We start from the raw sequence: 288,358 nt of genomic DNA, 5'->3' as shown, positions 1-288,358 counted from the left end.
CTAGAATGGAGAAGAGCCTGGGTGCCTTTGAATGATGTTAAGCCCTACATAGGAGGTACCCTGATCCCTCCTGCACGCACTGACAGTGGAACAAGAGAAGAGGTTCCATGCATGCAGACATGATCGGCTACCAAGATCAAAAACAAACAACAAGAAACAAAAACAATTCGAATTTTGGACTATTCCCAAGTTTGAAGGGAAGGAAATAAGTACATGCAATTTTGCAGCATTTGAAGAACTATCTCAGTCAGTTCAAAGAGGCAATGCATTAACAACAAAGAAAACAAAGATTGCACATTACACTTTATGTTGCCTGATTAGTTATGTGCATTTCTGCATGCTGTTTTCCTATATAAACTCTGATCTTACCCAGATTTAAAAAGGTGACATTTCAACATTGTCACATTTCTCGTAAATCCTAAAAACAGTCCTATTATTTGCAGGATCATCATTGCAATCATATTACAATATCTGTTATAAAATTGTGGAATATAAAAGTGACAGGAACTGAACAATTGAATTAAAGGGAATGGGCATTTTCCATTATATAAGACACGCAATGCTTGCAAGAAGGCCACCTTTTGTAAAAGATATAATTGAGCACATGGACATTCTTGCAGTGATTATTGTAGTTACATTTTGGAAAATGTGCTCTCTTTACTTTCTCATGCTTGTAAAATGTTGCCAAATTATGTTTTATAATGCAGATGGAGTGGTTAGCAATGATACAGCTATTTCTATTTCTATTTCTAACAAAAGCACAAGTGATATTTTCCCTAATATTTTGAAGCAAATCATCCATTTTAAGAGAAATGCTGGGGAAGATAATGAGGATATAAATTCATATTTTGATAATTTGGCCCATTTAAAGAATAATATTTTGTACCAGCACATGAATGAAGTGTGGGGGAGAACGACAGATGAAAGCTGCTACATATGTTCTCCCATCCCTTATGGCATGGGCACAGCCAGAACATTCATTGCAAGTGAAATACCTATTCATGGTGTGAGGTGCCTCAGACATATAGCAGCATGCACAACAAAAGAACAATTTGAAGGAAGATGGACAACCTTGTGATGGATGACGCAAAACCATTTCCAGAAGATGGTTACATTAAAACAAAGAAAATGGACAAAGAATTAGATTGGAAAAGTAGAATGCTCCAATATTCATTAAGTGGTATGACTGGAGAACAGATAAAGACTGTTGAACAAAAGAGACTGGATTGTGCATATGTATGGGAAACACAAGGAATGTCAGCATTCTAGTAGAGGCCTCAGGTATTTGTACATGGATGAGTTGCCACCAGTACAGGATGGGAAGATGGAATGCTATCATACAGTGCACACTTATTGATGGCAGCACCAGTAGACATAGTACACATGCTGAATGATGAATACCTAAAGGAATGGGCTAAGTATGCACAATTATTAACATGGGTTGAAAAAGAAGCAAGACATGTGTCCATACTACCAATGAAGAATGCAACACTATGTTTCAGAAACAGGGGGCTGACCACAGATGGAGAAAATTAAGGATGCAAGCAAATCATTGATGTCCCTGGAAAGAATGGAGGAACTGCTGTGCTAATAGATCACTATTGGGCCTGTGCATCCAGAGCTTATATGCTGCTTCCTAAAAATTGGGGAGAAATATGTTCTATATTGATCATACATGTTCCTGCATTGGTGGTTCCCCAAAGTGATCTCCACATTATGGAATTTTGAAAAATGGAATCACTCCAGAGGAAGAAAAGATCGCTCAACCTCACCCGACAGAAGACAGATAACTATTTTTCAGCAAAATCATTAGAAGCATTTGATGACTTTTTAGATGAGCACATATTGTTCAGTAAAATGGCAGTGATATTCACAGTCACATTCATGACAGGAGTTCAAACTGCAGCGAACACCAAGTGGTTACAAATCACTAGGTGGGAACCGCTACAGACATTTAACACAACAACAAAAGGATTTAAGATGATAGAGTAGAATTGAAGGCCATCAGGCTCATGACCCTCCAGAACATGGATGTCTTGGACTTGATTACATCAATGGAAGGATGCGCTTGTGAAAAGATCAGGCCTTCTTGCTCTACTTACATACCTGCCCACGATGGAGAAAATGGAACCTTGACGGAAGTAATAGCTATGCTGTCGACCATGCATATGAAAATGGTGGAAGAAGTAGATGAAACTGAAGATGAAGATTGGTTTTCGTCCCTGTTTTTATGGGTTCCAACTTGGATGGCAAATGCCTTCAAACTACTGGGAGCAATACTAGTGTTGGTGTTGCTAGGATTCTAACTTCTCAGAATATTCATAGAACAGTGCAAGAAGACAGCTAAAAAATATTTTTGGGATGAAGATAATGATTGATGTGAATGCTGTAGTTGATGAGCTTACACAGACTAAAAACACCACCCGTGAGCACCTCAAGGTAAGTCCTCTGGCACCTCCAGGAACAAAGTTTTATTACCGCAAGGATCGTAAGAACTATGAGGGATATTGGGTATTCTATCAACCAAATGGGGAATGTTGCCACATGACCTAGATTTTGGATAAACACATAAAGAATGCAGGTAACCTGAGGGGAGCGAAAACGATATAGATTTTGAAGACAACATCGTGTGAAGAAAAGGTGGAGAGGATTGAGGAGGTGGTCGAGGACGCGACCAGAGGAGGGAATGTAGAGAAGTAGATGCACACATCACTCATGGAATGCCGCCCCCTTACCTCTATCATATTGGAAGATTGGAAGAGCAGCAAGAAAGCACTGTGAATGACACCTGGTATTGTCGCAATACTGCATTAAAGATCTGAAAGACGTTATGCACTCAGATCTGATACTATTGCTCCTATGTGTATACTTGCCATGTAGTCATATTCTTGAGCGCCCATATACCCCTGGGTCTGGAACGCTTTATAAATAAAATAAACAAACAAATAAACAAACAAACAAACAAACAACTGTATCAAATGCACCCTTGAACTGAAGTGGTAGGAGGAAGTCTACAGACACCATCAGACTTGGAAGAACTATAAGTGAAGTCTGACAGGTGTAAAGTGACATCATGAAGTGAAGATACCATGGCGCAATAATACAATATCCAAAAATGTAAAGAATGAAGATATAACTGAAGTAACAAAGTAAATGAACATGTGGGTACGAAGAAATCATATATGCTGAGAAAATAAGTAAGATGAAATGCAGAATATGTATATGCGCAGAAGCCCAAGGGAGATGAGAGATATAGAAGTTTGCTACAGTAGTAAATATGACACAGTTAAAGCAGTCATGATGAGATGATGGATGTCGGTTTTTGTATAGTAGTGAGCTAAAGACTGCAAGGAGAGAGACCAAGGCTGCAGAGCTGACAGGCATGGGAATACAGAATCATAAAATAACAAATAATATTTGCTTGGCTAATGATGCCACAGTTTGGCGAAGGATGCCATGGCAAAAAGCAACTGCAAAGTACAAAAGGAGTCGAATAGGAAAAACCATGCACATAAGACATATTTCTCTTAGATTAGGCAAAGGAGTAAACATTTGCAAGTGCTAAGTAGTGGACAATTAAGAATGCATAAAGAGGCCAAGAAGAGTAATTGCACCCAATATAATTGAATCACATATCACTAAATAAAAAGGTAGAATGGACCCATAATGGTCTCCTCACACATGGTGCAAGACCAGATAAAAGGCCTATTCATAACTCTCCAGACAAAGATAGCAATGTACTCTCACTCCCTTAAAGGTTCCTGAGTAGAGAACAGTCAACAAGGTCAACTACAAAGAAGAGGCCTTGGCGCAAGGCCTAACTGAGGGGAGATGGTAAGGCTAATTGGCCAAGTGGGAAGTTGTCTGATGCTGTTCCCCGCACCTGGGTTTCATCTTTGCTTACATGCTGCTAACAAGCTGACTGCCCAAGGTTGAATGAGGGTGCCAACCAGTTAGGATGGCCTATGCGATGATGGACTATACATTGTTGCTGAAGCCAATCCTCTGCTTTTATTCTACTATTATCTGTTTTGTATGTAGTTCAAGGTTGTTCCAGGCATGTTTACAATATAGGAGGCAGCCAATGATGTTCCTAATACCTAGATAAGTTATAGGTATATGTTCCCCTAACCAATCCCTCCGACTGATAGGTTTTTACTATTTGCCACATCGGATCACATAATAGCTGACACATATTTATGTATAAAGCCCTTGTGTAATGGAAATATATTTGAGAGTGAGCAAGTAGGGAATTATAATGCTTGCCAGATTTCCCTACTTTATTGAACTGATAATAATGCACTACTTTGCTGTATTCTTTAAGTCTGGCCAGTTAGTTGGGTCCGTAATTAGTTGTTATTGTAATCCCTTCCAGCACTTGATACACTCCGGGTGCTACTGCACACAGTGACCACTTGATCCATTGACAGGTAATAGATGTTGAAGCTGGCCACCAAATCTGGATGGCAAAGCAGTGCAAGTTCATGGTTTTGTCAATCCTTTGAACATCTGAAACATAAGATCTGCCCAAGGTGAAAACCAAAATACCAGGACCAACTTCAAATTCTACCAGAGATCAGTTCTCCTAAAGGACCCACGAACAAGCCCTTCCATATACAATGTGTCCTGCTTGTGAACGACCTTTGGCGGCTGCAATTCTGGGTGACCCAGTGTTCAGTGATTGCAATGAAATCTGTGCCTTGAACAATGCTCTTTATGTCAATTAATAAGCAGCCTTTATTACACACAGTGGTCCAGTGCCATTCACACTGCAGCCACAACATGGTATTAGAAGTGTGGCACTGAAATTCCCATGAAGAAGTGGTGACTTGGAATTTCACAGTAGGGATCAACATGTCAAGAATTAATTTGAATCCCTACATAATCTGGATCTCTCCTTATTTTTAGCAATTTAGCCACAGATATTTGTGTGAGTAAGGTATGTTAGCCGAACAATTCAAATGAAGGAGAAATACTGTTAAGTATTTTCACACTTTAACTTCCTGATACAATTGTTAACCAGGATACTGTTGTATCAAAGAAAACATAGGAATTAATACATTTCATTATGAATTGCAATATAATTGTGTTTCCATGGTGGCATCCCTGAAGAACCAAGCTCTGTAGAAAATACATTCCACTCAGAGGAAAACATGTGTTGGTTTTAGAGAGAGAAATGTGCATCAGAAATGGGCTATGTACTACTTTAAATGGGTTTTTGCTGCAGCTGTTTTTCTCACCGGTTTGAAAGAGTAAAAGATCTCGCTTCGTTGATTTTGTAGACCTGTCATCTCCATTTCATTTATTAAGATGGCCCAGGATATTACCCAGAGGGCTTCAAGTCAATCCAAAATGGACTAAAAGACCAAGTAGATGAAGTGCAAGGCAAAATCCAGCTTTATTACCATCCATATAAAGAAGGGACACATACAAGTATTGAAATTGTGTTTCTCTCGGGACGTCCATTACAAACAACGATGTAAGTAGTCCAAATTTGGCATAAACGATGTCATCACATATTATCAGTTTACAAAAACCTATGGGGAATGGGGATTGGTTAGTGGTGGTGGCTACATATACACTCTATATGGTTCAAACTTTTAGTTGGGTTATACTTGTCTCATGGTTCCTCCTGAGACCACCCTTACATTGATAACGGTTAAACTATGTCATCTCTACAACTGGTAATTGGTTGGCACCTTACTTCATGGGTGGCATAACACTAAGGGATTTGATAGGTTGGCTCCTTGCTAACCAACCTTGGACAATTGACAGGTCGTCAAAACATGAGCCAGAAAAGGGGTTGGGGGATAGAGGCCAATGGACTGTTAATTGTTCATAAAAGAAGTTACCATCCCTCATTCCTATGCCATGAGACCAGGCAATATCTTAGTATTTGAAATTGTGTGGCACCTCGTCTCTGTGTGTGCGTGTAGGGAGTATGGCAGGTGCCATATATGTGTTTGTTTCTAAAAAATAGGCAGTGTTATTCAATTATGGGTCACCTGTGATGAGACCGGTGTTGGCATAGTTGGCCTAATGCCAACTTGATCTATTCCCATTTGACCGCATCTTTTTGACCTAATTCGGGAGGTCAAATGGTACACTTTAATGAGAAAATAGTTGTGGGGTGGGGTAAGGGAATAGGTTGAGGCAGGAGGAAGTCATGGGGTTTGGGCCCCCCCCCACATTAACGGGCTTTGAGGGGGTTTCCCTCCGCAGTAGGTCAAATAAATGTGGTCCAGAAAATTAGGTAAAATATGCAGTAGGTCAAGTTGTTTAGGTCAAACAACCCATTTCTGATGGAACCATGTATGAAATGGAATAATATCCTATTTATTGGGATTTCAGCTACTACTAATTCGTGGACAGTGTTTTCTGTTGCCACCGGGGACACTGTTGAGGTATTGTTCATGGAGTCTTTTGGCTTGCCGTGTTACTGCACCTGGCCTACAAAGGCTGGTTGTGCTCTTATAACTTTCAATTCATCTGGGAGCATCCCGCTGATGTGCTTGGAATGATTATCTTGTGCCTGTGTTCTTCTGCTCTGACCCTCCTTTACTTTTGCGTATCCTTGGCACTTGTTTCCAACTCCTGTCTGAGCTCTGCATGGATATGTATTTTTGTGGATTCAGCGTTTCGAGTTCTCTCAAAGACTTAAGGCCTTTTGTTTAATACAATGTATGCTGCAGTTTCCCTTTAAAGGAAGATGGCTGCCCAATTACACTCTTATTACTATGTTATTGAGTAATATTTGCATATTGTTTTTGTTGCATTCACTTCATACATTAGGCATGTTAGAATTGTTCATGTCTTGTGGATGCTATGTTAATATTCTTCATGTATAAATGCATATTTTACCTAGTGTATATATTCTTCATGTTGAGTGCACATCTTCTTCATGTCTAATGCATGTGCTTGTTACCGTTGTTACAACAGTAATTTGACTGCTTTTGCCATCTTCAACCTAAATTGTCTCTATGTCCTGGTGTATTTTCCTGGAATAAGGGTGGTATGGTTGACTCAGTAAGTAATGTTTGTCACCTGAGCGGTTTTGTGCTGGGGGAGGGGCAGAAGCTACAGATGACGTATTCATCTGCCACTCAGCAGATTGTGCACATTGTGAGAGATTAAAGAGTAAACGTTTGCAGTGGTGCTTTCCTAAGTGCTTGGTTCATTTTTTAAGATACCAACATACTGGAACTGCCTTTCAAAGTAGGCTAGGAGCTAAAGGTAGTATGTCCCAAAAAATCTCTACGTACGAGGGCCTACGCCTTGGTGCATTTTTGCCAGGGGCTGTTTCATTTATACATCTTAGTACCTTTCTAAAGTAAAGACTTTTCCTCTTAAAGGAGGGTATTCAATACCTCACAAATGCAGCCAATTTGATGATCTTTTACCAAACTCTGATTGGCCTTCAAGGGGTCTTATCAGCAGTAGATTACTATATGTAATTTAACAAGTTATCGTTAACATTTCAATAAAAAAAACATGATGATTTCCTCAGCTAGGAATAAGAGCTAGTGCAGAAAGCACATCAGGCAATGTAAATTAGAGAAGGAAGATCATTTTAAGTATTTGGGTTTTAATAAGTTTAAGGATAGTAGAAGCAATTATTTGAAATTTGACAATCTTAGAGTAAGAGCAATGCAAAACAATGTGACACAAATAAATAGAATTTGCTCCCAAAACGTGAAGGTTTCTATTTGACAAGTTTTAAAATGTTACCATGCTAAAGTGATTCCTTGCTTTTTATGAGTGGCTGAATTATGTTCAAAACAAAAACCGGTTGTTGCCAAACGGTGGCCCTACGATGCACCCCTTGGAGGACGTGTAGTCCCAAGAGATTCGATGGTCTCAATTGGCGACCACCCTTTCGGGTAAGTCCTAGTACTAGCTGTTAAGCGGATCAAGTTTTGCCATACAAATAGGAGGTCAATAGTCATTTAACCAAATAACACTCAATAATAATAATATTCAAGAACCTAAAATGATTCGAAGAAGATAGCATGTCATATATTTTCATAAACAGAAAGAATATTTATGTAGTCAAAATAGAGAAGTAACAGTACATATCAAACACTTCTGTAGATATAACTTCAGTGTTCATTGCACAGTTTGTTTCTAAACAAGTCAAACATGGTAGCTTTCATCAAGTGAAGACTTGTGTTTACAACATTCACACATGTTTTGTTTCCAAAATGGCTCCTCTTAGATAATAGAATTGCTGATGAATTTCGGAATCTTAAAAGTCTGTCTTCAGGGCTGAGGAGCTATATGTTCCTAAGAAGTGTTGTTTAACTCCTTGTAGACACAGGAGGGGTTACAAGTAGAACAGCTCAGTCTAATGAGGTATTTTAGATAGTACATAGAACTGTACATGTACAAATATTAGTAGTACTAACCTTCCAACCCTTTCGGGAGTAGATGAGGAAGGGTCCAACCTGTTAGAAAAAACATCTCTGTATAAGTCTCTGTTTATTGGCTGAGAGGACACATATATCTAATATCAGTGTGTGTTACGCTCTTTTGGCACAGGGAAGAAGAAAAGACTCACCCAGCTGTGGAGGCAGATGCAACAGCAGCCGGGTAATGTCAACAGAACGGTCATGAAGATATTTTGGTCACTGGTGAAGGTAAAGAAGTCAATCTGATATTAACAAAGGAGGAAGGACTAAGCTCAATACCTCCCTGAGGGTCAAGTGAAAATATCACAATGTTACACATGAGTAAAGAATCCCCTTTTGGTGCAGAAAAATTTCATTTTTTAGGAATTTAAGTGAACTCAACAAGCAACATTATTTATTTTTCTTTTCTTTGGACACATTTAATTCCTAATATCATTGCATTGGTTTGTCAAAAAATTATTAACCTCGTGTTTTTCAGAGGGAGAGCTCTGCAGCTATCAATTGATCATCATGGCCAGCACAGCACAAACAGCAGCTGATGCACCTTGTGAAAATTGCACAGCAGATACATTCCTGCTAGACCCCCAACCTATCTCTACGATATTTGCATACACCAGTAGATTATCCAGACATGTTTATTTAATGCACCCTTCAATTCAATTTATTCACACAGGATTGTGTTGCTTTGGCCTTCTCTTAAATCCAGCTAATGTATGTGGACAAGAGGCATCTGCTATCTGCTTGGATATATTAAAATGATCACTTCTCATATTCTAAGAGTATTTTTTGAAAAACACACAGCATCATTCTAAGAGCAATATACCACCGTATGATTTATCCATTTATCGGTCTTTTCGGGTGTGCAGCCCTCCCCGAAGCTATCCAGCCCTGGTACTTTTTACCACCTTCTATTTCAGTGTTCCATTTTGAAGACACTTTCAGAGGGTCTGCACCCCACTCACTATACTGTATATGCTATAAACTATTAAGAACTAGAATTACACACTATAGCTGTGCCCACTCACTACATATTCTTTGCAGTACTTTAGTCCTTCCCTCCACCTACAAAATTCATGTGGGATTCTCAGTGTGTTTGCCTTCTCCTCCATCTATAAAACGGCATCTCAGTGTTGTGAAGTATAGCTCTGTCGAAAAAATGCACAGTCAGAGTTCTCAGTGCTTTGGCCTTCTCCCACACCTATAAATTGCAAATGGGTATCTTACTGCTTAAAACTTCTCCGACAGTCACACAATTCTCTTCTGGCTCCAAAATGCACATGGGTTTCTCATGGCCCTCTTCTATGACAACAAAATGGAGGTGGGAATCTCAATGCTTTGGCCTGCTCCCCTGCCTACAAAATGCATGTTGGTTATCAGTGCTTTGGCCTTCTCCTACACCTAGTAAATGTATGGGGCATAATCTGCACATTCGCCTTCTGATACACCTATTAAATGCATCTGGAGTTCTTTTTTTTTACATCACCTTGGCATAGTACATATATGTGAGGTTGTTAATGCTTAACCTTCCACCCTTACAAAATGCCCGTTGGGTTTCAATCTTTCGACCTTCAGCTACACCTAGTAAATGCATATAGGCCACCTGGTGCGTTGGTATACTTTTATAGCTACAAAATGCATTTGGGGTTCTATTTGGCCTACACATCTCAGGCGGGGTTATCAGTGCGTTGGCATTCTCTCATACGTAATAAATGATTTTGGGGTTAGCTGTGATATAGTGGTCTGTACACATAGTAAATTCATGTGACTTTCTTAGTGCTTTTGTATTCGCCTCTGCCTAGTAAATGTAAATGGGGTTCTTAGTGCTTAGGTCCTCTCCTACTCTTTCAAAATGCCTGTTGGGTTTCAGTGTTTTGGCCATTTCCTATGCCTGGTTAATTCAAATGTTCTTCGCAGTGCTTTGGTTTGCTCCTCTGCCAGCAAACTAGATGAGGTATTCTCAACGCTTTGGCCTTCTGTTAGGCCTACAAAATGCAAATGGAGTTCTCAGTGCTTTGGTCTTCTCTTCCATCTAGAAACTGAATGTTCAGTTCTGCATTTGTTTGTCTTTTCATTTGCCTACAAGTGCACATTGGGTTTTCAGTGTTTTGCTCTTCTCCTACCAGTATTGTTGTACGTGGGGATCTTAGGGCTCTATCATGACCTTGGCAGTATCAATGCAAGTAGCGTTACTGCTGCTTGGTCCAGCGCAGTTTGCACAGGATCACGAGTAGTGATATGGCTGGAATTCCCCATTTGTTTAAGATTCCGTAGGACTCTATGGGGAATTTCAGTGCTATTACCGCCGGTGGTAATAGTGCTGGCAGTAATAGTGCTGAAAACAGCAGAAAACAGACAGAAACTCGAGAGTGGCCAGATCCTTAAATATGGCAGTAATATCATTACTGCTACATTCAAAGGTACCACCCAACTCGTGATGAGTCCCTTAGTGCCTAGGTCTACTCCTCAGCCTGAAAAATGCGCATGGGGTCCTCAGTACTTTAGCTGCTTAGTACATTTCTTAGGGTTCACTGGGCTGTAGCCTCCTCCTACGCATACACAATGTTGGAGGGTTTTACTGCTCCCCCAGCCACAATTCACGTTCGCCAGAAAGGCCCCCAGAAACCATGTTCCACCAAATCCCCTAAAATACAATTCTCTTCAAATCCCTTCCCCAATAAACCTCCGTTGTTCTTGTTTTTCCAAATGCCATCAATCGACTGTTCCAAGTTTCTATTCACTTGTTTTTATATAGACGTGATCTCGAACCCAGAACAACTGCATACATTAAATCGCAAGAGAAACCAATAATGTTTGTCTGCAATTCACACAGAGAAGAAACATTTTTTTAAAGTGATAGAAAAGAGCAGTGTTTAGATGTAAGAGGAACCGAGGGATTGATTGTTTGTAGATTTTTTTGCTTCACTCTTTTCATACCTGGTCTACCTCCTGGGTTTATGCTGTGGATAGCTATGTATTTCCTGTGTATTCTATCCATTGCATTCATTTTACAATGTACTAATTATTTTCTCCCACACACAGTTAGTACCAAAGCAGTCTGGTCCCTATTGTCACTGGTCCATGCTCAACCGTACACCAAGGCATTATTAGGGTGCGAAATAGGTTCAGCAATTCTGCACAGTTATAAACTACTGAGGATATTGAAAAACTCATACATAGTTGAAATCTATGTCACTGTTTTCTTGACATTGTGTACAGTGTCAAAACTGTCCATGAATGTCATGCTTAGTCATGCTTGAATTTGTTTTCACTTTTTTTTTTTTTTTTTTTTTATTTGATTTAATTGTATTACAATTTTTACAAAAAAAAAAAGGGCATCCGACCAATGATGGGTTATTGAATTGTTCATTCTTAGTTCCAAATGGGGTCTTTTAACAGAAAGGCCAATTTCACAAGTTCAATTTTTCCAGAAACAGAGAGAGACCGATGGTGCATCTTCTGTTGTTACCGCTAGCCAATAAGGCCCATAGGTTTTCTAAATCGAGGGTGCGATAATTCTTCAAAGGATCGGCCAAGAATCGGTGTCTGTTCCCTATAAGGCCCGGGCATTCGAGGATCAGATGTTTAGTAGTCTCCGCGGTGTCCGATGTTTCACAAAACCGACAGTTGTTTGAGCTGGATTGATTTCGAGTCGCTAGGACTTCGTTAGTTTCAATTGGTTTAGTCTGAACCTTAAAAAAGTTCTGCTTAGCCGTTTGTCTGGGAACGTGCGTAGATATCCACGTACCCCGTCGAGTTTCATCGGCATGCTGGGTAAGTTGGCTGTCATCGAATAGTTGTTTGCAACTTCCAGGGTGTTTATCCAGTCAGCTTCAAGAAGTTTCTTTGATACCTGGTTGGGGTTTTGTATTAATGTTTCCAGATTGAGGTTTAGTTCTTGGAGAATGGAGAGGTTGTATTGGGCCCATTTGGTCAACATTGTGTTGTTCCCGTAGTGAGTTTCTCTCCTAATAAGGTCCAAAACTCTATTTTTTGGGGAGTCAAAGACTTTGCGATATAGCATGATGGTCGATCTCATCTTTAAGGCCCGGAGAGAGGATAAACACAATTCTCTTCTTATCAGTGTTATCGGTGTCGAGGTGGCCAGGTTTAGGACACCACGCCAGAAGAAACCTTCAAGTTTGGGCCAGATTGAGTCAGGGATCAGTGGCATTGCATCCATGCCATAAATCAGGACAGGAACGACTTTGGCTTTGTAAAATCTTATAACGGAAATGATGGAAAATCTTCCGTGCTTCCTGTCCACTGCTTTGGCCTGCGCCGTAAGCTTCTTCAGTTTTGTCCAAAGGGCCTCCTGCATGACTTGTTCTTCCTTGTCGTTGCTGATCATAATGCCCAAGTATTTAAAGGCCTCGACAGTTTCCAGCTTCTTCCCCTCTCCATACCAAGTGGATTTTTTCCGTCTTGTAGCTGCTGTTCCCAGTATTAAAATTTTTGTTTTTTGTTTATTCAGTCTTAAGTTGTTTTCTGCCATATAGTGTGTTAAATTGTCTAATTGGCGCTGCAGGCCTATAGGAGTTAAATCCATGAGGATGATGTCATCTGCATAGAGTAGTCTCTCGATTTTTGAGCCTCCTAAGGATGGGGGGAAACTTCTAATCAGTTCCGACGATTTCTTGTAGTCCGCTATATATGCGTTATACAGGGCTGGTGCTAGCGGGCATCCCTGCTTTACGCCCTTTGATGTAAGTATTTCCCTTGACAATCTGCCTTCGGCGCTTAGTCGCACCCGTATTGACGTTCCGTGATGTAAGGCTTTTATGGGTTCCAAGATGTCGCTTGGACAGTCTAAGCTTTCCAATTTGGCCCATAGTCGTTGTCTGTTGACCTGGTCAAAAGCTTGGACCAGGTCAATAAAAGCCATGTAAATGGGAGGTCCTCCCTGCAATACTCTGGCTTTCAGAGAGCTTAGTAAAAAGATGTTGGTTGATGTTCCAGAGTTTTTTACGAAGCCGTTTTGAAAAGGGTCCGCTTGGTCCGAGTCGGTAAACCATTTTTGAAAAACGTCCAAGGCCAGAGATGCAAACACTTTACCCATGACGTCCAAAAGGGCAATCGGTCTATAATTACCCGGGTCGTCTATGGGACCCCTCTTGAAAATAGGTACAATGATGCCTCTTTTCCAAGACGGAGGAATATCCTGGAGTCGGTTGCAGTTTTTGAAGATCTTACTCATTATCGTAGCCCATAGTTCTGGGTGGGACTTAAGCTCGGCGTTGCAGAGGCCGTCCGGGCCGGGGGCCCTCGAGTTGTTCAATTTAGTTATTTTTAGCAGGATCGATGCTTCGTCAGCAGGGATATTCCAAGATTCGGTGTCATGGACTGTTGTTCTGGTGCCAAAACCCAACGAAAAGTTGTTGTCAACTATCGGTGCGAACAGGTTTGAGAAGTGGGTTATCCACTTGGCCTCTCCTACGTTGTTCTGGATGTCTCCGGATGTTTTATTGAGAGTTCCCTTAATCAGGTTCCAAAATTCTTTGGGTTTGTTTCCGCAGATGGCTGACAGCATTTGTTCTGCGTCATATTGATAGAGTTTGTGACGGTAGTGTCTAAGCCAGCTCTTATACTCACGGACGGCCAGCCTCCACAGGTTAAGATTTTCTGCGGTGGGTTTATTAGAGTAGACTTTCTTTAAGCGTCGATGGGACCTTCTTTTTTCCACCAAATCGATGTTATATAGGTGGTTGGGGGCAGTTGCCAGGTTGCGGTTTTTTGATATTGGTATCAAGAAATTGGTCAGCAAAGGGGTGTAATCCAGGGCATCTCTGACAGTAGTTCCCAGAGTCTCACCATTAGCTTGGAGATTGGAGTATTGAAAGTCAATTTCTCGGAGTCCTTTTTCCGATATCTTTACCCGATTACCCGTGGTCGACTTTTCCAGGGGAATTGGGTATGTGAGAGAATGAGGTCTGCAGTTCTTCCCCTCCGTAATGAGAAGGTTATGGTCGCTGAACATCGTCCGCTTAACCGCAAAGGAATGGATCGCCTGAAGTAGGTCCTTGGAGACGAATACGTGATCGATCGAAGCGTGTTGGTTCCCTCTTTCCCACGTCGGGATCTCCAGATTTGCGTTGGTACGCATCAGGTGAAGGTTATGCAAATCCCTTGCTTTCATGAGATGCTCAAGCAGTTTCCCTCTTTTTCTTACCGAAGTGTTTTGATGTTTGCCAACTTCCCCTATCCCTTCGCATTCTGCATTGAAATCCCCATTTACTATGATGTTATGGTGTTGAATTTTTTAGTCGGCTTCGTCGAACACATTTGAGAGGGTGGATTCGAATTCCTCAGTAGATGTTGCATCTGGATTCCAGTATATATTAAGTAAGAGGGTTTTCCCCTCGTTCGAAGTCTGGGAGGGTTCCTGGTTGAATGTTTGGTTTAAGATCATCGCCTGGATCCATTTAGGTGTAACCAGAACTTCGATTACTTTGATTCCCGATACTGATCTGAGAGCCGTGATTAGCCCTACAGATGGTCGACTCAAGGTTCCCTTTGTTGCTGCTGAAAATGTTATTTCATACCCATCCAGTTGTGGTTTAGTGGTCAGCCATGTCTCCTGCAGACATAGGATATCAAAGATGCCTAAGTTGACATCCGTTATTTTAGTTAGGTGCTCAAATCCACGTGTGTTCCATGTTCCCAGTTTTAGGGGGTTCTTTAGGTCTGTTTTAAGTCGATTTTCCTTTTTTCCTGCGTCTGATGAGTTAGTTCCATCTTCTAAAGGTAGTTGCTAATTTTGCTTGTTACGTTGTACTTCTTCCTTAGACATGTCCAAGGCCTTTTAGTTCTCTCCGCTGTTTTTTCCAGTTGCTTCAATGGTACTAATTTCTGAAGCTGATGTAAACTTCTCTGCGATCTTGCTTGGGGTTGCTCGAACGCTAGCTGTCCCCTGTGACGATTAGTTGAAGAATCGAGGTCCGCATCTGGAGCTGTGCGTCTTCTTAGTTTCTCACTTATTCGATTGTTGTCAGATGCTCGTAGGTGATCCATCCTGCTGACAAAATGGATACGAGAGGGAACGGGCTTTGTTGGTGAGGTTATCGGTTCTCTCAGGCCCTTCAGTGATCGAGCTGATGGTTCAGTTTGATTGTTTGACCGCTTGATTTCTGTAAATTCGTAGCCGAGGATCATCAGTGATTCTGTTTCCTTCATCAGTTGGTTCTTGATGATTTCCGAGTTTAAATGAATGTATGAATAGTCCTTTCTTCCTGATGTACTTGGTTCCACCATCCACAAGTCGTAGTTTCTAATCTGTCTTAGGCTTGGAATTTGGGCCATTATTTTCAGAATATTGGTTCTGTTCAATGTAATTTGTCCCCCGGTTGGGTTGATCTTCTTCAACCTGATAATGGAGTCACTTATGATTTGCTTCGTTAGGGCCTTTGGGTCTCTTTCACTCTTCTGCCTTATCGAATTTTTGATAGTTGTTGCTGCACGATGGTTCTGAGAGAGTAGTTGAGATCTGTTGCTAGATTCGTATTGCATTTCGTGTGAGCGAGTTCTATACTCGGGTGTTCTCACAGGATTGCGGGAACGTGGACTCACAGACCGAGGTCTGATTCCTAGATTGGAGGAATTTGGTGTTCTTATTGCGTGATTATCATTTTTTTTGTTGACTGTTTGGATCTTTGGGATTTCTGGACAGTCATTTTGTTTTTTTGGATATTTTTTAGCTACACGCAGTTCTGTTGATGGTTGATCGTGCAGACGAACTTTGATTGGTGGTTCTCGTTTGTCTGGTGGAATACCTGCTTCTGTAGCTTTCCGTTTTGAAGATTTTTTCTTACTTGGTTCAGAGCCAATTTCGTCAATCGATATCGGGCTCCAGTCAGGTCGATCTTCAACAGTCGTTACTGAGTCCGATAACTCCTCTGATCCTGTTAAGTTTATTGTTATCGGTTGATGGTTCATCAGGATAGAATTTTCAGCTTGAGACTTGGTTGTGAGGTCTTGGGTTCGTTCCACCCGCTTGGTTTCATTCTTTGTTGATTGAGAACATTGTAACGTCACAATCTTTTTTGGATTTTTCTTTGCACCAAAGTGAAACGCAGTCTGTTGTTGGTTAAAAATCCCGTAGGAAAAAACCTTCAGGATTTGATCTGGACCTTTGGTGGTGGCCATTCGGTGACCCAAAGGTTTTGTGTAGGAGAAAGGATTTAGCATTGAGGGCTTGGGTCCAGTGAAGGATTTGGTTTGATAATCCTTGTGGATGGGTTTATTGTTTTCGTCTATTATCGCGATTAATGCGTCAAGGGGATCCAACAGGTTTTCTGTTTCACAGACGTTATTATCGCGTGTTTTGGAGACTTCGGCCTCGTGGTGGTCCTTAACTTCAGGTGGGGGTGGGACCAGAATTGTTTGAGTAGATGTTGACACTCTGTTTACTTGGACCCCCAATGTGCCGAACATGGGCAGTGGGGTTTTGGAAAGAGCCGTTTTGAGCGATTGGTCTATTTTTGAAGCAAGATTGCCGTTGTTACCGACAATGAAGCCTTCGAGATAGTTCAGCTTTGACTGCATTGATGCTATTAGGGACGTCTGGTCTTGTAAGGTGTCGTTGATGCTCTCATACAGCTTGCTAAATGGAGCAAGCGCAATCGTCACCGTTGACATAATAGACATCAGGTCTGCCTTTTTGTGTTGAGGCGTTGATTGGGGTGTCGAATAGCCTCCATTGTTCGGTCTTCTCAGTTGTGTCGGCGTACAAGGAATGTTGAACGAACTGGTGGATCCTCTAGTTTTTGTTGGAGCAGGACTCTTTCCTCTGAGGTGAGGAGACTTGATGGCTGCTGGTACTGAAACAGGAGGACTTGGAGCATCAAACATACTCCTTTGGTCAGAGCCCTGACAAACCGGGTTTGTGGAAGACTCTGTATGAACTGCAGTTGAGCGTTCTTTCGGGGGTGTGGTGGATAGCTTCTCACCTCCTTTGTTTAGTGAGATTACAGCAGTGTCGGGAGTTGGTTCAGTACTTTGTTTGATTATTTCCTTTGTTGATATAAGTTTAGGAGTGCAGTGCCATCTTACCACGGAAGGGTCTTTTGCCGCTGGTAGCGGTGTTCTGGACTGTACGTCTTGAAGTTTTTTGAGATGACCCCCTGGCGCTGAGTTTGAGGGAGAGGCAGGGTGCTCTTGATGGTTTAAACTATCCAAAATTTCGTTGTCAGAGATTTCAGCCTGGGGAATCCACTGGCTATCCATTTTCCTTTTAAAGAAGTTATTCATGGTCGCCTCAGTGACCGGTAATGAGGACTGTTTCATGGGTCCCATTTTTTTTTTTTGCGGGACCGTTGGTTTCATGGACTGCCTTTTTCTGCACTTACTGCTTGTATTACGATGTCGTTTAATGTAGATTTTGGTAGTTGGATTCTGATCTTCCTCAACTAACAAGATTTTGTCTAGTTTTTTAGGCTGTAGGTGGGGGGCTTGTTGAGCAGACATCGCCTGGGCTACTTGGTGTATTTTCTTCAAAGGTGTGTTAGGGAGACAGCTTGCCGATCTTCCAGGCTCTGATGATGGAGCCTCATCCTTAATAAAGGTGCCCGCATCAAGTGGGTGAAGGTCTGAGTTGGAAAAAGGTATTGGGCTCGTCGTGCACTCAACAGTGTCTGCAACTAACTCTGAGTGGTGAGAGGTCTCTTTAGGGCTTGACAAGGCATTCCAATTGGGTATTTGGTGGACCTCGACGTTAAGTAATGATCCTTTTGGAGTGATGGAATAGGTTTCCACCTGGATAGGTGCCGCTGCCGTTTCGTTTCCCTCTAGGGGAATTGCAGTGTCCGTTGTGTCGAGGTTTAGATCTCCTTTATGCCATGGAAACGGGTCCATCTGCCCACAAGATGTACTAGGAGCCACGTTCCCCGGAGGAGAGGGGCAGATCCGCCTCCCCAACTCCGCCGAGGCTGAAATGGGCCGCTGGGAATCCTCGTCCACGAGACGGCCCAATAACTCGCGCACAGTGTGGGCCGCTCGGTCATCCGAGCCGAGGGAGGCGAGGTGGGAGGAGCCGGAGCCCGCCGCCTCTCCACACTCCGCCGAGACGGCCAACCCCATCGCCGGCTCGTCCACCGGATCCACGGGCTGCAAGGTCTGAGCGATCGGGCCCAATGAGGCCAAGGGCCGCGCTGCCCGCCTAGGGAGCGCCAGCCCCTCACATCGCTTCCTCGTAGGCATTCGACGCACAGCGTGCACGGCAGGCTCTCTCCTTGCACGAAGGGCCCGGCGAGCGGGCCCCTCCCCCTCCTCCTCAGATCCCACAGAGCCAGGGTCCACCGAGGCCGCTCGGAACGGAACAGAAGGTAAGGATGGTGTGCGGGAGGCGGGTACAGGGATAAGAAGGGTAGGTATGGAGGGAGTTGGGGGAGGGGGGGCAGGTATGGGATGGCAGGGGGAGCAGGGTAAGACAAAGGTTCGGGAAGGGGCGGGGGTGGAAGATGAGCTTTCAATGGCACTTTTTCTAATATGTATTGTTCCACAGTCCATGGGTCTCATCATGAGCTTAGTGGTAAATTGACTGAAAAACAATGGATTTACTACCAAACTAGTTCACCATTATCGCCACTGCATACCATTCCATTGCCAATGGATTATGAGTAATGGTAGGGCAGGATTAATCTTCATTTTAAGAGTCTGCCGGTAACATGTCGGTGCTACTGGCAGGTTACTGGCAGACTAGCCTTATTATTTCTGCGGCCTGATATCCCAGTGCTACTGGGATATTACAGGCGGCAGAGACACAGTAACTTCCCATTCACATGGAGTTCCATATGACTCCATGGGAATGGGAACCCCGAAGCACTGGATGCAACGGTACCCTTACTAACGGTGCCAGTGCTTCAGTGATAAATCTGCCAGTAGGAGCCAGAACTACCGGCAGGGCAGGCCTGCTGGTATTTCAGAGCCCCTACAAGCAGACCAGAAGTGAGCTGGTCCAGAAAAGGTGCCGCTGGCATTATTACCGGAACCTTAATGTCTGGACCGGCTCACTTATAGTGAGGCCCCATGTGACTCCTTGGGAAGTTTTGTTGGATTTACTGAGAGCAGTTATAATGTGCAGTAAATCTGCTGATTTTGGAAGGTAAAGTGGAGCATTTTCCTTCAGCTTTTTACAAGAGGTGAATACTCCATTAGGATCTATGTGAACACTGCGCTGCCCATAATGTCAACGATGAACATGTCGACTCCCATTACAGCGTGGTGCAGCAATCACTTTATCCACATCCTCAGGCTTGCATTACCCTATCCGCTCCCCCCACTTACCTTTAAGGCAGTACACTTCAGTGTGCGCTGCCGACTACCCGCTATCCCTGCAGGGTCAGTTCGTCCCACTTACGTGGGTTGGAGCTGATGACGCAGGGTCCTTTATTTCTGTATTTATTTATTTTCTTACTTTCTTGTCCCCGCTTACTACAATGGTAAGCGGGGGGCAAACCCTTACTCCCATTACAGTGATCAAAGGGAGCGGGGGACACCCCTAGAGCCCCTGCTCTGCTTGGTTGCAGTAATGGGAGTCAGATGTTTTGAAAATGCGAGTCACAGAATTGGTATGTTTCCCTCCATTGTACCTCCAAAAAAACGTTTAAAAATTCAGAACATTTTGGATTTGGTCTGTATATGGAATCACGGTCCTGACGGAAATGGCTCCAACCTTGCATGCCATTGAAACCGGTCGACCCCAGAGGTCATGAGGGCTTTCATGACCCACAACAAATATCTCTAATATAAGGAAAAAGATATTGTGATTTTAAATCGCTCTTGCACACTCCCATATGGAAAGAGTGCGCATTTTTATAAGAGCCTTTCTCCAACCCCAAGGCCCCATGGCCACTTTTTTCATTTTGCCTGCCTTTAGGCTTTTCCAAACTTTGAGCTACAAGTATTGCCTATTCTTTGTGACCTACGGGAATGATTAAAAATTGACACTTGAAAAGGAATACGAACAGTTGACCTGATCTCAGGTCGTTTCAACTCCATCGAGGCAGCTACAGAATCTAATCCACAGTTCTGGACAGTGCTGAAATAACCAAAGTGGATTTGCCCAAACCCCAAATCCCCCCTTGTTCTTGAGTTTGAGCAACTAGTATTACTGTATTACCAGTTTTTCCATTTCACTGAAACCAATGAATTGCTCTTTTCCTACAACACGTTGTTTTTGTGCTACCATGTGATGGAACCAATACAGAAAAATAACCTAAGCTTCCAAGGTGCCATTACTAAATGTATCCTGATTTTTCCTAATGTTTGACAGTATCATACTGGCTTGTGTGCAAAGTGGCAGATACAAAAATATGTTGCCACTGTCAGCATTGTGCCATTTTCACTGTTGGCTGAGCATGCCTCTTGCTTGAGAATTTGTACCAATCATGTTTTGCTCAAATATAAAAAGCAGCCATACATGCTGACTGTGTCCTTTCTCATTTTAAGTTCTGAAACAGTGGAGCAGGTTCTCAAAAAAGTAGCGGAAATGAAAGAGCGCAGAGAATGCGCCCATTTCATTTCTGCTATTTTTAGAAACACACATGTCACCTTATCCTCAAAAGTGACCTGCACATTTTAGGGTGGCTGGACAGTGGCTTAATGAAGTGCTGTCCAGCCACCGTGTAAACATTAGTTTTGGGAGCTCACGTTTTCCAGGCTTCTGGCAAAAACGCTGTTGCTGGGGTCGCATTTCACCGAAATGGGGCGTTAATGGGCCTGCACCAGTGAACCAACAAAAACAAATAATTTCCATCCTTATTTGGGGGATGAACATGCTAGTGTGACAGCTGCAGTTTAACCCGCAACTGTCAAACTTCACGAACAATTAATGGCAGGGTCAGATTTGACCCTGTCATGATTTGGACCTCCCCCTTTGCCTTAAAAGGCGCAGCGGGTGCCTGCCATTTTTGCACACTTCGAAGTGCATCCACTATGAGAAAATGGGAAGTGCTTGACAATGCGCAGACACTCCCCATTCTCTGCGAAAATGCGCAAGGTGGGCATCTGAATGAGTGCATCAATGTGCACCGGTTGCTTGTCATTAAAGTGGCATGCATTGGCCCAGATAACTGGCCCATAACAACTGGAGGGTGTGGGCATGAGGTGGGAGTGTGGCATGCGAATGACTGATGATCCTCATGCCTAATTCTACCTGATGCCATACATTTGGCAGGGTGGGATGCTATAGTCACGATACATGGGATGGTGTTGAGGCAGTGGGGGCACAAAGACCTTTCACTTCTGGTGGCTAAAAACATCTGCACCGGCCCAGTCTACAATCAACATTTACCTGCTAAAAAACAAAACTGAAGTACATACAATAAACTGAAACATACAGAGAAAAGATACCAACAATTTGAAAACGAAAAACAAGCAAACGTTTGCATTCAAAGAAAAAACAGGGAAGTATCTCACGTGGCCCGGAAAACACTGAAAAGCATTCACCGCTCACTCAGGGCAAGTGCTGTGCACCTGAACTCCATTAAACTCGGCAACAAAAACAATTTGAGGGAAGCATCTATCACTTAGGTCGGAAAGAAAACATGCGTTTGTGTCCATTTCCTATAGCTGCAGGGGTCCTGAGGCGGACAAGGCATCGACAGACGACTCCAGTAACTCCCCACGGTTTCCCTTACAGGTGCATCTTTGTTTATTGGCAGTATCACTGAACGCTCGAGTTGATGAAAACGTGAGACAACCGGTCGAATTGTACGCGCGCTTGCTAGAGAACAGGGTGTGGGCCCCTGCCTGACCTTATTATGGCCGTATGACGTATGGCAGGGCTCGGGTCGCATCCCTTCCTGCGTTTACTTCTCACCGTATCACAGGCAGCTTTCGATTGAAGACACATGTTTACTCCGGCAGGATGACAAATTTGCACTGGCAGCCAAATGACTTTTTGATAGAATACATAAAATACTTGCTATTCTCCGGGCACTTCTCTCTGCTGATGGAAGTCGCATCACTCATGGCCTTTTCTCACGCCTTTTGTCCCTCCATATTGGCGTTATTCTTAGTTGTGCTCACATCACTAACATGGGCAGACTAAGACAAATGTGAGGCTGATTTGTGTGTCGACCCCAGTGCTTTTATAGTGTTGTTAGACAGGATACTTCAGCTGTAGAAAATGATATTAAAAGCTGCCCACAGCACCATAGCATGCTGCAGACTCATCTGTACCACACGACTGGACAAGCTGCATGCCTTACAGCCACGACACGAAGAGCCACCTGAAAAGAAATGCCTATTGTACTGCAGATTATCTGAATTAATGTGGACGTTAGACACAAGAATAGGTCAGCAACAACTCTTTTGTGAACCTGAGGCTACCTATTTGAATGGACTGTACCAGTATCACGTTGTCTTACTGACGCACATTTTTTTCTGCATCATTTTCTACAAATTAATGATTTCGAAAAAAAAACTCCTCAAAATATAAAGGGGAGGTTAAGGAGTGAATAGTGATGGGGAGGGGTAGAGGTAGCCATAATAATATAGGGAAAGATGGGCTTTAGGGGGACCACCGCAAATATATATTTATATATATATATATATACCTATATATATATATATATATATATATATATATTCAGTAAAAAAAAACTTTGTTAAAGGGAGGTTATGGTTAAGTTGCGCTACTAAAAACCTATGAAATTCAGTAAAAAAAACATTGTTAAAGGGACGTTATGGTTCAAAGTAAAACCGAAAAACCCCTGAAATTCCAGTAAGCTAAGCAACCATAACTCGCGCCACCGTGCACTGCTAACATTAACACCCAGGACATCAAAGATGACATCACTAATGTCATTGATGACATCACTGATGACATCACATGTTTGGCTCCCCCTTTTTCCTTTACTGACATATCTAGGCCACATGGTTCTGTTCAGTAACAGTCAAGAACTAAAAATTGAAAATATACTATATTTGTAGACTTATCCTTCAATTAAGTTCTTACAATAATTCCCTTAGGTTCAAGTCAAATCATATGAAACATATACATAGCGGAAGACACAGGTTTGAAGGAAAGTAATCCTTTCTGTGCATGAAGATACTCATTAGGATTATCAACACTTTCTCATACTGTACTTTCCTGTATAAAACCATATTTGTATACATTGTATTAACACTTCTTTCCTTAGAGTCCAGTCACATCATGTTATACACATACATATAGTGAGTAGCAGCTTTGAAACATAGCAATAATTTCTCTGCATATATTCATATTTGTATGTGTTGTTGTCTCTTTGTGTTTTGTCTGTAATAATGCAATTATGTATTAAGTGGGTTTTATTAGATACTTATTACATGTTTCACAGTACACAACACTCTAATAAAAAGCAGATATTCATTTCACTATTCAACATGGCAAGATTATGAATATTGCACCTTCATCATGTATGCTGCACTCACTGCTTATATTTCTACATGAGTAGCTTAGTATACTAGATTGAACTTCAGAATAGAATGCTCTTCATATCAATGCATTGCTTAGTGCACTAATTAGCCCATGATTTTTATTCCAATGATCCTTGACACTTTTTGGTCAACATTATAAGAATCCCTAGTACCGAGTTTTCATGAAAAGTAAATGTACATATGATGTCATCAGTGATGTCATCAATGACATTTGTGATGTCATCTTTGATGTCCTGGGTGTTAATGTTAGCAGTGCACGGTGGCACGAGTTATGGCTGCTTCGCTTACCATAACTGGCGAATTTCAGGGGGTTTTTCGGTTTTACTTTGAACCATAACGTCCCTTTAACAACGTATTTTTACTGCATTTCATAGGTTTTTATTAGCGTAACTTGACCATAAACTCCCTTTATCAAATTTTATTTTACTGAATGTACATATTCATAGTTTAAATTTGATAGATGTTTACTAGGATTCCCTTACTTTATATACATGTAACACAGAACATACTGAATCCCTAGCTAGTGATGTTGATGTCCGCGGACTGTGCGAATGTCCGCGGACAGACGCGTACAACACCAATACTACCCAAAAACTCATGGGTATCTTAAACTGTTATATCATGCCATATGAACACTGTACAAGTTGAAAAACCAACACACACACACAATAAATATAGTAAAAAGTAAGAATTAGAAGAATTAGAACTTATATATCTAACACATCAAACATCCATTTAAATACCATATATAGTAACATGGAATATACCAAAACAAGAAAGTTATGCTTCTAACATAATTACCTCACAGAAACTGCACAACTAGGAGCAGCAGCAGATCTACAGAACTGTGAGAAGACAATTTACCACAATCTAGTAAGTAAACTTTTTTTTCTTATATATTTCTAAAATGTCTATATTAAATACAATACAAGTAATATATATATTTTTTTCCTCACATAAATGTCAAATACTTTAGAATGGCTTGAGGATAATTTCCCACATGGTGAAATGTCTGAAGATAGTGAAACTAATGGTAGACACTTCTCTATATAACCAAATTAATAAGCATTACTTTATGTACACTTAACATATATATATATATATATATATATATATATATATATATATATATATATATATATATATATATACATATATTTTTAACAGACCATACAAACAATGAAAACAATACACAACAAGATATTTTAGAACAAACTCTCCAGCGCATGGAAGAAAAAATGAACAAGCTCATGACAAATATCCACCTTTTGAAAGATTTTGTGGAGGACCATATAAAAGAAAAAAATAGATACCATTGTGCAACATGTACCCTATCCCAGTCAATTATCCCCAAAACCCTCACCACATAGAAAAACATTTTGATTTCCATCCCTTCATCTCCTCTTATCAATCCTCTTGAAAACCCCAATTCCCCTGTGTCTGCTACCCCTTCTCTATCACAAATTGATAATATAATGAAAAAGTAATGTTATGTGTGTGTTGATTTAGTCCTTTATGTTTTTTTTTTTTTAAAGCCAGTTTTGGTGTCCGCGGACAACACAAGTTTCCTGAAATGTTCGTAAATAAACAAAAGGGGCTGTCCTGAGGACACTATACCTGTCTGTATTGTTCGCAGGCGAGTTGAAACTGTTCTGAGAACCCATGCGTTGTTCTGAAATGTTCGTAAATAAACAAAATGGGGGTGTTCTGAGGATATGATATGATATGATATGGCATTTGTAACGCGCCTATACACAAGTGTTTCAAGGCGCGACGAGGCAGGGAGGGGGGAAGAAGGGGAAGACAGACAACGATCCTACTAGGACAGGTGTCATTCAGATCGTGCAAGTGCAGGGGTAGGGGGAAGGGAAGAAGTGCAGGGGGAAGGGGAGGGGGAAGTGCAGTACAAAGTAAGTAGAATACAAATAAATAAATAGGGCCAGCTGGTGGCAAGTGCAAGGTAAGTGCAGACAAGAGCTGGGAAGGGGGGCTGTAGGGATACAGAGACAGTCCCGCAGTGCAGGGGTTGCCAGGGAGGCAGTGCAAGTGGAGAGTGCCTGGGCCCAGGACCGAGGTCGCTGAGAGTGGCCCAGTTGCAGATTCAGTGCAGTTTCAATGAAGAATTTAGCAGGGGAGAGGGAGAGAGAAAGCAGAAGCAAAGAGGAAGGCTTTGAGGTGCTTCCGGAACCGGAGATGGTTCTCCTCAAGTTTCAGGGAGGCAGGAAGGCTGTTCCAGAGGGAGGCCCCTGCCGCGGAGAGAGATCTACACCCAGCTCGCTGCTTCGAGAAGCGGTTGATGCTGAGGGAGTTGGAGACGGATGAGCGAAGGTCTCGGGAAGGAAGATATTTAGGAAGAGAGAGTTGAAGGTATTTAGGCCCCAGGCCCCAGAAGGCCTTGTGGACAATGCAGAGGGTTTTGAACTTAATCCTCACAGCCACTGGGAGCCAGTGTAGAGATTTCAGTCCTGGAGAGATACGGTCCCTGGGCTTGAGGCCAAGGATAAGTCTCGCAGTTCTGTTCTGGATGAGTTGCAGAGGGTGGAGAGTGGATGTAGGGAGATTAAGATAGAGGCTGTTACAGTAGTCCAGCTTCGAGAGAACCAGGGCTCGGGAGACAGTGATCTTCTGGGGGAAGGAGAGGAAGCGAAGAATACCTCTGAGGAGGTGCAGCTGGTAGTGTGACTTCTTAGAGACGTCAGATATATGAGGAGAGAAGGAGAGTGTGGAGTCGAAGATGACCCCAAGGTTTTTTGCCTTACAGGTAGGAGCAGGAAGGGAGGAGCAGGAAGGGAGCCAAGGGAGGCTGGCCAGAGAGCTGCAGGGAAGGAGGGAGTGGGTGTGCCAATGAGTAGGATCTCAGTCTTACTGGCATTAAGGCAGAGGTCATTGGCGGCACACCATTCCTGGATAGCAGACAGACAGTCAGAGATGAGGGAAGGAGAGGAGGAGGCCGAGGGTAGCCTGAAAATGATCTGGGTATCGTCCGTATAGCACTGGAAGTTGGGGCAGAGAGCAGCGATGCGGTGGGCGAGGAGTGCCAGATACTGGTTAAACAACCAGGGAGAGAGATTAGATCCCTGGGCGACACCACAGATGGAGATAAAGATGTCAGAGAGGAAGAACCCAAGTTGGACCTGGGAGGGTTGATTGGAAAGGAAAGAGGTCAGCCACGCCAGAGCCTGACCAGTGATACCCAGGTTATCACGGAGATGGTTGAGCAGGATGGCATGGTTGACAGTGTCAAAGGCAGAAGAGAGATCAAGCAGAATGAGAACACACAGAGTGTTGGAGTTGAGGTTCAAGAGCAGGTCCTCACGGATGTTCAGGAGAGCACTTTCCGTGCTTCTGGCAGCTCTGAAGCCAGATTGATGGTCATGAAGACTACCAACAGATTCAGCATGGAGGTTAAGCTGGGAGATGGCCAGTTTCTCTAGGAGCTTGCCAAGGAAGGGAGTGATGGAGATTGGGCGATAGTTAGCCGGGCAGGAGGGGTCTGGAGAGGGTTTCTTGAGAAGAGGGTGCACAAGGGAGTGCTTGAGGGGGATGGGAAGATGCCAGAGGTGAAGGAGTGGTTGCAAAAGTCAGCCAGGGCAGGAGCCAGGGAGTCGATGTGGTCTTTGATAGTTTTGGAGGAACAGGGGTGAACCTGTTTAGACAAAACTTTCATAGATCAGACTTGTCTGGAAACCTCGTCAGCAGAAAAAAAGGGGAAAGGCAGAGAAGGAGGGAGGAGGGGTGGCTGCAGCTATGCATGTCCGTATTGATCGCAAGCAAGTTGAAACTGTCCTAAGAACACATCAAGTGTCCCGGGATGTTTGTAAATAAACAAAATGGGGGTGTCCTCAGGATGCTATGCCTGTCCGTATTGTGCAAAGGCGAGTTGAAACTGAATACATGTGGTGTTTTGAAAAGTTAGTAAATAAATGAAATAGGGTGGCCCTGAGGATGCTATGCCTGTCTGTACGTTTCGTAGGCAGGTTGAAACTGTTCTAAGAACACACGCAGTGTTCTGAAATGTTCGTAAATAAACAAAATGGGGGTTTTCTGGGAGGCTATGCATGTCCGTATTGATCGCAAGCAAGTTGAAACTGTCCTAAGAACACACGCGGTGTCCTGAAATGTTCATAAATAAACGAAATGGGGGTGTCCTGAGGACGCTGTCCGTATTGTTCGTGGGCAAGTTGAAATTGTTCTAAGAACTAATGAAGTGTCCTGGGATGTTTGCAAATAAACACAATGGGGGTGTTCTGAGGACGCTATACCGGTTTGTATTGTCCGTAGGCAAGTTGAAACTGTTCTAAGAACACACGCAGTGTTCAGAAATGTTTGTAAATAAACGAAAAGGGCGTGTCCTGAGGACGCTATGCCTGTCCGTATTGTTCGAAGGCAAGTTGAAACTGTTCTAAGAACACAGGCAGTGTCGTGAAATGTTCGTAAATAAACAAAATGGAGGTGTCCTGAGGACACTATACCTGTCTGCACTGTTCGTAGGCAGGTTGAAACTGTTCTAAGAACACATCAAGAGTCCCAGGATGTTCGTAAATAAATGAAATGGGGTGTCCTGAGGACACTATACCTGTCCGTACTGTTCGTAGGCGGGTTGAAACTGTTCTAAGAACAAACACCGGTCCGTAACTGTTTGTTTCACTTGTGTCGCACTTTTAATTAGTTTCAGGACCAGAACAGTGTCCGTAGAACACCAACGCGCATGCACAAAACAGTTTCAATGCATTTGGTGTCCTGCAGACACCCGTTCCCTTTGCGGACATGTTCGCGACGCCATCATGTGACCGCGCCCATGCTGAGCGTGTGTTCTGACTGCGGACACTGTTTGTGCCCCCGAACAATTTAAAACTACCTTTTCAGGCAATCCACAATATTTTATAATAATAAATCACCATACCACAAGTCCCAGACAATAATCCTGACTTTCTACATACTTTTGGGGACTTTTTGAGCCTTTTTTTGGTGTTTGATCTGTCCGCAGACAGCGAGGGTGTCTGCGAAGCGCGCACCAGCACCCCTATAAAAGGCCACACCCTAGAGCTCATCCTCATTGTGTTTCTGGCTACCTGACAGAACACTATACTTTGGCTGCCAATCTTCCTGATTTTTCAGAAACCTGATGGCAACCATGGCTCCTCTGCTTCCACCTGGTGCTACATCTGCCTCAGCACCACCCCCACCCCCTCTACCACCACCACCACCGCCCCAAGGGCCTGAAGAGGGGAACAGGAGTGAGGATGTAGAGGAGGATGAAGAGGATGAGGTAGTGGAAGTCCCTACTACCAGCACTCGCCGTGACTCTTGGGTGTGGCGGTTATTTACCATTCATGGTAACGTACCCAAGGCGCGTGCGAACAAAGTCACCTGCAATGAGTGCAAAATGGTGCTCAGTCGCGGGAGGCTTGGTTCGTACAGCTTTGGTACGACAACTATGAAGCGACACCCACGGTGGGGCCATTCGCAAGGTTGTACCTTGCGAGGAGTGTAGTAGGTTGAGATCCTCTACTACATCCTCTGTTTCCAATCCTGTCACCACAAGGAACACTCCTGTGGGAGAGCGTATCCCTCCAGCTGCCTCACAGGCCATTCGCAATGCTGATGACCCTTACCTTTCGAGGGTCACAGTTGTGTGTATGTACTGTGACACAGTACTCTGCAGGGGGGAGAGACTTTGTAGTGCTTTTGAGACTACGGTCTCAGAGCACAAGAAGACCTGTCCACTACCTAAGTAAGGCCCACCCTACATCTTCCTCCCTCCACCCACCCTTTCTTATCCCTTTGTTTGGTGTCCTCCCCTTACCCCCCTCCTCTCCTAGTGTGTCATGTGTAAAAAAACAAAAAAATATAAAACAACAAAAATATAAAAGGCTCTTTTCAGTGCCACCTTTCACAGTTTAAAAATAGAAGTAGCAAATAAATGGAACAGGGCCCTGTGTATTTTATAGAAGTTCGCGGACAGTTCGCGGACATCTAAAATTTTGGGCTGCTGCCCTATCATAACCATTGCATTTTTCTCTGGGAGGAAGTGGTGGCTCTGAAAATAGCCTTTTGGTGGTGTTTGTTTGTGTTTGAAAAACTTGAAATGGTCAACACCTACTGCAAAATGGATGGCTGAAATTCCAAAAAAGGTTGCAATGCATTTTGTACATTTCTCAGAAAAATCTGATTGCCAGCATAAGTAAGATGGACTCCGTCTATGCGAAAAATGTATGTGCTACGAAACATAATAGGACATGCCAACATCTCTTAGCAAGGCACAAACAGCCTTATTGACATTGCGCCTCGCGTTCTCCATTTGTGGACCAAAGGAAGAAGAACGCAGCCACATCTGTCTCTGCGCAATCCGAGAAAAAATTACTTCAGAATTTGGAAACATGTCCATGACATTCCCAAGTCCTTCTTTCATTGCAAATTGCAAAGAAATTCCAGGCACACGTCCTAAACTATTCCCTCCACAATGAATTATCATTATGTCTGGATGATGCTCTGTCTCCAAAGTAGCACAGAGAGGTAGCAAGTCCAGCCACTTCATTCCACGCACTCCATGCCAGTGCACTTCCACATGTGGGAATCCAAGATATACAGCTACTCCACAGCTTTCTGCATGCACCTTCAACCAATGTATCCACGAGTCTCCCAAAATCCAGACAATCTTTTTTCTGAAACACACAACCATAGCTATCTGTTCTTCTCTCAGGTAAAAAAAATTTTTGAACAAATTTTCTCTTGACACAACACACCCACTAAACTTTACTGTCCAATCCATCGCACTGCTCATTTTCATTTGCATGCCTTCCCACCCCAGAATCCCCGTATGTAACAAGCGATGTCCGTGGACTACCGCCATGTCTGCGGACATATCGTAACATGGACACCCCTTCAACCATTTCCACTTCACTCTCTGTGCCATTACCTCATTGGATACAGCTAGGCAGACACACAACCATCCACCAATCACATCCAGGACCTCTACATCTAACTCCATCATCATAGATCAGCACTTCAAATGTACTGTTAATCACTCTTAGTACAAGTGTCATATCATTGGAAAGCACCTACTACATGAACTACTGTACAAATCTCCAAGATTTCTACTTGCAGCTGCATGCATGTCCATATGCATGAACACAAACTAGAGGTATGCATATTTTCTCTATAGTACATGTACAATACTTATAAATGCATATAAAGAGATTAACTGTCTTTTAACCTGTATAACCTATAAAATGAACTTACTGTCATTTTCCCCATCTGTTATAATCAACTGTCACTTCCAAACCTATATGCTATTTAATTTCTTTTTACACACACATTTGAAAAGCATTTTGAACTAACATATTTAAAGTAAAATATAAAGAGTGCACACAGTCAAACAAAATTGCATGCACACACTATATTCAGATGTCAAACAAGAATACTTGTACAAAAACATAAACATCAATGTCTAAGTTAACATCAGTGCTATAAACACACACAATTACTAATTTCTTTCCTTTACAATTGCAGTGAAGACCACTCTTCTGAAAAGCAGCAGCAGAATCTGAAGTACAAACAACAACTCAGAAGAAACCTGCTCATTCCACCAAAAAAGTAAGTTAAATACCACCATAATATTTTTACTATTACTCGAACACACTGTGGGGTTCATTCATGGTATTTCAGCGCCTAACAACAGAGATTGTGCACCATTCTGTCCACAAATCCCCATTTCTTAAACAGGAATTTGCAGGCAGAATGGCGCACAAATCCTCATTTTTCGACGCAAAAATGACATAAATCAGCCCCTAGAATTTTAATATTATAGAACAAAGAACTGTTTTAATTCTATACCATTAGATGTACAATTTGTGCTTCTCCTCAACACTAGCTTACTTTTTACTGACATCTGAGGCCCAGTTTAGCAGCACATTAATTCAAGAATACCCTTCAAAACTAGTTGTAGTTGCCCAATGCACAATCACACACCAACACATACATCTTTATCATCATACTCAAACACTCATGCACACAGCACACATACATTGCAGAACACCCCAACCCATACCTTCTTTATTTTTTTCAACAGACCCTAAAGAATGCCTACCAAAAAACAAGTCCGTAGAAAGCAACCCAGAAGTAGAGCAAATGAAAATAGAAGTGTCCAAAATAAGCATCCATCTCTAGCAGAATTTGTACAAGAAGTTCAAACAAAACAGCTAATACAGTCATTTAGCGAAACAAAACAAGCTTCAATTACAGAAACTTTGCCTCCTCTATCAAAATGTAAAACGAAACAGAAAATGATTATCAAGAATTCAGCTACCACTACTGCTGAAACTGTTCCTATAAATCTTGACATAGTGCCAAGTAAGCAAACCAAAAAAAGTATTTTAGCAAAAATGGTCTGCCTCAGAGTCCTTCAAAATCTTATAAAAACAGGAGAGAAATCATGCACAACCCTTAAAACCTACCGTAGAAAATTAATCTTAGAAGCTTTGACAGACAGTGCAATCCTTCTTAAAAGAAAGTTATTTATTTTAGTGTTAAACAAAATGAAACCACTAACAAAACTAATGACTAAATTACAAAAAAGACTTCTCAATAAACAAAATGTCAACAAAAATAACTTCTTAAATAACTGTGGAGGTGAGTGGAGTCACACCACAAGCACAGAACCACATTTCAATGCAGAAGCATACAAACAAAAGCAAACAAAATGCAATTGCCATACATAGCAGTGGACGAGGTTATGAAAATTTAATAATACCATAATGGAACAAGAAATACTGCTTACAAAAATATCTCCAGAAAACTTAGAATTACCTCTCCATTCAACTGAACCAGAACGTCTAGTATACAAATGGCCATGCACGTCAATGTGTAACATTCCCAAAAAATCTTTCAAATCTTTACGCCAATTCCTCAATCACTATGTGAAAGGCAAAGACAAAATCAAATTGAAACTAATGCAAAATATGGATACCTGTCCAGTGCGCAAGTACACAGGACTACACAGACATTCATTAGCCTGTATTTCAGGACCTATTTGCAAAACCACCTTCCATCATATCAAAATGATATCAACACATCATTCAACTATAAGAAATCTAGTCTATAAACTGTACTATGCTAAAAGTGCTGCTTTAGAACTAGCCAATTTAAACAACATTCTTCTACATGATACAGCCAAGGACCTACTTGAAGAAATCGACTATATCCAGAATAAATATTTTGGAAGTGAAATCTACTTACAAAATGCAATAGCTTTACAACAGACTAGCAACAACTACCTTAGAGCAGAAAACAAATCCGAAATAACTGACCACTTAATACTTTGCAGTTACTGCACTATAAAACTTGACAACAACCAAACTCCTTCATGTGCTATCACTAATAATTTGGAATTATTCCCACTACCAAAACCCCTACAACAACTCAATTCATATGAGAGCGTCATAATTCAAACAGTGCACCCCTTTCAAGCAATAATACGCCTTCAACCAAAAACAGCAAAATTACCTCCCTTTGAATTGGTGAAAGGCATTTGTGGCAAAGTATTTTATTTACCATTAGATCTAAAACAAAATGTGCACACTCTGGGAGTGCAACGTCCAATGGAGCAATCTTTAATTATCTTAGTAAATGGTGTACCTACAAAAGACAAAACAATTTGGCAACAACTGATAGATTTACATAAAGTTAGACAAGCCTTGCAATATCTAAAAGACAATAAGGAATACTACAAAGAAATTAATAATGATAATGATGTCTTATTTATGTAGCGCCTTAATCCAAAGCGCTTTACAGAGCACATATTTATATACAATATCACCCAACCGGAAATTTGGTACTCATTTATCGCCCTTGGAAGGATGAAAGGCTGAGTTGGCCTTGCCGGGATTCGAACCTGCGACCTGCAGCTCACGCTCAGATCGCAGCAGCGAGCGCTCAACCCACTGAGCTATCTCACCAGTATCTTAATTAATATTGAAGAAAACCTGAAGGGAACCACTGAAATAATTCAAGATTCACCAGAAACTGGTCAATTTGAGCTTCTAGATCCTGCTACAGTATCCAATACTTTAGACCATTATACAATTCATCCATTGCACTTTAATGACACCGTAGAAGATGCACTAGAAACGTACCAAATGTGACAAACAATAGGATCACCAATCAGCATATGGGAAAAAAGTATAGAAGCACATGCTTTTCCTCTACTCTTTCCTACTGTCAAAGGAGGAAGGTACGATGATAGACCTATTCAAATAACAGTATTAGAATACCGCTTGTTACGTATGTGTTCCGAAGATCCCAGATTTAGACAAAATGTGGAATACATATTCCACCAACTCTTTGAAAGTGAACTAGCAACTCTATGTTACGGAGTTGCACACACATTAAAATCAGGAACCCACTTTCAAAATATGTCAGCTACACAATTATTACAAAAAGTGCAAGAAAAAGATGAGGTTTTACAATCAAGTATTACAAAGCTATTAGCAAACATGCATGGTACTATAGAGTACTGGTTCCGGCGTCATGGAGATGTACGTTGTATGGTAAGAAACCTTGGCCCACCCACTTGGTTAGTTACATTAAGTTGTGCAGAATATGCATGGCAAGATTTACATGATTTCCTACGAATATCAAACAAAAACAAAACAGACATAGATATACTAACACCTGGAGCACTTTGTTCTCTAGATCCTGTTAATGTTTCAAGATATGTTCATCATCGCTTCATTGCTAAGCTACACTTTATTTGTAATAAAATTGTTCCTCCCCTCGGAGAAGTGCAACACTTCTTTTGGAGAAAAGAATACCATGGCAGAGGAGCACCACATATCCACATGCTTTTATGGATTAAAGATGCTCCTAAATTTGGTCAAGACAATGATGCCACTGTGTTACAGTTTATGGAAAAATATGTAACTTTTGAAATTCTATCGGAAGCAACAAATAGTGATCTTCATGCACAAATTTTACAATTTCAAAGACACAAATTTGGCAAATATTGTCGTCGCAAATACAAAAGCAAAGGGAAATACTACACCAAATGCCGCTTTGATTTCCCTAGACCAGTTACAAAAACAGGTCAAGTAAACAACTTCATGTCTTCAGTTAGACATAGTGTTAAAGGTAAATCACCTAAACATACATATTATATAAAAAGAACAGAAGAAGAAAAATATATCAATGATTACAATCATTGCCCTCTTATGGAATGCAAACATAGATGTGCAGTACATTGCAGACAATTCCACTGCAGTTGCACGATATGTTACAGCATACTTAACCAGAGCAGAAAAAACATAGCTTCAAGTCCTCTGGAAGGACCTGTCATCAGACAAAACACTGTCTCAGAAATTGTACACCTTGGGCATAAAAATGCTCTCCCATAGAAAATTTGGCTCCTATAAAGTAGCCGATCGTTTAACCGGTACTGCTTTGTATGGAAAATCTGAAAATATAGTATGGCTAAGTCTTGGTCCTGCTAAATCTAGAAAAAGAGTTCTCAAATCATACAACGACATAGAAACAATAGCCAAAAATGACCCCAACAGCCAAGACATTTTGAAAAACAATTTGCTGGACACATACTACCCAAACAGAAGTACCACTTTGGAAATCATGTCTCTATACTACATAGCCCAAAACTTCACATACACAAATAATATAAAACCCGATTAAAAAAAGGTAGATACAGAGTGACAAATTGTGAAGGCAGCTTAGTAAAACTCACCAAACCAAGTTTAATTAATCATATGAAATTGTCATTAAAGACTCTTCAACATAAAGAACTATATTACATGTCCCTGCTACAACTCTTTAAACCATGGTGAAAAGAAGAAGAAATACTAGATAACTATGACTCCTACAAAGATGCAAATGAAAGCACTATAACCGATGTAAACTTTACACACTACAAAACAATGTTGCACAATGAACAGCAACACGAAGAAGAACTCCAGGCCCAACTAGATAAGGACACTCCTGACAGTAGTCAACCTTCTGTAACAGGAAGAAGAGAACCACTGGGACAGCCACTAATAGCAAATGAGGCAGAATTAGCTATGACAGAAGTCGAAAGCACCATGTGTCAGTATGAAGATAAAGAAGACTGAACTATACTACAATCAAAACTAAACAATGAGCAGCGTAGCATTTTTCAAGAAGTAACAAAAGAAATTGCACATGTGTACAACATGAAAATAAAGAATGCACCTGCCAAAATTACAAACCTATACTACTGTACGTCAGTGGTGAAGCTGGTCTGGCAAAACATTCTTAATCAAAATCATCAGCAAATTCCTTCAACAATTGACAAACAACAAACTGTCAGCTGTTGTCACTGCCCCCACAGGTTTAGCTGCCTACAACATAGGCGGTGTCACTTTACACCGATTACTACTCCTGCCAGTAAAACACCAAATCAAATTAGACTATTACAAACTTTCTACAGAAGTTGAAATGGAACTGCGCAGAGTGTTAAAACAAATGAAAATTCTACTAATAGATGAAGTGAGCATAGTCTCCAACCTAATGTTCGCTATGATTCACCTCAGATTACAAGAAGTACTCAAAACAAACAATGAAGAGCTCTGTGCAGGAAAACACATTATTGTTTTCGGAGATCTTCAATTGACACCAGTGAAAGGTGAGCCTATTTTTAAAACCTTAGGACACAAACTCTGCCGTAAAACTCTTAGCAGCATAGGAAATGTCAACCTTTGGCAACATTTCCAATACAGAGAATTAACAGAAAACTTGTGGCAATCTGCAGATCTCACTTATGCCAACATCCTAAAAAGTATTAGAGTTGGTATACTATCTCAAGAAGCACAAACAAAATTGAAAACCCAGCACATTCATGCACTTTATGGCGATAATGCATGTGCTATGGGTGTTATGGAACAATTAGCACACAAAAATATCAATTGTATGGCCTAAATGCCAACCTTTGCAAGCTGTTCCAAATTCAATGAAACAATGTTGAAAAAAGAAATGCAACCAATTATTTGAAATTAGCGCCACAGACAAACTAGACATACATGGTATTACAATACCCATGTGTGAGCAAGCCACAACAAGACTAGATAGTTTAGAAAATTCAATCTCCAACACAGCTGGGTTGGAAAAAATATTAAAATTATCCTTAAACTGTAGAGTAATGCTTAAATGTAACCTTGACGTGGATCAAGGACTATTTAATGGTGCACTGGGTACAGTTGTTGGCTTTCAAACATAACCACGTGACAACAACATTCAGTTTGTCAATATTCTCTTTGACAAACTTTTAGAAGTGAAAAGGATAGGACGCTCAACAGCTCGATTCCTTCTCTTCAAAGACATGTATGTACGCAGAGAACAATTTTCTCTAACTCTTGCATACGCAGTCACCATTCATAAATCACAAGGTCTTACCCTAGACAAAGCATTGATAGATATTGGTAACACAGTCTTTAAAGAAGGCATGAACTACGTAGCACTATCATGCTTACGTACACTTGATGGTCTATTTCTAATCAACTTTCATGCAAGTAAAGTAAACGCTGATGTTCCTTGCATTTTAGAATAGAATAGACTTTGTTCACGATACACCCCCATCTAAAAACATATCCTGTTCCACAAAAAGTAAAACGTTATAAAAGAAAACTAAATCAAACAGAAATTCAACAGGATGTCACTGCAAATCCTCCAAAGAGAGTAAAAGAAACTAATACTTCATCAATTACCACAACCAAAGAAGAACCTAAAAAGTAACTCAAGTACTTCTTCAAAGAAACAACACACATTCTGAAAAAATGACTTCGACACAGACTTTTATGGTCCATTTAAATTTTCAAATATAACTGGTCTAAATTGCTACGCAAATGTAGCAATGAATATTCTATTTCAATTACCACCAATTGTTGACAACATTTACTTACACAGTACAGACCAATTGTGTTTGCAAATGTTAGTACTTCATAGAAACGCAACAAACAATCCTGACAACATGTATAGTGTTCATGGAATAAGACAACAATTGGACTACTGTGCTGGAATGGTGAAATTCACTTTAAACTCACAGGAAGATCCACAAGAATTTCTAATGTACCTACTACAAGTACTGGAAAACAAAAACATACCTATAAATGAAATCTTCCAGATTTCATACATGTGGAAAAATACATGCACTCTCTGCAACAATGTGACACAGGAACAAATCCCCAATGAGCGCTTTGTGTATTTATCCATACACAATTGTGAATCCGTTCCATTTCAGAAACTTGTACAAAATGCAAACCAAGGTAGATTATGTACTACCTGCTATTCGGATAATCGCTCCACCTTACTAATACAAACACATAGTAAATACATAATACTAATGCTTCTATGCTACAATGCAGATGGTACCAAAAACAACTGCAAGCTGACTGGATTTACACATGGTCAAGTATCACTTGGTAAGAAAACCTTCACAACAATAGGTTTAATCTACCACACAGGAGCCACAACCAATGCATGTCACTATACTGCATATATAAAAAAATGTGGATCGTTCGAATGTAATGATAGTACCATTACTCTAAAGCAGAGATTACCAGCAAATCTTACAAACGCTTATTTAATCTTCTTTAAACCAAAATTTATTAACTAATCTGTACTTAAACATTAACAAGACTTCAATTAAAAAAACTATAAACTGTTAGAATATTCCAACAAGTATCTAACTGCCCCAAGATTCTACAACAACTAAACAGATAAATGAATACCACTAAATTATATAAAAAAAATAAACAGTTATAATACGCCAACTGGTATCTAACTGCCCCAAGATTTTGCAATAACCAAACAGATAAATCAGTACCACTATATTATAACAAAAAATAGACAGTTAGAATACACTAACTGGTATCTAACTGCCCCAAGATTTTACAATATCCAAACAGATAAATCAATACCACTTTATTATAACAAATAATAGACAGTTAGAATATGCCAACAGGTATCTAACTGGCCCAAGATTCTACAACTAAACAGATAAATGAATACAAATAAATTATATAAAAAAATAAACAGTTAGAATACGCCAACTGGTATCTAACTGCCCCAAGATTTTACAATATCCAAACAGATAAATCAATACCATTTCATTATAACAAAAAATACACAGTTAGAATATGCCAACAGGTATCTGCTCCGAAAATCTGCAACAAGCCAACACATAGAACATTAGCCAGAAACAACAAGTGGACACTGAAAACAAACAAACAAATAGACTGTAGCATAACACAGACCCAATGATATTAGCAACAAACACAGAAACTGAGCACATTGCACAGTACACTGGTTTGTAATCTAACAAATATGAGGGTAAAAAAAATAAAAACATATGTCGATTATTCAATGTTATAAGTCGTTACAAACTACCAATACTAACATGATCTTTTCTTTTATCACACAAATTAACAAGGAATATATGTACTCCAGTTACTAAACCAAACAGTAAGTATATTATAATAAGTACAACCATCGCAGCAAATCACATCCATAGTGGCTTATAACTTTGGTGCTTATAAATTTGGTGTTGGCCATGCGCCCAAGACTGTAGGCCCTGGCCACAACCACTACAGCATATCACTCCCATAGTGGCTTATAGCTTCAGTGCTTATAAATTTGGTCTTGGCCATACACCCAAGACTCTAGGCCCTTGCCCCAACCACTACAGCATATTACTCCCATAGTGGCTTATAACTTCAGTGCTTATACATTTGTTCTTCGGTGCCAAAATTATAAGCCACTATGGGTGTGATATGCTGCGGTGGTTGTGGCCAGGGCCTAGAGTCTTGGGTGCAGGGCCGTAGCATATCACACCCATAGACCACACCCATAGAATCAAACATTCTAACTATGCCATATGGGCACTTTTAATGTCTGCGAACAATATGAGTGTTCTTAGAACAATTTCAACTTGCCTACAAACAGTACGGGCAGGTATAGTGTCCTCAGGATACCCGCCATTTTGTTTATTTACGAACATTTCAGGACACCGCGTGTGTTCTAAGAACAGTTTCAACTTGCCTACGGACAATACGGACAAGTATAGCGTCCTCAGGACACCCCCATTTTGTTTATTTACGAACATCCCAGGACACTTGAAGGGTTCTTAGAACAATTTCAACTTGCCCACAAACAATACTGACAGCATCCTCAGGACATCCCCATTTTGTTTATTTACGAACATTTCAGGACACCGCGTGTGTTCTTAGGACAGTTTCAACTTGCTTGCGAACAATACGGACAGGCATAGCGTCCTCTGAACACCCCCATTTTGTTTATTTACGAACATCCCAGGACACTTGATGTGTTCTTAGAACAATTTCAACTTGCCTACGGACAATACGGACAGGCATAGCATCCTCAGGACACCCCCATTTCTTTTATTGATGAACATCCCAGGACACTTGATGTGTTCTTAGAACAGTTTCAACTTGCCTACGAACCATACGGACAGGTGCAGTGCCCTCAGGACACCCCCATTTTGTTTATTTACGAATATTTCAGGACACCCGTATTATCTCGGTCAGAACGAACACAACAGGGGTGACTGCCTCCTAAATAAATACAACATTTAACCCATCTCTTACTCCCCCACCCTCCCCAAACTGTCTTACACGCCAGCACACTTGACTAAATAGTATTTTTCCACCAAGTTTCACCGCGCTGTCTGCGGATGTCCGCAAATACAAGATGGCGGGCGTGCCCAGAAAATCTGAAGCACCACATGCTCTCAACCACCCAATCAGCGAACATGTCCAATGTCCGCGGACACGACGCGCATCGCCCAGCCAATCAGGACACTGTCCGCGGAGCGAACAGGGAAGTGTGTCTGCGGACCGAAAATAGATATCACTAATTTTTTGTGACCTACTTTTTGGTCATTTAAAAAAAAAAATACTGGACGGATTTTCACCAAATTTGCAAAGGCAGCTTTCGGGACCAAGCCGCTGCTCCTGGTCCAAAGTTGGTGAAAATCCGTCCAGCGGTTTGGGCTGTAGGCATGAGCAAAGTTTATTCCCCATTCAGTCTATGGGAGAAAAAGAAGTTTTGGAACTCCCCTCATAACTTTGCCCCCCCTGTACCAAACCTCACCAAACTTTGCAAAATAATTCAGAGTGACCCATATACTTTTTTTGCAACGTTTGGTGAGGATTCGTCCAGGGAGAGAGAAGTTATAAACCCCCCAAATAGGGCTCTTCCTATGGAAACAGCAACTTAACCATAACTACATGGCCATGCCGTGGCCATGTAATGTATATATTTAAATCAATTAGTTTTTTTGAAGTAATGTATTCGTAGAAAATTACTTTGAAGAAATGTTCATCAGCAAAGGGACATGGAACCGACTGTGCCACAGCTCTGTGCTGCTCTTACAAAGTACAACACTACTATGCGGCCTGCACACAATGGAGCTCATTTTCGGCTCTGCGTAAATATGACATGATATTTATAACGCACCTGTATACCAGTGTTCCTAGGCGACATATGCTGTGGCGGGTATCAACAGCGTAAAATCCTTGCATAAGATTTTTACACAGTTGATTATCACCACGGCTCATTTTTGTTGATTTGTATGGCGGAGAATAGGGGCAGGATGTGACTTTTGTTTCCGCTACATGTGTTTATGTAATTTTGGCTGTTAGACACAGCAATAAGGTGTGCAGGGGGTGGGAGTGTCTGATACTCTACAAACACCAACTTTGTTTGCATAGTTTTTTCCAACTCTGTGTCAGTGTGAGCTACCTAACCTGCACCCATGTTTTTTCTAAAGGGCTTAGTTTCACATACGGATCAACATTATTAGAATAACAAGGTGTGCTATTGTACGAACTGTACTTTTTAAAACAACTACTTAGCCAGGCAGTGCTACTAAACTAGCATTTATCACAATCATAAAGGTGAAAAAAGCACAGCCTGCCGCTATGCTTCTTTGGCCTCTTAGGTTATTCCAGACCAAGGGCAGGATAAACTCTTCAGGAGGTGTGGTAAGCTGATATAAGCGTAGTCCAAACAACAATTGTACTCTGGTAAAAGAGTGTTCAAACAAGGTTCAACGAAAATAAAATACTGTATTAAACTAACAATATACACACATAAAAACATAAATGGCCGCCACTTGCAATGGACAATACAGAGAATGCAGACTTTTGAATAAAAGCGAATATGAAAAGAGGGTTGCACACACACTGATATCAGGAGTAATGTACTAGGTCAAGGTATTGTTGGTAAAAAATGCATCTTAAATGTTTCTAAAGCACTTTCAGGAGGCCATGGGGACACAACCACCATCAGTAGCTTTGTTATTGGTTTTAGGCTGTTCAACATCGAACCGGGAGCCCCTGCACTTTGAGCACCCCAGAGGATTGTTTCCCTTGTAGCCTTTTTTAAAGAGACATTCCTGAGGGCTGTCTCAGAATCTTCTTGTCTGTTGACGTGACACCCATAGTCTTTTGTCTGTAGGAAATGGCAAGGGAGACAGAATGTTTTGGAGCTCTAGGAAAATCCAAGATGGCAGAATCACTTTCCACTTGGAAAGTTATCTCCTGGCCTACTCTACTATTCCCCCTTTCTCTGTCTGCCCACATCAAAAGGTATAACCATCTGGTGTGACTTCCCCTGGTCTGACAGATTCAGATATTTAATGTACTGAACCTTTCCCTGTTTCCTCGGTGCAGTTCCTCTCATACTTGGAGGTGACAACCCTTTCCCAGGGAAGACGAAGGCTTTTGCTAAAGTCGAGCACACATTTTTAAAAAAATTATTGGGGGAGAAAGGCAGCCCCAGACAGTGAATTCACATTAGCCCCTGACCAGGAAGGCTACAAGTAACAAAACTGAAAAGGAAAGGCTATCTCTAGGTTTTGACAAATATAATTTTGCAGTCCAAGAGATCACCATGTCATTGCCATATATGGCTATTAATTAGATATGAAAAACAAAAGAGGAGATGACTCTAAGCTTTTAAATGAATCCAAACCGCTGGCATTGTTCTGGGCAATCCTCTAGACCATCATTCTTCAGCCTGCCAAGACATGAAAGAAGGGAAAATACCATATGCAAACCAGGCTTTGTCCCACTCCAAAAAGAGCAGTCCTGCCAAAACTGCCAGGTCACATCCCTTCTGCACGAGACAACAAGCATCCCCGTACATGTATCTGCCTCATTGGGTGTCATCAGTGAGGAGTAGCTTGGTTCTCTAGGCCCAGCAGGCTCGGGATCCACTTCTGGGCATACCCATCCCACTCAGGTAAATTTATGCAAAACAAAAGATGTGATGGCTGGTAGTTTTGGAATTAATCCTAACCTCTGGCATCAGGTGAGACCAAGCTTGATTTGCATATGGGCTTTCCCCTTTTGTAATGGATTGGCAGGCGAAGAACGATAATGTGTAGGGTTGCCCAGAGCAATGCCAGAGGTTAAGATTAATTATAAACCTTTCAGGCATCACCTCTTTTGTTTTGCTTATACTTAGATATGTCATTCGCCATCAAATCCTGTGGCCCACAAATATATTATTTGTTTTAGGCTCAGGACTATCCACGAACAAAGGCAGATCCTTACTGGTACACATTTGATTGGTGGCAGGAGTGCCCATGTCATGGACTGCCCTGTTGTCAAACCACAAAAAAGCAGCTCAGAGGTATCATTAGAAAAGCTCAGAAATGTCACGTGTTCACTATGCTTATTTAGAGTGCAGCATTATGAAAGCGGGGTCTGATTAGCAGGCCCTACTTTCAGAGGTGGAGCTATATGCATAATTTCATCACAACAAATCAAAATCATCTCACAATAGTTCATCCTCACAGATGGCTATCTGTCACAGTCACATATATTAATATTGCAATTTAAAATGGTAATTGAATGTGTGATCATAGAACCAAGAAACATTGAGTTCCACTGGTTTTGTGAATGCAAAGACACTTCATATATATCTGGGGAAAGGCTGATTAGAAGTCTTTTCTAGTGTTCTATTTGCTATTGTGTTTCGTCATAGTTGAATATATGAAACCAGAACTCAGATAGATGAAAATAACTTCATAATACGATTTGTGAATAGTTTAGGATCAGAATCTGTTACAAAGTTTGCCCTCTCTTACTTAAAAACAAAACAGTTCAACCAATATGGAAAACCCAACTAAATCTCTAGAATTGAATCCAAATATGTACCAAAAAACCCATAACATACATCCTACATTAACAAAGTAACAGTAACTTAAGAAGTTTCACAAAAAATGAATATCATTGCCCTAAATTTAACATTACAAAGGAACAACTTTTAGCAATGATTATTTAAAACAAAAGATACGAGCAAAATCACCCAAACACTGGCCCCATATACTTGAGAGGAGACTGCAATGTGGAGGAGGGAGCTGTACTTCCAGAAGGCAAAACCAGGGACAGCTGGGGTTGCCTGGCGGTACCAACAGCAAAACTCCTCCCCTGGGGCAAGCAGGAAAACCCAGTTCTCTGAGGGGCAGAGGGAGATACCTCCCACTAAATCCCCTTTTAGCTCCTGCAGCTCCCAATGCTCGAAAATGTCATTTGGGTGTGCTGTGAAGTGGGAGGGAAATTAACCCAATGCATTCTGGGACTAAAAGTCCCAAAAACTGTTCTTGCTAATTGTGGACTTTGAAAGAAGGCTTCAGCCCGGCTGAGGAAAGCCTTCTCAGTGAACTGTGAAGCATGAGGTAAGGCTCGAACCCGGATGAGGGAAGCCTTCATTTGTGAACTTTGGGAGCAAGGCAAAATGCATGATGCCACAGAAGTTTGACATCTGTTTAAACCTGCTGCACTCAACGCTAGAAATTGAGTTGAATCCACTGAATTCTCCACTGAAGCTAGATACATGCCCTAAATCACCCTACTCTCCAAAACTAGTCCAAGTGATTGCCTCACGTAAATCTCGCAGTGCTCTGAACTTGGACATTGTAATTGGTTCCGCTTCAGTTCTTGCTGCACTCAAAATCAGGCAGTAAGCAGAAACCAGGTGCTCATTATCATGACTCTTGCTTCAAATCTCACAGCAATCCGAAGTCAGATACTGTAATTGCCGTTTCCTTAAACCCTGCGTGTTCAAAAACTCGACACTGTGCCACTCACGCAAATTCTTGTTGCGCTGTAAAGTTAGACTTTGCGCTGAATCTAGATAAAATCTGAGGCTTGGGAGAATGACATGCACCACATCCCTGCAAAGCATAGCGATAACCGCCTGCTGCGACACACATGCAAGGCTATTTCGCTATAGAGGTAAGGTTGTATTCTGAATCTAGATAATACTGTTTTCCACCCAGAACACACTATCTACCAACAACAACCACAATATCAGATCTGGCTTTCACCTTTCTGTGTTGCGCCAAATTACACTTCATTGTATGTTCCCCCACAGCTCAGCGCTGACGTAAGGCTGCCAACATCTTACAACCCAAGAATGGGGCCACCACAGATAGGTTTTCACCACTGTGAAATGATACAAGCAACACAATCAAACCACCACAAAGAGGCCTTTGCCAGTGTGAAGCAGGTAACTACGCAAGACCCCACAAGGGTAGAGTAAAACCACCAGGAGAACAGAAATCCAACCTAAGTTACTCATCAACACAAGGAGATCAAGACCCATAACCCTTAAACAGAGGCACTACACAAGAATCACAACAAGGGAGATGTAAATCCATGTCGGACCACACCAATTTAATAGGAAACCGGGAAAGTGTTGAAATCCACCGATCTAATTGGAGCCAAGGAATATAACTGACCCTGGAAGGCAACTGCTCCTGGATATATACAACATATGGTAATCGAAACAAGTTCACAAAACAGAGGCTATTGCTAAACACCATAGCAAGAGAGACAGCCTCAGTACACCACAACAGAAGGTTCCACCTAGTATTCTAAGTAAAAAAAGAAATCCAGGAAGGCACAAACCCCAGAAATGGAACAAAAATCCAATAAAAAAAAAGATAAACATAGACCACAAACATGCCATGTGTGAAAAACCCAAAAGATTTTCACTATACAGAAACTTGGGGAGCAGTACAGGTGCACCCAAAGATGAAATACAGCATCCCCTTCACTTTCACACCTCTTTACCATGCCATGATATAGGAGTTACTGACTTCCCAACTACCCCTCCCTTTTTTTTGTCAAACACTGAGACAAGGAGGAGAGAAATTGGGAGGATGAGGATTACCAACATAGAACCACCGACATAGAAAACAGACTCTCAGCTTTCTAAAGTCGACTATCCCGCTAATGAGGCCAGGAAAAGTCAGGCCTCCTTTTACAACCATGCACACCTGAACATGATCACCACTCCCGGGAAGTATAAAAGATGGATCAGGAGAGCACACTTTGAGCAAGTTGGTGATACTGGAAGGTGCCAAGAAGCAGGAGACCCTGGGCGACCTGGAGGATGAGAAAACCACCCAAATACTGGCCCTAATACTTGAGAGGAGACTACAGTGTGGAGGAGGGAGCTGTACTTCCAGAAGGCCAAACCAGGGGCAGCTGGGGTTGCCTGGTGGTACCAACAGCAAAACCCCTCTCCTGGGGCAAGCAGGCAAACCCAGGTCTCTGAGTGGCAGAGAGAGATACCCTGACATCCCACTAAAACCCCTTTTAGCTCCTGCAGCTCCCAATACCCGAAAATGTCATTTCGGGGAGCTGTGAAGTGGGAGCGAAATTAGCCCAACGCATTCTGGGACTAGAAGTCCCAAAACCCTTTGTTGCTAATTGTGGACTTTGAAAGGAGGCTCGAGCCCGGCCGAGGGAAGCCTTCTTAGTGAATTGTGTGGCATCAGGGAAAGCCTGAACCCAAAAGAGGCAAGTCTTCATTTGTGAAGTTTGGGAGCAAGGCAAACCGCATGAGGAGGCAGCACATAGAAACTGGCAGTTTAAACCGAGGTGAAAGTGCCAAGATTGGAGTGGATGGCAAGGAGGGAAATGATCGTGCTCTTTCCCATGCAGAACCGCGACTTTCAAGAAACCTCAAGGAAAAGAAACTTTAGACCAGGGTTTGCAGCTGACGAATGGTGTAATCTGTGTCAAAGGTAAACAGGGCCCTCCCGCATTGACAGGCAAGGCAGGGAGAAGCTTTTGCCGCTGTGGTACTATCCTTGACTCTGACAGTAAAGCAACGCCAATGAGTTCAGCACCGCTGGTGAGTCGGGAGAAAGTGATAGCAAGCCTGTTGTGTTATGTTCAAGGTTGCACACAGCAACATTGTATGAACAAAGAACTTGTGTGTGATTGAACTTTAAGAAAACCCAGTTAAGTCCGTAAGAGGGGGATCCGGGGGTGATTAGCTAAATTTATCTGAGAAGATTGTTGTGCAAATGTGAATCTGACTGAGGGATGCCTTAAAATTGAAGTTGGTCTGAGCCTGACAGAGGGAGGCTAATGGTGAAACAAAGATCGGAGCCCAGCTGAGGGGGATCAGGGTTGAAGAGTAAATCGCCTGCTATGAATATAGAGAAATTAACATTATTTGTATTATTGAAGTTGGTCTGAGCCCGACTGAGGAGGCTAAAGTTGAAAGAAGGATCCGAGCGTGGCTTTGTGCGTTCCAGGGTGAAGAGTAAATCACCACCAGTGAATAAGGGGAAAGGAACATTATATGTTGTTTATGCTACATCAGGTCCTCTGAGGCAAGAGCCTTTGCATAAAAGAGACTTAGGCACAGAAGGCCCTGATATGTGTGAAAAGAACTGTACAATTGTGCCAAAGAAGCTCAGGAGTGTGCTGTGCTGGAGTGACCCGACTTGTCCCGTGCTAAAAACATGGGGAAGGGAGGCCCACAGACTAAATCCTGACTTATCATTTTGTGATCACTTCTTCCTTTTTTTTGTAAATTATCCCACACTATTTTGTAACATAGTGGTAAGGATTGGTAATAGTTTATTTTTAGTATAGGCCCTTTTTTTATTTGACTAGACTCCACTAGAACTGCATTATTAGCATTTGATGGTGCCAGCTTGTTCCCATCTTAGAGTTAGGTTTAGATTAGACGTCTATCACACCCATTTGGCAGTTCAATAATTACCCTTGAACTGTGATCACTTGTGTCTGTCTTCCTTTGATACCATGCCTTCCTTACACATGATGCAAGAAATGCAAATAAACAAGAAAGGATAACAAAAACAGGAAGGAAACTGCACCCCAGCGGAACAGAAACCAAATAGACTAATGACACGGACCAGGAAAAGAGCAAACACAGGGTACATATCATGCTGCCTCTCCACCTACGACTTAATCTCAAAGGAGAACAAACAACCATCAACCAACCCACAAACAAGCACCCAAGCAAACCTGGTCCCCAATAGGATGCCAAAACAAACACCACAACACCACAAATACAGCAACTCAAAAACCACCTTTGATAAGACCACAATAAGCATCAGTGTCAAACTTGAATCCATAACCATCCACATCCCCTACATAACCAAAGACTGGAAAAAGGACTACATGAATGAACCAACAACAATCACCATGAACCAGAACAAAGAGACCATTCCGTCAACTTAATCAAACTACTCAACAAGGAGACAGAGTACCCAACCACAATCTCATCAAGCAACAGCCACACCCAAGAGAGAGCCCAACAAACACTACCCTGGCTGAGACACAAACAAGGATAGGCAACAACTTACAAGGAAAAACACACACACTGCACAGCAACTTAATCAATGTAAGATCCATGGTAAAACACAAAACATAAATGTATGACCTGCTAAGTGAGGGCGGCACCAACACACTCCTCTTCACAGAAACATGGCTATTAGACAACTACAAGGAAATCACCCATAAAGCCATGCCAGACAATTTCAAACTTAGGGACTGGGAGGATAACTCAGGGGCAACACGTTTGTTTTGGAAGCAAGATAACATATCCAACACAGGTTTGAATCTCAGTCTCTCGCTTCGAAACTGCTCTCCCGCTTAGAAACTGTTCTCTGGTACTAAACACATTATAAAAGAACAATTAAAATTAGAAACTAATGCACGCCAAGAGAAAAAACTGAAGAGGAGATGGAATCACAATGGTGCCCAAAGACCACATCTGCACAATACCGCTCTTCTCAATGGACATAAATCCCTCCCCATCAAAATCACGCTCAGTGACCAAGCCAACATACTGTTTCTTCTGATGTACAGACCGCCATCATAAAACCCAAACTTTGCAACAAATCTCATGACTATATTGCCATCACCAACCTTTTGACCTATCATGAAAACATAATTGTCCTGGGGATTTCAACATCTGGTTCAAAAGAGAAAACAAAACCAGAGCAAACTCACTCAGAACCCTTCTGAAAACATTCCACTTCAAGCAAATAGTGAACAAATCCACCCACAATGCTGTACACACCTTGGACGCAATCTTCTGCAGAGACGGACTCTCTGGTGCCGCCTCACTGTTACCAATGATATGGAGTGATCACCACCTGATCCCATTCACCATCAAACTCCCAACCCGCATACTACCCGGAAACAAAATACTGAACACTACTAATAAAAGAAACTGGAAGAGTCTTAACCTGAAATCCTTAACAGAACTGCTGGAATCAACTAAACCAAATATCTCCAAACTAAATAGAATGATAATCATACTATGCCCCAATAATTCAATCAGCAACAAAACCACAAAAATAACTCTTCAAAATCATCAAAGAAATCAAAAACCCTAAATCCTGCAACAAAGACGTCATACCATCACATTCACTATGTGACAACATTACCAACCATCTAAGAACAAAAATAGTAACAATCCAACAGACCATTGAAGCAAGCCATGCAACAATAAACACAAGTGCAAAAACAGAGCACCTAACCACAACAACACTCATTGGATTTGAACCCATAGATTAAGACGTTTTCCCAACATTAATAAATTACACCAACCTCACCAGTTCCCCCAGTAATTCATGCCCCCAGACATCTTCAAAGAATCCTAAACCACAGCACCCCAGCATCTTACTTCCGGCTACTGATTAACCTATGCCTAAACACTGGAATAGTACCTAGATCTTTCAAATCAGTTTACATCGAACTACTCATAAAAAATGAAACATGGAAGAGCAGAAGATCCCACGAACTACACACCAATATCGAATCTACCCTAGCCGGAAAAAGTACTGGCGAACCACATATACAAAATCCTACTTAACCACATAGAAACAAAAGGAATACTTAACCACTCACAAGTCGGCTTCAGATGATCAGTCACCATCAAGATAGCCTCAATAGCCTCAAACCAAGACTAAAACAACAACCTCAATGTCATGGCCACTAGTCAAGGGGCCAGTCCTTCATCATCCCCAGGGTCCCATTGGACCCAGTCCTGGTGCCTTTGGTGCCAGGCTCATGTAGAGGTGTGCTCTGCACACTCTATGCCAAGGGCGTGTGCAGCTGGGCAGGTTGTGGCCATAGAACAGAACTGGAAGGCACATGCTACAGGCCCAAAGAAGGGCAAGGTGGAGCCAGTAGGCGGGGCTAAAGGGAGGGGCCTGAGCCAGCCTATATAAGGGCAGCCCATCCACGTGCCTTCTCTTCGTGTTATTCTGCTTTCAGCAGGGTAACGCTCTCCGCTGTGCTTACCTGCGATTCCTGCAGCCCCATCCTGAAGATATTCCTGAGAGCTCTTCTTACCTGCAGTCTACCACCTACATCGGCGCGCGCGCCTTCCACCCGACTACTTCATCGCTGAGAGCACTCCTTACCTGTTGCCAGCCCCTGCAACGCTGGGCGCGCATCTTACCCGCTGCCAGCTGCTACATCACTGGGCGCGCATCTTACCTGCTGCCAGCCGCTACATTGCTGAGCGTGCATCTTACCTTCTGCCAGCCGCTACATCGCTGAGAGCGCTTCTTACCTGCAACTCATCACGGCCGGAGTCAGACTCTTCCTCTTACCTGCATTCCCATAACGGCCGGAGCCAAAGTCTTCTTTCTCACCGGCATTCCATCATGGTCGAAGTCGGATTCTTCATCATGAAACCGCAAATCTTCATCGACAATCCGGACGCCACTCTTCATAGTCGGCCTGCACCTATGAGGAAATAAGAACACAACAGGTTAGAACTCATATGCATATCGAACGCACGGCCACATCATACAAAAGACTAGAGTTCCCTTGTAAAGTCAAACTTACCAATCACTGTTGAAACTCCATCAGCCTCTAAGGTCTTCCGGACTCTCTTCGATCCCGATTTTCTTCTCCGTACCCATGGAAATGGAATGAGACATTGCAAGAATAATTATTAGATGAAATACAGACAGTCTAATCGAACAATAGTTGTAACAAAAGACTTACCTTCAAAGTTGATTGGTCGCAGCTGGTCTGGATCAACACTCCCACGGAGCAGTGAAGCAACTTGGTCTGTTCTGCGCGCCTCTGCTAGGATAAGCGGGACGGATAGCTCAGCATTACAGAACTACAGGTGAGCTTATATGGGAAAGCACTTGCACACCGTATTTTGGCACAAAAGGGCTGGGGGAAGTCACAATATCCCCACTCCATTTTCATTGCCTCTCCTCTTCACTCAGGGGCAACACCCATCTCCCGAGCCACAGGTCCAACCACTACCGGGAGGGCAAGGTGATTCCGAGGAGTCAAGTCAGGGGAGGGCTCCAACCGTGCCCCAACGCCCCCGCGGAGACCAGGTGAGCGTAACACTCAGCAAATGCCTCACTGACATAAACAGCTGGATGACAGCCAACAACCTCAAGCTAAACCCGATTAAAACATAAATAATTATCTCACCCACAGAGGATAACGCAACAGACACACAACTGAACTGGACACCTGTCACGGGACTCAACCGGAATCATCTGCAGTGATAACAATTTGGGAATACTCATGAACAATGTACTCTCACTAGAACCACAAGTCAACACTATAGCAAACAAAAAATGCTTCTACCTCCTGGACTAATTAGAGGGATCCTCCCCTACCTCTCCTTCCCACACAGAACCCTCACAATCATCTCCTTGGTATTACAAGATCCTACTATGCATACAGCCTCTACCTTGGAATGCCAGAACGTCCCACTAAAAAAACTCCAACACATCCAAAACAATGCAGTAAGTATACACCTCAGACTAAACAAAGGAGACCACACCTGCTCTGATAAGTCTAAACAGGCTCCCAGTAGAAAAACACATTTAATTCAAATCCTTCTGCATCACCCACAAATCACTAAATGGACAAGTAGTTGAACCACAACCAAGAAACCGAAGATCAAAAGATAACCTACAGATTGATACAAAACATTTTTTAAAAAGGATATTCTGGGGAACCTCATTCTCTTGTCTAATTGCCGATCTGTGGAACTCAATCCTCAAGGAGATAAGAACAATAGAACACCACATCACCTTCAGAAAATGACTGAACACCTGGCTATTAAACTCACAGTGATTAGCAATAGTTCAATGAGGAAATGATCTCCATCAGACAGAAAAAACATGATGCAGAATGTGACTGGCACAAAAATCCACATGTTTCCACATTAGCCTCCTATAAGACCCATGTCAAACAATATAAGGAGGCTATTATAAAAGCCAAGTCTGACAGATATAACTGCAGAATTCAGAGTGCCAAATGATATAATTTGATATGATTAGGCATTCATTACGTGTGTCATGATACCTACCTCCAAGGAGCCAGACCAGGCCCAGCTACCCCAGAGGCAGACATCATGTCCCAGAGGGAAGTCTCAGCAGCGCCAAGTAGGGGCCCTTTGGACTCAGTCCAGGCGCCTTTGGCGCCAGGCTCATATTGGACAACAGTCCTGGCGCCATAGGCGCCAGGCTCATAAAAGATGACTTTGTGTTTAAAGGTGCTTGGTCTAAACTTACCTGATGCAGACCATGCTGCAACATCCGGGCCATCTAGAGGCCTGAATGGGACTACTTTCTGTTTGGGGACTAGTTAACCACACGGTTGTGGCGGGAGGAAGAATACATACCTGAGAGGAAGGATACATACCTGGAACTACTTTGAAGGCTACTTAAGCCACGCCCAAGCAGCAACTCACACTTCGCGTTGTTCTGCATCTAGCAGCTGGTCGCTCACCGTGTCTGCTCCTGCATCCTGACTTCTGCCACCACCGCCAGCATCCTGGAACACCTGCAAAGGGAGAAGAGAAGAGAATAGGAGAAAGAAGAGTCCTTACCTGCTAAATCCGCGTTCCGGGGACATTTCGCCGATGATCCCGCATCGATCGCTACAGCGACGCATTCCACTCACCTTTACTAGGCCCCTCCATGTTCATCATCGACCATCTGGAACCGCAGCCACATTTCAGCGCCTAAGGAGAAAAAGACAAGAACAAAGGTGAGCTAGGGGAGAGAATAAGAAAACCTTAATTTGCCATCATAAGACTTACCTGTTGGGTCATTCCCACTTCATTTCGGGTCGGTGCCACATCCTGGCATTTCCGGACCCCGGCCCCTAAGGGGAGAAAAGAGACATCAGCGTTAGTGAGCGAATGCTAAGACATTACCTGAACGCTCATTAAAGACTTACCTGATATCTACTGGAACTGCACCTCTCACTTCGGGTCGGTGCCATATCTCCGGCATTTCCGAACCCCGGCCCGTATGGGGAAAAAAGACACAAGCATTAGTGCATTAATGCAAGGACACTAAAGGAACCTCTCATCAAACAACTCACCTGAGTTTCCTTCGTCGGTTCCATTGCTCATCTCGGAATCTTTGTTCTGCACCTGAAATAGAGACAACAGACAATTATTATTTCGGGCTCATACTTATAAACAGAATTTTCACAGTACTTTACTGGGAAGGTCAAGCAAACTTGAACTCTCTACAATCCATGATCCAGTGAAGTAACTGGATTACAACGCGCCCCTGCATCAGAAGCAGGATGGAGAGCTCGTCCTTTCAGACCCTAAGGTGAGACTTCACGGGGAATCGCAGAAGGGTTTCGTGGAGGGTGAGAAGGGAGTGGGAGGCTTACACATTATCCCGCAGATTGTTAATACTCCCTTTTCACACACAGAAGGATATTTCTGCGACTCAGACAAGCCAGATTTGAAGGTCCGGTCCTGTCCATCTTCCGAGTCCTGCGCTTCACCATAGAAGAGGCAACAGCACTCCAAACCAGGCCTGCGCCTCCGTGGGAGTCAGGTCAGCGTAACAGAACGCGAAGCCTACCTACAAATTTCCCACCCGGGCGCTATGGAAACTTCTGAGACAGACCAGCTGGCCCAGCTTTTGGGGGAATTACGGGCAGAAGTACACGCCGCCCGCCAGCAGACTAACGCTCTCAAAAGAGAACTGATCCTATCTAAGGAAAGAACTGATGACCTGGCCAAACAGTTGTTGCAGGGTCAGGCAGGACAAACTCCTTTACCTAGTTCCGGGGGTAATCCCACTTCTATGATTTCGAGTAACCCGGTAAAAATCAATCTACCTGGAAACATGCCTTTGGCCCCGCCTGAACGTTTTGCTGGGGACCCCAAGAAATATGCCGTTTTTATGAACCAATGTCGCTTACACTTCCTATGCAGACCTGGGGCCTTCCCTAATGACCAGACCAAGGTAGCTTTTGTATTATCTTATCGCAGCGGCAGTGCTGCCGATTGGTCAGTTCCTTTGGTAAATCAAGATGACCCAATTCTCCAGGATTTTCAAGGCTTCCAGGCAAGCATGGAAAGATTATTTGCTCGACACTCTCAGGGACAGGCCCTAGACAACGAACTGCTATCCTTACGACAAGGTAACCAGGATCTCTTATCTTACATCGCCACCTTTAAACTGGGTGGCCAGAGAATAAAAGGATCACATTATTTCATCGAGGTCTGCGCGGAGATCTTAAAGACGTGCTAGCCCAAATAGTAAATCCACCCCAAGTCTGCGCGGAGTACATAGACCTTGTGGTCCAACTTGATCACAGACTTCAGAATATAAAAGCAGATCGATCCAAGTTTGAAACCAGAGTGTTGATCAAAACTCACGCTAACCCCAAGAGTACCGACGTTTCAGAACCTATGCAAATCGGTGGAGTTAAAGGACCGTTAACGCAGAAGGAACGGGAGAAAAGGCGGCAAAAGCAATTATGTCTCTATTGCGGAGCTTCTGGTCACTTTCTACGAGATTGTCCGGTAAAACCACCTAAGAAGGTGGTTGGAGCCACTGACAACAATTTAACAGAACCTGATTCGGGAAACGACCAAGCCCGACAAGCGTAGAGGTCCGCTTGCCGAGCTTGAAAACAAACTCTTTGACCTCGCATTTCATCATGCCAATGGTCCTCGTGGATCCGAAACAGCCTCGGCGGTTGCATGCTATAAAGGCATACATTGACAGTGGAGCTATTGGAAACTATGTAGATCATGAATTGGCGTCCAGGATTAATCTCCCTCTCCGTCCGAAAACTAACAAGGATGTCATTACTACAGTTGATGGAACCGAAATAGCCTCAGGGCCAGTAACTCATTCCACTACAGAAGTGACACTAGTGGGTCAGGATGGACATCGGGAAGCTATTGTGTTTGACGTAATCAAGGCCCCACAGTTTCAAGTAATTGTAGGAATTCCTTGGTTAGAAACACATAATCCTCGAATAGACTGGCGAGCAAAGAGAATAACCTTTCCTGATTGTGAACAAACTTGTTATCCAAGAAATCCAAATATGGGCCTGGCCTCAGTAACTTCCGCCACTATACAACTAACGGCTGAGTACCAAGAATTCCAAGACGTTTTCCAAAAAGAACAGGCCAACACGTTACCTCCCCACCGGTCGTACGATTGTCAAATCGATCTGGTACCCAATGCTCAACCGCCTTGCAGTAGGATTTATGCTCTTACTGAACCTGGGAACCTTCATTTGTGTCAGTATTTAGATCAGTACCTTGCCAATGGTTTTATTCGCCCATCAAAGTCTTCTGTTTCCTCAGCTCTGTTCTTCGTGCCGAAAAAAGAAGGCGACCTTAGAACATGTATTGACTACCGTGCCCTAAATCAAATAACGATTAAGAATCGTTATCCTCCGCCTCTGATCCCTGAACTTCTCGACCAGGTAAAAGATGCTTGTATGTACACCAAGTTAGATCTCTGGGGAGCTTATCACCTGGTGCGTATAAAAGAAGGCGACGAATGGAAGACTGCATTCCGCACCAAATATGGGCTCTTTGAATATCAGGTGATACCCTACGGATTGTGCAACGCACCTGCCGCCTTTCAATACTTTATGAATGATGTTCTTCGGGAACTTATCAATGTTTGTGTCATCGTATATATCGACGACATCCTGGTGTACTCCGATCACAGAAAACATGTCAGGGCAGTTCTTGAAAAATTGCGCCAGCACAAACTGTTTGCAAAACTCGAAAAATGCATTTTTCATACCACAGAAGTTGAGTTTCTCGGATTCATCCTGACACCTAAAGGAGTCCGAATGGACTCGCGAAAGGTGGACGCCATCCTCAAATGGCCATCTCCTAGCTCTGTGAAGGGGGTTCAGAGCATGCTTGGTTTTGCCAATTTTTATCGAAGATTCATCCCGGAATTTTCTCGAGTGGTCCAACCCATCACAGCTCTCTTACGGAAGAATAAACGCTTCGAATGAACTCATGAGGCAGAACAGGCCTTTCAAGACCTAAAGACTAAATTCACCTCCGCACCTGTGTTGAAGCATCCACGCCCAGATCTCCCTTACATTGTTGAAACCGACGCATCCAGCTTAGCCATGGGAGCTGTCCTGTCTCAAAGGGATCCAATAACTAACCAACTACACCCTGTAGCCTTTTGGTCCAGAAAATTCTTGGCTCCTGAAATTAATTACGCAATCACCGACAAGGAGTTACTAGCTATTAAGTCCGCCTTCAAAGCTTGGCGTCATTACCTCCTCGGCGCAAGACACACCATCACAGTGATTACAGATCACAGAAATTTGCAATATTTAAAGGCAGCCAAAGACCAATCATCACGTCAACTCCGATGGGCTTTATTCTTTGCGGAATTTGATTTTGTAATCACATATCGCCCTGGTTGCAAGAATGTCAAAGCGGACGCTTTATCCCGGATTGGGATGGAAGAAACAAATTCGAGCTTAGAACCTGTACCGATTATACCTGAACAGAGAATTTTGGGTTTGACCTCTTTACAAACTATTGAGGACGTTCAAACTCGAGTTAAACAACTATTAGACTCCACAGCCTTACAACAATGGAGCCAAAAGGGGTCACACTTTTCCGTTAATAACGAGTTACCGTACTTCCAGGGGCGATTATTTCTGCCTAACAAAGAACTACAAGAACTCGTTATTGCCCATTATCATGATACATTAATGGAAGGACATCCTGGTATCGCTAAAACTGAGGAAAAGATCAAATGACAATTCTGGTGGCCATCCTGGAGAAAAGATATAAAATCTTTTGTGGTGTCTTGCAGAGTTTGCGCCCAAAATAAAGGTCAAAAGAAAAGACCAGCCGGTCTTCTACAACCTTTGGATATTCCAACGGCACCTTGGCACACCTTGTCGATGGACTTTATTTCCAACCTGCCTCCTTGCTATGGATACAACCCTATCTTGGTGATTGTGGATCTCTTCTCCAAAATTGCCCATTTTATCCCTTTAAAAGGGTTACCCTCAGCCTCCATCTTAGCCAAGGAATTTCTGGAGAACATAGTTCGTATGCATGGTTTTCCATCCATATTAGTCTCAGATCGATGAAGCCCGTTTATTTCCCATTTTTGGAGGAAATGTTGTCAACTGGCGCAAATTGATGTACGACTATCCACCAGTCACCATCCCCAAACCGATGGCCAAACCGAGAGAACTAACCAAACCCTTGAACAATATCTTCGGTGTATGTTGCACCAATCTGAATGCAATTGGAAAGACATTCTTTGGATCGCAGAATATGCATATAACAATTCTGTACATTCTGGAACAGGACAAACCCCTTTTTACACCTTGTATGGTCATCATCCTCGAACCTCAGACCTGGACCCTCCTCAAAACCTGGAAATGCCTGCGGTAGATCATTTGCATTCCACGATAACCCGAGCTTTCAAAGAAGCTACAACTCATCTTCAGCAAGCCAAGAGAAAGTACAAAGAAAATGCTGATTTACATCGAAGTGAAGCACCTCCATACCAAATAGGGGACCAGGTGTGGCTAGCAACTAGACATCTACCTCTCAAAGGACCACGGACTTTCAACCCCAGATACATAGGACCCTATCCCATCAAAGCTATAATCAACCCGGTGGCCTTTAAACTCGATCTACCAGCGAACATGCAAATTCATCCCGTTTTTCACGCCTCACTGTTGAAACCGGTGCAACCAGGAACCAGACTGATCAAACCACCAGAACCAATTCAAATTGATGGGGAATTAGAATTTGAATTTAAAGACATATTGGATTCCAAGGAGTTAAAGTCAAAACTCTTCTATCTAGTTGATTGGAAGGGGTATGGACCTCAGGAGAGATCTTGGGAACCAAGCGACCATGTACACGCGCCGCGATTAATACAAAAATTCCACCAAAAAATTCCCAAACAAGCCAAAACCCCCGGAGAGAACAACCTTGGGAGGGGCCTTGGGAGGGGGTACTGTCATGATGCCTACGTCCAAGGAGCCAGACCAGGCCCAGCTACCCCAGAGGCAGACATCATGTCCCCGAGGGAAGTCTCAGCAGCCCCAAGTAGGGGCCCTTTGGACTCAGTCCTGGCGCCTTTGGCGCCAGGCTCATATTGGACAACAGTCCTGGCGCCTTAGGCGCCAGGCTCATAAAAGATGACTTTGGGCCTCATTACGATCGTGGCGGTCCGGAAATAACGGTGGCGGTAAACCCGCCGCCACCGTTGTTTCCGGACCGCCTGATCCCGACCCCTGCAGGCGGGAGGTGATGTTCCCGCCAGGTTTGACCTGGCGGGTTTAACACCGCCCGCCTGCAGGCGGACGAGGAAACACCGGCAGCATTACAAGATGCTGCCGGTGTTTCCATGATCCCGATTCCCATTGAGTCCCATAGGACTCAATGGGAATGGGGATTTACACCATTCCGCCTGCGTGATTCCCGGAAAACCGGGGTTGTGATGCCCCGGTAATTCCGGGAGTCACGGAGGCGGAATGGTAATACGAGTCCGGCGTTAACCAGGCGGTTTTACCGCCTCGGTTAACGCCGGACTCGTAATGAGGCCCTTTGTGTTTAAAGGTGCTTGGTGTAAACTTACCTGATGCAGACCATGCTGCAACATCCGGGCCATCTAGAGGCCTGAATGGGACTACTTTCTCTTTGGGGACTAGTTAACCACACGGGTGTGGCCGGAGGAAGAATACATACCTGAGAGGAAGGATACATACCTGGAACTACTTTGAAGGCTATTTAAGCCACGCCCAAGCAGCAACTCACACTTCGCGTTGTTCTGCATCTAGCAGCTGGACGCTCACCGTGTCTGCTCCTGCATCCTGACTTCTACCAAGCCCGCCAGCATCCTGTAACACCTGCAAAGGGAGAAGAGAAGAGAATAGGAGAAAGAAGAGTCCTTACCTGCTAAATCCAAATTCCGGAGACATTTCGCCGACGATCCCGCATCGATCGCTACAGCGCCGCATTCCACTCACCTTTACTAGGCCCCTCCATGTTCATCATCGACCATCTGGATCCGCAGCCACATTTCAGCGCCTAAGGAGAAAAAGACAAGAAAAAAGGTGAGCTAGGGGAGAGAATAAGAAAACCTTAATTTGCCATCATAAGACTTACCTGTTGGGTCATTCCCACTTCATTTGGGGTCGGTGCCACATCCTGGCATTTCCGGACCCCGGCCCCTAAGGGGAAAAAAGAGACATCAGCGTTAGTGAGCAAATGCTAAGACATTACCTGAACGCTCATTAAAGACTTACCTGATATCTACTGGAACTGCACCTCTCACTTCGGGTCAGTGCCATATCTCCGGCATTTCCGAACCCCGGCCCCTATGGGGAAAAAAGACACAAGCATTAGTGCATTAATGCAAGGACACTAAAGGAACCTCTCATCAAACAACTCACCTGAGTTTCCTTCGTCGGTTCCATTGCTCATCTCAGAATCTTTGTTCTGCACCTGAAATAGAGACAACAGACAATTATTATTTCGGGCTCATACTTATAAACAGAATTCTCACAGTACTTTACCGGGAAGGTCAAGCAAACTTGAACTCTCTACAATTCATGATCCAGTTAAGTAACTGGATTACAACGCGCCCCTGCCTCAGAAGCAGGATGGAGAGCTTGTCCTTTCAGACCCTAAGGTGAGACTTCACGGGGAATCGCAGAAGGGTTTCGTGGAGGGTGAGAAGGGAGTGGGAGGCTTACACATTATCCCGCAGATTGTTAATACTCCCTTTTCACACACAGAAGGATATTTCTGCAAGTCAGACAAGCCAGATTTGAAGGTCCTTTCCTGTCCATCTTCCGAGTCCTGCGCTTCACAATAGAAGAGGCAACAGCACTCCAAACCAGGCCTGCGCCTCCGTGGGAGTCAGGTGAGCGTAACAACATGCCTATACAGAAGTGTTTCAAGGTGCAATATCTAACTCTAAACTCAAACTCTAACTCTAAAGAATACGTTTCTATTCTTAGCGAGTTCAAGAGCAAAACCCGCAAGCTTCTATTCCCGTAAAAGATAAACTGTGGTGTCAGGTTATCCATGATGTCTTCACTAAGAAGGTCATCACGCATAAAACTAATACTCTGCAGGTCAGGGACCTGTGCACGCCACAGGAGATAGCCGCTGTAGCTCATAAAGCTGTGGTTTCTTCTCAGCCTGAACCTCTTGTTTTTGACTTCACCCCATGCACCAAATTATTCGTGTCAGAAACTATTGCCACTATGAAACCCACCTCTTGCCATAGCAATGCTTGTCTAGTGAGCTTTTTCATAAAATGTCAAGAAACTTTTAGCCAATGGGTCACCAAGTTCATTAACCTATCGTTCTGTGAAGGTAGTGCCCCTCCCCTCTTAAAGGAGGCTTGGGTAACTGTCCTCCTAAAAAGCAATCATTGGACCCCTTCATTCCACATAACTATTGGCCCATTACAAATGTGCCATTTTTGTTGAAAATCTTGAATAAAGTAGCACATTTGCAATTCCAAAACTATGTTGAGGCTCATGACATCTTGCTTCCTTGACAATCTGGATTTAGGAAAGGCTTTGGCACTGAGACGGCAATGCTGGATCTCAAGGCCGATTTACTTCAGAACATGGACCAAGGGCTCTTATCAGCTTTGATGCTCTTAGATTTATTTTCAGCATTTGATCTCGTAGACTATGACCTACTCGCCGAGAGACTTCAGTAAGTCATGGGCTGTTTGCCAAAAGCTGTGCTCTGGATCTCTTCTTTGCTGGGTCCCAGAACTACACGAGTAAATGCAGGCAATATCTTCTCTGCTCCCTCCTCTGTTATCTGTGGCATTCCTCAGGGGTCAAACATCGCCCAATGCTGTTTAACATCTACATGATTCCCTTACTGCTCCTGTTACTTGGCTTTGGTGTATTAGTGGCTAATTACGTGGAAGACACCCAAGTCATCATTAAACTATCAGGCTAAAATCCTTTGCACTCGTAAGTTTGAATTCTATCTACAGGATCATCCATGTGTGGGTGGGTGTAAATTCCCTGGTCCTTAACGCAAGCAAAACTGAGCTTCTTATTGTTGCTCCCAGCCAAAAGCTGAGATCTCTGGCACGAGAGTATGCAGAGTTTTCAATCATGGACACGCCCATTGCAGTGAAACTAAAATTAAAAACTGTTGGTGTGACCCTAGATGCTGAACTATCTATGTGTCAACACGGCCAAGAAGAAACTCCCTTTTAATCTCACACAGGAGAATCCTCCCATAAGTGTTACTGCGTTTCTTGTCCTCAAGAAAGTCTATATGGTACTGAGATGAGTAAACAGTAAGGAGTGGGAAAGAATTAACAGTAGCCTGACACTGAATCGAGGAAGCCCAATGGAGTTAGGGCAAGCCTGACTCAAACACAAAGAAAGGACTATTCCTGGAACTTGGAGAAACCTCAGTCTGAACTCATAAAAATGGGAGGAATTAGGTAAACATGGTGAGAGACCTGGAAGTTTCAAACGGGTTCTGCAGAGACTAAGACATCAGTCTCCCGAGTACCGAGAAGAGCGGAGGAGATGGTGTCAGAGGAATGTCCATGGGCAGATAGCCTACTGAGAGGTTCTGTCCAGAATTAGCATCCCCCGAAGGCTTTGCTTGTAGGAAGCAGCAACCCAAGTCACAGAGCGATCAAAACCTATCTGTACCAAAACCATCATGGTGGTTGTACCCAGAGCAATACTGATAATGGAAGTAACCAAACAAGGGAAGAGAAAAATACCTGCCATATAGTAACCAGGAGGAGGAGAGAGAGAGAGAAACCCTGTGAGGAATGGTACCGCAGCACCCAGTCTGGTACCTAAAAGTACCCTAAAAGGAAGCAAGTTAGCTATCCGGTAGGGATGAAAAGAAAAACCATGGGGAGTTTCAATGCATGTCAGATACCAAACTTCATCAGGGACAAATATGAAAGAACAATGATACATTTTTCAAATGAAACTTCCAAAATCATATCCGGAAAAAAAAAATATACACAAAACATTATCATGGGTCACGTGCCGGTTAATTTTTTTTAAAAAAGAATCTGAAATACAAAAAATCAAAAATAATTTTGGACAATAGTGTAGTTCTCTATGCCTTCAAAATAAACAAATACACAGTCATACATGTGTGTGTTGTATGTACTACATCTGTAAAAACACACATGAGTAATGCACAATAGCTCTGAAGCCAGGGTCACAAAAGAGTATAGAAAAATAATATGTTGGAACATTTTCCACACTATTGCTGTGGTATAAACAAAGTAATGCCTTTACACAAAAATGCATACACATAAACATTTAATTTACTGTGTGAATGACAACTCAATCTAAAAAAATGGTTTTGTGCAGCCAATCCCTCTATATTTGTCACCTAAGTAATAAAGTGACTTGTAAGTGCCCACCGATTGAAAATGACATTCTCCTAGCATCTACAAGTAACACTAGCATTATTTTGTGTACATTTGTGATGGCAGAGAAATGTGCAGTGGCGTCAAACATGATGACATCCCTAAGTCAATGCCTTTGTGGGTACCATATTAATGGTATAAGGTCCAATTTAATAAATAGATTACCAGAGTGCGTACAAAAAATCTAGAGAACAATTAACAACAATGGACAAAACATATCCACATAAAGGGGACTAAAAGTAACATGCACATGCATAGTACCAGTACTAAACATACAAATATCATGTTATGAATTACTAAGACAAATGATAAAGTGATGGTTACATGAAATATGTATGATCGATCGCACACAAAGATCACAAAAGAAAACATGTGAATCAAAGAAAATATTAAGAAAACATCTAGTGTGTAGCAAAATCCCTACAATGTCACAGTGTGCTTACAAAACTGACTGTTATTAATTTTCTGACTTAAGATAAAAATGGAAGTTATACTTCTCATTCATGCCTCCCAGTATTACTGAACCCAGCATGTCAATCCAAAAGGCTTTACATTGATATAGTAGTTTCACTAAATTAAACTGTATGAATTTGAGTCTATCACTCTCATATTTAGAAATACATTTCAGTCAATTGGTGGCAATGCTCAATTCAATGTCTCACCACAATATTTTTAAATTCCATGCTCTTAAATTAGAACGATGCTCAGTCCATCTCAGTTTCACTTTCCTCAATGATTGCCAAACATTAGAAATTCTGCAAGCACATCTAACATAAGAAACAATGTTAGATGTCTGAATTTGAACAATTTGCAGGATTGTATAGAACAAGTTTCCCCCCTAGAGGTGGATAATACACTTTGGGCCTCATTACGACCCTGGCGGTAAGGGGTTTACGCCAGCGTTAGCTGCGCCGACCCCTTACCGCCAACTACGAGTTCCCAGAGCGCCATGGTCACTTTTCCGCCCGCTTTTTGCGGGCGTAAAAATCCATGGCGCTATGGGACCTCGGTGTTAATTACGCCACCGTAGTGTACGGTGGCGTAATTAACACCTTCCCCACTCCCATTGAGCCCTATGGGGCCAAAATGGGAATGGGGAAGGGTAAATGGGTCAATGGGGACTTACCGCCCCGCCAACCTCGGAATGGGGCGGTAAGTCCGCCATCCGCCATGGCGTAAAGGGACTTTGCGCCATGGCGGAAAAGTCCGCCGATGGCGGAAAAAATCCGCCAGGGTCGTAATGAGGGCCTTTGTATTCTCTCACCACATTCTCGAAATGAGTGCATTGTATACATGAACAATGCCTCATCTGTTTGAAACCAGTTGTCTCTTATGCAAAATACTATGAACCAAAAAGTGTACTTCTGTTATATGCAAGAATAGTTAGGAAATCAAATAGTTTGCAACATTTGTGATGGTGATTGAAAATATTCCAATATTTAATAACAATATTCATCAGTTTCTTTCACGGTGTAGGATACCTTGACATGTATACCAGCGGTGATACTGTTTTTGTAGGATGCACGTGAAGAAAATGTACTATATTTTTAGTTGTACTTTATTCTTAGCTACCTGCACATTTTCATCAGTAGAACCTGCAAACGTCTTTAGCACACTCCTTGCCATTACAATAGGCTTAACTCAACTCAACTGATGTATGATCTTATTGTAATCGGTTTGTTTGCAGAAAACCTTTATTAACAAACTGTATATAGTGAACTCCTACATTTAAATCAATAAACTGCATTTCAGGGTTCTTCTGCTGTGAATTGTATGAGGTTAAGATATAATGGATGTATCTACACCAATATTTCAAATACATGTGTCATACAGGGTGATGTAAAATACAGTGGGCCTCATTACGAGGTTCGTGGAATGGGTTAACGGACTCCGCTAATGGAGGCGGACCCGTTAAGCCCGTCCCGCGAAATTACGAGGTCCCCTTGCGAGACCCAGGAAGGATCCCTGTCAAAACCAGGCGTCGTTACCGGGTCCCGCGAGGGGAAGAGGGAGCAAACAACAGGCTGGTCGTAATCGGCCCGTTGTTAGCTCCCTCTCCCATTCCCATTGAGCCCTATGGGGGCTCAGATGGGAATGGGGAAGGCCCGGGCCGGGGTTCCCAGAGGGAGGAATTACCGGGCCCTCTGTACTCGTAATGAGGCCCAGTGGCTCCTATCAATGTTCCTAATAATTATAAGTAAACGTGATCTGTATGCCTAAATTACGTGTTCAGTGCAATGAAGTCATAGATAAACCATCAAACAAGTTGCCCCAATGCATTCTGTTTATAGAAGTTACCATTTATAGTCTCTTGTCATAAGGAATAGGTATTCAAACTCTTGAGGTCCTCAGTAAACAGAATGGGCCTCATTACATGTTTGGAAGTCTGGAAACAAGTGTGCCGGCAGCAACGTAGCGGCACCCTTTCCGGACCGCCAAACTGCAAAGTTGACCATAGGGGCACGGAACTCCCAGGAGGCCTTACCTGCCGGGAGTTCAGGCCCCTACCGACAGTGTTTTCACTGAAACACGAGCACCACTAGCAATGGTGCCAGTGCTTCAGTGACTCCATTCCATTCCATGGGGATTTACTGTTCTGTCACCTGCCCTGATATTCTGCTGGCACCGGGATGACAGGCAGCAGAAACTGTGTTATGGGGTCGATGGTACTCCGCTGCCTACAGGCGAGATTTACCACCAACCCCATAATGATGCCCCATGTCTTCTGGACCAAGAGAAATATAGGCTAAAGTCTTTGAGGCTGCATAGCACAACCTAATTACAGGACTGACATGTGTGACTGGCTATGCCAATAACATCCAAAAGCAAAACTTTCACTTTACCGCCTATGCTATTGCTAGATGTTAAATGTAGCCATTTTAAGGGAAATCATTTGCTTAAGGTGAATAACAGGAATTGACTAGCTAGTGCCATTAATTAATCAATAAACCCTTAAGTGGGTAGGTATTACAAGTCAGGTAATGACCAGTCCCTGAGTTACAGGCTTGAATGAAGTGAGGGCTTTCACCTGAGCTCGGGTGTCATTACCCACAGAGGGGTTTATAGTTAATAGAATCCCTGCATGCTTTCGGGATAGTGATAGATTTTAAGATGAAAAATAGAACAGTTGCAGTTTCTCAAAAAGAAAAAAGAAAACAATAGGTGATAGCTTCCATGGACATAGGGAGAATGGAACCACTTCTAGTCCCTTCTCCTTCTCAATCGTGGCCATAGTGCCATAAGAAAAGGGGCAGGACGGTGGGAATTTGAAGAGCCGGCATTCGCTGGAGTGGCCACAGGTACGTGGGGCTGAGGTGGGTATGGTGAATGGAGTGGATGGGGAGGAGAAAGTGGTACGACATGCGGGGGATGGGGCACAGTTTGAGCAAAAGCTTACATCCTAGAAGGGAAGATCACGTCCTGCAACTTCTCAGGAGGCAAAGGACATGGGAAATACCATGAGGTAAAGCCCACCTTTCAAGCTTCCTGAATTGCAGGGAGGCATCATGACTTCACTTCCTGGGTGCAAATAGCTGTGATTGTTATGCCATGTGTTAGGGAGAATTCTCCAGAATGGCTATTCTAATTTCCCTTACCGACTGAGTCCCTCAGCAGCTTTGCTGGATTTCTAGGATTTCTTTTTTCACCTGGTAAGAGTGTGAGCCTTTTTTCCCCACTCTTACATGTGTTTTGCTGTGTGTGGTTAACATTTTCTTGTGTTCATAGACTGTGGAGCCTCACCTACGCCATAGGCATCCGCTTTTTACTGTGTGTTACACAGCACCTTCAGTGCAGTGACACAGGGTTGTCTTTTTAGACTTCCCAAACTCAGACTCCATTTTCTGGGACTGACTACTGTCTCCCAGAGCATGTAAAGTTGCCATATACTTTAATAGTCTCTTTTAAAACTCACAGACCCAGTACAAACTATCTAACATAGAGTCCTGGAAAGGGTTAATACTTACCCCCTTTTTGTTTGTTTCTTTTGGAACATTGTTTTGTTCCCTTTTCATTAAGTCTTGGCTGGTGGCAGTGGTAACTACCCTATTTTTCCTACCGTGGTTATCTTAAATAGCCCTGGTATTGTTTTAGGCATCTTGGTAGCCTCAAACTTAAACCCCTTGGACCATATACGTTTTTATACGGTTCTGGCTGGGTTTATTCGCCATTTCTTTTTGTAAAAGTCTTTCTCGTGTTTTACTCTGTGCGCCAAACCAGGTTTGGTTCCTTTTTTCGCCGTCCTTTCGCGGGCTTCTGCACAGAAGCCCTCCTTATGCGCTTTAATGTCTGAGGGGGACAGAATGTGTGGGTTGGGTTTAGGACTCCCTGAACAGGGTCTCCTTGGAGACCCATGTCGCACTCTGATATGATTGGCTGTGGTGACTGTCCCAGCGGGACAGCCACCCTACTGTGTGATTGACAGCCAGGCTGTGAGAATGGGGGATAACTGCATAAAGAGCAGGTCTCTGGGTCTGGAAAGGCAGAGTTGCCACTGGATCGAGAGAGCCGACGAGAAGCTGAGAGAAGAGGACCTCTACCATGAATGAACCTCCCAGTGAAGCCCTGCTGTGGGTAAGAATCTTCAAACTTCGATGACAGGGAAGATCTGCAAGGAATCTTCTCCCCTTGAGCTGGTGGGAACAACCAGTTCACCAAACTGCTCACCAGGCCTCCCTTCTCTGGTCGAATTTGCTGTACAGGGCTACAGTGAACCGGATAGCCAGCAGGAATGGACCCTCTTGCGTTTTAAGGAGTGCACCTTTTATTTGTTGCTTTGCTCTGCTGCTGGTTTCTTCCCTGGGCAGTGCAGGAGGTTACCAGACATTTGGTCGAATGCATTTGATCGAATTACAATATGGTCGAATCAATTTGGTCGAAAAAATGGTCGAATTATTTATTTATTTATTATTTTTTTGGGGGGGGGGGTCCCCCCCAACCCCTGTTTTTGGTGTTAAAACACCTTTTTTTTTTTACCTTTTTTTTACCTTTTTTTACCTATACTAGAGCAAAAAAAAAAAATACTTTAAAAAAAAAATTCGACCTTTTTTTTTCCACCAAATTGATTCGACCAATTTGTCATTCGATCAAATATATTCGACCATTTGACTGGACAGCAGTGCAGGACCCTCCAGTATTCCTCCTTTTTGTCAGTCCGACAGTCGCTTTAGGACCCGTGAGCCTGGAGGACCTGCCAGCATTCTTCTGCTTTAAAGGTACTGTGCTAACCCAGTTGTTTGTTTCGTCCAGCCGCAGTGAAAGTGTATGAAATCTTTTGCCAATCCGAGGGCTTGTCCTTCTCTATTCTTTAAAGTAACATTTCATCCGACCAACTTCGTTCTGAACTCTTAACAAAGACTTAACCGCAAACTACTCTGAACTGTGTGATCCTCTGCAAAGACTTTGATCCATTGACTTTGGGCCAGGCCCCTTTAATTTGATTTCCTCACTTTAGTTCCTTTTTCTAAATTGCCCTGCCTACTCACTTGTTGGTGCTGCTCAGTTTCTGTCTCATTTTGTCTTTCCATCCCTTTTAAATTGCTGGAGTGCCATTTTGCCCACACTTCATTTTGAGCCTAACTTGTCCAGAATCTATTGGGTGCAGTGTAGCGTATTGGTAATGTGATTTTTCTACTGCCTGATAATAGTGAAATGTTTAATAACTGATGTGTATATACATGTATATTCTTTTACTCAGAAACCTTGAGTCTGTGTTTGTTTGAATCATAGTAATTTCTGTCCTTTGTGTAACTATTTATACTGCTCACTTTACTCTTGAGATAAGTCTGGCTGCTCAGCCATCGCTACCACTTTACTGTGTAGTACAGGCTTGTACCAAAGGTACAAATTTGTACTGTCACTTGTAGTCCTAATTGTGTTTGGTGTTCCCAAAGGGTACTGCATAAAATTCTGCCTAACACCATGTTCCAAATTTTTTATACTGTGCTAAATCACCACCATATAGATATCAAAACACTTCGTTTTGCTTGATGGTTGGCTTATTGTGGCTCTTCAGGGGTGTCCAGACATTAGTTTGCAGAAGAAAAAAGAACAGGGAATGGATTAGGTGCCTTGAAATTTAGAAGCCACAAGAAAGAAATTCCTCAAATTCAAGGCATGCTACACTTTCTTTCAATTGTCAATAGCACATAGGTGACAGTTCCACTTATGCATGCTAAAGAATGGGGCAAATGTGTTGTCATAATTCTACCGGCTCATTACTTTACATATTTCAAATGTCACTAAATCACATTTGTCATGCATCATTCTTCATTAGTAGACTTCTTTTATATGAAGCGACTGCTGAGATACTGAGATATAAGGAGTCAGACTAGTAGGATAAAATCCAAATGTGCTCCTTCGAGCTCAGTGGTCTGGTGCAAAATCTATTTAGCCCTACAGTTGTAAATTTCCAATTTGGTGCCAGGAGAGGGACCTGGATCCTGTCTTCTGTCCCCTGTCCACTTTGCTGGATTTTCTATATTCCTTGGCCCAAGCGCGCTTGCAGATTTGCACTGTGAAGGGATAACTAGCTGCTATTTCTGTGTTCAAGAGGTCCCCAGAACAGAGCTCCTTTTTCACAATCCACACTGTTATGCAGTTCTTGAGGGGTTTGTGTTACGAGTTTCCTCCCTGCCAGTTGTGGGTTCCGCATGGCATTTCAATTTAGTTTTATCATTTCTTATGGATCCTAGTTTTATCCTCGTCATTCCTGTTCTATTAGATTTGTCACCCTTAAGGTTATTTTCCTTGTTTGTATTACTTTTGCAAGATGGGGGAGTGAGCTCCAGGCATTGTCTATTTCACTTCCTTATTTGTTTTTTCAAAGAGAAGGTGACATTGAGAGTGAAGCCCTACTTTCTACCGAAGGTGTTCTCCGATTTCCATCTCTCTCTGTAGATCCATCTTTCTGTGTTTCTTTCTCTGCATTGCACTCCCAAGGCAGAGGAACTATTCTATTGGCTGGACCCGGTTTGGGCCCTTACGTTTTATATCTCTCGGACTAGAGAGGTTAGGAAAGATGACCAGCTTTTTGTTGGTTATGCCGGTGCTCATGCTGCAGTGCAGTGACCAAACAGACCGTGTCCAGGTTGATCATTCTCTGCATCTCAGAATCCTATGGTCTGACTGGGAAATATGTACCTGAGGGTCTCAGAACACATTCTACAAGAGGACTGGTTGCCACCTCTGTGCTGTCCAAGAATTTTGCCAGGCTACTACATGTGCATCACTGCAAACATTTGCTAAGCATTACTTCTTGGATTCATTTGGAGGCCAGGGTGCCCATTTTGGTAGGGAAGTCTTCGACAGTATTCTGGTTTAGGTGTTGCTCTTGCTTCTTCCTTCCTCCAGATTTACATACTGCTTTGGGAGTCTATCATAGACGAGGAATCCATGGCAGGAAAGAATCCATTAGACAAACAAATTACTTACATCTTGGATGTCCTATCAAGGATTTCTCATCACCCTACCTGTATGCCCCTCTTGCTAGAAGCTAGGACACCATTGGTTCTACGGCCCCTCAGCTTCAGAATGCAAGGGAAAAAGGATGGAACTGAGGTCATGGAGTGCTGCACCACTATAAAGGCTTCCCCTGATGTCCTATCCAGTGCAGGTGCGTAGTAGCATCGTACAGAACCGACGTGAAGCCGCGCTGCACCACCTGGCAAAGGACTTTTTTCTCGAGAACAGTTGTGCTGGGATAGGGATATCATAGATGAGGTATCAATGACAGGTATATCCATCAGAAAGAACATTAGAGAGGTAAGTAATGTGTTCACCACAGCATAGCTTGGCATAACACATCATTACACAACACAGCGTACACAGAGCATCCACCTCTATTAGAGGTGCAATGCAGAAATAAATTGATTAATCGGCTCCACGGACCCGACAAACATTGAACAAATAAATAAATAAACCGGGCCGTGGTCTGTAACTGCCTCTGGTGCCCTCAGCACCAGAGGCAGTTACAGGCCATGGCCCGGTTTCAGGGGCGCAGAGTATGCGGGTGCTCCGGCCCCCAAGGCCGGAGAGAAGAGAAGCAGTATGAATGGCCCTTTGTTCCATCCATACTGTGTCTCTCTCTGGCAGCCCGGGTAAAAGCCGGGTAAAAAACAATGTTTAAAAATTGTGGGACGGATGCAAAGCAAAATGCTCTTGTTTTGCATCTGTCCCTCAATTTCTAAAAATCGTTTTGGTTCGGGTATACTTCTACATCTGTGTGCACAGATGTAGAGGTAAACCCAACCCAAAACGATTTTTAGAAATGGAGGCACAGATGCAAAGCAAGTCTGTCCCTCAATATCTAAAAATCGTTTTGGGTTGGATGTATTTGTACATCTGTGCACCCTGCTTGGCAAAAGGGGTGCACAGATGTAGAAGTACACCCAACCCAAAACGATTTTTAGAAATGAAGGCACAGATGCAAAGCAAGTCTGTCCCCCAATTTCTAAAAAATCTTTTGGGTTGGGTGTATTTGTACATCTGTGCACCCCTCTGTGCACCCCTCTTAGTAAGAGGGGTGCACAGATGTAGAGGTATAATGTACCCAGAGGGATCGAACCTGTGTTGCTCCTTGTCGTCTTGCTTCCAAGGCGAGCATGTTGCCCCTGAGCTTTCCTCTCGAGACTCTGAAGATCTGAAGTACATTTAATGATACAGATCCAGAACTATTGAGCAAGTCTAACATCATCTTCATCATCATCAGAATAAATCACTGTTGTGGTTATACAAGAGCTAATATATTTAAAGGGATGGAATTACTCCGAATGGAGCAGCACTATTCAATAACCCAAAGTGCTTAAGCATAGTTAATGTGAAAATATGACACTTTTCACCATTGGGACAGTACTGCCTTGGACAGGGTTTCACAGTGAAGAAGTGAGCATGTGATCCGGGGTCTGCAGCCCACACACACGCATGCCATTCCCATGCACCCACTTGCGCGATTTGCACCAAATTAGTGAGATTGTGCTCCAAGGCACACGCACAGTCTTTGCTCTGAGGTTTGACACACTCACAGGATGGTATGGCATTTCGTTCTCCTATCCTAGTTGTGTTGCTCTGCCTTTTGAGGTCTACTACAACCTGGATGATGATAGAGGGGTGGAGTAGGGGCAGTATTGGCCTACTGGAATGCAACTGGAAGGCTTAAACCTCCTTCTTACTTGCCTTTAGTATATGCAATACATGCTAGCCAATGTTTCCACTGTTCTGCACCCCCGTCCCCCTCGCACCAAGTTGGCGACTACGTGCAAATGGGGTCATATAAGTGCTGGTTATGTCACTTCCTATATTTGGGTACCCCCCGGGAAATTCATAAGTCGGCTCCCCTGCCCGATTTATTTACTTGTTCAATGTTTGTCGGGTCCGTGGACACGATTAATTAATTTATTTCTGCAATGTTAGGTCCGACCAATAAACCGGGCCGTGGCGGAGGACTTTTACTGCCTCAGGTGCCCCCTGGAATTGGATTATGCTTCTTTCATTACCACAGAAGTAATGAATGTGTATTGCAGAGATAAGCTGGCATATGTATTGGGCACACTGCACATGCTCAGGCAGCATCAATCATGCTTTGTAGAGGACAATGCTGGCCTAAATTGGGAACAGCCCATAGACATGTTGCTACGGAGGCATATTTTGGGCACAACCAGCATGTCAATGTGTTACATCAGTGACAGTGCTGTCTTACACTGTGGACACATTGATCATTAAAATGTGTTGTGTTCTACAATGTTCTTGTCTGCTGTTAGTGACATGGAATGTACATGTTCCCCTTTAGAACTGATTGTAAACTTATGGCTTTTTGGTCACTTTTCCTGCTGTAAGATGCACAATTTCAGCCCCATATTTGGAAAAAAAATCTTGGGGGGGAGACCCCCCCCAAACCCTCCCTAGATTGTTATAGCTCCCTCGCTACGCTCGGTCGACCCCACTATTTCCGAGAAATATCATCACATACACACTGGAAGAAATCACAAGAAACTAACCTTTGATCACTGCCCCCGACACCAAAAGCTATCTTTGGCACTGCATGGCTATGCCTGTGATGCTATTGTGTCAAAGGTCACACACCATCGCTTTTGAATATACTGCTTTGGGTTAGGGTGTTCACTTTTGGCTCGCCGGCCCTCCAGGTGACAAAAAGTGAATTCTTCGGCCCCACATTCAAAAAGGTTGGACAAGCCTGGGATAGAGTAACCATCTTGAACTTGTCTGAATGTAAGAACAAGTTCAGCAGCCTCATATGCAGAATGGGGTGGAAGCCTCCATCCTTTTTCGGCACTAGAAATTAGATGGAGTACACCCCTTCTTCATTCTGAGTGTGAAACCAGCTTTTCCGTGCTTTCACCACAAGCTGAAAGACCTGCCCTAGGAGGATGGGCTCCCAAGACACGGAGGTGGCCGAGAAACATGCTTTGGTAGGCACTGGAGAAACAGGAGGCAGTAACCCTGACAGATGACCTGTATGGACCAAGCATCAGACGTGGTCTCTGACCATTCCATGCTGAGCAAGAAGAGCCTTCCTCCCACCGTTGACAAGCGATGAAGCTGAGGTTGGGCACCATGTGGAGAATAGGTATTAGCACTCGCTGTAACACCTCCCCACTGGTACCCCTTCCTCTACATCTTGGGAAGAGCCTGTCCTTTCAGGTTGTCCACGGCCCCTCGGGGCAAAGGCGGCAAAGGGGAGAAAACCCTTGCCCCAAGAAGAGGACTACATTGAAGGCTGCTGGACTGCAAGCCGTAAAGACTTAGCAGTCGCCTTAGACGACTGGAACATTTGGAGGGTGTCATCAGCCTTAGCTCTCAAAAGAAGATGCTCATTGAAAGGCATGTCTAACATCCTTGTCTGAGCAACAGGCGCAAAACTTGATGTTCGTAGCCAAGAATGGTGCTGACCACTGTAATAATGACCATGGACTTGCCCACGCAGTCCACCGTAACCAGTCCAGATTGCAGCATCCTTCTTACTGCCTACCTACATTCTGAGACCAAGGACAGAAACCCATCCCTCATGTCTCCCTCTGAGATGCTCTCCACTGCATTGGCTACTGATGAACAGAGGCTAAAGGCGTACCCGGCCTGCAGTGCTAGACTTCCTGACACAAACACTGTCTTGCCCCATGAGTCAAACCTCTTGCTCTCCCTGTCCCGTGGAAGGGTATTAATAGGTTGAGTTCTTAAGGGTCGCTTTCGTGGCATGAACCACCATTCTTTTAGGTGAAGAATGGGCAGAAAGGAAAGCTGGGTCCGATAGAGCCGGACGGTGCTTCTTTGCCAGGTCCCGGTCCACTGGCGAAACATATGCAGGTTTTTCTCTCCTGCCACATTAAAGGGCAGGAGTATTTCCTTCTTTGGGGCATCATACAGAATGTCACATAGTTCATATTGAATTCTGGACCTGGACAAGCAGAGAACCACAGTGTTTCAGCCACCTTAGTAGGAAGTGTATAGGCCGCTGGTGCATTGAAGTTCCTATGCCAGGCCCAGCTCGTCCTCATCTACCCCATAAAATTCCCCCAGGAAGTTTAACACCTCCATAGAGCCCATGGGTTCAAGCCCATATGGACTTGGTCGCCTTCCTCATCATAGATGTCATACATCTTAGACATAAAGGTGTCCCTGGGAATTGGGATGTATTACTGCAGAGATGAGTAATCCAAAAAGTCCATTGTCAGGGCCTGGCAGTGCTGATAAGCCTTGCTCTCTTTCTGGACCAGGGCAGAGCCTCCAGGCATGTGGGAGTGGACTTTTGAGGGTACTCTGCTGGTCACAGAAGACGCAGCGGGACCTAACGGTCCCAAAGAGGATGGCACTGCTGCCTGCGCCACAGGCATGGGGGCTGAAACCGCTGGCGCCGTGGCAAAGATGTCAAGCATTTTCAAGCAGAAGCTCTACCATTCCTCTGGCATGGCGGGCTGGGTGCCGGCAGCTCAAGGGAAGCGTTAGAGTGGCTGCTCTTTTTCTTTGAGGGAGAAGAGGAATGGTGATGCGAGGACTCACTGGGGGAGCATGACCACTTCTTCTTATGTTTATTCTTCTCCTCCTCCTTTTCCACAAGCAGAGCCACCGATTATTTGGATGGTTGATCTAAAATACGTTGTTATAAAGTTCTACACACTATTTATTCCATGCTTTGTTATGTTACTTAGCTTTTCAGGAACATTTCAGACTTTCCTGAATCCTACTTGTAAGATGTCATTACTCATTACTGTACTTTTCTGATACTGAGGTGCATAGAAAAGATGTAGCAGGTATAGCAGTAGCAAAATTAAAAAAAAGCAAGCATTGGCAAAGCCAATATTTTGGTGTTTATAATTGTTTATTGCATTTTAGGTTTACAGGCAAGAATGCAATAAATACTTGGTGTCTACAAACACAGATATCCTGTTATTGTATTCATATTTTCTGAGTTTAGTAAATTCCTTTTGTCACATAGCATTAGTACCAGATGTAGTAAAAAGATGTATACTCACTCTGGTGTAGAGAACTCTCTGTACTGTGTCTATCGCTAATGTCATGTGTCAGCAAACACTAATTGCCAGACATGTTTGACATTTTTAAAGTATTCCTGGTTTGTTTAAGTGATCATGTTAATTTTAGGGGTGATCTTAGGTATGTAGTTTAGGCATGTAGCTAGGGTGAGTGGGAGTAAACTGTGGAGGGTATGTCAGGGTTGGCATAGAGGGTATGCCAGGATGAGGCAAAGAGGTTTGGCAGAGCTAGGGTGGGTTTGAATATGCAGCTGGGTGGGTGTGGTTAGAACATTGTTGATGGGGATAGGTAAAGAGGCATGGAGGTTGATTGGTCAGCATTACATATATTTAGGCTGGTTTGGCATGTGGTTAGTTTAGTGAGGGAAGGCATGTGTATTTTAGGCTGTCTGTATTTGGATAGACATGCATGGGTCTTAGGGTTTATGACCGATTATGAAAATGTAGAATGGAGGTAGAACCGCTTTGAATCAGGTGTGTGAGAGGGGGTACACAGGCATAGGGTAAGGATGGTGGTTAGGCAGACATAGGGGAGCATTGGGTACAGGTATAGTAAGTGATAGGGAAGAGTGAGTGGGTAGGCAGTCATAATAGAGGGTGGGTGGTGCAGAAGGGAGGTGAAGCTAGTTAGGCATATGAGAGGGTGGGTGGCTTAGACAGGTGTGGATCAGGCAGGCACTGATGAGGATGTTTGTGTTTTCAGGTGTAGTGAAGGAATTGAAAAGATAGGCATAGGGCAGAGTGAAAGTTGGTGTAAAAGGGAGCTACTGAAGGAATATATGCTGGTACAGGGGGTGAAAAGGTTAGTACGAACAAAAAAGGGAATTGTGTGAGTTTTTGGGTAGGCATGCCCAGAGTTTTGTCAATGGGTGGATAGGCAGCCATAGGGGTGGAAGGTTGGGTATGCAAAATTATGTGAGGGTTTGTGGGTATGCTGGCATACAGTGGTGTGGGTGGCCTGGTACAGGAAGGTGGGTAAATAGGCATGTCAGTGAGTGTTGGGGTCCAAATAAAGTTGGAGTGATGAAGGTGAGTGGCAGGCTTAGTCTAAGGGAGGATATTTTACAAGAGAGTGACTGGCTTGACAGATATAGAGGCATGTTTGGGTAAGCTTGTGGGATGGGGGGCAGGAAGGGATGGGGTGAGTTTTCAGGTGAAGGGAAAGGTGGGTATGTGGGTAGGCAAAGATAAGAGAGGGGACTGCTGGTTATATGACTAGTCCTTTCCACTTAATTGCTCTGCCCAAAACCTGTTTTTAAAAGTAGAAAATTGGCTGCCCTAAAAAAGCTGTCCTTGGATACATCAGACTATTTGGCTGCTAAAATAAAAATCTGCCAATCACACAAGAATCTGTTGAAATCACTCAGGATGGAATCCTACCTTCGGATCCACCAGACTACGTTGGATTATCTATGCAAGGGCAAGGATGCTAAATTTTGGTCAACCATTAATCAGACCTTGGGTCTAAAAGATAAGGACATGAATTGTCGATACAGGAACAAAGCTGGGCTGATTACTATGTGAGGAAATATTCTCTGCCAACAACATGATACTGGTGGTGCTGAGTGGGGACCTGTTGTTGAGGGTACTTGCCCCTGCTGGGACAGAGAAGATATTTCCTGGGCCATTAGCAAACTCAAGCCGTCTTGTGCCCTGGGACCAGATACCATTCTGCCTTTTGTCCTGAAAGAATCTCTACAGCTATGGTCTGAGCTATTGAAACCAATGTTCGGTCACATTTTCTTGACACATGTTATTCCAGCTTCCTGGGCCCAATCAATCATCATACCCATCTTCAAAAAGGGGGAGGTATTAGACTGTAATAACTATAAGCCGATCTCCTTGATTGATGCTACTAGCAAAGTCTTTGCAATACTTCTTTTGAGGGAGGACCAAGGTGTCCATGCCGGTAAAATATTGGCACCGCCTTGGAGGAAAGGGCAATTACCGCCCTATTCCAAGGTTGGCAGGGCGGTAATTCCCCTTTCCCCCATTGCCCTTCCCCATTCCCATTTTTGCCCCATAGGGCTCTATGGGAATGGGGAAGGCGCTAATTACGGTGCCGCAAATTGCAGTACCGTAATTAGCACCCTGGTCCCTTTGCGGGTTGGAGACTTTAACGCCTGCTTTTGTTACCTCGTAGTAAGGCGGTAAGGGTTAACGGTCACCGGTACCATTAACGGTGACCGTTAACCCTTACTGCCGTCCGTGTAATGAGGCCCTAAGTAGTCAAAAAATTCAAACTCCTGAGTCAATTTCAGGCTGCGTTTAGGCAGGATCTGGGTACCACGCTTAACGCTACTGTCATGGCCCACTTAAGATATCACGTGCAACATTCACAAGTGGGGGAAGTATTTATTGCATCCCTAGACATGTCAAGCCCATTCGATGGTGTGGTCAGATCAAGGCTCTGGCATACACTTCTTGGAATGAAAGTTCAAAGAAAGTTGATCCAGCTCCTAGCACTTCTTCATACCAACACTACCTTACGTATATGCTTGACTAAAGAAGGGTCATTGTTGATAGTTATATGCTCGCAAGTTACGGTGAAATGGGGGTGCTCCCTTGTCCCTATACTTTCCAACTTGTAGGTGTTCAATGTGGGAGTACTCTGGTAGGGCACCTCGATTGCATCGGCCCAGCTGGGAAGCACTAAGCTCGAATGGTTGGCTTTTGCTGACGATTTTATATTGCTCAACAGAACCCCCATAGGCCTGAGACGTACAAGGAACTTATTTTTTGATTATGCCTTGGCTACTAATCTTTTACCGAATACCTCTAAATCCAAGGTCTTAGTGTTTTCTAAGGGAACAAAAGTACAAATAAGAGCTTGGTCCATGGGACCTAAAAGAGTCGAACAAGTTTTGGCGGTGACATATCTGGGATACAATCTTACTATGGAATACGGAATAATGGAAAATTTGCCTCTATGCTAAGGCAAAAAAATCGGTTTCTCAATTGAAATTTCTACTGTATAGAATGTGTAAATGTTACTGATATGTTGTTCTATCTAGCTAAGATAGAACCTGTGATCCAATATGGCCTTGATTTGTCCCTCCATGACTTGGGTAACTTGCTTAATTCCATACAGAGCAAGTTGTGGAAGGAGGTCCTTGGACTGTCCTCATCAATTCTCAACGCTCTTATTAGACATGAATTGTGCCTCATTTCACTTAAGGCTCGGAATACATGGAAACAACTCTCTACCTTCATGGAAAATCCTTGATCCTCCTGCAAACTCATTATATGAGGTTTTGAATACAGTTATTTATGCCTGCCAAGTCTGTTTTCCCCCTCAATTCTGTCAAACTGAGAATGCAAGAATTATTGGATTCTATTGGGTTTCCGTGACTGATCGTATACAGCATCGGGGAGTTGTCAAGAAGATTCTTTTTAGGGAAGATTGGTTTGAGACAACGGATTGTATTGCAACATACGTTATTTATGTTGAGTATTCAAATGTTATACACTCCAGAGAATGTATCCCACTATACTTGCAACACTTTCCATGTGAAAAAATGTGTGCAACCTACATGCGCTATAGGCTTAATCAGTTTCATACGAGTGAGAGGACTAAGCATTGGAAAGATCACCCATCATACTCACATTCCACCTTAAACTGTAGATTTTGTGGTACTGCGGATACATCAGAAACCTTGAAATATCTGGTCATTATGTGTCCACATTTTGCTAATTCCTGGTTTTCCTGTTCTAAGCACATGAATGGTAATAGTTTGGAGGTGTCTTTAAAACTGCTATGGTGCCGACTTATGTGGGGGACTAATGTTTCTCTTATTTTAGCTTTGAAGACTTTTTTAAATTTTCTTGTAAATGAAATGAAAACAATTACTGTATGATTTTTAGGAATTATGGTTTGAATCACAAGGCATCTGTTGTTCTTTTGTTTTTTGTGTGTCTACATTTGTTTGTTGATTTCTTGCTAATGTTTTACCTTTGTTCAATTGTGTTTAATGATTTTAGTTTTTGTAAGGCTTTCTGTAAAACATGAATGCAACAATAAATACATTTAAAAAAAGAAATCCAGCAGCACATCTGACCTTTCCCTGCTGAAGGAATTCTGTGCTACATGAAGACGACTGATCACGACTGCCAAGGCCAAGGCCAACTACTAACAAGACTCCATAGATATTTTCTTCTTTTTTTAATGGATTTTTAAAATGACAAACAACACAATTGCAAATGCAACCAAAGAGAAATGAAAACAACATAACTTCTGTTAGCATGACACACATAAAGTACACATTATCAGCATGAATCAGACATATATCAAATTATGAGGCCATCAAATCATGTCCTTCTGTTCCCTTGTGGAGTTCTGCACTAGGTCGTCCCTGGGGTAAGTCTCTAGACACCGAGAGGAGGTTCTTCTGATATGGGGCCCATGTGTTCAGAGGGTGTGCGTTTATCGCCATTGTGCATATATACCTGGTAGTACAGTATATTGGATTGACAGTCATCTATGCGTGGAGCCAGCACCCTGCAACAAGAACATGCAATTCTGCTCTGGGACAGGACCAGGAGTAGCCCGGCCATTCTACGTGCAAAGTTGGTATTGAGCGGGTATATACCAATAGAGCCATCATCGGATTTGCAGGTACGTAGTCTTTAATAATTTAAGTAATCACCTTAAACACTTCCACCAAAAAGTCTAGGATCACAGGACAAAGCCACTCTGTGTTCAGAATCAGCATTTGATGTTTTACATTTCAGACATTCATGGGGTATAATATCTATGGAGTTTAACTGTAAATGTTTGATGTAAAAACTTGGAATTAATCAGTTTATACCTTGCATTCAAAGAAAATCTCTTAGTCTGCCATTTAGTGTATACGGCTATTCCACGTCCTGATTCTCCAACTCCATTTTTCCAACTTTCGCTTGGAAGATACATTGGCCCTCATTAGGACTCCGGCGCTAAACCATGGTGCTATTAGCACCATGGTCGATGCCGGAGTCTGCCATGGCGGAATGGGGAATTACCACCCCATTCCGAGGTTGGCGGGGCGGTAATTCCCCATGTCGCCATGGCCCTTCCCCATTCCCATTTTTGCCCCATAGAGCTCAATGGGAATGGGGAAGGTGGCAATTACTGTACCGCAAACTGCGGTACCGTAATTGCCATCAAGGTCCCTTTGCAGGTCCCTACTTTAACGGCTGGTGTAGACCAGCAGTTAAGGTCGGGTCCCGCAAAGGGACCTCGTAATTAGGCGCTAAGTGTTTAACGCCGCTGCAGCCTTTTACGGCGCCGTTAAACACTTAGCGCCAGAGTCCTAATGAGGGCCATTATTATCAGAGTTTTCTTGGGTGAGTCTTTTGTACATTCTAGAGACCAAGCAACCCGGACCCTGCGCAGTAATTACATCATGGAGTAGTGTGAACGTAGGAGGTTGTGTAGAAAATGATGAAAATTAATTCCTAATCCTCAAATACATGAACCATATCTAGCAGAGAGGCCCTACCCTTGTCCTTGAAGCCCTCAAGTTTTAAGAAGTTGCCCTCTGGGAAAGAGTCCCCAAAGGTATTCATCCCCAGCCGGCAGATCAGTTCCATGTACATTATATCATGCATTATTTCCATCCCAGCAACGCTTTTGTCCGGTAGTAAGGGTGAGTATAGTCTTGTAAAACACAGTTTCGTATGCACAGTTGACAGCATGTATTTCACTCCTCTAATTTTATTTTATTTATTTTAAATTGTTTATTTGTTTTTGGTAGCAAAAATTAATTTACACCTTTACAAATTTTACTTATAGACAATAATCATACATGATCAAGATATTGTTAAAAAAAAAACAGAAAAACACAGCTTAAGACATTTAGCACATCATAAAACATTTTAGAAGCATGTTAATAACCCGCATAACACACAAGACAGAAAACCCGGCATTCTTAGCTCATACAAGATGACTGTTTGCATATATACAGAGAAGAATCAATAAATTAGACCCTTCATGTTGGAGACAAAGAAAAGAAAAACAACAGAAGAAACAAAAAAGTTCAAACAACCAGGCCAAGAGCGTTCTAGTTGCTAGGCAATCACTAATTAGTTAGAGGTGAGTGAGCCAAAGTCAACCCACTAAAGATGGCGTTATTTAGTGGCAGCAGGTGCACCTCAATTAACAAAACAAGTCTAACAGTTTCTAGCATGATGGAATTGGAGTTGCCCTGCATACAACGAAGCCAAACTAGATGGCATTCAAAAGGAGAATGGGAAGTCAAGAATGCACCCAAGCAACATCGCCTTTGTTGATCAAAAACATTATAGTGCATAAACAGGTGTTCTAAGGTTTCTATCTCAGCATGCTTTAAACAGAATCTGCAACAATCCCACTGCCCCAGATCCCTATAACCAGACCAATTCCTAATACGGGAGCCCGTGTGGATGAGATCCAAGCGGAATCGCATATAAGTCCTCCTTGCAACTTTGTCGGGAAAACATAATAGATAAGGCAGCCGAGGTGTAACTGCCTGCCTAAATGTAGCGTAGGCGCTAAATGAGGAGTAACCTCCGATCAAATCTGAGTGTCGTGCCCAAGCGTTTTTAAAGAATCGAGTTTTGACTTTGCTCGGAGAATCGACTAGATCCTGCTGGGACATATTCAAAGATGTTAAAATGGTATATATTCGTTCTTTGAATTCCGAAATCGAAAAGGGACACTCTTGTAAGAGCATTGACTTAAAATCCTCATACAGAGAATTTGGTGGAGGTAAAACCATTTTACTAAAAGCATTAACCATCCGCCAGAGATATTTGTCTGCTAAGGGATATAAACCAAGTTTGTGTATGATAATAGCATTGGGTAAATAACCTGGTAGGCCTAAGATTTTTTTCCAGAGTTTGCCTTGCTGGAGATTTAATAAAGGCCCCAGCTTCTTCAGACACACGTCCACAGCATAGAGTAAAATGGGCTCTACTTTCATAGTGTAGTATTGTAGGAGGGGCATGCGCGAATATCTGCAGTGCATTCGGAAAATAATTCTCATTTGGGCAGACAATAGATTAAGCTTGGAATTCAACACTGTGCGCCATCCGCCGACAGACATCCATTCGATAGTCACTCCTCTAATTCTTAATGCAGAATGGGACGAATAGGACTACAGTGCGCATAAGGCTAATAGCACCATGGCTACCTCCATACTCATAATGAGGCCCTATGTCTTAAATGGATTTGTTGAGCATTTAGGGAACTTGAAGGGCAAAGGTGTGTTTTGTGCAAACAACACACCCTTAAAACATGGGACGTTAATTTAAACAATAGATGATTTAGTAACATGAAACAACATAACCCAATTTTGGAAGAAAATCAAGGGCCATTCAAAAGATGAAGGTCTTCATGAAACAGGAAACGATTTGGCTGACCAACTCTCCAATACTGGAATAATCCAGGGCAAGAACATTGACATGGAACATCTCCTTGGAGAACTACAAGTAACAGCAGTGACTCGATCATAACATCGGATAAAGAATGAGCCTTCTCTTCTGCATTGGAGTAGAGATGCTCGAGACCAAGGGCCTCATTACACGGAAGGCGGTGAGCCATGGCGCTATTAGCGCCATGGCTCATGCCGGTAAAATACCGGCACCGCCTTGGCGGAAAGGGGATTTACCGCCCCATTCCAAGGTTGGAGGGGCGGTAAATCCCCCTTCCGCCATTGCCCTTCCCCATTCCCATTTCTGCCCCATAGGGCTCTATGGGAATGGGGAAGGCGCTAATTACGGCACCGCAATTTTGCGGTGCCGTAATTAGCTCTGAGGTCCCTTAGCAGGTTGGTTTTTAACGCCTGCAAAAAGCAGGCGTTAAAGCACCAACCCGCTAAGGGACCTCGTAGTAAGGCGGTAATGGTTAACGGCCACCGTTACCATTAACGGTGGCCGTTAACCATTACCGCCTTCCGTGTAATGAGGCCCCAAGATTTAATTACTGCACAAAAAGAAGATCTAATTGCAGGATGATTCTATCAATATCTAGAGGATCAAGTAAGCTTTCCCTTATCTGAACTGGGTTTCAAGGTCAGGAGGACCTTCGAGGTATGGTGAGCTTTGAAAAGATAATCACAATTCAAGAAAGGAAAGGTTGATAAAGGGGCAGAGTGGACTACTAAAGCTGGAAAGTAAGATCTCAATCTCCTCAATTACCATATTTGCCTCAGATATGGATTTATTTTGTAATTGTTGATAGATTCTTAGATAAATGCAGTGATGATAAAGAGATAGCAGGCTAACATTTACAGGGTAATTCATAGAATTTCGCAGAAATGTGTCGCAAGCGGCTGGCGCAGAGTGTCCACGTGCGATTGTCTGCGCCAGGCACGTGCGCTAAAACCGAATTCCGCGCACAGCGTATTCATGGATTTTAGGCTCCCAAACCAGCCGTGGCGCAGAGTATCGCAGCGACCCTGCAGCAGCGCCAGTAACGCCCCCAAGAACGCCCTCGCGCAAGGAAAAGCCATCAAAATCGCTAAATCATCGCAAAGGGCTGCGCTAACCCTGGACCAGTCTACAGGGCTGCCAAACAAGGAACGCAAAGCGGGTAACGTGCATATCAGGGGTACGCGTGAAGTTATACACGCGATTAGCCAGGGTACGTGTATTACAGGGGTACGCGTGAAGTTCTACACGCGATTAGCCAGGGCACGTGTATCACAGGGGTACGCAGGAATTATCACACGCGATTTGGCTGGGTACGTGTATTACAGGGGTACACGGGAAGTTCTACACGCGATTCGGCTCGGTACGTGTATTACAGGGGTGCGCGGGAATTCTCACATGCGATTTGGCCAGGTACGTGTATTACAGGGGTGCGTGGGAATTATCACACGCGATTTGGCTTGGTACGTGTATTACAGGGGTGCGTGGGAAGTTCTACACGCGATTGGCCAGGGTACGTGTATTACAGGGGTACGTGGGAATTATCACACGCGATTTGGCTGGGTACGTGTATTACAGGGGTACACGGGAAGTTCTACACGCGATTCGGCTGGGTACGTGTATTACAGGGGTGCGCGGGAATTCTCACATGCGATTTGGCCAGGTACGTGTATTACAGGGGTGTGCGGGAATTATCACACGCAATTAGGCTGGGTGGGTCCTCACAGGTGTTCCCTGTACACCCTCCACGGCCCCTGCAGGCAGCCCACAAAACAGGGGACTACCCTGCACACCTGCTCATGTCCCCCTGCACCCCCACCCCCCAGCAGTGCAGGGGCAGCCTCCACCAGGCCCCCACCCATGTCTCCCAACACTCCCACCCCCCAGCAGTGCAGGGACAGCCTCCACCAGGCCCCCACTCATGTCTCCCACCACCCCCACCCCCCAGCATCCAGGGGCACCCTCCACCAGGCCCCCACCCATGTCTCCCACCACCCCCAACCCCCAGCCACCAGGGGCACCCTCCACCAGGCCCCCACTCATGTCTCCCACCACCACCACCCCCCAGCATCCAGGGGCACCCTCCACCAGGCCCCCACCCATGTCTCCCACCACCCCCACCCCCCAGCCACCAGGGGCACCCTCCACCAGGCCCCCACTCATGTCTCCCACCACCCCCACCCCCCAGCAGTGCAGGGGCAGCCTCCACCACGCCCCCACTCATGTCCCCTATCACCCCCACCCCCCAGCAGTGCAGGGGCACCCTCCACCAGGCCCCCACCCATGTCTCCCACCACCCCCACCCAGCAGCCACCAGGGGCACCCTCCACCAGGCCCCCACTCATGTCTCCCACCACCCCCACCCCCCAGCAGTGCAGGGGCAGCCTCCACCACGCCCCCACTCATGTCCCCTATCACCCCCACCCCCCCGCCACCAGGGGCACCCTCCACCAGGCCCCCACCCATGTCTCCCACCACCCCCACCCCCCAGCCACCAGGGGCACCCTCCACCAGGCCCCCACTCATGTCTCCCACCACCCCCACCCCCCAGCAGTGCAGGGACAGCCTCCACCAGGCCCCCACTCATGTCCCCTATCACCCCCACCCCCCAGCAGTGCAGGGGCAGCCTCCACCAGGCCCCCACTCATGTCCCCTATCACCCCCACCCCCCGCCACCAGGGGCACCCTTCACAAGGCCCCCACTCATATCTCCCACCACCCCCACCCCCCAGCAGTGCAGGGGCACCCTCCACCAGGCCCCCACCCATGTATCCCACCACCCCCACCCCCCAGCCACCAGGGGCACCCTCCACCAGGCCCCCACTCATGTCTCCCACCACCCCCACCCCCCAGCAGTGCAGGGGCAGCCTCCACCACGCCCCCACTCATGTCCCCTATCACCCCCACCCCCCCGCCACCAGGGGCACCCTCCACCAGGCCCCCACCCATGTCTCCCACCACCCCCACCCCCCAGCCACCAGGGGCACCCTCCACCAGGCCCCCACTCATGTCTCCCACCACCCCCAACCCCCAGCAGTGCAGGGGCAGCCTCCACCACGCCCCCACTCATGTCCCCTATCACCCCCACCCCCCAGCAGTGCAGGGGCACCCTCCACCAGGCCCCCACTCATGTCTCCCGCCACCCCCACCCCCCAGCATCCAGGGGCACCCTCCACCAGGCCCCCACCCATGTCCCCTATCACCCCCACCCCCCAGCAGTGCAGGGGCACCCTCCACCAGGCCCCCACCCATGTCTCCCACCACCCCCACCCCCCAGCCACCAGGGGCACCCTCCACCAGGCCCCCACTCATGTCTCCCACCACCCCCACCCCCCAGCAGTGCAGGGGCAGCCTCCACCACGCCCCCACTCATGTCCCCTATCACCCCCACCCCCCCGCCACCAGGGGCACCCTCCACCAGGCCCCCACCCATGTCTCCCACCACCCCCACCCCCCAGCCACCAGGGGCACCCTCCACCAGGCCCCCACTCATGTCTCCCACCACCCCCACCCCCCAGCAGTGCAGGGGCAGCCTCCACCAGGCCCCCACTCATGTCCCCTATCACCCCCACCCCCCAGCAGTGCAGGGGCAGCCTCCACCAGGCCCCCACTCATGTCCCCTATCACCCCCACCCCCCGCCACCAGGGGCACCCTTCACAAGGCCCCCACTCATATCTCCCACCACCCCCACCCCCCAGCAGTGCAGGGGCACCCTCCACCAGGCCCCCACCCATGTATCCCACCACCCCCACCCCCCAGCCACCAGGGGCACCCTCCACCAGGCCCCCACCCATGTCTCCCACCACCCCCACCCCCCAGCCACCAGGGGCACCCTCCACCAGGCCCCCACTCATGTCTCCCACCACCCCCAACCCCCAGCAGTGCAGGGGCAGCCTCCACCACGCCCCCACTCATGTCCCCTATCACCCCCACCCCCCAGCAGTGCAGGGGCACCCTCCACCAGGCCCCCACTCATGTCTCCCGCCACCCCCACCCCCCAGCATCCAGGGGCACCCTCCACCAGGCCCCCACCCATGTCCCCTATCACCCCCACCCCCCAGCAGTGCAGGGGCACCCTCCACCAGGCCCCCACTCATGTCCCCTATCACCCCCACCCCCCAGCAGTGCAGGGGCAGCCTCCACCAGGCCCCCACTCATGTCCCCTATCACCCCCACCCCCCGCCACCAGGGGCACCCTTCACAAGGCCCCCATCCATGTCTCCCACCACCCCCACCCCCCAGCAGTGCAGGGGCAGCCTCCACCAGGCCCCCACTCATGTCCCCTATCACCTCCACCCCCCCCGCCACCAGGGGCACCCTTCACAAGGCCCCCATCCATGTCTCCCACCACCCCCACCCCCCAGCCACCAGGGGCACCCTCCACCAGGCCCCCACTCATGTCCCCTATCACCCCCACCCCCCCGCCACCAGGGGCACCCTCCACCAGGCCCCCATCCATGTCTCCCACCACCCCCACCCCCCAGCCACCAGGGGCACCCTCCACCAGGCCCCCACTCATGTCCCCTATCACCCCCACCCCCCCGCCACCACGGGCACCCTCCACCAGGCCCACACTCATGTCTCCCACCACCCCCACCCCCCAGCAGTGCAGGGGCAGCCTCCACCACGCCCCCACTCATGTCCCCTATCACCCCCACCCCCCCGCCACCAAGGGCACCCTCCACCAGGCCCCCACCCATGTCTCCTACCACCCCCACCCCCCAGCGCTGTGGGGCACCTGCCAGCAGGCCCCCACCAATGTCCAACCCATGTCTCCCACCACCCCCACCCCCCAGCCACCAGGGGCATCCTCCACCAGGACACCAACTTCCCTGGCACTGAAGCTGGTGCCCCTCTGCCTCCTTGGCCGGGGGTTGCCACTGGTGCCAGATGTTGTAGTGCCCGACATGGCAACCCCAGAGGCAGGAGTGGGTGGGCAACTGGGTCCTGGGGCTGGGCTGTGGGGCGACGGAAAAGCAGTCGGGAGCCTTTGGTTCCAGCAGGGGTGGTCACAGCAACAGCACCCCTGGCTGATGTGCAGGCAGCAAATGGCAGGGCACGTGGGCAGCAGGCAGTCAGGCAGCAGCAGATGGCAGGTGGGAGCGTGCTCAGGGCTCTGGGGGGCAGTAATTTGGCCTCCTGGGCAGGAGCGTGGTCTTTCGTGTGTGAACGCGTGGACAGCTTGATACGTAGTGAGTGATTTTGCACGTGAAAATCCCACACGTCTGCGTGTAAATCGATGAAAGGCCCTTAGCGCGTAAACGCGTATGCGCGTCTATGAAGTCACGTGCACGCGTAGGAAAAAGTTACGTGACACGTCCAAGTGTCAAAGCGTGCTATTGGTGGAAATAGCCCTACACGCAGAAGTGTCAAAGCGTGTAATTGGTGCAAATGGACCTACACGCAGAAGTGTCAAAGCGTGTAATTGGTGCAAATGGACATACACGCAGAAGTGACAAAGCGTGTAATTGGTGCAAATGGACCTACACGCAGAAGTGACAAAGCGTGTAATTGGTGGGAATGGCCCTAGCACGTACACGCCGCGTAAGTGACGCTGTACGTGTGGGCCTGCATATAAGGTACGTGTAGAACACCAATTCCTTGTACTGCTTTTCGTGGAGAGCGAGTGGGTGAATTCTGTACTTCTTGTCGTTTCACACGCGATTTACTTCACGGCGTTTCAAGTTCGTACTCCCTGTTACCTCTGACAGCTTTTTCTATTTTTTCTCTTGTACTGGTTTACCTGGGCCTGTTCCCTCAAACAGTGTTCCCTTCTACTGTTGTCCTGTCTCCTCAGACAGCGTACATATCTTCTTTTGGCGGGGGTGTTGCCAACCAAACGCGCTCATTTTTCACGCTCTTTTACCTGGCAGACGGTGAGTCACGCACGTATCTAACATCTGTGCTTGCCCCGTGTGTAGCCTACCCCTTCAGAGGTCATTCTAGGCTGCGTGTGACACGCATACGTTCATTCTTGTGTTACTGGGTGCCACAGCGTAGTGCAGGTTTTTCTTTCTGCACACGTGGTCTAGGAGGGGTTGCGTGCACGTCATCTCCCTTTTTTGGGCCTCCTGTGCGTTGCGTGACCCGTCATCTTTCCCCAGGGGTTACATTCAGCCTTGCTAGAGCACTAGGGTACAATTACCATCTGGTACCCAACCCCTTTGACCCCCAATTGCCCAGGACAATAGTCTACATCCACTCCCATACGCACATTAACATCAGTGCCATGGCTGGGAGGCGAGGATTCCGTAAGGGTGGCAAAGGTGGAAGAGCCACAAGTGGTGGCCGTGGTGGATCCGGTAGGGGACATGGTCGTAACTTGCAGGGTGAGCCTGTCCCCCCATGTGTGGAGGACCAGTCACGGGCACCCATAATCCCCCCCTCCCCCCCTCCCGTTGAGGCTGATGTGGCTGACACCATCCATGCTCAGCCCTTGTTGGACCAGCCCATTGTGGCACCAGACCTGGCTGACTCCATGGCTGACTTCCAGGTCAGCAGGGCTACGACACGTGCTCTGGTGCACGTTGATGCCATCATGCCACGTGGATCTGGGGCAGCAAGGTCATCTGCTGCACCAAGGAGGCAGGGCGGAGAGGCTGCAGGGGCAGCTGCGGCTCCATCCACCCCAGCCCTCACACACCCAGCCAGGACAGTGTCGGTCCTAGTCCATGCTGCTGACATTCCCCCTGACACCATCACACTAGAGCCAATGCCTGCACCAACTCCCATGCTGAGTGTGCAATCCCACACTCCTGATACAGAGTCCACCAGGGCTCCTGCCCCTAGTGTCCAGAGCGGCGCAGGACACTCAGGATCACCACCACCTTCAAGCGGAAGAGGAAGAGTGCTCGTCCGGCACAGGCTGATGCCCCAGACACGGCTACACAGTCCGGCCCGTCCAGGAAGCCCAGCTTCACGGATGACGAACTGAATGCACTTGTCGAGTATGTGTCCGGACATGACAACGAGATGGTCATTGTTGCAGGATCCAAGACCACACCTGCACAATGCCAGGCACACTGGCAGACCGTTGCGGACATCGTAAGTGCCCTTGGAATCGTGAGGCGCACAGCCAATGATTGCTATAAGCGCTGGAATGACCTAAAGCGCAGGGCAAAGAGTAAGCTGGCCTCAAGTCATGCCGCAACTCTAGTGACTGGAGGTGGGTCTCCAGTAGTAGACATGGAACTCACTCCACATGAGTCAGTCGCTGGGACCTACGTCACGGAGGAACAGATCCAAGGCGTGAGAGATCTGGCTGATTACGAGGCATTGTCCGGTGAGTGCACATGCATGTGTGTGTCATCCATGTGCATGGTGTGTGTGTGAGGGCTTCTGTTTGTGTGCCAGGTGAGAGTGTGTGCGCCTGAGTCGTATGGGTTAGCCATGTGCTTCATGCAATACTTCCTGCGCAGCTGCATTTGGCCATAGCAGTATCCCTTCTGCCAACAGTAGACATCTAGTCCAACTGCACGCCAGTTACCCTTGAAGTGTCACCGTGCCACAACATAGTTGCTTATTTTTCACTGTTCATTCAGTCAGATTGTTTGCATTCCCCCACTTTTACTAGCCATGTCGCTGTCCACTAGTCACATGTCTGACATGGCTATGGTAAAGTGGAGTGACTTTGTTACCTGGATATCATTTGTACACACATGTCCCTGTGCAATTGGACCATTTCAGACTGGCAGCTCCAGGTGAAAAATCTGACCTGTTAGAATTAGAAAAGCAATTACATGCGGGAACTGGACTGAATGAATAGGTGCTGCCCTCCTCTCCATCTTCACTCAATAGCAATGGTACATGCCATCTGTGTGATGGCATGTGTGTTTCACCTGGCAATCACAGGCCAATGTGTGATGCCACTGCCAGGCAGCATGCAGAAAATGTGTTCATCTTCCATCTTGGTGTCATCAGTGTGTGCCATTTGCCTGCACTTCATACGCAGTGAGGGTGCATGCATGGGAGGGTTTTAGTCATGTGGGACATGTGTCAATCAAGTACTGGTTCTCTTGCTTCTCAGCCCTCATTGTGTGCCATGGTGCTAATGCCTGTTTCCATTTCTTTGTTTTCATGTCTTTGCAGGGGAAGACGCACCTGATACTGCTGGGGTGGTGGAGATGGTGCAGACCCAGGAGGTGTCCGAGGGCCGACCAACCACCAGCGAGGGACGTGGTGTGGTGGTGGGGGAGAACCCACAAGTGCTGCAGGTCGTGCTCTCAAGGGGTGTCTCTAGCTGCACCTCCCCCGAGCTGTACTCAGGTGTTGATTCGGATGAGACCTACGTGCCGTCGCAGGTGAGTGTTCCAGGGAGGGATTCTGTTCTGTCTCACACACCTGCACCAGGGTCAAAACCCTCCATGGGGATGTCAGTGTTGGCAGCTACGCCTTTGGTGGTTACGGATGCAGGGTCACACTCCGCGACATCTGATCCTGTTCCTGGGCCAGCAGATCAGAGGGGGAATGCAGTCCTGCAGCCTCAGGCAGTTCCGGCACAGCAAGGCGCAGTTCGCCTTGCCCCAGACAGGTGTGGTGCCCGCCGACGTGGTGGCCGTACGCCACCTGGCAATACCGCATGGGAGCAATCCATTTACGGTATGGCAACGCAACAGGCTGCATCATCCGAGATGATGGCTCAGGCCATGGATAGGGTGGCCACTTCCATTGTCCCCCCAGAAAGGCTGATGGAGCGACTAGAGCAGGCAACCGACTCCATCTGCCAGTCACACAGGGAGGACATGTTGGGGTCCAACAGGGACAGGTGGGCGGCACTGGCGACTCTGCAGGAGGCCATCTCCATTGAGTCCCAGGGCCACAGGGAAGCCCTGAGGCAGGAGCTCCTTCACCTCAGGACGACTCTTGTTGAGCTTGAGGCTTCAACACACCAAAGGACAGAACAGCAGCTGGAGCATCTCACCCGTACGCTCTCAGCTGAGATGCAGGCAACGAGGGCGGAGGTCCGGGCATCCCGTGAGTTGTTGCATGGGGACCTCCGCACACTCATCCTCCAGAACCAGACCTACCACACCCGCATGCTTGCAGCCATGGAGGAGCAGACTACGGCCTTGCGTGGGCTGCCTCCCATAGTGCAACTACCTCCGGATGCAGCTGCACAGGGTGATAATAGCGACAGCAGTGATACTCCCACAACAGGGTAGCCGTGTGGGCCATGAGCCCATGGAGGTGTTTTATTTTCCCAGGATCCACGCAGGTGGGTTCTGGTGTGCATCCTGTCCTCGGACCTCCTGGGTGGCCTCCCCAACCCCCCCGGGCCCATCAATGGCCATTTTTGATTGTTTCTTATTTGTATTTTTATTTTTATTTATTTTATTCCCTATTTTATTGGGACGATTTGTTGGCTTCCGTGGTTCCTGTGAGCATACGCTGCATTGTGGCTGGGCACATGCAGGTTTGTAATGTATTTGGTTCAGATGGTTGGGTTTGAGTCACACACACCCCTCCTGCTTCCCGTTTCCATGGGCTTGCAAAGGGTGTGCCCAAGTGACAGTGAATTACACAGTGACGTTGGACTCCCATGAGCTGTGTGGGCAGTCTGTAGTCAATACTGTGTATACATTCCTAGTGCATATTGCTGTTGTGTTGTACACTGCATGTTGCATTGATGTGTAACTCATCTTCTGTGTCTACCTCCCAATTTGCAGGTCCCTTCCTCATGTCTACACAAGGACCTCTAGTCTGGAGATGGGGTCCATGTTGGCAGCAGTGCACCTACAACTCTACATGGCGCCAACACTGCACAGTTGGTAGTGGTGGGAGTGCAGGCATTTCCAGGTGGTGAGACTACTAATATGTAACATTTGTGATGTCATGTTAATGGTAGTACGTGCTCAAGTATGTTGTTGGTCCGGCATTGCTGTGAGCATTTCAGGTGTTGCAGGTTTCTAATAGGGACACTGTACATAGTGACACTAGTGTCATGTTGTGGGGATTACTTTGTTTACCTGCAAATAGCATGACATGGCACGGTGTGTCGTGTGGCGGTGCTGGGGTTGGGTTGGCTGACATGGCACTGTCCTCTTGTTGCATTTTGCAAGTGGGTATTCTTTTTAGCTGCTTGAATGTGTAACTCCACAAAACTGCATTGGTGGTGTCTGTGTGGGTAGGGATGCACACATTGTGACACTTCCAGATGAACAATCTCAGGCTGATATGGTATTCACGGTTAATTCTCCAGACATTCAGGATCAGTGTCAGGTTCAGTCATCATTGATTGTCAGATGGAATGTGCCAGGGCAGTGTGCACTCCACAGGGGTGTGATTTCTATGTGAAGTAATTAGCCACTAGCTGTGTACGGGCTGCCTCCCCCCGTGCCCTTTCCCCTCCCATGCGCAGCAGCTGTGCATGTGGTTGGGGATGTGGGGCCACCACCATGTCCACGGCCAGGCCCCGGCGTGTTGCAACGTTGTGCAGGACACATGCTGCCACTATGATCCTGCACACTACTGGGGGAGCGTATAACAGCTGGCCGCCAGAACGGTCAAGGGAGCGAAAGCGTGACTTTAGCACTCCGAATGTGCGCTCCACTATGCCCCGGGTCGTAATGTGGGCTGTGTTATATCTTACCTCGGGTGGCGTGGTGGGGTTCCGAATTGGCGTCATCATGTGGGGGCTGAGAGGGTAGGCACTGTCCCCTGTGGAGGTGGTGATTGGTATCATTGGTGGGGTTGTGACCTTGCTCAGTATCCAACATGCATGCATGTGCAGTGGCATACATACTCACCAAGCAGCCATGTATCGCCATGCCGCCCAGCTTCTAGGTCCCGGCTTAGGGTGGACATTCGGTAAATGAAGCTGTCGTGGGTGGACCCGGGATAGTTGGCATATACTGAGGTGATGATTCCCTTGGCATTACATGCTACCTGCACGTTGATGGAATGCCAGTGCTTGCGGTTCCTATAGATGTGCTCAGATGCCCTGGGGGGACGTAGAGCCACATGGGTGCAGTCGATGGCACCTAGCACTTTGGGGAATCGTGCCACACCGTAAAAATCCAGGGCGGCAGCATGCCTTTCTGCAGGTGTTCTGGGCAGGTATATGTGCCTGCGGACTGATGGGCGTGCAGTGATGATGTTCAAGACCTGGTGTAGGCAGCGTGACTGGGTGGCCTGTGACACCCCACCCACTATGGCACTTGTCCGCTGAAATGATCCAGTGGCTAAGAAGTGCAGTACATTGAGGACCTTCTCCAGGGGGCTGAGTGCTTGGGAGCACAGGGTGGGTGATGTGAGGTCATCCTCCCACTCACTCACCAGGTCCAGTATTATGTGTGGTGGAAACCTGTACCTCCCATACACCTGGTCATCAGGCATCCCGAAAAGGCTGGTTCTGGGTGTGAATATTCTGGCCCTGACTATCCTCCTCCTCCTCCTTTGGTAGCCCACTGCCACTGCTGCTAGGAACGGTATGTTCATCCTGGTGTCTGAGCTTGTTATTGTTAAAGTGCGCAAATTTATGCTTTGCGCGTGTTCTAGGCGAGCGTGTGACCCGCGCACCCCTGGAATCCAGTTCCCAGTCCAATAGCGTGTGGAAATTCCCACGCACCACGGGATACAGGTGCGCTGACGTACTTGCGTGTGTAAGTGCCCGCGCACCCATGAAATACACGTACATAGGCCAATCGCGTGTACGCGCGCTTTTGTCCAATTACACGCTGACGTGCAGTATTTCCACGTGTGCTCCGTCATCACGTGCTGAGTGGGGAACACCCGTGCGGGTCACGTCACAGACGCGCTTACGCGCTGAGGGACTCTGGTCCAATAGAATCGCGTATGCGTGCTGACGCGCTAAGGGCCTTTCCTCGGATTTCACGCTGACGTGCAGGATTTTCACGTGCCAAATCACTCCGTATCAAGCTGGCCACGCGAAAACACACGGAAGACCACGCTCCTGCCCAGAAGGCCGAGTTACTGCCCCCCAGTGCCCCGAGCAGCCTCCCACGTGCCATCTGCTGCTGCCTGCCTGCCTGCTACCACCGTGCCCTGCCATTTGGTGCCTGCACATCAGCCATCTGCAGGGGTCCAGTTGCTGTGTCCACCCCTGCTGGAACTGAAGACTCCCGACTGGGATTACATCGCTCCACAGCCCAGCCCCAGGACCCAGTTGCCCACCCACACCTGCCTCTGGGGTTGCCATGTCGGGCACTTCCACATCTGGCACCAGTGGCAACCCCAGGCCAGAGGGGCAGAGGGGCACCAGCTTCACTGCCACCGAAGTTGGTGTCCTGGTGGAGCATGTCCTGGGGCAGTATGATGCCCTCTTTGGATCGTCCCGTGCCAGCAAGGAAGGACGGGAGAGGATCTGGGCCGACTGTGTGGTTGCCATCAACGCGGAGGGGTTGGCAACCCGCAACGTCCTGAAGATCAAGAAGCGCTGGGAGGACTTGAGGTCCAGGACCCTTGTGAAGGCCCGGCGCCTCATGGAGGGGGGCCGGGGCTGCATGAGTTCCATCCAGATGAGGGTCCTGGAACGCGTACGCCCAGCGCTCCACGCCCAGATCCTTGAGTGGGAGGCCCGTCTGGAGTTGAGCGGTAAGTGTCCAAGCATTACTGTGTGAGACAGGGCATGTTGCGGTGTGCTGGTTCTATGATACTTGCCTGTATGTGTGCCATAGGCCATGTATGCATGTATGTGTGCAGGGACATCATAGTAATGCATGTGCGACCAGTGATGTGTGACCCACATGGTTGTTGCATGTGTTCAAATGCCGCATGGGGAGCCCTATGCAGATTTTGAACATGAGAGCATGCCAGTCTCTGTACCTGGACATGGGTGGGGGTGAGGGATGGGTGCTGATGCCAGGTACATATATGGTAGCCATGTCTGTGTGCCTGACCTGCGTGTCTGTGACTTGTGCATGCCATGGATGCATGACACATGTGTGTGACAATGCACAGATTCAGTGAAGCAGCCCAATTACCCTTGTATCCGCTGTGTTTGGTGTGTTTGGGGCCAGATGGATGTGACTGAGGTGAAGTGTGTGCATGTGATAGGCATGAGCCATGATGCATGTGAGTTACATATCATTGAATATTTCAAGAGTCCATTGGACATGCATGGAAATGTCCATGGCATGCACCATGCCTGTTACTGTGTGTGTTTTGCCTGGACTGACCCATGTGTTGTGGAGGGACATGATGGAAGTGTACTTTGACAGTGGTGCTCATCTGCTATTGCTTCCTGTCTAGGGGACCATTGTACAGTACCCTGATGCTTGTGTTCTTTGTCTCCCTCTACGCAGCGGCTAGTGAAGAAGAGGGCGGAGACGGCGCTGTGGAGCAAGGCGGCGGGGATGCCCCCACGGCTGCAGCGGAAGGGGTGGGTGAGCCCCCACAGGGGCCTGCTACGGTGGGAGACGGTGAGGAGCCATCCAGGTTGGTGGTTTGCACAGAGGAGGAGGAGGCCGCCACTGGGGCACACATGGGGCCTGGTGGGGGCATCCCTGCTGGTGCAAGTGGTGCAGTCCAGGGCCAGGGGCAGGAGGCAGCACAGGTCACCATGGAGGGGCCTGTGCATGTCGCTGTCCCTGACCCTGTGAGTGCACCACCATGCACCAGCAGGGATGCCCCGTCCCAGGCCCGTCCGCAGGTAGAGGGGATGTCCATGTCACCTGACTCCCCTCCACCTGCGGACGTGGGAACCCCTGGCCGTGTGGAGAAGGTCCTGATTGGGGTCGCGATGCGCACGGCTGTGATTCGTGATGCCGTGCATGCTTCCCGGGAGGAGCACGCACGTCATCACGAAGTGCACCGTGCCGACGTGGCCCAATTGGGATCGGCCATGTTCGGGGGTTTGCTGCATGTGTTGGCCAATCTGGCGGCCCTCTCCTCCTCTGTGCAGGCTATACACCAGTCGTTCTCCTTGCCGTCTTCCGGCCCAGATGACACCAGGGCCCCCTGTGGACCTGCCCCGACCAATGCAGCCAGCTCGGTGGGGATCCCATCCCTGCCACAGTTGGGAGTCGGAGGTCCAGCAGGGGTGGACAACACAGCAACTGGACCCCAGCAGATGGAAGATGTGACAGCATCATCGGGCAGGGCACGTGCACGACGGCGTCGGTGGTTTCCATCAGCCTGGATGCCGTCGTGCTGGCAGAGGCAGTGGCGTCGGAGGCAGCAGCAGGCTCGACGTGGGAGGCATCATGGCTCGGGGCCATCAAGATCAGAGGGGCAGGCATCGGCCGGAGGGCAGGGCAACCCTGGGATGGTGGTGTCTTCCGTGTGGGAGCAGTTGGTCCAGCGGATAGGTGCGGAGCGGCAGCGGGCGGAAGAGGAGCGGCTCACCATGGTCAGGGCGGAGTTCTCCATGCGTCGGGCGTTGAGGCGGGCTGAGTGCCTCAAGGAAGCTCGCAGGGAGTTTGAGCTGAACATGGGGTTATCCCTGCGAGACCTCGGGGCCAGGACAGAGTCCCGCCTCCAGGACATCGACATGGAGTTCGATGATGCCCTGGCCAGCAACATCACCGAGTGAGCCGCAGGACTTGCCCGCTGCCTTTGTATATAGTTATTTAGTTAGTTAGTGTTAGGTTTCCTTTATTCATTTTTATTTTTTTGGACCGCTCGGACAATGGCCACTTTTTTGTAGATATTTTTTTCATTAGGTATTAGTAGGTTTCATTTATGGTGTTGGGCTCATGGACCCTGGAATATTCGTGTATATAGTTTGCTTTTTGAAGAAACATTTTTTTTATTGATTATTGTGTTCACCATGAGGAAATGGTTTTTCATTATTTTCCTTCCACATGACATTGCTTTGGACAACATTTGTTTTTGGATTACTTTTTTTTTTTTATTTTTACATTTGTTCTCGGACATGGACCATTTATTTTGTTATCCCCATTGTTGTATGTTTGATTTGTTTACTTATTTTTCATCTTTAATACATGTTTTTTTAACTTTCACTTGTGGTATTTTCTCATTGGTTTCATACATGTCATGATATGGGTTTTGACATTCACTTGCACCCGTTGTGTATGTGTGTGTGACGGACATGTGTTCATTTACCTACTTGCCATTGGGGTTGTATCATGTAATTGCATTCACTATGTGGGTGGATGCAATCCTTGCCTGGGTGTTTGTGCTGGGTATGCTGCCCATTACTGCCATGATTGAGTATCGTCAGGACCTGGGGGCAGGGGGACATGTGTGGGTGCCTGGTGGAGGATGCCCCTGCACTGCTGGGGGGTGGCGTGGTGGGAGACATGGGTGGGGGCCTGGTGGAGGGTGCCCCTGGTGGCGGGGGGGTGGGGGTGATAGGGGACATGAGTGGGGGCCTGGTGGAGGGTGCCCCTGGATGGTGGGGGGTGGGGGTGGTGGGAGACATGGGTGGGGGCCTGGTGGAGGGTGCCCCTGGTGGCGGGGGGGTGGGGGTGGTGGGAGACATGAGTGGGGGCCTGGTGGAGGGTGCCCCTGCACTGCTGGGGGGTGGGGGTGGTGGGAGACATGGGTGGGGGCCTGGTGGAGGGTGCCCCTGATGGCGGGGGGGTGGGGGTGGTGGGAGACATGAGTGGGGGCCTGGTGGAGGGTGCCCCTGGTGACTGGGGGGGTGGGGGTGGTGGGAGACATGAGTGGGGGCCTGGTGGAGGCTGCCCCTGCACTGCTGGGGGGTGGGGGTGGTGGGAGACATGAGTGGGGGCCTGGTGGAGGCTGCCCCTGCACTGCTGGGGGGTGGGGGTGGTGGGAGACATGGGTGGGGGCCTGGTGGAGGGTGCCCCTGGTGGCGGGGGGGTGGGGGTAGTGGGAGACATGAGTGGGGGCCTGGTGGAGGGTGCCCCTGGTGACTGGGGGGGTGGGGGTGGTGGGAGACATGAGTGGGGGCCTGGTGGAGGGTGCCCCTGGATGGTGGGGGGTGGGGGTGGTGGGAGACATGAGTGGGGGCCTGGTGGAGGGTGCCCCTGGTGACTGGGGGGGTGGGGTGGTGGGAGACATGAGTGGGGGCCTGGTGGAGGGTGCCCCTGCACTGCTGGGGGGTGGGGGTGGTGGGAGACATGAGTGGGGGCCTGGTGGAGGCTGCCCCTGCACTGCTGGGGGGTGGGGGTGGTGGGAGACATGAGTGGGGGCCTGGTGGAGGGTGCCCATGGTGGCAGGGGGGTGGGGGTGGTGGGAGACATGAGTGGGGGCCTGGTGGAGGCTGCCCCTGCACTGCTGGGGGGTGGGGGTGGTGGGAGACATGAGTGGGGGCCTGGTGGAGGCTGCCCCTGCACTGCTGGGGGGTGGGGGTGGTGGGAGACATGGGTGGGGGCCTGGTGGAGGGTGCCCCTGGTGGCCGGGGGGTGGGGGTGGTGGTAGACATGAGTGGGGGCCTGGTGGAGGGTGCCCCTGGTGACTGGGGGGGTGGGGGTGGTGGGAGACATGAGTGGGGGCCTGGTGGAGGGTGCCCCTGGTGGCGGGGGGGTGGGGGTGATAGGGGACATGAGTGGGGGCCTGGTGGAGGGTGCCCCTGCACTGCTGGGGGGTGGGGGTGATGGGAGACATGGGTGGGGGCCTGGTGGAGGGTGCCCCTGGTGGCGGGGGGTGGGGGTGGTGGGAGACATGAGTGGGGGCCTGGTGGAGGGTGCCCCTAGTGACTGGGGGGGGTGGGGGTGGTGGGAGACATGAGTGGGGGCCTGGTGGAGGGTGCCCCTGGATGGTGGGGGGTGGGGGTGGTGGGAGACATGAGTGGGGGCCTGGTGGAGGGTGCCCCTGGTGACTGGGGGGGTGGGGGTGGTGGGAGACATGACTGGGGGCCTGGTGGAGGGTGCCCCTGCACTGCTGGGGGGTGGGGGTGGTGGGAGACATGGGTGGGGGCCTGGTGGAGGGTGCCCCTGGTGGCCGGGGGGTGGGGGTGGTGGTAGACATGAGTGGGGGCCTGGTGGAGGGTGCCCCTGGTGATTGGGGGGGTGGGGGTGGTGGGAGACATGAGTGGGGGCCTGGTGAAGGGTGCCCCTGGTGGCGGGGGGGTGGGGGTGATAGGGGACATGAGTGGGGGCCTGGTGGAGGGTGCCCCTGCACTGCTGGGGGGTGGGGGTGGCGGGAGACATGGGTGGGGGCCTGGTGGAGGGTGCCCCTGGTGGCGGGGGGGTGGGGGTGGTGGGAGACATGAGTGGGGGCCTGGTGGAGGGTGCCCCTAGTGACTGGGGGGGTGGGGGTGGTGGGAGACATGAGTGGGGGCCTGGTGGAGGGTGCCCCTGGATGGTGGGGGGTGGGGGTGGTGGGAGACATGAGTGGGGGCCTGGTGGAGGGTGCCCCTGGTGACTGGGGGGGTGGGGGTGGTGGGAGACATGAGTGGGGGCCTGGTGGAGGGTGCCCCTGCACTGCTGGGGGGTGGGGGTGGTGGGAGACATGAGTGGGGGCCTGGTGGAGGCTGCCCCTGCACTGCTGGGGGGTGGGGGTGGTGAGAGACATGAGTGGGGGCCTGGTGGAGGGTGCCCATGGTGGCAGGGGGGTGGGGGTGGTGGGAGACATGAGTGGGGGCCTGGTGGAGGCTGCCCCTGCACTGCTGGGGGGTGGGGGTGGTGGGAGACATGAGTGGGGGCCTGGTGGAGGCTGCCCCTGCACTGCTGGGGGGTGGGGGTGGTGGGAGACATGGGTGGGGGCCTGGTGGAGGGTGCCCCTGGTGGCGGGGGGGTGGGGGTGGTGGGAGACATGAGTGGGGGCCTGGTGGAGGGTGCCCCTGGTGACTGGGGGGGGTGGGGGTGGTGGGAGACATGAGTGGGGGCCTGGTGGAGGGTGCCCCTGCACTGCTGGGGGGTGGGTGTGGTGGGAGACATGGGTGGGGGCCTGGTGGAGGGTGCCCCTGGATGGTGGGGGGTGGGGGTGGTGGGAGACATGAGCAGGTGTGCAGGGTAGTCCCCTGTTTTGTGGGCTGCCTGCAGGGGCCGTCGAGGGTGTACAGGGAACACCTGTGAGGACCCACCCAGCCTAATCGCGTGTGTAACTTCCCACGCACCCCTGTAATACACGTACCAAGCCAAATCGCGTGTGATAATTCCCGCGCACCCCTGAAATACACGCGCCCAGGCTATTCTCGTGTGGAAATTCCCGCGCACCCCTCCCCTGAAATACACGTACCCTGCTGAAATCGCGTGTTAAACTTCCCGCGCACCCCTGAAATACACGCGCCCAGGGTATTCGCGTGTGGAACTTCCCGCGCACCCCTGAAATACACGCGCCCAGGCTATTCGCGTGTGGGACTTCCCGCGCACCCCTGAAATACACGCGCCCAGGCTATTCGCGTGTGGAACTTCCCGCGCACCCCTGAAATACACGTACCCTGCTGTAATCGCGTGTGGGACTTCCCGCGCACCCCTGAAATACACGGGCCCAGGCTATTCGCGTGTGGAACTTCCCGCGCACCCCTGAAATACACGTACCCTGCTGTAATCGCGTGTGGGACTTCCCGCGCACCCCTGAAATACACGCGCCCAGGCTATTCGCGTGTGGAACTTCCCGCGCACCCCTGAAATACACGCGCCCAGGCTATTTGCGTGTGGAACTTCCCGCGCACCCCTGAAATACACACGCCCAGGCTATTCGCGTGTGGAACTTCCCGCGCACCCCTGAAATACACGCGCCCAGGCTATTCGCGTGTGGAACTTCCCGCGCACCCCTGAAATACACGTACCCTGCTGTAATCGCGTGTGGGACTTCCCGCGCACCCCTGAAATACACGCGCCCAGGCTATTCGCGTGTGGAACTTCCCGCGCACCCCTGAAATACACGCGCCCAGGCTATTCGCGTGTGGAACTTCCCGCGCACCCCTGAAATACACGTACCCTGCTGTAATCGCGTGTGGAACTTCCCGCGCACCCCTGAAATACACGCGCCCAGGCTATTCGCGTGTGGAACTTCCCGCGCACCCCTGAAATACACGCGCCCAGGCTATTCGCGTGTGGAACTTCCCGCGCACCCCTGAAAAACACGCGCCCAGGCTATTCGCGTGTGGAACTTCCCGCGCACCCCTGAAATACACGTACCCTGCTGTAATCGCGTGTGGGACTTCCCGCGCACCCCTGAAATACACGTACCCTGATGGAATCGCGTGTGGAACTTCCCGCGCACCCCTGAAATACACCTACCCTGATGGAATCGCATGTGGAACTTCCCGCGCACCCCTGAAATCCACGTACCCGGCCAAATCGCGTGTGAGACTTCCCGCGCACCCCGGTATACACGCACACGTATTTTTTGTCAGCGTGTCCGTGTTTGTGGGTACCCCTTTGCACGTCATTTGTCCTGGAGGGCCACAGTATAGGACATTCATCATGGCAGTATATGGGTGCTATATGTTGGCGCACCTTTTGGCGCACATTTCTTACAGCCGCAGAGACGCTACCGCCTGCTTTCTTATGGCGGTCGTGTTTGTGCCTGTGCGCTGGTTTGAGCGTGCGCTTTTTTGCCCTATTCTATTCCATGAATACGTGTTGTAGGCGAGCGTGTGGGCGTTCCGCGCACTTGTGCCCTGTACTTCCCCCGTGACGCCCACGTTTTTGCAAGTTGTTCCCCATTCCGAGTGTTACGCCCGTGTTCCGCCTACTTTTGTTGCGTGCGCCGCGCTATGTGCGAATTTCGCTGTGGCGTGTGCGATTTTCGCTGTGACCTGGCGCACGCTGTTAGATGGCCTGTGCGCCAACGTGCGCGGCGCACTTTTTATCACACATCCGCTGGTTTTCTCGCGCACGGACTTCCATGAATCGACGTGCGCTGCTTTTCATGCGATTTTCGCACTTGCACTGCGATTTTCGCTATTCCACTGCGATTCGCACGTTTTTGCCCACTTGCGCCGCGCTAATTATTCCATGAGTCGGCCTGTTAGTTATTTTAGTATGGAGAACTATACAAAATTGACACAAATTTTCACAAAAACATATAAGAAGAGATTATGCCATCTGTGTTAAAATCAAGTCCAGAACAGTAAATGCTGTGCTAAAATGATAGTTGGACTAGAAAACATATGTGTACTTGTCGCATTCCCAATAATCTCAAAATGTTTATTGATTTTAAAAATAGTAAGATATTAAACCCCTCACCCCCAGTTGCAACAGAAAGTGCTGCTGCCTTGTCAGCCTCCTTCAGCCCCAAGGTCAATAGTACTACATTCAGGCTTGTATCGTTGGTTGTATCAGTAATGTAAACTCATTGTCACAGTACGTCTGGGAGATAGTTAGCTGAATAAGTGAATACAAATGAAGAAGATTTGTTGGTTAGTTCAAGACGAAGGTGCACTGAACGTTCTTAAACAGAGTCACACGTCCAATTCCAATATCCAACTAGAAAAACAATCCATAGCACCCTCGTTTGCAAAGAAATAAGGCTTAAGGTGTTGAACAAAGGGAAGCACTTAATGCTGAAAAAGGGAAGAAAAATCAAAACCATTTCATATCTTCTTGACCACTCCTTCAGGTGTGGAAGTAATCAATGTCAAGCTTACAAAACTTGCCCGCCTTATATGCACCATATACACTGTCACAGGATCTCACCTTACCAGTTATGGGAGTAGCAATGCAACGAGATTAGTATACATTTTTTTTTAAAAAGGTTCTTTAGGTTACAGAGTTCCTTGTCAGCAGCACCTCCTAAAGCAGAGTGGCTGCCAGACTACGAGACAGAGCTTTGTTGTGCTCCACAGCAGCTTGGTCAATCGAGCCAACTTGGGGCTTCGGTTGTTCCTTTTCTGTAAGTTCTCCTAATGCAGAGTGGTGCCCCAGACTGCTGAGACTATGCTTTGTCAGGGCTCGCCGAACAAGGTGTATTATGTTTGGAGTATGAGGTGTTCCTTGTCAGCATCTCCTGCCACAGCAGAGTGGCGCCCCAGACTGTACTTTGTTGCGCTTTGCCACAGCATTGCCAATGAGGGGGGATATACTTGGGGGATCAGGCGTTCCTTGTTAGCACAACTCCTCCCAAAGCAAAGTGACAGAATGTAGCTTTTATTACCCAGGTCAAACAGGCCAGTGTAGTAATAGCAATACGCCCCTCGCTTCACTCGGACCTGTAATTATGGGCACTGGGGCATTACCTGATGAGGTAATGTCTTCCTGGCTCAGGGCTTATTGCTTAAGTATTCGATATTTTCAAGGCATTTCCAGTATATACCCAGGGGTATGCGGTAAAACAACTGTATACCATGCCCAGGTACCAGCACCATATTGCAGCTGCTACCGTTTATGGCCAGTTAACACCACTAAGGCAGTGTCTGGCAAATTAATTTCCCTCCCGACATATAATTCACATCTGTTGGCATTGCCAATGCTCGTTAGATGTGATGGCTGCCCACAGCATTGCTCCGAACCTGTTGAGTTTCACAGGAGCGTGAAGTTGAATGGTTTTAGACATGGATCCTAATATAGTCATCAATAGAGATGAAAAAACATTAGGTGACTGATAAACATTTGCTGGAAGAATTAAAGGCAAAGGCCTCATTACACGGTAGGCGGTAGGGATTTACCGGCACCGGTAAAATACCGGTACCGGTAAATCCCTGCTGCCTTACTACGAGGTCCCTTAGCGGGTTGGAGTTTTAACGCCTGCTTTTTGCAGGCGTTAAATACCAACCCGCTAAGGGACCTCGGAGCTAATTACGGCACCGCAAAATTGCGGTGCCGTCATTAGCGCCTTCCCCATTCCCATAGAGCCCTATGGGGCAGAAATGGGAATGGGGAAGGGCAATGGCGGAAGGGGGATTTACCGCCCCTCCAACCTTGGGATGGGGCGGTAAATCCCCTTTCCGCCAAGGCGGTGCCGGTATTTTACCGGCATGAGCCATGGCGCTAATAGCGCCATGGCTCACCGCCTACCGTGTAATGAGGCCTACAGAGTTTGTTGAGAGAGGGAAAATGAGACCAAAAACGTGTGAGACCCTCCACATGCAGGTGTGGTCCATTTGGTAATATCTAAATAAGCATTTGGAATGCGTTATTATTGGTTGCTTTGTTTCAAAACATGTCCGGATAAAAAAATACATGCATAATTCATAATTTTTATACAACGTAATCCATTTAGCAAATCTATATTATGTAATGTGACTTCCTCACAGTCCTCCAAACACCTGTCACAGTGGCCCCATCGAGGTGGCATCAAGGTGCCATGCCACTCCTTGCTATCCCAAATGTCTGACCTGCAAGGGTTAGGAAGTAATCCAATGCAGGCTGAACCCATTAATGCCTGAGATGCCCCTGGGGACTGCTGCCAAAATTCCACCTAATACTGTGTCCAAATCAAGGTGATACCAGGGTTAAAGAGACCTCAAAGTGGCAGCTGGAAAAGCTGCATAGCATTTTCAGAAGAGATGAGGCTGCTGCAGTTCCAGGCTTCTTATGGTCTATGTCCTATTCATAATGTCCCGGACCTTTTTAAGGGGAGTGCAGATTCTGACACAATAGGTAAAAAAGGTGCATTTTGCTGCCCAAAGTTAGTCTCTTTGGCAATGCTGACGCAACTATTGTGTCTATGGCTGTTTAACAAAAGTGCCCCTAGGTGAGTGGAGAGTGCCGGAAGAGATTTTGACCAGATATACCAATCAGAGTGTGACCATGTTGGACCACTGTTGGAGATCCCCAAGGTACAGTCACAGTTTTATCTTGTCCTTACTAGGGCACTGACTTCACCTCTCAGGCCAGTTCACCCCACAACAACTTGCACTCAACTTCCATCCGTTCCCTTTGTTTCTTGACAGTGCATTGCTCTGTGTCCTCCTTCCCCGTCCCCATACAGTAGAGATGGAGCATGTGTGCCCGGCTCAGCGCTGCAATGAAAGTGACAGGCCAGAGCATGAACACGCTTGTCTGCAGCCCCGGATTGCAGTCCCTGTGCCTCTTGGCTCTTTTGCATGCCAGTGGGAGAGTTGCCAGCTGTCAATAAAGAGAGGCTCCACTTTGGGAAAAATAAGCAGAAGTCAATCTGTAGTGTACCTATTGAGCAGAGTAACATGCAGCGTTTTGCTGTTATGAGATTCACCAGAAATTCAGCACAGAAACAAGCATTGTGCTCCATTATGAGGTTCACCATTTAGAATGATGCCATTATGAAGGCAGTATTTGTAGATTTGTGTTTCTGATATTATTTGATAGATTTAGAGGCATCATGATATGTGTTTGCTTTGTTGAGGTACCCATGTCTGGACACACCTGTCCCACTCATTGTGACAAATATAAAACTGAAGCTTGATGGCTTGATGCTGTGAATGTATCTTCATTTTTGCTATGGTTACGCAAGAGTTGGGTGGGTACGCCCAGACGTGGGTTTCAAGCCGGCTGTTTATAGAGACCCAAGCTACACCTAACTGATGATGTCTAATGAGGCTTAAAACATGTTTGAGTTGTTTGTGGTCTTATGCAGAAAGGGTGTGACCTTGCAATGTGGGGTGTATTGCAATTTGTGAGGGCATAGCAGTCCTGATTTCATAAGGTAGTTCCCTTTCTGTGATGGCTTATGCAGCGAAAACACGATGGCCTGCAGCTCTTGTCAGCAACCTTAGGCTTTCCAGATGTTTATAAAATTGCAAAGCCCACGTGTTTGCATTTTGTAACTCAAGCTTTTTGGATTTTGGTTGTTTGTCCCCCACTATACATTTAATGTATGCAGGGGATACCCCTGCAATCCCCGCAGCCCATTATACCGAACTAGGGGAGCAGGGAGTACCCCCGCCCACTTGTTCGAAAATATGGGCTTTGATTTTTGTAACCATGCCGAATGTGCACACAACGCGTTTTTGTCTTTTTTTTACAATTATTTGCGGTAATACCATCCAAAGCAATGCAAGAGTTGGGGATTAATAAAAAATCTTCGGGATCAATCTCTGTTGTTGCAGTACTGTTAGTGCCAGGGCATCTATTGGAAATTTACAACATGTGTTGCAGGGCCCTACAGAACCGATTGTAAACTCTATGGCTGGCTTTTCTACCCAATTGTCCATACATTCGTGTAGCGAAATGCATAATTTTTACCTATTATTTCAACAATGTTCTTACCGGAAAGCCCCAACCCACCTCTCCTGGAGCCAATTCTAGGAAAACATTTACATCCCACTTTAAAAATTAATCAGCTGTCAAATGTATTGTCGTCACATATATTGTCCTTGTGGGTGGGGTGTCGGTGCCCAAGAAAATGGCTAGCTACTGCAGGTCTCGTTTCATTCTTTAACCACACATCGGGAGAACAATATTCACCATAAAAAAAAGGATTCCCCATCCAGTCCGGCACTATGGAGCGTCAGTATCAGGACTATACCTCTGGCTTCCAGTTTGCAATTTCATCATGATCCACTTAGGACAAGCAAAACATGTGTGCAGGTCCATTTCAAAATGACTTTTTGGGGGCCCCTTGTCTCAGTTGCGAAAACATGCTGGCATATGTTAACAAAAAGGTTTTCAAATACAAAAGAGCAGTGAAAAATGGCTAATACATTTTTCGGTGCTCCATTACTGTCAGTTGGTACCATCTTCTGTAGAATACATCTGATCAATATTTGATATTCTGGAGACTACTGTGTGGTGGGTAGATCATATACTTTCTAAAGTAAATTGCAATGGGTTGTTCCCCTGAGTTTGTCTGCCCTTAAATTCTATTGTAGCTTCATTCTGTGGCAAACTCCTGGAAAAAGCATCCTTAAGGCGAACTGAAATCTCAAATGACTACGTAAAAAAGGTGTAAGTGTTCCACCTTAGAGTTACCACCAAGGGAAGGCGCGGGTCACATTTTAATTGAAAGAAGTGAACAACCATATCGAAGGGCCACTATGCGCTGCTTAGATCTGCTTGCTTTCTAGTATAGGGTGTCCACCGATACCATTACAGACCCCATCTGCCTGTTCATGTAAACCCTCTGCTTTCACTTTTGATTCAGCTCTGTGTACAGGTCCTTCCTGGCCAGTAATCCCTGCAGATACAACTGAGTGCACAGTCTCTTCTCATCTTCTCACCATGTCCTTGGAGTGCGCGAGCCTCAGAGGTGTGCTGGCGGCTGCCCTGACTGTCCTCCTGACAGAAGAACAGTGGGACGAGCTGCGCAACTATGGGGTGGGACCGGTGAGCCGGCGCCAGGAACTCACATCAAATGAGCCGCTGGTCACCCTGTTGGAGGAGGATGAGCTTTGCCTCTGGGCCATCAGGCTTTTGACCGCACCGCTAGAGGTGCAGTAGACAGAGGGCGCACTGAGACACTTCTGGGATTAGGAGCGCACTGTGAAGAGGATAGGTCACGGTAAGGGCTGTCAATCAGAGGGTGTAGTGTAGCCCTTGCTAATGTATTGACAACACTTCTGTTACTGAAGTTGTTCATGTGTGAAAGAAAATGGCTACCTCCCTGAAAAAAGGACATAATGCAGACCCAATGAAATCACACTGACATCTGTACACCAGAGCAACCCCACAAATCAGTACATGGGCATTTATAGAGCCATTTTAGAACAAAACATGACTATAACATTAACTTGTTCATTCATAGTACAACATACATTAAAATAGGTAACACATATTAAAAGCTGCAGTAAATATTGTTTAAAGTATCAATCAAGTCAAATAACAATTTATTAACATTAACACGTAGCATCTGCCATTTCGGAAGTTAACATGGCTGGCAAATTCAGCACAAAATACAAATGCAGGAAAAGAGTTCAAAAAGTGGTATGGTTTGGAATGAGATGGGTGGGAATGGGAGGAAAATCATATAGATTTCACTTAGAGATGGTCTTTAAATGGGTAGGAAACATAGCCAAAAACACAATCCATCCTCATCTGTCATCTGCATTTAAAAGCATTAGAGACCCTCATTCAGAGACCCTGTTTGAAGCTTTTTATGTTGAAGCTCTAATTTTAATGACAATAGTTTCAGCATAAAGGTAGCACTTTCAGAGCCACCATAGGTTTGCAATTATACGGTGGATAAGAAGCAGCAGGTGTAGAGAGGGAGAGAGTTCAGATCGGGGCAGGGGGCCAAGGTCGAGTGGTAGTTAATATCCGCACTGGTGTGGGGTCGGGGGGGAGGGGGGGTAGTGGAAGGGTGGGCAAATTAATTGAACAGCCAGGTTTTGAGCGCTTTACGGAATGCCCGATACGATTCATCCGCTCTTAGCGGAAGGAGACAATTGATACTGAATGTGTCAGATGAATTCAGCAATTGGTATGATGTGTATACAAGACATTTACCTACAATATTTGAAATCTTGTGCCATTTTATACTGTGTTTTGCATATGATGGCAGCACCTGAACATGTTGATCTGTACCTTGAATATGGCGATGTGATCATACCAATGAAGTATCTATTTGAATATGATGGCATTGATGGTACATTTGGGCTGTTTTGTGAACGTGATTAGAAAATCAAACATTTAAGGTATTCCATGGTATTCGGTGACATTTCTGAACCTTGAGACTATGCACTTCACATATGAGGCATCACCTGCACTTGTGAGAATGCAACGTACATATGGTAAATATACCAAGGATATGGGAAATTAAGAGGCATTAGACAACACCAGGACTCTCATATAATGACATAACTGTCTTTTGAGCCTAGTATAGGCAGTATCTGAATATTTGAGGCTGCACCTGACATTTTGGGAATGTTTAACATGTAATGACTAAACCTGCCGCGTGGTGCTATGACTGCCATTTGATGGGAATACATTGCCATATGCAGATGTATTGTTATATGAAGGCAGTGTTTTGTTTTTTCAGGGAGTGCTTGATATGACAGGGGGCACCCTTGTCCTAACATGAACTCCCCAATGGCAAAACAAGGCAGCAGTCTAGTTAAAATCTGGTTGGTAACAAAATTATATTTTTTCGTCTGATTTTGTCACTATTGTTTTTACACATGAGTTCATGCATTGTAAGCGTATTCAAGTTGCTTTCATATCCAAAAGATCACTTCCATTTGTATTACTGAAGGTTATCAGACATCACATCATGTGCTATCACCAGTGGGAAAGCTCACGTGCCATCACTTGCTGTGTGTATGCCTCCAGGTATGTCATGTCATGTCCACTACTCATGTCATTTTGGTGATTGTTAAGAGTTTGAATCAGTTGAAGCCATTCGAGCTTCTATGGCGATGGCTTGTGAGTCAAATCGAGCCAAGTCATAAGTGTCCTATTTGGTTTCAAACAGTTAAATCCAACTGGAACAAGAGGTCATTATGGATTAAATCAGGTTGCCATGACTGGAGAGCCGCTGGAATCGAGGTTCCCCGGTTGCACAAATGGAGGAGAATATCATCTGCGTATATCCCTACCTTGTAATCTTTGCACTCCACCAGCAACCCTTCTTCTCCCTTGTCAGACCTCTCTTGTACTGCCAATGGTTATCTAGAGAGAGCAAATAGCAACAGTGGTTCACCTCCCCAGATTAAAGGAAGGTGAACCCTTCCCATCTACCATGAGCTGAGCAACCAGATCGATATAGAATATAATTGGTCCCTCTCCTGATCCCTTCACTGAAACACAACATATGCAGGACGGCAAATAAGAATCCCCTACTCTAATCTATTGAACACCTTTTTTGCATTCAGGGCTAACAGAATTGGATCCCCCATCCCTTGTTGATTCCATGAGGTTAGGTGTCTTACCAAGTATGTCCGCTCCCGGCCGTCCCTCTATTAAACCCAACTGGTCCGGGTATATTAAAAGTGACATCAATTCCTCAAGACCTGTGGCCAAGGTTCTGGTATAGGTGTTCTTCTCTACATTCAGGAGAGATATCTGGTGATATGACTGGAACTTTGTTGGGTCCCTACCTTCTTTAGGTATCACCGATATTAGTGCCTTACTAAAAGAGGAAGGTGCGATAGCCGTGTCCATAATATTTTTGAAGGGCTTGACAAAGTGTGGCAGCAGTGGTCCTGCAAACTGTTAATGAAAACCTAGAGAGTACCCATCTTTGCCAGGAGCCTTGCCCATCAGCAATCTATCGATAGCTTTCTGCACCTCTTCCACAGAGATTGGAGCGTCCACACAACAAGCCTCCTCATGGGACAGGCCTGCCATGGAGACATGTTCTACATATAGATTTAACTCCCTTTCCATTCCTCCCATTGCAATGCTATAGAGTTCCTTGTAGAATCTTGGAAAATACCTGGCAATGGCACTGGGGTGTCATATTCCTTCCCCTTCTCATACCTTGTCTACCTATCTCTACGCCCTCTGTGCTCTAAGTCAGACGGTCAATAGAGCATCTGCCTTATCCCCTTTTTCGCAGTATTCTGCTTCAAGAACTGCACTTTTCTAGCTGTATCCCCCATCCCTAGCCTAGAGATTTCAACTCTATATGTTTTTGATTGAGGACTAGCAGGTCTTCCTCTTGGTAGTCTTCCCTCTCTTATATCGTCCTGCAGCATAGTTTCAGCCAGAGTCTGTTCCTTTTTCCTCCGTGCTTGCTCCCTTATCAACAAGGCACTCAATGTAGCCTTCACCACTTTCCATACTACGAGCATATCTACTTCTCCTGTGTCGTTAATCTCATAGTAATCTCAAATCCCTTGGTATAACTGCTCTGCAAACACCTGGTATCACGAAAGTGAATCATTGCACCTCCACTGAGACTCCCTCCCACTCACCACTGCCATTGCAACTTCCATTAAATACCAGGTTGTGGTGTGACCATCTGACTAGCCACAATCCTCATATAGGTTTCATAGAGGGCCGAACAAAAAATATAGCCCCTTTTCTGAGGATGGACGGCCCTTCATACATCTGTCAGGCCTCTTGGCTCCATGATCCACTGAAAGCCCGATTCCTGGCCAGTGGTAGATCTCCCTTATGAATCCCTCAAGGAATGCCTATCTAAGGCCCCATTGGCCCATGAATTAAAATCGCCCCCCCACCAGCAACATCTCACCATTCACTGCCATCACTTCATCCAACGCCTGCAAACAAAAAGCCAACTGCCCCTTAGTTGGGCTATATACTGAGGCAAGCACCAGGTGCGCTCCCCCGAGCATACCTTGCACTATTCGGAGACGTCCGTTTAACAGCATCAACACCTTTATGTGCTTCAGATGCATGCAGTCGCTTAGAGTGGAGAATCCTAACTCTAGCTTTCTTCACCAAACCCGATGCCCAGAAGAATTCCCCTACCCCTGCTGCACACACCCGGCTCTCTGCCCAATTCCTTAACCTTGTCTCCTGTATAAACAAGATGTCTAGACCAGCTGTTGAAACACACGCACTACCAGCCATGGGTGCCCACTTTTGATTTTCAGTATGGGGGCAAGATTGTTTTTATTTTGCACATACTAAATCCTTAACACTAATGCTGCAAAATTTAGCACTATTTCGCCAACAATTTGTAAACACCTTAAAATCGTTGGTTAACACATGGAGTTCTGTTGTAAATTGGCTTAACAAGCATAGCATAATGTGTTGTATTTCATTAAGTAGACTAGTACACACAAACATTCTCAATGCAAAACACAGTTTATTGAAATTATGACTAATATGACTAAATTATGACTATTGCATGCAACCCTGAAGTGGGTTGGACTGACTCACCACTTGAGGGAGAGTGCAGTAAAATCATGTGGGGGTGGGGCGATGGGTGGTAGATGAAAGAGGCAAAGAGAAGGGAGGGTTGACACAGGTGAGATGGCTGGAAGAAAAGACTCAGGAAGAAAGAGAAATTCAGGAAAGATAGAATGAAAATAAAATCAAATGCAAAAAGTCAAAGCATGAACGATTAAACAAATCATGGTGTGTATACTATCCCCACAATGAAGGCTGGGGTGATGATGAGGCAGGCTTACCACTCCACTTTAAGTGAGCAGCACTTGCTAGTTTTGCAAGATGCATGGTAACACTTCACCAGCAATGAGCAGAGCAGGAGAGGAATCAGAAGCCCTGTCATGCCAATTGAGGGAGTGGACAGTCACAGCTTGATTGCCTTTTCAGACTGCCTCACTCATCCAGATTTTTTGTAATTTTAGTTTTTCGTCACATTTGCAAAGATCCCCCATGCAAGTACTTACATAATCCCCAAGGCGGGGCAGAATGACACTGCTGACCCTACTGTTCAAGGAGAATGAGGGAAGATACCCCCTTTGCACTCGAGTACTTGGCACCTATGCTACCAGCAACCTCTGCAAGTATCTGCATAAGCAACTCTCTTCAACAACTCCACAGTTACCCGCTCCCTTTTCCTCTGTTTAGTAGTCGTATCATTCTGCTCCCTTTTCCTCTGTTTAGTGGACGTATCACCTGTGTAACTCTGCATCCCCTCTGGAACCCCTAATCCCAGTAAACAAAAACAACCACCACATTCTAAGCGGCTCCTCTGAGACACCACCTTCCACTCAGATGGCCATTAGGGTCTAAATCCCCCCTCCATGGCCGTTTCCAGTCAACTTTGCCTACTTAGCAGAAGGAAATATCCCATATCCTCTTGTATAACCCGTCCATCTTGCCTCAGGTGTCAAGGTTCCTTTACATGGGATGATGTGGCCAGCTTCATGAATTTCCTCCTTCAGGCCCCTCTTTTCCATTGATTCTGGCCCCTTGGGAGTGGACGCCGCACCACGTCATCCTTCTGAGAGGGGCATTGGTCATACATCGACAAGTTTGAAAGTTGGCTCAGCATTTGTGTTGCCCTTTCTGCAGAAGTAATGTTATTTTAATCGGTACCATACTCAAACTGTAAAGTGAAGGATAGTCCCAGCAGTATTTGATTCCCTTATTGAGCAGCCACTTGGACAAAGGGTGACAGTCATGTCTCCTGGTCAGTGTGTGGTCTGATAGGCCCTGTCAAATCTGGACCAAACTCTCCTTTATAGGTAATTTCAGGCAATAATCTTGCCTTCACCAGCACCTCAGCCTTCTCTTTGTATCAATGAAATCACACTATTATTGTGCACGGGCCCTTTCTATGCACCTTCCCTCCTCTATGTGCTCACTCTATCTGTAGGCCCTTCCCTCCTTCCTTCTCAAACAAGAGGTTAACAATCTCTGACACCATACTCTCCACTTCAATGGGTGACTCATCTTCACATTCTCGCAATCCCAGGACACTTATACTGTTCCTGTGTTCCAGGTTTTCTAAGTCATCTACCTTGAGAAGCACCTATTTCCTTCTTACCTCAAGCTCTGTAAGCCTGCCATCTAGTCTTATTTCAACAATGTCCATATTTAATTGATTATTCTCATGTCCTTCCATTTCATTCTCGACCAACTCCACTCTGCCTTGCAGGTCCACTATGGAAGACTCTCCAGTGCCTTGATCTAGGAAAGAATGCCTGCAATGGCATCCTTGATCACCAGATTGGGGTGCCATCCTTTGTGCATACAATGCGCCTTTCACTTCTCTTTCTGGGTCTCTCCTATATTTTTGAAGGGCTATGCTGGCGCTACTTGAACCTGGCTCTGCACCTCAGTCCAGCCTTTTATCCACCTCCTCCATCTCTCTACAGCTGTATGTTCCTTCCACCCTCTGTGGTACAAGCCCCCAGTATCTGAATCGCTGTTGCACAGTGACCGACCTCAGTGTCACTCCACTGTCCCCGTCAACTTGAGACACACTGAAGCCAAAACAGTCTGTTCCTCTCCACTTTTCTGCCCTCAACCATCCCTCTGCTGCCGGTTGACCCCTCACGGGCTTATCTTACCCAGTCCTCCATAATTGGGCTCCCAGCTGGAGGGGACAGATGGAACAATGGGCACTCTCTCCTGTGTGTCAACATTTCGATGACAGGTCGGCTCTCCTCACTTCCCTTCTCATGAGCCTCTCGAACCTCTCTGCAGTATTTGTGTCAGTGACTTCTGGAAAAGGCCCCCGGTCCCAGCTCCTCCCAACCTCTGAGGCTTCACACATGTCTGACAGCTGGGCCACGCCTTGTACTTGAGGCCCTGACTCTGTGCTGGTCCTTTTCTTTAGTGGTCCTCAGCGATAGCATTGCTACGTCTTAACTACTCTTTGCCGATGATCCACTGTTCAGCGGCTCAAAGCTCTCCTGGGGTATCGTTTCACCCGTCACCCAGTTTATTCACTCCGTGGACAGAGTTGCACAGCTCTCAATCATCTCATTGAACTGGAGAATGCAGAAGCTCCAATTCACATGGCCATTAGAGTCAAAACCCAATAGTAGTCTCTCTTGCATTTTCTAATCCCTCAAAGATGTGAAGTGTTAGGAAAGATTTCTCTTTTGGCAACTTTCTCTCCATAGTTTCTATAGAGCCCCAAGCTTGTTGCTTTGTTTCTGAGCTTGTTCTGACTTTTTGAGGGGAAGTAAAGCCTTCAGCTTCCATTCCCCTGCTTTTTGCTCTTTAGTTGTGGGCAAATTGAGCAGCTCTTCAGACTATCAGTACTGGGAACTATGTTTCTCTTTTATCTTTTACGGTTGTGTAACATTTCAGACAACATCTTACAATTCAATGCAATGGGGATACATTTGTATCACCCTAGCTTTTCGCACTTGTGAATGTTGGTTACTTTTATATGTGCCTAAAGCCAAGCTGGTGGCAGCAATTGTATTTGTACAATTTATTTGTTATTTTTAGTGTGCACATTCGTATTTACCGCATATGCCTACTAAATGTGTGTGTGTGTGTGTATATGTCTCTCCCAGGAAGTGGGTGGAACTGTTTGGGCCACTTCATATTTGTGGTGCCAGAGTGAAACCAACAGTTGTCCCTGATTGAACAACTACTGACTGTTTGAATGGTGCAGATACTTACAATTAGTGTGCTTTGAGGGGCGTCCAGGCTGTATTTTGGATATGAAGAGGACTCCGGCAGCCATTTAATCAGATAGCACTGGAGCATTGGCATTTGTATTCGTAGAAGAACAACCAACTGAATATCTGAAGAAGACTCCAGAAGAGGCCTGGCATCCCTTCTTGCATCTGGCCCTGTTTGACTACCTGGTTTGCGAAGACCCTGTGCAGTGATTCCACCCCTGGACTGATGTTCTTGAGGATCTGGCCATCCTGAGCCTTTGGAAGTGTCCCTGGAGCACCCAGTGGACTGGCCAGCTCACCATTCTATCTTGCTAGAACCAACCCTGTTTTGCATTTGCAACTGGGACTTTGGTGGTCACCAGCTTGTGGTATAATTCACAGACCTGCCGAAATTCAGCCCTTCCAGCCTCAAGGGATCCTGTCCTGCAAGGACTTCTACAACCACGACTGGAACAATGTAATCTTTGTGTCGTGGCCATTGTTGGAACTTGCCTTAACCCATCTGGTGAAGTGCCCTTCAGAGGGCTGCATTGGTGAATCCTGCATTTCTCCATTGCCAAACTTTGTACTCTGCTATGGGAACTTACCGGAAGAATCCTTGCATCCTTGCACCCACATCTCCTGGGCACCTCTAACCACAACTAAAATTGGGAAATCCAACCTCCAGAAACCCCAAGTCAACCCCTCAAGTCATCTAGCAATAATTGAAGACGGGGGTAAGCAAATGCAAACCATTTGTGTTCTTGTGTTCTTCTGAGGATAACACAGAGATCAATGTACTTTGTATCCTTCCATTGCCTATTGGTCACCGAAATTGGGTATGACAATCTGAAAGATAGGAACACATTTCACTTCGCAAATAACTTTGTTGCATTTTCTCTTTCGAACAATCACCAACACAAGTAACATTCCTTCTACAGATACATTCTAGGAAAATAATTGCGGCTCCTGTGGCTTTTGGGTACAATACCCCATTCTTCTTAGGGGTAGGAATGGTGAAGCTAGGGTGTATCACTTGTGCCTTGGTTCAGTCTTTACTGCATCACTTTACTTACCTCCTTTGCTGGTTGAAGTAAATGAATGTATTTTTAGAAGCTATCATGACTGTATGTATGTTTATTATTGAGTGTTGTTTGATATTATCACCTGCTTGTTTCTTATTTGAGTGTGTGTTTAAGGCCTAGAACAAATACTGTATGTGAATACATTCCTGTAGAAAAGTATCTATTCTGTGCTTCACTGTGTGGACTCATTGTGGACCGCTGACCCCACTCACACTTTCCTGAGAATAGCCTTGAAAGCTCTCCATGTTTACCTTGATTGGGTTGTGGCTAACTTCTCAGAGTTCCCCTGTTCACTATAACTAGGGTGTCCTCCAAAAATCTGTCCACAAGGCCAGATTCTAGAAATCTATCTTAACAGCTAGACATCATATTTCTTTTTACCATTTCACAATGACAGGCTATGTAAGAGCCCACCACTATTAAATTAGCTCCTAGCACCCCTGGTGGTCCCGGGAGCCTGTCATGAATTAGTGCCAGGAGCACAATCCCGACAGTATTATAAAGTGGGCCTACTTTGCATAAGTAATCTAAAAATGTACACAAACTACTCCACAGAAGAATGAACACTGTGCAAAAATAAAGCTGGGAGACAACAATTCAGACAGTCCTTCAAGCTGAACTGGTTGAAAAGTTCTCAAACTCTGCCTACTGTGGGTGCAACTTTTATAAACATAAACCACAGAATTACAATAAAACACAATAGTTGCATTTTAGGGCAGGTCCAAAAAAATGATCGATGGAACATCATCAGGCCCCTTTATTGCTGTATACATTGGTTATCTGTGGTTGGGCAAACACATTTCCTGAAACAAAAACCACCAACACTCCTTTATGACGTCATAATCCTACCCCCCAAAAGCTCTTAGTCACATCATTAAGCTGTCCAGGTTGGCATGCATAGTTCAACATATAAAATAGCTACACATTTCAATGGATCCTGTTATTTGGAGATAACGTGAACTCACAGCATAACAGTGTCAAGGTCGAACACCATATCCCAGCTCCTTGATTGGTTCGCCTCATCCTCCTCTCCCTGCTCATGTCACCTCCCCAACACCCTCCTTGCATTGTGCCAGTTCTAGTTAGAATAAACTTCATGCATCAGCATGGTTGAATTTGTATTTTATGTATTTCATTTTCAATTGCTATTGTATTCACTGCCAGATCCCTTGCACCTGGTGTCTCTCTGAAGCTCTCCTCCCATGAGACACCTCTCCCTTGTATCTCGACCTTGGCAGCTTAACGAGTGCTTCTTCACGTGTCAGCAGAAATTACATTTTCCTGTGAGTTGTGGCCTTAAAAATATATTCCCTTCTACATTGTTTACTTCGGGCCTACCAAACATGGCCAATGTTTTGTTCACTTTTCATATGTAATCCTTAAACCACACATACCTTACTCCTACCTATCTCTATACAACAATATAAATGTGTTAATCTTCACGTGATTTAAAATGCAATATAAATCCTCAAAGCATCAATTATACTCCAACAATACTAATAGGAGGGAAAGTAGATAGGAAAGGCCCTGTTTGCACCTACTCCATGAGTGTGCATATGTGTGCTGTAGAGATAGAAACAAAAAGAAGCAAAGCATATATAGTTTTTGCTACACATGTGCCATTTCCCACTGCAGCCAGGCTCTTCTACCTAGCCCAATATACCTACTACATATAACTTCTATGTCCCTCCGTGTATAATTCTCTGCACAGCACCCTGCTCCATGGCACGTGACACTCTAGGTGGGTCCTAGTTGCGAGACCCTTACATCACTGCGTCACTTCCTCAATATGTACATGTGCCCCCCTGCACCACGGACACCATTACATCTGCTCCTTTACACTAATATGTACAAGGTAACTGGCCAGTAATCCCCTGAAATGCCGAGGTCACCTTTTGGATAAGGTGATATTTTTGTTGGTGCACGTGATGAGATGTGATTGCACATCTCATCACTTGCACCACAAAACCCTGTGCCCTACACTAGCTTTTTTCCAAATGAGTACTGTGCAAGCTCTCCAGTAAAATGCACTGGGAGCAGAGAGATTTAAGAGAGTAGAGTACATGTAAATATGATTCTCATTCTGAATGATGTCCCCAAAAGAAGAGGAACACTTGTCCACTCAAGTGTGTCTTTCCATGTGGTGTCTGTCAGAAAGCCTTTGCATAATACATGCAGGTACCGATGGTAAGAACATGTTCTTACTGTCTGTGCCAAGTTTGTATCAGCATTGCCATGTGAAAACATTTGGAATGATGCAAACATTCAAACATCCACCCACATAAAGCAAATGCAAACACATACTTACTCACGAACACACTCACAGGCAAATACAAACAGAGGCTTACTCAGTCATCAACGTGTGCACAATCAGTCAACTTGTCTTGCACACATACACATCAAATTTGCAATAAGCACATATACAAATATCATTTTCTGTTGTTTAAACATGCCTTTCCATGCAGTGGCACTGGTGTTGCTAGGTCTGGAAAAGATCTGGGGCTACACTAATGTCGGGACTGTTGGGACTCGTAGCTAGCTAGCCTTTTGGGTGTAGACCCTGAGATTCTATCTGGGGCTACAAGCAAAAGACCCGGGGCTATAGCCCCCTAAGCCCCCTCCCCCAGCAACCCCTCTGATTTGCAGTGTCGTCTCTTCCTCCAGTCTCTGGCTTCTCTTGGAGGTAGGAAGGCAAGTGGGAAAGGCAGAACATATAGAAACGTGGAAGCATATTATGGAAACAGGGTTGCCTGTCGGACGATGCAGACATCATTCAAGTAAGTAAGCAGCAGGGCAAGGACGAATACTTCTTGGACTAATTGTAGCATTCATACTCAGGTCAATAATCACTAGCAATAACCCCAATGCTGGAGCTTGTTATTAAGATGGACTGTGTTGCATACCTTTTTTAAAAGGCATCATCCACCATCATTGTGAGGCTGTAAATGCATTGGAGGGACAGGGCCTCCCTGTTCTTGTTCTGTAGTCCTTTTTTATGTGTGTTCTGTATTATTTTCTGCCCAGGAGTTCATGTGGGACTCCTGGCAGTGCAGCTTTTACTCTTTTTGGTTTGGTGTACAGACCCTTGGCATACCCCTATGACACCCATGGGTGGGGGTACAGCCCTGTACCCCTAGTGTATGTTTTTGGGGCACCTGTGTGTGGCCCACAGAGCAGGATATGGGCCAGTGGCCGCTCCATATTGTATTGACAGGTGCTCTGAGTATCCTCCATTTTGGGATACCAAGGCCCTGCCATTGGAATCAGTTGTTTCCTGATAGGTAACAAGATGGCCCCTGTGACCCTTGCTTTCTATCGCCTGTTACCTTGTTTTCCCGAAGTCCCAGGAAGCCCTGACTCTGTCCCTTCCCCCTGGCTGGCTGTTGGGTGGAAGTTCCAAATATGGTATTGTGGGGAAGTCCAGGCAAGACTGGCTGGAGCCTTCCCAATGACTGTATGTTGTGGGTACGCCCGTGGGGTGGGACCTGAGTGAATGGAGTGTGTGACGTATACACATTTCATGTAATGGGTGTCTAGTATCTGGTGTTTGACACAATGACTGAGACAATCCTGCCCAAAACTTTTATGAATGCAGTGTGGAGTGCTGAATGGCTGGGTGCTTGTCTAAATCCACATTCTGTGTTGTGAGTGTCTGGAGGGAGGAGAATGGCCTGAATGCACTGCAAGCATGATTGGCTGTCTGCCTGCATGAATGCCCTTCTGGATGATTGGTTGCCTGAGTGTGGCCCATCAGAGTGAATGAGAGATCATCAAAAATATATCTAGGGACCTCTCACTGATGGAAATCGTTCAGAAGCTGAAGTCGATAATTGATGCTTACTCTCGAAGCCAAGCCGGAAAAAGAAGGTGGACCGCTGTTCCCTTCAAGGTAATGTGAAAGCTGCAGTACCTTCAAGAACCTGATCCAAGAGAGGACCTGGCTAGGAGACATCTTCCTGATCTACGAGGGACCATTGTGCACCAGCTGTTCTTTGCCAAAGCTCCCTGGATGTCAGACTCTCGAAAGGCTGCCATCCGGAGAAGGGGACCACCGTGGAATCCGAAGTGAAGCGCCCGGACATTGAAGTCCATCACCGTCAGCAACGGCCGTCGCTGACCGGAGTCGCAGTGCTCCATTGCCTAAGATATTTGATACAAGGACTCCCTTGCTCATCACCGTCGACCGCTTTTGTACTGCCAGAGAATCCGCCAGTGGATTTCCTGCCACCCGAAGACCTCAGAGGCGGCAGCCAGCAGTGGTCATGTCCCGATTGCTGGCGCCAGCCGCCAACGACCCAACGCCCTTGCTGAGCCAAAGTTCTTCATTGACTCTTTGCAGCAACTAACTATCATCGTCGAGGTACTCCGCACGCCTCATCTTGCAGCATGTTTTCGACCAATCGGCATCGAGCACAGCAAGAACCAAAGCTGCTGCCTCAACGACCGTGTTCACCTCTTCTTCAAAGGAATCGCGACTACCCATGGCTCCTGCCTTAAAGGGCGTTCACTCAAGAAGGGCCCGTCAACGACTCAATGAAGAGCTCTCCAAAACCAGGTACATTGGGGTTGTAGAACCTTTACAAGGAATTACAACTATATTGAGCATAATTGAACTTGGCTTGTCAAATATGCTTTAATTACAGGTTGCCCAGGTGGGTGGTGGGGGGGTTCCGCGCACAGAACTGTCTCATGATAGTGGGATGGACTGTTCTGTCATTGCTTGATTTAACGTGCTTTTCTCTGTGGTCTATTGTTTATTCATTTTATAATATGATTCATGTGCTATTTGGGGCTGTTAGCCATGGACGCATTTCAAGGGAATCAATAGTAAGAGTGGTGCCACGTAGATATGAATATATTTACCATTATAGTATTGCCAGAGTACAAAGTGTGTTATTCTGATTGTGTATATAACTCTGAGCCTTATTTATATAAATAACTGTGTTTTCACTAACGTATTGTGTGGACATTCCTTTGTGGGGGTTTGGGGACTACACTGTACTTAAGAACTAGCCCGCATCACCTCCTGAGATCCAAGTCTTGATTGCTCACCACGTTTGACCAATTAGAGAATCTTGGCTGGACTGCTCTGTGGTTCGACGCTGCCATATAGAAAGCAGGAATACAGATACACCCCTCCGGTCTTTAGAATCATCAATCTCACACTGGCCCTCATTACGACCCTGGCGGATTTTTTCCGCCATCGACGGACTTTTCGGCCATGGCGTAAAGTCCGTTTACGCCATGGCGGATGGTGGACTTACCGCCCCATTCCGAGGTTGGCGGGGCGGTAAGTCCCCATTGACCCATTTACCCTTCCCCATTCCCATTTCGGCCCCATAGGGCTCAATGGGAGTGGGGAAGGCGTCAATTACGCCACCGTAAATTACGGTGGCGTAATTAACACCAAGGTCCCATAGCGCCATGGATTTTTACGCCCGCAAAAAGCGGGCGGAAAATTGACCATGGCGCTTTGGGAACTCGTAGTTGGCGGTAAGGGGTCGGCGCAGCTAACGCTGGCGTAAACCCCTTACCGCCAGGGTCGTAATGAGGGCCACTGTATGTGATGTCACTTTCAATTATGTGATGTGGTTTAAATTACATGTATTCTAACCTTACAGTGAAACAATTCCACAGAAGAAAGTGTGCAAACAAAGAGGCGATCTATGATGAATTGATATCTGTCAAGGTTATGGAAGCCATGGCTTTTTTTTATTTGTTGTTAAATAACAAAATGATGCAGGTAATTCAATCTCTAAAAGGGAAATCTGCTAATCAGATTTTCGTTTCATAAATTCCTTGCCAAAGTGTAGCGTGTACATGTTCCTTGGTGCCTCAGTATCCTGATTTCCAGCACCTGCTCTAACAATGGCAGAGAGAACGTTCCGCTGCAGTGACACCCAAGCCTCTGAAGCATGGTGACAGCATTTAAAATAACATCTGTCCCAAAAACGGCATAACTGCATAACTCAGAAGATGTTGTCCGCATGCACATAAAACTGTAAATATAAGCCAAACTCGAGTTACTGTATGGTGGCCAGCATCTCTCAGAGATATCCCAGCCAACATTACATTGATATTTCACATATCAACCCTGTGGCCCAAGTTCAGCTGTGGAAGGGTTGTGTGTAGTCCACAGACTGTCTGGATCCTGCCCCACTGGCAGGAAGGTAGCCTGGTGGGGTGCTTCTCTTGTTCCTTTCTAAGGACACCTTTCTCCCTGGGACAGCTACCACAGACGATTCTGCCCTTGGAGCAGAAACCAAGAGGCACACTGTTAAGAGAGAGACTTCATGAGGCAGCTCAGGTAACACACACATTCCTTTATTAAGTTACCTCAGGTTACAGTTAATAGGAACTAGGACAGGAGCAGAGATGCGGCCCACTGGCTCCCACCAGCCAGGCTACATACTTTGCAGGTGTGATACGCGGTAATGAGGTGCTGAGTGCAACTGCTCTACACCTGGATGTTCTTAGGGCATGCACCACAGCCATATTAGTACCATACAGTGCTGACAACAATAATCGAGGAAAAGTAGATACATTTGCCATTATATTGGCAACACAAAACTTCTAGAACTGGACAACTGTGCTTTGACCCTACACGAGTTAAACTCTGAACACGAGTTAAAGTAAACCCCAGTCAACCACGCACAGCAGAACCCCTAAAACTCAAGCAAGCACCAAGTAAGTGGCTTTTACCACTGGAACAACCCTAATACCATACCAGCAATCTCTTTTTACCGCTGGCAACAAACAATGCATGACCCACAATACAGCAGGAGTGTGGAAGGCGTCCCAAATCATACCAGCACACATAACACATACCCATACACATTGTAGAATCTCCAAACACACATTCCAAGTAGACACGTATACAAATGCATACCAAGCATTGCTTGTCAACAAACTATCCACCCACAATGTGTATAATTCAGCATAACTACCTACACACTCGGCATAACATACAATACTCATCTTGCTGAATCACAGCTCACATACTCAAAATTACAATGCGACTCATGGATTAAAACGTTGCCTCCTATGACATTTTCCAAACTGTGCAATGTAGTAATAAACTAAGAACACACTGAACTGAACGCACAAGTCTAAAAGTGCATTTCTTCAAGAGTATTAACATAGCATAAGTCCATCTTAATATCCTGAAAATCCTCAAGATGTTAAACGACGATATCTAACACACTTACATCTCACTCACCCTAACAATACAGACCAAGAGTGCTCTTGTATTAAAATGTCCAGTTCTCAAGTTCGTTCTGCGCCAGGCAACAACAGTCATACCCTACAAATTCCTGAAACACCTTAGACCAACAATTACAGTGTACATTTTACACACAAAACAGCAGACACACACAAGCAGATTCAGAAAGCAGGTAACCGCAGGTTGCAATTGCTATACAAACACATTTAGTCAGTCATTTACTAACGATAACTCAAAGATATAAACAGTATAGTGCAACTCTTAAAGTTGAGACATCACACACTCAAGGTGCAAACACAATCAGGATGTAATGCCATAAATCAACCAAGATACCAAATTCTAAGAGGAAAAACCAAACAAAATAGCAATGACATCTCCAGCAGTGTCCGGTCCATGGAAACACCTTCTCACCTCACCATAAATGCGGCAACACAATTGGCACCAACTTATTTGGCACCCCATTGGCAGCAGCACAGCCCAGCTTGCCACCATTCAGGGCAATCCAACTGGCCTGCTGAATGTCAACCATTTGGCATTAACGCTGCAGTATGACAAAAATGTTTGGCAAGAAACATTGGGCCTCATTACGAGGTTGCTGGTCCTGTAACAATGGTACCGGTATGCTTGCCATTGTTACCGGACCGGCAAACTCTGTGTTGTGCCGCGGGTGCCTTTCATTCCGCCAGGTCTGCCCTGGTGGAATGAAAGGCACCCGCGATCACAGCAAGCCTGTAGCACAGGCACTGTCACAGTGCATCCCCATTCCCATTGAGCCCTATAGGGCTGAAATGGGAATGGGGATATACCAGGACCGGCACCCGCAAAAGGACAATTACTGGGTCTGGCGAGGCCGGAATACACCAGTAATTGCCCATTTGCGGGTGCTGTATTTTGTTGCCGGTATGGAGGTAGCCTTGCCGGTAATACCGGCAGGTCTACCTACAACCTCGTAATGAGGCCCATTGTCTTTTTTGGAAAAAGATGGCGCTACCTGCAGTTTATGAGAGCGCATACCCATAGACTTGTTGTGACTTCACTGGGGATTAAAATCCAGTACATTGCATGAAGGCACACCTTGACCCTGTCACGCACGCAAACTTCAGGAGGGTCTGTCCTCTGCCCTCTGGCCATTCTCATCGAAAATTAAGAACAAATGCACGCCTTTTGGAATGTGAACTATGGTGAAGATTACCATCATTCTCACCAGCCCTGATGACGTCACCACTCGCCGGTCCACATCTGATGGGAGCAGCGCTCCTCCTCTCCAAAAGCACCAATGGCTGTCAGTGCCTCTGCCCCCATGGCACCGAAACCAAGCGCCATCCGATCAACAAATGGGTCAACATCTTCACAGCTGGCACTCTTGAAGACAATTTGCACAAGATCATATTCATCCAAGTACAAAGCAGGTAAATGCACACTTAGGTGCCTCGCCTGAAAAGTCTCTTTAATGCTGGATAGATCTTTCAGCTTAACTAACATCCACATTCTTCAGTGAGTCACAGTGTGAGGAGGGACCCTCTGTACTCCCTCTAATGTTTTCACTTCACGCACTTGCTTCTGCATGCATCTGGGGCAAGAGCCGCCCTTGTGCTCACTCAGGAGGGTCCTTCACACAATTTTAATTTCCCCTCACTACTTGAGGGGCCCCACCTTAGCCGACACACTTCTGCTGGGGCCATCAACCATTGGACAATTCCTCCTTCCCACTGCTTCTGCTGGAGCCGCCCTCATGCAGGGACAGTCTCTCACACCTTTAATTGCTTTGGGGGTGGGAAAACTCAATGTGAGACAGTGGGATCTCTCCCTCTTTTTTTCAAACACATGCTTCTTCTGTCTGCACCCCTTCGCAGCAACTTACGCCCTGTCTTGCTAATCTGCAGGTGCCTTTCCTTCTCCTTCATCTTCATCACCCTTGGGCCCAGATCATGACCATCTCATGGCCAGTTGTTATGAGTGAGACTTCATGAGGCAGTGTTAAACCATAATCATATAGTTCCTCCTTATTATGAATATTGGCCTAAGCCCATTCGCGTTACACAGAAAACCGCATTGCAAAGTTCCGATTTTGGGTTAACTTTGTCGCCATTTTAAGACTCATCTGCCATTTTGATTTTCACTCATGTTCCATGTTCTAAAATGATGAACTGTGTTTTCGACTTGCAGTTGAGCTGAATGACCTTTGAGTTTCGTTAATGTTTAGGTTGACCGAGAGCCGACAGTTTAACCTATGCAAAGAAACCTTGCGCTTCATACAAACTGCCATTCAAGTGTTGTCTGCACTCACAAGCCCCATCCTCTTATAAACACAGAAACGATGAAGAGTAAATTTCGATCGTATGCTTTAGCCAAACTGCATTGTAGTGACTCTTGGAATAAGGATTATCGTTGATTCGAGAACCGACAGTACCATTGAATGTTCATGGACATGTTAACTTGTTTAATCCTTTAAATGATATTGTAACACCTGTCATGTGAACTAAGCGCAAACTCTAGCCGTGAAATATTAACCTGGAGAGAGGCTGGACAATATTTCTAAAATCGTATAAATATGTCTGTGTTTAGATGTCAAGCACTCTCACTCCTCACTGTGTCTGCTGGTACACACTGCGAGGTGTTGGGAGCCAGATAGCTATCTGTTTTGTAAACTGTACATTAATAAAAGATACTTGTACCATTTTCAGCCCGTGAGTGGTGTATTTCATTTATGGTACTCAGATTCGATATTTCTTTGGTCTTTCAGATGGCGCCCGAACAGGGACCTTCAAGATTGATGCCACCTCATTGAAGAGAAGACGCGGCTATTGGACCGGGATCTGACAGTGAGAAAAAAGGGGGCCCCTTTGTTTGAGACGCTACACCTCAACAGTACTGCACGATTCGATCCCTGGACAGTGAGCACGCAGTCCGAGAAGGCATCTTGACGAGGGTCCATATATCGAGGTGGGCAGTTTTGTTGAAATCACCAAACATGAGGATCCTTTGTCATTTGTAATCTGATCGGACCTCCTCAGTCCTTTGCAATCAGGTGCATCATGCCCCGATTCCTAAGTATCTTGATATTTGGTTGCAGTTTTGTCCTCATGAGCACAAAAAACACCAAGTAACACCAGTGATCCGACATGCCTGGGAAATTGTCTGCCTGTTTCAGGGATTTATTCCACAGAGACAGACAATCTTTGGAATTTGGCCGACCGCCGCCACAGGAGGGGTCGCCGCCATGTACTATGTACTGTAAGTATGGCATTGGTTGTATAGTATTCAACGATATGTGGCACAGACAAACTAGACATGCTTCTGAATTTCAGTAGCCAGTCAATGATAGTTTTGAGATTGCCCGAATAGAGTATTTAGAGTCCATATTGAAGAAAAAAGCTAGACCTGCACCATTTGATGTAATTCAGAATTGGAAAAAAGAAGCTATGCAGCAACTCAAGAGTAAAGAGAAGCATGCATGTGCTCATATGTCTAATACAGAAACAGCATTATTGTATGATCAACAAAAACAGTCAGAGTCTGTTAGAAACCTGATAGGGCTTTTCAACTTGGTGCACAGAAAATATATCCGTCTAAAGATTTTTAAATGAACATAGGCCTGGTGCCACTGCACCACCTCCTTATGTACCTCTTCCTGCTGTCTTACCTCTTACCTCTGTTGTACCAATCCCTGTTCTTCTCGTTGTTCCTCTACCGCCAGCTGGTGCTCCTCTTCCTATTGTTATACTCTCCACCTTTACCGACTATTACTGTTCCTGTGATTCCGTCTTTGTCACCAGCAGTAGTGTCTCCACTACCTGTTGTACATGATTTGTCTAATCTCTCTTTCCCAAGCGGTTCTGTTCCACTTGTAGCAGATGAAGAGGCGAGTGCTGAATCAAATATAGTGACTCGTAGTACAGTTTCTGAAGATAAGAAGAAAGATTTGTATGCATGGGCTAAGAAATGTATAGAGGAAGATGAAAAATCAGCCGTTTTAGCTACACTTCTTGATCTAGAAAGTATTCCTGAACAGAATGTTTTTATTGAGGGGATGGGAATACACTTGGCTCTAATGTGGAATAATTTGACGGACATGGATGTCCCACAAGGGTTGAGGGATTTGAATGTTTTAGCTTATTCAAGAGATACTGCAGAGAAAGTAAATGAGCACGTTGAGAGGGTTTTTGAGTTTAGGAGGGAGTTAGAACGGTTACAGAATGATGAAGTAGATGGTGATAGATTGGACGCTCTGTATGTGCAGAAAAGTTTCCTTCCTCCTTGTAAATCAATGAGTGAAAAGATGTAAATTAGTACAAGGGAAGCACTTAAATGGATTTCGATGTGTCGATATCTCCCATAGAAGCATACAATACGTTTAGACAGTATACTCCAGATATGCAGAAGAAAGTGTTTCAGGTAATGGTAGAATACCTGCAGGATGAATGTATGAAGTAAAAGATTTGTTGTCCCGCAGAATTGATGATTATTTATAAGAGATCCTTTGCACCCGATACTGCTTCGACCACTTTAGCGCTCAACTGGCTTTATTGCTTAACAAACGTTCGGAGTTGCCTACTACTCAGTTGCCTATGAGAGAGGTCCCTCTGACATTTGCTCCTAAAGTTGAGATTCCAGTTAATGTTGCAACAGGCACAATTTGTTCATGTCCCGTTCTCCAGACAGGAAGTAAAAACTATTAGGCAGTCGATTCCAGACATTAGGAAAAATCCAACAGGGTTTTTATAAAGGAATAGAATCTGTCTTACATTCGTCAGTTTTCACCTTAGGTGATATAGACTTGTTGTTCCCTGTGACCCTACCTGCTGATTTATGGAAACAGATTAGGACTGTAGACGATCAAACAGAGCTGGGTGACACGTGGGTTAACTTGGTGCGGTTAGACAGAGAAAGGAAAGTTGGTGAGAGACCACTGCAAGTAATACTGACTTTGTCAGACAGAATAGTAACAAAATTAAAAACTCTGGTTCCCGAGGGAAGGATGTTTGGGACAAACTCACTGCTTGTACCCAAGGGAAATCTGAAGGTTCTACTGAATTCTTTAATCGGTTCGAACAATTATTTTCAGATTTTAGCAGACAGGATTTAAGCACAGAGTCAGGAAAACGGTTGTTTGTGGACAAATTTGTGCGTGGATTGTTGCTTGATATCCAAACACAAATTATGACTTCCGAAAGTGCTTGGCAAGTTAAATCACAGTCTAAAGTATTGCATATGGCTCAGTTCTATGAAAATAGAGTCAATAATGAAAAAGAGAGGATTGAAAAGAGAAAGGGAGACCTGAAAACCAAAGTATTGTTGCAACAGATAGTTAGAGGACCTAGAGGTGGGAGTACACAGTTTCGAGGCCAGTTTGTTCCACAAAGTAATACACACTTGGGTCCTGTACACATGAACCAATGTGCTTATTGCAGACACAATGCCCGATCCTTCAGCAAAGATTGAATAACACATATGTTATCATGGGTAGACGATCCAGAGGCCGCCCTGGGGTAGGGGGTCCTGGTAGAAGCCAGTGCGCTCAAAATCCACAGTCATTCTCGCAAGATAGTCAGCAACCTAGTGTAGATATTAGAAGCATTTTTGATAATCCTTCAAGTGCCTATCTTTCTGAAGATCTTGGGCCTCATTCCGAGTATGGCGGTAAGGGATAGCGGCCACCGGTAACGAGACCGGTGGCGGTAATCCCTTACCGCCATACTCCGAGTTCCCTCTGCGCCCTCGCCCTTAACGCCTGCTTTGAGCAGGTGTTAAAGTCGAGGGCGCAAAGGGGCCTCCAAGCCAATAACGGTGACCGTAATGAACGGTCACCGTTATTTGCATCTTCCCCATTCCCATTGAACCCTATGGGGGCTCATTCGGGAATGGGGAAGAGCCTTGGTGAATGGGGAATTACCGCCCCGCCAACCTTGGAATGGGGCGGTGATTCCGCCATCCACCAAGGTGCTGCCGGTCCGGGTACGGCGTCAACCAAGGCGTTAATAGCGCCATTGGTTAGCGCCGTACTCGGAATGAGGCCCCTTGTCTTTGATAAAATATTGTTTCATTAGGACAGCCCGAAGCAGGGTCTGGAACAAGTACCTATTCCTGCCAATCAGAAAGGGCCCTACATTGAGATGAAAGTGGGGAATAGGAAGCATCTATTTTTGATAGATACGGGAGCACAGAAGTGTTCCATTGACCATTCACGGGTTCCAGATATTCCATTTTCAGGACAGAACAATGTTTCTGTAGGGTTTTCTGGCATGCCAGTGGTTAGTCCGGTTTCTCAGCCGGTACCGATTTCACTGGGGCTATTCACAGATAACTGTCCATTTCTTCTAACAACGAATTGTGGTGAGAATTTGTTGGGGTTGAATCTGTTGAAGGAATTAAGTGCGATAATTCATTGTTCTTCGGATGGAATACGTTTGACGATTTCAACCCAGCAATCTTTTGCCTCAGGGTTTTTGACTAGACCTTTACCGCCTGAATTTAGTGAAGTTCCGGCATGTTTATGGGCGGGTGACGACAATGATGTCACCATTTTGCAAATTGAACCTGTTACGATTGATTTGAAGCCAGGAGCTAAGTTGCCACGTATTCCACAATATAAGATTTCAGTTGATGGTGAGCAAGCTCTGAAGAGCATAGTTTCTGATTTTGTCCATCCTGGAGTAATCGAGGAAATTGCAGGAAGTTTGTGCAATAGTCCGATTTTACCGGTGTATAAGGGGATAATGCGATTCCTTTCCATTTTATTATTGATTTGCGTGCTATCAATAAGATTGTTGCTCTGCAATTTCCAATTGTGCCTGATGTGACCACGCTATTAACAATGATTCCAGTTTCTGCTACTCATTTCAGTGTGGTGGATCTTAAGAATGCCTCTTTAGTATGCCTGTACACATGGATAGTAGATATCTGTTCACGTTCACCCTACGGGGACACTCATTTACATTCACTCGTGTGCCACAAGGGTACAGAGACAGTCCGAGCATTTACAGTAGGGCTTTGAAAGAGCAGCTCGATAGACTTCAGTTGCCTTCCACTTGTACATTGTTGCAATACATTGACAATCTTCTCTTAGCTGCAGACTCAGAAATTACTTGCAAGGAGGGTACTGTGTTGTTGCTTATTCACCTGGCAGAGCATGGGCATAAAGCTTCATTGAAAAAGTTTCAGTATTGTCAACAGGAGGTCACCTATTTAGGCTATCTCCTGTCAAAGGAGGGAAGAAAATTGACACCTGAATGGATAGAAAGCATCTCTAGCATGTCTCTCCCAAATACACAGAAAGAGGTCAGAGCCTTGATAGGAATGGCTTCTTACTGTAGACAGTGGATCCCTAATTTGTCACTAGTGATAAAACCAATGTTGGTATTGACAAAGAAGGGCAGTTCTTTGCCATTACCGTGGAACTTGGAACACCAGAAACTTTTGATCAGCTCAAGGCTGCACTGTGTTCAGCGCCAATTTTGGGTACACCAAATTATGGTAAGGCCTTTGTGTTATATGTGCATGAATGTGATGGATGTGCTTTGGCTGTGTTAACGCAGGAACATGGGGGGAAGAATAGACTGTGCAGTTATTTTTCCTCCACACTTGATCCTGTTGTATGTGCTTTGTCGAGATGTTTGAGAGCTGTTGCTGCTGCGTCCATAAAACAATGTGAGGGTATGGTTTTAGGTCACTCTTTAAACGTGATGGTACCCCACTCCGTAGACGTTCTATTAAACAGAACGCAAAGGCAACACCTTACTTGCGCACGATTAACAAGATACAAACTGATCCTATTTGCACCGCATATTCAAATGAAAAGGTATTGCGTTTTGAATCCGGCTGAATTATTGCCTCTTCCGCAAGACATTGCTTGCAGTGACGAAATGTCACATGACTGCCTCTATACTACAGAGCAAGAAACCAAAGGCAGTATTGACTTAAATGACACACCATTGAAAGATCCACAAGAGGAGCTGTTTTGCGATGGCTCCTGCTTCAAACTTCCGGATGGTACATCCACTGCAGCTTAGGCCATAACTACGTTAAGCACTATTGTGGAAACCAAGAGAATCTCACATAACTCAGCGCAGGCCGCAGAGATTATCGCATTGACTCGAGCTTGTGAACTTTCTGAAGGGCTTAGAGTAAATATATTTACAGATAGCCAGTATGCCTTAGGGGTGGTTCACAACTTCGGTGGACTATGGGCAGAACGAGGTTTTCTTGACCTCACACGGAACTAAAATCCAACATGGTACTTTGATAGCTCAGTTACTCCCAGCACTTGCGCTTCCTACTCAACTAGCAATCATGAAGTGCGCCACACATCAGAAAGTAACAGACGATGTAGGGAGAGGAAACGCTTTTGCTGACAGGATAGCTAAAAAGACTGCTACTGATTTATGTTCAGAACTGTCTATAACCAAAGAAGCTACAAATACCTGTACAATAGATGAAGGAATCGATTCCATACAAAATATTCAAGCTGATGCCACTCCAAAAATCTTAAACACTGGGCTGAGGGTTTAGCAAGTTTGATAAGGAAGGTTGTTGGGTGGACAACACAAGAAAAAGATGGATGTTTACCTGATGCTTATGTCACCACCATGGTTATAATGGCTCATGGTCTGACTCATATATGTGCTAGAAAAATCTGTAAATTGCTAGAACCTGTGTGGGTAAAGGTAAATATTTCAAAAACTGCTGAGCGTTTCGTCTAAAATTGTATGGTATGTTTACAGCATAATGTGGGGGAGGGTACAACGACACCAAGGGGTAGTTTTGGTCCCCCCACTATGCCTTTCGAGGTAATACATTTCGACTTCATCGAAATGAAATGCTGCTACAACTACAAGTATGTTCTGATAGTCATTTGTGCCTTTAGCAAGTGGTTTAAAGCTTTTCCTGTGAAAGAATCCACAGCAAAGACAACGGTGAAAACCATGCTTAAGGAATATTTTCCTAGGTTTGGTTTGCCGAGGGTCATCTTGTCGGACAATGGTCTACACTTTATCGCTGCTGTTATCCTGCAAGTATGCATGGGATTGCAGATCGATAAACGGTTCCATTCAGCTACACACGCTCAGAGTCCCGGACGTGTAGAACACCATAATGGTATCCTGAAGAACAAGCTAGCAAAAGTCTGTGCTAGCAGTAACCTGAAATGACCAGATGCCTTACCGATAGTTTTATTGTCCATGCGGACGACCCCACAGAATAGAACTGGACTCTCCCCATAAGAGATTGTGATGGGGAGGCCAGCAAATACTTGGAACTTAACTAACCCCAAAATACTGAAAGATGTGGAGCATTTGCTTCTTGCTGAATACTTTGACCAGTTAACTCAAAACTTGTATTTGACTTATCAACAGGTGCGAGAAACCCTCCCAGTTAAATACGAGGGGCCAGGTCATCGACTTCGACCTGGGGACTGGGTGCTTACTAAAAGTTTTGAAAGGGCCTCCTGTCTCGCACAGTGTTCGAAAGGACCTTTCCAGGTCCTGTTGGCCACACAGGCAGCTGTACGAGTAGAAGGAAAACGACACTTGATATACGCGACACACGTCAAGAAAATACCTTTTCCTTTGCCACTTGACAAAGAAGAAAAGAAGGAAACTGTTTGTTCTGCTTTGCATGATAAACCTGTCTTGAACAACACCAAGGGTGTTTCTGAGATTCTTCATGAGCCCGTGGAGCCTGGGGAGACTGCTGCTTTGTCTTTGAATTCTTCTTCGGATCTTACTGCACCCTTGAACAATCTTGCTTCTGTTTCACCACTTCCATCAGGAAGCAACAACACTTTGTTCGCTCATCACGCAGTACCTGGAGTATTGAGGTACCATCTGCGTCCACAGCACTATACTTACAGCACAGCATGGCTGTGCCCACGAGGAATCACTTTTGAGCTAGTCTATTGCCACTCTCTCACTGAAACATAAGTGACCGGCAAAGTTACCTTCGAGCAAGATAAACCACGTGGTCAGGAGACACCAACGAACAAAGTTAAGGAGTCTGTTGCAGGAACTTTTTGAAACAAACTATTGAGGAACAATGCCTGTCGCTAATTCTACTCGTACGAAGCAACCAATTGGTCTTGTGGCTAACAAAGGCATTGCGCATCAAAAATCATGGTCCTTGGGGACTTACTGTTTTCTTGTAATAATGTTAACTGGTCTAACAGTTGTACTCGCATTTGGGTTTTGGTATATTGAGGGGGTGCATCCACTTGAGACTTTGTTACCTACCGAGAGTGTTCCCACTCTTTCTTCAACTTTCGTGCATCTGCACACTCTACCTTCTAGGAATTCCAAACACAGACAGAGTTACAACAATAATACTCTTCTATTAATTATCAATGCGACCCATTCTGAATAGAACAAATTGCTGGATATGTTCACATTTGCCACAGCACGGGGAAAAAGGGTTGGGCTTGTATATTCATCCTCTTCCTTTGACTACTGCATGATACACCTCTATAAGGGCACAATTCTTTGGTCGTTGGAATGATAGCATCTCTAGGAACTTTGATGGGACTAATTTGAATGAATTTGAAAGATGAGTCCTGATGCCTCTGGGATGTTCCCTTTTCGCAGTTAGGAGCAAACTTAATGTTGCTTCTATTAGGCCTTCCGATAGACTTTCTAGACCTTTCCAATTGTTTATTTCTTTCAAGATGGCTCCCGCATGCAACCGGGATTCCATGCCTCCTTCTTACACTATAAATCATAGCCCCAGCTCTGTTTCCTTTTGCATACAAAGGGATGGTTCTCAGTCAATGGGTACTTTTGAGGGTTGCACCAATATTGCAAATCTGACTAGTGAGGACAGACCTTTGTATGTAGGTGATCCCGTTTATTTTGTCTGTGGCAATGAAGCTTATCCTTGGCTAACTAGAGATTGGCAGGGTACTTGTTATTTGGGTATCTTGCTACCAGGAGTATTTGTAGCCAGCACCTCTGAGGTCTCTAGAGCTTGTCCAAGGCGGGACGAGAGCAGTGATACTCCTTCACAGGTCATGGGTGATGTAGCAACATCCTTTGTGCCATTTTGGGGACAGATCATGAACTCTGAGGATATTTGGAGACTGGCAAGAGTATTGGAGAGAACCATCAACATATCTACTGATATACTATTCAATATGATGTTAGAACAGAAAGCAATTAGATTAGTGGCTCTACAGAATAGGATGGTGTTAGACGTCATCCTAGCTGAATGTGGTGGAGTATGTAAATTCGTGGGATCTGCTTGTTGTGTTATTGTGCCTGACTTCTTCCCTACCATATTCAAGACAATACAAAATCTGCACATCCTAAGTAGCAGAAGTATATGTTTCCGAGGGAAATTGGGATCTTAGTGCTTGGTTCTGGGACTTTTTAGGGTCTTGGGGATGGAAACTCTTTTCAGTCTTAGTGGTAATCCTTGGTATTCTATTGTTCTGTTGTTGTTGCATACAATGTCTTCCTGCCATATGTTCGATATTAGGGGGATGTTGTGCGCAAACTGTAGGTACATTGGGACCGAAAATACATGCACCTGAGAAAATGACTAATGTTTTTGTAATGAAGGATATCACTCTCAAAGATCTAATAGCGATTGATTTATCGGAAGAATGTGATTCAGGATGTAAAGACATTGAGACATGGTGTTTTGAGTGAAACAAATGGTTGAGCAAAGCTCTTAGCTTAGGCCAAAAGGAGGGTTTGATAAACCGCAATCATATAGTGCCTCCTTATTGTGCATATTGGCCTAAGCCGTTCGCGTTACGCAGAAAACCGTGTTGCAAAGTTCCGATTTTGGGTTAACTTCGCCGCCATTTTAAGACTCATCCACCATTTTCATTTTCACTCATGTTCCATGTTCGAAAATGGTGAACTGTGTTTTCGACTTGCAGTCGAGCCGAATGACCTTTCAGTTTTGTTAATGTTTAGATTGCCCGAGAGCCGACAGTTTAACCTATGCAAAGAAACCTTGCACTTCATACGAACTGCCATTCAAGTGTTGTCTGCGCTCACAAGCTTACATCCTCATATAAACACCGAAACAATGAAGAGTAAACTACGATCGTATGCTTTAGCCGAACTGCATTGTAGTGACTCTTGGAATTAGGCTTACTGTGGATTTGAGAACCGACAGTACCATTAAATGTTCATGGACATGTAAACATGTTTAATCCTTTGCATAATATTGTAACATCTGTCATGTGAACTAGGCACAAACTGTAGCCCGTGAAATATTAACCTGGAGAGAGGCTGGACAATATTGCTAAAATCGTATAAATATGTCTGTGTTTAGATGTCCAGCACTCTCATTCCTCACTGTGTCTGCTGGTACACACCGCGGGGTGTTGGGAGCCAGATAGCTATCTGTTTTGCTTTGTAAACTGTATAGTAATAAAAGATACTTGTATCTTTTCAGCCCGTGATTGGTGTATTTAATTTGTGGTACTCAGCCTCGATATTCATTTGGTCTTTCAGCAAGTCAGGTATCGCAGATAGGTTCCTTTATTAATTTACTTCATGTTATAGTTAATAAGTAGGAACGAGGACAGGAGCAGAGAGGGAGCCCGCTGGCTCCCACCACTCAGGCTACATGATATCAACTGCCATAGGTGGAACACACACACAGAACAACATTCACACTCATCCATAAGCATTTCACCTGTGACATCATCCAGTCCCTGACATCATTCACACTCAAGAGAGACATAACACACATACATTCACAGTGGGCCAGGCCTCACGCCAGGTTGTTGCATTTCTAAAATCTATCGAGAAGGGGAAGGGTGAAGCTAGGAAAGCCAGAGAGGGATCTGTACAGTTTTGGAAGGGTTTTGCCATCCTGATACTTGTTGCCTCTCTTTCTCTTTCCTGTCCAATCTAGCGACCCTGTGCCTAGAACCTCACTGTGGACCAACATCCCCCATATTTGGTAGCCGGAGAAACTGACTGACTTTGGCCCTCAAGACCCTGGAGTGGGACTTGCAGCAACTGGAAGCCAGAAAAGCCCCAATATGAACCATAATTTCAGAGCTGTTCGAGGCAGAACATTCCAGCAGGACGTGTCAACACTGCCCTTTGGCTCCCTTGTACTCCAAACCTCTGCCTGCTGTTTGATGTTTTTCACTGCTGCACCATGTTTGTAAAAGCATGGCGTTGCCATGGCTGGAACTACTAAGTACTGCCGCCTTGTCTTGCTTGAGTCGCCATCTGAAACACCAGCTTCTTCACTGACTCTCCTGTGAGTCATCCGACACGACCCTGGTGTTCCCCTAACTGCAACCTCTGATCCTTTGCAACAAACCGACTCACCTGCGCATCTTCCTACCAGCTCAACCGCCATCGAACCTTGACCCCCGAATCAGACCTGGTAACCACCCGACCTGCACAGCTCAAGTAGGTGCTTTGAGATCACAGCTGCCCTTTAGTTCAACACGGCCTCAATGCCAGCTTTCTGCTGGACCATCATGCCATCCACATCTGCGACCCGAGCCAACTCTGTAGTCTTCTACAGCGGTGAGTTTTTAAGTGTTTTCTAGTTATTATTGTACATGGTGTGGCTAAATAAAGTATACATTTCTATAAAACCTTGATTCGGCAGTCCTTTATTTTGGACCGTTATACTTTACTGTTTGGGTTGCTACTGAACCACACACTCACTCTCTTAAGCATACAGCCTTCTCTCGGCCCACGTTACTAGAAAAGGCGAAAGAGGTCTATCTCTTCGCTGTGCCTGTTTTACATTTATGATTGTGTTGGCTCTTGGCTTATAGAAGGGCGAGGGCTAAGTGGGCATTTTGGCCTCAACTCATCCTTGTACACCTGCAGGGCGGAAGTCATTTTTTCACACAAGCAGATGATAATAGAAATGAGAACAAGTCTGGCTTTGTAACTGTAGTGTGTATGATGCTTAAGTAAAGCCCTTAGAGTACAAAACACAGCTAGCCTCTACAGTTGCAAAGAAGATTGGTTTTGACAATCCTTGTATTGTTGGTGTATCCTTCAAGAAGGAGCCCACTGCTGCCACATCATATTTTGTGTCACGTTGCTGATCTTCCTGCTTGGTCTGCAGCCTTTTTTGCCTGATAAAAAACAGCTTAGGCTCATTTGCATGCCCATGAATCCCTGTTTGCACAAGAATCTGCTTTGTTGTTCCTGTCAATCATGTTACATTATCGCATTAGATGGATTAGAAAAGGGTTGAGCTGAGAGACTTGGGTGGATGGGCAGTGTTGTGCTAATTAACATGGCCACCCTAACTGTGATATGTTTCAGACATATGCCTACCTATACATCAATGTGTTCGGCATAGAAAAGTATGTACTGTACATGTAAGAGCAATATCACAAGCTGTTTGATCAAAATTAATGTCCACCTCTATCAAAAAACAACATCCTACTAGAGGAGGCGAAAGGGAAAAGAACCACAAAGCGATCCCTTCAAAAAGGTTATCAACCTTAAAACTATAAACACAAAGCACTCTGAGGTGTGTAGGGATTTGTTGGAAAGGGGGATATTCACATAAATTGCTCAGCAACTAGGCATTAATAGCACATTGGCAAATCAATTTTTAGAAAAATACATAGGGCCTCATTACACGGATGGCGGTAAGGGTTTACCGGTACCGGTATTTTACCGGTAACGGTAAATCCTTACCGCCTTACTACGAGGTCCCTTTGCGGGTTGGGGAATTTAACTCCTGCTTTTTGCAGGCGTTAAAAACCAAACCGCAAAGGGACCAGTGGAGCTAATTACGGTACCGCAATTTGCGGTACCGTAATTAGCGCCTTCCCCATTCCCATAGATCCCTATGGGGCAAAAATGGGAATGGGGAAGGGCAATGGTGGAAGGGGGAATTACCGCCCCGCAAACCTTGGAATGGGGCGGTAATTCCCCTTTCCACCAAGGCGGTGCCGGTATTTTACCGGCATGAACCATTGCGCTAATAGCGCCATGGTTCACCGCCATCCGTGTAATGAGGCCCATAGTTTAATGGTTAAGCAACATTGTAAAAATCATGACAAGAATTTGACATCAATTAAACAGAATCAAAAGAATGACAAACCACATTAGAACATAATTAAGGATACCAAGAGGATATCCCCAAGATGGGTGGGTGTGCAACCCCTGGTATTAGGTTAGTGCTGTTTATAGTGTGGAGGGGTTTGCAACAGTAGCAGATCCCAGAAGGGTAAGTTCTAGGTACCCCTTCTATGTAAGCAAACAGACCAAGTGACACAAGCCTGCCAATCTGCGCTCCCCCAATGAAAGGTTTGAAGTTTGAGCTTTGAATTGTATGAGAAGTAAGTCCTGGTAATAATGTGAGTCTTTATTCGCCAAAAACAAAACTACACGCCAACACGTGTTTCAGCCCCCTCTGGGCCGTCCTCAGGGCGTATTAACATTGGTATGATAGGTTACTGTCAAAACATTGCAAATCCATATCCCTTTGCATACAATCGGTAAGTAGGCATATCAGTATGTTTTGTAGAAAAAATATAATAATCCAACAAATAGATGATAATAATTGAAAAGAATACATGGACCAGATAAAACATAACATATCAGGGAGGAGAGAAATAAAAGACAAAAAAGGAGTTTACTGGGGAGGAGTCCAGGGATGGCTGCCCCTTCTTAAAGCATTTGTTTAGTCCCAGGCGTCTTAATGGCTATTTGTTTTCCTCAGAGACCTATTCGTATCCGGTGGGGACATCACTTCCTCCAACCCATCCAGAAGCTTCGTAAGAGTTCATGCAAATAATTACACTAAGGCTACACACGTTATTCATCTTGCGAGCCTTCTATGTTGGGTTAGGCAGTGAAGTGGGTCTTTTTGCACTGATATCCTTTTTTTAAATACTATAGAATAATACGGCAATGTGAGAGGTACATAGTATCTATATTGTTCTATGTTAGCTCTAACATTTGTAGAGGAAAATGTGCGATGATTCACAGAAACATCTGGAAGAGGGCCACAAATCATTGTCCAGTCTAGTGACAGGGAGGGTCATAAATAATTGCCGGAAGGACTCCACTTGCTTCGTGGGCCATATGGGTGCACTGTTGAAATACACTGCCTCATTACGACCTTGGCGCTAAGTGTTTAACGGTGCTGTAAAAGGCTGTGGCGCCGTTAAACACTTAGCGCCTTACTACAAGGTCCCTATGCGGGACCCGAGTTTAACGGCTGGTCTACACCAGCTGTTAAAGTAGGGACCCGCAAAGGGACCTTGGTGCTAAGTACGGTACCGCCTTCCCCATTCCCATAGAGCCCTATGGGGCGAAAATGGGAATGGGGAAGGGCCATGGTTCAATGGGGAATTACCACCCCGCCAACCTTGGAATGGGGTGGTAATTCCCCATTGAACCATGGCGGACCCGTTACAACACCGGCACCAACCATGGTGCTAATAGCGCCATGGTTTAGCGCCGGTGTTGTAATGAGGGCCACTTGCCTTGTAAAAAACAATCTGGAAACGAAACTGGTCCCCTGAAGCATAAAGCAAAGATTAATTCACTATAAACAATTGTTCACAGCTCAAAAATAAAATGCATACACTGATGCATGCCTCCTATAAAATAATGTAATAAAATGTATTGACCTCTTTACTTGTGTTTTATAATATACAAACAGTGCAGGTCACTTCAGAGGTCAGCTCTATAATGTGTCAATACAATACATTCTTCAGCTGAAATCTGTCAAATATGGGAAATGCACACTGAATAGAAACATTACCACAGAGCTCACACAAGCACACATACACTAAGTAAGAACATTGTCATGCATGTCAAGAATGCATAATGCTAAATAATAGAGCCACTATCTGCATTACACAGCGGCTGGCCCGGGATGGCTTTGTAGCCTTAGCATTTTATTATTTAACTGCAGTTTAATATGGCACACAAGTGGAAAAACATCAAATTATCAGGCAGAATGGAAACAAAAGAAGCGTTTGACAGCATTAATCCATTGTCTCCCTAGTTTATTTCACTGGCTTCACTAGTACTTTCCTATTTATGAACTCTTTATGCATCACATCACTGTTATTTGACACTTAGGTTACTCTGCTTACTAGTGCAAGAGGTCTGGCAGACATTAAAATAAGCAAAAAACAAGGGGGGGTGGTCCTGGGAAGTCCCTCTGCCAGACATTAGTCCCGGTTACAGTAGGTAAAGCCCACTCTACAAGGACACCATACACTGACCAATGTATTCCTACCAAAAGTGAAACGAACTAAAGCCGTCGGCTCCAGCTACCCCTCCTTAGCAGACAAACTCTGGAACTCCATTCCCCTGAGCCTTCCACTCCCCCTCACCCCCTGCTCAGAGCAGACAACTCTTATTGGGTAATCTAAAAGCGCTAAAAACACAGCTCTTCTTCTAACATGTAACCTCACCTGTGCCTTGCTCCTGTTACCCTTAAGTATTGTATATTACACCTAATGTTAATAACATGCACCTGTAACAGCGCCTCGATGCCTCCGGGCTGTTTGCGCGCTTTACAAATGAAATAAATAAATATATAAAATACAGCCTTGCTCTTTCAATTAAACTAAACAGGCGGCATAATGTAAAAAACAAGCAAAGAAACGTCAATCAGTAAATTATTACACAGCCAAACACTATTCATCTTCATTGATTAATGATGATGAGGAATTTCCAGTGACTAGCTTTAATTGATCCCTACTCTGGACGCCTTCTAACCCCTTGATCAGAAGCACAGTTTAGCAGATGGATAAGATTAACGGCCCTGTGCTGGCGTATTTGCGACCACTTGCACATGAATCATCGAGTTTGTAAAGCTGCTCCTGCTTGAATAGCCATAGAACAACATCCATTCAGAAAAGATACACAGTAAATCTTTATCGCGGTGTTTGCTGCCTTCACAAATCAGTGCACTTTTGGAAATTGTAAAGAGATTTCACAAAACAGGCAATTACCAGAAAACATACATACACTGGTAAACGTAATATCACCCTCCTAGGAGATCAAAGAATAAAAGATTTCTAAATAGACACACTTTTACAAAAGGAGTAGATTCTTTACGTGCTTTGCATCGTACACGGCACAATTATCTAACAGTAGAAAGTCCCTATTTACGACCTTATTACTCAGAGACGTTTTTTTATATGAGGGCAAAAGAGGCACTTACACATGGCCCACAGCTTGGACAGAGCCCCACAAGGCGGCTTGATCTAAAGAAGTAAGATTCCTTTGTTCACCAGACTTAAATAGCACACAACAGGATATTTCATGTCATGGTACTGAGGCGCTAAACCTATTGCCTGTCTGTTTTGGCAAGTGCATTCTTCCTCGATGAATTCATCAGGTAATGCTTTCTTTGTTCACTGTGGTATATATAGTTTGTGTGCTCCTTGTGGCAGTACTCCTGTAGCATTCTTTCCTTCCTGTGGGAATTATGTTGATCATGTGCAATAGCCAAATTTGAAATACGAATTAGCAAATTGAGTGCCACAACGGTTCAGAAGGTAGCTCAGTGTGTTAAGCAATCAATGCAGAGATGTGTTCCTATGCAAGATTCAAATTGCACATTCCTGTAAGGCTGGCTGAGCCTTTCCTATGTCCGAAGTTTATTAAACCTGCCTGCGTATGTACTTAGTCTTGCAGTACAACAGGTGCTATTATCAGCGATGCACCTGCACCAGATAGGGGTTGCCATAAAACGAACATGTCATCCTTATGGTCTAGAAATTGGTTTGTTCAGATGGTGTGTTGTAAAAGCTAGGCAATCACGGGCAATGATGAGCATAAACTGTTAGTCCAAGAGATGAAGAAGTATCCAAATTTGGAACCAAAGCATTCATGCTTGTATCCTGGCTTTGCCAGCGGATCAGTGATCCTGATCAAATCATCTAATATCTCGTACATTACTGTACTGTCTTTTGTGAAGTTTGCTGCCTTGCATGTTGGTGGCATTGTTTAGCCCATTACCTGATCTTTCTTCTTATGTAGGCCATTTGAGTGGAAGCGTGGTAGACAGAAGGGAGCGGACAAGGTGGTGCAGGACTCGGGCAAGCATATTTTAAAGTCTGCTTGTTTGACACAAATAAACGCTTTGCATCTTTCGAAAAGTCAAAGGTTTTTCTGCACGTTTATAAATGACAATTTCACAAGTCAGTGTTTTGGAACAATGTAAAGCTTTAAAATACAAAAGACCAGCCAAGATTCAATCTGTTAAATCACACTGATTGGTATGCTTGTACTTATAAACTTCTCTTGATTTTGGAGAGAATGAAACTAGAATCATTCTGTGTTCCACCCTTCAATAATATTTTCTTTCTAAAAATGGTCCTGTTTGGTAATGTGATTGGTGTACTTTCCAAGTCAGTTTTATAAAATGCGATTATTTTAGTTCATGGTAAGAACTGTTAATGAAAGTGTTCAAATACAGAAATTGCAGAGTTGGCATACATTCGAGATTCACATCTTAGACAGTGGGGGTAATTACGAGTGCGGCGGTAAGGGGTTAACAGCGCCGGTAAGGATGCCGGTGCTGTTAACCCTTTACCGCCGCATTATGAGGTCCCTTAGCGGGTCCCGCTAAGGACAGCTGGGTTTACCAGCCACCCTTAGCGGGAGCCACTAAGGGACCGGGGAGCTAATAACAGGCCCATTATTAACAGGCCCGTTATTAGCTCCCCCCAAATTCCCATTGAACCCTATAGGGGCTCGAATGGGAAAGGGTATTTTAAATGGGGACTTACCGGGTCCTCCAAGGTTGGAATGACCCGGTAAATCCCCATTCAAGGAACCCGGACCCCGACACAAGTTTGGAGGCAGCCATGGCGCTAATAGCACCATGGCTACCTCGAAACTCATAATGAGGCCCAGTGTGTGTAATGCTGGGCATCTAATTTAATCTTGTATTGCCTAGCCTCTCGAAATTGCCAGTCCCTAAACCTTTCAAAATTGTCATCCCTTCCGAAAGATTTCCTTTTCAGGGTATGATCTTCAAAACAGCCTCACTCATGGTTTCACTGGCTATAGTGTTGCTTCCACTATAATAGTGAGCATTGATGTATTGCACACAAGAAGCACTGTATTATTTTGTTCTCTAATGGCAACACTGTTTGAAAAGAATGTCCCATTTATAATCTTAGTCTATCTGGATACAGACACCTTCCTGGTAGCTTCTAATCTACATCCACTATCCATGCCATGGTATGTGTAGCTTTCTCCTTTCTACCATTTGGTCTCTATCCATGCTTGAGCATTTATGCATTCTGTGAGACAGAAAATGTGAATGCTCTGTCTATTCTGGGTTACATGTAGCTTTTACATACAGTCATTACTACTATGTTGACTGCGTATCTTCCTGGATTCTATTGATAAAAAGTCTCCTGAATCTATGCTAGAATAGAAGTAACCTCTGCATAAACTGATAATGGTGCTTGTTTATTATTCTGATTAGTGCAAAAATGAAGAGTGTAAGGGGACTAAAAGGGAGTAAACATCCTTATTCTTAATGCTGTGAGGCAGTATATCAACCTATGGGTTGTGATTGCAGCAGGGGGGATAGGGGCAGATCTTTCTGATCACTTTATTCCTTTGGTTTGGTGGAGGGGGGCCCCAAAGATGTTTGTGCCCAGGGCCACAAAAGTGCTTATGATGGCTCTGTTATTACTCACGTTCACTGTTGTTGTGTGATGTGTGTGTGTATGTGTGTGTGACCATGTGCGCGAATGTTCACACACATGTATATATTAGAAGTGAATAGTAGTAGCAACTTTGGGCCTGATTCCCAGTATAATGGCGCAATCCCATCAGAAAACACTCTGTGATTCAAGACCTGTTAAGATTTGAATGGAATTTACATAGAAAAAGTCAAACATGCTTGCCTCCGTACCCTTTTTTCCTGATCGAAAACAAATAGGCAATGCATAATAATGGGTAAAACCGAGTTACGAACGTTTAAAATTAGCACATACAATAAAGTAGCTTCAGAGCTGCATTTTAAGCAATGTTTGGCTAATTTAGGTATTTTTATTTGCCCAACAAATGTATACACATACATCTCACCGTCTATGTGTGTAATACCCATTACAAATGTATTGAAATGCACATATTCATAGCATGCATTATGAAAAGAGGACCCCTAGAATATGACAAACATTAAAGAGCATGTTTCGGTTGGATGTGTCTGCATTGTCTGCCTGCAGGAAGAGGATAAAAGGTGTGCAATCCAAAACATTTGGTAAAATATTAAGAATGGCTTAATTTAGAACAAATGATTAACATTTTCATTTTAAATTGGGGGGGGGCGGAGAGGTGTAAATCAGACGTGACCGGTGAACGCCGTTATTTTCAGTCAGTAATATTTTATTCGGCGTAATGCCATGCATCTCTCGTGAGAGGGCTGGAGCCCCTTCTTCTACTGACTGCAGGAGCAGGCCGGCCCCAGGACAGCCTGTCCTGCCAGCCCAACGGTATGTTGTGCAAGCCCCTCATCATACCCACACTGTATGTGTGACCCCCCCTTGGGAGGCCCGCTCAATCGCATAACAGCGATCCGACCATTTCATCAGCTGTTTTCTCTTCTTTCAATATCCCAAAGCGTGCATCGCCTGACTAAAATGGCCCGCGCGATGCGGGATGAAACTGAGGCCAGACTTAGTTTCTAGGCAACAGCGTGCCTTATTTGGAATCCCCCTCCCCGGTAGGCGGAAGCCGGCTGCGCGGAAGAATACCAAGGAAAAAGGCACACTTCCTGTTTGCTGCCTGTTCGCCGTCGGACGCCGTATTTTTATGATTTACTCATGCAAGGTACGTTTACTCCCTGCCGATACCGCTACCCGACTAACTATTCAGTCCACTAGCGTCTCTGGCTGTAAACATCTGCGTGCGCTCACTCTAAAAACACACGTCCTCTGCCGCAAGAACATTGGGAGCCTCTGTGCTACCCAGAAAGCCCAGACTATCATGCACTAACCACTTTTATTATCCTCATTGCAAAAATGCATGATATTAATCTTTCCATTACTAGTCCCCTACTTTGCCATTTCACCACGATTTTAGAGGATTATCACTGCCCTGACAGCAGTACTATCCTCATGCCTACGTTGAGCTACCTCATCTACCTGATTTATTACTGTGTTTACCTGGGGACCTTGTACAAACCTATTGCTCATTGTATTACCTGATACTGGTCTACTGCTCATTGTATCACCTGATACCGGCCTACTGTTCATTGTATTAACTGATACTGGCCTACCGCTCATTGTATCACCTGATACCGGCCTACTGCTCACTGTATTACCTGATACCAGCCTACTGCTCACTGTATTACCTGAAACTGGCCTACTGCTCACTGTATGCTTTTGAATTAGCCTACTGCTCACTGTATTACCCGATACTGGCCTACTGCTCATTGTATCACCTGATACTGGCCTCCTGCTCACTGTGTTACCTGATACCGGCCTACTGCTCACTGTATTACCTGAAAAGGGCCTACTGCTCACTGTATGCTTTTGAATTAGGCTACTGCTCACTGTATTACCTGATACTGGCCTACTGCTCACTGTATTACCTGATACCAGCCTACTGCTCACTGTATGCTTTTGAATTAGCCTACTGCTCACTGTATTACCTGATACTGGCCTACTGCTCACTGCATTACCTAATACAGGCCTACTGCTCACTGTATTACCTGATACTGGCCTACTGCTCACTGTACTACCTGATACCGGCCTACTGCTCATTGTATTACCTGATACTAACCTACTGCTCACTGTATTACCTAATACTGGCCTACTGCTCACTGTATAACCTGATACTGGCCTACTGCTCATTGTATTACCTGATACTGACCAACTGCTCACTGTACGACTTGATGCTGCCCTACTGCGCACTGCATACCCTAGCATTGGCCCACTGCTCACTGTGCCTTGAGCTAGCTACTGCCTATGTTACACCCTTGAACAAGTATACCATCCACTGTGTGCCGCCTGAAGTGACAGCACCATCATTAAAATCCACCGCTTTAACATGTACACCAACACCAACAACCGTTATATCCCTGCCATTCTCCTTGCCCTTAACTCATTGGCCGACAACCTAGATCTAAGAACTCTGGTCAATGAATATAAAAAAAACATGCTACCCACATTTCACATAATTGCCCCACTCTAACTTAGAACTAGTAAACCCAAAGCCCACTTAAACAAGTGGTTTATCCCCCAACTAAGGGATCTATGACTCCTAAAGAGGAAATGTGAAACCACCTGGAGACTACTCCCTTCAGAGGATAACAAATCCAAACTAACCAAAATGTCCTCCCAACACAAAAAAGAAATGTGCCTATCTAAAGGTAATTCATATAACAAACGCATCTCTAACTCCAATTCCAGCATGAAGGAATTATTTACCCTATTGAAAGAATTAGAATCTCCCATCCCCACACCTGATATCTGCAACAAACGTAAAACTTGGTGTACAGATATTCAATAGGCACTTTCTAATAAAGTAACCACTCTCCAGAACAAAATAGCTAAAAAAAAGCCTCCCTTAACATGAGACCTCAACCGAACAAGCGTGACCTCTCTACTAATGAAACACCTCATGACCGTCCTGCCAGATTCCAATTCACCAAAAATTCCATACTCGAAGTAGAAAAGGTTATTCTCTCACTTAAGCCATCCAACTGCCAAGATGACCTATGCCCAGCTCAGATTATAAAAGATGCAGCAAGAGATCTTGGCCCTTTTATCTCCAAACTTATTAACGTTTCATTTGCATCGGACAGCATCCCCTCTAACTTGCAGCAATCCTGGGTGTTCCCATTGCTAAAAAAGCAAACCCTAGATCCATTAATTCCTACTAACTACCGTCCTATTACGACAGTACCCTTCCTGCTCAAAATATTAGATAAGGTAGCTTATACTCAGATCCAAAAATACTTGGAACTCCATAAACTCCTGGGAGCAAGACAATCAGGCTTCTGCCCCCAAAATGGGACAGAAACCACCCTTATCGACTTGAAAACTCAAGTTGATAAATTAAGAGACAAAGACAAGACTGCCCTCCACTTACTGTTAGACCTCTCAGCCACATTCGACCTCATGGACCACAAGGTCTTATGTAGCCATCTGGACTCGGCGGCTCACTTCTCCATAGAGGCCATTAGATGGATCGAATCATTCCTGAGCGACAGAACCATGATGGTCTTTTCCCCATTAGCAGTGGCGGACCCTATTCCTATCATGTGTGGGGTCCCCAAGGCTCCTGTGTCTCTCCCACACTATGCAATATATTGACCAAGCCCCTGTTTGATGATCTGGGTATCACCTACACTAACTATGAAGATGATATTCAGATTCTCCTCCAACTTTCCGAAGATTGCGACAAGGATTTGGCTCTGGTGAATAGAGTGTATCTCATCATCCAGGCATTGATGGCCAAGCACGCCCTATGCCTGAATTATGACAAGACTGAGATTATCATTTTGGGCACCCATACCAACCTCAAGAAATAAGGCCACGAATACTCCTCATTCAACATTGAGGTGAACCTGATTAAGGTGGCCAAAGAGGTAAATACCCTAGGCTTTTACCTTGACCATGCCCTCTCCTTCGATAAACAAGTGAAGTCACTGTCCTCCGCCACTGCCTACACGTGTAAGTTCATTACGTCTGGCAAACCATTCTTGTCAAATGATAATTGCATGATCCTGGCCAGAGCTCTAATACTTTCCAGACTAGAATACTGCAATGCCCTCTACATATCTCAGCAAGTATTTAACAAAATAACTGGCTCTCGACTCAGAACAAAATCTACCTAAAAACTGCATCACTCACCCAGAAAGCACTAAACAATGCGGCCCCTAGCTACATTATGGATCGGTTCCACAGAGGACCCTCAACCAAACCCATGAGAATTGGCAATGCCAACTGTCTTACTACTCCTAGATTTAGGCTTACTAAGGTTGGTGGTAGTAGCTTTCCTGTGAAAGCAGCCAAACTTTGGAACTCCCTACCACACCCCTTTAGAGAAGATCAACCCTACTTGACATTCAGACAAAACTATATCAACTTTCTTAAATCCACGGCCCTCTAGGTGTGACCATTGTATTACCTCTACCTTGGGAATGCCTCTGTATACTCCATCAAACACTTCTTGACCTATGTTGACTGTATATTTGTTTCTGTATCTCATCTGCTTTATACCCTACATATTTGTTGTATTCTTGCCTGTATGCATAACCTACATATATGCTTATTTTTGATTGTATGGCTATTTCTCCATAGTCATTGTATAACTGTCTTTATCTAGTACTTGTAACCTAAGCCTTGCATTTGCTTTTACTGCTGTGCCCTGATACCTCTGGGTCTGGTGCGCATTAAAAATAAATAAACAAACACACAAACAAGTTCAGAAAAACGTTCATTCCGAACCAACAAAGAAAGAATAACATTATCCGTGTTGTAAAAATTTCCAGATAAGCTGATTCATGGAAGTGTTTTATAATTGCGCCATCCCATAGGAAAACGTTCCAGGAATGATCACAAAGCCCCATACACAGAATGTCAAGAAATATAAAAGAGCCAGAGACCAATGTAAATAACATTCCAGCAGCATCAGATTCTCAAAATAACAATCAGAAACGTCAAGTGGTGACCTATTCGAGCCGCATCGGTTCATGTCACTCAACAATCGGTTTCATTCTTTTTTTGTCAAGCAGTGAAGTTTTTTCGGTGAGCATAACAAGCAGTGCAGGTCACTGAGCTTGGGCTTTTGCTCTCCTGACATAATTCCAGAGCATCAGTGGTTGTGTGAATGCCCGCCCCAATCAGCAAACTGTGAAGATGTTGCACTGTCAACCTTTCTCAGTGTGTGACAAATAAACATACAATGAACGAATGGCTCTTCACCAAAACCACATAAAGGGCACATAGGCGAGCCACTCTGCTCCCACAAATGTGTAAAAATGGCTAACTGTAGTGAGCCAAGTCTAAAGCTAATATACAGCGATCTAGCGTAGAACGGATTTAGATAGTTGAGGAACGTTTCTGGACCAAACTCCCTTTTGTGACCTAGGTAGTCTGGCCCCATGATTATTCTTCCAATTACATCTCTGTTTTAACATCCGCAATATTGCAACACCTCACCACTTCATTTAACATCCATTTTTAAATTTCCAAATTTCCGCCTGATCAATAACACGTGCAGTTTAGAGCTGTAAACATGACCTTTAACACAGATTGGTCAAATCCGCTCAGTAAGCACTCCAGTAATCCACAAATGGGCGCACTTGAAAAAGATACATGCAATTAGGGGTTGGCACATCACATACATGGTGCTCCCTCCCCCAGCATCACTTTTTCACAAACATGGGAAGAGAAGGAGCATTTTCTCGACACATCATCCAGCTAAGGATGCTGCTACAAGTGCACATGGAACAGTAGCAGCATCAGCAGGAAGGCCATCAGCCTGTCCCCCAGCCACCTGTAGACTGCCCATCAGCCTCTCTCCAGGCTACCGCAAAGGCAGCCAATCAGTCTGCCCCCAGTCTCCCCGAAGGAATGCTTCAGTCTGTCCCTCTGCAGACAGCCCATCAGCTTGGCCCCAGGCCACAGCATAGGAAGTGCATAAACCTGCCCCCCAGTTCCTCTAGAGGCAGCCCATTAGTCTGCCCCCAAAGGCTACTCTGCAGGTAGCCCAGCATCCTGACAACCTTCCCCCTAAAGGCAGCCCAACAGATTTCCCCCAGGCCCATCTGCATGCAGCCCATCAGCCTGTATTCCGATTCCCGACTACAGCAGCATCAGGCCAGGGGAAGGGTTCGGAGAGCTTGAATGTCCTACCCCCGGAGGGTTCACAGGCCCAGGCTGTCCCAAAATGACCTCACAGACCAGCACTCCTTTCCGCCTGCTGCATGGTTCTGTAAACCATCTGCAGTCTACTGGCATAAATTAAGCGCTACATTGAACCCGTGAGGTAGACTAAAATTGCCCATCATCCTGTTAAAGCTCTTTATAGTCCTCCATTCAGAAATCTTCTGCTTTCCTCTCACAGGTGTTTTCCACTATGCTAAGACAGTTTTGTTAAAGCTATTTATAGTGCTCCATTCAGGCATCTTCGGCATTCCTCTCACATGTGTTTTCCACTATGCTAAGAACGTTCTGTCACCATATAGTATTTCCCACGAACACAGTGGCTATACAAACCAAAACTGATTCAACTGCATCCCACTGAAGTGGGAGAATGGAAGACCAGGCTCCCGTCCTTCACCTCTCGCGCTTGGCCTAGAGGGTCACGGCCCAGACACCCGCCGCGAGAAGAGTTTGTCCATTTACCAGACGACCAGGTACCCTGGTACAGGAACATACGGATGTGTCCACCTGCCTGCCCAGCAGCCCGCACTGGCCATGCCGACACCTGCGGCTCGGATCAGCTAGACTAAAAACCACACGTCGTTAGAGATGCCATGACGACCTAGACAACGGGAAGCACATCTGTACAAATATACACACTTAACATTTCCACACCAATCTACACGAAGAACATACTCAGTGCTCTGACGTAGGCGACAGGCATATTCACGGACGTGCATCTTTATTATTTTTACATAGGCTTTCAGAACGCAGAAACGCAAGACGCATCATGAACTCATCTATAACGCTTGCTCACGCTTCTCTTGAAACCCGTTACCACCATGAGAGGTATAATGGAAACACGATACTGGTCATGGAAATATATGCTATTATAACCTAAAAGCACCTATGCACCAAACAGACTACTTAAGCACCAGGCCCGAGTAGGCCTCAAACAAGAGCTCCCGTGGACATTAACAAAGCAAGAGTCAGGTTGCTGATCCTGCAGAAAGAACCCGGTGGAGCAACCAGCCAAGGTCGCAATGTTGCAAACCCACATCCAAGAACAAATCATCAAAGGCACGATGTTGCAACCTCGCACTCCGCGCCTCAACGATAAAGGCACGCCGACAAATTAAACCGGACGCGCAGTAGAAAAAACAATATTAATTGTGCAGAATTCTGCCTCTTTCACGGTCCCTCCCCACGTGACCAAGCCGAACCTGACGAGATGCCAAAACCCAGGAGAGAAAAGGCGTCTGGGTCCCTCACTACGAGACACAGGCCGATACACTTGAAAGGCTCAATGGACATCTGCTACAGTGGGAGCGGTCAGCCTTCCACCTATGAATAAATCCTCATATTGTCTGCACGTACCCATATTGAAACATTGTTGCAAACACAGGTACACCGAGAGCTGGGAACAACGGTGGTCCCAGGCTGGGAAGCTCACGGATGCACCAATCAGAACATGGGGCTCTTATCTCAGACGTCAGTAATACTAGCCAATCCTCAGGAGTCTTCATGTAACAATTCTTATGTATCTAATTGTAGGGACAACCCAGATATACCACCTGACTACACCTTGTCCACTAATATCATTCTCTATATGTGTACTATACTAACCCTACCACTCGAGCAACCAATTAAGAGTGGCGATAGGTTTTTTGTTAACTTTCTGAAGTGACGCAAGTAGCGCGTCATAATGCAGTAAAAAGGGCCTGCGAGCCCCACGATTGTGTGTGTGTCAGGACGAACGCGTACGCTCCTTGACCCATCCCTGCCGTTTTGTCTAAATAAACAGCAGAGTCACCTTGCTCCTTGTGTGTGTCTCATACTCTGTCTCGTCTGGGATATACGGGAGGAGTTGGGGCCTCCCTGCCCGGAGGTCTGCGGACGGCCCGGCCGACCCCGGCAGAATTTCCCCCCGACAAGTTGGAGGCACTGCTGAGATCTGTTTAAGATCAACTTTTATTTTTAGTTTTTCCAGGCACTCCCGTTGCGAGGAGGCCCGGCGGCGCGGCCCCCTCTGCCGTTGCCCCCTTCTGAGGACTACAGGACCATCGCGGAGCTGCGAGAAGACCGGACAGCGCAATCCGGATATTGGCCCTCGGGAGCCGGTTGAGAAGTATCCCGCCCGCGGTCGGCGAGTGTCCAGACGTGGTCCAGACGAGGGGAGGTGGCGAGCCGCTTGGAGGGGTGCACGCAGTCGAGCGGCCCTGCATCGAGAGAACTTGGTGAGCATGACACGCACAACAAGCAATGCGAAATTGTGAGGGAGGGGGAGGAAGTAAATAAGGGAGGAGGGAGGTATTGTACAGATGTGCGGCGAAGGTTTAACTGAGTGTTGCCAATGGAATGAATGGTAGCGAAACGAGTGCGAGAACAGTCGGCTAACGTTACGCGAAAGAGGGGGGCGGGGCACGAAAACATCACGTGCAGCCGCTCGTAAGACACTGATGGCCTAAATTGCGACTACGTGTGAGGGTGGGTGTGTGTGGTTTCCTACGACTTGACATTTATTGATCAATGAGTAGATGAGGTTTCCTATTGTTCGAGCAAGAAACTCGATAGGTAGATGACGTTTCCCTGTGGGCGGTAGCTAGTTACATAGTTGCCCAAAACGGAAGATAATTGGCTGGTTAAGCCCTCTTGTTGAGGGGCGTATCACACGCGAGGCGACGCAGCGTGCGCAGTCCGGTTATATTATTGATGAGATTACCTTGTTCCAGGAGAGACAGGAAGACAGCTGTAGGGTTAGCGGGGTAGATTGCAAGTGTATTTTGAACTTAAAGAACATAACAAGAATATACCAGTAGCTCGAAGAAATCGGTGACGTCACCAGTAGGGATTTAATAAGATATCGCGAGCGCAAGAAACTTTGGGTTGAGAGTGGTGGGGAAGAGAAAAATGATAAAGGAGCGGATACGGAGATAAACGATAAACGAGTGGATTGAAAGAGGAGAAGGGGAAAGGGGCGTGGCTGCGCACAGAGAACGCCGGCCACGGCAAGTGTAAAAGGGGGAGGAGAACGGAGAAACAGGACGACTGTATAAGATCGTCGTAAGGGGTACGCAGCCGCAGGGGGCTGCGTGCGCTTCGGCCGCAGGGGGCCGTAGGGGAAGGAATATAATATAACATCATATTTATTATTATTGCATAATCTGTCAAGGGATTGTCGTAAGTCCCCACACTTGCGGGGCAAGGTAAGCAATACGAGGTTGTATATTGTAAACTGCTGGTAAAGAGAAGGGTAACAAGGGGAGGGCCACTATGTCATACGGGAGAGGGTCGGGAGGGTGGGGGAACACCCTCACTACCCCATTACAACACATATGCACCACACTGCCACCACATAGGGAGAAATTAATTAAGTACAGCATAGAGTGGACCCAGGGGACGGACAACAAAATGTTAACACCATGGCCGCCTAATGGTAGTTTCGATCCATATGCCCAACATTCACTACTAAACCATCTGCACAATACATACAAGGGGAAGAAGTTGGCAAACCATGTGGAGGTGTTTAACTTATGGAGGATGTTCCAGGGGTCCCGACCAGGACCAAATGGAATGTTCACTATGGGGGAAACACCGGAAGAAAAGGAGATTAAGAAAGAAGGAACGGATGGGGAAAAGGGGTGCGAAAGCACAAAGAATACGGGGAACGGAGGACAGGGAGGAGAAAAGATTGATAAATCAAACGACATAAAAAAGGAACGGAATAATGAGACACCCATAACACCGGGAGTGAAAACAGAGGGAGGAGGGTTGTACCCTTTAAGAGAATTAGGAGAAATAGAAGGACAGTTCAGGGCGGCTGAAGGATACTCGAACCTGGCATACAGCCCTCCACCATATGTGGCTCATAGGAAGATACCAATGGGGGAAGAAAGGATTGGAGAAGAGCAGACTGTAGAGATAGGAAACGATGAGTGGGTAGCTGCACAGATATTATTGAAATTACGAGGCTCACTAACTGGAGAAGAAAGGGAGGCGGTAAGGAGAACAGACGAGGATAGTGCCAGAGAGAGTGAAATGAGGGGAGAGGAGCTACTATGGCAGAAGGAAGAGATTTTGGAGGAAAAATTAGCAAAACTAAGGGATGAGCAGAATGAATTGATCAAACAACTTGAGAGGGAGGAAAGAGAGAGAGTGAGGAAAAGGAAAGAAGGTAAGAACGAATTGGAAAAATTAAGGGAACGAAATGAGGAGCAAAAGAGAGAAGCTGAAAGGGTAAAAGCAGCAGCAGATAGGGTATCAAGAGTAGTGCTGTGGGAGAAGAAGAAGGAAGAAGAAGAAAAGGAAAAGGAAATGGAAATATGGAGGAGGAGGGTACTATTAGAGACAGCTAAGAAATATGAAGAGGGGAAGGTAATAGAGAGTATAGTAGAAAGAGAAAGGGTGAAATGGGAAAGGAAGAAAGAGGATGAAAGAATATTGGAACAGATGAGCAACGAAGTAATGGAGGAATTGAAAAGAAAAAAGGAGGAAAATAGTAGGGAAATGGAGGAGAGAAGTGAAGGGGGAAGAGAAGGGAGGAGTAGGGAGAGTGAAAGATGGGGAGATGTATATAAAAGTAGAGAGGTAGCAACAACATCAGTACTAGGGGGAACAGTTGGTAACAACGAAAGGGGAGAAAGAGACTTAATAGACTTAAAAACAGTAACAATAAAAGGAAAAAAGGCAGAGTGGGGGGTGCCATTTATGAATGACTTTTGCAGTGAGGAGGAAGAAGGAGTGGAGAAGGATGGAAGAAAGAGTGAAAGGGAAAGCTTAGATAAGCTATACCTCACTAGAACAAACATAGATTCGCCCTGGATGAGTAGAAGATGGGAGGAGCTGGAGAGAAGTAAGGAGGGAGTGAAAAGAATAGGGGAAACACAAACCCATGAAACCACGCCACCAACATCTCCATCACGCCCTCCCACGTCACACCATACATGTTCAACCACCGCACGCTCACTGCACAGAATAAAGCTCGCGCCCTTCATGAACGAACTTACACCTTATGCATGTCGGCTTAGGGACCTCCCTAGTCGCAGGCAAGACAGACAAATAGACATACCCATATTGAACACAGGAAAGGACGAAAAAAGGGGAAAGGAAGAAGAGGGAGGTAGGAGCAGAGGTAGTAAGGAAGAATTTGAAGTAGTAAAGGAAACGGGGGAAGAGGAGGGGTGTGAAGACTCAATATTATGGAGCGTAAAGGGTGACACAAGACAGAATTTAATGCCACTGTTGGAGAGAGGAGGGGTTAGACCACAGTATTTACCTTGGAAACATACGGATAAAGAAAATATAAAATGTAGGCTCCCATCACTAAGCGGAGGTGCGGGTAAGTGGATATATGAAATGGAAAAACACACCGCAGGACAGAAACTAGCAGTAGGAGATGTGAAGGGCCTGTTAATATCAATATTAGGGGATAGAGCGGATGACATTTGGAAAAGAGCGGGATTCCATGGGGTAACAATAACGAACACATCGCATGATGGGGCACCATTTGCAAACTGTAGACATGCGCTATGGCAGGCACTGAGAGTGCAGTACCCAGACACATCAGACATAGGAGCCATTACTTCCCGTAAGATGGGTGAAAATGAGGACCCTGTTGATTATATCCAGGATATTCAAGAGAAGTGGCGCATGGAAACTAGAGAACAATGGGACAAAACACCAGCCATATTTTATCATATACTAGTACAAGGGCTCCCAGAAGGGGTTCAGAAACAACTAAAGAAAGTAGTGGGGATGGAAGCAAAACCATGGCCAGAAATACAACTGACTATAGTACATCACTGCAGGACATGGCAAGGAAAAATGAAACACAAGGAAGAGGATAGGAAAACAGAAGAGGCCAAACTAGTACAGAAAAAACTTACTAAATACACAATGGAAGGGGCACTAATAACTACGCCCACACCAATGGCCCAAAGCCCAACGCAAGTAGTGGCTGCACAAGATCCCGCCCAAATAGCGCCTCCACAAGGTGTAATACAGCAAGTGCCGCCTCTGCAATTACACGCACCAAACATGGGAGGAGGGTACCCCATGCAAGGAACTGGGTATTATGGTTATAACAGAGGGAGAGGAGGGTTTATGAGGGGGAGAGGATACGGATATAATACCCAACAACAGGCTGGGGGACTTAGAAATTACTACCCCACAGGGCAACCCGTATACCAGGACAACACAGGGAGCTTCCCATGGCAAAGCAGGGAACCACCCGTGTGTTGGAGCTGCGGACTATTAGGACACATGTCACGTACATGTAGGGTCAGGCCAGGAACACCAGCATGGAATGAACAAGCACAACCTAGGACCTCACAAGAACAGCAGGGCATACAACAACAGCAGATGTCACAAAAAGGGAGTGACCCACAACAACAAACAACACAACAGCCACAAACCTATTCACTGCCACAACAACAAATAACACAGCAACTGCCACCGCCACAACAACAAGTAGCGTTAATACAACCACCACCCCAAACTCAACAAACGCAATTGGGTAGGGTGACGGTGTTGGGACACAACCCTTACACAGGGAATGGCCAATCATTGTACCCCCAATAGGCCAGCCCACAGACGGCCTTGGTGTGTCCCATCCTGTCAGTAACACCTAATAGTGCGGAGGAACCACGCATAGAGGTAACGATAGGTGACAAAAAATTATCATTTCTTGTTGACACCGGGGCAACCCGGTCTTGCATAAGGGAAGGTAAATTTAAAATGTCAGGTGAAGCCATGAACACCCAAGGATTTTCTGGGGCTAAGGGGTTGGTTCCATTTACTGATAACGTTCCATTATCTATTGGAGATTATGATCTGTCAGTCCCACTTTTGTATTATAGTGCCTCACCAGTAAATATACTGGGGAGAGACATAATGAACAGGTTGAATATGACGATCTCCTTTACAGAGGATGGCATAATTTGCTCTACTCCAGGGATTAACATGCTCGCAGCACGACAGATTTTGCAAGCATACTGTGGACAGACAGCGATTAGGGCGGAGCCAGTAGATGGCGAGCTATTCCAGTATGGCACAGACATGGCATTTGCATGGATGCCAGGGATAGAAGGGAAAATATGGAGGAGGCCAGCAGCCTATCTGTTCCGACCAGAAACACCAGTTAATGAACTGGAAGGGAAGGTGTTTGTAATGGACATTGAGAGCATTATTGCAACAGCTGATTATGTTGCTGTGCACGCCCAAGATAAAGAAGGGAGAGCATGGAGGGCGGTGATAGCACTAGCAGAAGGATGTAGGCTGACCCAGGTGTCAGATGAAGAGCTGTTCTCAGAAGAAAAGGACGAAGATGAAATGGTGTTCATGATGAGTGTAGAAATATGGCTAAGAGTGGCTCACAAACAAGTAGCACAGAAAATTGCAATGGCACTTGAGGCACCCGCAGGCACCCCAGTCCCATTTTTTAAGGAGGATATGTCAAAGGTGCCCAAATCATTATGGACTATTAGCCCTTATGACGTGGGATGCATAAAAAGCATAGGGGGTGTAAGGATAAAATTGAAAAAAGGTGCCATACTACCAAGAGTGAAACAGTACCCATTGTCAAAAGAGGCAGATGAAGGCATATATGAAACCATAACGGCCCTTATAAACAATGGCATATTGGTCCCCTCAGAATCACCATGTAACACAGCTGTGTACCCGGTGCGCAAGGCTAAAGGGGGGTCTTGGCGCTTCATACAGGACCTCAGACCCTTAAACAACATAGTAGAAGCAGAGTATCCAGTAACAGCAAACCCGGCCACAATATTGTGTGGCATTCCAGCAGAAGCATCACGATTTACAGTAATTGACCTTAAAAATGCTTTTTTCTCAATACCATTACACCCAGACTCACAAGATTTGACAAGCTTCACTTACCGAAATACAAAGTGGAAACATACCAGATTACCACAGGGGTATTGTGAATCACCCTCAATTTTCAATAGAGTAATACAGATGGATTTGGGTAACGTTGAGGTGGAAAGCACAGTGTTACAGTATGTGGATGACATAATAATTTGCAGTACAAACGAAAGTAAATGTAGAGAGGACTCCTTAAAGATGTTGACAATATTGGCTGAAAAGGGGTACAAGGTAGAAATGGAAAAGATACAATACTGTCAGGAACAGGTACTTTACATTGGCCAACTGATATCCCAACATGGAAGAAGGATTGCACCACAAAGAGCACAGGCCATCTCAAGCACTCCCGTGCCACAGACTGTGAGAGAACTGCAGCAATTTCTGGGGCTGTGCAACTACTGTAGAGCATGGGTATTTGATTACAGCTCATACATAGGACCCCTGCTTGAGGGTTTGAAGGAAGCAAATAAAGGGGAGAAAAAGTTGGGATGGACTATGGAAATGAGGGAGGCATTTGACGAATTGAAAGACGCGATATCAACTGCTCCAGTACTGGCATCCCCAGACTATGAGCGACGCTTTTTTATATTTTCACATTGCGACTCAGCAGTGATGAAAGCAGTATTGGCACAAAAAACGAGCATGGGATATAAACCAGTAGCATTTTACAGCGGACACTTAGACCCTGTGATGTTAGGCCACTTCCCTTGTGAACAAGGTCTCGCTGCAGCTGCCTTTGCAGTAGAAAAAGCATCAGCAATAACTATGGGGTGCCCAACTACACTGTTTGTGGAACATGCACTATTTGCGATATTGAACAAACCTAAGTCCACACTAACGACACAGAGGGCATCAGGTTATGAGATTATTTTGTCTAAGGCTGAACTAGCAATTGTTAGATGTAGCACGGTTAACCCTGCAAGGTTCCTAGCAGAAGTAATTGAAGAGGGAGATTACGCCCACGACTGCACCCAAATAACTAAAATGTACTCATGTACTAGAAAAGTTGAAGAAAACGCACTAGAGGGAGGTGAGCTTTTGTTTATTGATGGGTCATCAACTATTGATCAAGGAGATGGGATACGAAGGACTGGGGCAGCAGTAGTAAAAATGATGGAGGCGCCGGTGTGTGTGGCTATGAAGTGTGTACAATTACCACAGCACTACTCTGCTCAAGCCGCGGAACTGGTTGCACTAATATTGGCATTAAAGGAAAGTTTTAATAACAGAGTAACCATATATTCCGACAGTGCATATGTTACATCCACTGTCCACTCAGGGTTATCAAAATGGAGAAGAAGAGGGTTTAGGAGAGCTGATGGCACTCCAGTACAACATGCCCTCTTGTTGGCTGAACTAATTGAAGTAATAAACGACCCCCAAGAACTAGCCCTAGTCAAATGCACCGCACACACCAATGGTGAAGACTACGTCTCAAAAGGGAATGCAGCAGCAGACGCACATGCGAAATATGCTGCATACTTTGGTGAGATATGGAACCCCACAGACTCACAGAGAGGGAGAGGGAGGGGAATAGCTAGGGAGATGTTAATAAAAGAAGGGTACACCCATCTCCCAGCCACACAGATTATGGAACTACAAGCGGCTGCACCAATGGCCGAAAAAGAAGTATGGGTAAAAAGAGGATGTACAATGTCCCCAACCGACGCACTATGGCGCCAGGGTGGCACGGGGAAAGTTGTAATACCGTTGGCACTGTTAAATACCGCCCTGAGCCAATTACATCACCCTGCCCATACAGGCAAGGAAATAATCGCAGCACGAATTAGAGAAGATTGGTTTTGTCCTGAGTTAAACTCTCATGTGTCAAATTTTATCAGCAATTGCCTCACATGTCAACAGTTTACGGCCGGTCATACTCTAAAAGTGATAAGAGGTACCATACCCCGGCCAGAAGGACCTTTTCGGCACCTTCACATTGACTATGTTGATATGATCAACATATGTCAAGGTAATAGGTATATGATTGTAGTAGTATGCCCATTTTCTAGGTGGATTGAAGCAGGGCCCTGTTCACACCCTGATGCGTTTAGAGCAGCCAAATTCATAGTAAGGGAGGTCTTCCCCAGGTGGGGAGTGTGCGAGGTGTTAAGATCAGACAACGGCCCACATTTCGCAAACGAAATGTTCCAACATATCACATCCCTGCTGAACATTAAACACAAATTTGCATGTGCATACCACCCACAGGCTAATGGCGTATGTGAACGCCTGAATGGCTTATTGAAGGAGGCAATTGCAAAAATACAACAAACAACAAAGAAAAGTTGGTTGTATTGCCTTCCGTTAGCTTTATTTGAACTTAGAAATAGGCCAGGGTCCGACCACCACCTCACCCCTCACGAAGTGGTTACTGGACGTCAAATGCGCCTTCCCCTAACCCCAACGTCAAGGGCATTCACCGACCACGAAAGTTCAGCGAGTGTGTTAGGTGATGAAATGTATCAATATGTGTCTTCTTTGATTACTAGTGTCGTGTTTGTGTCTCAACAGCTCGAGCGCACACGGGGCGGGTCTACCAGCAATCAAGAAAAAGGCGCAAGTACAGAATTGGGAAAGGAGAACTTGTGCAAACTTGCCAAAGGTGACCACGTGCTACTTCGCAATTTCAATAGAAAGTGGAACGAGAAGAGGTTCACTGGCCCCCATCTGGTAGAGGACGTATCAACAAGAGCAGTAAAACTAAAGGATAAGCGTGCCTGGAACCACCTACATGACGTAAAGATCTACAAACTGCAGACCCGCCCCAGCGCCAACGACAGGTCCATTGGAAGAACAGCAACAACATCCCCGACAGCGGAAGAAAGTTCCACCACAGACAACGACCCAATTGTTCCCTCGGAGACGATAACTGACGAAGAAGGGGGTGATCCCCATACTGCCCACCCCATGGTCACACGCTCAAAGAGTAAAAATACTTCCGCCATCTGAGCGCAAACCCCCCCCCATTGACTGCTAAGTACAGTTGTAACTAAAACTGAAGGACATTGCTTGCACCAATACACATGTAAACACGTGAATGTTCTCCTTTTTTCTCTCGCACATACAGGAACTGCGTAATATTGTATTGTTAAGAAAAAGCTAATTAACAAGTTCAGTGTACAGGCGTAGATGGTGCTGCCAGACGATAACTACCCAGAAGAATTGTCACACCAATTTGTATACGAAATAAAAAGGCCAACATACCTAAAAAGAAGAAGGGTACGTGTCTACTACACAGCCTTCCTCCTGGCCATAGAATATTACATGCCCCACCTCCGCCCATACTTGCCGGTCCTAAGAGACCGATCACTTAGAGTAGCGTGGGAGCAGCTCTTCGCCTGGGCACTGAATGACTACCTGATAGGGAGAGCTTAAAGGAAACAAAACTAACATTTAATAACGAGCACTTTTGAGAATTTTTAGGCGGGCAACTTTAACGTCGCAAGAATACGCTGCCAGGACTGCAGCAAGGTAAGAGCAAAATGCCGGTGAGATTAGCATATGTAATAAAAATAATAGGGATTTTTATGATCACCGGGTTCTTGGCTGCCTCTGTCTGGCAGTACAGCTATGCTATCGATTTTATTGCTGCACCCAAACCTAATATACCCCCGTTCCCTGCTGCAACAGGTGTTACGTCAGGTGGTAATAGTAATTTTGCACCCAAGCAAAATAGAGTTAAACGCAGCACATACTCAGACAATAAAGGTATTGATAATTATGTACAAGATTCAGCACACGTCGCAAACAACATATGGTACCAGCACATGACCCGTATTGGTAAGCAGACAACCGAGGATAGCTGTTACGTTTGCTCATTAATACCATACGCCATGAGCGCTTCACGAACATTTGTTGCCACAGAAATAGATGAAAAAACAGCACAGTGCATAATATATTTGGCCCTGTTCCAAACGAAAGGAAGATTTCAAGGAACAGTAGTGCACATGACATGGAAAACACGAGACTCATACCCATATGAAAACAACTTCCTCAAGACCTATCTGAGTTATCACAAGACCAGTTTACATGCTGAAGCATTCAGGTACATAACAAGTGGCCCTGCAAAAGGAGAAACAAAGAAGGTAACACTGCAGTATCTACCATGTGATTGGTACGCCACTGAAGTTCCGGGTAAACAAGGATGCTGGGAGAGGCCACTACTGACGATAACAGGAAAGGTGTATCTGGGCAACAGCTGGGAGATAGGAGTGATTGGCAGCAACATGGTAACAAAAGAAACTATCTCAACTATCGAGACACACAATCATCGATGTTGGACGACGTGGATCAAGTATGTACCAATGCTCACGTGGGTAGAAGAAGATGAAGACCCAATAACTATACTACCATTGACTGCGCCCAAAGTATGCTACCAGCATAAAGGAGAGGTGGACGTAGGATATAACACCAATTGTGCAAGCGTGATGGAGTTACCTGAGGGGGGAGCGGGAACAGCAGTAATAATGGACCATTATTGGGCCTGCGGAGAAAAGGCATATCATACACTTCCTCCCCTGTGGAATGGTGTGTGCACAATGGTACACGTCAATGTACCATCACTAGTGGTACCTAAGAAGAATGTCGATGTGGCGAAATTTCCTAAAATGGATGAAGGGGATAGGAGAAGAAAGAGATCTGCACCACTTCAGAAGGAGCAAGAGAACAGGACCAACAGCAATGATACTGTCCTAAATAGGAGAAAAAGACAAGGAGAGCCACTGACAGGAAATTACCTGTGGGGAAGGTCGGAAACGGAACTAACATCAATACCGCCAGAACACAGACTATTCAGCAGAGCAGCAATGTTCTTCTCCTCAATAATACATCCGGGACTGCAGGCATACGCAAACGCAAAATGGCTCCAAATAACCAGATGGGAACTAATGATGACCTTCAATTCAACAGTAAATGGGTTCAACGCAATTAAAGAGGAACTGCGAGCTGTAAGGATGGTAGCACTCCAGAACAGATATGTATTGGACCTTCTCACAGCAATGGAAGGAGGAGTTTGTGCAAAGATAGGACAATCTTGCTGCACGTTCATACCTGCCAACGATGCTGACAATGGTACACTGACAGAAGCAGTTTCACAATTGGCCCAGATGCACTCCAAAATGATGGATGAAAGTAACGGTGTAGACAAGGATAAGAGCTGGTTTTCACTATTATGGTCATGGATGCCATCTTGGCTGTCAGATGGACTGAAAATAATAGTGGGGTGTACTATTTTGGCTGGAGCTACTCTGATCATAATTAGATTTTGGAAGGCCCGGAAGGCACGCACGACTGACGAGTTGCTGGAAATGGTGGGAATGCACCCCTTAATGCCAGCAGATGACGGCCAGCATACAGTTGTGATAATACAAGAAAGGGAGAAGTTGCGCACCCAAATCATCACCAATCATCTAGACCCACCATCAGTGAAGATTGAGAACCCAAGGAACCCCAGGAGCTACATAGGAAGATGGGTATACTGTACTCCTGGAGGAACATGTGAATATATGTATTGGTCATTTGAAGATCATGTAAACCATTATGGACATCTCGGAGGGATAACTAAGATATGGAGGGTAAGAGGAGATAACGAGAAGGATATGTTTGTGGTCGACAAGTCGACCAGAGGGGGGACTGAAGTGGGAGAATGGAAGACCAGGCTCCCGTCCTTCACCTCTCGCGCTTGGCCTAGAGGGTCACGGCCCAGACACCCGCCGCGAGAAGAGTTTGTCCATTTACCAGACGACCAGGTACCCTGGTACAGGAACATACGGATGTGTCCACCTGCCTGCCCAGCAGCCCGCACTGGCCATGCCGACACCTGCGGCTCGGATCAGCTAGACTAAAAACCACACGTCGTTAGAGATGCCATGACGACCTAGACAACGGGAAGCACATCTGTACAAATATACACACTTAACATTTCCACACCAATCTACACGAAGAACATACTCAGTGCTCTGACGTAGGCGACAGGCATATTCACGGACGTGCATCTTTATTATTTTTACATAGGCTTTCAGAACGCAGAAACGCAAGACGCATCATGAACTCATCTATAACGCTTGCTCACGCTTCTCTTGAAACCCGTTACCACCATGAGAGGTATAATGGAAACACGATACTGGTCATGGAAATATATGCTATTATAACCTAAAAGCACCTATGCACCAAACAGACTACTTAAGCACCAGGCCCGAGTAGGCCTCAAACAAGAGCTCCCGTGGACATTAACAAAGCAAGAGTCAGGTTGCTGATCCTGCAGAAAGAACCCGGTGGAGCAACCAGCCAAGGTCGCAATGTTGCAAACCCACATCCAAGAACAAATCATCAAAGGCACGATGTTGCAACCTCGCACTCCGCGCCTCAACGATAAAGGCACGCCGACAAATTAAACCAGACGCGCAGTAGAAAAAACAATATTAATTGTGCAGAATTCTGCCTCTTTCACGGTCCCTCCCCACGTGACCAAGCCGAACCTGACGAGATGCCAAAACCCAGGAGAGAAAAGGCGTCTGGGTCCCTCACTACGAGACACAGGCCGATACACTTGAAAGGCTCAATGGACATCTGCTACAGTGGGAGCGGTCAGCCTTCCACCTATGAATAAATCCTCATATTGTCTGCACGTACCCATATTGAAACATTGTTGCAAACACAGGTACACCGAGAGCTGGGAACAACGGTGGTCCCAGGCTGGGAAGCTCACGGATGCACCAATCAGAACATGGGGCTCTTATCTCAGACGTCAGTAATACTAGCCAATCCTCAGGAGTCTTCATGTAACAATTCTTATGTATCTAATTGTAGGGACAACCCAGATATACCACCTGACTACACCTTGTCCACTAATATCATTCTCTATATGTGTACTATACTAACCCTACCACTCGAGCAACCAATTAAGAGTGGCGATAGGTTTTTTGTTAACTTTCTGAAGTGACGCAAGTAGCGCGTCATAATGCAGTAAAAAGGGCCTGCGAGCCCCACGATTGTGTGTGTGTCAGGACGAACGCGTACGCTCCTTGACCCATCCCTGCCGTTTTGTCTAAATAAACAGCAGAGTCACCTTGCTCCTTGTGTGTGTCTCATACTCTGTCTCGTCTGGGATATACGGGAGGAGTTGGGGCCTCCCTGCCCGGAGGTCTGCGGACGGCCCGGCCGACCCCGGCAGAATTTCCCCCCGACACCACTATGCAAAAAGCAAACACATTCCTCTTTCTGAATATATGCACAACACTTGGATCAGTGCTATTTAGCTTAAGAAGGTTAGAATTGGTGAAGTCGTTCCTGGTTGGGACATACTGGCTAGGATGGGTATAAGGGATGGATGGGCAAGCACATCCAACATAGTCCCACATCATCGGCCACACCATCGGCCATTGGTTGAGTTGGGACATAAGTGCAATTGTAACAGTCAGTTAGGGTGCATGTGGGATGCGCCTTGCCATTTACTGAAAACACATGACCACGGCAGACGAACACTGGGTGAAATGAGGATATGCATCAGGGTGAAATGATGGTATGCATCCGGGTGAATGAGGGTATACATCAGAATACATGCACAGTTCTGTCTGCACTGATAGCAAGGGTAAGTGAGAGGATCACACTTCAGCTGTCAGCCCTGGCTGTCAGAGAGTTCATCTGGATCCAGACAGATCAGAGATATGCACAGCACAGGTACAGTGAGCATTTCAGACAGAAGCCAATATGTTGTTGGGAAAAAAAAACAAAGTCACTATATGGAGGGATGTGATGAACAGTCAAGTTGAGCAAATTGGCAAAGAGTGAGTGAATGCTAAGGTGAATCCAACTCACACCAGTAAAAGTATTGGAAAATGGATTTGAGAGTGACACATAAATCATTGAGGTGGGCACTCCTGAGTCCATGGTGTATGGGAATAGAGTGCCAAAGAAATGACTAATAGGAATGGTGCCCCATTGGCTAGCCAATGAGGGCTATGTCACATAACTGGCAGAAACCATGTTTAGGGCCTGCGGTTGGCACGTGCACATATCAATGATACACAGCATATATAATTCTAGTTGCAATGCACACTGCAGTAAGGGGCTGATGGTTTTCTATCTTGGAGGGGTAAAGCACAGGAACATACAGGAATAAAGAAACATTCACACTGCCTCCCTGTGTTCCAAGTGCCCAGAACACCACGAGGACAGGTTGCATGTAAATTGACTGTTATCTGGAAAGTCAATTCTGATGCCACATGGCCTGCAATGTCTCCAAACACCATAACACCAGGCAGGTCCGGCAGTCAGAAACATCCGAGTTACGGTGCAGAATACTGAACCGATGTCCAGATGACCGGGACTGCGTGATCCTACAGAGTCCAGAGGAGGTGCAAGTCCAAGTGTTGTTGCCACCATTTTGGATGTTCTCGTCTCCTCTGACCTCTCCCTCTCTAACCCTCTCATCACTCCTCTCTCCTGGAGCAATCTACCTCTGGCTGACTGTCATCCTGATACCGCCCTTTCCAAGCTCCACTCTGCTATCTCTGATACTCTCGATGTTCTTGCCCCTGTCATGAGGATCTGCTTGAAGCCCAAAACCAGCAACTCTTGGTATGACTCTGACCTTGTGACCCTTAAATGCAAGTGGAGGGTTGCCGAGATTAAATGGCGGGCATCTTGTGCATCCTCTGACAAACTGGACTGACGCCTGATCTAAAGGCAATATCGGCTCTCTGTCCTTGCTAAGAAGAGAGCCCACATGCAAGCCCACGTCTGTGTGGCATCTAACAACTTGGCCGAACTCTGTAAAATCTGCAAGGAGCTGACCAATCCTGCTGCAGTCTTGACTCCTCCTGTACCCTCCCAGTCCCTCTGCATGGCCCTGGCTTCTCATTACATCTAAACAAAACAGGACATCCTGTCCACCTTCTCGTCCTCTTTCCTCTTTCCGAATCTCTCTCTGCTACCTCTGGCTACCGTTAGCTGCCTCTCCTCCCTCTTTCTCTTTCTTCCCTCTGTTCTCCCCTGACACAATTTCTAGACAAGTCTGATCGATGAAAGTCTCATCAAAACAGGTTCTTCCCTGTTCTTCCGGAACCATCAAGGACCATATTGACACCCTCGCTCCTGCCCTGGGCGACTTATGCAATCATTCCTTTGCCATTGGAGCCTTCCCCTCCCCTGTGAAGCACTCTCTTGTGCACCCTCTCCTCAAGAAACCCACGGCCAACCCCTCCAGCCTGGCTAGCTATTGCCCGATCTCTACCATCCCTTTCCTGGGCAAGCTCCTGGAAAAGTTGGCCATCTCCCAGCTTAACCTCCACACTGATTCTCCATGTTCATCAGTCTGGCTTCAGAGCAGCCGGAAGGATGGAAACTGCTCTCTTGAACATCCGTAAAGACCTGCTCTACAACCTTGATTCTAATCTCCCATCTGTTCTCATTCTACTCGATCTCTTCTCTGCCTTTGACATGGTCAGCAATGCCATCCAGTTCAACCAACTCCGTGATAACCTGGGTATCACTGATCAGGTCCTGGCCTGGCGGACCTCTTTCCTCTCCAACCGAACCTCCCAGGTCCAACTTGGGTCCTTCCTTGCCTCTATCTCACTCTCCATTTTTGGTGTTACCCATGGGTCTAACCTCTCTTCCTGCCTTTTCAACCAACATCTGGCACCCCCTGCCCACTGTATTGCTGCTCTCTGCTCCAACTTTCAGTGCTATGCTGATGATGTTCAGCTCGTTTTCAGGCTTCCCTCTGCCTTCTCTTCTCCCTCTCTCATCTCTGACTGTCTGTCTGCAATCCAGGAGCGGTGTGCCACCAACAACCTCTACCTTATTGCCAGTAAAACAGCGATCTTGCTCATCGGCACTCCTGCACCTTCCTTTCCTGTTTCTTTCTCTGGCTAGCCTCCCTTGGCCCTCTTTATTCAGTGTGCCTGGTGTACACATGGTCATTGCCATCAATTTAGAAGTTGTACATTTCAGGAACACCATCTAGTTGGGAACAAAAGACCTCACATTGCCCAGAGTACCAGCCCATTTAGCCCCATTATGTCCACCCAATGAATGTTCCTGCTGTGATTTTCAGTTTCACTGATAAGCTATGTAGCCAGTACATCCCAGAGTCCCAGGCAATTCACAAGTTGTGGAACATGTCACTTAATTAGAAAAATGCAGCAATATATGTTATGGAGACAACATTTTAAACCACACAAAAAGACCAAATCCTTTAAATGGAAGTAACACTACATGCTAACTATGGATTGGTCTATGAATTCACCTAACCCCACAGCTAACACATTGACAAAACATCTCACAACTTACTCTTTCATATTTTCTATTAAAATGCGTCTACCACACCAAGACCCCTGCAAGATTAAAGCTGTTAGAATAAGTCGGGAGCTCCAAGGTATGCATCAAACACCATGGAACAACGTGAGTGGTCCCAAATCACACATGCACACCAACACATTCACATCTACACCTCCATTGCAAACTATACACCACAAACAAACAAACAAGACTATAAAACGTTTGTCCAACACCACTGCCAACTTCATAAAAACAAATTGTATGTTACGAAAAAAATACACTTTACCAGCTAGTGAAAGAGAATCTCCATAATTGGTCCGAGCAGCCTCTCACACTGCACGCAAACACATCTCCTAAACAAATCAAATTCACCAACAACAAAGACGTCACAAAAAAAGCATATCACAAAACACAACAGTAATGCCAACAACTGTAACCTAAGAACAGTGAAGTCTCAAAACAGCTCACATTCACCCATCAAAAACCACACAGATTAAACGTCCATCGGTACTGTGAGGCAAAATAACCCATCTGAATACCCAGCACTTGTGGCCTAACAACAGGACAGTCTTCTAACAACTTGCATTGAGCCCTCAAAGACTGCACGCAGATTTACATTTCATCCAAACCATCTGTTAGGTACACAATCATCAAACCTCGCACAAGAGTCAATACTAGAGTGGCACAGTGCCTCAAGTAAAACTGCACCTCTTGAGAACCAAGAGATAAAGCCTACTCCTGGGCCAGACCCACAGACGGGAATGTTCCATCTGGAATGGAGTGATAGCCGCTTGTTGGAAGGGGAATGCAGCATGGTGGTCTGGTTGGAAGACATAGGTAGAACGGAGCATGGTCACCAATTTAGTGGTGATGTGACAGCAATACTGTGATGATGAGGAAGGGGGCCCCCCATGCAGTAGAGTGACCAATCCACCTTTAAAAAACCCAATATCCCAGCACCTGCTTAGAAGGGTGGTCCTGACAGGTGGCATCACTAACAGGAGGGCAGAGACAGAGTCAAGCCTGATCGGTTATTGTCGTGTTTGGAGGACGTTTTCCTATAATGGCAAAGGGGAGACGGTGCTTAAAATAAAGACGTGCATTGATCTTAGAGAAGGACCACCGAGAGAAGGAAATAGAAAGCTTACATCACATCCCTGGTCTGTGCGCACACACACAAACACGCACACACCCACACACAAACACGTGCTGCACACACACACCCTCACCAGTAGATGCAGCATTCACAAATCAAACTTTATACTATACTGCTTTCAACATTTCTTGTTACAGGAGAATATTTACCATAGAAACAGAGAATGATGACAGGAACACTAACTTAGGTAAGTCAAAGATATGTGCTTGGACAGACCTTGAAGTTCTTTAGCAAAATATCCTGCACACACCATATGATTTAATGGATCTTCATTTCAAAAAATGTTTGTGTGAAACACCACAGTCATCGTTTTTTGTCATACACGCAATCACCACTGTATAGACAAACAACATCATAAGGAACCATACAAAACAGCCCCAAACTCTAGGTTTGATTATATTCAATCCTAGTAGCCACCATCAAGCCCCTTTCTATCACTCGCAAACCTAACCTGTGAGTAAATGACAAATACAATCGGCTAGATTCTAAAAATCACTTTCTGGTGAAAGCGAGAAGATGCGCTAGCGCCAAAAGAAAGATCAGTCTAATTCTGAAAGGGCATCTGGGCAGTTTAGAGTGCATCCCAAATTCACAAATGGGAAGTGCTTTAAATGACCAGAAATGATGGTCATCCCCCTTCCACTGTTGAGAACAGGTACAGTGGGATACGCAAATCATAACAGGGTAATTTCTGACGCTGTCATGATTTGTTTTTTTAAGTGTGACAGCCAGGGTTTAGCTGTGAGTGTTCCACTATATTTTCCATCCCCCAAATAGGAATGGACATGCTTTTTTTGTTTTTTTGAGGATTTCACTGAGGTGGGCCCTTTCACAGACAACATACCAAAACATCCTATGCACATTACTTAATATGCAATTAGCTCGTGAGTCGCAACTGGACTGGACCACGACCTGCCAGTGAAGATACTGTACCTGCTGTTGATCATAACACTTGGCAGCTCACTGTTGTACATAGAAGGTGAGCTATAGTCCTTTAAGTGTTGTTAAAGGAGTTAGGAATAGGGGTAAGAGCAGTGATATGCCAATACTGAAGTGCTCACTTGTAGCCCTTAGGTCTACTACGCAGCCAGCCCACCAGCCATTCAGCAGCCACCACAATCATTCCAACTAGAGGGAGAATTACCCCCAAAACACTCACGCCTATATCGTGCACTGGGCCAACGCACCAGGCAGCAAACTCGGTAGGGAGGGGATGTTTTGGACCATCGTCATCCATTATTCTGGGATGGGGCCATCATACATGTCTGGAGACAGAAGACTGGGTGCTTCCGCAGGACATCTGAAGGTAAGCGTTACAGGTAATGCCATACCTGTATGTCACCTAGCAAATCCTCAAGAAGGTAGGGTCCATAAACAACTCCTCTGGTCCTTTTCCCTCAAAGGCGGGCGTAGCCATACACCCTCCCATCCACGGTCCCACACAGAGTGGTCTAATGTGTGGGATTATGTCTCCTTCCTCCCCCTATCCAAGCAAGCCCTTCTGGATCATACGGGGACATACCCCTGCTTACATTGTGCCAACTGCAATTTGGTAATCAAGGGGAACATCCCAACACAGGCAACAAAATTCTTCTTAAGACATTTTGCACCTGCGACAGTGTGAACATCATATATGGAATAAAGTGCCCCTGTGGGAAATATTATGTTGGTCAATCCACAAGAGCAGCAAAAGTACGATGGAATGAGCATCGCTCCTGCATCCGTAACTGCTGAACCCTAATTCAGCAGTGGCCCGACACTGGAGCCTAAAATGCCACAATCTGACACAAATAAGGTTCTTGATCTTGGAAGTACTGAATAAAGTCAATCCCCACGAAGATTTTGGCCTTCGGCTCAACCAAAGAGAGACATTTTGGATCGAGAGACTTGGAAGCCTGTATCCCAATGGCCTCAATGAAGAGATCAACTATCATTGTTACATTTGAATTTGGTGTACCAGTTTCTTGATTTCATGCAATGTTACTCTTACTGTTTCTGTATCTCCAGTGTTTGTATCATATTTATATGCCCGTAGGTTTCACCATGTAAAAGGACCTCTGATCCTAGCGTAATGACGGCACTGTCCGCACATGCAATGCTCCCCAGCATGCGCAGCAGTTCCTGGCTGTTTAAGCCCTTGAAGTCGTTTTGACACTATAAATATGTACTAGCTTTCAGTAATCACCTTATTGTTTCTTTGTATATACAGCACTTTCTGAGCTGTTGCATTAAGGCCGCTACCCCCGGACATTCGCCTGGGACCCAAGGTGGTACCTATTGGTGCCACCATCCGCGGATAAGATGCATATTTTTGATATTTCCATAGTGGTGTTTACACAAAGTACTTCACCTTATTACTATGTTTTGTCTACATTATTTGCATCCATGATTTGTTCTATTTGTTTTTGGTTTTGTATTAGGCACCAGTATTTTTTCTATGTCTATGTATCTCAATTTTTTGGTTTGTATTCTTTACTTGCCCACAATTCTTGATTTACCTCCTGTAGTCTTTATAATTGATTTTCTTGCCCCTCTGATGCCCTTTGATCTCACATGCTGCCCTGCAATTTACGTGCTGCATCACGCTTTTCTCCTACACGTTGCAGTCATGTGTCTATATTTTGCACTGTTTCCTTGGCAACGCTTACACTCTGAGATGCACAAAGGCGTTCCTCCGGCCGCCGCAGCTACTGTTTTTTAATCCTTAGGTACACTAGCACTCTGCCTCATACTTACCCTTTTACTGGCTCACGCCATTTACTAAATTCAGCCTCACCTCTACAGATCGGCAACTGGATTCCGTCCAGCACACGATCGCGAGCCTCACATTTAACTCCATCAAAGATTACACGTCTGATACTGACCCTGAACCTCTTACCTCGTTTGGCTACACTCTGCACACGAGGTAACCTTTTTATTGTTGCTAGCACTGGTAGTCAACTTATTACTTGATACCAGTCTTCTTTACTCATTCATTTCTTCCTTTTCTATTTACATATTCCAATCCGATCTGAATCCTTCCTTCCATGGGTATGTCATTATTTTCTATTTTCATTATGTTATTTTTCTATGTATTCAATTAATGACTGTGGTATTGTTAATTGTTTTTATGTCACTCACCTGATGCTACCATACCATTATTCCATATTCCATGCTTTGTTGTTATCATTCTCCCACATTAGTATAGACTTGCCCTGAAGAAGGAGTTTAATGCTCCGAAATGCATTGGCACTTGAAGTCTACTCAAGTTATGAGATGTGTCAGCCGCGCCCTCACTAAGATTGTATTAGTGATCATTTTTTTGATATTTTTGATATTGCTTTGATAAAACACACATTACTTTAACCAAGACTTTGAATTTATTTGAACTCATATACAATAGATAGAGTTGGAGAAGTGAACTTGAACTATTTGGAAAAACTTGTTTTGAACCACATGACCCAGGTTGGGTTTTGAACGGAGAGCGGCTGTGCGACCAGGTTTTCTATCTAGTCTACTGCTTCACTTGTTTTCGAGTCAGGGTGTCTCCAGACTCATCACATCCAGCTCCTGTGAGCTTTTACTTATTTTTTGCATATTTTTGGCAAAGCTTGAAGATTAACATAGATAACTGACTGTAATTATATCTACCTAGTGGTGCCCACTTATTGTCTTTTGTTTAAAACCATTGACTTTGCACAAATAATGAAATAAAAAAATAAACAATCTCTGGGTCTTGATGTTTATTTAGTGATTGCCTACAGGACTAATTCTTGTCATCTCTGGGTTCCCATTCACAAATTATTTAACATCTGGTATGGTGCACCATTTCGGACTTTATGGAGGAGATCATGCATGCCCCTCATAGATACCTATTGCTGCCCTTAACATAGAAACAAAAAGCTTTGACCAATATCTGTCCAATGGGCTTAAATCAGTTGTTTAACATAGGAGACAAGTCACAGATAATGTTTGGAAGGAGGTCAATTTAATTAGTTTCACCCATGAAACCCAATCTTTCGCTTACAACATGGAGAAAGCATTGAGTGCCACTTTTCGAAGGCAGTTATGACTAAGTTCATAACAGGTTTCTTCTCCATGCATTCTAACCTTGCAAAAACTTCTGCAAATTGATATTTTTCTGGGAGCATGACCCTTTTCTGAGGCACCCAACTGTATTGCTTTTTCCCCCCAAATGTTACATGCCCTGACTGTGACTGTGGAGTCTTTAGCAGAGAGGATACGATCCAGCCTCATGATCCATGAAGTTCTGTTTGTGGACTTGGAATATAAGGTTCACACAGAGCATAATTGTTTTATTGACCGACCCTACCATCTCTTTTCTGCACCCCCCCAAATAAAACTTCTGAAGGTTGTTAAACACGTGTTGAGCTTTAAAGTATATGTGTACAAGAGTGAGGAACCTAATATTAGTTTGGGTAGCTACCTGTACACCCAGTTGAAGTAATATACTCCTTTCAGATGGTTGTATCAAATATTTGGTCCTCTTCCTGATGCCCAATGCATCTGCACTTTACAAGTTCTTTGTGACAATTAGGGGAGATGTGTTTGAGTCACTTCTATCAAATAAGAATATCTTACCAAGAGTTCTTTATTTTTACAGACGCGGCCAATCTAGTTGCTCAAGCCTTTCATTAAACACCTCCAGCAGGACATGTTCAATTTTTTCTGGAGATGTCAATTTCACAGATTTCATACTGCAGTCTTGATGAGGGTAACAGAACAGTGGTTTTGGCAGTACCACATCTCTTAAGATATTGCCAGGCTTCTAAGTTGCATGTTAACTGTGATCTGGTAGACCCCTTGTCACCAAAAACATGGAGGGCTGTTTAGGAGGATATAGTTGGAAGCAGGGGCGTTGCTAGGGGGGGGGGGCGAAGGGGGCTATAGCCCCTGATCTTTTGGTTGTAGCCCCGGATAGAATCTCAGGAGCTACAGCCAAAACACTAGCTAACCCCCAGTCTCAACAGTTCCGACATCAGCTTAGCCCCGGGTCTTTTCCAGACCTAGCAACTCCCCTGGTTGGAAGGCTGTTGAGTTACATGATCTGGCTTCTGATGGGTGACAGACGTACAGAAATATAAGGCATTCCTGCTGCTAAAACAGTGATTCCGTTGTGGAATGGCCTCTCGGGAAAGCTTAATTTATCTTCTTTCCTTGGTCAAGCTACTCATATTCAGCACATCCCACGTTTTTCTCCAACATGCACTAATCAATAGGCTAGGGATGGGAAATCATGAAGTTGTGAATTGTCATCACATTTATTCCTTGAAGGGGTAATCAGACCTTTTGTGTTCTGTCATGCAGCATTCAATTTCAATTAAGGAGAATGGCTACACCACTATCAGCTTCGTCCGAAAGCCCTATGTAAACCCAATAAGGAAATGGCTAGTATACCACTTACCAATTTTGAAAAAACAGTTTTTTCATCTGCATCCTCCATGGGTCTGTTTTCACAAATACATACATTCTTGCGTGCAGCGGCAGGGAGATCCTTGGGGCCGTACGTGGACGAATGGAATAATGACATTTCTAAAACACTGTTATAGGCTGAATGGGGCAAATTATGATGAGTCACTAACAAAACCTCCATTAGTTCTCAATGTGCTGAGAAGGCTTTTCAATTCTTGTCCAAGTGGTATTTGACCCATTATAAAATGAAACCCTTCTTTGGTTCTTACCCACTGGTGATGCCCTAAATGTATTTCAGGGGTATTTCTACTTTTTTCTCTTTTCTTCTTACAGTAATTTGTGCCCTTTACTAATATTATGTACATTTGTTCAAACTCCAGTAAAGATAATTGTCTACAAAACTCTTAAAAACGTATATGTTACCTAATCAGAGAGATTCCTCAGTGAAACGTGTGCCAACTAACCTAACACAACATTGCATAACAAAAATGTGTTGCACTAATATGCAGTTTCTGAAGACTCAAGTGGTGGATTAAGTGTCCTGTCTTACTGCCAAAACGCTGTGCCGGTCTGTTTACAGTGGCCTTGGATTGAAGCAGGTGCTTATGTGCCATGAACACTCACATTGTGTTTAAAATGTATAGTACAAAGCGCGTGGGTGTCAAGTGCTGGATAAAGTGGTATGTTGTGGTCTGCCGTGGCCTGATGTGGTCCACCGATGCAGGAGGGGTTGCCCCAAGCTAAAGACAGGCTTCTGACAGTTTGTAGCGTATACAGACTTTTGCCTTAACTACGGTTAAGTGACTGTGGCTAAATTTAGGGAGCATACACTGGTGCGTAGCCTCTTACAGTTACAAAAAAATAGGTTTATCAATGTAACATTGTAATTTGATGCATTGGGATGTTTCTGGATTGATAACCTCATGCAACAATAGAACTGAAAGTGCCTTTCATTCAAAGCAGGAAACGTGCATGTATCCTCGAAATTATTAAACGGAGCGTGGGAGCGACAAGTACTTTCCTTTTGTATTATTAGTAGGCTTTGTGAGCCGATTACCTACAGAGGGAGTAAATAGCTTTGGAGTGGGAGTTTCCTACCAAGACCCGTAAGTCGCCAGCAAAACTTAATTACGCTGGTCTAATTATGATAGACCTGGTAATACAACTACAAGTACAAACAAGGCGGAGAGGCAGAAAAGAACATGTGGTCGAACCTCATCTCCTGGTTCATATCGCCTCCTTGGCAGAGGTAGAGGCAGATTACTGTAAAATATTGTATTTTAAAACAACTGCAAAAAAATCATGTGTGGTTGAAGTGGACATGCAGGATGACCCTCGCATAGACAATACAGTAAATTCATTGTAACTGGGCAATGTAATGAGTGTATTAGACAATAATAACTCACTGTTATGCCACCATCTCGGCCTGAAGGATGATAAGACAGAGCTCCTCATCGTAAGCTCTCTGCACCGCCTCAAAAACCTCGACCCTGCTTTCACATCTTTCTGCATTGATGGGGACATCACTCTGTATATCAACCCATGTCAAAACACTGGGAGTTTATCTCGATTCTGAGCTAAACATGCAGAAACATGGCAAGGCGGTCACCATACTCCACCAAACTCATCAACCTCTCCAGAAATTTCCAACCACCAGCAACTGCCTTACCCTAGTCATGGCCATCATTGGAAGTAAACTGGATTACTCCAATTCCATCCTGGCGGGTACCTCACAAAAAACATAAACAAACTACAACTCATCCAAAACAACTCCATTAGGGCAGTTTGGGGCCTGAAACATTCTGATCACATCTCGCTTGTGAGACGCAAAGCACATTGGCTACCCATTAGAGCATGCATTGCATTTAAAATACTGTCCATCACCCATCACTGCCTCCACCACAACATTCACATTTCATAAAAACAAAAAACCTACCCAGCCTGCGCTCCTCCTCAGCCACCTCACTCACCAACCCCAGATACAAAAGAAAGAGAGCGGGTGGATCCTGCTTCATCACTCTTGCTCCAGCCCTTTGGAACGCCATACCCCACTACATCCAAGATGAACCATCCTACCTAGTCTTTCGTAAAAATGCACCATATATCTATAGCAAGTATACCATGTTCTGTAACTTTGCTACCTAGATTTCATGGTATACAGTGTTAATAACGAAATTAAAAAAGTGACACACTTTTTCAGTGAAACATAAATAACAAAATTGTCGAATTTTCAGTAACAGTATATGTGAGGGGTGGAGTAAGGGATTAAAAAGGGTGAGGGGGTTATGGGTGGTTAATAAAGCATGGAAAACAGGGGTATTGGGGGGAACCCTGATTTTATTTTGTTATTTTAGAGTCACTGAAAAAGGTTTCACTATTTTTCTTGTCGTTATAAAGACATGAAACCGTATTTCATCTACCACACCAGAACCTTACTGTCTGTAACTGTACCTTTAACTGTAACTTTAACAGTAAGCCTGTTACATGCAATGCAATTTTTCTAGCGTGGTGATACCTCTGGGTTTGGGCGCTAGCAACAAATCAAATAAATAAAAACATAGCAGTCTCTGCAGGTGTACGTAGAGCAGTTACCAAGTGCAAGCAGTCCTCTCTGTCTGACCAACTCAGTTTCAAGGACAAAACTATCTAAAATGATGCTGAGCGAAAGAATATCTGGCTCACCTCGGTTAGCAGAGCTGTTAGAAGACTCAGGTGGGGAAGTAGGGAGTCAAAGCTTGCTGAGTGTGGAGTCTATTGAGCCCAATAAAGTTAACATGGAGGCAGAGGAGGGGGCCTCATTTTACAAAATGAGGCCATGAATTTTGCATTGGAAATTCTTCTAAAATTATGTAATTTCATCTCAGAGGAAACTCAATGCCAGACCATGCTGTTGAAACAACTAGCTCTTGTACCCAAGGAACAAAATAGACCCGATTCAGAGGACTAATTAAATAAAGAAATATCAAGCATCCAAAAAAAAGGGAAGCAGAAGGAATTACCACAGGTCAATAGTCAACTGTAGTGAGACTATTGACCCAAGGGAATCCATGCTAGCTGAATCCCACGAAAATGAAGAAGAGAATATGATAATCATTTATCGAATTGTGAATCAATTCCTTTGAGAAAAGTAAGGAAATTAATGAAAACAAAGGACCCTAACACTCAGGAAATTAATATTATGACTATCTGACCCAAACGGAAAAGGCTGCAACTGGTCAGAAAAAACCCATAAGAGAGCAATGAGAAAGCAGAAGAGAATGATGATACATTGGGTCAATTAACATCATTGCTACCTACGTTTCTAAATGATAAAACTGCCTGTAGGATGAAGGTAGTTGAACAAAGTACAGAATAAGGAGATAGATTGACTGATTTTGATCTGAGAATATCCTCCTCAATAGACAGTGGTGAATCACATCAAATGACTGGGGAAGTGGTATTGACAAAAAAAAAGATCTCTATGGGTGATGGTAACAGGAAGCATTGTGATTCGACCGGAGAAAAGGATAAAGCTATCACCTACATCATTTACAATATCATGCCTATTTGAAGATAATCTTGTCTTTATAAATCGAATCACGATCCTTGACCTGTTTAAACACCTTCCATCTTCAAGAGTTCTATAGAGTGTGGACATTGACTTTGGTGAACAAATCAAAGGGTATAGTGCTGTGGTAGCTAGAGGCCACTGTTGGAACTCTGAAATAGTTACATTAATGAGGGGCAATGTGACCTCTTTGCTAAAATGGGATTTTGACATTGACCAGGTGGTTGATCAAAGTAAGCCGGAGCCAACGGGTATGAAAAAGGTGGCTCCAAAGTGGCATCCGGTGGTAGACTGGTTAAGGTCCAAAGAGCAAACTAAGGTTAATGCCCCATTAAAATACATATTGCTAGACAATCAGGCAAGAGGACATTGGGAATGGTTGTTATCTATTTTACTGACCCCCGGTACAGTGCTCTTAAAAAATTGCTAAAGCTTTCCTCCGGAATATATGTGGGCACAAGAGTCATAGTTAATGGGCAGGGTGCGCTTTGATGGTTATTCATGTATTGAAAATGTGTAAAGGAGAGGAACTAGTGGACGACCATATGGTGGATTGTTGATTATTTGCTCGAATATATGGGAGATTAAACCAATCAGGCCACAGGTTGGTAATCCTAATGTTCGGATGGTAGAAATTATCCTGGATAAAAAAACAGAGTTTAGCGGTAGTGAACATTTACAATCCACCAGTGGTTAAAGACACTAGTTCCATCCAATTAACAATATACAAAACCATCTGTTCACACAAAGCACTCTGACCCGCTTTTGATCTATTGAACAGAGGAGACTTAAACTCGCCCTGTATTAATTGTATGACCAGCGATAAAGGGGCTGTTCCACTACTACTCTTTTCAAAATAATATGCATCCCTTATAAAAATGGCCTGATAATAGGTTGATTATTTTGCAGATTTAGACCTGATAATGATAAATGGTACTACCAGAGGGGATTCCCCTACAGCAACCACATGGCAAATGTGTGAAAAGTGAGCCACCATTGATTATTATCTTAACGGCCCCCAACGAAATGCATAACATTGTTATTATGCCCAGGATAAGACAGTTGTTTATTGAGAAGATACATTTCTCTCTTTGTTTTCCGATGGACATGCAGTTGATTATGTACTAGACAGTCTTGTGGTTGTATTATTTGATCGAACATCAGTTGGTCTTTGTTTATTTAGCAGTATTGTTGGGAGATCTGTGATAGGTTCTGTTTGTATTAGTTTTCTTTTTAAAGGTTTTCTTTTTTGAGGTAAAGGGTACAAATCTAGATGGGGTGTACAATGCACATAGCCTGTTGTATTCTAGGATGCAAGGAATGTCAGCATTAACTTTGTTTGATTCAAAGCTAACTAGGAATAGACCAGCATGTGGTCACAGACAGGAAAGTGCTGTGTAACTCATACCTTCTTTAAAGGCTGTACAGCCAATCTAAATCAATGCATGATGTAGGGTTAGACCTTGCGATTTGTGAATAGTGACATCATATGCAAGAAATAGAGAAAATGTTTTCCCTGCGTACGTATATGTCATTGAAAAGAAGAAAACATGCTATTGTGCTGCTAATTTCTTTAACTTTCGCAAGTTTGTCAAAGTGGTTGTTGACAAACTGAATGTTGTTGTCATGTGAATATGTTTGGAAGCCAACAACTGTACCAATTGCTCCATTTTCTAAACCTTGCTCTACATCAAGGTTACATTTTAGAAATATTTTATACACAGAGTTAGTACTTTTTCTAAACCAGCTCTGTTGGAGATACATTTAGCTATTTAGCCATGCTGTTGCTTGTTGACACATAGGGAGTGTCATGCTCTGCACTTGAAGTTTGTCAGTGGAACTGATATGCAGTATGTGTTGCATTTATTTTTTCAACATTGTATCATTGAATTGACTACAGCTTGCAAGGGTTGGCATTAAGAACATGCATTTTATATTTTGTTGAGTTAATTATTCCAAGACACCATGAGCAGATGTGTTTTGCCCATGTAGCTCATGGATTTTGCATCTTTAGTAAGCAGACCACTTCTAATGCTATTTAACATGTTAGCATAGTTGAGATCTGCATACTGATGAGTAAGTTCTCTGTAGCAGAAATGTTGTCAGAGATTTTCATTTCCAGTGCTGTTGAGTGTGTTTTGGCATTGTTTGTTTCCTACTGTTTTAACAATAGCTTGATCTTTTACTGGTGTTAACTGTAGGAGGTCTCCCAAAACAATACCATGTTTTCCTCCAAACGTTTCTTCGTAGTCAGTTTTTAGGACTTCATGCATTCTGGGATTAATTAAAGCCAACATGAGGTTGGAAACCATGTACACTTCCTTTATCAGGAGCACTTCAATTTGTTTTTGAAGTCTGCGTACTTCAGTAGCAGCTTCTGCTGATGCATTGTAGTATTCTAATTTGTGTTGGTGTTCCACTGGGAGCAGCAGTAGTCGGTGTAAAGTTGCACCTCCTATGTTGTAGGCTGCTAAACGTGTGGGGTCTGTGACAACAGCTGAAATGTTGTTTAAGTCTTGTAGAAATGTGCTGATTATTTTAATTAAGAATTTTTTTTAAAGAACAAGCATCACCGCTTAGATACAGGAGAAGAGGTCTATACTTTTTTACAAAATTAAGGAGGTAATTCATAGAATTTAGCGCACAAGTGGTGCATGCGGCTGGCACACAGTGTGCATGTGCGAATCTTCATGGATTTTAGCTACCAAAACCAGCCGTGGCGCACAGTGGCGGAGCGACCCTGCAGCAGCACCAGTTACGCCGCCAAGAACGCCCCTCGCGCAGTGAAAAGCCATCAAAATCCCCAATCCAGCGCAAAGGGCTGCGCTAACCCTGTACCAGCATGGCAAGCGGGGAACGAGTATTATTGGGGTTCGTGGGAAGTTTCACACGCGATAGGCCCTGTGCGAGTGGGGTACGTGTATTACTGGGGTTCGCGGGAAGTTTCACACGCGATTGGCCCTGTGCGAGTGGGGTACGTGTATTACTGGGGTTCGCAGGAAGTTTCACACGCGAAAGGGCCCTGTGCGAGTGGGGTACGTGTACTCCTGGGGTTCGCGGGACGTTTCACACGCGATTGGCCCTGTGCGAGTGGGGTACGTGTATTACTGCGGTTCATGAGAAGTTTCACACGCGAAAGGACCTGTGCGAGTGGGGTGCGTGTATTACTGGGGTTTGCGGGAAGTTTCACACGCGAAAGGGCCTGTGCGAGTGGGTTACGTGTATTACTGGGGTTCGCGGGAAGTTTCACACGCGAAAGGGCCTGTGCGAGTGGGGTACGTGTATTACTGGGGTTTGCGGGAAGTTTCACATGCGAAAGGGCCTGTGCGAGTGAGGTACGTGTATTACTGGGGTTCGCGGGAAGTTTCACACGTGAAATGGCCTGTGCGAGTGGGGTACGTGTATTACTGGGGTTTGAGGGAAGTTTCACACGCGAAAGGGCCTGTGCGAGTGGGGTACGTGCATTACTGGGGTTCACGGGAAGTTTCACACGCGAAAGGGCCTCTGCGAGTGGGGTACGTGTATTACTGGGGTTCGTAGGAAGTTTCACACACGAAAGGGCCTGTGCGAGTGGGGTACGTGTATTACTGGGGTTTGCGGGAAGTTTCACACGCAAAAGGGCCTGTGCGAGTGGGGTACGTGTATTACTGGGGTTCGCGTGAAGTCTCAGATGCGATTTGAACACAGTACATGTATTTCGGGGGGTGCGCGGGAAGTTTCACAGGCGATTGTCCCTGTGCGAGCGGGGTACGTGTATAACTGGGGTTCGCGTGAAGTCTCACATGCGATTTGAGCAGGGTACGTGTATTTCGGGGTGCATGGGAAGTTTCACACGCGATTGGCCCTGTGCAAGTGGGCTACGTGTATAACTGGGGTTTGCGTGAAGTCTCACACTCGATTTGAGCAGGGTGCGTGTATTTCGGGGGTGCGCAGGGAGTCCTACACGTGAATTGGCAGTGTGGGTCCTCCCAGGTTTTCCCTCTACACCCTCCATGGCCCCTGCAGGCAGCCCACACTACAGGGAACTACTCTGCACCCCTGCTCATGTCCTACAGGCAGCCCATCCACCATGGGCATGCCCCCCAGCAAAGCCACATGTCAGCTTGCACTACTGATCACCAACTCATGTCCCCCAGCACCAGCAGGCCCCCACTCATGTCCCACTCATGTCCCCCTGAAACCCCACTCCCCAGAAGTGCAGGGCACCTGCCAGCAGGCCCCCACTCATGTCCCCCTGCACCCCCCCAGCAGTGCGGGGCACCTGCCAGCAGGCCCCCACTCATGTCCCACTCATGTCCCCCTGCTCCCCCACCCCCCAGCAGTGCAGGGCACCTGCCAGCAGGCCCCCACTCATGTCCCCCTGCACCCCCACCCCCCAGCAGAGCGGGGCACCTGCCAGCAGGCCCCCACTCATGTCCCACTCCTGTCCCTCTGCCCCCACGTCATGACGATCCTCAATCATGGCCCTTATGGCCAGTCTCCCCATCCCAAAGACCCAACCAGGTAATGCATCCACCCACATAGAAAAGGCAATTACATGATATAACCCCAAAGGCAAGTATGTAAATGAGCACATGTCCGTCACACACACACAATGGGTGCAAGTGAATGTGAAAACCCATATCATGACATGCATGAAACCAATGAGATAATACCACACATCGAAGTATGAAGAAAAAAATGTATTAAACACAACATGAATGTAATTAAAAAAAAACACACAACAATGGGAATAATTAAAGAAATGCTGCATGTCCATAAAAGAATAAAAAACAAGAAATCATAATCCAAAGAAATCCAAAAGAAATGGTGTCCAAAGTCACAGTCCAACAAAGCAAATCCAAGGGAAAACAGAAAGTGAAATCCATTGCTCCATGATGAAAATAAAAAAAAATGAGAATAATCCAATGGTGAACTATGTACAAATGAACAATACAGGGTTCATGAGCCCAACTGATGAAATGAAACCTACCAAAAATACTACCTAATAAAAAACTATATACAAAAACGTGGTGCATTGTCCAAACGCAACCAAAATAAAAAAGAAAAGGAAAGGTAACCTAACACTATCTAACTATATACAATGGCAGCGGGCAAGTCCTGCGGCTCACTCTGTGGTGTCCCGGGCCAGGGCATCATCGAACTCCATGTCGATGTCCCGTAGGCAGGCCTCTGCGCTGGCCCCGAGGTCTCGCAGGGAGGCACTCACGGCCTGTTCCAACTCCCTGCGAGTTGCCTCGAGGCACTCTGCCCGCCATAACGCCCGACGCATGGAGAACTCTACCCTGACCATGGTGAGGCGCGCCTCTTCCTCCCGCCGCCACTCTTCATCTATGCGCCGGCCACCCGCAGCCACACGGAAGACACATCCATTCCAGGGTCCTCCTGCCCTCTGGCCGATGCCTGCCCCCCTGATGTCGATGGCCCCGAGCCATCATTGCTCCCACCTAGAGCCTGCTCCTGCTGCTGCTGCTGTCCATGTGCACTGTCCGATGATGCCTGCACATCCTCCATCAGCTGGTCTCCAGTTGTGGTGTCCACCCCTGCTGGACCGCCGACTCCCGACTGTGGCAGGGATGGGATCTCCACCAAGCTGGCTGTGTTGGTCAGGCCAGGTCCACAGGGGGCCCTGGTGGAATCTAGGCCGGAAGACGGCAGGGAGAACGACTGGCCCATAGTCACCACAGAGGAGGAGGGGTCCACCAGAGTGCGCGTCAGATGAAGGAACCCACCAACCAGGGCCCCTCCCAACAGTGCCACATCGCAACGCTGCTCTTCGTGATGGCATGCATTCTCTGCCCAGGAAGAACTCACATCATCACGAATGTCACGCGTGCGCAACGCGACACCAATCAGAACGGAGCCCATACGTTCATGGGACCCCTCATCCACAGGTAGTGGAGAGGCAGATGACATGGCACTCTCCCCTACCTGTGGACAGGCTGGGACGGGACCTCACTGCTGGTGCATTGTTGTGCAGTCACAGGGTCAAGGACAGGGACATGCACATGCCCCTCCGCGGTGACCTGTGCTGCCTCCTGACCCTGGCCCTGGGCTGCACCACTGGTACTACCCCCACCAGGCCCCTTGTGCGGCTCAGTGGTGGGCTCCTCCTCCTCTGTGGAGACCACCAACCTGGATGTCTCTGTACCGTCTTCCGCCATTGCAAGCCCCTGTCGGGGCTCACCCGGCCCTTCCGCCACAGCCGTAGTGGCAGACGCGCCACCAGCCCCCTCGCTCCCGGATGATGGCAAGTCCTGGGAGGGTGGATGGGCCTTGCGTCGCCGCCCAGTGGAGGTATCCCCGCCGCTTGGCTCCACAGCGCCGTCTCCGCCCTCTTCTTCACTTGACGCTGCGTAGAGGGAGGCATAGAACACAAGCATCAGGCTACAGTACAATATTCCCCTAGACAGGAAGCAATAACACATGAGTGGCAGTGTCTAACGTCACTTCCATCCTGTCCCTCCACAACACATGGGTGAATGCACGCAACACACATGCATAAACAGGCATGGCACATGCAATCAACATCAGCATCCATGTACAAGGGCCTCTATTAATCAAAATGTTGCATTCAAACTCACATGCATCCTGGCTCACACTGATCCCATGCACACACATCACCGAGGGTCATGCATCATGCCTTGTACACCACCGACACAGTGGCTAGACACAGTGCATACAACGGTGACCGCACTGCATGAGTGAATCTACACATCATCACGGACATGTGTCATGAATTCATGGCGTATCAAAGTCACAGACACACGTCTCAGACATATACACATGTGCACCATACATGTACACGACAGCAGCACCCATCCCTCACACCCCCACATGTGCAAGAACAGACACTGGCATGCTTTCATGTGTGCATTTGCCATACAGCTCCCCATGTAGCATTGCAACTCATGCACCAACCATGTGGTTCGCAAATTACTGGTCTCACATGCATGACCATGATGTCCCTGCACCCACACATCCATACATGGCCCATGTCACACATACAGGCAAGTATCAGACTACCAGCACACTGCAACATGCCCTGTCTCACACACCAATGCTTGGCCACTTACCGCTCAACTCCAGACGGGTATTCCTCTGAAGGATTTGGGCATGGAGCACTGGGCATACCTGTTCCAGGACCCTCATCTGGATGTCACTCATGCTGACCCGGCCCCCCTCCGTGAGGCGCCGGGCCTTGTGGAGGGTCCTGGACCTGAAGTCCTCCCATCGCTTCTTGACGTGCTTGATGTCGCGGGTTGCCTCCCCCTCCATGTTGATGGCAACCACTACGTCGTCCCAGATCCTCTCCCGTCCTTCCTTGTTGGCGCGTGATGTTCCGAAGTGGGCATCATAATGCCGCAGAACATGCTCCACCAGGATACCAACTTCCTTCACATTGAAGCTGGTGGCCCTCTGCCTCTCTGGCTGGGGGTCGCCAGTGGTCTCAGATGGTGTTTGCCCCGACATGGCGACCCCCGAGGCAGGCGTGGGTGGGCAACTGGAACCCTGGATGATGTGCAGGCACCAAATAGCAGGGCACGCGGGCAGCAGGCAGTCAGGCAGCAGCAGATGGCAGGTGGGAGCATGCTCGGGCTCTGGGAGGCAGGAAAATGGCCTTCAGGGCAGGATCGTGGTCTTCTGTGTGTGTACGCATGGCCAGCTTGATACGGAGTGAATTGGCACGTGAGAAAAGTGCACGTCAGAGTGAAATCCGAGGAAAGGCCCTTAGCGCGTAAGCGTGTCAGCACACGTACGCGATTTCATTGGACCAAAGGCCCTTAGAGCGTAAGCATGTCTGTGACGTATCGCGCACGGGCGTTGACCTGGCATGGGTTGAAGATCCCACGTGGCTTTCCATTGCTCTGTACGTGCTTTTCGTGGAGTGCGGGCGTGTGTTTTCCAGCCATTGGGGTTCACACGCTATTACTTCACAGCAGGTGGGTGTTGGCTACGCGTTCTTCTACACACAAGGCAGAAGGTGAGTGGTATCCTGCTCGTCCAGGGCCAATCGCATGTGAAACTACCCGGGAACCCCAGTAATACACGTACCCCACTCGTACAGGCCCAATCGCGTGTGAAACGTCCCGCGAACCCCAGGAGTACACGTACCCCACTCGCACAGGGCCCTTTCGCGTGTGAAACTTCCTGCGAACCCCAGTAATACACGTACCCCACTCGCAAAGGGCCAAACGCGTGTGAAACTAACCGGGAACCCTAGTAATACACGTACCCCACTCGCACAGGGCCCTTTCATGTGTAAAACTTCCCACGAACCCCAGTAATACACGTACCCCACTTGCACAGAGCACTTTCGTGTGTAAAACGTCCCGCGCACCCCCGAAATACACGGACACGCTATTTTTCACAAAGCGGGTGTCGTGTTTGTCACATACCCCTTTTTTTTATGGCCATACTGGCCTGCCTGTTGATCGCGTACATTTTTTTTGGGCTCCTGGCTGCCACACCATACTACGTGTGTCATTTTTGCACGCACATGGGCTACTGGGGGGCGCTTGTCTCTTTTTCTTCTTTTTATGGTGTGCCTATGTGTTGCGTGCACATCATTTAATCCTACGGGGCCACAGTATGGGACATTCATCATAGCTGTATATACGTGCTTTTTATTTGCACACACTGTAATGTGCAGGGACGCTACCGCCTGCATTCGTGTGGCGGATGTGTTTAGGCCTGTGCGTGTCTTTGCCCGTGCGCGGGTTTGCCCTATTCGATTCCATGAATACGTGTGGTTCACGTGTGTGTGGGCGTTCCGTGTACTTCCCAGCAGTACTTCCCCAGTTATGCCTTCTTTTTACACCCCGTGTCCCGCCCCCTTTTTGGTGTGTGCGCGGACATTGTGCGCTTTCCCTGTGCACGTCGCGCACGGCGTTTGAGCTGTTGCAATGAGGTGTGCACCCATGTGCGCCACGCTCGGGTTAGGCGCACATCCCAAGGAAAACACGCGCAGGGACTTCCATGGCGCACCTTTGTTCCATGAATCGGCCCCTTAGTTTCATGTTTAAAACCATGTTTAATTTCTTCAGTGCCTTCTATATTAATGGTGATTTGTTCATTATTTAGCTGTGATTTGAGCAATGATAAGTCTTCTTCAGATTGTTTCAGATTGTTTTGATTGATACATGGAATTTTCTACCTCAGTCATGGCCATTTCTGCTTCAATTAGAATGAGTGGTTGTCCAAGTGGTACTTGGCTGCCTGTAAGGGAAGGTTGACTGCCCTCAGGAGTGCCATCTTCTAGTAGAGCTTCAATGTCTTCTTCTTGTTGGCGTTCAGTGTACAACATGTCTTTGTATAGTTTGAAATGTACATTTGTTATACTGATATCATTTGCTTGGAATGCAGCTTCAAATGAGTCATAGTCACCTAATAATTCTACTTCTTGTCTCATAGGTTTAAAAAGATGCAAATGACCATGTAATAAGGTTTTCTATGCTGTGGAGATTTAAATGATAACTTTATATAATTAATTAGGCTGGGTTTGGTATGTTTTACTCTGCTTCCTTCACAAGTTGAGGCTGAATATTTTCCAGTTGTCTCAACTAGTGTGATATTGTTTTAGTTGGAGTAGTGTTGGGCTATGTTGTAAAGACACATGTGTCTTTAAAGCAGTACATCTGTTTTGGTAGTATGTGTCAATTAAATTGTTTTAAAAATGTCCTGGCTGTTGGGATCATTTGTGGCTATTGTTTCTTGTTATTGGTAGGATTTAAGTACTCTTTTTCGGGATTACGCTGGACCAAGGTTTAGCCAGACAATGTGTTCAGATTTGCCATATAAGACTGTACATGTTAAATGGTCTGCAGGTTCGTAGCACCCACATTCTCTATGGGAGAGCATTTTTACATGGAACCTGCAACTTTTTTGTGACAGTGTTTCGTCAGATGAAATGTCATCCGAGAGGTCTTTTAATTCTGGTTTCTCAGCTTTGGAGAGATATGCTTTGATATATCCTGATCAACTTGGATGCTTGTTACTATTAATGTTGTATGTTTTTTTGGGGGATGCGCTTTGTACACTGTGTCTAACAGAAAACATCAAGTTATTTACTTGTCCTTTTTGGAAAACTGTTCTAGGGAAGCCAAACCGATATTTGGTATAGTATTTACCTTTGTTTTTATATCTAGGTCAGCAGTATTTGCAACACTGGCAGTAACAGAATTACTGCCACAGTTCCCACACCGCCATACTACGAGTACGGCCATGGACTGAGGGATTTACTTCCAGCATAATTCTGGAGGTAAATCCTCCCGCTTTTGTTTGTTTGTTTGTTTGTTTGTTTGTTTGTTTGTTTGTTTGTTTATTTATATTGCGCAACAGACCCAAGGTTATTCGGGCGCGAAGGCAGAAAGAGAGTTGTTCAACTTAGGCTACATGTTACAAGTAACCAGGGGTATGGCTACGGTTACAATGCTGTAGACATGTAGTGTCAAAAATCACAGAAGTATGTACAGTGACTTAATAAGAATGCAGATGCGACAGATAAATAGAGCAGAGCAAATATACAAAATATACATGAGATCCCAAATGACAGTAGGGCGAAGTTAGGCATCATGATCTTCTAGCCATTGGATCATATTGGATCTGTCTATTTTGTGTAGATTTGGGGCCTAGCGGTATTTTCTTACCGCCAAAAATAAAAGTAATTTAGCAATAATCACTCCGTACATTTAGATTGGGTTGGTATTATGGTAGTATAGTGGTGAGCATTATTTCAGTACACAGATATATTTAGTTGTTGTGCATTTTCACTTGTGGGCATGATTTCTTTGTTTTATTTGTGGCCCCAACATCCAGATCCCCTTATTTTGCTTAGATTGTTTGTGTGATCACTAGAGAGACCTCAGGCTTACATTTCAGAAACACCACATTTTCATACGGGGTGCCACCAAGGGCTGTTATCACTAATTTGTCTACAACAGCGATCTATTATGTGCAATCACTAATTTATTTACATTAGTGAACTATGTCCAGAGGCCTCTCTCTGCTGACTCATATACCTCCAGCAGACTATTCTATTATGTTCCACTCAAAGGTCACACACACATATACACTGAGTGGAACCATGCACACAGCTATTTCACTGACAAGTCTGATTTTTAGCTACCTTGTTCTTTCTGTTTTATCTACATGAAAGTTGACAAATGCACTGTCTAAAATGTTCCCCATATTACCAGTGCTATAATAATAGATGCACCAAGGAAAAAAAAAAAAAACACACTAGCCGTCTGTTTTCAGATATTTTAGTGTATTATAAACAATTGCATTTCAACACCATCTTACCCTTTTTACAGAAATAACTGGAAGTTTCACAGCAGTAGAAATATTCACTTTACTTTATCTGTAACAAAATGAAAAGGAATACAGCAAGAGAACACTCAATTTGTAACATTAGACATGTTGATTAAATCCGGGAATTTCCTCTTCTACTCTGCCTGAATAGATTTCGCACACACACACCGCCCCCGCCCTCTGCAAGATATTTACCAAGCTTGTTCTGAATGTCGCCTTCTGGAAATGGCTCAGTGCCCTCTCTTAAATCACCCCAGCGAGGACGTACATCTGCCGTCACTCAAGCCAGGGCTTATTGACTGGAATATCCCAACCTGTGTAGCAGTGCACTGGGACCTTCTTCTCAATCAGGAAACTCCCCAGCCACACCAGCCAAGTCTTTCTCCGAGCTGTGCAAAATGTCTTCTCCCTTTCCTTCTCCCTGAGATTCTTCAAGAGACCTCTGTTACCGCCTACATGATGACATTCAACCAATAACATTCTATCATGTCCTACCCTCCTTTTTAAAACAATGGCTTACTTTTACAGCAAGCAACTGTAACAAAACTGATTTCCTGCTTATTCGAGTTTTTGCTTCCTGCAAATACTGTGGACAGAGCACAGAGAGAAGCAAAAAGAAAAAAATGTAATGTGCAGGGACGCTACCGCCTGCATTTGTGTGGCGGATGTGTTTAGGCCTGTGCGTGTCTTTGCCCGTGCGCGGGTTTGCCCTATTCGATTCCATGAATACGTGTGGTTCACGTGTGTGTGGGCGTTCCGTGTACTTCCCAGCAGTACTTCCCCAGTTATGCCTTCTTTTTACACCCCGTGTCCCGCCCCCTTTTTGGTGTGTGCGCGGACATTGTGCGCTTTCCCTGTGCACGTCGCGCACGGCGTTTGAGCTGTTGCAATGAGGTGTGCACCCATGTGCGCCACGCTCGGGTTAGGCGCACATCCCAAGGAAAACACGCGCAGGGACTTCCATGGCGCACCTTTGTTCCATGAATCGGCCCCTTAGTTTCATGTTTAAAACCATGTTTAATTTCTTCAGTGCCTTCTATATTAATGGTGATTTGTTCATTATTTAGCTGTGATTTGAGCAATGATAAGTCTTCTTCAGATTGTTTCAGATTGTTTTGATTGATACATGGAATTTTCTACCTCAGTCATGGCCATTTCTGCTTCAATTAGAATGAGTGGTTGTCCAAGTGGTACTTGGCTGCCTGTAAGGGAAGGTTGACTGCCCTCAGGAGTGCCATCTTCTAGTAGAGCTTCAATGTCTTCTTCTTGTTGGCGTTCAGTGTACAACATGTCTTTGTATAGTTTGAAATGTACATTTGTTATACTGATATCATTTGCTTGGAATGCAGCTTCAAATGAGTCATAGTCACCTAATAATTCTACTTCTTGTCTCATAGGTTTAAAAAGATGCAAATGACCATGTAATAAGGTTTTCTATGCTGTGGAGATTTAAATGATAACTTTATATAATTAATTAGGCTGGGTTTGGTATGTTTTACTCTGCTTCCTTCACAAGTTGAGGCTGAATATTTTCCAGTTGTCTCAACTAGTGTGATATTGTTTTAGTTGGAGTAGTGTTGGGCTATGTTGTAAAGACACATGTGTCTTTAAAGCAGTACATCTGTTTTGGTAGTATGTGTCAATTAAATTGTTTTAAAAATGTCCTGGCTGTTGGGATCATTTGTGGCTATTGTTTCTTGTTATTGGTAGGATTTAAGTACTCTTTTTCGGGATTACGCTGGACCAAGGTTTAGCCAGACAATGTGTTCAGATTTGCCATATAAGACTGTACATGTTAAATGGTCTGCAGGTTCGTAGCACCCACATTCTCTATGGGAGAGCATTTTTACATGGAACCTGCAACTTTTTTGTGACAGTGTTTCGTCAGATGAAATGTCATCCGAGAGGTCTTTTAATTCTGGTTTCTCAGCTTTGGAGAGATATGCTTTGATATATCCTGATCAACTTGGATGCTTGTTACTATTAATGTTGTATGTTTTTTTGGGGGATGCGCTTTGTACACTGTGTCTAACAGAAAACATCAAGTTATTTACTTGTCCTTTTTGGAAAACTGTTCTAGGGAAGCCAAACCGATATTTGGTATAGTATTTACCTTTGTTTTTATATCTAGGTCAGCAGTATTTGCAACACTGGCAGTAACAGAATTACTGCCACAGTTCCCACACCGCCATACTACGAGTACGGCCATGGACTGAGGGATTTACTTCCAGCATAATTCTGGAGGTAAATCCTCCCGCTTTTGTTTGTTTGTTTGTTTGTTTGTTTGTTTGTTTGTTTGTTTGTTTGTTTGTTTATTTATATTGCGCAACAGACCCAAGGTTATTCGGGCGCGAAGGCAGAAAGAGAGTTGTTCAACTTAGGCTACATGTTACAAGTAACCAGGGGTATGGCTACGGTTACAATGCTGTAGACATGTAGTGTCAAAAATCACAGAAGTATGTACAGTGACTTAATAAGAATGCAGATGCGACAGATAAATAGAGCAGAGCAAATATACAAAATATACATGAGATCCCAAATGACAGTAGGGCGAAGTTAGGCATCATGATCTTCTAGCCATTGGATCATATTGGATCTGTCTATTTTGTGTAGATTTGGGGCCTAGCGGTATTTTCTTACCGCCAAAAATAAAAGTAATTTAGCAATAATCACTCCGTACATTTAGATTGGGTTGGTATTATGGTAGTATAGTGGTGAGCATTATTTCAGTACACAGATATATTTAGTTGTTGTGCATTTTCACTTGTGGGCATGATTTCTTTGTTTTATTTGTGGCCCCAACATCCAGATCCCCTTATTTTGCTTAGATTGTTTGTGTGATCACTAGAGAGACCTCAGGCTTACATTTCAGAAACACCACATTTTCATACGGGGTGCCACCAAGGGCTGTTATCACTAATTTGTCTACAACAGCGATCTATTATGTGCAATCACTAATTTATTTACATTAGTGAACTATGTCCAGAGGCCTCTCTCTGCTGACTCATATACCTCCAGCAGACTATTCTATTATGTTCCACTCAAAGGTCACACACACATATACACTGAGTGGAACCATGCACACAGCTATTTCACTGACAAGTCTGATTTTTAGCTACCTTGTTCTTTCTGTTTTATCTACATGAAAGTTGACAAATGCACTGTCTAAAATGTTCCCCATATTACCAGTGCTATAATAATAGATGCACCAAGGAAAAAAAAAAAAAACACACTAGCCGTCTGTTTTCAGATATTTTAGTGTATTATAAACAATTGCATTTCAACACCATCTTACCCTTTTTACAGAAATAACTGGAAGTTTCACAGCAGTAGAAATATTCACTTTACTTTATCTGTAACAAAATGAAAAGGAATACAGCAAGAGAACACTCAATTTGTAACATTAGACATGTTGATTAAATCCGGGAATTTCCTCTTCTACTCTGCCTGAATAGATTTCGCACACACACACCGCCCCCGCCCTCTGCAAGATATTTACCAAGCTTGTTCTGAATGTCGCCTTCTGGAAATGGCTCAGTGCCCTCTCTTAAATCACCCCAGCGAGGACGTACATCTGCCGTCACTCAAGCCAGGGCTTATTGACTGGAATATCCCAACCTGTGTAGCAGTGCACTGGGACCTTCTTCTCAATCAGGAAACTCCCCAGCCACACCAGCCAAGTCTTTCTCCGAGCTGTGCAAAATGTCTTCTCCCTTTCCTTCTCCCTGAGATTCTTCAAGAGACCTCTGTTACCGCCTACATGATGACATTCAACCAATAACATTCTATCATGTCCTACCCTCCTTTTTAAAACAATGGCTTACTTTTACAGCAAGCAACTGTAACAAAACTGATTTCCTGCTTATTCGAGTTTTTGCTTCCTGCAAATACTGTGGACAGAGCACAGAGAGAAGCAAAAAGAAAAAAAAAAAATTGGGATGCACGTTTAAAATTAGCCTGTCTTTTCTGCCTCATTTTACACTGGAGAACACATTATGATGTTATTTGATTATTATTAGTGATTAGTATTTGTTAGTTGTATTAGTTAATTAATTATCTAATGTGTCTCCTGCAACAGAGGCATTTCAGATGAGAAAAGAAAAAAAAAATGTGCATTTTACATGTAAAAAAATTGTTTGCATTTTAGATGTAGAAATCGTTTTTGACTGAATAGCCTGTCTTCATATACATATCCATGTCACACTGGCAACACATGCCTTGCTGTACCACAATATAGCAATGCATTAAACCCATGCAGTGGCGCTGCATACAAATGCTAAATAAAATAGTCTTACATATTTGAATTGCTGGTAAGGGAGATCTTCCCTTAGAGCAGTTGGAAGGGAGTTCCACAGTTGTGCCGCTTTAACAGCGAAGCTACTCCCGCCAGATTTAGTAAGTTTGAATCTGGGTACTAACAAAAGGTTAGAGTTAGCTTTTCGTAAGGGGCGAGAGGCTGTTTGTCTGGTGAATCTGTCTATAAGGTATTGCAGGGCTGCATGGTTGAGGCATTTGTGTGTAAGGGAGGCTGTTTTGAGGAGGATTTTGTCTTTAGTGGAAAGCCAGTTGGTAGATCTCCTAAGGTCTGATATGTGGGCATTTTTAGGGAAGTTTAGAGCGGCTCTTAGGGCATTATTTTGAAGTGTCTGAATTTTGGAGGTGATGTATTTGTTACTGCCTATGTATAGGGCGTTGCAGTAATCTAGTTTAGACAGGATTAATGCCCTTGCTAGAATGACGCAATTATTAGGTGAGAGGAAGGGCTTGGCTGCTCTAATTAGCTTGCAGGTGTAGGAGGTGGCTGAAGCCATGGAATTCACTTGTTTACCAAAGGTAAGCGTGGAGTCTATATAAAAACCGAGGGTTTTAACTACTTTGACTACAGTAATGATGTTATTGTCAATTATGAAGGAGTCATAGTTAGGGCCCAGTTTTTTGATGTTGGAAGAAGTGCCTAGAATGAGGAGTTTGATTTTGTCATCAGTCAGGCATAGACCGTGGGCCGCCATCCATGCCTGGATGATGAGGTAAACTCTATTTACAAAGGCCAAATCCTTGTCATAATCTCCCGTCAATGGGATGAGGATCTGTGTATCGTATGCATAGTTGGTGTAGGTTATACCCAGACCGTCTAGATCATCGAAAAGGGGCTTTGTGAAGATATTATAGAGGGTGGGAGATACGCAGGATCCTTGGGGTACGCCCCAAGTAATGGGTGCAGGGCCAGCAGCTGCTAGAGGAGAGAAGACTCGCATTGTACTGTTATCTAAGAAATACTGGATCCATGCGACTGCTTCCTGGGAGAAGCAGGCTGCCATGACCAGATGATTGCATAGTATTGCATGGTCTACCAGATCGAATGCGGCAGAGAGGTAAAGGAGTAGTAAGAGTGAAGTTGTGCCTTTATCTCTTAGTGTGTCTATTTGTGCCTTAAGGTCTAGGAGTGCAGTCTCAGTGCCATGCTGTGGTCTGAAGCCGGACTGTCGGACTCCTAGGATGTGGTTTATTTCCAGGTGGTGCTGAATTTGTTGGTGAGCTACTTTGTCTAGGATTTTCAGTAGGAACGGCACAGTGGTTATGGGGCGGTAATTGGTTGGGGTGGAGGGGTCCAAGGTTTGCTTTTTGAGGAGGGGGAGGACCCAGGAATGTTTCAGGTTGCTGGGTATGGTACCTGAAGTGAAAGAGGCATTTATAAGTTTAGTAATGAAGGGTGAGAGTTCACGGCCGGCGTCTTTTATGATTTGGGCTGGACATTGGTCGCCCTGGCAATTAGAGGGTTTGAGGGTGAGGATGACTTTCTCAACTTCTTTGGTGGAGACTTTGCGAAAGTAGAAGGGGGGTATCCAGAGGTTTCAGAGTCGGTAATGGGTTGGTGGTAGCCTTGGGGGGGGGCATGTTAAGAGTGTTTGGGGCAGTTATAGACGGTTTTTTGTTGTTGATCTTCGCCTGAAGCATTGTTATTTTGTTGTCAAGGGCATTTTGTATGCCTGTGCACCAGTTCTTGTCCTTGAGGCAGGAGTCGGGTGCTTGGGTGGGGGATTGTACTTCCTTCAGGATGGCGAACAATTCTTTTGTGTTGGATTTGGCTTGAGTGATAAGGGTGTTGTAGGAGGTTTGTTTCGCTAAGATGAATTCTTTTTTGTAGATGGTGGCTAATTTCTTCAGATTGTTTTTGTTAGTGTCTGAGGGGTCTGATCTCCTGGTTTTTTCGCTTAGGCGTTTCTTTTGTCTGATATCTTTCAGTAAGGGTGTGAACCAGGTTTTTAGGTGTCGGCGGGGTTTGCTCTTCCTAATTTTCAGTGGTGCGATTGTGCCAGAGAGGCAAGCATCACTTCATTGTATTTTACTACCATGGAGGCTGGGTCAGACTGATCTGAAATGGAATTTAAGGTGGGGAGAATGAGGGGGAATAAGATTTTCAGGGGTAATATTTTTTTTGTTTCTAGTAGGTGCAGAGGGGGCTAGGGTACTGTTGTTCATAGGTGTGCTGGCTTCTAAGGTAAAGGATACCATGTAGTGGTCGGACCATAGCTGAGGCATTATAGAGGTGATAGTAATTGGGCAGTTATGTTCGGCAATCCAATCGAGGGTCCTTCCTTTGATGTGTGTGGGATCTGTGATCTTTTGGGAGAATCCTAGTTCCTCCAGGGTGTTGTTAATTTGTATGGCATTGGGGTCACGTGGGTCATTGAATCCAAGGTTGAAGTCACCTAGGATGAGGCTTTGAGTGGAGTTTTTTAAATTGTCAGATAATAGGTTCATGAGGTCTTCCTCAAAGGAGCCTATGGGGCCTGGTGGTCGATAAATCAGGTGGATAATGATGGTTTGATTGTTGGCAATGGTGAGTTTAGCTGTGAGGGATTCGCAGGAATTGGTTTTATAGGGTGAGGAGAGTGTTAGGTTGTTTTTGACAATTATAGCCAGGCCGCCACCTCTAGACGTGGTGCGATCCATGCATATAAGAGTGTAATTGTCTGGGATAGCTAACATAATGGCTGGTCCTGCTGCGAGATGGAGCCAGGATTCCGTGATGGCCAAGAAATCCAAGTTCTCATTTTGGATTGTGTCCGCTATTTCGGTGGCATGGGCTACCATAGAGCGGGCATTTAATAAGGTGCCTTTTATTCTGCGTAGGGCGGGTGGGGCAGAAGGAAGTTGGGCTTTGTGTTGGCATTTAGGGGAGGAGGCATCTCTAAAGATTCGACTGTTGAGTTGTAGTCGGTGTTGGCCGGTGTTGGTTATGTGTAGTGGATTGTTGGTGGTAAGCAGGGTGTGCTTGTTGTGATTAGAGGCGGGTTGGGCATTGGCTAAAGGGTCATACATTCTTGGGAGTCTGGCGCAGAGTCTAAGGTTACGCTGTTGGAGGCTGCATGGTTTAATGGTTATGTTGGTTTGCTCCGGGGGTACATTACCATGATGTAACTGATTCTGTGGTTGAACTAGGTTCATGTTGTGAATGGTGGTCATCCAATTGTGGCCAATGGTGGTCAAGTGGAGGATGGTTCTGAGTATAACTGTGTAGAGTAGTGGTAGATACATAATAGTGGGCTAGTGTAGGTCAAGCAACCTAAGCGCACATTACTAAATCAGGCACGCTAGATGCAAGTTTGCAGGATGCAGGAAGCAGGCAAGAATAGGTGGGCTGGAGGCTAGTGGGCAGATACAGGCACGGGTAAGTGTGATAGCAAGTACATATGCGATTGAGCAAAAGGGGTTTGCCTGGATTCAGAGTTCGCGCAAGGGTTAAGGAAGCATGTGTAAGCAGATACGGTTGAGCGGTGGGGTTCAACTAGATGCAGAATTCGGAATTCACGCTATGGCTAAGAATGCATGTGAAAGCAGATACAGTTGAGCAAGGGGTTCACCTAGGTTTAGAGTTTACGCTAAGCTAGAGGAGGCATATGCAAACAGGGTTCAACTAGATTCAGAAATCAAATTAGGGCAAAAATACATGTGCAAACAGGGTTCACCTAGATTCAGAATTCACACTAGGGCTAAAAATGCATGTGCAAACAGGGTTCACCTAGATTCAGAATTCACATTAGTGCTAAAAATGCATGTGCAAACAGGGCTCACCTAGAATCAGAATTCACACTAGGGCTAAAAATCCATGTGCAAACAGAGTTCACCTAGATTCAGAATTCACATTAGTACTAAAAATGCATGTGCAAACAGGGTTCACCTAGAATCAGAATTCACACTAGGGCTAAAAATGCATGTGCAAACAGGGTTCACCTAGATTCAGAATTCAAATTAGGGCAAAAATACATGTGCAAACAGGGTTCACCTAGATTCAGATTTCACACTAGGGCTAAAAATGCATGTGCAAACAGGGTTCACCTAGATTCAGAATCGTAGATTCAGAAATCACATTAGTACTAAAAATGCATGTGCAAACAGGGTTCACCTAGAATCAGAATTCACACTAGGGCTAAAAATGCATGTGCAAACAGGGTTCACCTAGATTCAGAATTCACACTAGGGCTAAAAATGCATGTGCAAACAGGGTTCACCTTTTAAACAGTTCCTTGCAGCAATGTGAATAACAATCTGACAGAATAAACAGCACAACAATGGTTGCAATGAAGGTTTGACCAAAACACTGGTGAGCTGCTTACCCTAATATATGAGTATTCATGAACAAGATGTTACAAGTGGGTCCCAGGAGGAGCAGGGGTTCTGGCACTCGGCACTTTCCGGCTCCTAACAGGCTCAAGACAGGAGGAAGCCTTAAGCAGTGTGCCTTTGGTGGTGGGCCGGCTTAAGGGCCTGCCAGCTTGCTATTGGCCAAGAAATAGGGACTCCAGGCCAATCAGGATGTGGATCTGAGCCTGGTGTGTTTCCTCGAGTGGAAACTACTGACAAAGGTTGCGGGCGGCCATTTTTAAATGGCTATAGTCCTCGTGGTAGTCAATGGCTGCAATTGCACTCTGGAGTACTGGAGGTAAGCCTGGTGAAAAATGAGTGGCATTAAGCACAAATTGTGTGTGCTGGCGAATTATGGAGGGACTCCAGAGAATTAAAATGTTTTTTTCCAAAAGGTGCAGCGGACATCAGAGGGCTGTGGTGGAAGGGAGCTCCAGCTCCGGCTGGGGTGAGGCAGCAGATGATCCTCCAGGCTCACGACAGGAGGAAGCCTTAGGCAGTGTGCCTTTGGTGGTGGGCCGGCTTAAGGGCCTGCCGGCTTGCTATTGGCCAGGAAATAAAGACTCCAGGCCAATCAGGATGCAGATCTGAGCCTGGCTTTGTACCAAAAAGCAGAAAAATCAGTGGAGTTACTGCAGCTGTATTTCAGCCAGTGGTAATTCCATCAAAAATGCCTCATATAGTCCAATGGACTCTATAAAAATGGGGATTAACTCTGTCACTGCCACATGTATTCCAGCAGTACTTCCGCCAGACCAAGTGGCAGTAACAGTAATTCAGTTTGATGGTATCTGGGTGGATTTACCACCCAGATACCAACACATTTGTAAAGACGCCCTGTGTGTGGTTTCCGAAGGGATGTTGCAGGTATTGTATTTTTTAATAAACTGTAAAACAGTGACATCACTGTCATGGCCAAATTTGGAAGGATCTTTTATCCACAAAAGCATGTGGATTTGTGGTGCTTGTCTGGTTTGATATTCTTTTCTCCAGAAGAAGTGTTCCACTTCTCCGAGGGTAAGGGTAGTTTTAATGCAGATGAAGTGCAGCATGGCATTGAAGCGATGGTGAAAGTACTTTGATATATTGACAGCATCAAGAGAACAGAGTTCCCCTGGTGTTTGTATATCTATTCCCTCTATATTTTGGTTTGCAGTGCATAAGAAGTTGTGCATAAGAAGTTGTGCAAATCATTCCATGCATACTCTGCACAATTTAAAGTAACAAACCACGTGGGTGGGCCTAGGTTCCTAAGCATACAGCGTACATCAGCATGATGTCGGAACCAGTATTCTTTTGTACCACGCATGTTTGCCAAGAGATTTGTGATACTTGACTGCAATAATTTATTTTTGTCTTTTATTTTTTAAAGCAGTTGGGTAGTGGATAGGTCTAAAAAACAGAACCTGTTTTTAATGTTTGTGCAACTCCATAACATAGAGTTGCTTGTTCACTTTTGAACAGGAGTTGGAAAATGTTTTCTACATTTTGTCTGATTCTTAGGTCTTCAGAACACATTCGTAAAGAGTGATATTCGGATGCAGAAATTTGTGTAGATCCTTTCATCATATCTTCCTCCTTTTCCTGTTGTAAAGACTAGAGGAAAAGCACTTGCTTCTACACTTTTTTCCCATATTCTCATTGGGGATCCTTTGGCTTGATGTATTTGATATGTTTCTAAAGCATCTTCAATGGTTTCTTTGGAGTGTAGTGTGTGAATTTTATATTGGTCTAAATGTTGGCTGCTGTAGTAGGATCCACACGCTCAAATTGGCCAATTACTGGTGAATCTTGAATAATTTTGGTGAATTCCTTTAGGTTTACCTTTATGTTTATATCTTTGTAGTATTCAATGTTTTCTTTTAGATATTGTAGGGCTTGTCTAACTTTGTTTAAGTTGATTAATTGTTGCCAATTTGTTAGTCTTTTGTTGCTACGTCATTAACTAATACAATCAGAGATTCTTCATTTTCTTTAAGATCTAACGGCAAATATAGTATTTTGACATGGATGCACTTTAGTAAGATGGATGCATTTTGGCCGTTTTCAGTTCAAGGCATATTATAGCTTGAAACTGTTTGTATTATAATGTTCCCATACAAGTTCAGTTGTTGCCATCACAAGCCTTATTAGTGACAGCACGTGATGGCATTTGGTTATTGTCAAGCTTTGTGTTGCAGTACATGCAAACTGCAAAAGTGCAGACTATTGAGGGGTCAGTTATTTTGTATTTATTTTCTGCTGTTAGATATAAAGCTAATTGGAACCATTGGTATTCCCCATTGTCCTCTATTTTGTAGGCCATATCTAATATTTTTGTTTTGTTTTTATAAAATACTCTGCGACAACAGACACATACTTGGCCATGTATTTTAATATGTGTTCTGAAACTTTTATAGGCATTTTTAGGCGGTTGGGGTTTGTGAGGTTTTCGCTAATGTTTTCTTCAGTTACAAAGAATTTACTTTGGATGTGCTCTATTTCTTGAAGGAGTTGTTCCATGGTCAACAAGATTAGGTTCCTGTATTAACAACAACACAATGAGCACATTATTTAATACATTAAGTAGTTCATGTTAGGTCTCCCGATCACTCCTGACATCTTGTTATCAGCATTATAAACACAACCCCTTTTAGGAACTGTTTATCAAATTTAATTGTATATATGATGTCATCGGTATTGTCATCAATGACATTTGTGATGTAAACTTCAATGTCCGGGGTGTTAGTCTTAGCAGTGCACAGTGGTGTTGTGCGTTATGGTTGCTTAGTTTACCACAATTAGTTTTTTTTTTTTTTCCGGTTATACTTGTAACCCTACCTCCCTCTAACAAAGATTTTCACTGAATTTCAAATGTTTGTATTAGTGCAAATTAACCATAATGTCCCTTTAACAAAGTTTTTTCACTGAATATATATATACGGTAGTGGCCATGTAGTTATGGTTAAGTTGCTGTTTCCATAGGAAGAGCACTTTTTGGGCGGCTTATAACTTCGCTCTCCCTGGACGGATCCTCACCAAACCTTGCAAAAAAAGTAGTTGGGTCACTCTGAATTTCTTTGCAAAGTTTGGTGAGGATTCATCAAGGGGGGGAAAAGTTATAGGGGGGGTCCCAAAACTTTTTTTTTTCCCCTAGACTGAATGGGAAAAAACTTTGCGCACGGCTACAGCCCGAACTGCTGGACGGATTTACACCAAATTTGTGGCAGGAGCGGCGGCCTGGTCCCAAAAGCGTGCTTTTGTAAATTTGGTGTAAATCTGTCCAGTAGTTTTTTTAAAAATGACCAAAATGTAAGGCAAAAAAATCAGTGATATCTGTGTTTGCTTCGCGGACGGACTTCCCTGTTCGCTCGGCGGACAGCACCCCGATTGGCCCATGGCCTTGCGTCATGTCCGCGGACATGCAACGTGTTCGCTGATTGGACTGTGAGGGGCGTGGAGCGCGTCAGATTTTCTGTGGCGCCCGCCATCTTGTATTCGCAGTCGACCGCGTACAGCGCAGTGAAACGTGGATAAAAAATTGTATTTAGGGCGGTGTGTTGGTGTGTAAGAGTGTTTGGGGAGGGTGGGGGAGTATGAGATAGGTTCAATGTTTTGTTTTTTTATGTGCTAGACGTTTTTGTTGCTTTCGATTTGTCCGCGGAGAACACGGCTGTTCTGACATTTTGTAAATAAACTAAATGGTGGGGTGTTTAGAGGATGGAGTATGTGTCATTTTTGTTCACAAGGAAGGTAAAAATGAGCTATGAACACTTGCGGTGTACTTAATTGTTCGTAAATACACAAACTGGGGGTGTCTTTAGGACGCTGTCCGTATTGTAATCTGTCTAGTTGAATGTGTTCTAAGAACACTCGCAGTGTCCCGAAATGGTTGCAATTACACAAAATGGGGGTGTTCTGAGAACGTTATTTGTATTGTTCGTTGTCAGGCTGAAAGTGTTTTAAGACCACTCCTTTTGTCCGCTAATAGTACAATTTCCTAGGGGCGTCAACCGACTTTTTGTCCACTAAAGAAACGATAAATCCGGCTGGTGTGCGCCGACATTATGTGATAATCCTATGACTGGCGCTATTGATCTGGCTGACTTGCTTTTGCGACACTAAATCATATCTCCCGCCCCTAAGCCTGATATTATCAAAGCATTCATATTCCCCGCCTCTCTCCGTGACGTTACAGGGTGCGTAATCAAACACGCCCAGTCGTCTCCAGTCCTACGCGACTTTACACAGAACCCCGAAGACAACACACATTATGTCACAACACAGCGTGCCACAATTCGGAATATGAAATTGAGATTTAAAAGCAAACAGCAAGATTGTAAATGTTGTAAAGTACATTTATTTGACATCAAATGTTTAGAGAATATTCAGCAATTTGCATTTGTCTTTGTTGTCGATCCGCAAAAGTTCATGTTGAGGCACGCGATGTTCCTGTGCGGAACAGAGAGTGTTAGATCAGCTTACAACTCAGTGCGCCACAATTCGGTGCTTTCCATTTGGGCAACGTCAGTGCCCCTACTTTGTTGGCTGATTTGGAACGCTTGGTTCAAGCATTAATGAAGATCCTTCCAAATGCAAAAGTAATTTTTTCTGGATTACTACCTAGGGCAATATGGGACAATAGTTCAGTTTTTTGTCCTCAGCAAAATATTGCTAGGTGTGTCATCAACCGAGGCATGTGTGCCTTCATGCTTACAGCTGGTATGTTCTTCTGTAACAATGAGAATATTGATGCCAGTAATGCTGTTAATTTTAAAGAAGATGGCATTTCTTTATCTTTTACGGGAAATGCCCTTCTATTTTGGAATGTAAGGGTTGCTTTGGAGAAGGTTATGTGAAGATTTTAGGAGTAAAGTAAGACAAAAAAAACAAGAAAAAAAATACAAAATAACAGGTGTCTGTCAAGAGTCTGTAAAAAAAACAAAAAACACAGCTCTTTTCAGAGCCAACTTTAAAGGGGAAATGGGGCACACTATTTAAATTTACATTCACCACGCTCAGATTTTCGATGTGTCCGTGGACATGGCGGTAGTCCGCGGACATGAAAATCACTACGAGGGGGTTAGTATGTTCTATGTTACATGTATATGAAGTCAGGGATGTTATGGTTAAGGTGTGCACTAAAAACCTATGAAATTCAGTGAAAACACTTTGTTAAAGGGACGTTATGGTTAAGTTGCGCTACTAAAAACCTATGAAATTCAGTAAAAAAACTTTGTTAAAGGGACGTTATGGTTAAGTTGCGCTACTAAAAACCTATGAAATTCAGTAAAAAAAACTTTGTTAAAGGGACGTTATGGTTCCAATTAAAACCGAAAAACCGTTGAAATTCGCCAGTTATGGTAAGCTAAGCAACCATAACTCGCGCCACCACCATGCACTGCTAAGACTAACACCCAGGACATCAAAGATGACATCACAAATGTCATTGATGACATCACTGATGACATCACATGTGTATGTACTTCTCATGAAATATGTGTAGAAGGGATTCTTATTATGTTGCGAAAAAAGTGTCAAGAATCATTGCAAGAAATATACCCTAATAAGTGCATTGAACGATGCATTGATATAAATAGCATCCTATTATGGGGTTCTATCTAGTATACTAAGCTACTCATACAGAAACATAACATTGTGTGCACCGTACAAGATGAAGGTATGATATTCGTAATGTTAATATGTTGAATAATGAAATGATAATTGTTTTCTTAATAGATTTTTGTGTACTGTGAAATATGTAATAAGTAGCTAATAAAACCCATGTATTACATAATTGCATTGCTATAGACAAAACACAAAGACACAAGAACACATACCAATATGGGTATATACAGGGAAAGTGAAGTTAGCAAAAAAGCACAAGTAGTAGCAGAAACAATTCATAACTTAACTGATTAGTTTCATGCAAATAAATGATTGCTCTGTTTCAAAGCTGCTATTTACCCTATGTATATGTATCACTTGATGTGATTGGACCCTAAGGAAAGTAGTGTGAGTACAATGTATACAAATATGACCATATACAGGGAAAGTACAGCCATAAAAAAACAACAGAACTATCAGAAAGTGCTCATAAGTCTAGTGATTATCTTTATGCACAAAAAGGATTGCTGTCTTTCAAGCTTGTGTTTTCCCATATGTATATGTTTCATATGATGTGACTCTACTCTAAGAGAATTACTGTAAGAACCTACTAGAAGGATACGTCTACAAATGAAATAAAATTCTTAGTTTCTGACTGTTACTGAAGAAAACCATGTGGCCTAGATATGTCAGCAAAAGAAAAAATAGTGAGCCAGACATGTGATGTTATCAGTGATGTCATCAATGACATTTGTGATGTCATCTTTGATGTCCTGGGTGTTAGTCTTAGCAGTGCACGGTGGTGGCACGAGTTATGGTTGCTTAGCTTACCATAACTGGCGAATTTCAAGGGTTTTTCGGTTTTACTTGGAACCATAACGTCCCTTTAACAAAGTTTTTTTTACTGAATTTCATAGGTTTTTAGTAGCGCAACTTAACCATAACATCCCTTTAACAAAGTTTTTTTACTGATATATATATATATATATATATATATATTACATGGCTACGGCAGTGGCCATGTAGTTATGGTTAAATTGCTGTTTCCATAGGAAGAGCACTTTTTGGGCGGCTTATAACTTCGCTCTCCCTGGACGAATCCTCACCAAACTTTGTAAAAAAAGTATATGGCTCACTTTGCAAAGTTTGGTGAGGATTCGTGCAGGGGGGCAAAGTTATAGGGGGGGTCCCAAAAAATGTTTTTTCCCATAGACTCAATGGGGAAAAAACTTTGCTCGCGCCTACACCCCAAACCGCTGGACGGATGTTCACCAAATTTGGACCAGGTGTAGCGGCTTGGTCCTGAAAGCGTGCTTTTGTAGATTTGGTGAAAATCCATCCAGTAGTTTTTTTTAAAATGACCAAGAAGTAGGTCATAAAAAATGAGTGATATCTGTGTTCAGTCTGCGGACACACTTCCCTGTTCGCTCCGCGGACAGTGTCCTGATTGGCCAACGGCTTGCGTGATGTCCGTGGACATGCGACGTGTTCGCTGATTGGACGGCGTGCAGCGTGAAGCGTGTCAGATTTTCGGTAGCGCCCGCCATCTTGGATTTGTGGACGTCCGCAGACAACGCTGTGAAACTTGGTTTAAAATCTGTATTAAGTAGAGTGTGTTGGTGTGTAAAAGTGTTTGGGGAGTGTGGGAGAGTATGAGATAGGTTAAATGTTGTGTTTTTTTATGTGGTGGATGCTCTTGTGTTCGATTTGTCTGCGGACAACACGGCTGTTCTGAAATGTTCTAAATAAACTAAATGGGGGGGTGTTCTGAGGATGCAATATGTGTCAGATTTGTTCGCAAGCAAGCTGAAACTGTTCTAAGAACAGTCGCGGTGTCCTGAAATGTTCATAAATAAACAAAATGGGGGTGTTCTGAGGACGCTGTCCGTATTGTTCGTTGTGAAGTTTAAAGTGTTCTAAGAACACTTGCGGTGTCCTGAAATGTTCGTAGGAGGTGTCCTGAAGACGCTCTCCGTATTGTTCGATGGGAAGTTGAACGTGTTCTAAGAACACTCGTGGTGTCCTGAAATGTTCGTAAATAAACAAAATGGGGGTGTCCTGAGGACGCTGTCCGTATTGTTCGATGGCAAGTTGAATGTGTTCTAAGAACACTCGCGGTGTCCTGAAATCTTTGTAAATAAACAAAATGGGGGTGTCCTGAGGACGCTGTCCGTATTGTTTGTTGGGAAGTTGAATGTGTTCTAAGAACAGTCGTGGTGTCCTGAAATGTTCGTAAATAAACAAAATGGGGGTGTCCTGAGGACGATGTCTGTATTGTTCGATGGGAAATTGATTGTGTTCTTAGAACACTCGCAGTGTTCTGAAATGTTCGTAAATAAACAAAATGGGGGTGTCCTGAGGACGCTGTCCGTATTGTTCTCTTGCAAGTTGAATGTGTTCTAAGAATACTTTTGGTGTCCTGAAATGTTCGTAAATAAACAAAATGGGGGTGTTCTGAGGATGCTGTCCGTTTTGTTGGTTTCAAGTTTAAAGTGTTGTAAGAACACTCGCTGTGTCCTGAAATGTTCTTAGGGGGTGTCCTGAAGACGCTGACCGTATTGTTCTCTGGCAAGTTGAATGTGTTCTAAGAACACTCGTGGTGTCCTGAAATATTCGTAAAAAAACAAAATGGGGGTCTCCTGAAGACGCTGTCCGTATTGTTCTCTGGCAAGTTGAATGTGTTCTAAGAACACTCGTGGCGTCCTGAAATTTTCGTAAATAAACAAAATGGGGGTGTCCTAAGGACGCTGTCTGTACTGTTCGATGGCAAGTTGAATGTGTTCTAAGAACACTTGCGGTGTCCTGAAATGTTCGCAAATAAACAAAATGGGGGTGTCCTGAGGACGCTGTCCGTATTGTTCGCTGGCAAGTTGAATGTGTTCTAAGAACACTCGCGGTGTCCTGAAATGTTCGCAAATAAAAAAATGGGTGTGTTCTGAGGACGCTGTCCGTATTGTTCTCTTGCATGTTGATTGTGTTCTAAGAACACTTGCGTGTCCTGAAATGTTTGCAAATAAACGAAATGGGGTGTTCTGAGGACGCTATCCGTATTGTTTGTTGTCAAGTTAAAAGTGTTCTAAGAACTGTCGCAGTGTCCTGAAATGTTCGTAGGGGGTGTCCTGAAGACGCTGTCTACATTGTTCGCTGGCAAGTTGAATGTGTTCTAAGAACACTCGCGGTGTCCTGAACGCTGTTTGTTTGTTTGTTTGTTTATTTGGTATAGCGCAAAACCAAACCCGAAGGGGTAGCTGGTCGCAGACAGTACAAGGATACTTGAGAACTTGATTTCAGGAAAAATACAGTTATACAGTTCATATTACTAACAAAGTTGCATGTACAAGAAAATGCGAAACTACAGTTCAAGCTGGTTAACCAGATATCAGTTCATATAGTTACAGTCATCTAGGGTCACTAGAGCGGGTGGCAATGGAACGGTAAGCTAAGTGACAGTGGAACGTATCCAGGTGAGGACTTTCCGCCTGAAGCTGTGGTAAGGTTGGTCCATTCTAAGATCCAGAGGGAGTTTGTTCCAAGTTTGCGCAGCTATGACCGGAAAACTGGAGCCGCCAGCTGTTCTCTTTTTATATCTAGGCACCACTAAAGTATAGGCGTTAGTCATTCTAGTAGGACGGTTTGAGGAGCTCTTGTTGACTCTGTTTACCAGGTAAGGGGGAGCTATATTGTTAAGACATTTGGAGGTAAGGGAGAGTGTTTTGAGGGCAAGCCTGTCTTTGATTTTTAGCCAGTGGATATTTTTCCTAGAGGTGGAGATATGAGCTCTATTAGGAATATTTAAAGCTACTCTAATAGCGTTGTTTTGGAGAGTTTGGAGTTTATCAAGGATAAACTTGTTAGATCCTGCATATAGGGCATTACAGTAATCCAACTTGGATGTGATGAGTGCATTAGCTAATGTAATGCAACTAGTCTCAGTTAGAAATGGTCTACATGCTCGGATCAATTTACAAGTATATGCAATGGAAGATGCTAGTGAGTTAGTTTGTTTCTTGAAGGTGAGCGCTGAGTCAAGATAGACCCCGAGGGTTTTTACTGCAGGCATCACTTTGATGACATTATTGTCGATGTTGAATGAGGCATAGTTTGGGTCAAGTTTTTTGATGGCCAGCTCTGAGCCGAGGATCAGTAACTCAGTTTTGTCGTCATTCAAGAAGAGGCTGTGAGATGCCATCCATGCCTGAATGAGGAGATATATCTTATTTACTAAGGCCGTGTCTTCCAAGAAGTTGCCCGAAAGGGGGATAAGGATTTGAGTGTCATCTGCGTAATTAGTGTAGATGATACCCAATCTGTCCAACTTGTCAAACAGGGGCTTAGTAAAGATGTTATACATCGTCGGAGATACACATGATCCTTGAGGGACACCGCATCAAACTTGTGTGGGATCAGCGGCTGCTAGGGGGGAGAAGACTCTCATTGTCCTGTTTGCAAGGAAGGATTGTACCCAGGTTATGGCATCACTTGAAAAATGAGCGGCGGAGCTGAGGTGATTGCATAAGACTGCATGATCTACCAAGTCGAAGGCCGCGGATAGGTCAAGGAGGAGTAGCATAGCTGATTTGCCATTGTCCTTCAACTCGTCAATTTGGGTCTTGAGGTCAATCAGGGCTGTTTCTGTACCATGAAGGGGACGGAAGCCAGATTGCCGTGAGCCTAGTAGATTGTTAGTTTCTAAGTAGTCCTGAATTTGCAGGTACGCTACTCTGTCAATAATTTTAAGCAGAAATGGGAGTGGTGATAGGTCTGTAATTTGTCGGTATTGCGGGGTCAAGTGTTTGTTTTTTTAGCAAGGGGAGCACCCAAGATTGTTTGAGGATATTGGGCACTAGGTTAGACTTAAAGGATGCATTGATGAGTTTAGAGATGAAGGGGGCTAGGTCTCTAGCTGCATCTTTTATAATTTGGGCAGGGCAATTGTCACCTTTGCAGTTGGAGGGCTTTAGAGATAGTATGATTTTTTCTGTCTCCAATATAGATATTTGTCTGAAGCTAAAGGGGTGAGGGGTGTTAGGCTGGTTTGGAAGGAGCTGTGGCTGAGGTGTAGGCTCCGTTGGCAGGAGCAGGGAAGCTTTTTTATTGGCAATTTTGGTTTGGAGCAAGCTAATTTTGCCCGCCAGGGCATTTTGTATATTAGTGCACCAGAGCTTATTTTTAGGAATGTTATCAGTCGGGGGTATGGGTGATTCCATTTCACAGAGGATGGAGAATAGCTCCTTGGTATCTGATTTGGCCTTAGATATTCTATCATTAAAGGTATTTCTTTTAGTGCTTATGATTTCCTTTTTATACTGTTTGGCGAGAGTGGCTAATTTAATTTTGTTCTCCTCAGTGGGGAGTGTTGCCAAATTGACTGCAGCTTTCTTTTTTGAATTCTGAGGTCTTTCAAGTGTGGTGTGAACCAGTTGTTTAGGTGACAAAGTAACTTGCCGTATTGTTCACTGGCAAGTTGAATGTGTTCTAAGAACACTCATAATGTCCGCGGACATTAAAAGTTTCCATAGGCCATAGTTGAAATGTTTGACTCTATGGGTGTGATATGCTGCGGTGGTTGTGGCCAGGGCATAGAGTGTTGGGTGCATGGCCATTTGGCCATGCACCCAAGACTCTATGCCCTGGCCACAACCACCACAGCATATCACACTCATAGTTGCTTATAACTTTGAGTCAAAAACAAATTTATAAGGAACAAAGTTATACGCCACTATGGGTGTTATATGCTGTGATGGTTGTACTTTTTATAATATACTTACTGTTTGGTTTAGTAACTGGAGTACATGTATTTCTTGTTCATTTCTGTGATAAAAAAATAGCATGTTAGTATTAGTATTTTGTAATGACTTATTACATTGTATAATCAACAATTTGTTTTTGTTTTTTTGGACCCTCATATTTAGTAGATTACAAACCAGAGTACTGTGTAATTTGCTCAGTTTCTGTGTTTTTTGCTAAAATCATTGGGTCTGTGGGAGAAAAAAAATCCATGTTGGATTAAAAAAAACCTTTTTCTGTTATGCTACAGTTTATTTGTTTGTATGTTTTCAGTGTTCACTTGTTGTTTCTGGCTGATGCTTTTTACATTGACTTGTTGCAGTTTTTTGGAGCAGTAACATTTTATTTATTTGTTTGGATATTATAAAATTTTGGAGCAGTTAGATACCAGTAGGCGTATTATAACTGTCTATTCTTTGATATATTTTAGTGGTATTGATTTATCTGTTTGGATATTTCTAAATTTTGGGACAGTTAGATACCAATTGGCGTATTCTAACTGTCTATTTTTTGCTCTAATTTAGTGGTATTCATTTATCTGATTATTTTTTGTAGAATCTTTGGGCAGTTAGATAAGTTTTGGAATATTCTAACAGTTTATATTTTTTTTACTATAAGTTTACTTAGGGTTTAAGTACAATTTAGTTATCAAATTTTGGTTTTAAGAACATTAAATAAGCGTTTGGTAATCTCTGCTTTAGAGTAATTGTACTATCATTACATTCAAACCATCCGCATTTCTTTTTTATATGTGCAGTGTAGTGCCCTGAATTGGTTGTGGCTCCTGCGCGGTAGATTAAACCTATTGTTGTGAAGGTTTTCTTACCAAGTGATATTTGACCATGTGTGAATCCAGTCAGCTTGCAGTGGTTTTTGGTACCATCTGCATTGTAACGTAGAAGCATTAGTATTACGTATTTACTATGTGTTTGTATTACTAACGTGGAGCGATTATCCGAATTGCAGGAAGTACATAATCTACCATGGTTTGCATTTTGTACAAGTTGCTGAAATGGAATGGATTCACAATTAGGTATTGATATATATATATGAAGCGTTAATTGGGGATGTCTTCTTGTGTCACATTGTTGCAGAGAGTGCATGTATGTTTCCACATGTATGAAATCTGGAAGATTTCATTTATAGGTATGTTTTTATTTTCCAGTGCTTTTAGTAAGTACATTACAAATTCTTGTGGATCGTCCTGAGAGTTTATAGTGAATTTAACCATTCCAGCACAGTAGTCCAATTGTTGTCTTATTCCATAAACAATATATGTGTCATCAGGATTGTTTGTTGCGTTTCTATGAAGTACTAACATTTGCAAACACAATTGGTCTCTACTGTGTAAGTAAATGTTGTCAACAATTGGTGGCAATTGAAATAGAATATTCATTGCTACATTTGCGTAGCAACTTACTCAAACTATATTTGAGAATTTAAATGGACAAGGTAGTTCTGTGTGATTGATTTTTATTTAGTTTGTCTTCCTTCTTTGATGAAGTACCTGGTTTACTTTCCCCAATGGGTTCTTTTATGTTTGTGGTACTTGATGAAGTTTTAGTTTCTTTTACTCTCTCTGGAGGATTTGCAGTGACATCCTGTTGCATTTCTGTTTGATTTAGTTTTGTTTTACAACGTTTTACTTTTTGTGGTACAGAATATGTGTTTAGATGGGGGGTGTATAGTGAGCGAAGTCTGTTGTATTCTAAAATGCAAGGAATATCAGCGTTTACTTTACTTGCATCAAAGTTGATTAGAAATAGACCGTCAAGTGTACGTAAGCGTGATAGTGCTACGTAGCTCATGCCTTCTTTAAAGACTGTGTTACCAATGTCTATCATTGCTTTATCTAGGGTAAGACCTTGTGATTTATGAATGGTGACTGCGTATGCAAGAGTTAGAGAAAATTGTTCTCTGCGTTCATGCATGTCTTTGAAGAGAAGGAATCGAGCTGTTGAGCGTCCTATCCTTTTCACTTCTGAAAATTTGTCAAAGAGAATATTGACAAACTGAATTTTGTTGTCACATGGGTATGTTTGAAAGCCAACAACTGTACCCAGTGCTCCATTAACTAGTCCTTGGTCCACGTCAAGGTTACGTTTAAGCATTACTCTGCAATTTAAGGATAATTTTAATATCTTTTCCAATCCTGCTCTGTTTCAGATTGATTTTTCTAAACTATTTAGGGGCCGATTCATGGAAGTCCCTGCGCGTGTTCACCGCGGGATGTGCGCCAAACCCATGCATGGCGCACAAGTCACTGCAACATCACGAAAGGCGTGCGCAACGCGCACAGTGAAAGCGCACAACCTCAGCGCACACACCAGAAAGTGGGCGGGACATGGGGCGTAACACGCGGAATGGGGAACAACACGCGAAAATAAGGGCGTAACTGGGGATGTACTGCAGGGAAGCAGACGGAACGCCCACACGCACTCGAACCACACGTATTCATGGAATCGAATAGGGCAAAGCCACGCACAGCCAAAGACACGCACAAGCTGAAACACGGCCGCCACACGAAGGCAGGCGGTAGAGTCCCAGCGCATCAAAAAAGTGGCGCGCGGGAAGTCAAATACGCGATTGAGCGGGGTACGTGGATTTCAGGGGTGCGCGAGAAATTCTACACGCGATTGGCCTGGGTACGTGTATTACAGGGGTGCGTGAGAAAATCTACACGCGATTGGTCTGGGTACGTGGATTTCAGGGATGCGCGAGAAATGCTACACGCGATTGGCCTGGGTACGTCTATTACAGGGGTGCGCGAGAAAATGTACACGCGATTGGGCTGGGTACGTGGATTTCAGGGGTGCGCGAGAAATGCTACACGCGATTGGCCTGGGTACGTGTATTACAGGGGTGCGCGAGAAAATCTACACGCGAATGGGCTGGGTACGTGTATTCCGGGGGTGCGCGAGAAATTCTACACTCGATTGGCCTGGGTACGTGTATTACAGGGGTGCGCGAGAAATCCTACACGCGATTGGGCCTGTGCGAGTGGGGTAGTGTATTACGTGGGTGTGCGGGAAGTTGAAGAGGTGAATTGCCAGTGTGGGTCCTCCCAGGTCTCCCCTCTACCCCCTCCACGACCTCTGCAGGCAGCCCACACCACAGGGGACTACCCTGCACCCCTGGTCAAGTCCCGCAGGCAGCCCATCCACCATGGGCATGCCCCCCAGCCAAGCCACATGTCCCCTTGCACCCCCACCCCCCAGCACTGTGGGGCACCTGCCAGCAGGCCCCCAACCATGTCCCCTTGCACCCCCACCCCCGAGCACTGTGGGGCACCTGCCAGCAGGCCCCCAACCATGTCCCACTCATGTCCCCCTGCACCCCCACCCCCCAGCAATGTGGGGCACCTGCCAGCAGGCCCCCAACCATGTCCCCTTGCACCCCCACCCCCCAGCACTGTGGGGCACCTGCCAGCAGGCCCCCAACCATGTCCCCCTGCACCCCCACCCCCCAGCACTGTGGGGCACCTGCCAGCAGGCCCCCAACCATGTCCCATTCATGTCCCCCTGCACCCCCACCCCCCAGCACTGTGGGGCACCTGCCAGCAGGCCCCCAACCATGTCCCCTTGCACCCCCACCCCCCAGCACTGTGGGGCACCTGCCAGCAGGCCCCCAACCATGTCCCACTCATGTCCCCCTGCACCCCCACCCCCCAGCACTGTGGGGCACCTGCCAGCAGGCCCCCAACCATGTCCCACTCATGTCCCCCTGCACCCCCACCCCCCAGCACTGTGGGGCACCTGCCAGCAGGCCCCCAACCATGTCCCACTCATGTCCCCCTGCACACCCACCCCCCAGCACTGTGGGGCACCTGCCAGCAGGCCCCCAACCATGTCCCACTCATGTCCCCCTGCACCCCCACCCCCCAGCACTGTGGGGCACCTGCCAGCAGGCCCCCAACCATGTCCCACTCATGTCCCCCTGCAGCCCCACCCCCCAGCAGGCCCCCACTCATGTCCCCTTGCACCCCCACCCCCCAGCACTATGGGGCACCTGCCAGCAGGCCCCCAACCATGTCCCCTTGCACCCCCACCCCCCAGCACTGTGGGGCACCTGCCAGCAGGCCCCCAACCATGTCCCCTTGCACCCCCACCCCCCAGCAGGCCCCCACTCATGTCCCCTTGCACCCCCACCCCCCAGCACTGTGGGGCACCTGCCAGCAGGCCCCCAACCATGTCCCCTTGCACCCCCACCCCCCAGCACTGTGGGGCACCTGCCAGCAGGCCCCCACTCATGTCCCCTTGCACCCCCACCCCCCAGCACTGTGGGGCACCTGCCAGCAGGCCCCCAACCATGTCCCCTTGCACCCCCACCCCCCAGCACTGTGGGACACCTGCCAGCAGGCCCCCAACCATGTCCCACTCATGTCCCCCTGCACCCCCACCCCCCAGCACTGTGGGGCACCTGCCAGCAGGCCCCCAACCATGTCCCACTCATGTCCACCTGCACCCCCACCCCCCAGCACTGTGGGGCACCTGCCAGCAGGCCCCCAACCATGTCCCACTCATGTCCCCCTGCACCCCCACCCCCCAGCACTGTGGGGCACCTGCCAGCAGGCCCCAACCATGTCCCACTCATGTCCCCCTGCACCCCCACCCCCCAGCACTGTGGGGCACCTGCCAGCAGGACCCCAACCATGTCCCACTCATGTCCCCCTGCACCCCCACCCACCAGCAGGCCCCCACTCATGTCCCCTTGCACCCCCACCCCCCAGCAGGCCCCCACTCATGTCCCCTTGCACCCCCACCCCCCAGCAGGCCCCCACTCATGTCCCCCTGCCCCCAGGTCCTGACGAAACGCAATCATGGCAGTAATGGCCAGCATACCCAGCACAAACACCCAGCCAAGGATTGCATCCACCCACATAGTAGATGCAATTACATGATACAACCCCAATGGCAAGTATGTAAATGAACACATGTCCGTCACACACACATACACAATGGGTGCAAGTGAATGTCAAAACCCATATCATGACATGCATGAAACCAATGAGAAAATACCACAAATGTAAGTAATAAATATATGTATTAAAGATGAAAATGAAGTAAAGAAAAAAAACACACAACAATGGGGATGACAAAACAAATGGTCCATGTCCGAGAACTAATAGAAAAAATCAAAAAACAAAGGAATCCAAAAACTAATGTAGTCCAAAGAAAAATAATGGGGGGAAAAAATAAGGAAACACCATTGCCTCATGGTGAACAGAAATATAAATCCAACAAATGTTTTCCAAACATCAAACTATGTACAAGAATATCCCAGGGTCCATGAGCCCAACACCATAAATGAAACCTACTACTACTAACTAATGAAAAAAATATATACAGAAAAGTGGCCATTGTCCGAGCGGTCCAAAAAAAACTTAAAAAATAAAAGAAACCTAACACTAACTAACTAAAGAACTATATACAATGGCAGCGGGCAAGTCCTGCGGCTCACTCTGTGATGTTGCCGGCCAGGGCATCATCGAACTCCATGTCGATGTCCTGGAGGCGGGACTCTGTCCTGGCCCCGAGGTCTCGCAGGGACAACCCCGTGTCCACCTCAAACTCCCTGCGAGCATCCTCGAGGCACTCAGCCCGCCTCAACGCCCGACGCATGGAGAACTCCGCCCTGACCATGGTGAGCCGCTCCTCTTCCGCCCGCTGCCGCTCCGCACCTATCCGCTGGACCAACTGCTCCCACACGGAAGACACTGCCATCCCAGGGTTCTCCTGCCCTCCGGCCGATGCCTGCCCCTCTGATCTTGATGGCCCCGAGCCATGATGCCTCCCACCTCGAGCCTGCTGCTGCCTCCGACGCCACTGCCTCTGCCAGCACGACGGCATCCAGGCTGATGGAATCCACCGATGCCGTCGTGCACGTGCCCTGCCAGATGATGCCGGCACATCCTCCATCTGCAGGGGGACAGTTGCTGGTGTGTCCACCCCTGCTGGACCTTTGACTCCCGACTGTGGCAGGGATGGGGTCCCCACCGAGCTGGCTGCGTTGGTCGGGGCAGGTCCACAGGGGGCCCTGGTGGCATCTGGGCCGGAAGACGGCATGGAGCACGACTGGCGCATAGCCCCCACAGAGGAGGAGAGGGTCGCCAGAAGGCCACACACATGTAGGAAACCCCCGACCATGGCGGCTCCCAAATGGTTCACGTATGCACGGTGCTCTTCGTGATGATGTGCATGCTCCTCCCGGGAAGCATGCACCTCATCACGAATGCCAGCCGTGCGCAACGCGACACCAATCAGGACCCTCTCCACACGGCCAGGGGTCCCCTCGTCCGCAGGTAGAGGAGTGTCAGATGACATGGACATCTCCCCTACCTGCGGACGGGCCTGGGATGGGGCATCCCTGCTGGTGCATGGTGGTGCAGTCACAGTGTCAGGGACAGTGACATGCACAGGCACCTCCACGGTGACCTGTGCTGCCTCCTGCCCCTGGCCCTGGACTGCACCACTTGCACCAGAGGGGATGCCCCCACCAGGCCCCATGTGTGGCTCAGTAGCGGCCTCCTCCCCCTCTGTGGAAACCACCAACCTGGATGTCTCCACGCCGTCTTCCGCCGGTGCAAGCCCCTGTGGGGGCTCACCCACCCCTTCCGCTGCAGCCGTGGCGGCATCCCCGCCGCTCTGCTCCACAGCGCCTTCTCCGCCCTCTTCTTCACTTGCCACTGTGTAGAGGGAGACATAGAACACAAGCATCAGGGTACTGTACAATGGTCCCCTAGACAGGAAGCAACAGCAGATGAGTGGCACTGTCATACATCACTTCCATCATGTCCCTCCACAACACATGGGTCAGTGCAGGCAAAACACATACAGTAACAGGCATGGCGCAGGCCATGGACATTGGCATACATGACCAAGGGCCTCATGATTCATACAATGTTGGTTTCAAACTCACATGCATCATGGGTCTTTCCATCACATGCACACACCTCACCCTAGTTCCATCCATCTGGCCTCGTGCACCACAGACGCAGTGGATACAAGGATGACTAGGCTGCATCAGTAAATCTGAACATTGTCACAGACATGTGTCATGCATCCATGGCGGTTACAAGTCACAGACACGCAGGTCAGACACACACACATGGACACCATACGTGTACATGGGACCAGCACCCATCCCTCACCCCCACCCATGTCCAGGAACAGAGACTGCCATGCTTCCATGTGTCCATTCCGCACAGAGCCCCCCATGTTGCAATAGAACACATCACTGTACTCACATGCCTGACCATGATGTCCCTGCACACACACATACGTACATGGCCTATGTCACACATACAGGCAGGTATCAGACAACCAGCACACTGCAACATGCCCTGTCTCACACAGCAATGCTTGGCCACTTACCGGCCAACTCCAGATGGGTCTGCCTCCGAAGGATCTGGGCGTGGAGCGCTGGGTCTAAGCGTTCCAGGACCCTCATCTGGATGTCACTCAGGCGTGCCCGGCCCCCCTCCGCGAGGCGCCGGGCCTTATTGAGGGTCCTGGCCCTCAAGTCCTCCCAGCGCTTCTTGATGTGCTTGATGTCGCGGGTTGCCACCCCCTCCGTGTTGATGGCAACCACTACATCGTCCCAGATCCTCTCCCGTCCTTCCTTGTTGGCGCGTGGTCTTCCGAAGAGGGCATCATAATGCCCCAAGACATGCTCCACCAGGACACCAACTTCCTTCTCACTGAAGCTGGTGGCCCTCTGCCTCTCTGGCTGGGGGTCGCCACTGGTCTCAGATGGTGCTTGCCCCGACATGGCGACCCCCGAGGCAGGCGTGGGTGGGCAACTGGGTCCTGGGGCTGGGCTGTGGAGCGATGGTATCCCAGTCGGGAGTCTACTGTTCCAGCAGGGGTGGACACAGCAACTGGACCCCTGCAGATGGCTGATGTACAGGCACCAAATGGCAGGGCACGGTGGCAGCAGGCAGGCAGGCAGGCAGCAGCAGATGGCACGTGGGAGGCTGCTCGGGGCACTGGGGGGCAGTGATTCGGCCTAATGGGCAGGAGCGTGGTCTTCCGTGTGTATTCGCGTGGCCAGCTTGATACGGAGTGATTTGGCACGTGAAAAATCTGCACGTCAGCGTGTAATTCGAGGAAAGGCCCTTAGCGCGTAAGCGCGTCTGCACGCATACGCATTTTCATTGGACCAAAGGCCCTCAGCGCGTGAGCGCGTCTGTGACGTGACGTGCGAGGGTGTATCCCTCATTGCACGTGATGACAGAACACACGTGGATTTCAACCAATCGCGTGTGAAAGTTCACGGCACCCCAGAACACACGTACCCAGGCTAATCGCGTGTAGAATTTCTCGCGCACCCCTGTAATACACGTACCCAGCCCAATCGCGTGTGGAACAACCCGCGCACCCGGAAACACACGTACCCAGGCTAATCGCGTGTGGAACTACCCGCGCACCCGGAAACACACGTACCCAGGCTAATCGCGTGTGGAAAACTGCACGTCCGCGTGTAATGCGCGTAATCGTGTGAAAAACTGCACGTCCGCATGTGACGTGACGCGCGCGTGCGTTTCCCTCAGCACGGGTTAAAGGTGAGCGGGCCCAGCAGTTCGCTGTACGTGCCTTCCGTGGAGACCGACGTGTGTTGCTGCTTCCAGTTGTTTCGCGCGCCATCTACTTCACAGCTCTCAAGGACGTATCTCTTCTTTTGGCGGGGGTATTGGCTACACGTGTTTTTCTGCATCGCGCTAGTCAGACGGTGAGTCGCAAACGCTCCTTTTCCCACTGCGGGTGCCCCTGTGTATTGCACCCATTTTCGATGTCATCGTAGCCTGCTGTCCCACGCGTACGCGTTATTCGTGTTACTGGGTGCCACCACGTACTGCGGGAGGTTAAATCCACGCACGTAGGCTGCAGGGTTGCGTGCACGGTTTTACTGCAGTTTTGGGGTGCCTGAGCGTTGCGTGACCCGTCACCACATCACCGGGGTCACATACAGCCTTGCAGGTGCAGGGGGGCTGTTAACATCTTGCTTCCCACCCCCTTCACCCCAATTGCCCAGGTCAATTGTGCTGTACACCTCCTATTGGCACCACTCCATCTGTGCCAGCACTATTACATCTGTGCCATGGTTGGGAGGCCACCAAAGGTGAGGGGCACCTCAGCTGGGCGTACTCCTCGTGGCGGGCGTGGTCGGGGACGTGGCTGTGGTGACCAGGGAGTAGGGGGACTCCAGGGTGTCCAGGGCAGCCACAGAGGGGGAAGAGGCAGGGGTGCGCCACTTGAGCACAATGTTGTGCCATGTGTTGGTGCAGCCATGCCACCACCCCCTGTGGTTCCGGGGGATGCAGCTCCTGCATCTGGCACTGGCACCCGTATGACCCGGCAGTCCGTTCCATCGACTGCCACGGGCCCAAGGGCAGCGGTAGCTGCAGGTGCAGCTGTGGACACCGCCACCCAGGCTCAGGGTCTGCCAGTGCAGGCTGCATTGGCACTTGAAGAGACCTTGGTAGATCTCCAACAGGCCAGGGGGGAAACCATAGGGGCACGCCGGGCTGCTCAGACCAAGACACGTGTCCCTGGGGCAGTCATGTCCTCTGCTGCCCCGAACAGCCGGGTGTTGGCAAGTGCAGGGGCAGATGCACCCAACAGCACCCCGGTTGTGAGTCTGCCAACCAGGACCGTTGCGGTCAATGACCCTGCCACAGCTGATGTTGCTGCGCAGGGTCCATTAGTGGGCACCCAGCTGCCACTGACACAAGTCAGGCCTTTGGTCATCCCTCCACCTGCCACTCCCTCGGCTCAATCCACCGAACCCACTGGCCATACTGGTCAGGGCGGCATTAGCCAGCCAGGGTCTGCGCCACTGTCCAAGAGGAGGAAGGTTGCACCTGCAGCACAGGCTGGGACCCCACACACAGCCACGACCTCCTGCACGTCGAGGAAGAAGCCTTTCTGTAAGCAGGAACTGGACTTCCTCGTGGACTACGTGCGGGGACACAGCCGTGACATGCTAGTGGGTGCCAATAGTCAGACTACGGCTGCCCAACGTGACACCCACTGGAAGCATGTTGCGGAACATGTCAGTTCATTCGGCCATGAGGTGCGCACGGCGCAGGAGTGCAAAAAGCGCTGGAATGACATCAAGCGCAGCACTAAGGCTAAGCGTGCCTCAAATTACAACTTGACTCTGGTGACTGGCGGTGGGCCTGCACCAGAGGAGGAAGAACTCACTCCGCATGAGGCTCTCGTTGCGGAGTTCATACCACCAGAATTGGTCGAAGGTGTGAGAGAGATGCTGGACTTTGATGCCCAGTCCAGTGAGTGTTGATGCGTAGTTGTTGAGGACGTGTGTGTTTCACTTGTGGGATGTGTTGTGCATGATTGCTGCTACATGTGACGTGTACATGGTTCTGATGTGTAAGTAATGCAATGCTACCGTCATGCATGTCTCCTCTGCCTGCATGCGGGACTCCATGTGGGCATGCTCCCTTGCCCCTCCTCTGCCACTCTGCACCCCAGTTCCACCTTTGCACTGGTATGCTACATTCTTGCCAATGTGTAGTTTCTTGTTCATGTGTCCTGTGTAGATGCTAACTTGCAGCTCAGAAACTGCCAGACATATGCCGTGTGGTACAGCCTTAGTACTCGATGCAGGGTATCCCACTTGTACTGTGCATGGGTCAGATGTCCCGCAGGGACATGAGTGCCCATTCATGCTCCATGTGCATTGCACGCATGCCCCTATGTATCCTTGACTGGATGATCACTGTAATATGAGTACTTGGTTACATACATTGCCTGCCATATTATCGGCCTCCCCATGTCAACTGTGGCTCAGTCCTGCGTTGCACACATGTTTAGGCTCTGACAATCTGTGTGGCTCACAGGCCTCAGCCTGTTCAATGGCCAATGACTCTGTCCAACTCTTGTCGTGTCTTCTTCACACGTGGCCGGCCTCCGGATCTTCCATCATGTGTCCTGCCCACTGTCCCAGCATCATTTGCAGTGTTGTAATTTGAATCACATTAAGCTGTTGATGCCAATCAGCACTGCTTGTCAATACACAGGTGTATGGGCAGCCTTTTGATACCATGCTAGGCATCCCTGCTTTGGTACTGGGGTGGAGGGGTGATTGGCTGCTAGACATGGTACACATTGAATACACAATGCACTTGATGTCTGAATTTGACATTGCACTGCCTTCACATTTCCTGGCACACACCATGGAGTGCTTGTACATGTAGGTAGTGAGTGGCGTACACATTTTCAGCATTGCATAGACCCACTTCGATGCAAACTGCCACCTTTCAACAGGTCTGATCACAGTAGCTAATCAAAGTAGACCCAGCATGCATGCCAGGTCATATGTTGTGTGTCACATGTCTGCCGGATGCCTTTGCTGTCGGTGTGTGTGTGTGTGTTGTGTGCTTCTGACATATGTAGTGACCTTTTCCTCTCTATTTTTCAGGTGATGACGCAATGGATGCAGAGGATGGTGTTGTCATGCCAGACACAGGGTTGGTAAGACCACATCAACCCGGCACTAGTGGGGGTCGTGGGGTGGTAGGCCACGAAAACCCCCAAGTGCTGCAGTCCATCCTGTCTCTGGCTGCCTATGAGTCCAGCCTTGATGACGACTCTGACGTCCATGTTGAGTTGGATGAGCATCAAGTCCATGTGTCAGGGGTGAGTGATTCTGATGTGGACACTCCTCTGTCTGCGACACCTGCACTAAGGGATCAGACAGTCTTGGTTCCTCCGCCCGTGGTGGATCGGGACGCAGGGTCACCCTCCACACCAGTCACTGATGTGCCTGGGACATCATGTCGACGGGGGCATGTAGTCGTGCAGCTGCGGGCGGTGCCAACACAGTGAGGACCCCCGGTCCTTGGGTCCCGCAGGGGTCAAGCCCGGCAACGCGGTCACCGCACACAACCGCAGTATACTGAGTGGGAGCAAGACATGACTGCCAATTCCGAACGGCAGGGGGCAGCAATGGAGAACATCACTGAGAGCATGGAGCGTGTGGTCCGATCTGTGCTCCCCCCTGCTAGGCAGGTGCTTCTCCAGCAGCAGGCGGCACGGTCCACGGCCCGCTCGCTAAGGCTGGGCATGGCGGCCTCAGACAGGGCACGCCAGGCTGAAATGTCGTCTCTGCGTCAAGCAATTGCTGCTCACGCAGATTCGCACATGGATGCCCTCAGGGAGGAGTATGCTTCCTCAGATCCACTCTGGGTGTCCTTATGATGTCCCAGAGGCAGCAGGCAGAGGAGAGGTTTGCACAGCTTGAGCGTACCATCTCGGCTGAGCTACAGGCTTGCCGGGAGTTGCAGTGGTTGTCCAGCCAGGCCTTGCAGGTGGAACTCCGTGTTACACGTTGCAAGAGGAAGCACGTGTATCACGTGAGGTTCTGCATGCAGACCTACGTCACATCGCCACACAGAACCAGGCTCACCCGGCCGATAGACTTGCTGCCGACAAGGGGCAAGCTGCGGCTAGGCGTGGTCAGGCTACTGTGCCACGTCCTCCTTTCCAGGATGAGCCAGACTCGGACGACCATCTATCTCCCACATAGGTCGGGCTGTGCAGGCATTGAGCCCATGGAGGGTTTTTTTTTGGCTCAGCATCATCGCATGTGGATGTTGAGCAGCACCCTGTACCTCCCCCCTCCTGGGTGCCTCCCCTCCCCCCCGGGTCGTATGTGGCAATTTTTGATTTTTCTTTTAGTTTAGTTAGTTAAGTTTCTGTTTGATAGTTAGTTTAAATAGGTAATGTAGGTTCTCCATAGTTAGTGTAATTAGTTAATAGTTGAGTTAGTTTAAAATGTGTAGTCTATTGTGCTTTCATGTGACAGTGCGGTGCCTTGTGGTTTTTGAAGGCATCCACTGTCTGTTCCAGCTGGGCCCTTCATGGTTGTCTTGTGTATGTGTTTGCTGCTTGGGTTCCTTGACTCACATATGCCACTCCTGCCTCCCTTATCCATGGGCTCGCAAGGATGGTTCGGTGTTACAGAATTTTACACAAGGGCTTTGGACTGTCATATCTGTGGCATGTCTGGTGCTTTGTGACTTGTGTTGACACCCCTAGTGGGGATGATTTGGGTGTAATTGTCCACTGTTCAGCTTTTGCTAGATGGGGTGTGTCATGATTAATGTGGACATTGATTGCTATGCATTGTGTATTATGTCTCATATCTTTCCTGTACACGTGCCTGTTGCAATTCATGCTGTAGATAGTGTTCCACACTTTGGAAGTCAAAGACGGGCTGATGGTGTGATTTGTGATGTGACTCTCTGACATGGTCAAGTAATGAGATGCCTGATGAGACACACACAGATCACTTTGATGCATTAATCATTTGTTTCATGCACTTTCTGCAGGGGGATGAGGCACCAGAGCACCTTTGCCAGCAGACATGGCCCATTGGACGACGGAATTCCTGACCCGTTTGTTGGTGCCCACATGCACATGTGTGCACGAGCAGAGCCACAGTGATTGCAGACCCACATCCTAGAACTGCTGACATGTTCCAAGGAACTCCAGGCAAGGTGAGCAGCACAGGGGGGCCACGACACAACAAAGCTTGCACCAGGCGACTTGCACATGGGGGCTTAGTCACAGCACTGAGGGTGAGCTTAGACGAATATTGGTGTTGAAGCACACAATGCAGCTCAGATGTGTTTGTGGACTGATGGCTGTTGATAGTAGGGTTGGCTGGGACACATGCAGGGGCAGTGGCACATACCCTGCGGTACAACAAGGTTCATTGAGGCACTTGTATCAACCATGTAGCCTTCCGAGACATGGAAAGGGGCAGCTCACAGGGACATACAGCAAGGGACATACTTGGGTGCAGTGCATGTCTATTCCACGTACTTCATGATAAATGCACTGCCAACTTTGTTTTGGTCATGGTGGTACGCAACTTGCTCTGTAGTCATGGCTTGCCATATGGGTCTGTCTGCTTACCCAGGGAACATTGCATGTTGTGTGAATTGTGACACATTGGTGTTCCATTTGCCACGCACCCACCAGCGCCTGACTTACTGCATTGACTGTGCATGACCCGTCACAGGGGTGATGTTATATATGGTTACGAAGCATCGAGCACTGATTGTCTGTTTGTAGAGTAGTTTGTTGCTATGGGGCATGTTTTGTGTTGTGTTTTAGTGTAATTGGCACATACAGGTTGTTGACTGTGTCTCTCTTTGCAGCATTGCAGTGCTCCTGTAACCGGCCCTGAGAGTGCGCAGGCAGGAGGCCAGCACTCAAAACCAGAGCTAAGTGTCTTGTTGTTTTCCTTACAAACTGCCCTGCATAGGCTTGCTGTGGAGTGTACTGATGCATGGATGTATGTGTGGTCCGATTTGGTATGTTTTTTTGCCTAATCACCCGTGATCCTATGCAATTATGAAACCTGTGCCCTCTACCCGGTGTTCCTGCTTCCCGTGCCTATCCAAGCAACGTTCCCTGACCCTCTTTCCCCACTGGGGTTGTGGATGCCTGTGTAAGCCCCGAACTTGCAGGCGCCAAAACCCTAGAGGGGGTGGTTGGTTCGTACCACTCCTGAGCCTGGACTACAGAAGGCCATGACAATGATGTCCAAGTTTGTTTGGATTGTGTATGTGTTCATGCAGGTTGTACATATTCGTGCATTCCCTAGTTTCATGTGTCATTCCTCCTCCCCTCACCTGCCACTCATTCCAGTCATCCAGTGTGTCTACACCTGTCCCGACTGCATATCCCTGAACCTCATTCCCCACCATGATCTCAGGGGCCTGTGTGAGTTTGACCTTGCAGGCACCCGGGACATGCTGTGGGTGGTTGTTTCATGAGACTCCCGCGCCTGTACAGGGGACCTGTAACAGTACACATCCATTCATGGTGCATCATCCTATGTCATGTACCACACATGTCTCACATCCTGTCGTGACATTGTTCTGCTGTGCTACCTTGGTTGTTGCATCATTGTGGTAGTACTTGGCTTTTGTGAGGTACTGCTACGTCAAGTCATCTACTGGAGGGTGTTTGGGTTCGTTTTCATGCCTTGGATTTTGTGATTTTGGAAATGAGTGTGGATTCTGAGGGTTCAGGCATCTTTTTACACACAAGGTGGGAGATGGACACGAAGGGTAAAGGTGATCCTGTGGCCAGGTGGAAATGAGGGTTGGAGGCTCCATGACCCAGGTGCAGTTGTTCAGTGGGCCATGGTCATTTGCGCGGGAGGGGGGGGTTGTTGTTGATAGTTGCCTTGCCCTGCAGTGTGATGGGAACTCTGACATAGTAATGGTGGTATCCCATGTACATGTTGTGTTCTGCTGATCAATGCCTGTTCATGTGTTGTGTTTTCCTTTCAGGTGCGAGGGGATAGTTGTGGTTTGACATGCTGGGGTGTACACATGGTGGATGTTCACATGTGATGTGTAGGGAACACTGATGGTCACTTGAGTGCACATGCATATGTGGAGTGTATGTCCATGCAGAACCACACACTTGCACTCGGATGCACTCCATGTACTCCCACCCTTGCATATCCACGTGTACACTGTTTGCCTTCTGGTGCCCACTGTGTCCCGGCAGCACATGTTCTGTGACCGATTATGGTTCCAGTACATGCCTAATTTGATGTTTGATGTAGTCTGTCACTTAGATGTGATGCTCAGGGTGTGCATCACACGCAATGGCTGTTCACTGTGCTGTGCGCTGAGCAGTGTGATGCAGGAGTGGGACACTGCACACATGAGCTGCAGTGTTGATTTTGCAATGCATAATGTGCATATAGACAGGCATTCATTGTGATGTTACGTCTACGACTGTTGCAATGCATTTGGAAACAACTTATTTTGGGTGGGACATTTTGTTGGTCTGTCATTTCATCTGATTCCGGGTCAGGCATCATTGTCCGATGCCACTGTACATTTAGGACATGGCAATGTGTACCTTATCGTTACTGCGTCGGTGTATGGGTATTGCTTGCCATGTCATGTTGATGTTTGGGAGGGTTTGACTGACATGACAGTGATGGCCATGGCCTGTTTTGCAGGTGTGTGTGATGCACACCTTGCATGTCCAGGTCATCCGCTTCTCAGAGCAACTAGCTGGGGGTAGGTTTCTCTCCGCAGCAGGGCCCTCCCCCTGGAACAGACTTCCTGCCTGACTTGAACTTGAAGGGAACCATCTCCAGTTCTGGAAGCACCTCACGACCTTCCTCTTTGCTTCTGCTTACTCTCTGCCTCTCCCTTGCAGAATTCTTCACTGGAACTGCACAGGAGCTGCTACTGGGACACTCTCACCAACCTCGGTCCCTGGCCCAGCCACTGTCCACTTGCACTGCCACCCTGGCAACCCCTGCACTGCAGTACTGTCTCTCTATCCCTACAGCCTTCCCTTCCCAGCACTTGTCTGCACTTACCTTTGCAGTCGCCACCAGGCGACCTATGTATTATTTTTTTGGCCTACTTCCCCTGTACTGGACTCCCCCCCACCCTTCCCCTTGCACTTTTCCCTTCCCCCTACCCCTGCACTTGCACAATCTCAATGACACCTGGCCTAGTAGTACCGTTCTCTCTGTTCCCTTGTCCCCCCCCCTGCCTCATTGCGCCTTGGAATACTTGTGTATGGCCCATGTCATGTCACATGTCATATGTGTGCATTTTGGTTGCACAGGATAGCTTGTGTTTAAGTAGCTAGGGATGCAGACGATGTGGCACTTCCATGGCAACTATCTCAGGGTGGTAGGGTTGTGACAGTTGACTGTCACTTTGTCATCATCGATTGTCACCTGGTATGTGCCAGGCCTGTGTGCACTCCGCAGGGGTGGGAGTTTAGGTGAAAAATGTGGCCACAAGCTGGGTTCGGGCTTCCTCGCCACGTGCCCTGTCCCCTCCCATGGGCAGCGCCTGTGCCTCTGGTTGGGGATGTGGGGGCACCACCATGTCCACCGGGACGCCCTGCCGTGTTGCAACATTGTGCAGGACACATGCTGCCACAATGATCCTGCACACTACTGGTGGTGCATAGAGTAGTTGCCCACCAGAGCGGTCAAGGGAGCGGAAACGTGACTTGAGCACTCCGAATGTGCGCTCCACTATGCCCCTGGTTGCAATATGGGCGGTGTTGTATCTTACCTGGGGTGGTGTGGTGGGGTTCCGGATTGGCGTCATCATGTGTTTGCTCAGAGGGTAGGCACTGTCCCCTGGGGAGGTGATAATAATTGAGATTATTAGGGTTGGGATATTTGTCTGTGTGTGACTTGCATGCATGTGCAAGGGCATTTGTACTGACCTAGGAGCCATGTGTCGCCATGCTGCCCAGCTTCCAGGGCCCGGCTCAGGGCGGACATTCTGTATATGAAACTGTCATGGGTGGAGCCAGGGTAGTTTGCATAGACAGAGGTGATGATTCCCTTTGCATCGCATACCACCTGTACATTGATGGAATGCCAGTGCTTGCGGTTTCGGTAGATGTGCTCAGTGGCCCTAGGTGGACGTAGGGCCACATGGGTGCAATCTATGGCACCGAGCACTTTGGGGAAGTGTGCCACCCTGTAAAAATCCAGGACAACGGCCTGCCTTTCTGCGGGTGTTCTGGGCATGTATATGTGCCTGCGGACTGAGGGGTGCGCTGTCATGATTGCCAGTACCTGGTGTAGGCAGCGTGACTGCGTGGCCTGTGAGACCCCCCCACTATGGCAGTGGTCCGCTGAAACGACCCAGTGGCCAAAAAATGCAAGACATTGGGCACCTTCTCCAAGGGGCTCAATGCTTGGGAGCAAAGGGTGGGGGATGTGAGGTCATCTTCCCACTCCCTGACCAGGTCTAGGATGATATGGGGTGGAAACCTATACCTGCCGTAGACCTGGTCGTCAGGCATCCCAAAAAGGCTTGTCCGTGGTGCAAAAATGCGTGCCCTGGCTATTCTCCTCCTCCTGCGGTGTCCCACGATCAGTGCAGCAACAAATGGGGCATTCATCGTCGCTGTATATACGTGTTTGTTGTTTGCGCGCACTTTTATGCTGTCCGCGGGACGCCTCCGTGTGGGCGGACTCGTTGACACCTGTGCACGTCTTTTGCCGTGCACGTGTTTCCCGTATTCGGGTGTCATCGCGTGTGATTGGAGGGGAGCGAGCGTACACGCGATTGGGCTGGGTACGTGTATTACAGGGGTGCGCAAGAAAATCTACACGCGATTGGGCTGGGTACGTGTATTACAGGGGTGCGCGAGAAAATCTACACGCGATTGGGCTGGGTACGTGTGTTCCGGGGTGCCGTGAACTTTCACACGCGATTGGTTGACATCCACGTGTGTTCTGTCATCACGTGCAATGAGGGATACACCCTTGCACGTCACGTCACAGACGCGCTCACGCGCTGAGGGCCTTTGGTCCAATGAAAATGCGTATGCGTGCAGACGCGCTTACGCGCTAAGGGCCTTTCCTCGAATTACACGCTGACGTGCAGATTTTTCACGTGCCAAATCACTCCGTATCAAGCTGGCCACGCGAATACACACGGAAGACCACGCTCCTGCCCAGAAGGCCGAATCACTGCCCCCCAGTGCCCCGAGCAGCCTCCCACGTGCCATCTGCTTCTGCCTGCCTGCCTGCCTGCCTGCCTGCTGCCACCGTGCCCTGCCATTTGGTGCCTGCACATCAGCCATCTGCAGGGGTCCAGTTGCTGTGTCCACCCCTGCTGGAACAGTAGACTCCAGACTGGGATACCATCGCTCCACAGCCCAGCCCCAGGACCCAGTTGCCCACCCACGCCTGCCTCGGGGGTCGCCATGTCGGGGCAAGCACCATCTGAGACCAGTGGCGACCCCCAGCCAGAGAGGCAGAGGGCCACCAGCTTCAGTGAGAAGGAAGTTGGTGTCCTGGTGGAGCATTATGATGCCCTCTTCGGAAGACCACGCGCCAACAAGGAAGGACGGGAGAGGATCTGGGACGATGTAGTGGTTGCCATCAACCCGGAGGGGGTGGCAACCCGCGACATCAAGCACATCAAGAAGCGCTGGGAGGACTTGAGGGCCAGGACCCTCAATAAGGCCCGGCGCCTCGCTGAGGGGGGCCGGGCACGCCTGAGTGACATCCAGATGAGGGTCCTGGAACGCGTAGACCCAGCGCTCCACGCCCAGATCCTTCGGAGGCAGACCCATCTGGAGTTGGCCGGTAAGTGGCCAAGCATTGCTGTGTGAGACAGGGCATGTTGCAGTTTGCTGGTTGTCTGATACCTGCCTGTATGTGTGACATAGGCCATGTACGTATGTGTGTGTGCAGGGACATCATGGTCAGGCATGTGAGTACAGTGATGTGTTCTATTGCAACATGGGGGGCTCTGTGCGGAATGGACACATGGAAGCATGGCAGTCTCTGTTCCTGGACATGGGTGGGGGTGAGGGATGGGTGCTGGTCCCATGTACACGTATGGTGTCCATGTGTGTGTGTCTGACCTGCGTGTCTGTGACTTGTCACCGCCATGGATGCATGACACATGTCTGTGACAATGTTCAGATTCACTGATGCAGCCTAGTCATCCTTGTATCCACTGCGTCTGTGGTGCACGAGGCCAGATGGATGGAACTACGGTGAGGTGTGTGCATGTGATGGAAAGACCCATGATGCATGTGAGTTTGAAACCAACATTGTATGAATCATGAGGCCCTTGGTCATGTATGCCAATGTCCATGGCCTGCGCCATGCCTGTTATTGTATGTGTTTTGCCTGCACTGACCCATGTGTTGTGGAGGGACATGATGGAAGTGATGTATGACAGTGCCACTCATCTGCTGTTGCTTCCTGTCTAGGGGACCATTGTACAGTACCCTGATGCTTGTGTTCTATGTCTCCCTCTACACAGTGGCAAGTGAAGAAGAGGGCGGAGAAGGCGCTGTGGAGCAGAGCGGCGGGGATGCCGCCACGGCTGCAGCGGAAGGGGTGGGTGAGCCCCCACAGGGGCTTGCACCGGCGGAAGACGGCGTGGAGACATCCAGGTTGGTGGTTTCCACAGAGGGGGAGGAGGCCGCTACTGAGCCACACATGGGGCCTGGTGGGGGCATCCCCACTGGTGCAAGTGGTGCAGTCCAGGGCCCGGGGCAGGAGGCAGCACAGGTCGCCGTGGAGGTGCCTGTGCATGTCACTGTCCCTGACACTGTGACTGCACCACCATGCACCAGCAGGGATGCCCCATCCCAGGCCCGTCCGCAGGTAGGGGAGATGTCCATGTCATCTGACACTCCTCTACCTGCGGACGAGGGGACCCCTGGCCGTGTGGAGAGGGTCCTGATTGGTGTCGCGTTGCGCACGGCTGGCATTCATGATGAGGTGCATGCTTCCCGGGAGGAGCATGCACATCATCACGAAGAGCACCGTGCGTACGTGAACCATTTGGGAGCCGCCATGGTCGGGGGTTTCCTACATGTGTGTGGCCTTCTGGCGACCCTCTCCTCCTCTGTGGGGGCTATGCGCCAGTCGTGCTCCATGCCGTCTTCCGGCCCAGATGCCACCAGGGCCCCCTGTGGACCTGCCCCGACCAACGCAGCCAGCTCGGTGGGGACCCCATCCCTGCCACAGTCGGGAGTCGAAGGTCCAGCAGGGGTGGACACACCAGCAACTGTCCCCCTGCAGATGGATGATGTGCCGGCATCATCTGGCAGGGCACGTGCACGACGGCATCGGTGGATTCCATCAGCCTGGATGCCGTCGTGCTGGCAGAGGCAGTGGCGTCAGAGGCAGCAGCAGGCTCGACGTGGGAGGCATCATGGCTTCGGGCCATCAAGATCAGAGGGGCAGGCATCGGCCGGAGGGCAGGAGAACCCTGGGATGGCAGTGTCTTACGTGTGGGAGCAGTTGGTCCAGCGGATAGGTGCGGAGCGGCAGCGGGCGGAAGCGGAGCGGCTCACCATGGTCAGGGCGGAGTTCTCCATGCGTCGGGCGTTGAGGCGGGCTGAGTGCCTCGAGGAAGCTCGCAGGGAGTTTGAGGTGGACACGGGGTTGTCCCTGCGAGACCTCGGGGCCAGGACAGAGTCCCGCCTCCGGGACATCGACATGGAGTTCGATGATGCCCTGGCCGGCAACATCACAGAGTGAGCCGCAGGACTTGCCCGCTGCCATTGTATATAGTTCTTTAGTTAGTTAGTGTTAGGTTTCCTTTATTTTTTAAGTTTTTTTTGGACCGCTCGGACAATGGCCACTTTTCTGTATATATTTTTTTCATTAGTTAGTAGTAGTAGGTTTCATTTATGGTGTTGGGCTCATGGACCCTGGGATATTCTTGTACATAGTTTGGTGTTTGGAAAACAGCTGTTGGATTTATATTTGTGTTCACCATGTGGCAATGGTTTTTCCTTATTTTCTCCCCCCATTATTTTTCTTTGGACTACATTAGTTTTTGGATTCCTTTGTTTTTTGATTTTTTCTATTAGTTCTCGGACATGGACCATTTGTTTTGTCATCCCCATTGTTGTGTGTTTTTTTTCTTTACTTCATTTTCATCTTTAATACATATATTTATTACTTACATTTGTGGTATTTTCTCATTGGTTTCATGCATGTCATGATATGGGTTTTGACATTCACTTGCACCCATTGTGTATGTGTGTGTGACGGACATGTGTTCATTTACATACTTGCCATTGGGGTTGTATCATGTAATTGCATCTACTATGTGGGTGGATGCAATCCTTGGCTGGGTGTTTGTGCTGGGTATGCTGGCCATTACTGCCATGATTGCGTTTCGTCAGGACCTGGGGGCAGGGGGACATGAGTGTGGGCCTGCTGGGGGTGGGGGTGCAAGGGGACATGGTTGGGGGCCTGCTGGCAGGTGCCCCACAGTGCTGGGGGGTGGGGGTGCAGGGGGACATGAGTGGGACATGGTTGGGGGCCTGCTGGCAGGTGCCCCACAGTGCTGGGGGGTGGGGGTGCAAGGGGACATGGTTGGGGGCCTGCTGGGGGGTGGGGTTTGCAAGGGGACATGGTTGGGGGCCTGCTGGCAGGTGCCCCACAGTGCTGGGGGGTGGGGGTGCAGGGGGACATGAGTGGGACATGGTTGGGGGCCTGCTGGCAGGTGCCCCACAGTGCTGGGGGGTGGGGGTGCAGGGGGACATGAGTGGGACATGGTTGGGGGCCTGCTGGCAGGTGCCCCACAGTGCTGGGGGCTGGGGGTGCAGGGGGACATGAGTGGGACATGGTTGGGGGCCTGCTGGCAGGTGCCCCACAGTGCTGGGGGGTGGGGGTGCAAGGGGACATGGTTGGGGGCCTGCTGGCAGGTGGCCCACAGTGCTGGGGGGTGGGGGTGCAAGGGGACATGAGTGGGGGCCTGCTGGGGGGTGCCCCACAGTGCTGGGGGGTGGGGGTGCAGGGGGACATGAGTGGGACATGGTTGGGGGCCTGCTGGCAGGTGCCCCACAGTGCTGGGGGGTGGGGGTGCAGGGGGACATGAGTGGGACATGGTTGGGGCCTGCTGGCAGGTGCCCCACAGTGCTGGGGGGTGGGGGTGCAGGGGGACATGAGTGGGACATGGTTGGGGGCCTGCTGGCAGGTGCCCCACAGTGCTGGGGGGTGGGGGTGCAGGGGGACATGAGTGGGACATGGTTGGGGGCCTGCTGGCAGGTGCCCCACAGTGCTGGGGGGTGGGGGTGCAGGGGGACATGAGTGGGACATGGTTGGGGCCTGCTGGCGGGTGCCCCACAGTGCTGGGGGTGGGGGTGCAAGGGGACATGGTTGGGGGCCTGCTGGCAGGTGCCCCACAGTGCTGGGGGGTGGGGGTGCAAGGGGACATGTGGCTTGGCTGGGGGGCATGCCTATGGTGGATGGGCTGCCTGCGGGACATGACCAGGGGTGCAGGGTAGTCCCCTGTGGTGTGGGCTGCCTGCAGAGGTCGTGGAGGGGGTAGAGGGGAGACCTGGGAGGACCCACACTGGCAATTCACCTCTTCAACTTCCCGCACACCCACGTAATACACTGCCCCACTCGCACAGGCCCAATCGCGTGTAGGATTTCTCGCGCACCCCTGTAATACACGTACCCAGGCCAATCGCGTGTAGAATTTCTCGCGCACCCCCAGAATACACGTACCCAGGCCATTTGCGTGTAGATTTTCTCGCGCACCCCTGAAATCCACGTACCCAGCCCAATCGCGTGTAGATTTTCTCGCGCACCCCTGAAATCCACGTACCCAGGCCAATCGCGTGTAAAATTTCTCGCGCACCCCTGAAATCCACGTACCCAGCCCATTCGCGTGTAGATTTTCTCGCGCACCCCTGTAATACACGTACCCAGGCCAATCGCGTGTAGAATTTCTCGCGCACCCCCGGAATACACGTACCCAGGCCATTTGCGTGTAGATTTTCTCGCGCACCCCTGAAATCCACGTACCCAGCCCAATCGCGTGTAGATTTTCTCGCGCACCCCTGAAATCCACGTACCCAGGCCAATCGCGTGTAAAATTTCTCGCGCACCCCTGAAATCCACGTACCCAGCCCATTCGCGTGTAGATTTTCTCGCGCACCCTTGTAATACACGTACCCAGGCCAATCGCGTGTAGAATTTCTCGCGCACCCCCGGAATACACGTACCCAGGCCAATCGCGTGTAGATTTTCTCGCGCACCCCTGAAATCCACGTACCCAGGCCAATCGCGTGTAGATTTTCTCGCGCACCCCTGAAATCCACGTACCCAGGCCAATCGCGTGTAGAATTTCTCGCGCACCCCTGAAATCCACGTACCCAGCCCAATCGCGTGTAGAATTTCTCGCGCACCCCTGTAATACACGTAACCAGGCCAATCGCGTGTAGAATTTCTCGCGCACCCCTGTAATACACGTACCCAGGCCAATCGCGTGTAGATTTTCTCGCGCACCCCTGAAATCCACGTACCCAGGCCAATCGCGTGTAGATTTTCTCGCGCACCCCTGAAATCCACGTACCCAGGCCAATCACGTGTAGAATTTCTCGCGCACCCCTGAAATCCACGTACCCAGCCCAATCGCGTGTAGATTTTCTCGCGCACCCCTGTAATACACGTAACCAGGCCAATAGCGTGTAGAATTTCTCGCGCACCCCTGTAATACACGTACCCAGGCCAATCGCGTGTAGAATTTCTCACGCACCCCTGAAATCCACGTACCGAGGACAATCGCGTGTAGAATTTCTCGCGCACCCCTGTAATACACGTACCCAGGCCTATCGCGTGTGGGTACACCCGCACACCCCTGAAATACACGCTCCCCGCTCTGCGTTTGCTGCTGCCCTTTGCGCTGGATTGGGGATTTTGATGGCTTTTCCCTGCGCGAGGGGCGTTCTTGGGGGCGTAACTGACGCTGCTGCAGGGTCGCTGCGCCACTGTGCGCCACGGCTGGTTGTGGATGTTGGAATCCATGAATACGCTGTGCGCCTGAATGTGTTTCGGCGCACGCGGCTGGTGCAGACTACCGCACGCGCACACTGTGCGCCAGCCGCGTGCGCCACTTGTGCGCCGAATTCTATGAATTGGCCCCTTAGTCTTGTTGTGGCTTGGTCACACATGGGTAGTGTCATACCATGTACATTTAGTTTGTCTGTGGTGCTAATTTCCATTATTGGTTGCATCTCTTTACTTAACATTATTTCACTGAATTTGAAACAGCTTGCAAGACTTGGCATTAAGGCCATACAATTGACATTTTTGTGGGCTAATTGTTCCATAAAATCTGTAGCACATGCATTATCACCATAAAGTGCATGAATGTGCCGGGTTTTCAATATTGCTTCTTCTTCTTTAGAAAGTATACCAACTCGGATACTTTTTAAGATGTTGGCATACGTGAGATCTGCAGATTGCCGCATGTTTTCTGTTAATTCTCTGTATTGGAAATGTTGCCAAAGGTTGACATTTCCAATGCTGCCAACAGTTTTATGGCAGAGTTTGTGTCCTAATGTTTTAAAAATAGGTTCACCTTGTATTGGTGTCAATTGAAGAAGATCTTTGAAAACAATAATGTGTTTTCCTGCACAGAGCTCTTCATTGTTTGTTTTGAGTACTTCTTGTAATCTGAGGTGAATAAAAGCCAACATTAGGTTGTACACCATGCTCACTTCATCTATTAGAATCATTTTCATTTGTTTCAATACTCTGTGTTGTTCCATTGCAGCTTCTGTAGAAAGTTTGTAATAGTCTAATTTGTTTTGGTGTTCTACTGGCAGGAGTAGTAATCGGTGTAAAGTGACACCACCTATGTTGTAGGCAGCTAAACCTGTGGGGGCAGTGACAACAGCTGACAGTTTGTTGTTTTTTCAATTGTTGAAGGAACTTGCTGATGATTTTGATTAGGAATGTTTTGCCAGAACCAGCTTCACCACTGACGTACAATAGTATAGGTTTGTAATTTTGGCAGGCGCATTCTTTGTTTTCATGGTGTACACCATGTGCAATTTCTTTTGTTACTTCTTGCAAAATGCTACGGTGCTCATTGTTTATTTTTGATTGTAGTATAGTTGTCTTCCTTATCTTCATACTGACACATGGTGCTTGTATTGTCGCATTCTTACCTCGAAACTAATAAAATACTTTAAAAAAAAATCATAGCTAATTCTGCCTCATTCGTTATTAGTGGCTCTCCCAGTGGTTCTTGGCTTCCTGTTACAGAAGGTTGACTACTGCCGGAGTGTCCTTATCAAGTTGGGCCTGGAGTTCTTCTTCGTGTTGCTGTTCATTTTGCAACATTGTTTTGTACTGTGTGAAGTTTACATCAGTTATAGTGCTTTCATTTGCTTTGAAAGCGTCTTCATATGAGTCATAGTTATCTAGTATTTCTTCTTCTTTTCTCCATGGTTTAAAGAGTTGTAGCAGGGACATGTAATATACTTCTTTATGTTGAGGAGTCTTTAATGACAATTTGATATAAATAATTAAATTTGGTTTGGTGAGTTTTACTAAGCTGACTTCACAGTTGGTCACTCTGTATTTACCATTTTTTCATCAGGCTTTATATTATTTTTGTATGTGTAGTTTTGGGCTATGTGGTATAGACACATGGTTTCCAAAGTGGTACTCCTGTTTGGGTAGTATGTGTCCAATACATTGTTTTTTAAAATGTCTTGGCTGTTAGGATCATGTTTGGCTATTGTTTCTATATCTTCGTATGATTTTAGAACTCTTTTTCTAGATTTAGCTGGACCAAGACTTAGCCATAATATATTTTCAGATTTACCATACAGTGCAGTACCAGTTAAACGATCAGCTGCTTCATAGGATCCACATTTCCTATGGGACAGCATTTTTATGCCCAAGCTGTATAATTTTTGAGACACTGTTTTATCTGATGACAGGTCATTCCAGAGGTCTTGCAGCTCTGTCTTTTCTGCTTTGGTTAAATATGCTGTGACATATCGTGCAACTGCAGTAGAATTGTCTGCAATGTACTGCACATCTATGTTTGCATTCCTTAAGTGGGCAATGATTGTATTGTAATCATTGATATATTTCTCTTCTTCTTTTGTTTTTATGTAATATGTATTTTTAGGTGAATTACCTTTAACACTATGTCTAACTGAAGACATGAGGTTGTTCACTTGACCTGTATTTGTAACTGGTCTAGGGAAACCAAATCGGCATTTGGTGTAGTATTTCCCTTTGTTTTTGTATTTGCGACAACAATATTCGCCACATTTGAGTCTTTGAAATTGTAAAATGTGTGCATGAAGATCACTATTTTTGGATTCCGATGGAAGTAACACATTTTTCAATAAACTGTAAAACAGTGGCATCACTGTCTTGACCAAATTTAGGAGCATCTTTAATCCATAAAAGCATGTGGATATGTGGTGCTCCTCTAGCTTGGTATTCTTTTCTCCAAAAGAAGTGTTGCACTTCTCCAAGGGGAGGAACAGTTTTATTACAAATAAAATGTAGCATAGCAATGAAGCTATGGTGAAAATATCTTGAAACATTAACAGGATCCAGATAACAATGTTCTCCAGGTCTTAGTATATCTATGTTTTGTTTTTGTTTGATATGCGTAGGAAATCATGTAAATCTTCCCATGCATATTCTGCACAACTTAATGCAACAAATCAAGTGGGTGGGCCAAGGTTTCTGATCATACAACGTACATCTCCGTGATGTCAAAAAACAGTACTCTTTAGTACCACACATATTTGCTAATAGATTTGTACTATTTGATTGTAAAACCTCATCTTTTTGTTGCACTTTTTGTAATAATTGTGTTGCTGTCATATTTTGAAAGTGTGCTCCTGATTTTAATATGTGTGCAACTCCGTAACATAAAGTTGCTAGTTCACTTTCAAAGAGTAGGTGGAATATGTATTCCACATTTTGTCTAAATCTGGGATCTTCAGAATACATCCGTAATGAGCGGTATACTGATGCTGATAGTTGAATAGGTCTATCATCGTACCTTCCTCCTTTGCCAGTAGGAAAGAGTAGAGGAAAAGCACGTGCTTCTATACTTTTTTCCCATATGCTGTTTGGTGATCCTTTTGTTTGAAGCATTTGGTACGTTTCCAGTGCATCTTCTATGGTGTCATTAGAGTGCAATGGATGAATTGTATAATGGTCTAAAGTGTTTGATATTGTAGCAGGATCTAGTAGCTGAAATTGACCAGCTTCTTGTGTCTCTTAAATTATTTCAGTTGTATCCTTCAAGTTTTCTTCAATATTAATTTCTTTGTAATATTCATTATTCTCTTTAAGATATTGCAAGGCTTCTCTAACTTTATGTAAATCTACCAGCTGTTGCCACAATTTTTTGTCTTTTGTAGGTATTACATTTACCAAGATATTTAAAGATTGTTGCATTGGACATTGCACTCCTAGAGTGTGCACATTTTCTTTTAGATCGAATGGTAAATACACTACTTTTCCACGAATACCTTTCACTAATTCAGAGGGAGGTAATTTTGCAGTTTTTGGTTGAAGGCGGATTATTGCTTGAAATGGGTGCACTGTTTGAATTATGATGCTCTCATATAAATTAAGTTGTTGAAGGGGTTTTGGTAGTGGATATAATTCTAAATTATTTGTGATAGCACGTGAAGGAGTTTGGTTGTCAAGTTTTGTAGTGCAGTAAGTACAAAGTATTACGGGGTCAGTTATTTCGTATTTGTTTTCTCCTATAAGGCAGAGAGCTAATTCAAACCATTTAGAATCTTCATTGTCTTCTATTTTGTATGATAGGTCTACAGTTTTTGTGTTACTTTATAAAAAGTTCTGCAGCAACATACACACACATGGCTTGGTACTTCAGCTGATGTACTTTTAAATTTTAGTATTTCTTTTTTGTATGTGTGTAGTAAAAGTTTGCCATGTGTAGAATTGTCACTAATTTGGTTTACAGCTATTTCATTCTGTAAGTGGGTTTCACTTCCAAAATAATTTATTTCTAGATATAGTTGATTTCTTCTAGTAGGTCTTTTGCTGTACCATGTAGAAGAATGTTATTTAAATTGGCTAGTGATAAATCAGGACTTTTAGCATAGTACAGTTTATAAACTAGATTTCTTATAGTTGAATGATGTGTTGATATCCTTTTGATATCATGGAAGGCGGTTTTGCAAGTAGGTCCTGTAATGCAGGCCAATGCATGTCATTGTAGTCCTGTGTACTTGCGTACCGGACAGGTATCCATATTTTGCAGTAGTTTAATTTTGATTTTGTCTTTGCTTTTCACATATTGATTGAAGAATTGGCGTAAAGACTGGAAACATTTTTTGGGAATGTTACACATTGACGTGCATGGCCATGCCATTTGTACACTAGACGTTCTGATTCAGTTGAATGGAGGGGTAATTCTAAATTTTCAGGACATATTTTGTGAGGAGTACTTCTTGTTCCATTATGGTATTATTAACTTTTTCATAACCTTAACCACTGCTATGTATGGCAATTGTATTTGTTTGCTTTTATTTGCACGCTTCTTCGTTGAAGTATGGTTCTGTGCTCGTAGTGTGACTCCATTCACCTCCGCAGATACTTAAGAAGTTCTTTCTGTTGACATTTCATTTATTGAGAAGTCTTTTTTTGTAATTTAGTTATTAGTTTTGTTAGTGGTTTCATTTTGTTTAACACTAAAATAAATAACTTTCTTTTGGGAAGAATTGCACTGTCTATCAACGCTTCTAAGATTCATTTCCTACGATAGGTTTTAAGCGTTGAACCTGGTTTCTCTCCTGTTTTATAAGATTTTGAAGGACTTTGTGATGGAACATTTTGGCTAAAATACTTTTCTTGGTATGCTTACTTTGAACTATATCAAGATTTAAACAACCAGTTTTATCTGTAGTGATAGCTGATTTTCTACTAATTGTTTTTTTGGTTTGGTTTACATTTTGATAGAGGAGGCAACATTTTTGTGCTTGAAACTTCTTTTGTTTCACTAAATGACTGTATAAGCTGTTTTGTTTAAACTTTTTTTTTACAAATTGTGCTAGAGATGGATGCTTATGTTGGACACTTTTATTTTCATTTGCTCTACTTCTGCATTGCTATCTACGGACTTGATTTTTGGTAGGCATTCTTTAGGGTCTGTTGAAAAAAATAAAGAAGGTATGGGTTGAGGTGTTCTGCAATGTATGTGTGCTGTGTGCATGAGTGTTTGAGTAAGATGATAAAGATGTATGTAATGGTGTGTGATTGTGCATTGGGAACTACAACTAGTAGGGATGGGTATTCTTGAATTAATGTGTTACTAAACTGGGGTTCAGATGACAGAAAAAAGTAAGCTAGTGGTGTGGAGAAGTATAAATAGTATATCAAATGTTATACAATTAAAACAGTTGTTTCTTCTATAATATCTAAATTCTAGCGGTTGAGTTGGGTAATTTGTGTGTCGAAAAATAGGAATTTGTGGGTCATTCTGGCTGTAAATCGCTGTTTAAGACATGCAGATTTTTTGGACAGAATGGTGCAGAATCTCTATTTTTAGGCACAGAAATAGCATGAATTAACCTTACAGTGTGTTTGAGTAATAATACAAATATTATGGTGATATTCTACTTACTTGTTTTCTAAAATGAGCAGGTTACTTCTTAGTTGTTCTTTGTACTTCAAATTCGGTTGCTTCTTTTCAGGAGAATGATCTTCACTGCAATTGTAAATTAGTATTTGTTATATAGTAACACATTTTGTTTGTATATAGCACTGTTTTTAATTTAGATATTGATTTCTTTCATTGAAATCCTCAGCGCCTTCCTCAAAACCATTAAAACGATCTTATTTACATAAAATACATCGCACCAGTTGAATACATATGATATGTTCTTAATGAACAAATTGTATTGCAATGACTAACTGTAGCAAACAAAATAACTTTACTATGTCTTGTGAAATTCATAATGTACCACTGAATACCATTATTCCTGTAACTAAGCTCTTCCAAGTAATAGTGCCTCAATGTCATGGGCTGCTTGTCCTATATAAATATAAGTATTTAAATAAATAAAGACATTTTTAAAAAATTATGTAATTGTACAAATATTATTGTTTTAGATTTGAACATAGAGTGTGCATGCAATTTTTTGGGACTATATGTAGTCTGTATATTTCATTTAAAAAATGTTAGTTTAACATGATTTGAATGTGTGTGTATGTATAAAGAAATTAAATAGTGTAAAGATTGTGACAGTTGATTTTAGGAGATTAAAAAAAAGACAGTAGATTCATTTTACTGATTATAGAAGCTAAAAGTCAGTTAGAAAACATGTTCATGTACTGTACAGAAAATATGCATACCTGTAGTTTGCGTTCATGCATATGGATATTCATGGAGCTGCAAGCAGAAATCTTGGAGACTTGTACAGTATTTCTTGTAGATGGTGCTTGCCAATGATATGACACGTGTGCTCAGGGAGATTCACAGTACATTTGCCGTGCTGATCTATGATGATGCAGTTAGATGTAGAGGTATTCAATGTGATTGATGGATGGTCATATGACTTCTTAGCTACATCCAATGAAGGAATGGCACAGAGAGTGAACTGGAAATCGTAGAAGGGCTGTTCATGTTACGATATGTCCGCAGACATGGTGGTAGTTCGCAGACATCAGGTGTTACATCCGGGGATTTTGGGTTCAGAAGTCATGCAAATGAGAATGAGCACTGAAATGGATTGGTCAGGAAAGTTTAGTTGGTGTGTTGTGCCAGGAGAGAGTTTCTCAGATACTCTTTTTGCTGACAGAAGAACAGTTAGCTATGGCTGTGTGTTTCAGAAAACAGATTGTTTGGATTTTGAGAGACTTGTGGATACATTGGTTGAAGGTGCATGCAGAAACCTGTGGAGTAGCTGTAGATCTTGGATTCCCACATGCGGAAGTACTATGGCATGGAGTACGTGGAATGAAGTGGTTGGACTTCTTACCTCTCTGTGCTACTTTGGAGACAGAGCAACATCCAGATATAATTATAAATCATTGTCTAGGGAACAGTTTAGGACATGTGTCTGGAATGTCTTTGCAATTTGCAATGAAAGAAGTACTTGGGCAGGTCATGGACTTGTTTCCAAATTCTCAAGTAATTTTTTCACGGATTGCGCAGAGTCAAATGTGGCTTTGTTCTTCTTCATTTCTTTCTAAGAGATTTGGCATGTCCTCTTTTCACAATGAAAATATTATGTTTCGTAGTACATATATTTTCGCAGAGATGGAGTACATCTAAATTATGCTGGCAATCAGATTTTTCTAAGAAACATACAAAATGCATTGCGACCTTTTTCAAAATGACAGCATCCATTTTGAAGTAGGTGTTGAGCATTTAGAATTTTTGAAACACAAACACCTCCCAAAGGCTCTTTTGAGAGCCACCACTTCCTCCCAGAGAAAATTGCAATGGTTTTGATAGGGTAGCACCCCAAAATTTTAGATGTCCGCGGACTGTCCGCGGACTTCTAAAATATACAAAGGGCCCTGCTTCATTTATTTTCACTTCTACTTTTTAACTTTGGAAGGCGGCTTTGAAAAAAGCATTATTTTTTTTTGATTTTTGTTATTTTATATTTTATTAGGTTTTTATACATGACACATTAGGAGAGGAGGTGAAAGGAGGGTAAGGGGGGGACACCAACCACAGGGATAAGAAAGGGCAAGCTGAGAGAGGAAGATGTAGAGTGGGTTTATTTGGGTATTGAGCAGGTCTTCTCGTGCTCTGAGACGATAGTCTCAAAAGCACTACGAAGTCGCTCCCCCTGCAGAGTACTGTGTCGCAGTACATACACACAACTGTGACCCTCGAAAGGTAAGGGTCATCAGCATTATGTATGGCCTGTGAGGCAGCTTGAGGATAACGCTGTCCCACAGAGGTGTTCCTTGTGGTGACAGGATCAGAATCAGAGGATTCAGTAGAGGAAATCAACCTACTACGCTCCTCGCAAGGTACAACCTTGCGAATGGCCCCAGAGTGAAATGACCTTAGGTGTCGCTTCATGGTAGTGGTCCCAAAGCTGTTCGAACCATGCCTCCTGCGACTGAGTACCATTTTGCACTCATTGCAGGTGACTCGGTTCCCACGAGCCTTAGGACCATCCCCATGAATGGTAATTAACATCCACACCCAAGACTCACGCCGAGTGCGGGTAGTAGGGATTTCCACTACCTCATTCTCATCATCCTCTTCTTCCTCCTCTGCATCCTCACTCCTGTTCCCCTCTTCAGGCCCTTGGGGAGGTGGTGGTGGTGGAGGGGGTGGGGGTGGTGCTGAAGCAGGTGCAGCACCAGGTGGCAGCAGTGCAGCCATGGATGCCATCTCGATGATGGTGTAATCTGCAAGTTGCAGGAAAAATAGCTGTGCTCTGAGGAATAGCCAGAAACACAATAAGAATAAGCTCTAGGGCGTGGTCTTTTATAGGGGTGCTTGTATGCGGTTCGCGGACATGCGCGCTGTCCGCGGACAGATCGAACACAAAATATTGAGAAATATTGTGGATTTCTTGAAAATGTACTTTTAAATTGTTCGGGGACACAAACAGTGTCCGCATTCAGAACACGCGATTAGCATGGGTGCGATCACATGATCGCTTCGCGAACATGTTCGCGAAGGAAGCGGCTGTCCGCAGGACACCAAATGCACGGACATTGGTTTGCGCATGCGCGTTGATGTTCTACGGACACTGTTCGGGTCCTGAAGTAATTAAAAGTGTGTCACATGTCAAACAAACAGTTATGGACAACCGTTTGTTCTTAGAACAGTTTAACTTCCTTACGAACAATACGGACAGACATAGCATCCTCAGGACACCTCCATTTTCGTTTATTTACAAACATTTCAGAACACTGCGTGTGTTCTTAGAATAGTATCAACTTGCTAGCGAACAGTACGGACAGGTATACTGTTCTTTAGGACACTTCCATTTTTGTTTATTTACGAACATTTCAGGACACTGCTTGTGTTCTTAGAACAGTTTCAACTTGGTAGCGAACATTATGGACAGGTATAGTGTTCTTCAGGACACCTCCATTTTTGTTTATTTACGAAAATTTCTGGACACCACTTGTGTTCTTAGAACAGTTTCAACTTGCTAGCGAACAATACGGACAGGTATAGTGTTCTTCAGGAAACCCCCATTTTATTTATTTACGAACATTTCAGGACATCACGTGTGTTCTAGAACAGTTTCAACTTGCTAGCGAACAGTACGGACAGGTATAGTGTTCTTCAGGACACCTCCATTTTCGTTTATTTACGAACATTTCAGAACACTGCGTGTGTTCTTAGAACAGTTTCAACTTGCTAGCGAACACTAGGGACAGGTATAGTGTTCTTCAGGACACTTCCATTTTCATTTCTTTACAAACATTTCAGGACACCGCGTGTGTTCTAGAACAATTTGAACTTGCTAGCGAACAGTACGGACAGGTATAGTGTTCTTCAGGACACCTCCTTTTTCATTTATTTACGAACATTTCAGGACACCACTTGTGTTCTTAGAACAGTTTCAACTTGCTAGCTAACACTACGGACAGGTATAGTGTTCTTCAGGACACCTCTATTTTTGTTTATTTACGAACATTTCAGGACACTGCATGTGTTCTAGAACAGTTTCAACTTTCTAGCTAACAGTACGGACAGGTATAGTGTTCTTCAGGACACCTCCATTTTCATTTATTTATGAACATTTCAGAACAACCTCGCTGTCCGCGGACACCTAAATTGTTTTTTTTTTTAACTGAAACTAATTACAACACAATATAAAAATGTAACTTTATTTAACATATATTAACAATTCATGACAGAGAAGGTGAGACAGAAACGGAAACAAAAACAGGAGAATTAGGGGTTTCAACATGATTGGTATCACGTGAAGAAGGGATGGAAGTCTCATCAAAACCTTTTGGGTTATGGAGAGGGTTTGGGGATAATTGACTGGGATATGGTGAGGGGGGACAAGTACATGTGGGACAATGGTATGAGGTTTTTGTTTTAAAATGCTGCTCAACAAAAGTTTTCAAATTATTAAAATTGGTCAACAATATATCCATTCTTTCTTTTATGCTGTCAAGAGTGTCATCCATAACAGTTTCTTCAGAGGTATTTTCTATTTTGGTATGCTCTGTACAATATATGTTAAATGTATATAAAATAATAATAATTGAATGGTTTATATTGTAAAGTGTGTACCATTAGTTTCACTGTCTTCTGACATTTCCTCATGTGGGAAATGCTCCTCTAGCCATTCCAGAGTTGTAGACATTTCTGTGAGAAAAAAAATAGATAATGAGGCCGATTCATGGAATTAATGTGCGCTGAAAATTCCCACGCAAGCGTGCGAAAGCGTGCGAATCGCAGCGCAAGTGCAAAAATCGCAGCAAAACCTGCGCACAGCGATTCATGGAAGTCTGTGCACTTGTAAATCCATGGATGTGTGCTAAAATCCTGCGTGGCACACACTGGCGCACACGTCTTCAAACAGCGTGCGCTACGTGCACAGAGAAAGCACACATAGCGAAGCGCACACAACAAAAGTAGGCGTAACACGGGGCGTAACACGTGGAATGGGGAAAAACGTGTGAAAATGTGGCCGTCACGGGGGAAGTACAAGAGGCAAATGCACGGAACGCCCACATGCGCGCCTACAACACGTATTCATGGAATCGAACGGGGCTAACGCGTGCGCCAAAAAAGACGCGCTAATCCTGAAACACGTACGCCAGCAGGAAGCAGGCGTACGTGGACCCGCGCAGCATAAAAGTGCACGCAAACAACAAACAAGCTCAGACGCCAAGATGAATATACCGTTCCTCGCAGCAGTGGTCATGGGATACCGCAGGAGGAGGATAGTCGGGCCGCACATTTTTACACCCAAAACCAGCCTTTTTGGGATGCCTGATAACCAGGTGTATGGGAGGTACAGGTTTCCACATCACATAATGCTCGACCTGGTGAGTGAGTGGGAGGATGACCTCACATCACCCACCCTGTGCTCCCAAGCACTGACGCCCTTGGAAAAGGTGCTCAATGTACTGCACTTCTTGGCCACTGGTTCATTTCAGCGGACAAGTGCCATAGTGGGGGGGAGGTCTCACAGGCCACGCAGTCACGCTGCCTGCACCAGGTGTTGGCCATCATGACTGCACGCCCATCAGTCCGCAGGCACATATACCTGCCCAGAACACCTGCAGAAAGGCAAGCTGTCGTCCAGGATTTTTACAGGGTGGCACACTTCCCCAAAGTGCTAGGTGCCATTGACTGCACCCATGTGGCTCTATATCCTCCCAGGGCAACTGAGCACATCTACAGAAACTGCAAGCACTGGCATTCCATCAACGTGCAGGTAGTATGTGATGCCAAGGGAATCATCATCTCAGTATATGCCAACTATCCAGGGTCCACCCATGACAGTTTAATTTACAGAATGTCAACCCTAAACCGGGACCTAGAAGCTGGGCGGCATGGCGATACATGGCTGCTTGGTGAGTATAAATGCCCCTGCACATGAATGGATGTCAGATACTGAGTAATGTCACAACCCCACTAATGATACCCATCATCACCTCCCAAGGGGACAGTGCCTACCCACTGAGCACCCACATGATGACGCCAATTTGAAACCCCACCACACCACCCGAGGTAAGATACAACACAGCCCATATTGCAACCCGGGGCATGGTGGAGCGCACATTCGGAGTGCTCAAGACACGTTTTTGCTCCCTTGACCGCTCTGGTGGGCAGCTGCTATACGCGCCCCCAGTAGTGTGCAGGATCATACTGGCAGCATGTGTCCTGCACAACGTTGCAATACGCCGGGGCCTCCAGGTGGACATGGTGGTGCCCCCACATCCCCAACCACAAGTACGGCCGCTGCGCAAGGGAGGGGAAAGGGAACGTGGTGAGGCAGCCCGTACGCAGCTGGTGGCTAATTACTTCACCTAAAATCACACCCCTGTGGAGTGCACACAGCCCTGGCACATACCAGCTGACAATCAATGATGATGACATAAGGGACAGTCAACTGTCACAACCATACCAGCCTGAGATTGGTCACCTGGAATTGTTACATTGTGTGCATCCCTACCTGCCGAAAGACAACCAATGCTGTGTCACAAAAAAATACACATTTATGCTGCATGAATGACTACCCCTTTGCATAAAACAACATGACAATAGCGCTGTGTCACCCAACCCCTCCCCAGCTCCGCCACCCAACACACCATGGCATGTCATGCAATGTGAAAGCAAACAAAGCAATGCACAAAACCTGACACAAGTGTCCCAAAGTGCACTGTCCCAAATGGAAACTGCCCACAGACAATATGCTCCCAGTAATCAATAACAAACAGCACACATGAACAAATACTTACCACCAACACAACAGAAACACACCATGAAACATTGCAAAAACATGACAGTACTAAGTCAAAGTAGTGGTAGTCTTACAACCTGAATAAGCCAGCACATCGACCCCTTCCAACTGAAGAGTGTTGCTGCCACGCAAATGTGTCAGTGTACTGCATACAACATGAACTCCATCTGCAAAGTAGACGGCCTTGCGAAGACATGAGGAAGGAACCTGCAAATTAGGAGGAAGACATGGATGCACAAGCACATATCAATACACCATGCAGTGTACAATACAACAACATTACCACCCACTAGGGATGTACACACAGTATTGACTACAGACTGCCCACACAGCTCATGGGAGCCCAATGTCACTGTGTAAGTCACTGTCACTTGGTCACACCCTTTCCAAGCCCATGGAAACGGGAAGCAGGAGGGGTGTGTGTGTGTCACAAACCCAAGCATCTAACCCAAACTCAGGACAAGCCTGCATGTGCCCAGCCAGAATACAGTGGATGCCCACGGGAGCCACACAAGGCAACACACTGTAAAAAAAAAAAAAAAAAATCAAAAATGGCCATGTTGGGGCCAGGGGGGGAGGCCATCCAGGAGGTTCGAGGACAGGGTGCACACCAACACCCACCTGCGTTGATGTTGCAAAAAAAAAAAATACCTCCATCGGCTCATGCCATTGTGGGAGAAATGCTGTCGCTCTCTTCACCCTCTGCTGCTGCATCAGGAGGTGGTGGCACTATGGGAGGAAGCCCACGCAAAGCCCTGGTATGGTCCTCCATGGCAGCAAGCATACGGGTCTGGAAGGTCTGATTCTGGAGGATTAAAGTGCGGAGATCCCCATGCAGTACGTCACGGGTTGCCTGCACTTCTGCACGCATGGCCTCGCGGGATGCCCGGATCTCCTCACATGTTGCCTGCAGCTCAGCTGAGAGTGAACGTGTGAGCTTCTCCAGCTGCTGTTCGGCCATAACATTTCGTGAATCCTCAAGTTCAAGCAGACTCTGCCTGAGGTTATGGAGTTCCACCCTCAGGGCTTCCCTGTGGCCCTGTGACTCTATTGATATGGATCCACGCAGAGTCTCCAGTGCCGCCCGTCGGTCCCTGTTGAATGCCAACATGTCTTCCCTGTGTGATTGGCAAATGGAGTCTGTTGCCTGCTGTTGTTGCTCCATCTGCCTTTCAGGGGGGATAATGGAAGTGGCCATTATCCCCCCATTGCCTCCATTGCCTGAGCCATCATTTCTACTGATGCTGCCTGATGGGTTGCCATACCGTACATGGAGTTTTCCCATACAGTATTGCCTGGTGGCGCACGGCCACCGCGTCTGCGGGCACCACACCTGTTCGGGGTAAGGCGATCTGCACCTTGCTGTGCTGGCACTGCCTGAGGCTGCAGGACTGCATTCCCCCTCTGATCTGCTGGTCCAGGAACAGGATCAGATGCTTTGGAGTGTGACCCTGCATCCGTAACCACCAAAGGTGGACCTACCAACACTGACATCCCCATAGAGGGTTCTACCCCTGGTGGAGGTGGGTTGGACAGAACAGAATCCCTGCCAGAAGCACTGACCTGTGACAGCACAGGCTCATCATCCGACTCAGCACCTGAATAGAGGTCTGGGGAGCTGCACCCAGAGGCACCCCTCGACAGTATGGTCTGCAGTATCAACGTGTTTTCACCCACCACCACACCACATCCCCCACTGGTGCCGGGTCGTGGCTGAGAATCCTCCTGGGTCTGCACCATCTCCTGAACCTCACCAGCATCAAGTGAGTCGTCACCTGCAAAAACATGAAATACAAGAAATGGAAACAGGCATGAGCACCATAGCACACACATAGGCCTGACAAGACAGCCATCCTGTACATGGTTTACACATGTCCCACATGACTATAACTCTGGCATGCATGCACTGTCAATGATTTTGAAGGGGAGTCAAAAAGGCAGACAATGAGTACACCAAGATGGAAAAGCAACATATTCGCAGCATGTCGTGTAGCACTGGCATCACACATCAGCCTGTGAGTGGCATGTCCAATACACATACATGACACATGCCAGCACACAGATGTCATGTAGCATAGCCATGGTAAATTAGACAACTACTGCGATATGTCAGTGAATGAGTACTGTCACACATCCATGTCACATGGACATGATGAGAAGATTAATGCAGAATAGTGTTGCAAAATATGCATGTGCCACACACTGCAACACATCCAGTGTACAATTAGACAGTGATTGTAGGCAGATGTACACATCAATGGTTGGTCACTTCAACATGACAGAAAACAACTATCATGTTCCACATGCAAACAGGCCCTAAAAATAAATTTCAGCAGGCCAATACTCTCTCACCCTGAATGGTTTAATCATTCACATAACCAGGTAACTAAAGTGGCACAATGTGGGTTGTAAACAATGACAGAAGCATGTCACATATGTGATATTAGGGATGACAAAAGCATATGCAAATGGTATAATCCAAACAATCAGCCTGTATGAACACAGAAAAAATCAGAACAATTTTGTTGCAAGATGATAGTTCAAGTGCAACAGCAGTAATGTGGGGCTAATGGGCTACTGTGGGCAGAAGGGATACTGTCATACCCAAATCAAAGGCATGTGAATGTATTGGAGGAAGCACATGGGTGACCCATAACACTCAGGAATACACACTCTCACCTGGCGCTCAATCAGAACCCATCACCCAAACAACATACACATGGATTACACACACATGCATGGGCACTCACCGGACAATGCGTCGTAATCAGGTAGCTCTCCCATGCCTTGGATCTGTTCCTCTGTGATGAAGTTCCCAGCAACAGACTCATGTTCAGTGAGTTTGTTGTCCTCTGGTGGAGATCCACCGCCAGTCACCAGATTAGCGGCATGATTTGAGGCCAGCTTTTTCTTTGCTCTGCGTTTCAGGTAATTCCACCGCTTGTAGCAATCATCAGCTGTGCACCTCACAAATCCAAGGGCACTTATGCGGTCCGCGATGGTCTGCCAGTGTGCCCTACGTTGACCAGGTGTGGTCTTGCACCCTGCAGTTACCACCATTTCGCGGCTATGTGGCGACACATAGGTCACAAGTGCAATAATTTCGGGGTCATTAAAGCTGGGCTTCCTTGACGTGCCGGACTGTGTAGCCGTGTCTGGGGTCTCAGCCTGAAGTGCCAGAGCACGCTTCTTCCTCTTTTTCGCCGCTCTGGTCAGTAGTGGCAGAAGCACAGGTGGACTGGGTACTGGGAGTGTGCGAAGGCACAATGACCATAGGTCTTGGTGCAGGCATTGGCTGAAGTGTAATGTTGGCTGGGGCAACGTCAGTTTGATGGACCAGAACCAACACTGTCCCGGCTGGGAGACTCAGAGCTGGGGTGGATAGAGCTGCAGCTGCCCCTGCAGTCTCCCCACCCTGCCTACTTGGGGCAGGAGATGACATCGCTGCCCCAGATCCACGCGGCCTGGTGACACCAACTTGCACCGGCACACATGGCTTAGACTTGCTGACCTGGAAGTCAGCCTGGGAGTCATCCTGTGCCGGGCCAGGTGCCACAATGGGCTGGTCCAACAAGGGCTGAGCTGGGATGGTGTCAGCCACGTTTCCCTCAACCATGGGGGGGAGCATGGGTGTCCCTGATTGATCCTCCACACATGGGTATATAGGGGCACCCTGCAAATCCTGGCCACGTCCCCTACCGCGCGCCCACCACGCCCGCCTTTTGGAGGTCGGCCACCTTTGCCGCCCTTACCGCTTGGTTGCCTCCCAACCATGGCACTGATGTTGTTGTGCGTATGGGAGTTGCAGAAAACAATTGACCTGGGCAATTGGGGGTGAAAGGGGTAGGGTACTAGATGGAATTTGTACCCTAGTGCTCTAGCAAGGCTGTCTGTGACCCCTGGGGGAAGATGACGGGTCACGCAACGCACAGGCACCCCAAAAACAAAAAGTAACGTGCACGCAACCCCTCGTAGACCACGTGCGTGGAAAAATGAACCCGCACTACGCTCTGGCACCCAGAAACACAAAAATAAGCGTACGCGTGTTACACGCAGCCTACAATGACCTCTGAAGGGGTACGCGACACACGCGGCAAGCACAGTTGGTAAATGCGTGCGCGACTCACCGTCTGTCTGGAAAAAGAACGTGAAGAACGTGAAAAAAAAACGCGTGTGCGCATTGGGCAACACCCCCCCCCCAAAAGAAGAATTGTACGCTGTCTGAGGAGACAGGATAAAAGAAGAAGTGAAGTGAACTCTGTTTGAGGAAACATGCCCAAAAATCGCATGTGAACCGACAAGAAGTACAGAATTCACCCACTCGCTCTCCACCAAAAGCACGTACAAGGAAATGGGGTCCTACATGTACCTTTTAAAGCGGCCCACACGTACAGCGTCACTTACACATGTATGCGCTAAGCCCCTTTCCTCCAATTACACTAGCTGACACTCGGACGTGCAGTTTTTGGACATGTACGATGAACATGCACCCGTGTTGATGGAAACTCCTGCGCGTGCCACGTCACTTACGTGCGTAGGCCCTTTCCTCGGATTACACGCATTCACACGTGGGCGTGCAGTTTTTTCACGCGCGCTGAACCACTATGCCCACATCACGAGGGAAACGCCTGCGCGTGTAACGTCACAGAAGCGCTTGCACTCTAAGGGCCTTTGGTCCAATGAAATCGCGTACATGTGCTGATGCTTTTACGCGCTAAGGGCCTTTCCTCCAATTACACGCTGACGTGCAATTTTTTCACGTGCCAAATCATTCCGTATCAAGCTGGCCACGCAACAACACACGAAGACCACGTTCCTGCCCAGAAGGCCGAATTACTGCCCCCCAGAGCCCCGTGCACGCTCCCACCTGCCATCTGCTGCTGGCTGACTGCCTGCTGCCATTGTGCCATGCTATTTGCTGCCTGCACGACAGCCAGGGGTGCAGTTGCTGTGACCACCCCTGCTGGAACCGAAGACTCCCGACTGGGATACCATCGCTCCCCAGACCCAGGACCCAGTTGCCCACCCACTCCTGCCTCTGGGGTTGCAATGTTGGGCACAACACCATCTGGCACCACTGGCAACCCCCAGCCAGAGAGGCAGAGAGCCACCGGCTTCACTGCCAGGGAAGTTGGTGTCCTGGTAGAGCAAGTCCTGGGGCGGTATGATACCCTCTTTGGAAGTTTGCGCGCCGATTATGAAGGACGGACCAGGTTCTGGATGGACATCGTGACTGCCATCAACGCGGAGGGGGTGGCAGTCCGCGACTTACAACATGTCAAGAAGCGCTGGGAGGACTTCAGGTCCAGGACTCTCAACAAGGCCCGGCGCCTCTTGAAGGCAGCGGATGCCAAGGGGCACCGGGGCCGCCTGTCTGACCACCAAATGAGGGTCCTGGAACACATTTCTGTGTATGTACGTTGACATGGTTGTGGTGTCACACATGGATGGTGGTTCCAGCTGCATGTACCTGCACTGTGTACATGTGCATGTGTGTGTATTTGACAAGTGTGCAACTGCGATGCAACATGGATGCATGTGACACTGATATGTAGAAGGCTGAATGCCAGATGTGACATGGATGGCGATCTCATCACTGCGACAGTTGGTGGAGATGTACACATGTATGTAAGTGTGGTGGCGTGTGTGCATGTCTTGTGCACTCCCCATGTTTCATGTGATGTAAGGCTCACCTTCGGCTGCTCATGCTGTTGTATGTGTATGGATGGTGCTGCCTGGTGCAATATTGCTGTGGAATTGCTCATGTGTGTGAGTTGAAATGACATGTGTGTTGGGGATTGTGATGCCATATCTGAAGTGTGACACTGCCACTCATGTGCAACTGTCATGTGTGTATCAGTCCATTGTACAGTGCCCTGATGCCTGTGTCCTATCTTTCCCTGTCTGCAACGTCAACTGATGAAGAGTGCGGAGAGGGTGCTGTGGAGCAAGGCGGCAGGGATCGCACCGCCAGCCGGAGACGCAAGGCCCGGCTCCCCTCCCAGGTTGTCATCTCATCAGGGAGTGAGGAGTCCGGTGCCTCGTCCCAGGCTGCAGCTGCCAAGGGTAGGTCCAAGAGGCGGAGGTCGGAGTTGGACTCCTCGGCAGCAGAAGGGGCAGCTGAGACCCCACAGGGTCCGACGGAGGAAGATGGCATGGAGTCATCCAGGTTGGTGGGGGGTTTGGTGGAGGAGGAGGCTGTGGAAGGGACAGACACAGGGTCTGGAGGTGGGGATTCCACTGGTGCTAGTGGTGCAGTGCAGGGGCAGGGACATGAGGCAGCACAGGCCGCCGCAGAGGTGCCTGTGTGTAATCCTGTCCCTGATCCTGTGACTGCATCATCCTGCACCAGCAAGGATACCTACGTCCAGACCCGTTTTCAGGGAGGGGATCCGCTTACAACAACTGGCCTTCCTCTCCCTGTGGACGTGGCTATCCAAACCGGGTTGACCCTGTCCTGAGTGGGATGGCGTTGCGTCAACGGGGCATGCAAGGTGACCTGCAGTGTTTTCGTGAGGACACTGCACGTCATCTCAAATGCCTCGTTGACCGCGTTGACCTACTGGGACAGGTCACCAGGGACGGATTCCTCCGTTTGGTGGACCTTGTACCGACCCCCTCCTCACCTGAACCCCCTATGCGCCAGTCATGCTCCATGCCATCTTCCCACCCATGTATCACCTGGGTACCCTGTGGAGCTGCCTCTGACCCTTCGGCCAGGCTGGTGGAGGACACATCCTTGCCACATTCAGGAGTCAGACGTCCAGCAGGGGTGGCCACCTCAACAACTGCACCCCAGCCAGATGAGGACGTGCAGGCAGCAAGAGCAGGGGCACAGGCACAGGCATAGCAGCAGCAAGGTGGGAGCCATGATGGCTCAGGGCCTTCAACATCCGAGGGGCAGGCATCGGCCAGAGGGCAGGAGAACCCAGGATTAGAAGTGTCTTCCGTGTGGCAGCGGTTTGGCCACGCCATAGATGCGGAGCGGCAGCGGGCAGAAGAGACACGGCTCACGATGGTCAGGGCAGAGAACTCCATGTGGAGGGCACTGAGGTGGGCTGAGTGCCTCGAGGCAATTCACAGGGAGTGGGAGGTGAACATGCCATTGTCCCTGCGAACCATTGGGGCCATGGAAGAGGACCGCCTCTGGGACATCGAGCGGGAGTTCGATGATGCCCTGGCCCGGGACATCGAAAAGTGAGCCGTCGGACTAGCCCGCTGCCATTGTGAATAGTTTTTAGAGTTAGGTTTCCTTTTCCTTTTCCTTTGATTTGTGGTGAATGGACTATGCCACACACATTTGTATATATTTTTTTATTAGGTAGTTTCTTAGGTAGGTTTCATTTCTTTCAATGGGCTCATGGACTCTTGACAATGGATTGTACATAGTTGGACAATGGATTTATTTGAACTTTTTATTTGATTTTGAACATGGATTAATGGATTTTTCATTTGGACAATGGATTGTACATAGTTGGACAATGGATTATTTTGAACTTTTTTTTTTATTTCACCATGGATCAATGGATTTTTCTTTTTACATTTCCTTTGGATTTGCGTTGGTGGAGGGAGAGTTTTGACTATTTTTCGTTAGGATTACTTTGGATTGGTTGTACTTTTCATTTACTCATCTTTTGCACATGCTTTTCATTTCATGTTTGCTATTTGGTTATGCTTTCATTTCATTGCTTTATTTTTGTACATAATACATTTTCATATTTTAGTTCCATGTCTGGGATTCGCTTATTGGGTTAATGCATGTGAAAATGTGGGTTTACAAAATCAATGACAACCAGTGTGTGTGTGTGACGGACATGTGTTGATGTACATACATGCCATTTGGGTTGTTTCATGTAATGGGCATTTGAATGTGGGGTGTATGTTATGCTTGGTTGGTTATTTGGGCAGCGGTGTCATGCCATGGGATTTTGGTGGTCATGAGGGCCATGATTGTGGGTCATGTTGACATGTTGGGGGGGGAATGAGTGGGGGCCTGCTGGCAGGTGCTCCTCACTGCTAGGGGTGGGGGTGCTGGGGGACATGAGTGGGGGCCTGCTGGTAGGTGCCCCTCACTGATGGGGGGTGGGGGTGCTGGGGGACATGAGTGGGGGCCTGCTGGCAGGTGCCCCTCACTGATGGCGGGTGGCGGTGCTGGGGGACATGAGTGGGGGCCTGCTGGCAGGTGCCCCTCACTGATGGGGGGTGGGGGTGCTGGGGGACATGACTGGGGGCCTGCTGGCAGGTGCCCCTCACTGATGGCGGGTGGGGGTGCTGGGGGACATGAGTGGGAGCCTGCTGGCATGTGCCCCTCACTGATGGGGGTGGGGGTGCAGGGGGACATGAGTGGGGGCCTGCTGGCAGATGCCCCTCACTGATGGGGGGTAGGGGTGCAAGGGGACATGAGTTGGTGATCACTAGTGTAACGTGACACGTGGCCTGGCTGGGGGGCATGTCCATGGTGGACAGGCTGCCTGCGGGACATGTCCAGGGGTGCAGGGTAGTCCCCTGTGGTGTGGGCTGCCTGCAGGGGCCGTGGAGGGGGTAGAGGGGACACCTGGGAGGACCCACACTGCCAATTCACGTGTAGGACCCCCCGCGCACCACACTGGATACACATAACCCGCTCTGACAGCAAATTCACGTGTGAAAGTTCCAGCGCACCCCAGTAACACACGTACCACGCTCGCACAGGGCCAATCACGTGTGAAAGTTCTCGCGCACCCCAGTAACACATGTACCCCGCTCGCACACGGCCAATCACATGTGAAAGTTCCCGCGCATGTTAGATATTGGCAACGTTCAACTGTATTGGGACGTAGTACAGATCAAGTTATGTCTAAACGTGTGAGTGCTGACTCGCGTTTAGACAGAGGATCGGTAGCTACTGGTCCTTTAAGGTCTCGGCTGCCGGGATCTTGGAGGTTGGCATGGAAACGATGGCGTCCTGCCTGTACTTCCTGGTTTCGCCTAGCACGTTGAGGAGCGCCATTTACATCAGGTGACCTTATTTAAGCTCCGCCTTTACTCCGAGTCGGCGCTTCTGAATCTTGTATTCTTAGGCTCTTGTTGTTTCCTCGTTCTTGGAACTTTGTCTGTCTACGGATCTTCTGGCTTCTTCGACCACGGCCCTCCATTGATATTGTTTTGCCTATTCCCCTGTGCCTCTTCTGACCGCCTTGTTTCTTCGACCATTGACCGTTTTATGGATTTGCCCTGCCTTGCCTCTTGTACTGCTGCTGCCCGCACCGCTTCACGACCTCGGACCGTTTTTTTTTGGATTTGCCGTTCTTCGTTCCGCCAAAGGTGCAGCGGAGCCCGCACGGAACTGTAGGATCTACTGCGTCCCAATCCTTTCCTTCAACCCCACTGACCTTCAACGCCTGGAACTCAGCTCCACTCACGGCATTTAGACTTTGGAAGTGTACTTGACCTTGGATTGTTCTTGGGACCTTGAACTATTCGGTACACGGACTAGAGACTGCCTTGGTGTACCTTTTTAGGCGTCCATGTGCCGTCGGGTTAGGTCTTGGATCTTTTGATTTCTTGGATTTGTTCTTACCTTTGCATCTGGCTTCCACGATCTACTGGCTGTTCTACCCATTCCTAGAAACTACTTACCCGGTTCTTCAGTCTAAGGTGTTTACAAGATACAGGTTAGTCTTATTTTATTTGGTTCTATTGTAAGTACTGCTACGAATTGCATGGTGGTTACTGGTGCTCTTCTTGCTGTTACCTGGGGTCATCGCCTGTGCTCCTGAGACATCCTGTTGTAGTATCCTGCCCTCTGTTGTTCCGGGTTCTTCGTTGGTCTTCCATCTTTTGGCCAATCAACTGTTCTAGTTGTTTTCTTATTCAATCAGTTTGGTAGATTGGCAAGAAGAACTCCTCATCTACACTACGAGGGCAAGAGCAAGTCTGACAGCGCACTCCAGTAACACACGTACCCTGCTCGCACAGGACCAATCGTGTGTGAAAGTTCCCGCGCACCCCAGTAACACACGTACCCCGCTCGCATAGGGCCAATCGTGTGTGAAAGTTCCTGCGCACCCCAGTAACACACGTACCCCACTCCCACAGGGCCAATCACGTGTGAAAGTTCCCGCACACCCCAGTAACACACGTACCCCGCTCGCACAGGGCCAATCGCGTCTGAAAGTTCCCGCGCACCCCAGTAACACACGTACCCCGCTCGCACAGTGCCAATCGTGGGTGAAAGTTCCCGTGTACCCCAGTAACACACATACCCCGCTCGCACAGGGCCAATCACGTGTGAAAGTTCCTGCATACCCCAGTAACACATGTACCCTGCTCGCACAGTGCCAATCGCGTGTGAAAGTTCCTGCACACCCCAGTAACACACGTACCACGCTCGCACAGGGCCAATTGTGTGTGAAAGTTCCCACGGACCCCAGTAACACACGTACCCCGCTCGCACAGGGCCAATCGCGTGTGAAAGTTCCCACGCACCCCAGTAACACACGTACCCCACTCGCACAGGGCCAATCGCATGGGAAACTCCCTGCGCAGGGGTGTACATGTATTCGGAGGGGTGCACAGGGAGTTTTACTGGTGTTTTCGTGGTTCGGGGCCTGTGCGCCATGTACAGGATTTGTGCGCTGTGCATTGCGTACGGGGAGGGGTTGGGGCCTAACTTGCACTGCTGCAGGGTCGCTGCGCCACTCTGAGCCACGGCCGGTTTTGGAGGCTAAAATAAATGAATATGCTGTGCGCGGAAATGGCTTTTAGCCCTCGATGCAGGCGCAGAAGGTCGCACGCGCACACTGTGTGCCAGCCACGCGCGCCACTTGTACGCTGAATTCTATGAATTACCCTGAATATATATTTTTTAAATCTAATATAGAAAGTTTATAAATATATGAGTAAAATGAAGAACACTTACTATTTCAGGTAAGATATGTTCTGAGTACCGTCGTGGGTCTGGTCTTCTCTTAGTTGTGGAGTGTCTGTAAGGTAATTTAGTTGGAAGCCAATTTATCTTCTTTTGGTATATTCCATTTTAGAACATATTGTATTTAAATGAATGGTTAGTGTGTTACATATATGGGTTACATTTCTTATGTATTACTACATATAATATGTATGTGTGCTGCTTTGTGAATTTTTCAAATGTTACTATGTTATGATATAACATTTAAACATACCCTCCCAGAGTTTTTAGGTAGTAGTACTGTTGTCTGAACATGTCCGCGGACATCAAAAAAGTTCGCGGACATCAAATTCAGTAGAAGGGGTTCAGTTTGTTCCATATTATATGAACATAAAGTCAAAGTTATTATTGTTAAGTTGTGCTACTAAAAACCTATGAAATTCAGTGAAAAAACTTTGTTCAAGGGACGTTATGGTTAAGTTGCGCTACTAAAAACCTATGAAATTCAGTTAAAAAACTTTGTTAAAGGGACGTTATGGTTCCAAGTAAACCGAAAACCCCCCGGTATTCGCCATTTATGGTAAGCTAAGCAACCATAACTCGCGCCACCACCGTGCACTGCTAAGATTAACACTCACGACATCAAAGATGACATCACAAATGTCATTGATGACATCACTGATGACATCACATGTCTGGCTCACTCTTTTTTCTTTTGCGGACATATCTAGGCCAAATGGTTTTCTTCAGTATAAGTCAGAAACTATACATTTTATTTTATTTGTAGACGTATCCTTCAAGTAGGTTCTTACAGTAGTCCAGTCACATCATATGAAACATATACATAGGGTATATGGCCATGCACCGAAGACTCTATGCCGTGGCCACAACCACTGCAGCATATCACACTCATATGCCATGCACCCAAGAGTCGATGCCCTGGCCACAAGCACCTCAGCATATCACACTCATAGTGGCTTATAACTTTGGGTCAAAAACAAATTTATAAGGAACAATGTTATAAGCTCGTATGGGTGTGATATGCTGCGATGGTTGTATTTATCATGTTATACTTACTATTTGGTTTAGTAACGAGAGTCCATGTTTTTCTTGTTCATTTCTGTGATAAAAGAAAATAGCATGTTAGTATTAGTATTTTATAAAGACTTATTACATTGTACAATCAACATTTTCTTCTTTTTTTTGACCCTCATATTTACTAGATGACAAACCAGAGTACTGTGCAAGTTGCTCAGTTTCTGTGTTTGTTGCTAAAATCATTGGGTCTCTGGGAGAAAAGAAATCCATGGTGGATTAAAAAAAAAACTTTTTCTGTTATGCTACAGTTTATTTGTTTGTTTGTTTTCACTCTTTACTTGTTGTTTCTGGCTAATGCTTTATGCATTGGGTTGTTCTAGTTTTTGGGAGCAGTAAGATATTAGGTATCTGTTTGGATATTGTAAAATTTTGGAGCAGTTAGATACCAGTAGGCGTATTCTAACTGTTTATTTTTTTATATAATTTTGTGGTATTGATTTATCTGTTGGATATTTCTAAATTTTGGGACAGTTAGATACCAATTGGCGTATTCTAACTGTCTATTTATTTCTCTATTTGAGTGGTATTAATTTATCTGATTAGTTTTTTGTAGAATCTTTGGGCAGTTAGATAGCTTTTGGAATATTGTGACAGTTTATATTGTTTTACTACAAGTGTACTTAAGGTTTAAGTACAGTTTAGTTATCAAATTTTGGTTATAAGAACATTAAATAAGCGTTTGTAAGATTTGCTGGTAATCTCTGCTTTAGAGTAATGGTACTATCATTACATTCAAACCATCCACATTTCTTTTTTATATATGCAGTGTAGTGCCCTGAATTGGTTGTGGCTCCTGCGTGGTAGATTATACCTATTGTTGGGAAGGTTTTCCTACCAAGTGATATTTGACCATGTGTGAATCCAGTCAGCTTGCCGTTGTTTTTGGTACCATCTGCATTGTAACGTAGAAGCATTAGTATTACATATTTACTATGTGTATGTATTACTAACGTGGAGCGATTATCTGAATTGCAGGTCGAACATAATCTACCATGGTTTGCATTTTGTACAAGTTGCTGAAATGGAACGGATTCACAATTAGGTATTGATATATACACAAAGCGTGCATTGGGGATTTGTTCTTGTGTCACATTGTTGCAGAGAGTACATGTATGTTTCCACATGTATGAAACATTTATAGGTATGTTTTTGTTTTCCAGTACTAATAGCAAGTACATCAGAAATTCTTGTGGATCTTGTGGATCTTCCTGTGAGTTTATAGTGAATTTTACCATTCCAGCACAGTAGTCCAATCTTTGTCGCTTTCCATAAACACTATATGTGTTGTCAGGATTGTTTGCTGCATTTCTGTAAAGTACTAACATTTGCAAACACAATGGGTCTATACTGTGTAAGTAAATGTTCTCAACAATTGGTGGTAATTGAAATAGAATATTCATTGCTACATTTGCGTAGCAACTTATACCAACTATATTTGAGAGTTTAAATGGACCAGGTAGTTCTGTATCTGACTGCTTTTTTGGAGTTTGTCTTCCTTCTTTGAAGAAGTATCTGGTTTACTTTCCCTAATTGATTCTTTTTTGCTTGTTGCGCTTGATGAAGTATTACTTTCTTTGGAGGATTTGCAGTGACATCCTGTTGCTTTTCTGTTTGATTTTTTTTTTTACTTTTTGTGGAACAGAATATGTGTTTAGATGGGGAGTGTATAGTGAACGAAGTTTATTGTATTCTAAAATGCAAGGAATATCAGCGTTTATTTATCTCGCATCAAAGTTGATTAGAAATAGACCGTCAAGTGTACGTAAGCGTGATAGTGCTACGAAGCTCATGCCTTCTTTAAAGTCTGTGTTACTAATGTCTATCATTGCTTTGTCTAGGGTAAGACATTGTGATTTATGAATGGTGACTGCGTATGCAAGAGTTAGAGAAAATTGTTCTCTGCCTACATACATGTTTTTGAAGAGAAGGAATCAAACTGTTGAGCGTCCTATTCTTTTTACTTCTGAAAGTTTGTCAAAGAGAATATTGACAAACTGAATTTTGTTGTCTTGTGGGTATGTTTGAAAGCAAACAACTGTACCCAGTGCTCCATTAACTAGTCCTTGGTCCATGTAAAGGTTACGTTTCAGCATTACTCTGCATTTTAAGGATAATTTTAATATCTTTTCCAAGCCTGCTGTTTTTGAGATTGATTTTTCTAAACTATTTAGTCTTGTTGTGGCTTGGTCACACATGGGTAGTGTCATTCCATGTACATCTAGTTTGTCTGTGGCGTTAATTTCCATTATTGGTTGCATTTCTTTACTTAACATTATTTCATTGAATTTGAAACAGCTTGCATGAGTTGGCATCAAGGCCATACAATTGATATTTTTGTTCCATAACATCTGTAGCAAATGCATTATCACCATAAAGTGCATGAATGTGCCGGGTTTTCAATATTGCTTCTGCTTCTTTAGAAAGTATGCCATCTCTGATACTTTTTAAGATGTTGGCATAAGTGAGATCTGCAGATTGACGCATGTTTTCTGTTAATTCTCTGTATTGGAAATGTTGCCAAAGGTTGACATTTCCAATGCTGCCAACAGTTTTACAGCAGAGTTTGTGTCCTAATGTTTTAAAAATAGGCACACCTTTTACTGGTGTCAATTGAAGAAGATATTCGAAAACAATAATGTGTTTTCCTGCAAAGAGCTCTTCATAGTTTGTTTTGAGTACTTCTTGTAATCTGAGGCGAATCAAAGCCAAAATTAGGTTGGACACCATGCTCCCTTCATCTATTAGTAGAATTTTCATTTGTTTCAATACTCTGCGTAGTTCCATTGCAGCTTCTGCAGAAAGTTTGTAATAATCTAATTTGTTTTGGTGTTCTCCTGCAGGAGTAGTAATCAGTGTAAAGTGACACCGCCTATGTTGTAGGCAGCTAAACCTGTGGGGGCAGTGACAACAGCTGACAGTTTGTTGTTTGTCAATTGTTGAAGGAACTTACTGATGATTTTGATTAGGAATGTTTTGCCAGAACCAGCTTCACCACTGACATACAATAGTCTAGGTTTGTAATTTTGACAGGTGCATTCTTTGTTTTCATGTTGTACACCATGTGCAATTTCTTTTGTTACTTCTCGACAAATGCTAAGTTGCTCATTGTTTAGCTTTGATTGTAGTATAGTTAAGTCTTCTTTTTCTTCATACTGACACATGGTGTTTTCTACTTCTATCATAGCTAATTCTGCCTCATTTGTTATTAGTGGGTCTCCCAGTGGTTCTTGGCTTCCTGTGACAGAAGGTGGACTACTATCAGGAGTGTCCTTATGTAGTTGGGCCTGGAGTTCTTCTTCATGTTGCTGTTCATTGTGCAACATTGTTTTGTACTGTGCAAAGTTTACATCAGTTATACTGTTTTCATTTGCTTTGAAAGCGTCTTCATATGAGTCATAGTTATCTAGTATTTCTTCTTCTTTTCTCCATGGTTTAAAGAATTGTAGCAGGGACATGTAATAAACTTCTTTATGTTGAGGATTCTTTAATGACAATTTGATATGATTAATTAAATTTGGTTTGGTGAGTTTTACTAAGCTGCCTTCACAGTTTGTCACTTTGTATTTACGGTTTTGTTCATCAGGTTTTATATTATTTTTGTATGTGTAGTTCTGGGCTATGTGGTATAGACACATGGTTTCCAAAGTGGTACTCCTGTTTGGGTAGTATGTGTCCAATAAATTGTTTTTTTAAATTTCTTGGCTGCTGGGTCCATGTTTAGCTATTGTTTCTATATCTTTGTATGGTTTTAGAACTCTTTTTCTAGATTTAGCTGGACCAAGACTTAGACATAATATATTTTCAGATTTACCATACAATGCAGTACCAGTTAATCAATCAGCTGCTTCATAGGATCCACATTCTCTATGGGTGAGCATTTTTATGCCCAAGCTGTATAATTTCTGAGACACTGTTTTATCTGAGGACAGGTCATTCCAGAGGTCTTGGAGCTCTGTCTTTTCTGCTTTAGTTAAGTATGCTGTGACATATTGTGCAACTGCAGTAGAATTGTCTGCAATGTACTGCACATCTATGTTTGCATTCCATAACTGGGCAATGGTTGCATTGTAATCATTGATATATTTTTCTTTTTCTTTTCTTTTTATGCAATATGTATTTTTAGGTGACTTACCTTTAACACTATGTCTAACTGAAGACATGAGGTTTATCACTTGACCTGTATTTGTAACTGGTCTGGGGAAACCAAATCAGCATTTGGTGTAGTATTTCCCTTTGGTTTTGTATTTGCGACAACAGTATTTGCCACATTTGTGTCTTTGGAATTGTAACATTTTTGCATGAAGATCACTATTTGTGGATTCTGATGGAATTTCATAAGTGACATATTTTTCAATAAATTGTAAAACAGTGGCATCACTGTCTTGACCAAATTTAGGAGCATCTTTAATCCATAAAAGCATGTGGACATGTGGTGCTCCTCTGGCTTGGTATTCTTTTCTCCAAAAGAAGTGTTGCACTTCTCCAAAGGGAGGAACAATTTTATTGCAAATAAAATGTAGCATAGCAATGAAGCGATGGTGAAAATAGAACAAAGTTCTCCAGGTGTTAGTATATCTATGTTTGTTTTGTTTTCGTTTGATATGCATAGGAAAGCATGTACATTTTTCCATGCATATTCTGCACAACTTAATGTAACAAACCAAGTGGGTGGGCCAAGGTTTCTGATCATACAACGTACATCTCCATGACGTCAAAACCAGTACTCTTTAGTACCATGCATATTTGCTAATAGATTTGTAAGATTTGCTTGTAAACCCTCATCTTTTTTTGAACTTTTTGTAATAATTGTGTAGCTGTCATATTTTGAAAGTGTGATCCTGATTTTAATATGTGTGCAACTACGTAACATAAAGTTGCTAGTTCACTTTCAAAGAGTAGGTGGAATATGTATTCCACATTTTGTCGAAATCTGGGATCTTCAGAATACATGTGGAATGAGCGATATTCTGATGCTGATATTTTAATAGGTCTATCATCGTATCTTCCTCCTTTGCCAGTAGGAAAGAGTAGAGGAAAAGCACGTGCTTCTATAATTTTTTCCCATATGCTGATTGGTAATCCTTTTGATTGATACATTTGGTACTTTTCCAGTGCATCTTCTATGGTGTCATTAGAGTGCAATGGGTGAATTGTATAATGGTCTAAAGTGTTTGATATTGTAGCTGGATCTAGGAGCTCAAATTGACCAGCTTCTTGTGTCTCTTGAATTATTTCAGTTGTATCTTTCAAGTTTTCTTCAATATTAATTTCTTTGTAATATGCATTATTCTCTTTAAGATATTGCAGGGCTTCTCTAACTTTATGTAAATCTACCCGTTGTTGCCAAATTTGTTTGTCTTTTGTAGGTACTCCATTTACCAAGATAATTAAAGATTGTTGCATTGGACGTTGCACTCCTAGAGTGTGCACATTTTCTTTTAGATCTAATGGTAAATACACTACTTTTCCACGAATACCTTTCACTAATTCAGAGGGAGGTAATTTTGCAGTTTTTGGTTGAAGGCGTATTATTGCTTGAAATGGGTGCACTGTTTTAATTATGAGGCTCTCATATAAATTAAGTTGTTGAAGGGGTTTTGGTAGTGGATATAATTCCAAGTTATTTGTGATAGCACGTGAAGGAGTTTGGTTGTTGTCAAGTTTTGTAGTGCAGTAACTGCAAAGTATTATGGGGTCAGTTATTTCGTATTTGTTTTCTGCTATAAGGTAGAGAGCTAATTCAAACCATTTAGAATCTTCATTGTCTTCTATTTTGTAAAAAGTTCTGCGGCAACATACACACACGTGGTTTGGTACTTCAGCTGAAGTACTTTCAAATTTTAGTATTTCTTTTTTGTATGTGTGTAGTGAAAGGTTGCCATGTGCAGAATTGTTATGAAGTTGGTTTGCCGCTAATTCACCTTGTAAGTGGGTTTCACTTCCAAAATATTTTGTCTGGATATAGTCGATTTCTTGTAGGAGGTCTTTTGCTGTACCATGTTGAAGAATGTTATTTAAATTGGCTAGTGCTAAAGCAGGACTTTTAGCATAGTACAGGTTTTTAAACTAGATTTCTTATACTTACATGATGTGTTGATACCATTTTGATATCATGGAAGGTTGTTTTGCCAGTAGGTCCTGTAATGCAGGCCCATGAATGTCCTTGTAGTCCTGTGTACTTGCGTACTGGACAAGCATCAATATTTTGCAGTAGTTTAATTTTGATTTTGTCTTTGCTTTTCACATATTGATTAAAGAATTGGCAAAAAGACTTAACATTTTTTTGGGGAATGTTACACATTGACGTGCATGGCCATTTGTACACTAGATGTTCTGATTCCGTTGAATGGAGGGGTACAACTACGTTTTCAGTGCATATTTTTGTAAGTAGTAATTCTTGTTCCATTATGGTATTAATAACTTTTTCATAACGTCGACCACTGCTATGTATGGCAGTTGTATTTGTTTCCTTTTGCTGTACGCTTCTTCATTAAAGTATGGTTCTGTGCTTGTAGTGTGACTCCATTCACCTCCACAGATATTTAATAAATTATTTCTGTTGACATTTCGTTTATTGAGAAGTCTTTTTTGTAATTTAGTTATTAGTTTTGTTAGTGGTTTCATTCTGTTTAACAATAAAATAAATAACTTTCTTTTGAGAAGAATTGCACTGTCTATCAACGCTTCTAAGATTACTTTCCTACGATGGGTTTGAAGTGTTGAAACTGGTTTCTCTCCTGTTTTTATAAGATTTTGAAGGACTTTGTGATGGAACATTTTGGCTAAAATACTTTTCTTGGTATGCTTACTTTGAACTATATCAATATTTATAGAAGACGTTTTATTTGTAGTGATAGTTGATTTTCTGTTAATTGTTTTGTGGGTTGTTTTACTTTTTGATAGAGGAGGCAAAGTTTTTGTACTAGAAACTTCTTCTGTTTCACTACATGACTGTATTAGCTGTTGTGTTTCAACTTTTTTTTACGAATTCTGCTATAGATGGATGTTTATGTTGGAGACTTTTCATTTGCTCTACTTCTGCATTCCTTTCTACAGAGTTGCTTTTTGGTAGGCATTCTTTAGGGTCTGTTGAAAAAAATACAGAAGGTATGGGTTGGGGTGTTCTGCAATGCAACTGTGTTGTGCATTGGGATGTACAACTACTAGGGATGGGTATTCTTGAATTAATGTGTTACTAAACTGGGGTTCAGATGACAGAAGAAAGTAAGCCAGTGGTGTGGAGAAGTATACATAGTATATCTAAAGCTATACAATTAAAACAGTTGTTTGTTCTACAACATCTAAATTCTAGCGGCGGAGTTGGGTAATTTGTGTGTCGAAAAATAGGAATTTGTGGGCCATTCTGCCAGTAAATCACTATTTAAAACGGGGGGATTTTTGGTCAGAATGGTGCAGAATCTCTATTTTTAGGCACAGAAATAGCATGAATTAACCTTACAGTGTGTTTGAGTAATAATTCAAATATTATGGTAACATTCTATTTTTTCTAAAATGAGCAGTTTGCTTCTTAGTTGTTCTTTGTACTTCAAATTCCGCTACTTCTTTTCAGGAGAATGGTCTTCACTGCAATTGTAAAAGAAAGAAATTAGTAATTTGGTTTGTATAAAGCACTGTTTTTAATTTAGACATAGATTTTTTAAATTGAAATGCTCAGCGCCTTCCTCAAAACCATTAAAACTATCTTATGACTAACTGTAGGAAAGAAAATATCTTTACTATGGCTTGTGAAATTCATAATGTACCACTGTATACCACTATTCCTGTAACTAAGCTTTTCCACGTAATAGTGAGCCAATGTCATAGCCTGCTTTTCCACGTAATAGTGAGTCAATGTCATAGCCTGCTTGTCCTATATAAATGTAAGTAATTATATAAATTAAAAAAATTAAAACCAAATATGTGTTTGTACAAATTTTATTGTTTGAGATTTGATCATAGAGTGTGCATGTAATTTTGTTTGATTATATGTAGTCTATATATTTTATTTCAAAAATGTTAGTTTAACATTATTTGCGTGTGTGTGTGTGTGTATGAAGAAATTAAACGGTATAAAGGTTTGTAAGTCACAGTTCATTTTAGGACATTGAAAAAATGATCGTAGATTCATTTTACAGATTATACAAGGTAAAAGTCGGTTAGAAAATGTGTTCATGTACTGTATAGAAAATATGCATACCTGTACTTTGTGTTCGTGCATATGGATATGGACGAAGCTGCAAGTAGAAATCTTGGAGACTTGTATAGTATTTCTCGTAGATCGTGCTTGCCAATGGTATGAGACTTGTACTCTGAGAGATTCACCGTACATTTGCAGTGCTGATCTATGATGATGTAGTTACATGTAGAGGTCTTGGATTTGATAGGTGGATGGTCATGTGATTTCTTAGCTACATCCAATGAGGGAATGGCACAGAGAGTGACGTGGAAATGGTCGAAGGGCTGTCCATGTTACGATATGTTCGCAGACATGGCGGTAGTTCTAGGACACCGCGTATTACATCTGGGGAATTTGGGGTGGGGAGGCATGCAAATGAGATTGAATGTAGCAAGGGATTGGTCAGTAAAGTTTAGTGAGTGTGTTGTGCTAGGAGAGGTTTTCTCAGATATTCTTTTTGCTGAGAGAAGAATAGATAGCTATGGCTGAGTGTTTCAAAAAACAGATTGTGTGGATTTTGGGAGACCCGTGGATACATTGGTTGAAGGTGCATGCAGAAAGCTGTGGAGTATCTATAGATCTTGGATTTGCACATGTGGAAGTGCACTGGCATGGAGTGCGTGGAATGAAGTGGTTGGACCTGCTACCTGTCTGTGCAACTTTGAAGATAGAGGAATATCCAGACATAATTGCAATTCATTGTGGAGGGAACAGTTTAGGACATGTGTCTGGAATTTCTTTGGAATTTGCAATGAAAGAAGGACTTCAGAAGATCATGGACATGTTTCCAAACCCCAAAGTAATTTTTTCACGGATTGCGCAGAGACAAATGTGGCTTTGTTCTTTCTCATGTGGTCCACAAATGGAGAAAGCAAGGCGTAATGTTAATAAGGCCGTTTGTGCCTTCCCAAGAGATTTTGGCATGTCCTCTTTTCACAATGAAAATATTATGTTTCGTAGTACATACATTTTTCGCAGAGATGGAGTCCATCATACATATGCTGGCAATCAGATTTTTCTGAGAAATGTACAAAATGCATTGCGACCTTTTTTAGAAATACGGCATCAATTTTGAAGTAGGTGTTAAGTATTTATAATTTTTGACATACACACACCTCCCAAAGGCTCTTTTCAGAGCCACCACTTCCTCCCAGAGAAAAATGCAATGCATACAATAGGGTAGTACCCCAATTTTTTTTATGTTCGCGAACTGTCCGCAGACTTTCAAGAAATACCAAGGGCCCTGCTTTATTTATCTTCACTTCTATTTTTTAACTGTGAAAGGCGGCTCTGAAAAGAGCCTTATTTTTTTTATTTTTGTTATTTTGTATTTTTTTGGGTTTTTTATACACGACACACTAGGAGAGGAGGGGAAAGGAGGGTAAAGGGGGTGACTCCAACCACAGGGATGAGAAAGGGTGAGCTGAGAGAGGAAGATGTAGAGTGGGTTTTATTTGGGTAGTGAGCAGGTGTTCTCGTGCTGTGAGACGATAGTCTCAAAAGCACTCCGAAGACGCTCCTCCCTGCAGAGTACCGTGTCATAGTACATACATAGAACTGTGACCCTCGAAAGGTAAGGGTCATCAGAATTGTGTATGGCTTGTGAGGCAGCTTGAGGAAGACGCTGTCCCACAGAGGTGTTCCTTGTGGTGACAGGATCAGAAACGGAGGATGAAGTAGAGGCAATCAACCTACTACGCTCTTCGCAGGGTACAACCTGGCGAATGGCCCCAGTGTGGAATGAGTTGAGGTGTCGCTTCATGGTAGTGGCCCAAAGCTGTACGAACCATGCCTCCCGCGACTGAGTACCATTCTGCACTCATTGCAGGTGACACGGTTGGCACGAGCCTTAGGACCATTCCCATGAACGGTAAACAACCGCCACACCCAAGACTCACGTCTAGTGCGGGTAGTTTGGATTTCCTCTACCTCATTCTCATCATTCTCTTCTTCCGCTTCTGCATCCTCACTCCTGTTCCCCTCTTCAGGCCCTTGGAAAGGTGGTGGTGGTGGAGGGGGTGGTGCTGAAGCAGGTGTAGCACCAGGTGGCAGTTCTGCAGCCAGGGATGCCATCTTGGTGGTATAATCAGCAAGTTGCTGGAGAAATAGCTGTGCTCTGAAGAATAGGCAGAAACACAATGAGAATAAGCTCTAGGGCGTGGTCTTTTATGGGAGTGTTTGTACGCGGTTCGTGGACATGCGCGCTCTCTGCGGACAGATCGAACACAAAAAAGGGTTCAAAAGGTTTCAAAAGATATGTTGAAACTCTGGATTACTATGTGGGACTTGTGCCAGGATGAGTTTTTATGGAAAAATATTGTAGATTACTCGAAAATGTACTTTTAAATTGTTCAGGGACACGAACAGTGTCCGCATTCAGAACACGCGATCAGCATGGGCGCGGTCACATGATCCCTTCGCGAACAGGTCCGCAAAGGAAGCTCCTGTCCGCAGGACACCAAATGCATGGACATTGGTTTGAGCATGCGCGTTGATGTTCTATGGACAGTGTTCGGGTCCTGAATTAATTAAAAGTGCGTCACACATCAAACAAACATTTCTGGACATCGCGTATGTTCTAGAACAGTTTAAACTTGCTAGCTAACACTACGGACAGATATAGTGTTCTTTAGGACACCTCCATTTTCGTTTGATTACGAACTTTTTAGGACATCAATTGTGTTCTTAGAACATTTAACTTGCTAGCGAACATTACGGACAGGTATAGTGTTCTTTAGGACACCTCCATTTTCGTTTAATTACAAACATTTCAGGACACCAACTGGGTTCTTTGAACAGTTTGAACTTGCTAGCGAACAGTACGAACAGGTATAGTGTTCTTTAGGACACCTCCATTTTCGTTTAATTACGAACATTTCAGGACACCGCTTGTGTTCTTAGAACAGTGTCAACTTGCTAGCGAACAGTACGGACAGGATAGTGTTCTTTATTAGGACACCTCCATTTTCGTTTAATTACGTACATTTCAGGACACCAATTGGGTTCTTAGAACAGTTTCAACTTGATAGCGAACAATACGGACAGGTATAGTGTTCTTCAGGACACCTCCATTTTCGTTTATTTACGAACATTTCAGAACACCCGCGCTGTCCGCGGACATCTACATTGTTTTTAAAAAAAATAAAAAATGGGAAGTAATTACAACACAATATAAAAATGTAACTTTATTTCACATATATTAATAATTTATGACAGAGAAGGTGAGGCAGAGACAGAAACAAAAACAGGAGAATTAGGGGTTTCAACATGATTGATATCAGGTGAAGAAGGGATGGAAGTCTCATCAAAACATTTTGGATTATGGAGAGGGGTTGGGGATAATTGACTGGGATATGGTGAGGGCGGACAAGTACATGTGGGACAATGGTATGAGGTTTTTGATTTAAAATGATCCTCAACAAAAGTTTTCAAATTATTAAAATTGCTCATTAATAAATCCATTTTTTCTTTTAAGCTGTCAAGCATGTTTTCCATAACAGTTTCTTCAGACATATATTTCTATTTTGGTATGCTCTGTACAAAAAGAAATATATATGCTAAATATATATAAAATAATAACACTTAAATGGTTTATATTGTAAAGTGTGTACCATTAGCTTAACTATTTTCTGACATTTTGTCATGTGGAAAGTGCTCCTCTAGCCATTCCAGAGTACTAGACATTTCTGTGAGAAAACTTTTTTTTTTAATCTAATACAGAAAGTTTATAAAGATATGAGTAAAATGATGTATACTTACTATTTCAGGTAAGATATGTTTTGAGTAGTCTGTAGGTCTGGTCTTGGTCTTAGTTGTGGAGTGTCTGTGAGGTAATTATTTTGGAAGCCTATTTATCTTCTCTTGGCATATTCCATTTTTAGAATATATTGTATTTAAATGAATGGTTAGTGTGGTATATATATGGGTTACTTTTCTTATGTATTACTACATATAATATGTATGTGTACTACTTTGTGAATTTTTTAAATGTTATGTTGTAATATAACAATGAAACATGCTCCCCCCCCAGACTTTTTAGGTAGTGGTACTGTTGTCCGAATATGTCCGCGGACATCAAAAATGTTTGCGGACATTACATTCAGTAGAAGTGGTTCAGTATGTTCCATATTACATGTACATAAAGTCAAAGTTACTATTGTTAAGCTTTGCTACTAAAAACCTATGAAATTCAGTTAAAAAACTTTGTTAAAGGGGCATTATGGTTAAGTTGTGCTACTAAAAACCTATGAAATTCAGTGAAAAAAACTTTGTTAAAGGGACGTTATGGTTAAGTTGTGCTACTAAAAACCTATGAAATTCAGTGAAAAAAACTTTTTTAAAGGGACGTTATGGTTAAGTTGTGCTACTAAAAACCTATGAAATTCAGTGAAAAAACTTTGTTAAAGGGACATTATGGTTAAGTTTTGCTACTAAAAACCCATGAAATTCAGTGAAAAAACTTTGTGGCTGTGTAATATATATATATATATTCAGTGAAAAAACTTTGTTAAAGGGACGTTATGGTTCCAAGTAAAACCAAAAAACCCTTGAAATTCGCCAGTTATGGTAAGCGATGTCATCAATGACATTTGTGATGTCATCTTTGATGTCCTGGGTGTTAGTCTTAGCAGTGCACGGTGGTGGCGCGAGTTATGGTTGCTTAGCATACCATAACTGGCAAATTTAAAGGGTTTTTCGGTTTTACTTGGAACCATAACGTCCCTTTAACAAAGTTTTTTCACTGAATATATATATATATATTACACAGCCACGGTAGTGGCTGTGTAGTTATGGTTACGTTCTTGTTTCCATAGGAAGAACACTTTTTGGGCGGCCTATAGCTCCGCTCCCCCTGGACGAATCCTCACCAATCTTTGCAGAACAAGTATATGGGCCACTCTGAATTTTATTGCAAAGTTTGGTGATGTTTGTTCTGGGGGGGCAAATGTTATAGGGGGGGGTCCCAAAACGTCCTTTTTTCCCATAGACTGAATGAGGGAAAAATTTTGCGCACGCCTACAGCCCAAACCGTTGGACGGATTGTCATCAAATATGCGGCAGGGGGAGAGGCTTGGTCCCAAAAGCCTGCTTTTGTAAATTTGGTGCCAATCCATCCAGTAGTTTCCTTTAAAACAAACAAAAAATATGTCTAAAAAAATGTGTGATATATATGTCTGCTCCACGGTCACAGTTCCCTGTTCGCTCCGCGGACAAGATACCGATTGGCCAGGGGGGTGGCATCATGACCGCAGACACGCAATGTCTTCGCCAATTGGCTACAGCGAGCTGTGATGTGCGTTAGAACATGTGGATGCGTCCAACATCTTGGATCCGAAGACAGCGCGGTCGCCACCAGATGCAAAATGCTGTTTTGGAAACTGTTTTGCTCTCATACAGTGCGTGGGGAGGATCACAGAGTAAGCGATGGCTTAAATACTGTATTTGTTTGGGTGGCAGGTGGTAATGATGTAATCGCCATGCGAAATGGTGTTTGGGAAAGTGTTCTGAACACCTACAGTGCTTGGAGAGGTTCAGAGCGTAAGAGATGACTGAAATAATGTACTTGTTTGGGCGGCAATTGTTAATGATGTATTCTCCATTGCCATCTTGTTCAGGATATTTGTACATGCAGAAAATGAGGGGTGTGATAAGGGTAGTATTTTAGTCCGTGCTGTGTAGAGGCACCTAATGTTCGAAGACACGCGTTGTGTTACTGACCATTCAAATTGATTACATGAAGTTATTAGATTACATTTTCCTATGGGTCTGTTATTGATTAGTATGCCACCATGGTTATGACATGCTGCGGTGGTTGTGGCCAGGGCCTACAGTCTTGGATGCATGGCCGCAGGCCATATGCCGGAGGCCATACTTTCTAGACTGTAGTCTCTGGCCACAACCACTGCAGCATGTCACAACCATGGATACACCTGTAGTATTGACTAACGATTACATGGTTGTGGGGAGTGTGTACAGCACCCAAGAACAAAGTTATAAGCGCTGGAGGTGTAAGCCAGTGCACACCTACACATTGCAATATCTATAGGCATACAGCTAGGAGTGCAGTCTCTGGCCAGAACAAGTGAAGCAAACTACACCTATCAATACACCCGTACCACTACACATCACTGAGGTGGTTGTGGGCAGGATGTACAGTTTTGGTTGCATGGCTTCAGGCTGTAGCCCATACAGCTAATGTTCACGTATACATTCAAATGTATGCGGACATATATCCAAATATGTAGGTGCAGCCAACAACCACTACAGCATATTAGACAGGCACGTTAGTGGCTATTTTGTTATGGTGGAGTTGCTGTTTCCATAGGAAGAACACTTTCTGGCTGCCTTATAACTGTGCTATACTTGGATGAATGGTCACCAAAGTTTGCAAAAACAAGATTGTATCGCTCACTGTGACTTTCTTTGGAAAGTTTGATGATGTTTGGTGCAGGGGGGCGCAAGTTATAAGGGGCAAGGGTTCTCAAAACATCTCTTTTCCATTAGATTGAATGGGGAAAAAGTTTGTGCACGTGAACATGTGACTCATTCCCTGATAGGTTGTACAACAGCGTAAAGTAAGTGAGCTTTTTTCGGTGCCCCCCCAATGTTTTCTTCATGTTTTAGTGTACGCAGATTTCGTAGTAACACATCGAAACCAACACTGCATTGGACTTGACACACTCATGTAACAGTATTTCGGAAGTTGACCGTTGAGGGGGCTGGAAAGGGATGTGGAAGTACAAAAAGAAAAAGTGGAGCTTTTTTGTCACCAAAGTTATATGTTTAAATAGAAGTTCCTGCTTACTGTTCCACGAGCAATTACTGCGTGTGGGTTCTAATGTTTACATTTTATCCATGTTTTAGTGTGCGCAGATATCGCCAGTAATACATTGAAAACAAGAATGCATTGCACTTTACACACTCATGTAACAGTATTTCAGAAGGTGACCTTTGAGGGTGGCGGAATGGGATATGGAAGCGCACAATGAAAAAGTGGAGCTTTTTTCTCACCAAAGTGATATATTTAAATGGAAGTTCCTGCTTACTGTTCCACTAACAATTAATGCGTGTGGGTTAAAATGTTTTTGGAATAAAATTGCTGTCAGACTGGTGTCCTCAGTTTTGTAAACTACGGCAACCATCTGCAGTGTTTGCTGGAAACATCCCTTTGGGATGTTTATGGGAGTAGCGGTTCTCATAATTGGATTGCACTATGTTGCTTTAAAGAAACAATGTATTTGGTTTCTGAGTGAAGGCCCCATGAGTTGCTTTTTTGGTTGACCGTCAATACGCCCGCGCATGTGAGTGAATGTATAAGGGGCAATTGTTTTTTGACCTTGAGTGAAAAGGGAAACTTACTGGCAGTTTATGGAATGAAAGGGTTGAAAAAAATAGCAATTGATAACGTTATGTTTTAAAAAGTTTGTAAGGGACATGGAATATCAGTATACGAAGAATCTTCCATGTGAACACATTGGTGTACCTTGCACAAACAGAATGGAGGCAGTAAATATTGTGTACGTTTAATTTTGCCCACTCTGCAGCGAACCCGCTTTATTGTTCTCTCACAGCACATCTAATTGTGCCAATATAATTGTCGTATTATCTGTCTGCGCTATTACATTATTGCAGTAATATTTGAGAGTGCCCGGGTTGTTCATTTGTAGTGTATGACTGCACTCATTCTTATTTGAAACGTTAACTATCTCCACATAGCTTTTTGTAAACCTTTGCACTTTTTTTTAGTCTTCATTGAAATCACGCGACATATTGTTTTTTTCATTCTCCCTTTTTCATTTCATAACTGAATTATCCTCTTCCTGTGTAGTTGGCATTTTTTTCTCTTACCCTGAATGCAACATCTCGCCATTTGTAGCTTGGCACTATAGGTACAAATGTACATTAGTAACATTTTATTAAAATGTCATGTTTGAACACGTACCTTTGTGTAGTACTTTGCACATTGTATGTGTCTTTTTTAAAAATTTTTGGTACAGGTTGGTTATTGACACATATTTTCTCTAACCTTTCCCGCCTAGGTATATTTTGCCGTATTGTGCTTCTTCGGACGGCAAATGCAGCTGCTGGTGAACGGTTTCCTGTCCATAACAATTATGTGGAAGAAGACTTTAAGTCCGCTTTGTCCGTACACTGAACTCGCTATGGGGAGCAACGTCACTTCATTTATGGTGCTGTAGGCTGAAGGTCATGACGACTTTTGGGAAATCACTGTGGAAACAAAGCGACTACTTCAACGAAATCCCAAATGTTTTGTCTGCCAAAAAAACAATGTGTTTTTGATCTTTGACATTTGCAATGCCACCCTTAGAAGAGTTGTTATGATTGTACTAAAAATGCCCTTACTCCGATGGTCTCTGCCACTTTGTTGTTAAATAATCCTACTTTGCAAACTGTAACATTTTCACATTTTCTTTTACATTCAACTGCATCATTTCCAAATGTTAGTTATCAGGTTGTACGTCACTGTATGTTTGTTTACAAGTGCGGCATCACGTCACGTACTTGTGCTTTTTGCAACCTACCATGAAAAGGGAAGAGGGGCTATGTATGGAATAACCGCCTTCCCTTTCTATGCAGCCATCTTGAAAGAGGATTTCATTTTGTAATCCGAACTGCGACCGCTGACCCGGATTACAACAACTAATCGTCCTTTTCAGTAGCACATGTTACTGCTTTGCTAATTTAGAGTATTACTCGCAAAGATTATGGCGTCTATGTACTTTACTGAAAAATATGCAGTATTTGGAGTGTATGCACATTATTTTTTTTTCCTTACACTGTGAAAGGTTGTTATTAACGCATGTTTATCCTTGTTTACGGGTGGGTTTATTTTTTGGCATGGCAGCAATAAGGGAATTTGCGAACGGCAATGAACAAAAAGGCAATAAACAGTAATATGGGTTGGTAGATGTACAGCGATACATTTTGTCCGTTTGTTATGGGTAAGGTAGCCCCACTGTTTCTTATGCTGTCTCATAACACCAGTGCTGCTGTTTCTTAGGGAGGAAGGATGCTTTTAGCTGATGTCTTTTTCAGAGAAGTACAACTTTTGCTAACGATATATAATGTGTAGTGCATTGGTAATCCCTGCATACCAATACATGCTGGCGTTGTGTACGGCAAATGTTGAGGGTGGACGTTCTGACATGAATATAAATCTATTTCCACACTGCCCACGAGGCATGGATGGGACAGTTAATTGTGTACTAATTCTGGACATGTCACGGTGCAGTACGCCAGCATACTTTGATGCAGCATTCTTCGCAAGGTGTATACTGTTTGCCAAATGACTCTGATGTTATGTTTACATTGCCCTACTGAAAATCTGTGACATGCAGTAAGACCTTACACTTACATTGTCCTACTAAAAACCTGTACAATTCACTAAAAAAAAACTGTGTTAAGGGGACGCTATGGTTAAATTGCCCTACTAAAAACCTGTGAAATTCACTGAAAGCTTTTTACAAACGTGACATAATGCAAAAGTCTCATTATGGTTCAAAGTAAAACAGAAAAACCCTTGAAATTCGCCAGTTATGGTACGCTAAGCAACCATTGCTCCCCGCAGCACAGTGCACTGCTAACAGTAACACCCAGGACATCAAAAATGACATCACAAATGTCATTGATGACATCACTGATGACATCACGTGTAGCCCCTTCGTTTTTCTTCAGTGCCATATGTAGGCAAGGTGGCTTTATTTACTGACAGTCAGAAACTTAGCTTTCAATAGGTATTACATTTATAGATATCGATATTCTCACATGTTCTTACACTACGTTTATTAAAAATGATTTGCATGTTATAATGTACATATATAGGGGAAGAATCAGGCCTGCAACAAAGCAATCATTTTTGTGCGTCAATACTATCATGTACATTCTATACAGTTGCTAATGATACTGCCTCTTGTTTGCTTACTTTTCTCTCCATATATAAGCCCCATATTTTTATGCATTGTAGTCTATTTACGATTTGTGTGTATTACTACAAATATATACTAACCAATGCCTTATTAGCAACTTAGCACATGTTTCACAGACCAGAAAAGTTTCATACAGAAGCATTCACCATTTTATTATACAACTTTGGAAAGTACAAATATAGCACCTCTGTGGTGTATGCTGCAGCCAATACCTACATTTCTGTATGAGCAGATTCCTGTACGAGAAAGAACACTGCCATTTCTTTTTTTACATGCCTACATCCGTGATGAAGTATGAAGTTTATTACTTATGTCCCGATAATCCCTGATACTTTTTTGCCAAAATTACCTGCACAACCCCTTGTCTGAAAAGTAAATGCACATGTGATGTCATCAGTGATGTCAAGAGTTTTTCGGTTCTACTTTGAACAATAATGAGACTTTTGTATTATGTCACGTTTGTAAAAAAAACCTTTAGTGAATTTCACAGGTTTTTAGTAGCGCAATTTAACCATAACATCCCCTTAACAACGTCTTCTTTATTGAATATATATATATATATATATATATATATATATATATATATATATATATATATATATATATATATACATATATATATATATATATATATATATATATATATATATTACACAGGCACGGTAGTGTTTGTTTAGTTATGGTTAAATTGCTAATCCCATAGGAAGAACACTTTTTGGGCGGCTTATTACTTCGCTCCTTCTGGACGAATCCTCAACAAACTTTGCAAAAACAGATATGGCCCACTCTGCAAGGTTTGGTGAGGTTTGATACAGGGGGGGCAAAGTTATAAGGGGGTCCCAAACTTATTGTTTTCCCATAGACTGAATGGGGAAAAAACTTTGCTCACGCCTGCAGCCCAAACCGCTGGACTGATTTTCACCAAATTTGCAGCAGGAGCAGCGGCTTGGTCCCCAAAGCGTGCTTTTGTAAATTTGGTTAAAATCTGTCCGTAGTTTTATTTAAAATGATCAAAAAGTAGGTCACAAAAAATAGTGATATCTATGTCTGCTCCGCGGAAACATTTCCCTGTTCGCTCCGCGGACAGGACACTGATTGGCTAATTGGCTTGCGTCATGTCCGAAGACATGCAACATGCTCGCTGATTGGCTGGAATGATGCGTGAGGTGCGTCGTATTGTTTTGATGTGTCCCACATCTTGGATCCGCGGACATCCACGGACATCGTGGTGACAAATGGGGAGAAATACAACTTTAGCAAGTGTGTTGCTCTGTAAGAGTGTTTGGGGATTTGGGGGAGTAAGAGATGGGTCAAATGCTGTTTTTATTTAGGTGGTAGGCACCCCCATTGTGTTTGTTTTGTCCGCAGACAGTCACGCTGTCCGGGATGTCCGTAATTAGTCAAAATGGGTGTGTCTTAAGGACACTATACCTGTCCGTGCTGTTCTTAGAACACATTCTGTGTCCGGGATGTCCGTAATTAACCAAAATGGAGGTGTCCTAAGGGCATTATTCCTGTCCGTTCTGTCTGCAGGCATGTGAAACTGTTCTAAGAACACGCGCTGTGTCTGGGATGTCCATAATTATCCAAAACAGGTGTATCCTAAGGACTCTATTCCTGTCTGTACTGTCCGCAGGCAAGTTGAAACTGTTCTAAGAACACGCGCGGTGTCCGGGATGTCATAATTAAAGAAAATGGAGGTGTCCTAAGGACACTATACCTGTCTGTGCTGTACGCAAGCAAAATAAAACTCTTCTTAGAACATGTGCGGTGTCCGCGGAAATAAAGAAAATGCCCATATGGCATAGTTGAAATGTTTGATTCTATGGGTGTGATCTATTGGTGTGATATGCTGCTGTGGTTGTGGCCAGGGCCTAGAGTTTTGGGTGCATGGCCGAAGGCCGCAGCCTTCGGCTACGCACCCAAAACTCTAGGCCCTGGCCACAACCACCGCAGCATATCACACCCATAGATCACATCCATAGAATGGAATATCTATGAAAAATTTGCAAATCTATACTTTATGTACTGTTTGATTTGTATAGTTTGTATGTGAAGTTGCAGCGCGCAGTGTCCGGGATGTCTGTAATTAAAGAAAATGGAGGTGTCCTAAGGACACAATTCCTGTCCGTACAGTCCACAGGCAAGTTGAAATTGTTCTACAAACACGCGTGGTGTCCAGGATGTCCATAATTATCCAAAATGGGGGTGTCCTAAGGACACTATTCCTATCCGTACTGTCGACAGGCAAGTTGAAACTGTTCTAAGAACACGCACGGCATCTGGGATGTACGTAATTAAAGAAAATTGAAGTATCTTAAGAAGACTATACTTGTCCGTGCTGTACGCAAGCAAAATACAACTGTTCTTAGAACATGTGTGGGGCCGCGGACATAAAAAATGCCCATATGGCATAGTTAAAATGTTTGATTCTATGGGTGTGATCTATGGGTTTGATATGCTGTGGTGGTTGTGGCCAGGGCCTAGAGTCTTGGGTGTATGGCCTATGGTTGTGAAGGTTTTCTTACCAAGTGATACTTGACCATGTGTGAATCCAGTCAGCTTGCAGTTGTTTTTAGTACCATTTGCATTTGTAATATAGAGGCATTAGTATTACGTATTTACTATGTGTTTGTATTAGTAAGGTGGAGCGATTATCTGAATTGCAGGTAATACATAATCTGCCATGGTTTGCATTTTGTACAAGTTGCTGAAATGGAACGGATTCAAAGTTAGGTATGGATACATACACAAAACATTCATTAGGGATTTCTTTGTGTTGCATATTGTTTCAGAGAGTGCATGTATGTTTCCACATGTATGAAATCTGGAAGATTTCATTTATAGGTATATTTTTGTTTTCAAGTACTTGTAGTAAGTACATTAGAAATTCTTGTGGATCTTCTTGTGAGTCTATAGTGAATTTCACCATTCCAGCACAGTAGTCCAATTCTTGTCTTATTCATTGAACACTATATGTGTTGTCAGGATTGTTGGTTGCATTTCTACGAAGGACTAACATTTGCAAACACTATTGTTCTGCACTGTGTAAGTAAATGTTGTCAACAATTGGTGGCAAATGAAATAGAATATTGATTGTTAGATTTGCATAGCAATTCACACCAGTTATATTGGAACATTTTAATGGACCAGGTAGTTCTGTGTCCAAGTCATTTCGGAGAGTGTGTTGCTTCTTTGAAGTACCTGAGTTACTTTGAGTAATAGATTCTTCTTTGGTTGTAGTAATTGATGAAGTATTAGCTTCTTTTACTCTCTTTGGAGGATTTGCAGAGAGATCCTGTTGCATTTCTGTTTGAAGTAGTTTTCTTTTACAAAGTTTTCCTTTTTGTGGAACAGGATATGTTTTTAGATGGTGTGTATAGTGAACGTAGTCTATTGTATTCTAAAATCAGCGTTTACTTTACTTGCATCAAAGTTGATTAGAAATAGACCGTCAAGTGTATGTAAGCCTGTTAGTGCTACGTAGCCGATGCCTTCTTTAAAGACTGTGTTCCCAATATCTATCAATGCTTTATATAGGGTACGGCCTTGTGATTTGTGAATGGTGATTGCGTATGGTAGAGTTAGAGAAAATTGTTCTCTGCGTACATACATGTCTTTGAAAAGAAGGAATTGAGCTGTTGAGCGCCCTATCCTTTTTACTTCTGAAAGTTTGTCAAAGAGAATATTGACAAACTGAATATTGTTGTCACGTGGGTATGTTTGAAAGCCAACAACTGTACCCAGTGCTCCATTAACTAGTCCTTGCTCCACGTCAAGGTAAGCATTACTCTTCAAGATAATTTTAATATTTACTCCAAACCAGCTGTGTTGTAGATAGAATTTTCTAAGGTATTTAGTCTTGTTGTGGCTGGTTGACATGTGGGTAGTGTCATACCATGTAAGTCCAGTTTGTCTGTGGAGCAAATTTCAATTATTGGTTGCATTTCTTTTTTCAACATTGTTAATTGAATTTGGAACAGCTTGCAAGAGTTGGCATTACAGACATACAATTGTCATTTTGTGTGCTAATTGTTCCATGACATCACTAGCACATAAAGTGCATGGCTGTGCCAGGTTTTTAATATTGCTTGCGCTTCTTGAGATAGTACACAAACTCTAATACTTTTTAAAATGTTGGCGTAAGTGAGGTCTGTAGATTGGTGCATGTTTTCTGTTAATTCTCTATATTGGAAATGTTGCCAAAGGTTGACATTCCTATTGTGCTAACAGTTTTACGGCAGGGTTTGTGTCCTAATGTTTTAAAAATAGGTTCACCTTTCACTGGTGTCAATTGAAGAAGATCTCCGAAAATAATAATGTGTTTTCCTCCAAAGAGCTCTTCGTAGTTTATTTTAAGTACTTCTTGTAATCTGAGGTGAATCAAAGCCAACATTAGGTTGGAGACCATGCTCACTTCATCTATTAGTAGCATTTTCATTTGTTTAAACACTCTGCGTAGTTCCATTGCAGCTTCTGTAGAAAGTCTGTAATATTCTAATTTGTTTTGGTGTTCTACTGGAAGGAGTAGTAATCAGTGTAAAGTGACACCGCCTATAAACCTGTGGAGGCAGTTATAACAGCTGGCAGTTTATTGTTTGTCAATTGTTGAAGGAACTTGCTAATGATTTTGATTAAGAATGTTTTGCCTGAATCAGCTTCACCATTGACGTATAGTAATATGGGTTTGCAATTTTGGCAGGTATATTCTTTATTTTCATGTTGTACACCATGTGCAATTTCTTTTGTCGCTTCTTGAAAAATGGTACACTGATCTTTGTTCAGTTTTGATTGTAGCACAGTTAAGTCTTCTGTATCTTCTTCATAGTGACACATGGTGTTTCTACTTCTGTCATAGCTAATTCTGCCTCATTTGCTATTAGTGGTTCTCCCAGTGGTTCTTGGCTTCCTGTTACAGAAGGTTGACTACTGTCAGGAGTGTCCTTATCTAGTTGGGCCTGGAGTTCTTCTTCGGATTGCTGTTCATTGTGCAACATTGTTTTGTACTGTGTAAAGTTTACATCGGTTATAGTTTTTTCATTTGCTTTGAAAGCGTCTTCATAGGAGTCATAGTTATCTAGAATCTCTTCTTCTTTTCTCCATGGTTCAAAAAGTTGTAGCAGGGACATGTAATATAGTTCTTTATGTTGAGTAGTTTTTAATGACAATTTGATATGATTAATTAAGCTTTGTTTGGTAAGTTTCACTAAGCTGCCTTCACAATTTGTCACTCTGTATCTACCTTTATTTCATCGAGTTTTATGTTATTTTTGTATGTGAAGTTGTGTGCTATGTAGTATAGACCCATGGTTTCCAAAGTGGTACTCCTTTTTGGGTAGTATGTGTCTAGTAAATTGTTTTTCAAAATGTCTTGGCTGTTGGGATCATTTTTCGGCTATTGTTTCTATGTTGTCGTAAGATTTGAGAACCCTTTTTCTAGGTTTAGCAGGACCAAGACTTAGCCATACTATATTTTCAGATTGTCCATACAAAGCAGTACCGGTTAAACGATCTGCAGCTTCATGGCAGCCACATTCTCTATGAGAGAGCATTTTTATGCCTAAACTGTACAATTTCTGAGACAGTGTTTTGTCTGATGATAGGTCATTCCAGAGGTCTTGAAGCTCTGTTTTTTCTGCTTTTGTTAAGTAGGCTGTAACATAGCGTGCAACTGCAGTGGAATTGTCTGCAATGTACTGCACATCTATGTTTGCATTCCATAATATTCCATTGATATATTCTGCTTCTTATGTTCTTTTTATGTAATATGTGTTCTCAGGTGATTTACCTTTAACACTATGTCTAACTGAAGACATGAAGTTGTTCACTTCACCTGTTTCTGTAACTGGTCTAGGGAAACCAAAGCGACATGTTGTATAGTATTTCCCTTTGTTTTTGTATTTGCAATGACAATATTTGCCACATTTGTGTCTTTGAAATTGTACAATTTGTCGATGAAGATTACTATTTGTTGCTTCTGATGGAATTTCACAAGTGACATATTTTTTGATAAACTGTAAAACAGTGGCATCACTGTATTGACCAAATTTAGGAGCATCTTTAATCCATAAAAGCATGTGGACATTTGGTGCTCCTCTGGCTTGGTATTCTTTTCTCCAAAATAAGTGTTTCACTTCTCCGAGGGGAAGAACAGTTTTATTACAAATAAAGAGTAGCATAGCAATGAAACGATGATGGAAATATCTTGAAACATTTACATGATCTAGAGAGCAAAGTTATCCAGGTGTTAGTATATCTATGTTTGTTTTGTTTTTGTTTGATATGCGTAGGAAATCATGTAAATCGTCCCATGCATATTCTGCACAACTTAATGTAACAAACCAAGTGGGTGGGCCAAGGTTTCTTATCATACAACATACATCTCCGTGACGTTGGAACCAGTACTCTTTAGTACCATGCATATTTGCTAACAGATTTGTAATGCTTGATTGTAAAACCTCACCTTTTACCTTCCCTTTTTTTAGTAATTGCGTAGCTGACATATTTTGAAAGTGGGTTCCTGATTTCAATGTGTGTGCAACTCTGTAACATAGAGTTGCTAGTTCACTTTCAAAGAGTAGGTGGAATATGTATTCCACATTTTGTCTAAATCTGGGATCTTCAGAATACATTCGTAATGAGGAGTATTCCGATGCTGTTATCTGAATAGGTCTATCATCATACCTTCCTCCTTTGATAGTAGGAAAGAGTAGAGGAAAAGCACATGTCTCTAACTTTTTTCCCATATGCTGATTGTGATCCTTTGGTTTGTCGCATTTGGTACGTTTCTAGTGCATGATATATGGTGTCATTATAGTGTAATGGATGAATTGTATAATGGTCTAAAATGTTGGATACTGTAGCAGGATCTAGAAGTTCAAATTGACCAGTTTCTGGTGACTCTTGAATTATTTCCGTTGTTTCCCTTAAGTTTTCTTCAATATTTATTTCTTTGTAGTAGTCATTATAGTCTTTTAGATATTGCAAGGCTTGTCTAACTTTATGTAAGTCTACGAGTTGTTGCCCATTTTTTTGTCTTTTGTAGGTTCACCATTTACTAAGACAATTAAAGATTGCTCTATTGGATGTGTGCACATTTTTTTTAGATCTAATGGTAAATAAACTACTTTGCCATGAATGCCTTTCACCAATTCAGAGGGAGGTAATTTTGCTGTTTTTGGTTGACGGCATATTATTACTTGAAATGGGTGCACTGTTTGAAATATGATACTCTCATATAAATTGAGTTGTTGGAGGGGTTTTGGTAGTGGGAATAAATCCAAATTATTTGTGATAGCACGTGAAAGAGTTTGATTGTTGTCAAGTGTTGTAGTGCAGTAACTGCAAAGTATTAAGAGGTCAGTTATTTAGTATTTATTTTCTGCTATGAGGAAGAGAGCTAATTCAAACCATTTGGAATCTTCATTGTTTTCTATTTTGTATGTTATGTCTATATTTTTTGTGTTACTTTTATAAAAAGTTCTGCGGAAACAAACACACACATGGTTTGGTACTTCAGCAGAAGTACTTTTAAATTTTAGTATTTCTTTTTTGTGTGTGTGTAGTAGAAGGTTGCTACCTTTACAATTGTTGCTAGTCTGTTGTAAAGCTACTGCATTTTGTAAGTGGCTTTCACTTCCAAAATATTTTTTCTGGATATGCTCTATTTCTTCGTGTAGGTCCTTGGCTGTACCATGTAGAAGATTGTTATTTAAATTGGCCAGTGCTAAAGCAGGACTTTTAGCATAGTACATTTTATAGACTAGATTTCTTATAGTTGAATGATGTGTTGATATCATTTTGATATGATGTAATGTGCTTTTTGAAATAGGTCCTGAAATGCAGGTTAATGATTGTCCTTCTAGTCCTGTGTATTTGCGCAATGGACAGGTATCCATATTTTGCAGCAGCTTCATTTTTATTTTGTCTTTGCCTTTCACATACTGATTGAGGAACTGGCGTAAAGATTTGAAAGATTTTTTGGCAATGTTACACATTGACGTGCATGGCCATTTGTATACTGGACGTTCTGGTTCAGTCGAATGTGGAGGTAATACTGAGCTTTCTGGGGATATTTTTGTAAGCAGTATTTCTTGTTGCATTAGGGTATTATTAATTTTTTCATAACCTCGTCCACTGCTATGTATGGCAATTGTGTTTGTTTGCTTTTGTTTGTATGCTTCTTCATTAAAATATGGTTCTGTGCTCGTGGTGTGACTCCATTCACCTCCACAGATATTTTAGAAGGTATTTTTGTTGACATTCCGTTTATTGAGAAGTCTTTTTTGTAATTTAGTAGTTAGTTTTGTTATTGGTTTCATTCTGTTTAACACTAAAATAAATAACTTTCTTTTGAGAAGGATTGCACTGTCTATCAAAGCTTCTAAGAATAATTTTCTACGGTTGGTTTTAAGGGTTGTGCATGATTTGTCTCCTGTTTTTATAAGATTCTGAAGGACTGCGTGGCAGAACATTTTTGCTAAAATACTTTTTTTGGTATGGTTACTTGCCACTATATCAATATTTATAGGAGCAGATTTAGCAGTATTGGTAGCTGAATTCTTGTTAATCATTTTCTGTTTCGTTTTACATTTTGATAGAGGAGGCAACATTTCTGTACTGGAAGCTTATTTTGTTTTGCTAAATGGCTGTATAATCTGTTTTGTTTGAACTTTTTGTACAAACTCTACTAAAGATGGATGCTTATTTTGGACACTTTTATTTTCATTTGCTCTATTTCTGCGTTACTTTCTACGGACTTGCTTTTTGGTAGGCATTCTTTGGGGTCTGTTGAAAAAAAAAGAAGGCATGGGTTGGGCTGTTCTGCAATGTATGTGTGCTGTGTGCATCAGTGCCTGAGTAAGATGGTAAAGATGTATGAGTTTGTGTGTGATTGTGCATTGGGCAGCTACAATTAGTTGGGAAGGCTATTCTTCTATTTGTGTGTTACTATACTGCGGTTCAGATGACAGTAGAAAGTGAGCTAGTGGTGAGGAGAAGCACTAATAGTAAATATAATGGTATGAAATTAAAACAGTTCTTTGTTTTGTAATACTAACATTCTAGGGGTTGAGTTATGTTATTTGTGTTCCAAAAAACGGGGATTTTTGTGCCATTCTGCCTGTTAATCCCTGTTTAATAAATGGGGGTTTGTGGCCAGAGTGGTTCAGAAATATCTGTGTTTTTTGGTGCAGAAATTACATGAAAGAACACACAGTCTGTTTGAGTAACAGTAAGAATATTAAGGTAGTGTTGTACTTACTCTTTTTTTTGTGGGATGAACAGTTTCTTCTGAGATGTTGTTTGTAGTTCAGATGCTGCTGCTTTTCAGGAGAGTGGTCTTCACTGCAATTGTATAAGAAAGAAGTTAGTCATTTTTTTGTGTTTATTGTACTGATGTTAATTTAGATGTTGATTTTTATGTTTGTGTAGTAGTATTCTTGTTTGATATTTGAACATAGCGTATGCATGCATTTCATTTGACTATCTGCAGCCTTTATATTTTATTTACAATATGTTAGTTCAACATGCTTTCAAATGAGTAGAATATTAAGTGTATGAAATTCACTTGTTTTTTTAAAGCTATGTTATAGAATGTTAGGAGAAAGAAGAAATAATAATATATTTATGTTGCAATTTTTATAAGGTGAATGGCAGAAACTGTATAGAAAAGCATGGAATGTATGCATTTGTAAAGGTGTGGGTTATAAAGCAGAAGACTGTGATTTGCAGGCAGTGGTGTTATTGCAGCCGGGAGCTTTTCAATGATAGTGTCTGTGTGTGTGAGTGTATGAAGATGCATGACCCTTTCCTGGCTGTGTGTAATTTTATAATACACTACTAAGGGGGTAATTCATAGAAATCAGCGCACAAGTGGCGCACGCGGCTGGCGCACAGTGTGCGCGTGCGAATCCCTGCGCCAGCCGCGTGCACTAAAATCCTTTTCCGCGCACAGCGTATTCATGGATTCCAGCTACCAAAACCAGCCGTGGCACACAGTGGCGCAGCGACCCTGCAGCAGCGCCAGTTACGCCCCCAAGAATGCCTCACGCACAGGGAAAAGCCATCAAAATCCCCAATCCAGCGCAAAGGGCTGCGCTAACCCTGTACCAGCACGGCAAGCGGGCTACGTGTATCACTGGGGTGCGCGGGAAGTTCCACACGCGATTGCAGGGTACGTGTATTTCAGGGGTGCGCAGGAAGTTCCACATGCGATTTCAGCAGCGTACGTGTATTTCAGGGGTGCGCGGGAAGTTCCACGCGCGATTTCATCAGGGTACGTGTATTTCAGGGGTGCACGGGAAGTTCCACACGCGATTTCAGCAGGGTACGTGTATTTCAGGGGTGCGCAGGAAGTTCCAGACGCGATTTCAGCAGGGTACGTGTATTTCAGGGGTGCGCGGGAAGTTCCACACGCGATTTCAGCAGGGTACGTGTATTTCAGGGGTGCGCAGGAAGTTCCACCCGCAATTTCAGCAGGGTACGTGTATTTCAGGGGTGCGCGGGAAGTTCCACACGCGATTTCAGCAGGGTACGTGTATTTCTGGGGTGCGCGGGAAGTTCCACACACGATTTCAGCAGGGTACATGTATTTTAGGGGTGCGTGGGAAGTTCCACACGCGATTTCAGCAGGGTACATGTATTTCTGGGGTGCGCGGGAAGTTCCACACGCGATTTCAGCAGGGTATGTGTATTTCAGTGGTGCGCGGGAAGTTCCACATGCGATTGGCCCCGTGCGAGCAGGGTACGCGTATTTCAGGGGTGCGCGGGAAGTTCCACACGCGATTTCATCAGGGTACGTGTATTTCAGGGGTGCGCGGGCAGTTCCACATGCGATTTCATTAGGGTACGTGTATTTCAGGGGTGCGCGGGAAGTTCCACACGTGATTTCAGCAGGGTATGTGTGTTTCAGGGGTCCTGGGGAGTACTACACGTGAATTGGCCATGTGGTTCCTCCCAGGTGTTCGCTCTACAACCTCCATGGCCCCTGCAGGCAGCCCACACCACGGGGGACTACCCTGCACCCCTGCTCATGTCCCGCAGGCAGCCCATCCACCATGGGCATGCCCCCCAGCCAAGCCACATGTCACCTTGCACTACTGATCAACAATGCATGTCTCCCTGCACCCCCACCCCCCAGCAGTCAGGGGCACCCTCCACCAGGCCCCCACTCCTGTCTCCCTGCACCCCCACCCCCCAGCACTGTGGGGCACCTGCCAGCAGGCCCCCACCCATGTCCAACTCATGTTCCCCACCACCCCCACCCCCCAGCACTGTGGGGCACCTGCCAGCAGGCCCCCACCCATGTCCAACTCATGTCTCCCACCACCCCCACCAACCAGCACTTTGGGGCACCCTCCACCAGGCCCCCACCCATGTCCA

The sequence above is a fragment of the Ambystoma mexicanum genome, chromosome 1p (genome assembly GCF_040938575.1).
Source record: "Ambystoma mexicanum isolate Mex_15411 chromosome 1p, UKY_AmexF1_1, whole genome shotgun sequence".
Classification (NCBI taxonomy): Eukaryota; Metazoa; Chordata; class Amphibia; order Caudata; family Ambystomatidae; genus Ambystoma; species Ambystoma mexicanum.
The sequence above is the reverse complement of the archived record's forward strand: the minus strand, read 5'-3'. Positions refer to the sequence as shown.